The sequence below is a fragment of the Colletes gigas genome, unplaced genomic scaffold, assembly GCF_013123115.1.
Source record: "Colletes gigas isolate AHSC1104 unplaced genomic scaffold, ASM1312311v1 Colletes_gigas_Sc00078, whole genome shotgun sequence".
In the NCBI taxonomy this organism is placed as follows: Eukaryota; Metazoa; Arthropoda; class Insecta; order Hymenoptera; family Colletidae; genus Colletes; species Colletes gigas.
This window is the reverse complement of record NW_025106707.1, coordinates 1-265083: the sequence shown is the minus strand read 5'-3', so window position 1 is coordinate 265083 and position 265083 is coordinate 1. Positions and strand designations below refer to the sequence as shown.

The following is a 265083-nucleotide window of genomic DNA, read 5'->3' as shown; positions in this document are numbered from 1 at the left end:
AAAAAGCCGTACCGGCCAATCCGCGCAGGTGACGAAGAAATTGGGACGGTTTTCTGTCCCCGATTTCCTCGTGTTCCAATAACCGTCGCGTTTTCTGTTCCTGCGAAGCACTAAGCCGGCGAATAAACTCATTTTTGAGCGTCGTGTACGGATCCGTGGCCGGAGGATTCATGATAATGTCTCTTACTTCCGCGGCGTGTCGCGCACTTAACGCGCCGAGAATGTACCCGAATTTCGTGGTCTCCGACGTTACATTGGATACCTCAAAACTTCTCTCTACCATCGAAAACCACATCTCCGGGTCTCCCGGACAAAACTCGGGTATTCGTACAGCGACGCGATCAACTGCCAACGGCACACTCCCGGATGTCCCGCGTTAACGGTAGGGTCAGTCATTTTACCAGTCTTGGTCACAAAAGATTAATTTCACCGCACACACACACCGCGCCTACTATTTGTCAGACCGTGTCCTTTCCTTATGTTCTTAACACTATACACTTATTTCTCTACACTAACTAATATTGTCCGTATACAAAAAATGTCCAAATTTTCTTAAAAAAACTTTACTTGCGCGGCGAGATCACGTCGGGGTCACCAATGTGGGATCGGGAAGGTAATGACTCCGCCCTGTTCCGTTCCGCACAATTGTATAGTTGCTGTCGTACAACGACGTGACTCGTGGTGCGGGTTACGCTCGACTCTCTGGTACGATCATCGCCACCGTACCAAGAGGCCTTCAAAAACAAAAGACGGTCAGAGACGACGACAACGGCTTTTCGGCTCACGCGGCTCTGGTCGTCTCGTGTGCAACCATCGTCTCGTGTGCAACCATCGTCTCGTGTGCAACCATACATTGTAGCGGCTTCGAACGGCTAAGGCGTATGTGGTGCCTTGGCCGCCACAATCCTCTACCTGAAGAAAATTAAAAAATTTCGATGTAGTTTGTTAATTTTCTGTATAAAGTTAAAATATTAACATTTGGAGTAAAATTGTTGAATATTTTTGTAGAAGTTTTAAAAATTCAGACTTTCAAAGAAAATGAAAGATGTCTTGAGAATAAACTTTAAAAAACAATTTTCTTTACGTGTAATGCAAAAATTAGAAGTACGTTGCCTTTTTAACACATTCATTGTCAGATCAAAACCATATAATATTCTGCAAAAGTACAATTTTGATTTTAAACCATTGTAAACTACATAACCTAAAATTAACAAAACATAATTTCACAAATTCTATTCAAATTTATTTCCCTCGACGTCTCAACTTGAGAATTTTGATTTTTGACCATTGTGAGCTACATAACCTAAAATTAACATAACATATATTCATAAATGAATCATAAATGAAATGAAAATAAAAGATGCCTTAAGAATAAACTTTAAAAAACAATTTTCTTTACGTGTAATGCAAAAATTAGAAGTACGTTGCTTTTTTAACACGTTCATTGTCAGATCAAAACCATATAATATTCTGCAAAAGTACAATTTTGATTTTAAACCATTGTAAGCTACATAACCTAAAATTAACAAAACATAAATTCACAAATTCTATTCAAATTTATTTCCCTCGACGTCTCAACTTGAGAATTTTGATTTTAGACCATTGTGAGCTACATAACCTAAAATTAACATTACATAAATTCATAAATGAATCATAAATGAAATGAAAATGAAAGATGTCTTAAGAATAAACTTTAAAAAACAATTTTCTTTACGTCTAATGCAAAAATTAGAAGTACGTTGCCTTTTTAACACGTTCTTTGTCAGATCAAAACCGTATAATATTCTGCAAAAGTACAATTTTGATTTTAAACCATTGTAAACTACATAACCTAAAATTAACATAACGTAAATTCACAAATTCTATTCAAATTTATTTCCCTCGACGTATCAACTTGAGAATTTTGATTTTTGACCATTGTGAGCTACATAACCTAAAATTAACATTACATAAATTCATAAATGAATCATAAATGAAATGAAAATGAAAGATGTCTTAAGAATAAACTTTAAAAAACAATTTTCTTTACGTGTAATGCAAAAATTAGAAGTACGTTGCTTTTTTAACACGTTCTTTGTCAGATCAAAACCGTATAATATTCTGCAAAAGTACAATTTTGATTTGAAACCATTGTAAGCTACATAACCTAAAATTAACATAACATAAATTCACAAATTCTATTCAAACTCATTTCCCTCGACGCCTCAACTTGAGAATTCTGATTTTAGACCATTGTGAGCTACATAACCTAAAATTAACATAACATAAATTCATAAATGAATCATAAATGAAATGAAAATGAAAGATGTCTTAAGAATAAACTTTAAAAAACAATTTTCTTTACGTCTAATGCAAAAATTAGAAGTACGTTGCCTTTTTAACACGTTCTTTGTCAGATCAAAACCGTATAATATTCTGCAAAAGTACAATTTTGATTTTAAACCATTGTAAACTACATAACCTAAAATTAACATAACGTAAATTCACAAATGCTATTCAAATTTATTTCCCTCGACGTCTCAACTTGAGAATTTTGATTTTAGACCATTGTGAGCTACATAACCTAAAATTAACATTATATAAATTCATAAATGAATCATAAATGAAATGAAAATGAAAGATGTCTTAAGAATAAACTTTAAAAAACAATTTTCTTTACGTCTAATGCAAAAATTAGAAGTACGTTGCCTTTTTTACACGTTCATTGTCAGATCAAAACCATATAATATTCTGCAAAAGTACAATTTTGATTTTAAACCATTGTAAACTACATAACCTAAAATTAACATAACGTAAATTCACAAATGCTATTCAAATTTATTTCCCTCGACGTCTCAACTTGAGAATTTTGATTTTAGACCATTGTGAGCTACATAACCTAAAATTAACATTACATAAATTCATAAATGAATCATAAATGAAATGAAAATGAAAGATGTCTTAAGAATAAACTTTAAAAAACAATTTTCTTTACGTGTAATGCAAAAATTAGAAGTACGTTGCTTTTTTAACACGTTCATTGTCAGATCAAAACCGTATAATATTCTGCAAAAGTACAATTTTGATTTTAAACCATTGTAAACTACATAACCTAAAATTAACATAACGTAAATTCACAAATTCTATTCAAATTTATTTCCCTCGACGTCTCAACTTGAGAATTTTGATTTTAGACCATTGTGAGCTACATAACCTAAAATTAACATTACATAAATTCATAAATGAATCATAAATGAAATGAAAATGAAAGATGTCTTAAGAATAAACTTTAAAAAACAATTTTCTTTACGTGTAATGCAAAAATTAGAAGTACGTTGCTTTTTTAACACGTTCATTGTCAGATCAAAACCATATAATATTCTGCAAAAGTACAATTTTGATTTTAAACCATTGTAAACTACATAACCTAAAATTAACGTAACATAAATTCACAAATTCTATTCAAATTTATTTCCCTCGACGTCTCAACTTGAGAATTTTGATTTTAGACCATTGTGAGCTACATAACCTAAAATTAACATAACATAAATTCATAAATGAATCATAAATGAAATGAAAATGAAAGATGTCTTAAGAATAAACTTTAAAAAACAATTTTCTTTACGTGTAATGCAAAAATTAGAAGTACGTTGCCTTTTTAACACGTTCATTGTCAGATCAAAACCATATAATATTCTGCAAAAGTACAATTTTGATTTTAAACCATTGTAAGCTACATAACCTAAAATTAACAAAACATAAATTCACAAATTCTATTCAAATTTATTTCCCTCGACGTCTCAACTTGAGAATTTTGATTTTAGACCATTGTGAGCTACATAACCTAAAATTAACATAACATATATTCATAAATGAATCATAAATGAAATGAAAATAAAAGATGCCTTAAGAATAAACTTTAAAAAACAATTTTCTTTACGTGTAATGCAAAAATTAGAAGTACGTTGCCTTTTTAACACGTTCATTGTCAGATCAAAACCATATAATATTCTGCAAAAGTACAATTTTGATTTTAAACCATTGTAAACTACATAACCTAAAATTAACATAACGTAAATTCACAAATTCTATTCAAATTTATTTCCCTCGACGTATCAACTTGAGAATTTTGATTTTTGACCATTGTGAGCTACATAACCTAAAATTAACATTACATATATTCATAAATGAATCATAAATGAAATGAAAATAAAAGATGCCTTAAGAATAAACTTTAAAAAACAATTTTCTTTACGTGTAATGCAAAAATTAGAAGTACGTTGCTTTTTTAACACGTTCATTGTCAGATCAAAACCATATAATATTCTGCAAAAGTACAATTTTGATTTTAAACCATTGTAAACTACATAACCTAAAATTAACATAACGTAAATTCACAAATGCTATTCAAATTTATTTCCCTCGACGTCTCAACTTGAGAATTTTGATTTTAGACCATTGTGAGCTACATAACCTAAAATTAACATTACATAAATTCATAAATGAATCATAAATGAAATGAAAATGAAAGATGTCTTAAGAATAAACTTTAAAAAACAATTTTCTTTACGTGTAATGCAAAAATTAGAAGTACGTTGCTTTTTTAACACGTTCTTTGTCAGATCAAAACCATATAATATTCTGCAAAAGTACAATTTTGATTTTAAACCATTGTAAGCTACATAACCTAAAATTAACAAAACATAAATTCACAAATGCTATTCAAATTTATTTCCCTCGACGTCTCAACTTGAGAATTTTGATTTTAGACCATTGTGAGCTACATAACCTAAAATTAACATTACATAAATTCATAAATGAATCATAAATGAAATGAAAATGAAAGATGTCTTAAGAATAAACTTTAAAAAACAATTTTCTTTACGTGTAATGCAAAAATTAGAAGAACGTTGCCTTTTTAATACGTTCATTGTCAGATCAAAACCACATAATATTCTGCAAAAGTACAATTTTGATTTTAAACCATTGTAAGCTACATAACCTAAAATTAACGTAACATAAATTCACAAATTCTATTCAAATTTATTTCCCTCGACGTCTCAACTTGAGAATTTTGATTTTTGACCATTGTGAGCTACATAACCTAAAATTAACATAACATATATTCATAAATGAATCATAAATGAAATGAAAATAAAAGATGCCTTAAGAATAAACTTTAAAAAACAATTTTCTTTACGTGTAATGCAAAAATTAGAAGTACGTTGCCTTTTTAACACGTTCATTGTCAGATCAAAACCATATAATATTCTGCAAAAGTACAATTTTGATTTTAAACCATTGTAAACTACATAACCTAAAATTAACGTAACATAAATTCACAAATTCTATTCAAATTTATTTCCCTCGACGTCTCAACTTGAGAATTTTGATTTTAGACCATTGTGAGCTACATAACCTAAAATTAACATAACCTAAATTCACAAATTCTATTCAAATTTATTTCCTTCAAGTCTGAACTTGAGAATTAATTTTTTTATCATTGTTATTTAGTGGATTTAGTGTTAAATTGATGAACTATATTTGCCAAATGCATAAATCAATTTAAAATGAATAACTTTCTAAACTGATCAAAATGAAGCACCCAGAGATCATAGAAATATTATTCTAAGAAACTGAAAATTGCAAAATACTATAATGAACATAAGATACAATGTTTAACTCTGAAGAAACTCAATAAATCGAATTTTAATAATTTTTAATAACTTAAATATTGCATTACTAATGTAGAAGATTGTTTATTACTAGTTTGATGGGTTCAGCCTCTGTGAAACAAAGCATCGAGACTGGAAATAGGTACACAAGTATAGTGGAGGTATGGATGGCAGAGAAATGAGGCGCGAACAACGCAACGATGCAAGTAAATGAAGAGAAATAAACTAGAGCGAGAAAGTACAGGGGCAGGGGTAGTTTTTTCCAGATAGCCAGCATCCAACTACTATGGTCATTAGCTGTAACAAGGATATTAAACTTTATTCCGCTCGAGTATGCCCCAGACGAGTTCGCCATATTGCTTCCACTTGCGTGAATTTATGTTATGTTAATTTTAGGTTATGTAGCTCACAATGGTCTAAAATCAAAATTCTCAAGTTGAGACGTCGAGGGAAATAAATTTGAATAGAATTTGTGAATTTACGTTATGTTAATTTTAGGTTATGTAGCTCACAATGGTCTAAAATCAAAATTCTCCGCGATTTTTGAGGATTCGAATTTTTAGACATTTCCAAACTCCACTTGGAACTAGGAATCCTTGAAACACTTCTTAGTATTGTATTAATTGGTTATTTCAATCATTTTGGGTGATAAAACTCACAGCTCTCTCGACCCAATTTTCGCTATAAAGGGATCAGGAATCGTCGTTGAACGGAAACTTTTCGTCATTTCGGATCAAAGCAATTCGTTGCTGGAATTTTTCCGCACTTCCGAGCGTTTCCTTTTAACGGGACGCGAAGAGAAACGCGATATGACTTTAAAACGGAGTCCATTTTTAGCGTTAATAGCGGCACTGGAGGTCAGCTGGAATACATGAAAGAGAACACTTTTATATACACGAGTCCTGAATGCAAGTTCGAACGTTTCGCGAGCACCCCTTCTCTACTTTGTGCGTCGTTTTTTTTTTCTTTTTTCTTTTTTGTTTTGCTTTATTCGAAGCTGTTGCGATGAAATCTGGATCGCGCGATGCTAATTCCGAGATTCGATACGTCGCCGTGCAAAACCCCGTACACGGCTTTCCTCTTGAACAAACGAAGCATCGTTATTGTAGATTACTATGGCATTGGTATTGCGTGCCACGCTCGTAGGCTAAAATCTCATAAAGGAACGGGGATTTGTATGCAAAGGCGATTCTTTTGTTTTGGATCAACTGAAAACTGTCTATTTTCCTCGAATTTTACGTTTCCAGGGCAGAGTTTAAACCTGCACGGATACAAATTATAAACAATAAATGACTTTGTATTCGTTATTGGTATAATAAAAAATAGAGTTTCAATTGTGGAATTCACAATAAGGGGGTCAAATGTGCCCTTGAACCAAATGTGACATACGATGGATCCATCGATAGAGCATCAAGAAAAACCATTCTGGGCCAAATTTTAACCCTCTATCTTGTTTGGAAGGGTAGTTATTGAGAAAATTCGGATTAACGAATTCGTGCCTATTTCCCCTACTTAATCGAGTACAAAAATTATGAAAAAAATCTGGCGCATTGTGGTTATTGAGATACGTGTTTGAGAATTTTTTCCGATTTTTCGATGCCAAATCCTAGGTGTGAAAAATTGAAAACGCAAAAAAAACACAGAAAAATACGGATTTCGTATTGAAGCTTTCGAAATACTAGATTTATATAATTACTGTAAATGCGTATTGTCATTGGTTATCTCCCTGAATTTTTTCCGATTTTTCGATTCCAAATCCTAGGTGTGAAAAATTGAAAACGCAAAAAAACACAGAAAAATACGGATTGCGTATTGAAGCTTTCGAGACACTAGATTTATATAATTACTGTAAGTGCGTATTGTCGTTGGTTATCTCCCTGAATTTTTTCCGATTTTTCGATTCCAAATCCTAGGTGTGAAAAATTGAAAACGCAAAAAAACACAGAAAAATACGGATTTCGTATTGAAGCTTTCGAGACACTAGATTTATATAATTACTGTAAATGCGTATTGTCGTTGGTTATCTCCCTGAATTTTTTCCGATTTTTCGATTCCAAATCCTAGGTGTGAAAAATCGAAAACGCAAAAAAACACAGAAAAATACGGATTTCGTATTGAAGCTTTCGAGACACTAGATTTATATAATTACTGTAAGTGCGTATTGTCATTGGTTATCTCCCTGAATTTTTTCAGATTTTTCGATTCCAAATCCTAGGTGTGAAAAATCGAAAACGCAAAAAAACTCAGAAAAATACGGATTTCGTATTGAAGCTTTCGAGACACTAGATTTATATAATTACTGTAAATGCGTATTGTCGTTGGTTATCTCCCTGAATTTTTTCAGATTTTTCGATTTCAAATCCTAGGTGTGAAAAATTGAAAACGCAAAAAAACACAGAAAAATACGGATTTCGTATTGAAGCTTTCGAGACACTAGATTTATATAATTACTGTAAATGCGTATTGTCATTGGTTATCTCCCTGAATTTTTTCCGATTTTTCGATTCCAAATCCTAGGTGTGAAAAATTGAAAACGCAAAAAAACACAGAAAAATACGGATTTCGTATTGAAGCTTTCGAGACACTAGATTTATATAATTACTGTAAATGCGTATTGTCATTGGTTATCTCCCTGAATTTTTTCCGATTTTTCGATTCCAAATCCTAGGTGTGAAAAATCGAAAACGCAAAAAAACACAGAAAAATACGGATTTCGTATTAAAGCTTTCGAGACACTAGATTTATATAATTACTGTAAGTGCGTATTGTCGTTGGTTATCTCCCTGAATTTTTTCCGATTTTTCGATTCCAAATCCTAGGTGTGAAAAATCGAAAACGCAAAAAAACACAGAAAAATACGGATTTCGTATTGAAGCTTTCGAAACACTAGATTTATATAATTACTGTAAATGCGTATTGTCGTTGGTTATCTCCCTGAATTTTTTCCGATTTTTCGATTCCAAATCCTAGGTGTGAAAAATTGAAAACGCAAAAAAACACAGAAAAATACGGATTTCGTATTGAAGCTTTCGAGACACTAGATTTATATAATTACTGTAAATGCGTATTGTCGTTGGTTATCTCCCTGAATTTTTTCCGATTTTTCGATTCCAAATCCTAGGTGTGAAAAATCGAAAACGCAAAAAAACACAGAAAAATACGGATTTCGTGTTGAAGCTTTCAAGACACTAGATTTATATAATTACTGTAAGTGCGTATTGTCATTGGTTATCTCCCTGAATTTTTTCCGATTTTTCGATTCCAAATCCTAGGTGTGAAAAATCGAAAACACAAAAAAACACAGAAAAATACGGATTTCGTATTGAAGCTTTCGAGACACTAGATTTATATAATTACTGTAAGTGCGTATTGTCGTTGGTTATCTCCCTGAATTTTTTCCGATTTTTCGATTCCAAATCCTAGGTGTGAAAAATCGAAAACGCAAAAAAACACAGAAAAATACGGATTTCGTATTAAAGCTTTCGAGACACTAGATTTATATAATTACTGTAAGTGCGTATTGTCGTTGGTTATCTCCCTGAATTTTTTCCGATTTTTCGATTCCAAATCCTAGGTGTGAAAAATTGAAAACGCAAAAAAACACAGAAAAATACGGATTTCGTGTTGAAGCTTTCAAGACACTAGATTTATATAATTACTGTAAGTGCGTATTGTCGTTGGTTATCTCCCTGAATTTTTTCCGATTTTTCGATTCCAAATCCTAGGTGTGAAAAATTGAAAACGCAAAAAAACACAGAAAAATACGGATTTCGTATTGAAGCTTTCGAGACACTAGATTTATATAATTACTGTAAGTGCGTATTGTCATTGGTTATCTCCCTGAATTTTTTCCGATTTTTCGATTCCAAATCCTAGGTGTGAAAAATCGAAAACGCAAAAAAACACAGAAAAATACGGATTTCGTATTGAAGCTTTCAAGACACTAGATTTATATAATTACTGTAAATGCGTATTGTCATTGGTTATCTCCCTGAATTTTTTCCGATTTTTCGATTCCAAATCCTAGGTGTGAAAAATCGAAAACGCAAAAAAACACAGAAAAATACGGATTTCGTATTGAAGCTTTCGAGACACTAGATTTATATAATTACTGTAAATGCGTATTGTCATTGGTTATCTCCCTGAATTTTTTCAGATTTTTCGATTCCAAATCCTAGGTGTGAAAAATCGAAAACGCAAAAAAACACAGAAAAATACGGATTTCGTATTGAAGCTTTCGAGACACTAGATTTATATAATTACTGTAAATGCGTATTGTCATTGGTTATCTCCCTGAATTTTTTCCGATTTTTCGATTCCAAATCCTAGGTGTGAAAAATCGAAAACGCAAAAAAACACAGAAAAATACGGATTTCGTATTGAAGCTTTCGAGACACTAGATTTATATAATTACTGTAAATGCGTATTGTCGTTGGTTATCTCCCTGAATTTTTTCAGATTTTTCGATTTCAAATCCTAGGTGTGAAAAATCGAAAACGCAAAAAAACACAGAAAAATACGGATTTCGTATTGAAGCTTTCGAGACACTAGATTTATATAATTACTGTAAATGCGTATTGTCATTGGTTATCTCCCTGAATTTTTTCCGATTTTTCGATTCCAAATCCTAGGTGTGAAAAATTGAAAACACAAAAAAACACAGAAAAATACGGATTTCGTATTGAAGCTTTCGAGACACTAGATTTATATAATTACTGTAAGTGCGTATTGTCATTGGTTATCTCCCTGAATTTTTTCCGATTTTTCGATTCCAAATCCTAGGTGTGAAAAATCGAAAACGCAAAAAAACACAGAAAAATACGGATTTCGTATTGAAGCTTTCGAGACACTAGATTTATATAATTACTGTAAATGCGTATTGTCATTGGTTATCTCCCTGAATTTTTTCCGATTTTTCGATTCCAAATCCTAGGTGTGAAAAATCGAAAACGCAAAAAAACACAGAAAAATACGGATTTCGTATTAAAGCTTTCGAGACACTAGATTTATATAATTACTGTAAGTGCGTATTGTCGTTGGTTATCTCCCTGAATTTTTTCCGATTTTTTGGTAGGGTGTGCCGTAGTAGCAAAAATCAAAAACCGATTTTTTCGACGTTTTTCGCGTGAAAAAGCATCTTACACTTTGAATTTTTGTATTCTCTTTAATAGATAACTATATTGTATGGTTTTAAACATTTCTATGTCGAGCAGAACAGTGTAAACAAGCAGAAATAACTGATAAAAGTTTCATAGGGAGGGAAAGCCTGATTCGTTGCAGTGAACGGACGAAGTGGCGATAATTGAAGTGGCCAACCGGAGGTGTTCCTGGAATAACAGATTCAATTGGTTCCTATACTCTCCGCAGTTCCTTCGCCAACACTTTCATCCTCGATCTTCCCGCTGAAGAGATTCAGGTAGACATACAGGGTGGTCCACGCGATTGTTTCAAGTCCTAACTCCGTTATTATTGCATTTACGCAAAAATGCCAAAGGACGAAAGATAAATGGTTCGAAGAGCCCTACATCCGTAGGCCTTTAAATTTTTTTTAGATGCACCAATGCAGGTGCAATTAACAATTGCATCATTTCTTTAAACAGAAATACATATTTTTTTTCACGCAGATCGATTCTTCCGTTCATTCTGCGTAAAAAATGATTGGGGTGTCATGGCAAAAAAATTATTAGATCTCGAGATATTTTCAAAAAATGTCTACTAGAGAAGAAGATGCTCAAACATAAAGACATTTTTTGAAAATATCTCGAGATCTAATAATTTTTTGGGCATGGTACCCTAATCATTTTATACGCAGAATGAATAGAGGGATCGATCTGTGTGAAAGAAAATATGCATTTCTATTTTAAAAAATGATGCAATTGTTAATTGTATATGCATTGGTGCATCTAAGAAAAATTCAAAGGCTTACGGATGTAGGGCTCTTCGAACCATTTATCTTTCATCCTTTGGCATTTTTTCGTAAATGCAATAATAACGGAGTTGTGAATGGAAACAATTGCGTGGACCACCCTGTATACACGTGAGTCTGTGTTCTGACGATCGATCAGCGAACAGGTGTGACGCGACGAGAAAGCGTCGTCGACTCGTATTCGCTTCTTTATTGTTATTCCTTTCCGCTCCGGGTACGCTGAAAATGGACTCGAGACGGAGACAAAAAGTGCTCGAACGGAAGTCGGCGCTAAATTAAAAGCAGCCTCTCGCGGAAGTGACGAGCGCCGATGGAAGCTCGACGCTTTTCGATCAAAGTCCCCTCCCCCCTCCCCATTGAGAAATGGAACACCGAATATATTCGCCAGGATTGCGATTCTTTCATACACGATTTCGAGGTAAATCATTTCCTGGCTCCACAAAAGACACTTCGGAGGCGTGACGGTTCGAGATAACAAAATGAATGCCTTTCGATGCCTTCGTTTCGAAGCTTTTCCTTGGTCGAACGTTGCCTTTATTTTTCTTCGATAACCATGCAAATACCCATCAAAATTTACTTATTAAATATTGATATTTGTGTTCTATTTTTAAGTAAAAAAATGAAATACAAAATGTCGACAAATGTCTGCAGGTAAGTTTTCCATTTATTTTATTTATTTTCGAGTTATCAATTTCGACATTTACTTATTCGATTCGTAAATAAATATAAAGAGTAAAAACAAGTTATACGGTCCCACGAGATTGAAATTAATCGATACGAGCCACGTGGGAAATTCTGATACTGGAGTCGATCAGGGAAAACAAATCATCGATAAATTATCCCTTAGTAGCCATTATCCTTTATGTTTTATGTACACGTAATAAAAAAAATTAAAATCCAATTATAAATTTCTGGTCAACTGTAAAAACGAAACTAAGAAAATACAAAACTCAACGATCGAGTGTTTACGAATTATGGTTTAATAATAAAAACGCAGTTGCATATACATATACATTATTTATATTTTTTTTTTTATAGCAATTAGACAAATTCCATACAATGTATACTAACAAAAAGTCAATAATTGGAATAAAGTAATGAAGAAATTTTTCATAAGAATAACAAAATATATTATAATTCAAGACAACTAGAGTGTTCTTTTTGCACGATGCAAAAGAAAACGAGATACGAATTTTTGACTTAGGATGGCAATATTGACACGTGATTAAAAGTTATCTGGTATAATCTTGGCAATCATGGTACCTACACACCTGCTTCGTTGACGAACAAAACTTCTTAATAAAATTTTGAACTCCGAAAGTATCGATTTTTGTCATAATTTTAGATCAGGGATAATACCATTTTATTACTATAAATTCCTATTTTCCTATTTTCCTCAGTTTGTATCATTACTTTCGCAAAATTAACAAGATTTTGATTTTTTAAACAGAACTATCAAAGTATATAGAATTAACCTCTTGCCTGGTGATTTATTTTCGAACTAGCATAATCTGATCAGATCATTTAATATGAATTTTGGTTGTTATTAAATTCCATAAATTTATTCGTGAAATCATCTGGACAAGACTCGTTATTTTCATTCGAGGGGTTAATAATTCAAATGTCCCGCCAATTTAATTATATTAAATACTTACATTATTGATATTAGATTTATTAGTAAATATGCAATATTTTTTTTTTAAATTCACACTTATCTGGGACGCTGTCCGATGAAATAATGGGAAAATATTGTGGCGTCGCTTCCCATGCTCGCCACCAGAGGGCTCGCGCTCTCACAAGCGCTCGGCGAGCGCCGTCGATTGGTAAGTGTTTTTCGTTAATAATTCAAAAACGAAGCCCCATCCGACATTTTTGCAAAGGAAATTGTTGTTCAGAATCGTCTCAGCTACCCCCAATTTCCGGTTCTTACACTATTTACGGGGCACCCTGTATATATAAATAACTGTACATATATTGGGGGAGAAAAGAAACTCACTTTTTTTCACGTTGTTTGCTTGTGAAAGCTTTGTACAATTGCACACTAAATCTCTTCGACTTTTTTAACAGAATCACTCGAAACTTGTTACTGTATCTACTTTTTAATATACAAAGTAATTAGCCATGAGTAATTCGCTTATTCAGTGTAACTATAAAGGGTTGAAAAATTTGAACGAACATTTTAGAGTACTCGATACGTTTTGGACTAGCAGCCAGTCGAGGTTTTGTTCTTAGTATTGCGATAGGTTTGGAACATTGACGAGGGTAGAACGGCAATACAAGACAACATCGATTTTTGTCATAATTTTAGATAAGGGACAATATATTGGGGATGAAGAATGGCCTCGATATATCGTCAAAGTGGAATTATTGAACGATGAATTTAGGTATTGCATTGACACGTTACGCGAAAGATGGATTGGCCAGGATGTGCCGATACGAGATACGGCTGGGACAATTTTGAAGTTTGCGACCCGAAACTCCCGAGTTTAGTCTCGTAATTCGATTAAGTAGAGAACCGTGACATCCAACTTTTCCTTTAAAATAATTTAAACTTCTCTCGGTGCTCATGAACGAACATAATCATCCTTCGATCTTAAATACGTACATACATACGTCTCAACTCGTTTTGCATCTCGTAAATTTCAGTGTTTTGCTAAAAAATTTCAAATTTACATGTCTTCCAGTTCTAAGACAACTTCAAAAATTTCAAATCTGCCTGTCTTCGAGTTCAAAGACGATTTACAAAAAGTGTACACTTTTCAGTTTGATTTCATTATTCTTTACCAAATTTACAAAATTTCTAATCAACCGTCTTCTAGTTTTACATTTTATTCATGTTAAAAACTTTCTAATGCAAATGTAACAACTATAGTTTCTGTTTTTCAGTTCGATTTTGGTATTCACGATTCGTAGCTCAGAGATTATTCTAAAAATATTATTTCTAGTGTGTTTTCTAGAAAATTTCAAATATTTCGTCTTCGAGTTCTAAGCAACTTACATTTTATTGGTGTAAACATTTCAAATCTGCCTGTTTTCGAGTTCAAAGACTTACAGTTTCTGCCTGTGTACACTTTCCAGTTTGATTTCGTTATTCTTTACCAAATTTACAAAATTTCTAATCAACCGTCTTCTAGTTTTACATTTTATTCATGTTAAAAACTTTCTAATGCAAATGTAACAACTATAGTTTCTGTTTTTCAGTTCGATTTTGCTATTCACGATTCGTAGCTCAGAGATTATTCTAAAAATATTATTTCTAGTGTGTTTTCTAGAAAATTTCAAATATTTCGTCTTCGAGTTCTAAGCAACTTACATTTTATTGGTGTAAACATTTCAAATCTGCCTGTTTTCGAGTTCAAAGACTTACAGTTTCTGCCTGTGTACACTTTCCAGTTTGATTTCGTTATTCTTTACCAAATTTACAAAATTTCTAATCAACCGTCTTCTAGTTTTACATTTTATTCATGTTAAAAACTTACTAATGCAAACGTAACAACTATAGTTTATGTTTTTCAGTTCGATTTTGGTATTCACGATTCGTAGCTCAGAGATTATTCTAAAAATATTATTTCTAGTGTGTTTTCTAGAAAATTTCAAATATTTCGTCTTCGAGTTCTAAGCAACTTACATTTTATTGGTGTAAACATTTCAAATCTGCCTGTTTTCGAGTTCAAAGACTTACAGTTTCTGCCTGTGTACACTTTCCAGTTTGATTTCGTTATTCTTTACCAAATTTACAAAATTTCTAATCAACCGTCTTCTAGTTTTACATTTTATTCATGTTAAAAACTTACTAATGCAAACGTAACAACTATAGTTTATGTTTTTCAGTTCGATTTTGGTATTCACGATTCGTAGCTCAGAGATTATTCTAAAAATATTATTTCTAGTGTGTTTTCTAGAAAATTTCAAATATTTCGTCTTCGAGTTCTAAGCAACTTACATTTTATTGGTGTAAACATTTCAAATCTGCCTGTTTTCGAGTTCAAAGACTTACAGTTTCTGCCTGTGTACACTTTCCAGTTTGATTTCGTTATTCTTTACCAAATTTACAAAATTTCTAATCAACCGTCTTCTAGTTTTACATTTTATTCATGTTAAAAACTTACTAATGCAAACGTAACAACTATAGTTTCTGTTTTTCAGTTCGATTTTGGTATTCACGATTCGTAGCTCAGAGATTATTCTAAAAATATTATTTCAAGTGTGTTTTCTAGAAAATTTCAAATATTTCGTCTTCGAGTTCTAAGCAACTTACATTTTATTGGTGTAAACATTTCAAATCTGCCTGTTTTCGAGTTCAAAGACTTACAGTTTCTGCCTGTGTACACTTTCCAGTTTGATTTCGTTATTCTTTACCAAATTTACAAAATTTCTAATCAACCGTCTTCTAGTTTTACATTTTATTCATTTTAAAAACTTACTAATGCAAACGTAACAACTATAGTTTCTGTTTTTCAGTTCGATTTTGGTATTCACGATTCGTAGCTCAGAGATTATTCTAAAAATATTATTTCAAGTGTGTTTTCTAGAAAATTTCAAATATTTCGTCTTCGAGTTCTAAGCAACTTACATTTTATTGGTGTAAACATTTCAAATCTGCCTGTTTTCGAGTTCAAAGACTTACAGTTTCTGCCTGTGTACACTTTCCAGTTTGATTTCGTTATTCTTTACCAAATTTACAAAATTTCTAATCAACCGTCTTCTAGTTTTACATTTTATTCATGTTAAAAACTTACTAATGCAAACGTAACAACTATAGTTTCTGTTTTTCAGTTCGATTTTGGTATTCACGATTCGTAGCTCAGAAATTATTCTAAAAATATTATTTCTAGTGTGTTTTCTAGAAAATTTCAAATATTTCGTCTTCGAGTTCTAAGCAACTTACATTTTATTGGTGTAAACATTTCAAATCTGCCTGTTTTCGAGTTCAAAGACTTACAGTTTCTGCCTGTGTACACTTTCCAGTTTGATTTCGTTATTCTTTACCAAATTTACAAAATTTCTAATCAACCGTCTTCTAGTTTTACATTTTATTCATGTTAAAAACTTTCTAATGCAAACGTAACAACTATAGTTTCTGTTTTTCAGTTCGATTTTGGTATTCACGATTCGTAGCTCAGAAATTATTCTAAAAATATTATTTCTAGTGTGTTTTCTAGAAAATTTCAAATATTTCGTCTTCGAGTTCTAAGCAACTTACATTTTATTGGTGTAAACATTTCAAATCTGCCTGTTTTCGAGTTCAAAGACTTACAGTTTCTGCCTGTGTACACTTTCCAGTTTGATTTCGTTATTCTTTACCAAATTTACAAAATTTCTAATCAACCGTCTTCTAGTTTTACATTTTATTCATGTTAAAAACTTTCTAATGCAAACGTAACAACTATAGTTTCTGTTTTTCAGTTCGATTTTGGTATTCACGATTCGTAGCTCAGAAATTATTCTAAAAATATTATTTTAGTACTTCTTGCAACTAAGCTTCAAATCTTTCGTTCTAAAAATGCCTTAAATTTTGCGAGCATTAGATACATCGTTCATGTTTCACAGTTTCGTAAAAAAACTCGAAAGAAAACAATCGATTATCCGAGAATATCGCAAAACATTCTGTGTGTCTATAGATTTAGACGCGTAAGAAAACTAGATGAGCAATCCGATTCACAAAAAGCTTCATCTGTCGGTTCTAGTCAGGCCCTACGAGGGGAAGGGCCACATGGAGAACGAATTAAAGACCAGCTTTTTTATTTTGCCTCCAGCTTCGGTCCTTTCTCATCGATTTTGTTTCGCGAGCTGCTCAGAACTTAGAATGACAGATTTCTGTTCGAAAAACAGACAAGCTTTAGGTCATTTTTCGTTTTTTATGTAAATCGAAGCTACAGAATTAAAAAAATAACCTATCAAAACCTATTCTTGTTTTTCCAAGTCGTGTCAAATTGTAAAACATTTTATAAATACTTTTTTCTCAAATCTACATTCGTATAATTGGCGTTTAGAATAATTTAGGAAATAATCAATCATTCAATTTGAAATATAATTCATTTCATTTGTTAAATGTATAGTTTTTCAGAGACTGAATCTAAGAATTTAATTTAATTATTTTATTTACTATTATACATATAGTCTCCTCCAATTATGTCGAAATAAAAAATATTTAATTAAAACGTTATCTAGAGACCAATATGATGCAAAGTAATTTAAAAATGGTGCAAAGTATTATTTTGCTTCTAAACGCTATAAATTTTTTTATTTTCCATTATTTTTCAATTTCGAGGGAATTGTTTACTTTTTTACAATTGCAGGAGTTTGGATGTTCCAAAAAATTCGATATTAATTTTCAACATCAATAAATAATGCAAAGCTCATTCCAAGTGATTTAAATTTATACAAAAGTTTAATCCAAATTAAAAACAGTCTTTTTAATAAAAAAATTCATAAATATGAGTAGCTTTTAGAGGTTTTAGATTCTCCCCTCCCCACTTAACGTTTGACTTACCACGAGTAAAAGTGGATACTTATCGTGTTCAGGGGTTTAATCCTCCTTGATATACGGTGGTAAATGTATCGTGTTCACACCGTCGAAGGGAAACATGTTTGTGTACGTGTAAAAATCGCCAATATACGTCAAGATGTCCGCGATGGAGGATGCAGTAAAAAAGTGGATCCTTTCTCACTGTCCATTACGACGGTTTTATCGTAACGCTCTCGCTTCATATTTTTTCGTTAAACGTAGCACAGTGAACGCGAACGCTATGAATATCAATACTATCCTACTTTTTTCGCGTGTGTTCACGAGATTTCGTGTTCACACGTTTTGGAAAACCGTCGAACTTAGCTTGATACGAAAATTTATGTTGAGCTTTTGATTTTATCCGTTTCTGTTTGAACTTTCGAAGGTGAATTTGGTTTCTGCGTCGCTGAATAAATCGTGATCGGTCACTGTACAGGAAATAAGATCTCCGCGTGAAATGAAATCGTGTCCATATTTTTAATAAAGTGGCCAGCAAACGTGTGAGCAAAGCAAATATAAATATATTATAAAAAAAGGCAATATTTTATTTTTATTTCTACAATGTTCACTGTTTAGAATCTTTGTATTATGGAGGCTTTGTTAAAAAGTTATTAACGTTTAAAGTTCCGCACCGTACTGAATTTTTTTCTCGAGAATGCGCAGGAATTCGGGGGTATGCCTGCTCACCAAAAATTATTGTAATTGACCCCCGCAACCGAAAATAATTTTTCCAGATCGATTTGAAATTTTTTTTTTTCACGTCGAAAAATTTCACGCCTTCTCGAATTTTTTTCTCGAAAATGCGTAGGATTTCGGGGGTATGTGTATTCACCAAAAATGATTGTAATTGACCCCCTCACCCGCAAATAATTTTTCCAGGACGATTCGAATTTTTTTTTTGCGAAAAAAAGCTACCCCCTGTCAATTTTTCTTAAAAATTAGTTTTTGATTTTTAATAATTTTGTTTGGCTCCCTACAGAATAGTTGTCCAATACTTTTTTGTAGGTGCCCATGGGCTTTACTTCAGAAAAAAGTTTCATTGAAATATATTCACTATTGTAGGAATTATGGCTGTTTGAAAATTGGACTATTTTTATGGGGTTTTTTTCAGTTTACGGGGTCAAGGAACAAGTTTTCGAATATTTTTGGAATTTCTACATATTCTCCACTAAAATACGCGTAGTTTGCTTTTTGAAACATTAAAATCGTCCAAGCCGTTCAGGAGTTATGACGTTTTAAAGATTCGCATGAAATTTCAGGGAACCATTTCTGGCTTGAAATTATGTTTTACAGTAAAGAATTTTTTTCTCGAAAGTATGCAGGATTTCGGGGGTATGTGTATTGACCAAAAATGATTGTAATTGACCACTGCAACTAAAAATAATTTTTCGAGAAGGATTTGAAATTTTTTAATTTTACCAAAAAATTTGTCCACTTTCCTGAATTTTTTTCTCGAAAGTGCGTAGGAATTCGGGGGTATATGTATTGACCTAAAATGATTGTAATTAACTGTTCTAGCAAAACATATTTTTTGTAGAACGATTTGAGATTTTTTTTCTCGTCGAAAAATTTCATTCCTACTCGAATTTTTTTCTCAAAAACGCGTCGGATTTCGGGGGTATGTGTATTGCCCAAAAATGATTGTAATTGACCCCTGCAACTAAAAATAATTTTTCGAGAAGGATTTGAAATTTTTTAATTTTACCAAAAAATTTGTCCACTTTCCTGAATTTTTTTCTCGAAAGTGCGTAGGATTTCAAGGGTACGTCTAATGACCAAAAATAATTGTAATTGACCCCTTTACCCGCAAATAATTTTTCCAAGACGATTCGAAATTTTTTTTTTTCGCCGAAAAATTTGCCCACTTTCTGAATTTTTTTTCTCGACAAATGGTTAGGAATTCGAGGGTATGTCTAATGACCAGAAATGTTTGTAATTGTCCCCTGTAACTACTAAATATTAGAAAACTCGTTATCATAATAATAACTTGAAATACTTTTGGTCCATTCGAATGTTTTCTGTGATTATGCATCTGTTGCTCGTTGCTTTAGATATGGCGTGGCTTATTAGGGGACCGTATGGCTTCCGTTGAGAATCACTGGCCGCTATACGATCAAACGATCCCCATCAGGGTCCAACGGAAGACCAATCTCAGCTTTGATAGAACATCCTGGTATTTTGGTTCAGTTAACCGGCCAGTTAGTTACCATAAGCCTCGACTACTCTAACACAGGATCGAAAATGAAGGACCGATGAGATTCACCGAGAACGACTGGTATTTTAATGGAGGGAGCCTATGCCTTTAAATGACATTATCTCGGTGTCCTTCCTCGCCCTTAGGAATACCAACGTTCGATCGGCCTAGCTAAACTCCAATATCAGGGCACAGAGCCACGGTGGGGGCAAAGGAGCAAAGGACGTTGAAAAGGAGGCGGTCGGGTTGGCGTGTACCGAACGAGAGACGAACAGGACGATAAACGAGAAAGACGTCATCAGACGTCTCATGCAAAGGCATTTAGTAATCGGACTTCAGGAATCTTCAATATAGAGAAGTGTAATTACGTATTAATTGATCTCAGTGATTGTCGTTCGGTTGTTTATTGCTGTCTGTTAGAAGAAGAGGAGGAGGGGTTGAGCAAAATAATTTAAACGTGGTGAAAGAAACTTTCTGATACGCTCGACTTCACTAAGGCTTCACTCTACAAAAAGCAACTAAAATGATTCAGTTTACAATCAACAAACCATTTGGCAATATGGACACGACCATAGAATCCTCATTTGTGTTTCTGTCGTGTTGATTAGTTGGTAAAAATTTGGAAATTCATTGTTAGCTTCGCACAATCAATAATTCGATCTATGTAATGCCGTAGAGGACTACAAGAGATCAAAGGTACACACAGTCGATCTTTTGACGATGTAGGTTCGAACAATGCGGGATCTAGTTATACACGGACTTTTTCTCTTTTTTTACTTAAGTAAAATCTGACTAAATTTTATAACGTTTTTAATGGGAATTTATAATAGGAAGCGTGTTATTTAAAACCACGATAAACGAATAGCTAGTTCCTTGTTTATGCAACTAGGAAAACTTTTTACTTACAAGGAACCATCGCGAACGGTCCGGCTTCGATTTTGATGAAACTTTGTACACTTATAAAGCAGCCAAAAATAATCGACACGTATTTTTTTTTAGCTGCGGTAACTCGAGTTTAAGGGGTGAAACCACCCCTTGAAGTTTTGGCTCGAAACGGCTATCTCGAAAACGGAAAGACGTACAAAAAAATTGTTAATGGGCGAGGTTGATGGTTTCTTATGTACAATAACATGGTGTTAAAAAATTTAAAAAAATACAATTTGTTTATAACAAAAAAAAATTTATTAACTCAATTTTTCATTTTATTGAAATTTTCATAATGACAAAAAATGACGAGCATTTCATTCCAAATCCATTGGTATGCGATTTTTTAAAATTGCCTCCTACAGTTTTGCAGATTTTGATGATTTACATCTTGCGCGCACATCCATTATGGTAGTAGCCGTTCTAACTTTGATTTTAATGAAGCACTGTAGGCTTGCACTACTTCTAGAGGACAAAATCGGGAAAAATACAAGAATACCAATTTGTTGATTGAGCCTTCGTTAAGAAGTTATTAAAAAATTAAATTAAAAAATTTCAAATCCTCCAGGAAAAAATTATTTTCGGTTGCGGGGGCCAATTACAATCATTTTAGGTCAATACATATACCCACGAAATTATACGCACTTTCGAGAAAAAAAATTCCTCTTCGAAAATGTAATTTATGGCCAGAAATGTTGTCCGAAAATTTCATGCGGATCTTTAAAATGTCATAACTTCTGAACGGATTGAAGGATTTTAATTTTCAAAAATGCAAACGACGCGTATTTTAATCAAGAATATGTAGAAATTCTAACAATATTGAAAAAGTTATTCCTTGACGCCGTAAAGTGACAAAAACTATATAAAAATGGTCCAATTTTCAAACGACCATAACTCCTACAATGGTGAATATATTTCAATGAAATTTTTAGGATAAGTAGAGCTCGTGGGTACCTACAAAAAAGTATTAAACGACATTTCCGTAGAGCATCAAACAAATTTATTAAAAATCAAAAACTGATTTTTAAGAAAAATCGAGAGGGATTATAGAAAAATTTTTCAACGAAATTAAAAAATTTCAAATCATTTGGAAAAAATTATTTTTAGTATAGTGTCAAATTACAATTATTTTTCGTGAATAAACATATACCCGAAATTCTACGCACTTTCGAGAAAAAAATTCTAGAATGTGGACAAATTTTTGGACGAAATTAAAAAATTTCAAATCCTTCTAAAAAAATTACTTTTAGTTGCCGGACTCAATTACAATCATTTTTGGTGAATAGATATACCCCCGAAATCCTACCCACTTTTGAGAAAAAAAATTCTTTACCGAAAATATTATGCCTGACCATACCATTGATATGTTTCACTGAAATTTCAAGCAAATCTTTAAAACGTCATAATTCCTGAACGGCTTGGACGATTTTAATGTTTCAAAAAGCAAACTACGCGTATTTTAGTGGAGAATATGTAGAAATTCCAAAAATATGCAAAAAGTTGATCCTTGACCCCGCAAAATGAGAAAACCCCCATAAAAATGGTCCAATCTTCAAACAGCCATAATTCCTACAATAATGAATATATTTCAATGAAACTTTTTTCTTAAGTAGAGCTCATAGGTACCTACAAAAAAGTATTGGCCAACTTTTTTGTAGGGCGTCAAACAAAATTATTAAAAATGAAAAACGAATTTTTAAGAAAAATCGACAGGGCGTAGGTGCCTAAATTTTTCAGCGAAAAAAAAAAATTTCAAATCGTTCTAAAAAAATTATTTTCAGTTGCGGGAGTCAATTTCAATCATTTTTGGTCAATATATATACCCCCGAAATCCTACGCACTTTTGAGAAAAAAATTCGAGAATGTGTGAAATTTTTCAACAAAATTAAAAAATTTCAAACCATTCTGAAAAAATTATTTTCGGTTGCAAGGGTCGATTACCATCATTTTTGGTCATTACACATTCCCCCGAAATCTTGGGCATTTCGGAGAAAAAAATTCAGTACGGGCGGAACTTTAAACGTTAATAATTTCTTAACGAAGCCTCCATCAACAAATTGGTATTCTTGTATTTTTCCCGATTTTGTCCTCTAGAAGTAGTGCAAGCCTACAGTGCTTCATTAAAATCAAAGTTAGAACGGCTACTACCATAATGGATGTGCGCGCAAGATGTAAATCATCAAAATCTGCAAAACTGTAGGAGGCAATTTTAAAAAATCGCATACCAATGGATTTGGAATGAAATGCTCGTCATTTTTTGTCATTATGAAAATTTCAATAAAATGAAAAATTAAGTTAATAAATTTTTTTTTGTTATAAACAAGTTGTATATTTTTAAATTTTTTAACACCATGTTATTGTACATAAGAAACCATCAACCTCGCCCATTAACAATTTTTTTGTACGTCTTTCCGTTTTCGAGATAGCCGTTTCGAGCCAAAACTTCAAGGGGTGGTTTCACCCCTTAAACTCGAGTTACCGCAGCTAAAAAAAAATACGTGTCGATTATTTTTGGCTGCTTTATAAGTGTACAAAGTTTCATCAAAATCGAAGCCGGACCGTTCGCGATGGTTCCTTGTTAGTTTTTGCGTGGTAAATATTTTTGCGAATGTTGGCTATGGTTTTCGAAATCGAACAACAAATAACAAGTGAGCTGAAGCAAATCAGGTTTACACAGCGTTAATTTTATACGTACCAAGGGGGGTACGAATTCGATGAATAGTCAGCGACGCAGCTCGTTTGCAATGCATATATGCAAAGCAAAGAAATATTCCTCAGCGTCATCTTCGAAACCGAGTGTTTCAAGACAATCTCGCGACGGGATTCTTATTAATCGTATTGTAGGGCTTTAATTACATTTGCTCTGCTAATATTCATTTTCCACCAGTCAATTTAGGGATGCAAATTATTCTACGTTATACGTTTATGAGAACAGGTATTAAAATAACGACGGCTGGAGCGGAATTAATTAAACCGTGAAACACTCCGCAGTGACTCGAAATCGTGTTTCATAGAAATTTGCTGTTTCCAGAAATTTCGTGTTTCTTGCGCGAATATTTGTAAGTTGAACTTATTACTACTAAATATAGTTTATATAACGTAGATGTGTTGAAAGAATGGAAATCTGATCATCGAGCAGAGTTATGCAGAATCATAAATTACTCCAGGAATTATAATTAGAAAATGATTAAATTATATAGTAACTCAATTACATTGTAATCTGTAATTCAGTTCATTCGTTCGATTAAAATTATAATTACGAGTTAATGGATAAAAATTTCAGGAGAAAGAAATCTATACTATTATATGTATATCTCTCTATGATAATTTGTAAAACACCCTCATAGTACTTAAAAATGTAATACAAATCTTAGCTTGAATTATTTAAATCAAATCAAATATTTAATTGTTCAAGCAATCTTGATTAGCTAAACAAACTTCATTACGTATTTTTATCCAATTATAGTGGGATAAAATTTTAATAGGAGATTCTAGAGGCCAAAATAAGACGAAAATCAAGAATATCAATTTCTTGACCAAGGTTTCGTTAAAAAATTATTAAAAAATTAAATTAAAAATTTCAAATCATTCTGAAAAAATTATTGTCGGTTGCAGGGGTAAATTACAATCATTTTTGGTGAACAGACATACCCTCGAAATCCTACGTACTTTCGAGTAAAAAATTCAGGAAAGTGGACAATTTTTTGGACGAAATTAAACAATTTCAAATCCTTCTAGAAAAATTATTTGTAGTTGCAGGGGCCAGCTACAATTATTTTTGGTCATTAGACATACCCCCGAAATTCTACCCCCTTTCGAGAAAAAAATTCATTACTGAAAGTATAATGCCTGATCATTAATGAATAATTCCCCTGAACTTTCATGTGTTTCAAATCCTTCTAGAAAAATTATGTGTAGTTGCAGGGGCCAGCTACAATTATTTTTGGTCATTAGACATACCCCTGAAATTCTACCCCCTTTCGAGAAAAAAATTCTTTACCGAAAGTATAATGTCTAATCACTAATGAATAATTCCCCTGAAATTTCATGTGTTTCAAATCGTTCTGAAAAAATTATTGTCGGTTGCAGGGGTAAATTACAATCATTTTTGGTGAACAGAGATACCCTCGAAATCCTGCGCGTTTTCGAGAAAAAAATTCAGGAAAGTAGACAAATTTTTGGACGAAATTAAAAAATTTCAAATCCTTCTAGAAAAATTATTTGTAGTTGCAGGGGCCAATTACAATTATTTTTGGTCATTAGACATACCCCCGAAATTCTACCCCCTTTCGAGAAAAAAATTCATTACTGAAAGTATAATGCCTGATCATTAATGAATAATTCCCCTGAACTTTCATGTGTTTCAAATCCTTCTAGAAAAATTATTTGTAGTTGCAGGGGCCAGCTACAATTATTTTTGGTCATTAGACATACCCCTGAAATTCTACCCCCTTTCGAGAAAAAAATTCTTTACCGAAAGTATAATGTCTGATCATTAATGAATAATTCCCCTGAACTTTCATGTGTTTCAAATCGTTCTGAAAAAATTATTGTCGGTTGCAGGGGTAAATTACAATCATTTTTGGTGAACAGAGATGCCCCCGAAATTCTACCCCCTTTCAAGAAAAAAATTCTTTACCGAAAGTATAATGTCTGATCATTAATGAATAATTCCCCTGAAATTTCATGTGTTTCAAATCGTTCTGAAAAAATTATTGTCGGTTGCAGGGGTAAATTACAATCATTTTTGGTGAACAGAGATACCCTCGAAATCCTGCGCGTTTTCGAGAAAAAAATTCAGGAAAGTGGACAATTTTTTGGACGAAATTAAAAAATTTCAAATCCTTCCAGAAAAATTATTTTTAGTTGCAGGGGTCAATTACAATCATTTTTGGTTAATACACATACCCCCGAAATCCCACGTACTTTCGAAAAAAAAATTCTTTACCGAAAATATACTGTTTGGCCGGAAATGTTTCTATAAAAATTATGAAATTTGAAATTTTGAAATTATGTGTCAACTACAAAAGATAGTCCAGTGTTTGTTTTGTTTTTATGTTACATTCGATGACATTATACGCGAAATACAATGTCATTTAAATGACCACCACGCGATTTCATTTAGTGAATATGATAAACCTAATTTTCGATGCTTCTGGCACACAAATGAACCTGTATTTCGCTAATAACACGAACGATATTTACTTTGAGATTGTCAACAGTTCGTGGTTTAACAAACAAGAGACTAATCGATGATTTCGATTTTAAAACAAAAAGCTTCAATTCACTATCGAGGCTACCTAATCTCTAGTTTTTAGAATTGGAGCGTTTAGACGTCGAACTTTTCGGAATCAGGGCTATTCGACTTTAAGCTTCCTGTTTTATCCTAAACTTTTAATCTCGACACTATTCTGCCCCAAAGTATTCAAGGTCAAAGCTCTTTAATCTTCAGCTTTAAGGAAATCGAAGCCTCTGGAACAGAAACTTTTCTAATTAACTCTGTTTAACACTGCCACATCATCCATACATGGGTTTAGAGAACTTTTCACTATGAAACTAAAATAATTAATTCTCTAGTTGGAATAAATTTGAACTGGATTCATCAATTTTGGGGAGATTACGAAAATAAGTGTGAAAATGAAGTTTTCAATTGTCTGAAATCAAACTTTTGGTCTCGTAAAAAACTGTAAGATTTTACTCTGTCAATTCGAACCTAAATCCAAGCGTCATTTCAAAGGAGAGATGGATAGATCATTGATCTTCACTTCGAGTACCAGGAAGGATAGAAACTCACTATTACATACCATAAAGTGTCTTCAATTCGGAAAAGTAATATAACAAATGCAATGATAGGATGAAAAGGTCCAAAAGCAACCTAAAGGATGGCTAGAAAGCAAAAAACAGGTATATATTAAAGAATTATCATTAATATTTAATAATAAATTCGAGCGTCGCGAGCTCGAAGGAATCAATTTGCGTTATTGCTGAAAAGACACTTTAAAGCATTGCATAGAATGATTATTATGATCAAAGAAGTGTGACAAATATTTTCTAGAAATCGATGTGGTGCTGCTTTCAATCACAGTTTCGAAACTAGCAGAAAAATACGCGTTCGTGACGTGAAATTTTATTTTCCACTCATGCACAGCTTCTAATATAACGCGTCGAGGTGAAAGCGTGTTGGTCAATGGTCGAATTCGAATTCGCGAATATATTTCCCGCAATTCTGGAACTTGCACACAAACGTGTACAGACCACGACATCCCCTGATCACGACGTTCTACTTCGACTGATAGAATTCCGCAATACACGACTGTGCAGATCGAAGGGAACATTATTTTCGTCCGAGCTGACCAATTTCCTGTTCCCCGAACGTGTCACGTCCCTGGACTAAATAGCTCGAGAAACTGGGTCCTATTATACAACCCCCGGGGTCGATAATATGGCCGAGGGGTGGAAATACTTAAGAATAAAACAAATTGTGAGAAAAAGAAATTGAACGAACGTTGAAAACAATCCAAACGCAGAAGAGAAGATCTTGGTGTTTTAATGTGAATAATTCTATCGTGAAAATAATTCAGAGTTGTCTTTTCAACACTTTTCAAAATTAAAATATTTCAGTAAATCTGAAACTGAAACACATTGTAATTTATATCAATAAAAATAGAATTGTTATAACTACAATTATGTCCGAATATCTCACAAAATGAAACGATTTTTTTACTAATTTTAAAACTGCAAAATACTTGTCTCATTTGTCATATTTATAAACTAAATATGGGACATAAATAATTCTGTTTTTTTGTATAATTTTCGTCTCAGAGTTCAGTCCAAACGCTGAAGAGAAGATCTTGTGTTTTAACACATTACCGACCGATATTAATCGACTTTTTTACCGGCCAACACTTACCGACCGATAGCGTATTAATCAACTTCTTTACCGACCAACGCTTACCGACCGGTAGCCGATTAATCAACCGCTACCGGTCGGTAAAGTGTTAATTTGAATAATTCTATTGTGAAAATAATTCGTACTCGACATTTACTAATAAATAGTCAGAGTTCAGTCCAAACGTTGAAGAGAAGATCTTGTGTTTTAGTGTGAATAATTCTATTGTGAAAATAATTCAGAGTTGTCTTTTCAACCCTTTTCAAAATTGAAGTGTTTCAGCAAATCTGAAACTGAAACACATTGTAATTTATATCAATAAAAATAGAATTTTTATAACTACAATTATGTCCGAATATCTCACAAAATGAAACGATTTTTTTACTAATTTTAAAACTGCAAAATACTTGTTTCATTTGTCATTTTATAAACTAAATATTGGACATAAATAATTCTGTTTTTTTGTATAATTTTCGTCTCACAGTTCAGTCCAAACGCTGAAGAGAAGATCTTGTGTTTTAACACATTACCGACCGATATTAATCGACTTTTTTACCGGCCAACACTTACCGACCGATAGCGTATTAATCAACTTCTTTACCGACCAACGCTTACCGACCGGTAGCCGATTAATCAACCGCTACCGGTCGGTAAAGTGTTAATTTGAATAATTCTATTGTGAAAATAATTCGTACTCGATATTTACTAATAAATAGTCAGAGTTCAGTCCAAACGCTGAAGAGAAGATCTTGTGTTTTAGTGTGAATAATTCTATCGTGAAAATAATTCAGAGTTGTCTTTTCAACCCTTTTCAAAATTGAAGTGTTTCAGCAAATCTGAAACTGAAACACATTGTAATTTATATCAATAAAAATAGAATTTTTATAACTACAATTATGTCCGAATATCTCACAAAATAGAACGATTTTTTTGCTAATTTTAAAACTGCAAAATACTTGTTTCATTTGTCATTTTATAAACTAAATATTGGACATAAATAATTCTGTTTTTTTGTATAATTTTCGTCTCACAGTTCAGTCCAAACGCTGAAGAGAAGATCTTGTGTTTTAACACATTACCGACCGATATTAATCGACTTTTTTACCGGCCAACACTTACCGACCGATAGCGTATTAATCAACTTCTTTACCGACCAACGCTTACCGACCGGTAGCCGATTAATCAACCGCTACCGGTCGGTAAAGTGTTAATTTGAATAATTCTATTGTGAAAATAATTCGTACTCGACATTTACTAATAAATAGTCAGAGTTCAGTCCAAACGCTGAAGAGAAGATCTTGTGTTTTAGTGTGAATAATTCTATTGTGAAAATAATTCAGAGTTGTCTTTTCAACCCTTTTCAAAATTGAAGTGTTTCAGCAAATCTGAAACTGAAACACATTGTAATTTATATCAATAAAAATAGAATTTTTATAACTACAATTATGTCCGAATATCTCACAAAATGAAACGATTTTTTTACTAATTTTAAAACTGCAAAATACTTGTCTCATTTGTCATATTTATAAACTAAATATGGGATATAAATAATTCTGTTTTTTTGTATAATTTTCGTCTCACAGTTCAGTCCAAACGCTGAAGAGAAGATCTTGTGTTTTAACACATTACCGACCGATATTAATCGACTTTTTTACCGGCCAACACTTACCGACCGATAGCGTATTAATCAACTTCTTTACCGACCAACGCTTACCGACCGGTAGCCGATTAATCAACCGCTACCGGTCGGTAAAGTGTTAATTTGAATAATTCTATTGTGAAAATAATTCGTACTCGACATTTACTAATAAATAGTCAGAGTTCAGTCCAAACGCTGAAGAGAAGATCTTGTGTTTTAGTGTGAATAATTCTATTGTGAAAATAATTCAGAGTTGTCTTTTCAACCCTTTTCAAAATTGAAGTGTTTCAGCAAATCTGAAACTGAAACACATTGTAATTTATATCAATAAAAATAGAATTTTTATAACTACAATTATGTCCGAATATCTCACAAAATGAAACGATTTTTTTACTAATTTTAAAACTGCAAAATACTTGTCTCATTTGTCATATTTATAAACTAAATATGGGATATAAATAATTCTGTTTTTTGGTATAATTTTCGTCTCAGAATTGTTATGCTGTTTATCGTATTCTATTACTCTCACCTTCGACGTTATGTAGATAACATCCCTTATTTATAATTCCTTCTTTTCTCAATATTAACACTTTACCGACCGGTAGCGGTTGATTAATCGGCTATCGGTCGGTAAGCGTTGGTCGGTAAAGAAGTTGATTAATACGCTATCGGTCGGTAAGCGTTGGCCGGTAAAACAGTCGATTAATAGGCTATCGGTCGGTAATGTGTTAACAAGTGTCATACAACGAATACGTATTATTACTATTTGCACTATTTCTGACGGATTTAATATAAAATTGATTATAATCGCGAGTATTAGAAATGGCGTCCGCGGCGTGTACGGATAAATCTAACGAAGTAGAAAGGGCGCAAAAAAGGATCAAAGTACGGAATGAAGCTCAGCTGGATATCTGGGATGAAAACCAATGGGGGTAAAGTGAGATGAATAGAGATGGCGGGCAAGGAGGGGGGCCGGGGGACGTGAATATATTTCTCTCGAAACGTGAGAAAATTCGAGGGACGTTTATCACTTTCGTTCGCCGATGAACGGCACCGTAAATATTTCCCCGATATTGCGAATAATGGAAGGGCCGTTTCGCGACGGTTACGCGACCCGAATCTGACTAATGAAAGAATTTTTTGCTCGTTGCTTCTCGAAAAAAGCAACGAAGGAAATGGATTTCCTGTTTCGCGACGCGGTGACTCATTGGGGGGAAAGCCAATCGAGGAAAATCGAAACGAGGGGTGCAAAAGGTGCATAAAACTCGATCAACAGGGCCGGCAACTGAATAAAAAGTATGGATTAAACAATTTTTACCTATCACCCTCCGCACCGTCTATGCGGATATTTTTTAATGGAATAGCCAACTAAAAAACGACTTTTTTTTTAAGAAATATTTGAAACATTAAATATCACGTCAGCTTTTGTTGAATTTTTTGCGGCTGGAGTTTTAACGTTTGCATTTCGTGCCAACCAAATCCACGCGAATTTTGTTATTTTTACTTTTTACCAGTGTTTTTAACTTTGAATTTTTTATATGACACATTTCGATCGCAATCAGAGTATTTAAATATATTTCTGCTTAAATTATCTGTAAATTCATCGAAATATTTCACTGTGTCTATTTTTTTTATGTTTTTTTACCATTTGACTAACAACTAATTCGTATTCAATAATTTTCCACACTCATTGCATCGATTATCTATTATTCTTTTTCAAATAAAATTTCAAAACTGACTTTTGTATAGATCATTCAATTTCCATAATAATTGTTCTTTTTTTTGCATTAGTTTCCGTTTAAATCAACTCTAGCTATAGATATTAATTAATACTTTCGTTAGTGTCTTTTCACTTACAAAAAAAATTTCAATTTTTCACATTTTAATTTATTTCAAAGTTACCGATTTCCAAATTTTCCAATTCTTCGAAACTAATTTAATAAAATGCCTTATTAAGATTTTTGGTCCCGAAAAAAACAATTTTGTAATAACCCCCATGTCTTTATATCCTTTCATGTTCTCTATACAAATAAATTATAATTCTTTTTTGCCAGCAAATAAATGATTACTTGTTCGAACCTGTATTAGTAAAGTTTCGAATTCGAATTAGTCATCTTAAACTTTGAATACTTTCTGACACATTTCGGTCGCAATCAGAGTATTTAAATATATTTCTGTTTAAATTATCTGTAAATTCATCGAAATATTTCACTGTGTCTATTTTTTTTATGTTTTTTTACCATTTGACTAACAACTAATTCGTATTCAATAATTTTCCACGCCCATTTCATCGATTATCTATTATTCTTTTTCAAATAAAATTTCAAAACTGACTTTTGTTTAGATCATTCAATTTCCATAATAATTGTTCTTTTTTTTGCATTAGTTTCCGTTTAAATCAACTCTAGCTATAGATATTAATTAATACTTTCGTTAGTGTCTTTTCACTTACAAAAAAAATTTCAATTTTTCACATTTTAATTTATTTCAAAGTTACCGATTTCCAAATTTTCCAATTCTTCGAAACTAATTTAATAAAATGCCTTATTAAGATTTTTGGTCCCGAAAAAAACAATTTTATAGTAACTTATATATCTTTATATTTTTTGATGTTGTTTATACAAATAAAAAATAATCCTGTATTAGTAAAGTTTCAATTTAAATTAGTCATCTTAATTTATGATCAAACGATCGTCCTGACATATATATCCGCGATAATGCAATTCTCTCGCGAGAAAGCGCTCGAGAAGCTTCGCCACCTGGCGGTAACATCGCAGTACTGCTACGGGCTATCGCGCGGGCCGAATACGCGCAAGTAGACTGTCCTATATACAGGGGTCGCGTGGTCCGCCAAACAGTCCTACACATGAAATCTTTGCACATAAATAACACGTTAATAACGCGCTTCTGAGACATGCTACATAGCCTATGCCCGTCCTAGATTATGCAGGAATAACGTGTCAAAATTTGAGGAAGATCGGTTCAATAGGTCTCGAGTTTTGCGCGAACATAAAAGTCTCAATATCGAACATAAAGAAAAATGCGAAAGAGCAGATACATTTCGTTGCGCGTTAAGAAACAAAGACCACGGAGACAGAATTTGTTTACTAACCACGATTGATTTTACCTGACAAAATGAAAAGTCGAAAAACTAAAAAATAAAAAAACAGAACCATTAATAAATATCAAAGAACTCGGTGATAAAGCACGGCAACCACGACAGCGCGAATAAAAATAAATCACTTTTCCAATTTCAGCTGGCGGTGCATCGTATAATTTACAGTTCGTATTCGATGCATCGTTGGTATCGATTCTGATTCCTGGCAACTGATTCGATTCGTTTCCGCAGTTCACGCGGGGATACGAGTTGCACCTTGAACCTGGACGATGCTCGCGAAATCTTGTTTCGCTTAGCCACGTTACAGCGTTGATCGAATTAAATGCTAATCCGGCCAAGGTGCCCACCAACAACTTGACGTTAATGAAGGCGATGGCAAATGGTTACCGTAACGTGGATTTCGTGCACAGTGCCCGGCCAGACGACGGCCACTGCGAGTTAATCGACGGTAGAACTTGCGGTAAGTTAACCCCTATGCTGCCCAGGTAAATATTAACCCGTTTACATAGTGTTTCAGAACTGTGGATACAACTCGACCGGATTAATAAGACTGATAACGCGGGACAAACAATTTCTAATAAACGTAAATCCCTTATAAGTCTTCCGTACACTTCTGTACACCCGCTATAATAGTGATAAGTAGACAAGATAATTTTTATTTATTATTATTAGACTGGCGGATGTTTATGCATTTATGGGAAATTTTAATTTTCAGAAAGCTACTATAAGTTAATATAAGCTAATGTAAGAAATACGTAAGATACGGATTATTATATCTAGGGGTTGAGACAACCCGCTACAAAGCTCCAATTTCTCGTTAATTTTATTAATAAAAATATGAATCTGCATGAAGATCCCCAGTATAGTGATGACCATAAAAATGAAAATTCCCAGTAATTCCTAGCAAATTATGATACTCGAAGGTGACAAATTACACGTGGAAGATATTCGTGGTAGAACAACGTGGTTGGTTGTCGTCAAGATTTATTCCTCAACTGAAAGGAGAAAACCAAAAATATGCAACTCTACAGTGTGTTTGCAAAGGAACTCACGATATTAAATGCTCGTAAAGATAAAAGTAGATTTTACTTGTGGCGTTGCTTCTCACGCTCGCCACCGGAGGGCTCGCGCTCTCACAAGCGCTCTCACGACCCCTCGATTATTATATACTGAGTTATGTGTGCAAGTGGAATTATTCAAAAACCCCCAACAATAAATGTTGAAATAGTATGGACGAATAGAATACCGAGGAAACGTTTATCGATGATTTGAATGTATCGATAAATATTGAAAGTCGAGTGTCGATGAAAGAAGGCAGACGAAAATATTGGTGATTTTAAAGTAACCCACATACAGTGCCACCTGTAATCTGATGAAACCGGGTAGAAAAGAAGAATATGTTTCCGGAAGAAACATCTCCAGTTATTCTGAAATATTTGCTTTGAAAGCAGCCTTAGATTGCATGAAACGCGGAACGAAACTCCACTAAAATGACACGAAAAATATACGAACAGTACGGAAGAAGGTCTGGGGAAAACATTTTCTTTTCCTCTACCTAAAATTGCTTCGAGTTAAACTAAACATTCCGTTGTTGAGGATCTTGTGCAAAGATAATAATATTTTTTGCGTAAGAAAAACTTTGTCAGAATCAGTTTTTCTTAATATCACTAGTTTAAATATTCTTCTTAAAGGACAAAGTAGAATACAAATAGTAAAATAAATAACAAATTTTTTTCTTAATTTATAATAATAAATATGTTTTCCTCGTCCAATTTTTAACTGATTATTCAGTTAATGAACACATGTAAAATTTGAATGGGGGATTCTAGAGGCCAAAATAAGACGAAAATCAAGAATACCAATTTGTTGATTGTGGTTTCATTAAAAAGTTATTAACGTTTAAATTCGGCTAAACTAAAAAATTTCAAATCATTCTGAAAAAATTATTTTTGATTGTGGGAGGCCATTACAATCATTTTTGGTCAAGAGACATACCCTCGAAATCCTAACCATTTTCGAGATAAAAATTCAGAATGTGGGCAAATTTTTTGACAAAATTGAAAACTTTCAAATCGTTTTAGAAAAATTATTCACGGGTGAAGGGGTCAATTACAATCATTTTTGGTCATTAGACATACCCTCGAAATCCTACGCATTTTCGAGAAAAAAATTCCGTACTAAAAATATAATTTCAGACCAGAAATGTCAATCCCATGCGTATCTTTAAAACGACATAACTTTTGAACGGATTGGCCGATTTTAATGTTTCAAACGGCAAACTACGCGTATTTTAGTGAAGAATATGTAGAAATTCTAACAATATTGAAAAAGTTATTCCTTGACCCCGTAAAATGAAAAAAAGACACATCAAAATGGTCCAATTTTCAAACAGCCATAATTCTTACAATAGTGAATATATTTTAATGAAACTTTTTTCTGAAGTAGAGTTCATGAATACCTACATAAAAATATTAGACAACTTTTCTATGACGCGTCAAATAAAATTACTAAAAATCAAAAACGAAATTTCAAGAAAAATTGACAGGGGGTAGCTTTTTTCGGCAAAAAAAAAAATTCGAATCGTCCTAAAAAAATTATTTACGGGTGAAGGGGTCAATTACAATCATTTATGGTCATTAGACATACCCTCGAAATCCTAACCACTTTCGAGAAAAAAATTCGTGTGCCTGGAAATGTTAATTAACTTTTTAACAAAGCCTCAATCAACAAATTAGTATCCTTGATTTTCGTCTTATTTTGGCCTCTAGAATCTCCCATTAAAATTTTTCCCAGGGAAAACACCCTATATATACCGATTAGCCTACCACCGGTGTATTAATCATAAAAATATAGTTTCACAAAGAGATGTGTGAAGAATAGCCGAAAACCGAACACAAAGCTTATGCTCCGTTACCATTTAACGATCCCCCGCATTGTTTACGAAAAATTAGACCAATGAATGGAATTCATTATTGTAATTTCCTTAAGTAATGTTTCGCGGGAAGTAAAATCTCATTAAACTCGCCTCTATTGTTCTCCGGCCGGCGTGCAATCATTTAGAGTACCATTGTGCTCAGTGATTCAAGCAGTTGATACAAATCAGTATCAACTGTTGCATTTTATCGTTGAAATAACAAAAACCGGACTCGTTAAGAATAAATAAGTTTCTTGTTCAAAGGTTAGAGAACCTTCGCTACCTCTACTTACAATTAGAAAGAACCACAACGATTCGAATGAGTGAAAAAACACTTGGGAAAATGGAACACTCAATTTTCACACTCTGTGTGGCCTCTCCTTCTTTGCTGGTAGGATTAGAATTAATAATTTCCCTGATTGTTATGTGGCAGAGTGTTCGAAAGCAGTGCTCGAAACGTATTCATTGACTCGCGATAATTAGGTCAGGGTTAGGTCTGGGTTAGGTCTGGGTTAGGTCTGGATTAGGCCTGAATTAGGTCTGGGTTAGGTCTGGATTAGGCCTGAATTAGGTCTGGGTTAGGTCTGGATTAGGCCTGAATTAGGTCTGGGTTAGGTCTGGATTAGGCCCGAATTAGGTCTGGGTTAGGTCTGGATTAGGCCTGAATTAGGTCTGGGTTAGGTCTGGATTAGGCCTGAATTAGGTCTGGGTTAGGTCTGGGTTAGGTCTGGATTAGGCCTGAATTAGGTCTGGGTTTTGCCAATGGACTTGAGAACAGAAGGATTGTTCGGTTGGCAATGATTGTCTAATGATTTCAAGGTTATTGGCTTAATAAGATTCCTAAATATTCGCAACAAGGAACCGAGTAACTGATTGGTAACTGGTTTTATTTGTTACTATGGCGGTCGTTGACACAAAATTAGCTACAAAGACTCATAAGAAACTGTTGTGAAAGAAAATAAGGCCCTGCCTTAGACGACAGGGATATTGGGAAGTCGTTCGAGCGCTTGTGAGAGCGCGAGCCCTCTGGTGGTGAGCATGGGAGGCTACGCCACAACCAGAAAACGCACTCTTTATAGAAGAGTCTACTAATCTCAGTTTCGACTGTCAAAAAAGATGTTAGTAATTTTATGATTGGTCTCAATTTAGTAAGAATATACCGAAAAGGGAATAAAGTATCAAAATAAAAAATAAATATTGGTAAAACTGACTCTCTAAAACTTCTAAAAATTACAGTAATAAACGAGACTACTCTGTCTTCACTAAATCAAAGTAATAGTCAGTTAGTAGAAAAAGGATTATGTTTGATTCAGACTTCTTTCTTGGATAATACAAGTGTATATATAGCAACCGAGGGGTCGGTCAGCGCTTGTGAGAGCGCGAGCCCCTCTGGTGGCGAGCATGGGAGGCGACGCCACAGTTAAATCATTAGCTAATTGTAAGTCATGACATGCACGGAATAACTAGACAAAAGTTCTTATTTTCAATGTTAAATCATTAACTAAGACATGACATGCACTGAATAATTAGACAAAAGTTCTTATTTTCAATGTTAAATCATCAACTAAGTCATGACATGCACAGAATAACTAGACAAAAGTTCTTATTTTCAAAGCATTTACATATCTATTTTTAAATTTATTAGTTGTTTTATTTATTCATTGCTGGTTGGATTAGAGTTAATGATTCCCCTCATTGTTAAATTATTAACTAAGACACGATAAGCACAGAATAATTAGACCAAGCTTCTTATTTTCAAAGCACTTACGAAAAGCAGCCCCAACATCTACACAAACCCTCTGGCAACAACTACAAGATGCATGGTCCAGAATAGAACCACTCACGCTTACAAAACTATTGAACAGGATGCCGAAATTATGCGAGGCAATAATAAAAGCTCACGGTGGAAATATCGACGAAAGTAAAATATAGATATAATTGTGATAATTTGTTGTAACAAAATTGGAAAAAAACTGTTTTTAGAGATATAAGTTGCACTATTAAAAAATAAATTTTAAAAAATTGATGTTCGATTAATATTCCCTTAATTTTCTGTTATTTTGAGGGTGGGCAAACACTTATGGCCGATAGTAGAGGCCAAAATAAGACGAAAATCAAGAATACCAATTTGTTGATGGAAGCTTCGTTAAAAAGTTATTAACGTTTAAAGTGCCGCCCTTACTGAATTTTTTTCTCGAAAATGCGCAAGATTTCGGGGGTATGTCTATTCACCAAAAATGACTGTAATTGAACCCTACAACCGAAAATAATTTTTCCACCACGATTTGCAATTTCTTAATTTTCTCGAATAATTTCACACCTTCTCTATTTTTTTTCTCGAAAGTGGGCAGGATTTCGTGGGTATGTCTAATGACAAAAACTGATTGTAATTGACCCCCGCAACCGAAAATAATTTTTCCAAAACGATTTGCAATTTTTTTTCTCCGTTGAAAAATTTAGGCACCCGATTGGATTTTCAGTAAGGAATTTTTTTCTCGAAAGTGCGTACAATTTCGGAGGTATGTGAAATGATAAAAAATGATTGTAATTGATCCCCGCAACCGAAAATAATTTTTTTGGAACGATTTGAAAAATTTTTTTTCGCCGAAAAAATTTCAGCACCTACTCGATTTTTTTTCTCGAAAGTAGATAGGATTTCGGAGGTATGTCTACTCACCAAAAATGATTGTAGTTGACCCCCGCAACCGAAAATAATTTTTCCAGAACGATTTGAAATTGTTGAATTTAATTGTTAATAACTTTTTAACGAAGCTTCCATCAACAAATTAGTATTCTTGATTTTCGTCTTATATTGGCCTCTACTATCGCTCATTAAAATTTTTGCTAGAGGTGGCCGAACACCCTGTATATGGAGAATTTTCCGGAAATTACACACGAAATCCCTATGTAGGTCAGGCGCGCGAGCGTGAACGTCCTATCGACTTTAAATTCCCTTAATAAGGGATCGAAATACATCTACTCGCAAATACAACGGCGACAGTGAACTTGATCTGATCTGATATTATCGAGTATCACGGAGTCCGTGCTTATCTGTCACGCCAGAGCAACCTACAACTTTCGGGATAAGAGCATTCGCGGATAAAAATCGATAATCGTCGTCGTCTGGAGGGAAACTTGGACGCGAAAATCACTCGACTCGAACAGATCGACGGATTAGCAATTAGACGGAAATGAAATTTCGATCCTATTATTGGTCGTGAATTACTGTAACTCGGTTTTGAACTTCCTGTTCCGTCCCCATCAATCGATTCGCGAGTTTCAAGTGTCGTCGTTTGCGTCTTGGTACCCCTACGATTCATCCTTTCGCTGTTTTTATGAATTTTGTGTCTACAGGGGTTGGTTTTTCTCTTCTAGAAGAGTTTTTTAGAAGAATTTTCTCTTCTAAAAGAGTTTCTCTTCTAAAAAAGTCTTCTTTATGTGACAAAAACCATGTGTTGCGTTTCACGTTTCGAGATACAAATCAAGAGGCTGTAGCTGTGTCCCTTCCTTGTTTAGACAAAGTATAGGACCCATTGGGTCTGAGAATTTCTTTCAAATCGTGCAGACGTACCTTCCAAGTGTTTCTAACAAAGCTCAGTTAAAAGTTATATCGTCCTAATTGTTTTTTTTTAATTTCACCACCTATTTCCAATAACAGGAATATTGTATGTTTGTGGAGAACGGTTGTGAAACGATGGAAAATGTGGATTTTTCTGGATTGGACAACCTAAACGCAACCTAAGAGTGCTGGAAGTACACAATCTTTGATATTGTCAGACAATAAACACAGTTGTCCCCACCGTTCACAATTTGATCTAACAAAATACGCATATTTTACAGTTTGTAGAAAATGTCAACAATGTTCCCTTTCTTCCTTTCCTTTCGAAAAGAAAAGAAAATCTTTTACTTTTCGTGTACCATGTACAACGTACTATGAACATTTTTATAATCATATTGTAATTTTTTTTTTGTATTTTTTATCGGGCTATAGGTGACTCGAAATTTATATTTTAAATTATATTTCATGTTAAATTTAATTTCATGAACACTGGATTTCTTTATTAATATAAAATCTACATAGTAAACAGAAAATGAAATAGATTCTTATTCTGCATAATTGTGACTGTTCTATGTACTAAAATTAAACAAAGTTTTATCGAATGTCTTATAGATAGAATTTATATTTTCGCTATTGTTTAGTGCATTGCTTCTCGAATTTTTTTCTAGAAAGTGGGTAGGATTTCGGGGGTATGTCTATTCACCAAAAATGATTGTAATTGACCCCTGCAATAGAAAATAATTTTTCCAAAACAATTCGAAAGTTTCAATTTTGTGAAAAAATTTGCTCACTTTCTGAATTTTTTTCTAGAAAATGGTTAGGAATTCGAGGGTATGTCTATTCACAAAAAATGATTGTCATTGACCCCTGCAATTGAAAATAATTTTTCCAAAACGATTTGAAATTTTTTTTTCCGTTGAAAAATTTCACACATTCTCGAATTTTTTTCTAGAAAGTGGGTAGGAATTCGGGGGTATGACTGTTCACCAAAATTGATTGTAATTGACCCCTGCAATAGAAAATAATTTTTCCAAAACAATTCGGAAGTTTTAAATTTTGTCAAAAAACTTGCCCACTTTCTGAATTTTTTTCTCGAAAATGGTTAGGAATTCGAGGGTATGTCTATTCACCAAAAGTAATTGTAATTGACCCTTGCAATCGAAAATAATTTTTCTAAAACGATTTGAAAATTTTCAATTTTGTCAAAAAGTACTCCCACTTTCTGAATTTTTTTCTCGAAAATGGTTAGGAATTCGAGGGTATGACTATTCACCAAAAATGATTGTAATTGACCCCTGTAACCGAAAATAATTTTTCCAAAACAATTCGAAAGTTTTCAATTTTGTAAAAAAATTTGCCAACTTTTTGAATTTTTTTCTCGAAAATGGTTAGGAATTCGAGGTTATGTCTATTCACCAAAAGTAATTGTAATTGACCCTTGCAATCGAAAATAATTTTTCTAAAACGATTTGAAAATTTTCAATTTTGTCAAAAAGTACTCCCACTTTCTGAATTTTTTTCTCGAAAATGGTTAGGAATTCGAGGGTATGACTATTCACCAAAAATGATTGTAATTGACCCCTGTAACCGAAAATAATTTTTCCAAAACAATTCGAAAGTTTTCAATTTTGTAAAAAAATTTGCCAACTTTTTGAATTTTTTTCTCGAAAATGGTTAGGAATTCGAGGTTATGTCTATTCACCAAAAGTAATTGTAATTGACCCTTGCAATCGAAAATAATTTTTCTAAAACGATTTGAAAATTTTCAATTTTGTCAAAAAGTACTCCCACTTTCTGAATTTTTTTCTCGAAAATGGTTAGGAATTCGAGGGTATGACTATTCACCAAAAATGATTGTAATTGACCCCTGTAACCGAAAATAATTTTTCCAAAACAATTCGAAAGTTTTCAATTTTGTAAAAAAATTTGCCAACTTTTTGAATTTTTTTCTCGAAAATGGTTAGGAATTCGAGGTTATGTCTATTCACCAGAAATTATTGTAATTAACCCTCCTAGCTAGAAAGAATTTTTTTAGAACGATTTGAAATTTTTTTTTGTCGCCGAAAAATTTAGGCACCTACCCCATCGATTTTTCTTAGAAATTCGTTTTTGATTTTTAATAAATTTGGTAGACGTTGTACAGAAAAGTTGTTGTACACTTTTTTGTAAGTATCCATGAACTCTAGTTGCGCCCAAAATTTCAACGAAATATATTCACTATTGTAGGAATTATGACTGTTTGAAAATTGGACCATTTTTATGTGGTTTTTCTCATTTTGCAGAGTCAAGGAATAACTTTTCGATTATTTTTGGAATTTTCACATATTCTTTACCAAAATACGCGCTATTTGCCTTTTTAAACATTAAAATCCTTCGATCCGTTCAGAAGTTATGACGTTTTACAGATTCGCATGAAATTTCTAGCCATTATATGTTCGTTTAGGAATTTTTTTCTCGAAAATGGTTAGGAATTCGGGGGTATGTCTATTCACCAAAGATGATTGTAATTGACCCTTGCAATCGAAAATAATTTTTCTAAAACGATTTGAAAATTTTCAATTTTGTCAAAAAATATGCCCACTTTCTGAATTTTTTTCTCGAAAATGGTTAGGAATTCGAGGATATGTCTATTCACCAAAAATGATTGTAATTGACCCCCGAAACCGAAAATAATTTTTCCAACAGATTTGAGGGAGTTTGACGTGAATGATAGAAAATTGAACCATTTTTCTTAATTTTTTTTAAGAAAATGCTACATCTGACGTTATGATTCTTTTTTGCAGTTTATCTAGCTATCCTTTAAGAGTACAAGATAATTTCTTTATTAATTTTTATTCATTATTATATACTTGACATTTATCTCTCAAAATTTAACAGTACATTCTTAAATATATATACTTTCAAAAAACAAAGCAAAAAAAAAAAATTGATATTTCTGAGGTCTCACATAAGACTCTCCCCTCAATTTAGAACACGTCAGAAATTAAATATCTAATATCTAATCCCTAATGCTTGATTTCGGATAAACGAATTCTCTGTAACGAACTAATGAGATTACTTGCTCGAAAGGCAACGCAGGTTAATAGTTACAAAGCAACGATGCTTTCCCGAGGAAAACGAAGCCTGTGCAATTTAAATTCCCGCGCGTTACGAACGCCATTTTCAAGCAGAAAATACTTGGGAGACAAAGGGGCTCGAATGTACTCCGGAGAGGCGGGATTCGAGTTGCTCTCTAATGGATTGAATTCTCGCTGTAATTAAACAATCGTCGCGCGAGTAAAAAAGGAAAACGTTCGAATGGGAATCGGGAGAAAAGAACATTCGAGCGGACTTTATAATCGCGCTGCAATTACCGTCGGATCGCGGGATAAGGAGCTTTCGGTAAATAGAGACTCGTGAAGAAACAACGAGCTTCCATTTGGTAAATTGCACGAAGGAACTCGACGCTTTAAACGCTGGCGAAAAATTAAGCCACGTTTGGGAGAAACTGTTGCGAGGAAAAGGAAAACAGCACTGGTGTCGACTTTTGTGCACGTCGCTCGCGAGCTTTCTACTCTTCGTTGCGGACAAAAAAGATAGAAAAAGACTCGAAATTTTCGTGACAAAATCATAAAGAAGTTTTTCTAATTCTAACGATAAAATCTCAACAAAGATTCTGAATATTCTAAATGGTGCTGAATGTCGTTTCTATTTTGTTGGTCTCTGCTTCTCTTTTGATAGAATTACTAAACAACTTATTGTTAGTCTAAAATGTACTGTCTGTCATTAGATATAATTTGTTTCCATTTATTTGGTAACTTGTCAACTCCTGGTGCGAAAGAATGAACTTCTTTTAACCCTTTGACTGCTAAAGGCGTATACAGAGTGGTCCACGCAATTGTTTCAAGTGATAACTCCGTTATTATTGCATTTGCGAAAAAATGCCAAAGGAGAAAGATAAATGGCTCGAAGAGCACTATATCTGTAGGCCTTTAAATTGTTTTTAGATGCAGCACTGCGTGTGCAATTAACAATTGAATCATTTCTTTAAATAGAAATGCATATTTTTTTTTTATGCAGATCGATTCTTCTATTCAGTCTACGTAAAAAATGATTAGGGTACCATGGCAAAAAAATTATTAGATCTCGAGATATTTTCAAAAAATGTCTTTATCGAAGAAGATACTCAAACTTGCATATTAACTGAATTCTGTGGTTTTTTTGAAAATTAAAATTTTCTATAAATGCATAAACATCCGCAGTCTAGTCATTAGCAACCACAATACCAAAATTTTCTGAGACTTCTTTCCAACTCGGTTGTAGTTTTGAATTGCATTTGGAATTTATTACTGCGTGGCCATGATCTATCCTTTCGTAGACAATAGAACATGGCGGATTCGCTTATTTGGTTGGTTTCTCTTCAACCTTATTCGTGGAGCGTAAAATGGGTTGCCTTCACAGGTGGATAAGTTTCGCTGGTTTCCAGCATCATTTTCGAATCCTTTCTACCGGGGGAAAAGGGATTGCTTGGAATATATTCAAGCCAAGCACGAAGAGAATGCCATTGGGCGAGACTACGAATCCCCAAACTCGGTTATTTATTAACATTATCTCTCTCACATAAATACAACAACGTGATATGTCGTTCGTGGTACGAAAAAGTAGTATAAAATATTCCTGAGCGAGATTTCGGTTTGGAAAAATATCGGTTTTGGAAATTTAATTATTTAAATAAATCAAATTAATCAATTAAAATAAAATTTAAATCTCACTTTTCCAAAATATTCAATTATAATATATTTGAAACATTGGAACGTGAAATAGTTTTTTGTTGCTCGTAGAATTACAGTCGTCAACAAGTAACACGTATTCTGTAACTAAATGAATTCTAGTTTCTTACTTCGATTCTAATTATGAAAATGAAAGTTATATTAAAGTATCAGCACTAAGAAAGGAAATTCTGTAATAACGAAGAAAGGGCAATTTTTTCAAATAATTTTTTGTCTAATATATTACAAAAAGTGTACCAAGAGTTCACAAAACATCACAAGCTAATGTAAATTACATCAAGCAAACCTAAACGTATGTAGATGTAGTCCAATACCTTAGTAAAGTTAGAATTTCCGAATTTGTAACTGGTCAATATCAAAATTCAAACAATTTCATTAAGTGTCACGAAAATTGCGCGTAAAAAATTAGAAAAAATGAATTAAGTAAATCGTGCCTTATATTTTAGGAACTAGATCAAAATAATTTTTTCTCTGTTATATCCTTGTCAGTACACGAAAAAAAGAAGCATAATCATAAAAAATACAATTTAATAAAATTATTTAAAATTTATTGATCAGTATTATTTTTAAAGTCACCTACTTTGTGCTTTTCAAGGGGGTATACAACATCCTTTTTGTAGCTTTAATTACGTTTCCTTAATCAAGTCTTTGTGTACGAAGTGTGGATATTCCAGATTTTATATTAGAATTCAATAAAATGAATTTTCAGGTATTGCTTTTCTGCATTTCCATAACGTTTGTGTTCGAAAATGTCTGTAAAGAGCCAATATCACTGTCGAACGTTAAAAGTGGTAAAGTATGAGGTTTTTCTAAGACTTCGCGAAATCGAAGATTAATTTTCCGAGGCCAATGATTCGAGTAAAGTTCGATGAAAAATGAATCGCTGTGCCCGAAGATCTATCATCGCTTTGACGGCTGTTTTCATGAGCGATGGGGATCGAAGAGTGGAGCAAAATTTTTCAATTTTCGTCCCTTATACAGGGTGTTCGGCCACCTCTAGCAAAAATTTTAATGAGCGATAGTAGAGGCCAAAATAAGACGAAAATCAAGAATACCAATTTGTTGATGGAAGCTTCGTTAAAAAGTTATTAACGTTTAAAGTGTCGCCCTTACTGAATTTTTTTATCGAAAATGCGCAAGATTTCGGGGGTATGTCTATTCACCAAAAATGACTGCAATTGAACCCTACAACCGAAAATAATTTTTCCACAACGATTTGCAATTTTTTAATTTTCTCGAATAATTTCACACCTTCTCTATTTTTTTCCCCGAAAGTGGGCAGGATTTCGAGGGTATGTCTAACGACAAAAACTGATTGTAATTGACCCCCGCAACCGAAAATAATTTTTCCACAACGATTTGCAATTTTTTTTCTCCGTTGAAAAATTTAGGCACCTAATTGGATTTTCAGTAAGGAATTTTTTTCTCGAAAGTGCGTACGATTTCGGAGGTATGTGTAATGATAAAAAATGATTGTAATCGATCCCCGCAACCGAAAATAATTTTTTTGGAACGATTTGAAAAATTTTTTTTCGCCGAAAAAATTTCAGCACCTACTCGATTTTTTTTCTCGAAAGTAGATAGGATTTCGGAGGTATGTGTACTCACCAAAAATGATTGTAGTTGACCCCCGCAACCGAAAATAATTTTTCCAGAACGATTTGAAATTTTTGAATTTAATTGTTAATAACTTTTTAACGAAACTTCCATCAACAAATTAGTATTCTTGATTTTCGTCTTATTTTGGCCTCTAATATCGCTCATTAAAATTTTTGCTAGAGGTGGCCGAACACCCTGTATATGTCTCTTCAAAGCAACGTTTTTCAAATTCTATCGAGTCCTAATCACAGAGTGAGCAAACGAGTTTCTTTAATCAAAGAAACTCGATCGTGAAAATTTGATTAAAATTCTCTTAAATTCTGAGAATATAACGTACAAAATAAAACAAAATTATGTTACGACATATGAGTATACAGATTTCGTAAATACAATTTTAACTACAATTGATTTAATAATCATTTTCTTTGGTATCGAGATTTCAGTTTACTTTCAAACGGTATAATTGAGCGAGCGCCGTGATTGGTCAGTGTTTTTCGTTAATAATTCAAAAACGAAGCCCCATCCGACATTTTTTGCAAAGGAAATTGTTGTTCAGAATCGTCTCAGCTACCCCCCCCCCCCCATTTCCGGTTCTTACACTATTTACGGGACACCCTGTATAGAGTTGCGTGTTACAAGTTCTCGAACTTTCTGAGTAGTTGCACTAAATTTTCGCAGAATAATATTTTATTTACGGTTATTGTGTTGTGAGAATACGTTTTATTAGTTGCGTTCGTAATACAATCATGATATTTATAGTCTGCCGGGGCAACTTCAATCGAACTTTTCATTACGCGCTGTGTTCCTTGTATTGATAAACGATATTTCACAAGTTTAGATATCGACATCATTTTCCTCGCGCCACATAATAGGGATAGCGAATTCCTCCCGCCGCAACAATAAGCTGAACCTCATTTTTAAGGAGTGGGGGAACGAGTGTTGCTATTGTTCTATTGTAAACACTAGTTACTATTGATGGACGAGACATTAGTACACTATTCACAAGCTAAACGACGCAAGGGGCAAAAGAGAATCCATATGCTCTACCTAATCTCCTCTACTGTTTAGATTCTAAGCTCCACTTCTTCGATTCTTTAGAGGTGTTAAGGATTCTTAACACTTTACCGACCGATAGCCTATTAATCGACTGTTTTACCGGCTAACGTTTACCGACTGATAGCCTATTAATCAACTGTTTTACCGGTCGGCGTTTACCGACCGATAGCCGATTAATCAACCGCTACCGGTCGGTAAAGTGTTAAGTGAGGTACGAATTATTATATCTAGGGGTTGAGACAACCCTCTGCAAAGCTCCAATTTTCATTAATTTTATTAATAAAAATATGAATTTGCATGGAGATCCGCAGTCTACTAATGACCCTAATGAATTGATGCAACAGTAAAAATTAAATAAAAAAAAGAAGAAAAGTCTCAGAAAATTTTGATATTGTGGTATTTTAAGGTATTGTGGTTGCTAATGACCCTAATGGGTTGATACAACAGTAAAAATTAACTAAAAAAAAGAAGAAAAGTCTCAGAAAATTGAAACTTCGTTTTTGATTTTTAGTAATTTTATTTGACGCGCCATAGAAAAGTTGTCTACTACTTTTTTGTAGGTACCCATGAGCTCTACTTAAGAAAAAAGTTTCATTAAAATATATTCACTATTGTCAGAGTTATGACTGTTTGAAAATTTGACCATTTTTATGGAGTTTTCCCAACTTTACGGGGTTAAGGAATAACTTTTTCAATATTGTTAGAATTTCTACATATTCTACACTAAAATACGCGTAGTTTGCCGTTTGAAACATTAAAATCTACCAATCCGTTCAGAAGTTATGTCGTTTTAAAGATACGCATGAAATTTTGGAGTGACATTTCTGGCCTGAAATTATATTTTCGGTAAGGAATTTTTTTCCCGAAAATGCGTAGGATTTCAGGGGTATGTCTATTCACCAAAAATGATTGTAATTGATCCCCTCAACTGCAAATAATTTTTCCAGAACGATTCTAATTTTTTTTTTGCCGAAAAAGCTACCCCCTGTCAATGTTTCTTGAAACTTCGTTTTTGATTTTTAGTAATTTTATTTGACGCGCCATAGAAAAGTTGTCTAATACTTTTTTGTAGGTGTCCATGAGCACTACTTCAGAAAAAAGTTCCATTAAAATATATTCACTATTGTCAGAGTTATGACTGTTTGAAAATTTGACCATTTTTATGGAGTTTTCCCAACTTTACGGGGTTAAGGAATAACTTTTTCAATATTGTTAGAATTTCTACATATTCTACACTAAAATACGCGTAGTTTGCCGTTTGAAACATTAAAATCTACCAATCCGTTCAGAAGTTATGTCGTTTTAAAGATTCGCATGAAAATTTTAGAGTGACATTTCTGGTCTGAAATTATATTTTCGGTAAGGAATTTTTTCCCCGAAAATGCGTAGGATTTCAGGGGTATGTGTATTCACCAAAAATGATTGTAATTGATCCCCTCAACTGCAAATAATTTTTCCAGAACGATTCTAATTTTTTTTTTGCCGAAAAAGCTACCCCCTGTCAATTTTTCTTGAAACTTCGTTTTTGATTTTTAGTAATTTTATTTGACGCGCCATAGAAAAGTTGTCTACTACTTTTTTGTAGGTACCCATGAGCTCTACTTAAGAAAAAAGTTTCATTAAAATATATTCACTATTGTCAGAGTTATGACTGTTTGAAAATTTGACCATTTTTATGGAGTTTTCCCAACTTTACGGGGTTAAGGAATAACTTTTTCAATATTGTTAGAATTTCTACATATTCTACACTAAAATACGCGTAGTTTGCCGTTTGAAACATTAAAATCTACCAATCCGTTCAGAAGTTATGTCGTTTTGAAGATACGCATGAAATTTTGGAGTGACATTTCTGACTTGAAATTATATTTTCGGTAAGGAATTTTTTCCCCGAAAATGCGTAAGATTTCAGGGGTATGTCTATTCACCAAAAATGATTGTAATTGATCCCCTCAACTGCAAATAATTTTTCCAGAACGATTCTAAATTTTTTTTTGCCGAAAAAGCTACCCCCTGTCAATTTTTCTTGAAACTTCGTTTTTGATTTTTAGTAATTTTATTTGACGCGCCATAGAAAAGTTGTCTAATACTTTTTTGTAGGTGTCCATGAGCACTACTTCAGAAAAAAGTTTCATTAAAACATATTCACTATTGTCAGAGTTATGACTGTTTGAAAATTTGACCATTTTTATGGAGTTTTCCCAACTTTACGGGGTTAAGGAATAACTTTTTCAATATTGTTAGAATTTCTACATATTCTACACTAAAATACGCGTAGTTTGCCGTTTGAAACATTAAAATCTACCAATCCGTTCAGAAGTTACATCGTTTTAAAGATTCGCATGAAAATTTTAGAGTGACATTTCTGGTCTGAAATTATATTTTCGGTAAGGAATTTTTTCCCCGAAAATGCGTAGGATTTCAGGGGTATGTGTATTCACCAAAAATGATTGTAATGGACCCCCGCAATCAAAAATAATTTTTTCAGAATGATTTGAAATTTTTTAGTTTCGCCGAGTTTAAACGTTAATAACTTTTTAATGAAACCTCAATCAACAAATTGGTATTCTTGATTTTCGTTTTATTTTGGCCTCTAGAATCCCCCATTCAAATTTTTCCCAGAGTTGACCGAACATCTTGTATACTAGAAGAAAGTGAAAGTTAAGAACTTATATAACATGGTTTTGTATTTATCTGGTAAAATAGTCTAAAACATTTCCATTCAAACGTTTATTAACTGAATAATCAGTTAAAAATTGGACGAGTAAAATATGTTTATTAATATAAATTAAGAAAACAATTTGTTATTTATTTTACTATTTTTATTCTACTTTGTCCTTAAGTAAGAATATTTAAACTATTCGTGATATTAAGAAAAACTGATTCTGGAAACTTATCCACCTGTGAAGGCAACCCATTTTACGCTCCACGAATAAGGTTGAAGAGAAACCAACCAAATAAGCGAGTCCGCCATGTTCTATTGTCTACGAAAGGATAGATCATGGTCACGCAGTAATAAATTCCAAATGCAATTCAAAACTAGCACCGAGTTGGAATGAAGTCTCTGAAAATTTTGATATTGTGGTATTTTAAGGTATTGTGGTTGCAAGTTACCCTAATGAGTTGATGCAACAGTAAAAATTAAATAAAAAAGAATAAAAAATCTCAGAAAGTATAATTCGACCATAAATTATTACATATATTTATTATATTAATATTGAAAGCTTAAATTATATTTATGCTTGGATATTAATGCTTATTATATATTATTATTATATTAATATTGAATGCTTAAATTATATTTATGCTTGGATATTAATGCTTATTATATATTATTATATATATTATATTATTATTATTATTATATTATTATTATATACTAAGCATTAATATCCAATCTCTATTTGTTACGAATAGTTCTCTTGAAATAAACAAAAATTGTTAATCGAAGGAATTTTTCGGATAACTGAATATCTCGATCATATTTCGAGCAATGGAGAAAAGAGGTAAGGATTGCATCGAGCTAACGTAATCGGACGTTGAGGCGAACAGTCCTGACAAGATGGATTTCAAAAGCACACAGAGACTCGGAAAACTTCATCTCGTTATAACTTATATCAGTAAAAGGGACAGAACACTTTCTGTATGGAACTTCTCGCAGAGCAAAGTAGCAAAACTGATTTTATCCTGGAAAAATCGCTGTGAAAATGTTAACAAAACTTCTAACGCGAACAAATTCATTAAGTTCGGCGTTAATGACATTGTTGTAATTTCTTCTCGCCGTAGTTTGCAGTTTCTTATATTTACTGCAATGTTATTTGTTTTTTATGTAAATACAATAAAACAATCTTGATTTAATATACTTGGAAATACTGCAGAATAATAAATTCATATTTCGTTTTAATATCGAGTATTTTCAATTTTCACGCTGTAATTTTGAAAAAAAATATTTACAGCACTCCTAAACATGAAAAACTGTGTGTTATCAAAGAACAAAAATGAGTGATTCATTTTTATATATTTCTTAAAATTTTTATTTATTTATAGTATAGACGATATTTCATGGACAATTCCTAATCTCAGTTAGTGTATTAAATCAAAGTTTCACTGTACAACAAAGCTACTGACTTTACTAATTCAACGCCTACAAGCGAAACGTGATATTTTTAATAAATAGATCGTCTAATATTACTTGAATTTTAATTAACATTCATGCAAATCTAAACAATCTGGATAAATAAAATGCTAACTTCTGGTTTCTTCCATGAAACTGATCGCGAATATTTAACCCTTTGCACTCCTATATCGAGTATAACTCATCAGTTATTATCTCAGGAGCTTCGTTTTCAAGTCCAAACCGAAAAAAAAGAGATGTCGTACACTTAAAAATTCGAAAATACTACAATAGTGTAAATAAAGCAAATATTTAATTGAATTTGTTCCTCTACTTGTTCGAATTGCTTTATTTTATGTTGAGAGCTGCTGGGTAACAAAATTGAAACATAATTCGAAGTGCAAAGGACACGACATTCGTACAATTCCAATTTTCTGCTTTTTAGAAACTCAAAACGAACAGAAAAAAATGATGTGCGCGAATTAAAAGGTTATATCGATTTCGTCGTAGTATTTTATTTCCATTCGATGTTTCAAACACGTATTTCTCTCCACTGTCTCTCTTTTTATCCAATACGATACTCTAATAACCGTTACATATTCGGTGTCTCATATTTAACACTTTACCGACCGATAAAACAGTTGATTAATCGGCTATCGGTCGGTAAACGTCGACCGATAAAACAGTCGATCAATAGGCTATCGGTCGGTAAGCGTCGGCCGGTAAAACAGTCGATTAATAGGCTATCGGTCGGTAAAGTGTTAACAAAGACAACTTCTCGAGCAGATTTATCGCGAATGCTAAACTGTATTCTTCATTTTCTTCGGTTCTCCGTGCCCCATCGCTGATATTTATTGGGATTTCTATTTATTCTACCGAAAGGATACACTTTTTTTTGGGGACTCAAGTGTTCACGAGCCAACGTAGTTGTTTAACAGAAAAATAATGACAAAGCCGAGAATCGCGGAGAAGTACTGAAAAAGTCCCGAAGCTCGTCGCTCGCTCCTGTGCCATCTTGCCCTTTCCCTGGGAAATATTTCGCTGACAGTCACGTAGAGCAGGGTACCACCAGCCAAACCTTGCAAAATCGGCAGAACGATGTGCGTCCACTTCTTGTCCATCTACAGAAATCGTGTTATCAGTGTTGTACAGAGGACCCTGCACAAATCTCATGGAAAATGGGGGAAAACGGGGGTTAAATTAGCTGAACTTTTGATGTGATGTAGTTCGTTATGTCTTGATGAGAAGTTCCAATGGGCGCAAGCTCGTAAATTGAACAGTTTCCAAGATAAAGGGGATCAAAAGTCAATAATAGTGTGGCTTATTCTAGACTACCAAGTTTTGAGCATAATTTGAGTGTAAGAAGCACTGTTCACTGTTGTACACTGTCCATTAATTTGACCTCTTAAAACACATTACCGACCGATAGCCTATTAATCGACTGTTTTACCGGCCAACACTTACCGACCGATAGCGTATTAATCAACTTCTTTACCGACCAACGCTTACCGACCGATAGCCGATTAATCAACCGCTACCGGTCGGTAAAGTGTTAAAACTCAATAGTACTGTGGGCCCTTAACCCTTTGCACTCCGAATTATGTTTGAATTTTGTTGCGAGCAGCTTCCAACGCTTTCAAGTGTTTTATTTGACATTTACGTTAGCTAAAAAGTGGGGCAAATTTAAACAAATTCAATTAGATATCTGTTTTATTTACATTATCGTTGTGTTTTTTAATTTTCAAGTCGTGCAGGACTCGACAAAGGAGCTCCTGAGATAAAAATTGATGCCGAATAGGTGTGCAAAGGGTTAAATATTACCCAATCGTGTCAAAAGTTCAAATAATTTAACCAGGGGGGTCATTTTCCATCAGATCTGTGAGGGGTCCTTTTTATCCACATAACGAATATTGTTCTATTCCGTGAAATGTTTTTTACCCACGATGATGAGTGCATAAATATTCATTTTTTATGTAAATTATAAAAATATCTTTAATCCTAGTATTTACACTAGGATCGATAAATTTAGTTGAGCCAAATAAGAAAGAGAATCGTTAAATTCATATTTATCAGAAATATGAGTTAGTAAAATATGTAATATGATAAGTATCCTAGAATATATGGTGATCCTGGTAGAGAATGGTGTGATCTTATATGAAAAAGCAAATCGAAAATCAACGATAGAATTTGTTCGTTTGAGACTTCATTTTTAAAATATGAATTACTTCACTATGGCTGTCTACGACATATTGTTTCTATTTAATACTTAAGCTAAAATCCAAGTTTTGCTCTATTAACGATGGTCAAAATAATACTCGATAATAATCTAACTGATTAATTATCGATTAAAATAGTTAATTTATGTTAGTTCTCAATAATATTCTAATCATTGAAGTAAGTCAAGTTCAATCGTTAAGTTCAACATTTATATTGTTATAGAACATCGAAATACGCTTGAAATTAATAAATTTTAACTATATTTAGAGCTGTCCAAATACTTGAAAATTAAACGAATACAAAATTAATTTTTTCAAACCAAGTCAAATATTTGATTATCCAAGAAGCTTGAATATTTAATAAAACTTGAGAAAATTCAATGTGAATTGATTATTTGTACATGTGAAAATGATTATAATGTAATAATTATAATGTAATATTATGTAATAAGTTAGAAGCTTATATGTTAATTATAAAAATTATACTTATATTACATGTTACAATTTTTACGCTTGTTTCAAAATCATTTTATTCTAAACTCAATGAAATTTTCAATTTCATATAATTCTTTAACTTTTACGAACTTGCTAGCAAAAAAACTACTCAAATATCCAAAAAACCATGTCAAGTTATTTAAATGAATAGATTTTTGTTTAAATTTCTAGAATTATCAGGATTATTCTTCATTTTATCTAAGCTTATTCAAATTCTATCCAAGCACACATTATCATTAAAATATAATACTATAATCAAGTTCATTTGAATAATCAAGATTGCTTGAAAAATCAAATATTTAATTTGATTTAAACAATCCAAGCTAAACTTAATATTTTTGTTTAAATTTCTAAAATTATTAGGATAATTCTTGATTTTATCTAAGCTTATTCAAAATATAATACTATAATCAAAAATACATAATCAAGAGTTCATTTGAATAGTCAAGATTGCTTAAAAAATTAAATAATTGATTCGATTTAAACAATCCAAGCTAAACTTAAATCAGCTTTTATTTTCTAGTACTTGGACACTTCAACATAGATTATTAAAAAAAAAAACTCCTGACATTATTTTGAGCACTCGATTTGGTATGTGTGATACGCGAGAAAAATGACTTTTCGAGATGAAAATTTTCGAGTGTAGAGAAATATTTATTCTCGGGATGACTATTTGCTATTTACTTACTCGAAGCGTTAACATTCCGATTCCTATTCCAACCGCAGACCCGCCCGAGAAAAAGAAAATTGCTGTAACGAGCCTCAAAAGTGAACTGTTTGCCCCGGCTAATTCCAACCCTAAACAAAAACCGACGACGAACTTATGGGAAGCCACTGCTCCGACCAAAAGTAAAACCTAAAAATAAGGAATACAATTAAAGCAAACAATATTTAAATCGCGATAAGCCAAAGTAAAACAAAGAAACGATCTTCTAACTCGTTTAAAAACAATTAAATAGATTTTAATCAAATCGTATCATAAAATAAAATACATCATCATCATCATCATCATCATCATCATCAACAACAACAACAACAACACCAAAAAACAACAACAACAACAGCAACAAAAACAACAATAACAGCAACAGCAACAACAACAATATTAACAACAATAGCAACGACAATAATAACAGCAACAACAATAACAATAACAATAATAACAATAACAACAACACCAATAACATCATTGTCGTCATAATCATCAACAACAACACCAAAAACAACAACAACCGCAGCAACAAAAACAACAATAATAACAACAACCTCATCATTGTCGTCATAATCATCAACAACAACACCAAAAACAACAACAACCGCAGCAACAAAAACAACAATAATAGTAACAACAATAACAACAACCTCATCATCATCGTCATCATCGTCATAATCATCAACAACAGCACAAAAAACAACATCATCATCAACGTCGTCGTCATAATCATCATCAACAACAACAACAACAATAACAACAACAACAGCAACAACCACAATAACAACAACAATGGCAACGACAATAATAACAGCAACAACAATAACAATAACAATAATAACAATAACAACAACACCAATAACATCATTGTCGTCATAATCATCAACAACAACACCAAAAACAACAACAACCGCAGCAACAAAAACAACAATAATAGCAACAACAATAACAACAACCTCATCATCGTCGTCATCATCGTCATAATCATCAACAACACAAAAAACAACATCATCATCAACGTCGTCGTCATAATCATCATCAACAACAACAACAACAATAACAACAACAACAGCAACAACCACAATAATAATAATAATAATAATAATAAAGAATAAAGTTTAATATTTTGTCTCAAACTCAACTCAAGGCTAATTCAGACACAAAATTGTTTTTGAAAATATCTCGAAAACAAAGGGCAAGCGATTGTAACATTTATAAAGAAAAAAATCTTCATAACAATGACATTAACAACACATTTCAAGGACATCAAAATTGATGAGGAATCGCTAAAGTAAATAATTACCAACAAAAAATATACTTATAATACCACATGAGGTGGAAGAGTAACTAAGACTATAAAAATAAAAGAATACAAATAACTGATGTGTAGCAGGATATACATTTCATAAAAAGCGTACGAATTTTCCGGTCGACCCAATATTAACTCAATATTAGCTACAATAGCGATGTTCGACTTGCATACACACGAGATTGAAGTCCGAAAATCGACCGATAAAGCGTATCTGCCACGGTGTGATAAAGCAATGTGCCCCGGAGATCGAGCTTGTTTAACACTTTACCGACCGATAGCCTATTAATCGACTGTTTTACCGGCCAACGCTTACCGACCGATAGCCTATTAATCAACTGTTTTATCGGTCGACGTTTACCGACCGATAGCCGATTAATCAACCGCTACCGGTCGGTAAAGTAAATATTTATCGTCACCCACCTCGGACATCGCTTTCTGCAAACCGATCGCTAATCCCTCGAGAATGGAGTGCATTGTCAACGCCAACAAAAGGCCCATCAGACCGGTTTTGGTGTCTGGACATGGCTCGGCGTGATTCCCGTGGCACAAAAAAGTGGCTTCTTCGTTGAAAGATGGGGCACTAGGCGCGTATTGGACCGCGCCATAAGTACTGTTTTTCAAATTGCTCGGTACGTATCCAGAAACGCTCGGCTGATAGAACCCCTTCGGATTAACCTCGGGCGCGTAAACGCCTCCGACAGTCCGTGTGGATCCGGAATAGCTGCAAACATCCATTTCGTGATTGACTATGGCATCAGGTACATGGCTGACCGAGATCAATTGTTTCGAGCTCGTGTCATCGAGCGTTAGGCAAATTTCAATCACACTACCATCGACGATTAACACATTACCGACCGATAGCCTGTTAATCGACTTTTTTACCGGCCAACACTTACCGACCGATAGCGTATTAATAAACTTTTTTACCGACCAACGCTTACCGACCGATAGCCGATTAATCAACCGCTACCGGTCGGTAAAGTGTTAAAAACCGTCGTTACGAACGATTACCAAACAAGAGTCACAATTCAAATCGGTGATAATATTTTAACAATTTGCGTCTACTTTTATCGCTGATCGTTAGCCCCCATCGATCATCGTTAATTACTTATCTGAGCTCACAAATGTCAGAACGAATTTAAATATTTGACTATTTCGGAACGTATTCCCTGTGCAACTCGAGCTTTTTTATTTAACCATCAAGTCAAATATTTATCCAAATGCAACGTTGGTCGCTATCTGGGTCGTTTCAACAATATTGTTTCGACCCATGTTGCCGCTTTGATTTCATATTATTGACATTGGTATTACCGTGTATAAACATTCAGATATACCGTGTTTAATCGTGAAATGATTAAACAATTTTTTAAATGATTACGAAAAAGGAAATCGTTTTAACGTTCTGTTTCCTTTACATGTTTTAAGAATCAAAATTTTAGTAAACGTTTCTGTTTGAATTTAAAGGGAAAAATCTGTGTGTAATAATAACATTTAAGTTTCTAATCCTTTCGTTTAATCTTTTGACTGTGGCGCGCCCTAGGAAGAATCCATCAACATAGATGGCGCTGAGAATCAAATGAGAATCAAAGTTTTATTAAACGTTTCTGTTTGAATATAAACCGGACACTTTTGCACATTATTGTATGTAATAATAGCATTTAAGTTTCTAATCCCTGGTGGGTAATCCTTTCGTTTAACCTTTTGACTGTGGCGCGCCCTAGGAAGAATCCATCGACATAGATGGCGCTGAGAATCAAATGAGAATCAAAGTTTTATTAAACGTTTCTGTTTGAATATAAACGGGACACTTTTGCACATTATTGTATGTAATAATAGCATTTAAGTTTCTAATCCCTGGTGGCTAATCCTTTCGTTTAACCTTTTCACTGTGGCGCGCCCTAGGAAGAATCCATCAACATAGATGGCGCTGAGAATCAAATGAGAATCAAAGTTTTATTAAACGTTTCTGTTTGAATATAAACGGGACACTTTTGCAAATTATTGTATGTAATAATAGCATTTAAGTTTCTAATCCCTGGTGGGTAACCCTTTCGTTTAACCTTTTGACTGTGGCGCGCCCTAGGAAGAATCCATCAACATAGATGGCGCTGAGAATCAAATGAGAATCAAAGTTTTATTAAACGTTTCTGTTTGAATATAAACAGGGCACTTTTGCACATTATTGTATGTAATAATAGCATTTAAGTTTCTAATCCCTGGTGGCTAATCCTTTCGTTTAACCTATTGACTGTGGCGCGCCCTAGGAAGAATCCATCAACATAGATGGCGCTGAGAATCAAATGAGAATCAAAGTTTTATTAAACGTTTCTGTTTGAATATAAACGGGACACTTTTGCACATTATTGTATGTAATAATAGCATTTAAGATTCTAATCCCTGGTGGGTAATCCTTTCGTTTAACCTTTTGACTGTGGCACGCCCTAGGAAGAATCCATCGACATAGATGGCGTGACTGTCGCTTAGACTGGTGACCAAAAAAGTACTTGGAGATTTGAGAGACCATTCTCACGGTTTAAAAAACTAATAAATGCAAATAAATTAAAATATCCAATTCCATGTCGAATCAATTGGTAAAACAGTAAAAAAAATGCAGAGTAAATTTACGTTTTGATGGATTGATGGATGAATTTTATGATTGATGGATAGATGGCGCGACTGGCGCTTAGACTGGTGACCAGAAAAGTACTTGGAGATTTGAGAGACCATTCTCACGGTTTAAAAAACTAAAAAATGCAAATAAATGAAAATATCCAATTCCATGTCGAATCAATTGGTAAAACAGTAAAAACAATGCAGAGTAAATTTACGTTTTGATGGATTGATGGATGAATTTTATGATTGATGGATAGATGGCGCGACTGTCGCTTAGACTGGTGACCAGAAAAGTACTTGGAGATTTGAGAGACCATTCTCACGGTTTAAAAAACTAATAAATGCAAATAAATGAAAATATCCAATTCCATGTCGAATCAATTGGTAAAACAGTAAAAAAAATGCAGAGTAAATTTACGTTTTGATGGATTGATGGATGAATTTTATGATTGATGAATAGATGGCGCGACTGTCGCTTAGACTGGTGACCAGAAAAGTACTTGGAGATTTAAGAGACCATTCTCACGGTTTAAAAAACTAATAAATGCAAATAAATGAAAATATCCAATTCCATGTCGAATCAATTGGTAAAACAGTAAAAAAAAATGCAGATGGCGTAAATTTACGCTTTGATGGATGAATTTTATGATTGATGGATACGTGAAAGCGTATATTTACGTCTTTAGGAGTAAAAGAGGGTTAATAGTTCGCTTTGCAATCACTTTGCTCGCTAATTCGTCTCGATTAGAAGTAGAAACGTGTTGCAACCACAATCAGAACGATAAACTGTAAGGAAAAATTCCCCGCGGCTACGTCAAACTAAACAAACCCGTCGCCTGCAAGCTTTCGTTCCGATAAAGACGTGAAAGATATCTAAGTTCGATTGGTATCTAACCACTGTGTTTATCGAGAGATAAACCGATCTTCCTCGACGTGGCGTGCAACTTTCGCTCGCTTTTCCGTGTACAAAGATCCTTCGAAGGCTCGACAATGCTTCGAACGGTATAGAATGAGCAAAGGAATAACACGATTAGCGAGAAACAATGTCGAGAGCGGAACGCTTCTATCGAGTTTCTTCTTGGTCTTCCATTATCAGACATTTGCTAAAGACTTTGACCTTATTATCGAGTAGTTAAGAGCTAAACGTCGAATTATTCGCGTTCGAGTATCGTTTATATCCACGAGACAATCGACTGATACGCGTATATCGACTCGATAGCATTAAATAAATTAAATACCGTGTTCCTTATCGATCCAAGAACTGTTTCGTGTGACACTGTACGTATGTACTTCATTACGTAAGTTTTCGTTGTATTGTTAACACTTTAAACTCGATTCTCCCATTTATAGAGACATTGTGAATGCAGGAAATAATTCGACGGTCCTTTTTAACACATTACCGACCGATAGCCTATTAATCGACTGTTTTACCGGCCAACGCTTACCGACCGATAGCGTATTAATCAACTTCATTACCGACCAACGTTTACCGACCGATAGCCGATTAATCAACCGCTACCGGTCGGTAAAGTGTTAAGAATCGTAAAATTGTTTACGAGGCCAAAACTTTTTCACAATTGGAATTCCAAAATAATATTTATTTCTGATTTATGATAATATAACTGTTTCATTGTAGCTAAATGTTTTAGTCAGTCTTCAAAAAGCTTGAAATTAACAATAAATAAAAATCATATACAAACATAAATTGTCTCTAATTTTTCTTTTCGTGAATAAGTATGGAATCTTTTTATTCTACATCAAATATATTGTAAAAAATGGAGAATCAATTCTTATAAGAATTATCAATTGTCAGTCAAGTCAAAATCAGTCTTCAAAAAGCTTAAAATTAACAATAAATAAAAATCATATAGAAACATAAATTGTCTCTAATTTTTCTTTTCGTGAATAAGTATGGAATCTTTTTATTCTACATCAAATATATTGTAAAAAAAGAAGAATCAATCCTGATAAGAATTATCAATTGTCAGTCAAACGTTTTAGTCAGTCTTCAAAAAGCTTGAAATTAACAACAAATAAAAATCATATACAATCATAAATTGTCTCTAATTTTTTATTCTACATGAATTATATTGTAAAAAAAGGAGAATCAATCCTGATAAGAATTATCAATTGTCAGTCAAACGTTTTAGTCAGTCTTCAAAAAGCTTGAAATTAACAATAAATAAAAATCATATACAATCATTAATTGTCTCTAATTTTTTATTCTACATGAAATATATTGTAAAAAAAGGAGAATCAATCCTGATAAGAATTATCAATTATCAGTCAAACGTTTTAGTCAGTCTTCAAAAAGCTTGAAATTAACAATAAATAAAAATGATCTATTACTGTTCATTTTACTGTTGCTACGACAATATCAGGAATTGATCATTCTTTTTCCGTGCAATACATCCTATAACGCAGTAACTATAACCTCAAAAATTAATTTTCACGGTGAAATGTTAATGTTCTTAACTAAATCCAAGTAGGATTCTTGAATTTTTATAAATGAACAAAAATAAATACTTCGATCAATTTTCGATTATACAATTTTTAATTGATCGAAAAGAAAATTTGAACTTTATAAAAAATTGTATGTTTATTGATGAAAATTGTAACTTTATAGAAAGTGTTATGTTTATTACTGAAAATTGTAACTTTATAGAAAGTGTTATGTTTATTAATGAAAATTGTAACTTTATAGAAAGTTGTTAAGTTTATTGTTAAAAATTTTAACTTTATAGAAAGTGTTATGTTTATTGATGAAAATTTTAACTTCATTGAAAATGTTATATTTAACAGTCGAATCAACGAAGCACTATTCCAAGAGATTAAACAAACTAGCAACATTTTTATAAAATTGTTTTGAACATTCTCTGCGGCTCAAGTTATTTTATCTAGCTTTCCACAGGTCTGTTTCTGCATAGCAAACAAACGTTGTAGGCAAATTCGCTAAAAATAAACAGGGATAATCTTGTTCCAGAATTAAAATTTAAAGCGGATCTGTTTCAAGCTGATCTTAATCCCCGAATCATCCATGTAGATACACACGAGGCGCTAATAAAGTGTCCCAATTTCTTCAGTTTTTTTCAACAATAGTTTCAACTCTTGCACAACGTTATCAAATATCAAGCTTTTCGCTGGAATAAAAACCTGCTTTAACTTGTCTTCCACCAAAAAATCGTCCATTTAAATCAGCAACAGCTTTAATAGCACTTTCTATTCTTTTGAATTATCAAGTTTTACGTTATCAAATATATTAAATTAAATAATTCGTTATACGACAGCTGGTTTCTTCTTTACCGACATTCTAAGAATTTTCAATATATTTTTTAATCTTATTCTTGACTGTAATATTAAATTAAACAATTTGTTATACGACAACTGGTTTCTTCTTTACCGACATTCTAAGAATTTTCAATATGTTTTTTCAATTTCATTCCCGGCTGTAATATTCAATTAAACAATTTGTTATACGACACAGCTGGTTTCTTCTTTACCGACATTCTAAGAATTTTCAATATATTTCTTTAATTTCATTCCCGGCTGTAATATTAAATTAAACAATTTGTTATACGACACAGCTAGTTTCACTTCTTTACCGACATTCTAAGAATTTTCAATATATTTCTTTAATCTTATTCTCGACTGTAATATTAAATTAAACAATTTGTTATACGACAACTGGTTTCTTCTTTACCGACATTCTAAGAATTTTCGATATATTTCTTTAATTTCATTCCCGGCTGTAATATAAAAATTAAACAATTTATTATACGACACAGCTAGTTTCACTTCTTTACCGACATTCTAAGAATTTTCGATATATTTCTTTAATTTCATTCCCGGCTGTAATATTCAATTAAACAATTTGTTATACGACACAGCTGGTTTCTTCTTTACCGACATTCTAAGAATTTTCGATATATTTCTTTAATTTCATTCCCGGCTGTAATATAAAAATTAAACAATTTATTATACGACACAGCTAGTTTCACTTCTTTACCGACATTCTAAGAATTTTCAATATATTTTTTCAATTTCATTCCCGGCTGTAATATTAAATTAAACAATTTGTTATACGACACAGCTGGTTTCTTCTTTACCGACATTCTAAGAATTTTCGATATATTTCTTTAATTTCATTCCCGGCTGTAATATTCAATTAAACAATTTGTTATACGACACAGCTGGTTTCTTCTTTACCGACATTCTAAGAATTTTCGATATATTTCTTTAATTTCATTCCCGGCTGTAATATAAAAATTAAACAATTTATTATACGACACAGCTAGTTTCACTTCTTTACCGACATTCTAAGAATTTACAATATGTTTTTTTAATTTTATTCACATTCATTTTGAAGAGGAAACTAGAGGTGTGAGGTATTCCAAAAATATCGAGATAAAATTTTCGTGAACACATAAATGGCCAGGATTCCGGAAGAGATTCGAGTGTCGCGAAAACGCTCAGCATATTCTCGAATGGCAAGGTAATCATAGGATCCCAACTGTCTCGAATAAATTCTTCTCGACACATCCGGGATTTCGAGGGCTTCAATCTTCCACATACCATTAATTCCAAGTTTCAACTTTTGCCACGTTTTCGACCTCGCAAAATTTACTTATTCGTTCATCTATAATAGTTCGTTTATCGAGAAAATTTGTTACAAAAGTCTAAGTGAAAACAATACATAAAAGAAGTAACGAGTAGAAAATATTTTATTTCAAATTTTCCTGCGAAAGAAACTTTCATTCTATTGATTTTTCATTCTAAATTCATTTTATTGAGTGTAACGAAATTCCTAGCCTTTCGATAGTGATTTGTGTTGCTGAAGAATGTATTTCCTTGCTATTTGTAATACTATCGGAAATCGTTCGTTATATCGAAAAACTATGACAATTTTATATCGTCGATATTGAAACGAATATCGAAACGATATTCGAGTTGTCGATATTTTTAAGAATCCTAGAAATCCTCGAAATCCCTACATTTTCGTGGAAACAGTATCACTCTTATATTTTGGATTAACAAAATGTAAAAATTAGAGACACCAGGAATTCATTGTTCTTTTTACTGAGATCTCTAATTTTCACATCTTATTAATCCAAAATATAAGAATGATATTGAAACGAATATCGAAACTACATTCGAATTGTCCATATTTTTAAGAATCCTAGAAATCCTCGAAATCCCTACATTTTTACATTCCCTTACATGCGCAATTTAAACGTTATCTAGAGTCCGATATGATGCAAAGTATTATTTTTCATTTGAACGCAATAAATCTTTTCATTTTCCATTATTTTCCAACTTTGAAAGAAATTCGACACTAATTAATAAATAACGAAAGATTGTTCCAAGTGATTTAAAGATGTCTATTTAAATTTGATAGCAATGATATTGGCGCTACTTGTATCGAGATCAATTCACAATTGATTTTCTCGCCAAAGAAATGTTAAACGTAAAAATTTCATTCTTTATTTTCGTCCAGAAGCACCCTCTTCCCGCTAATATAGTCTCCACCAATTATGTCGAAATAAAAACTATTTAATGCGCAATTTAAACGTTATCTAGAGTCCGATATGATGCAAAGTATTATCTTTCTTTTGAACGCAATAAATTTTTTCATTTTCCATTATTTTCCAACTTTGAAAGAAATTCGACACTAATTAATAAATAACGTAAGATTGTTCCAAGTGATTTAAAGATGTCTATTTAAATTTGATAGTAATGATATTGGCGCTACTTGTATCGAGATCAATTCACAATTGATTTTCTCGCCAAAGAAATGTTAAACGTAAAAATTTCATTCTTTATTTTCGTCCAGAATCACCCTCTTCCCGCTAATATAGTCTCCACCAATTATGTCGAAATAAAAACTATTTAATGCGCAATTTAAACGTTATCTAGAGTCCGATATGATGCAAAGTATTATTTTTCTTTTGAACGCAATAAATCTTTTCATTTTCCATTATTTTCCAACTTTGAAAGAAATTCGACACTAATTAATAAATAACGAAAGATTGTTCCAAGTGATTTAAAGATGTCTATTTAAATTTGATAGCAATGATTAGACTGCGGATCTTTATGCAAATTCATATTTTTATTAATACAATTAATGAAATCGGAGCTTTCTAGAGGGTTGTCTCAACCCCGAAATATAATAATTCGTATCTTACTTTTGCATAACAAGTGCATTCTGTAGTTTTTTTGAGAATTAAAATTTCTCATAAATACATAGACATCCGCAGTCCAGTAATGATATTGGTGCTATTTGTATCGAGATCAATTCACAATTGATTTTCTCGCCAAAGAAACCATAAACGATTTGATTTTTCATCTAGAATCACCCTCTTTCGTACCACCGTTTCTGGGACACCCTGTATACGCGAAACCACACCCATGTAACTCGGAACCGCGTAACTCGATGACTACAAGTACTACCACTACGTACACCGGACTAGGCGTGACCCCGTTCCTGACGTCGTAACGCTGAGGCTCGACAGTGTGCTCGATGTCGTTGCCCCACACGTAGTGAACGATTTCGTCCACGAGGTAGAGCAGAAGGAAGCCACAGGCGAACACCAGTTCCGCGTGCTGGGGCATAGACTCGCGAGTTTCCGGCAGCATGTGGAGGATCGCGGTGGCTAGCAACACGCCTCCGCCGAAGCACAGTGTGCACGATAGCAACAGTCTCTGCTGAAGATCGCGTACGCGTGAAACGAAACACGCCGGTGCAACGCCGACGACGAAGCTGCCGACCCCGATGGCGATCATCGAGGCGAACTTCGCCTGGATCACGGTGATCGTCATTTCACGGGAGAACGCGGGCACACCGATCGGCTGACACTGCCAGCAGGGGACACTCGTCCGCGCGATTGACGCTAATCTGGCAGCCGGTGATAAGGTCAATCGACTCGTGCGATACGAGAGCGATCGGTGCTCGCTGGAAAATCGGTTATCGGTGAAATTCGACGGGCAGAGCGTCCGTAAATGGGCACCGCGCCCGTGGCCCGTGATTGCATTATTATCTGTCACCGACTACAACGCGTACCGGCCGCGATCGAGACACTGACGGGCCCCCGTTCGATGATAAATGGACAACGGCGAAGAACGCGACAAGGAACGCCACCTCGAAACCGCGACGCATGCAGAGACCAGCGATAGATAGCGTCGATGAGTGCTATTGTTCGATATCCGATAAGACGCGACGATAACGCGTTTTTCTTCTTTAACACTAGATTGCCCAAGGAAGTCATTTTGACTGCTTTTTAATTTCAATTAGAAAAACAATTATGTATATAATGACACAATTTCTTAGAATTTTGTGACTTTTTGCACAACATATAAATGCGTTTATTAATAATTGTAGTTACCTCCCCCCTCCTTCATTTCCGGTATATATATATATGTGTTATACCCGTATCGCCTAAAAGCAGTCATTTTGACTGCTTGGAAAATTTTAAATAATCAAATGACTCTTATTATTGAATTGAGTAAATTTCTTATATGACCAGTTCGACTCTGTATTGAAATAACAGTTTTCATTTTTTTTCGATTACCAACACATGATAACATACAAGTACATGATAAATTGTCGATTTGGGCTTACCTAACCCAGACCTAACCCAGACCTAACCCAGATCTAATCCAGACCTAACCCAGACCTAACCGAGACATAACCCAGACCTAACCCAGACCTAACCCAGACCTAACCCAGACCTAACTCAGATCTAATCCAGACCTAACCCAGATCTAACTCAGATCTAATCCAGACCTAACCCAGACCTAACCCAGACCTAACCCAGACCTAACCCAGACCCTAGATCTGGTTAGGTCTGGGTTAGGTCTGGGTTATGTCTGGGTTAGGTCTGGATTAGATCTGAGTTAGATCTGAGTTAGGTCTGAGTTAGGTCTGGGTTAGGTCTGGATTAGATCTGAGTTAGGTCTGGATTAGATCTGAGTTAGCTCTGGGTTAGGTCTGGATTAGATCTGAATTAGATCTGGGTTAGGTCTGGGTTAGGTCTGGGTTATGTCTCGGTTAGGTCTGGGTTAGATCTGGGTTAGGTCTGGGTTAGGTCTGGGTTAGGTCTGGGTTAGGTCTGGATTAGATCTGAGTTAGCTCTGGGTTAGGTCTGGATTAGATCTGAATTAGATCTGGGTTAGGTCTGGTTTAGGTCTGGATTAGTTAATAATCCAAATTATCTTAACCCTTTGCACTCCTATGTCGAGTGTGATTCGACATCAATTTTGATATCAGGAGCACCTTCGTCAAGTCTCACTCGACATTCTTTCAAGTCCAAACCAAACAGATATCATACACTTGGAAATTACAAAATACAACAACAGTGTAAATAAAACACTTATTTTAGCAGGTAAATTTCAAATAAAACACTTAAAAGCATTGTTCGTCAAGTCCCATTCGACATTTTTTCGAGTCCAAACCAAATCATACACTTGGAAATTACAAAATACAACAACAGTGTAAATGAGACCTAACCCAGACCTAACCCAGACCTAACCCAGATCTAATCCAGACCTAACCCAGATCTAATCCAGATCTAATCCAGACCTAACCCAGATCTAATCCAGACCTAACCCAGACCTAACTCAGATCTAATCCAGACCTAACCCAGACCTAACTCAGATCTAATTCAGATCTAATCCAGACATAACCCAGACCTAACCCAGACCTATTGATAAATTGCAGTTTCTCAATAAGCTAAAGTAGTACTTGTTATTCGAATCTTTATGCAGTGATACTTGTTCTAACAAGTTGTTTATTTTATTTCTACGCCCTAAATTCATAATATTATAACATAATATTAAAAATTAATTTTAAACAAATTTCTTTACACATTAGTTAGTCTTTCACAATGCAGTCATTTTGACTGCTTTTGGGCAATATAGGTATATACTAAGTTTCAGTCTTTCTAGTGTTAAATGAATTTTATACGAAGCAAAGAGCATTCGACGGTATCGCGCGCGTGAAACAATGGGATACCTCTTCAGTTTCGATATCGGTGCTAAATATAAGCGTTACTAGGATTTATCTAGCGACGAAGCGATTGGAAGCGTTGGAAGACTTCGTTTCTTGTATCATATGTATCGAACATAGAAAAATTTAGGTTTTTATGGATGTGGATCCATCATAGAATGTTTTACATTTGTATTATGTACCTATCAATGACTTACGTCACACATATTGTATGCTCACTCTTGGTATTTCTGATAAGAATGTTTGATAATACTTTAACACTTTACCGACCGGTAGCGGTTGATTAATCGGCTATCGGTCGGTAAGCGTTGGTCGGTAAAAAAGTTGATTAATACGCTATCGGTCGGTAAGTGTTGATCGGTAAAAAAGTCGATTAATAGGCTACCGGTCGGTAAAGTGTTAAGATTATTTAAAATTTTCAAGATTATTAAAATACCTAAGGATGTATTTCATTGATACGTACACCGCAAATTCTCTATTTTATATTTTAAATTGTAATATACCATTTATTAAAAAACTAACTCGGCAGAAACGTATTCGCGACTCGAAATCAGTGTTATCAGACCTAACACCAGGGCGAAGAAGTTATGTGGAACTATGAGAAGAACGCAGCCATTAGCTCATATTATTTGCTATGTAATTAATAATTATATTAATTACATAGTAAATAATAATCCCCAGGTCTCACCTCGAGGAGGTTGCTGCGTATGGAGACCCGCCCTAGCCTCGCCCCAACCACCCTTCCTTTGGCGAGGAATTCGAATACCTATCCAAGAGAGAAGCTATCGAAAAGTTAGAAATGAGCTAGAAAAGGAGAGTTCTTAAAAGAACTGCCCAATGAAGAGACGAAGAACCTAACAGAATGTCAATACATGTGAGATGATACACATGTTTTCTAAAAACGAAATTTAAATGTGCAAACTGCACGCACGAACTCTGACTGATGAAGAGATCGAAAACCTAACAAAATGTTGATACATGTGAGATAATCCATCACATGTTTTTTAGAAACGAAATTGGAATGTGCAACTGCACGTACGAACTCTGACGAAGAGATCGAAAACCTAACAGAATGTTGATACATGTGAGATAATCCATCACATGTTTTTTAGAAACAAAATTGGAATGTGCAACTGCACGTACGAATCCTGATTATTGAAGTACCAATATGTACTTTATTATTAATTGTTCCTTCTTATATGGATGTTTTTATTATGACAGTGCCTAATAAGACACTGAAGATCCAACCAGAAATGTGCAACTGCACGTATGGACCTTGCATATTAGAATACTAATATGTACCTTAATATTAATCATCCCCACTTAAATTTACGCACACGTTTCAGTAGTATTTAATCAAACGCTGGAGAACGCTTTTTTATCTTATAATCTACATACATTTTTACTTATATTCTAACGCAATCTGAAGTACAAAAGAAATACGTGGAAATATTTTCTTCTTGGTGTCTTCATCCATCCCACGATGTTTTTCTAAAACATACACTCATATACGAAAAATATAACCGATACAAAACGAAGATATGACAAGATATTTTCTGCTTGGTGTCTTCGACAATCCCACGATGTTTCCCTGAAACAAAAACTCATATCCAATAAATGTAACTCATATAAAACAAAGAAATATGAAAAGATACTTTCTTCTTGGCATCTTGGTTAATCCCACGATGTTTCCCTGAAACATAAACTCAGAGAATAAATAGAATTGTATGAAATATTTCTGTAAGAGCGATCAAGATGGAATCTGTGTACCATTTCCAATTCTATTCTTCAATGATTATATATTCTGTAACAAGAACTTGTTCAAAGGATTAATAGCTGAAATGAAAGTGTATTAATGAACACAGAAAAAAATAATTATATACCGTCAAGATAGTAAAAGTGATATTATGAAATTAATATTTGAACTAAAGCTTCCACGAGTAAAAATTGATATAAAAAAGTTTAAAAACATAAATTGAAATTGAATTAAATGTTAAATTCGTCTCAATGTTAAGATAAATATGAAATAGATTGGAAATTTTATTCATTACCGTAGATTTTATTTTACGTTTCGTTTATCAAATAAAAAATTTTTCAAGACGTATACATTGAAATAATTATATTTTACTGTACTAAAAACTAAATTAGATAAAAAGCAATAACGAACGAAAATGTCGATTCTGCGCGGAAATGAACTCTCAATATGAAATATCGAATTGCAATTTGCATACCCATTTGATGCAAGCATTCTATTTTCCATCGATTAAAACAACGATCGCGAACAAACTTTGATTTATGCAAAGAATACAGAATATTTATAAAAAATTCACTATTTATAAATAACAACTGGGTTGCAAAGGTTATTATATCCCGTAAAAATTACCAACTCTAAAAATGAACAATTAGTGATATAGATATAGTATATTGGAATCATAATTTCAATCTATAATAAAATTAATCATAATATAGCACTTTTAAAGGAATCACAAATCTGTGATAAAAATACATTCACATAAAACAATTGGTCTATTTACAATAGTAGTTTCAAGCAGTATTTCTTTTGAGAAATATATAAAAAAAAGATATATTACAAATAGTTGTAATAAACGTCCACTCGACTTAAATTCAAACAACCCGTGAGTGGACCATTCTTTCTTTCGCAACGCTAAATTATAAAATAAAAAACTATACGCGAATGGTGCTTGTTATTCGTAAAATGAACCACACAGGGTTCCTTTATTAATTAAATCGCGTGCACCCATATTAAATCATGCGCAACACTAATTTTAATAACGACGTTGAGCCATTCGAGGCTTTGCAGAATCCCATCTTGCTTCTCGATGATCCTGGTGCAGTGGCCAGCGTTTTGGCCAGCTTTTGGGCATTAGATCGCAACTCTAATTGATAAAAAACGCGACAAGTCAAGATCGCAATGCTAATTTATAATAGAAAAATTCCAAACGCGATTTATAAAAATAAAAGCAACCGCGAATGGTGATTATTCGCAACACTACCCTGAAAAGTAAACGCGAAAAATAGTAATTCGCAACGCTAAGAGCAAACCGATCGGTTAATTCGCAATGCTATTCTTAAATAAGAATAAAAGCAATCGCGTATGGAATTCGCAACGCTACCCTGAAAAGGAAACGCGAAAAATAGGAATTCGCAACTCTACGAGCAAACGCGATTATTGTATATTCGCAAATCTATCTTTGATGGAAATATATTTATGTTTCGCAACGCTAATGCAAATCGCGTTGCCCAAAAGTGATGGATCAGGTGCTGGCGTCTTCGGTTGTAGCTACAAACATACATGCACGAAATAAACTAACTACATCAAGCTACTTCAAACTACAACAGAGTGGCACATATGGGGACGAAGTTTGACGTTTTAAATATCGCGACACTACGGGGCAACAACGCGATAAATCAACAATCGCAACGCTAATTTATAATAGAAAAATTCCAAACGCGACTTGCAAGAATAAAAGCAACCGCGAATGGTAATTATTCGCGACACTACCCTGAAAAGCAAACGCGAAAAATAGTAATTCGCAACTCTAATTCGCAATCGCGTTTACTAATAATTCGTAACGCTATTTTTAAAGCAAACGCCCGGGTTCCTAGGTTTGCATAAAAACAATCGCGAATCGTGTTTAGTCGCAACACTAATATATCAACGCGATAAATATTTGTTCGCAACTCTACGAGCAAACGCGAACATTGTATATTATTCGCAACTCTAACTTTAATCAGGGGCTGTTGGTACATGTACATACACATGTACTGGCCACAAAATAAACTAACTACTTCTATTACTACAATTGGGGTAGAATTTGGGCATTGAAAATATCGCAACTCTAAAGAAAAAATCGCACGATTGATCAAGATCGCAACGCTAATTTATAACATGAAAATTGCAAACGCGGTTGATGTCCATTATATGTATAAAAGAGTAAAAAAGCAACGCGAATCGTGATTGTTCGCAACACTACCCTGAAAAGCAAACGCGAAAAATGGTAATTCGCAACTCTACGAGCAATCGCGTTTATCGATAATTCGCAACGCTACTTTTAAAGCAAACTCCCGGTACCTAAGTTTGCATGAAAACAATCGCGAATGGTAATTATTCGCAACACTACCCTGAAAAGGAAACGCGAAAAATAACAATTCGCAACTCTAAAAGCAAACGCGATTGTTGGATATTCGCAACTCTATGTATATCATAACCGCGAGTTATGGGGAGGGATGGCTGGCATGTATGGTGCAATCATGTACCATCAGGTACATGCATACGCGAGCCAGCCAGAAAAATAAACTAACTACAACTACAGACGAGTTAAGTGACAAAGTAGTAATAGGAATGACTTTCCATGCTCATCCAAAAATGAAGATGAAAAGCCATTTGTTGTAGCCCACTCTTGAAACAGTTTGTCAGGGCCTCTTCGGCTCATTGAGAGCCTTTTCTTTCTTCGGCGGTCCTGCCGATGCCTGAAACTTACTTAAGACCGGGCTCGAGATTTTGTGCAATACGTAGTCTTCCAACAATATACGAATTGTTGCAAGAGCATACGTGGTGAATCTCGAGGGGGACGAACGTTTCGAAAGGGACCTGATCACGACCGCGAACGCGAGAGAGCGACTTTAAGAGTCGCGCGATTCGAGGAGTCGAAAATAAAGCCGAAACAAACAGCACAAGTACACCGTTTGAATCAGCAAAATTTCTACTCTCGAAATCGTAACTACAGGAACAGAACTGCCACGCGAAAACGCGCCTACCCGAGTAACTAATGTGGACAGTCCTGCCCTGACCCTACCTACTTAGGTTTAAAACACACACACCAGAGAATAAGTTACCTACCTACCTAACCCTATATTTAAAAAAATGCAAAACTCAGTTTCTCAAACAAACACTCCACGGTTCTCATTCACAATGTCCGGGCGCGACCTAAACTAGAGAGGACTCCCCGGGGTTCCTCCGACACCCGGACACAATCTCATTCATACTCTAAATGTACGTACCATTTCTGGAATCGACTGACAAAGCTAGTGCCCATTGCGTACTTTTATTATTTATGTAAAACATTTTAATATATCTGATATAGTCTTTGTTAAAATATACTCTATATATGATTATATAAGATTGAAAATTCATTATGCATTTTACAATATTATTGACGCATATGCAATACGAACAATTGCCAAGTAAATAATAACTATAAGTTTAATATTACTACTATGATTGTTATGAATCTAATGTTAAAAAATTCTGTATCTAAATTGTAATAAACTTTTGATACGATGCACTTCCACATCCTAACCACAAACACACATATGTGGAGAGTACATCGTGCACGATACACTAGCATTGTCAGTCGCACACATAAATTATTATTATAAATGTTACAAACTAAGTCATCGTGCCCCGTTGCCTTCGCTCGTGCAAATAACACCTGGGCATGTGCATGAACTTAGGCAACGAACACGGAAAAGTATCCTGAAAATCCTGACTAGAAAAACTGGTTATTAATAATTAACTAAACGGTATCTATTCTCAGTTAAAATGACTCGACTTGTTATATGTAATATATCAACAACAGAGTACATTAATATTGAAAGATATTATTATTCAAGAAAAATTTGTGACTGAAATTTAATTGTGTGAAATGTAAGACTTCAATAAAGATTTCATGACAAAATAATTTACTTTGCAAATTGAAATGAATTTGTTAAATTATTATTCAAAATATTAAATTAACCTTGGTCGATTTTGTCGTCAAAGTAAATTTGTTAAAAGATGAAATTAATATACATGTTCCTTTGAGTTGAAAATCGACCAGTCGCGAAACGCCTTCTTGCACGTGAAATACATCATATGATGTATTAATTGATAAAACGAATATTTAATAATTATACTAATAATGTAAGATATTTTACTGAATAATGTTTTCACATTATATTAATTCATATTCTACTCAATTATATAATTCATATAACGTTGATAAAAACATTTCATATATTTTATAAAAATTGTGTAATATTTATTGGTAACATTAAAAAACGCGAGTGCAAGAAGACCCTAGCCTGCACTAAAGAAATATAACTCATGGGTATTTTTCATACCCGCGGTCACTTAACTCGTCACAAATACTAAGTATACAACTGGTCACCCGTGTTGATTCGGATCTTTCATCCTACAACATGATTGGGGACCAGAGGAACACAAATAGCATGCGACTCACAAATGATGAACTTGTGCCTCTGGGATGACTGCATAATGATGCTGCTGCTGCCCAGTGGAAGTCATCAAAGCCCCCTGCATGGTCCTGCTATAAAGAATAAGAAAGCAATTATAATCTATTGTTAAAATTATAGAGATTTTTAATTAACAAATTTCAAAGTATAAATTTATACTTACGTTGTTCGCTCGTGGTCCACCGCCCGATACCCCCCCGGATACTGCTACTGGTTCCCAGGATCATGTTCAGAAACTGTAAGAAAACTATAAGAAAACAATTAGAATCAATTGTTAAAACTGTAGAGATTTTAAATTAAAAATTTCAAAGTATAAATTTATACTTACATTGTTTGCTCGTGAAGCATCGTCAAATAATCCTCTTCGGTGATGCACTGACTCTAATTCCGGTAACGATGAGTTTAAATTTCAAATTGAAAAAATAATTAATTCGATTGGAAAGTATTAAGTTAGATTACCGCGACCGAAGATTGAAATCGGCGAACAAATGACTCTATTATCGCGATTGAGAAAACAAGGAGAGCCACGATGCTCTTGAAATAATTTTAATTTGCGTAGGAAAACACTGCTTCTATCCTCGCGTTTGCCTAACACCGTGAACGATAACGTGCTCGGGGTCACATTGCCCCGAGAAACAAACTTGTTTGCTACGCACAATCACTGAATCTACCGGGCCGCATTGCGCGCGGCCAACAAATTTCCTGGAAAGAAAAGGACAGGAAACAAGAAACACAACAAGCACACCTGTGCTTAGCCTACTGGTTTTCTCTTTTCATCTTCTTACTAAAGTTCGTCAACAGAAATACTGCTTTACTTAATACTACTGTATAGATTGTTTGCCACGTAAACTTTCAATGCCACGAAGGCGAAATATTCTCAATGAGAATTTCAACGATAAAATATTATCTACGAAAATAATTACGTACAAGTAATTACTCAATTTATAAATATCACCATGTTTCATAGTTAGAGTTGTAAGCATGATTATGTTTACTTTATCGAACGTTAGAATATCCGGTAATTTTTATGAATATTCCGAAATTTGCAACAATTAAAGTTCGTTGGTTATTTATGCTTGAATAGCATATTCCAACTTCGCAGTTGCTACGTTTTTTGAAACTTGTATCGAAATATATATGGAAATTGCAATTACAACAATTCATAAAGAAATATGAACGATCAATTAAATAAATAACAGTCGGAAATATTCAATCGCGATCAGAATACAGTTAAATGTAAATTATTCCAATTTATTGTTCATATCTACCGACGCCATTTTTGTATACTTCGATATGTATCGAAGTAGATAAAAAGTTTGTTAATGATTTTAATATTTTATCTTAACAACGACCGATTAAAAAATTAAGATCATGCTTGCAACGAATAACGTGATTAAGCGATAAAAATGTATAAATATTAATATGGATGTTAATTTTTGTTATAATTGTTTAAACGTTACCAATATTCCCTCCAAAATTTGTCGAGTTGCCTGCCCTCTATCATGGTATCGTTTACGCGCCAATAAAACTTCCCATGGCGTCGAATTTCAATCAGGGACTGCAACAGAAATAGAATACGAATTAAATCATAATTAAACAATAATTGATAACAATGAGGAAATATCAAAAGGTTGGAAATACGTACTTCGTTGGTCGCGAAACGCCAACACGTCTTGTATTTCGAATTCCAATAAGAGACTGTAACAGAAACGAAATAAAGATGCATTAAAGTATATAAACGGTTATTATAATTAAGTAATGATTGAGTCGAAGTCGTATTGCAAGAGATCGTAATTAAAACGCGAGTAGTAATAATGAAACGATCAACAGGTTAGAATTACGCACCTCGGTCGCGAGACGCCGATACGTCTTGACACGTCTTGCTAGGTTAATTTTCGAAGCGCGAATGACGGCCCTTCGGCTGTGCTCGGTAACGCTCGCGAATTGGGCGGCGGAGTGGGGGAAGGGCCGAAGTTTCACGAAGCTTGGATTTCGAACCCGAGGGATGCCTCGGATACAAAACGAATGAACAAAGACTTATTAGAACAACGTAAATGCCTTGACTTTAGAATCATATTGATGGATGGCGATATCATTCTAAAATCAAGATACTTTTACATTATTCAAATTAATTACCAACCATACGATACATCGAGGCCTGATTTCCAAAATTAGGATCTGGAAAACCAAACACAAAAAGTTCTCATTCTAATAAATGGAACTATACAGTTAATGCAAATTATTTACAACTTTAACTCGACAGAAAAACGCGAATAATTCATACTTCTCAACTCACATAATTTGCACACAATTAGAACCTATTTGCCTATCATACTAATTCAGAGAATAGTTGCCCGACCGACCGCCATCATTTCTCAATTTTTAGCCATCTATATCTTGTATTGTTTATGATGCAATTTTAAACAAAATAACATTTCAAACACTATTTACCCGTATTTATTCTTGTCTAACTTCTTTCGTCTTTAGTTTGTTTTTATCTAGAAATCTGGAAATAAAAATGGCGACCGAAAAGGATTTAATAAATGGTATCTATGAATTAAACATTGGTAATTTATAAGCGTCTGTATTGCGAGATGTTTTGTTATTTTGTTCATATAAATTTCTATTACTCATTTGTGTTTGTACACCATTTCGTTCAAATATAAAAACTTCTATTCTATGTCTGAATTATTAATATTTTTGTTGTAAATAATTTAGGAACCAACGAATTCTAGATTACACAGTAATTAGTACCGCTATACAAGTTCTATTATTACACAATTAGCTATATAAAAGAATCTAAATTATATAGTATTTAATAAGGAATATTCAGTACATATTTAAGTTAATAAAATCAACGTAAAATATGAAATAAATATTACAGGAGGAAAAGGATTAAAAACTGAATATTAATACCAACACATATTCATTATTATACTATATATGACACATTTCCCTCAAATTATTAATAAGTAACTTATCGTTTGCCTTAAAACGTTTGAAACATTACAATCAGTCGATTTATCACTGTAGCTGTAAGAGAATCGCTTAAAGTCGACGGAGAATTAGGCAGAATAAAAGCTGCGATGTGTACGCAAGTCATAAAACTATTGGATAATTCGAACAAAGGAAATACAGTAAAGCTTCCAAAGCCGTCTCAAGACATTATGCTTTTAAACGAACTTGTGCGAGAATATTTAGATTGGATGGAGTACAAATATAGCTCCACCGTATTTACATCAGGTATTATAAACTTCCGCTCAACATGCTGCGCAACAGATTACAAAAATGAAAATTAATGGTTGTATTTTAGAATGCAACTTGTCAAAACAACCTCTCAACAAAGCTTTACTCGCACAGAGTCTAGGAGTACAGGAAAGCGACAATAGCAAAGATTTACCTTTGCTCTGTAGCATACTGGAAACCATAAAGAGTTTGAAAAATACATAAATATGTATAATTATATCTACAAATTAAAATTTAAAAAGTATTAATTGAAATTGTAATTTTTTAAACACATATTTTCATTCACACGTGTACAATGTTTTATACAACAAGAATAAAAATAAGTTAAAAGAATTTCATCTTTTTATTTCATGACATCTTACATATTGACATTACATTACGAAAGTACAATATAATGCTGAGATATTGGAGATCTTAAATATAACTGCTGTTGCTGTCTAAAAGTATTGTACCAGATTGCTTAATGATATCATTATCTACTGAATGCTATAATATACATCACTTACTGTAATAAATTTACTTACAGCGTTTAATTGTTGCAATTGAAATACGGGCAATTATACGTAAAGGCCTTAATAACATTTGAAAATTAAATAAAACAAATTAAATGTTCGCGCGTCACTTTGCAAATAATTTTCTTTTTTTTGTTGAATATTTGTATTCGAAAAGTACCGGCTATTAATAATAAGTAATGAGTCAATAATGTCAGTTTCAAATTAACTTTGACAACTGTTAAACTATTATAAATACGGTATAAGATCTACTTTGTTTCATATTGTTTTGGTGCATATAATTTTTAAATAATTCTGGTAGGGAATCTTACATTAAAATGCATTAACAAAAAAAAAAAAAAAACGTTCCTCTCAGAATTAAATCTTTTAAATAACACAGACATTTAGCGATATCATTTGTGCTTCGACTTTTTCTTCTTCTTTGCCTGTTTATTTCTACTCTTTGATTTTTTTGATTTCTTTTTGTGTTTCTCCTCGTCGCTACTCGTGTCCGACGAGTCTGAATAAGAATCGGAATCCGAGCTGCTGTCCCTTTTTACAGATTTCTTTTTCTTATGCTTCTTGTGTTTCTTCTTCTTTTTCTTGTGCGACTCGTCCGAACTGTCCGAATCGGTGCTCGAAGTGTCCGAACTGGTGGACGAATCTTCGCTGCTCGTAGACTTCGATCGTTTCTTGAAAGTTTTTATTTCAACTTCCTTGTCCATATCTGGCTCGTCAATTTTTAGTTTCTTGACAGGTAGCGGCATTATTTTCCCATCCTCGCCGTCAGACTCTGAATCTGAAGCACTATAATCAGGCTCGAAACTAGCTTCGTCGAGCATACTGCGCTTACGATCGGAAACAAGTCTTGGATTCTTCCTTTGCTTCTTCACAGACTCTATAACCGGAGGCTCAGGATTCTCATAATTTATTTTAGTTTCATTAGTCTCTGGCTTTTCTTTCAAAGCAAGACTATCTTTATGCTTTTGCTTCTTCTCCAAGTTCTTCTCCTTATCCTTTTTATGCTTCTTGTCCTTTCGTTTTTTATGTTCTTTAGACTTACTTCTACTTCGATGCTCTTTCTTCCTCTTCTTATCATCTTTCGTCTTTTTATCTCTTCTTCTATCATCCTCGTCGTCTTTACCTTTCATAAGACCTACCTTTGGAATTTCGCTTCTTTTAAACGTGCAGGTTGGCGTTCTCCCTCTTCTTTCTCTATCTCTTTCCTTCTCTCTATCTTTGTCCATTTTATCACCTTTAGAATCATTTCGACCCGATCTAAAGTCACCTCTAGAATCAATTCTTGGATCTCGTTCGGACCTCATATCATGACGTTCGCTTCGAAAATCGTTTCTGTCCTTCGAACGATCGCCTCGATCTTTATTATCCCGTTTTCGATCATCGAGGAACACCTTGCGTTCGTTTCCTGACAATGACAATGACGAATCAACGCGTCTATCTAAAAGTGGAGAAATTCTCTTGTCTCTGCCACTTCTAGGAGATCGACTTCTAGACTGAGTTTCACTTTTCGTCTCCCGTCTATCCAGGAAACTTTTAATAGGGCTGATTTTCCTTTCTTTGTTTTCTTCCACTTTTTCACCCAGCCTTTCCTTAGCAGAAAGCCTTGTAGGCGAGTAAGTCTCAGGGACTGGTTTAAACTTCGTCCTGTCCAATTTAGCTTTCTTCACCGGTTCTGTAATTTCTACATTTCTTTCATTCCGTCCAACGTTTATGGTGACGTTCACGCTCTTCCTTGGCTCTCTGTTAGGTTCGATTTCAAGTACTTTCGGCTCTGGATTCTGATACAATACTTTTCTACTCTCACTAATCTTTTTAATCTCGATGGGTCTAATGGCGTTAATAGCTTTCTGGAAAATTGCGTTTTCGGCTCGTTTTAACACCTCCGACGTAACTACTTTTGTCGACTTGGGTTCATCCAGTTGTATTTTTTCTATGGGCGATTCGCACACTTCGTCTGACTTTTCTATGGTATCGTCTCTTTCCCATTTAGACAGTTCCGGCATGGGAGCTAAAAACTCATCCTTTTTGGGCGACTTTTCCACCAATAGAGTATTTTTATCTTCCGTTTCGTTCTCTGACAGCAAAGAATACTTCTCTGTGATCACAGTATTTATTTCTGCATCGTCCAGTCCGCTGTAAAGGCTATCAATGGGTTTTATTTCTGATTTTAACTCTGGGATTGGTTTGAAATTAGGGTTAGGAGGATTCGTTCCAAATTCTGTGTGATCGATTCTTTCTGGACTGGTCTCGTTAAATTCTGGAGGCTCCGGATTTATAGCTAGAGATTTATCTTCAAATTCTTCTTTGATCGACTCTTCCATAATAACATCCGTAGGAAGGCAATCTATTCTATTATCAATATTTTCATCCTCGCTGCCAGGTTTCACGACATCGGTTTTCGTGGGTGACATAACCTCTTGTTTATTCTCTACCATCAAGTCTTCGTGCTCAGCAGATTTAATAGGCTCGTCTTTCGTGATCTCTTTCTGGCCCGATTTCTTGTCCTTCTTCTTCTTCTTCTTCTTCTCCTTCTCATCGTCCTTCTTCTTTTTCTTGTCTTTGAGTTTCTTCTCCTTTTTCTTTTCCTCGCTCTTCTCTTCGTGATCCTTTTCCTTTTTCTTTATGCGTTCCGGTGATATATCTTTTGCATCTGTCCTACCTTTCTGCGTGTAAGGAGTTGGACTTTTCCTGGTCTTTTTCCTTTCCACGGAGCGTCTTTCGTAACGCTCGTGTCGGTCCCTGTCTTTCTCAGCGTCATAATCCCTTTCACGTCTGTCCTTCTCGCGTGTACGACTCTTATCATCCTGCCTGTGACGGTCCCTTTCATCCCTGTAACTGAAATAACATAGCAGTTTTTGACATTTTTAAACAACAAAATTATATCAATCTAACTCGATAATGTAAAATTATATTTCTATGACATTGAGATATGAAAAAATGTTCGAAAATCGTGTAGCGTTCTGAAATCAATAAATATAAGAGTTTGCAAACGCTTAAAGCGTGTATTACTACGTGAGTCATTGATGAACTTACTAAGTGTAAATGAAATGGTAAAACACGCTTCTTTTCATTTTGTCGAGACTAGTTGAATATTTTGACTTTTTACAGGATTTTAAGACATTCTGTATTAAGTATTACACATAACATCGACGTATAAAATGTTATTTAAGAAAGATACCCACCGATCTTTGTCATAATCTTTTTTCTCGAGATGTCTGTCGTCGTCTCTACGATCACGAGTATTATGCCTGTCATCTCGCTCTTTTTCTTTTTCCCTTCTGTCGCGTTCATCCTTTTCTCGCGGTCTGTCATCATGATCTCTGGATAACGCTGGTCTCTCACGATCTTCGCGATCTCTGTTTAAAACTCTTCGATCTCGTTCGTCTCTTTCGCGCAAACGATCGTCGCGTTCACGCCCTCTGCAAAAAAATAATTCTTTTTATTACTTTTTGCCCAACCAGTGTCCACGTAATGCTTATATCAGGGAAAAATTTTAATGGGGGATTCTAGAGGCCAAAATAAAACGAAAATGAAGAATATCAATTTATTAATAGAGGCTTTGTTAAAAAGTTATTAACATTTAAAGTTCCGCTCGTACTGAATTTTTTTCTCGAAAATGCGCAACATTTCGGGGATATGTCTATTCACCAAAAATCATTGTAATTGACCCCCGCAACTAAAAATAATTTTTTTAGAAGGATTGTAAAATTTTTAATTTCGCTAAAAAATTTGTCCATGTTCCTGAATTTTTTTCTCGAAAATGCGCAGGATTTCGGGGGTACGTCTATTCACCAAAAATCATTGTAATTAACCCCCTCAATCGAATATAATTTTTTCAGAACGATTTGAAATTTTTTTTCGTTGAATTTAGTCCCCCTAATTAGATTTTCGGTAATGAATTTTTTTCTCGAAAGTGCGTAGGATTTCGGGGTTGTGTGTAATGACCAAAAATCATTGTAATTGACCCCCGCAACCGAAGATAATTTTTCCAAAACGATTTGAAATTTTTTTCGTTAAATTTAGTCTCCCTAATTAGATTTTTGGTAAGGAATTTTTTTCTCGAAAATGCGCAAGATTTCGGGGATATTTCTATTCACCAAAAATTATTGTAATTGACCCCCGCAACCGAAAATAATTTTTCCAAAACAATTTGAAATTTTTTTTTTCCGTCGAAAAATTTGCCCACTTTCTGAATTTTTTTCTCGAAAATGGTTAGGAATTCGAGGGTATGTCTATTCACCAAAAATGATTGTAATTGACCCCCGCAACCGATAATAATTTTTCCAAAACAATTTGAAATTTTTTTTTCCCGTCGAAAAATTTTACATGTTCTCGAATTTTTTCCCCAATACCTAAGCATAAAACATACTCTTGACAAATACCAGTTATACAAATCTAGCGTCTTCGAGATTTTCAAGAATGGTTTGAAACTTTTTAATGCGCCGAAAAATTTAGGCACCTACCCCCCTGTCAATTTCTCTTAGAAATTCGTTTCTGATTTTTAATAATTTTGTTTGACGCTCTACGGAAAACTTGTTTAATACATTTTTGTAGGTATCCATAAACTCTACTTCCTCCCAAAATTTCAATTTAATATATTCACTATTGTAAGAGATACGACCATTTGAAAACTGGACCATTTTTATGGGTGTTTTCCACACTTTACGTGGTTAAGGAGTAACTTTTCGAATATTCTTGAAATGTATACGTATTCTGCACCAAAATACGCGTTGTTTGCATTTTTTAACTTTAAAATCCTCCAATCCGTTCAGAAGTTATGATGTTTTAAAGATTCGCATGAAATTTCAGTGGAATCAGGCATATATGGTCAGACATTTGGTAATGAATTTTTTTTCTCAAAAGTGGATAGGATTTCGTGGGTATGTCTATTGACCAAAAATGATTGTAATTAACCCCCCTAGCTACAAATAATTTTTTCAGAATGATTTGAAATTTCTTAATTTTGTCGAGAAATTTCACACCTTCTCGAATTTTTTTCTCATAAGTGCGTAGAATTTCGGGGGTATGCGTAATGACCAAAAATGATTATAATTGACCCCCGCAACCGAAAATAATTTTTCCAAAACAATTCGAAAGTTTTCAATTTTGTCAAAAAATTTGCCCACTTTCTGAATTTTTTTCTCGAAAATGCGCAACATTTCGGGGATATGTCTATTCACCAAAAATGACTATAATTGTCCCCCGCATCCGAAAATAATTTTTCCAAAACAATTCGAAAGTTTTCAATTTAATTGTTAATAACTTTTTAACGAAGCCTCCATCAACAAATTGGTATTCTTGATTTTCGTCTTATTTTGGCCTCTGGAATCCCCTATTAAGGGTCGAGATTTTACATGGATCTATTGAATATTATTTAAAATTAATAACCATATAACTTTATTAATTCATTAATTTCTTAATATTGTTTGAAAATTAGATTTAAAAATGATTATAGTATGTGATTCAATTACCTGTCATCTCTTATAGATAGTCTGTCTCGTTCTTCGACATCATGATCCTTCAGGGAATGTTCACGATCTTCCTGTTCCCTTAATACGCGTCGATCACGATCATCGCGCAGAGATCTATCAGAATGTTCAACGCCCGGTGGTGAAAGATCGTAGTAACCCTCTGTACCAGGGGGGGCAACGTCGTCAAATCTTTTTTTGTGGGGCACGTCTCGTAAAGGACTGCCAAAACGTTGCGTGGATGGTCCAGGATACCTGTTGACAAAAAATTCATAAAATAACGTTAATATATTTGTTTAGTCACTATATAAAGCATTATGTAAGTTTTACACTATAAAAATGAATGCCATGTAAACTTGTTAATTTATAGATCATTAAAATTTAAAATAAAACTAAAAAGTTGTTATACATTTAATTTGTTCCCTATAAATCTACATTAAATGTATTTATTACTTTGTAGATTTGTGTACTTTTAAATAAAAATACTCGTAAAAATATATTATTCATGTTTGATTACATGTAAATTGTGTTTGATTCTGAATACAAAGTGTTACAATTATTTTTAAATTAAACGTCGTTGTGAAATAAAATTTAAGCTAACTATTCTGTCTATTTCTTTTCTTATCAAGTAACTGCCATGGAAAAATTGAGACCTCTGTGTGAAAATTATACTAAAGCTGAAAAGATGAATAAATAAAATTACTCAGTAGCAACAGATTAAAGTTACTGTCTATTATATATCATTAAAAACGAAAAATAAATAAATCAACATTTATAACTTCAATTACATTTTGAATACAATGAAAAATATAGAATTATACCGATTGTATTCGTCCAAACATTAATATTACATAAATTTACTCACCAAAAATGCTACCAAACCATATAAATACTAGCAAATCAGTAAATATAGTATACAATATATATCTAAATTTTGATTTTGGGCAGGAAACGTACTCTGTAACACTTTTTACTTCAAGCACTGAAAATAGACAAAAGGAAATGTATTTTTTTATGTTACAAATGTTGATTTGGCCCTGAATTCACCTGATTCAGAAACCATGCAGATCTGTCAATCAGCTGGGTAGCTTCCACAATCTCCAAAAGCAGGTCCTTTCCCATATACACTTTTTCCTTGCTTCTCTCTTCTTCTTTCACTTTTTTTTTTTTTGGTTATTTGTATATTTCATAACGTAAATATCATCATGTACATACAAATAATATCTTATATGCATGCAAATGGTAAAATTATTCATTCAACAACATAGAAATGAAACGAATTAAAAAAAAAGAATGTGAACAAAGGTATTCGTGTTATTTTCATAAAAGTATTTCCTTATGTCGCGTATACAAAATTACATTCTTTGCAAATTTATACAATAATGATATTAAAGGGAAACGTAACATTTAGAAATACAGTATTAAAAATACTTATCCCGCTATAAACAAGTATAAAACTCAGCGTTTACATAGGTATCAAAACGTATAAACGTAATTTAATTTCTGGATATTGTCAACCTATTTTGGTGAAAGCAACAATTTACCTCGAAGCACAGCGATTCGAGATGATTATGTTTAACACATATGACGGACTAGTTTCATATGAACTTTATATAATTCTTTTAATGAAAATCTAAATGTTAATATCACAGTAAAAATTAATAAATATGCTAATAAATTCTTTTTTTAATTTGATAGAATTTTGTAAATATATCACAGCTTCCTAAACAATGCGAGACATAATTGTCTATTCGCATTTGTCCCATTACTATTAACGCAACATAACTTAATCGTTTCTTTGGCTAGTTTTAAAAAATTGTTTCAAATTTTTCTAATTTAATGGCGTACTTACATAAGCTGATTATATTTAGTGTAACATCATTTGCACATCATTTTTAATTATCGATACTTTCAACGATACTACCACATGAATTTATATCAATGAGTTATAAACATCTAATGAGATTTATAATTATTTCAATTATCTGCTCAGTTATGTAAGTAAGGATTGATAAATTATTACGGATAATACAATGTTTAATTTAATTCTAAGTTGTATCAGTTTTCTAAATCATGATGATGCAAATTAATACATTTATCATAAGATAATTTGACAACAGTTGCAGAATTTATATCGAAGAACATAAAACTAGAAAGGATCGTTAAAGACAAGATCATTTCATCAAATCAGATTACAAGATCATGTTGTAATTTACTGAATCGATTACAAATATGTGTAAATTATGTATTTAGGTTATAAACAAACGTAAACATCTTATTTAGTTTTCATAGACGTTGGATCCTTTCGATTAAATGTTTTCCAATTTACATGTAAAACCTGAGTTATTATGTTATTTAAAAAAGCACATATCATTTTAAAATGTATATCACCAGCCTTTTCATTGTTAATTGTAATTCCTCCGATACGCTAACTCATTAATTCTGTTTTGTAGTATATATCTGTAATTAATAGGTATCGTAATGTATGAAATAAAATTTCTCCTAGAGGTGCTTATAGTATTGACACAATAATATCTGATAAAAATATTTTAAACATTTCCATCAAAGCGGAATAAACTGCCAATATAGACATCTAAAATATTAAGTACATTAAAGTGGAAATGGACTTCAACAATTCAGAAACAAAACTGGACCTATTCGTAAAAAATAAATGCAACTCTATTTATAATTTACACGTAATAGAATCTGAGTCACTTGAATTTCGATTATCAAAAATTTCTTTACAATTCTTTATAAAAAAATATTATTGATTTTCAAGAGAACTTAAAGAAACACATTTAACAGATAAAATGATTTTATATAAAATTTCAACTAAAATCGAAGTCTATTATCAACGATGAGAATCGTTGTACTAAAGTTTGTGTAAATTATGAATAGAGTGGTAAATTTATGAGAATCATCCAGAGAAATGAAATATTATTTTCAAAAATTATCTAAGTACTTTTATGAAATTTGTTCATAATATACACAGTATTTTTTAATAAAAATACAGAAAAAAATACAACAGAAAATACACATACTGTATGTATAAAAAGAGGCACACGCACCCGGTCACACACTCCTTGTATTAACTTGCATTGAGTATGTACGTCAAGTCGATAAATAATTAAAAAAGTATTAACGTGCGTTTTCTTTTATTGTCATATTTCCAGTGAGATCTTCGTTCAAGTTTAATGAGTGATTTATGCACATTTAATACAATTACAAAGAAACAAGTCAGCAATGATTTTATAAATCCATGAGCCGGATTGTAAACAAAATAACGACTGCTTTGAAAATTAATAACGTATCTATAAAACAGTCGTTATATTATTTACAATCAAATAAATTGATTTCGAAATTAATGATTATATCCTAATTACTTCATCGCAATCGTAATCAGTTTGTCATAACAAACTCCTTGATACCAAAAATACTTAGCAATAAAACATAATAATATATTATTACTAGATAATCAAACAATTTATCGAAATGCAGATGCATGAAATTAAAATGGTTCCCAGTCATGTACGGAAAATTAAAGAAAAACTTTACATCCTAATATTATCTTCGTATCAATCTATAATAGAAAATCTCACAGCACACTATTATTAACATATCACTTTACGACGGCAAAAGATTTAACTTTCTTTAAATAGTTGCATAAATGTTATATTCTTCCTTTGTAATAAAACAAATTTAACACATTTCTTTCAATGGCCATTTTCTTTTAAATAATAACATATTCCATATTACACGATATATTTTATTGCAATTTTATGATATATTAAAATTAAAAAAAAAAAAAAGAAGAAATTACTTACATTTTCGTTTGAAGCTGCAATGTGCTAACTTGGTAATTTATACAACTATTTCTGTGCGTGCATGTGTAAGTAGTGTAAATATATATGTATACATATGTTCATATATATACATATATGTATATGTTATCTAAGAAACGTATTTGCATACACATTTTCTTTAAACACCATAAATCTTCTCATTTCGCTTTCATTTACATTCATCATTACTCCGGAGCGGTCTTAACCGGGACAGCGGCATAAGATACGGTAGACTGTCTGCTTAGCGTGTACATGAATTAAAGTACTATTGAGGCGGAAATACCTGTTGTAGGAATCATAATAGTCTTTCCTGTCCGTAGGCGGAGGTCCCAATGACATAAGCGGCGGTGGGTGACCTCCAGTGACTAGATGTGGCAGCAAAGGTGGTATGTTATGTTGAGTTGGTTGGTTCCTTATCGGATACCTCGGTATTGGCCTCTCTCTAGGAGGTAAATCACGCTCTCGATCTCTGAATTGATAATCATGCGCTGGCGAATCATTGTAATAACTATTATATCCTTCCCTAGGCTCGCGCGATCTTGGTCGTTCTCTATCACGATCCCTCTCTCTTTGGAATCTGAAAATATCATTTATTATTATATAGAGACTTGGTTAACTTCAATTTAAGTAAACTAATAAAAACAATCATTTCATGTATACGTACCTTAGAGGTGATCTAGCTGGTGATCGATATCTAGAAAGTATTTCTCTATCACGATCACGATCACGGTCACGATCACGATCACGATCACGGTCACGGTCACGATCACGTTCACGTTCACGATCCCGTTCTCGCTCTCGTTCTCGCTCTCGTTCTCGTTCACGATCACGATCACGATCACGATCACGATCACGATCACGGTCACGATCACGATCGCGATCACGGTCACGATCTCGTTCCCGATCTCTGTCTCTGTCTCTATCTCGTGACAAAGATAATCTGGGAGATTGACTACGTGAATACGATCTAGATCTGTAAATGATTACACATTTGAAACATTAATTCCAAATATTAGAAATAATTTAATTTACCTGCTAATTGAGAAACTTCCGCTTCTCGATCTCCGTTTCGGAGTGCGGCTTCGCACTCTAAGAGGTAGTGGTGATCTCGAGGACCTTCTCTTCGAAGGAGGGCTTCTAGATCGACTTAAACGAGCCGGAAATGGTGATCTACGGCCAAACGAACGTGATCTAGACCTGCTATAACTACGAGATCTCGATCGTGTTCTACTTCTTCTTCTGTGTTTTCCAAGTCGCCTATCGCGTTCGTCTTTTTCTCTGAGCATTCGTTCAAAAGCTTCTAATGGATCATCAATTATACTAAAAAATAATAACAATATCAGTAAATTTATTTAACTACTTATGATGACGTTATCAATACCATTTTACTAAAACACAGAAACGTACCCAGGTGGATTGCCATTATGAATATTTCTACTCAATCCAGGTGGCGGTGGTTGTAATCCTCTATAACTAACTGAAAATATACATTGGATAATGTAATTTACATGTTTCGAATAGGTTTGTTTGTGTGTTACTTACGATGATGCAATCCCCTGATTGGACGTGGCGGACCATTGTAATTCCGAGGCGGTTGCGATGGTCTGTATCCTTGTTGCTGATAAGGAGGTCTTTCATATCTTGGAGGTCCATAGTGAGATCCTTGTTGATGAGGATATATTGGTATTCTATGACTCATGTATGGATCTGGTAATAAAGGCGGATTATGTGGTTGTACGTTAGGTGGGGGCTGATTATAGCTTGGCTGTGGGATACGATCTTCTCCTGGTGGGAAAGGTAAAAGAGGTGGCTGGTTGCCAGAAGAAGGCACATGTAAGTGTGGTTCATCAACCTAAAAATTATGAAAATTGGTATTTACCAATTAAATCTCACTCGTTCTAGGAACATTCTTTAAAAACTCTATAAAGCATTTTTATTTTATGGGTGAAAGTTCAACGGAGAGAAATTATGATTAGTTAAACTTTTCTATAGATAAACTTGTGTTTTAAAGAGAATATAGTTTTCATTTATAATTACAGTGTGTGTGGGTGTAAAATTCATCCGTAATACCATTCGAATAACAATAAAATATCGTACCAGTTGAGAGTTGAAAACAAATGCAGTGAAATATGTTTTACTTATATTTTCTGTCATATTATTATAAGATATTTCACACTTACTGTCGGAGTGCCTGGACGATCTTCAGTTGATCTACGTATGGCGCTATCATAATGCATACTGGATGGATAATGTCCATCATCGGGTGGCAGTCCTTGATAATTCTTTGTCGGAGGTGGGTTCATTAAATGTGGCAATGGCGTTCCCTGAGAACTGTAGTCGCTGTGCTGAGAGTGTCTAGGGGACAAGGACCGTCTTCTACTTACTGGTCGTAAATTTTCCATTCTACGACCACGCTCACCACTTCTAAAGAATGATATAATTAAAATTAAATAATACGATACAGATCGATGCCAAAATCATAATCATAATCATAAATTCCTATTTCTTGTTTTACCAAGCATGTTTTACGTAATGTAAATATTGTTATAAATTTAATAACTCGATAAAACTACCATACTTTGATGTTCTGGGTAGAAAATTATTACCTGTCACGATGACCATCTCTGCTAAAGCTTCGTCTGCGTTCTCTCGGTTGTCTTTCTCCCAAATATTCATTATCACGATCTTTCTTTTCACGACACGGAGGATCACTTCTTTCTCTGTCCCTTTCCGGTGAGCTGCCAATAGCAGGTATTGGAAGTAACGGCTCTGTTCCTGGAGGCGGTGGTACCTCTGTTTCTTCGTCAGTAGTCAACTTTGTCACGGAATCACTTTGCAAATCAGATTCTGATGTTGATTCAGGAAGAGCTATTAAAAATAAATAATACGTCGTATAATGATCCGAACGTTCCGTTTCATATTGTCGAACATCGGAACATTTTTAAATTTTACACCCATCGTTGCCGTAAACTATCTCTGATTTGAGGTTAAGTGTAGACAATATCAGCTGATTTAATAAACTTGAACGTAGCTTACGAACTATATTATATCGTAAGTTTCTACAATAATTAAACTTGTCAAAATTCTGCAAAATAATCGTGATGTATATTGTTATGACAAGGAAAACATTGAAACCGAATTTGTCGTATATGTTCCTTAATGGCGTCGCTATTCGGCGACTTGAAACAAAAAATAATTTTTTGACAAAAATTCACGTTATAAAAATAATTCCTCCTTTTTTCATACGTCTCTTTATACGCAAATCAAAATCGATTTTTTAATTTACTATTTATTTATATGGAACCACCAATTAATTATTTAACAAGTATAACAGCTGCTTGTTTTTAACATTTTTACATCTGTTAAATACTGTCAAGTACTATTTTATTATTTTTTCAATTTTTAAATATAAATTTGCATAATTAACATTCCGCATAAATAAAATTTAAGTACTATCCCAAAAGTTAGTTTTCTTGAATTATTCCTACTAGTACAATTCAATTCATGTTTTATATTTGATTTGAAATAGTCAAATTAAGTATTCTTATATTATTATTTACACTTTTCAATCTTTAGCTTTCTAATATACAGTTTTAGTAATAACTAATAACAAATAAGAAGAGACATTTGAAATTATTAGTTAAGAAGTGTCAATAAAATAAAAAAAACTCATTTTATTATACATAATACGTAATAGTTTAATAATACAAGTATTATAAAGAAATTTGGCGTACTTTGGATTTTACAGCAGAAATCATTCCGATTGTATACTTGAAAAAAGCTTTCCCTCGTGTAGAAAGATATGAAAATATAAGAAAAATATTATATAAACAAAGATATGTACTTACTTGTTGCTTGTGGTTGTATATTACTGGCTGAAAATTGTTGCGAAGCAGATTCAATATTTGCTGATTGCGATTCTGCACATTCTTGAGAGGGTGTATCTGTGGCACTCGCTGTTTGGACAGTTTTAATTTGATTCGAAGCTTGTTCAGCTTTTTGTTGTTCCGTTTGCATCACAGGCTGTCTGTTCGTTTGCATAGGCTGTCTATACGTCTGCCTTTTGGCATACCCAGTCTCGTTCTTAAAGTTCATTACAGCATTTCGCAGAAAACGGTTCGGTATTAGCGTTTCTGGCGAAACATCTTTCTCGTTACAGTCTGGACATTCGTGCTCTTCAGATTCTAATAAGAATGTACGGATACCTATCGCACAGTATGTAAAAGTAATAAAAATGTATTGAAGGACTACATTAAATGATAATAATAAAAAATATACAAAATAACAAAAATTACATTCATCGCAAAATGAATTTCCACAACATGGTATCATTACTGCATCGGTTAAAAGATCTTTGCAAATGTTGCATAATAGGTCCTCCGGAATTTCTGGCTTTTCCACAGCGGGTTCTGGATCTTGCGAGAATGGAGGTCGTTCTTTTTTCCCCTCTTTGTAAGCTTGACTAAAGATACAACAAATACTGATATTAATATCAAACTTAAATACAGTTTATCGCAGCTAGAAATACTATGATGAATATTGACAATTTAAACCTGATTTTACTTGTTACTTTTTGTATTAAAACTTACTGATCAATGGCTGGAACTGCGTATTGACCTGTAGGCGTCATCATAGCACCAGGAACTCGTGGTCCTTCTACCGGTACCATAAAACTCCTAGGAATACCTGTGCTTTTCTTAATTTCTATAGGTTCTTGGTTTATTCCAAGCGGACAATTTTTTATCCAATGACCAGGCTGATGACATTTGTAGCAACGATAATTTGCAGGTACGTCACCAGTTTGATTCGCTCCACGTATCTTCATGTAACTATCGAAGATATTTATTATTTATTAAACTTTAGTACAAAATAAAACGTTGACAATATAAACTACGAAACAAATTCAGCTTGTAAATTTATGTACTTTGATGGGTCATAGTCTTGTGTCGACTGAGTCATCATCGCTCGAATTTTATCTTCTTCAGAGCCATCGAGCCTAGTAAGATCTACAGCTCGACCAAGACTGGCTTCGTCTTTTAAGTTACTGAACGAAGGAGTTTCATTTCTATCCCACGATCGTTTCTGTTGCACCGTTAATGGAACTCTAGCAACAATAAGGCTAGTATTCTTTGCAATCAACGCATTATCATCTGTGTAATCTGAAAAAAGTAATTTTAATATTACGCATTTGCTTACTAGCATATAAGATGTATTTCAGTTGTTATAATTTTGAAGAATGTTTGATATTTGCCTTCTTTAGTTTGCGCATTTGTTATTTGCAAGTCAAAATCCGTATTCTTTCCTATACGCTTTTGATGGAAAATAGCCTTTTTCAAATCTGCTACGGAAATATGTAATCCATCGAAGGACACAGTGTCATAATCCAAAGTGGATTTAAATTTATAATGTACCGACATCTTCGTTATTTATATATCCTGTAAATAGACAACAAAAAACAATACTTTACAAAATGTGTAATTATCGACGAAAGAAATTTAAAGGGTGAGGTTTATTTAGAGAGTCAAAAAAGTCAATTTTTCGTTTTATATTTTGTGAGTATAAGTGTTAAAGATTTCATATTCTTCCAATACTTAATTTTTGAGATGTTAACTATTGTTCTAATAAGAAAATTGTCTGCCTGCTACAATGTTCTGATAAAGACATAGAGATAATGTTACAAAAATGGAAAGTGTGATTAAGATTACAGATATCTATATGTCCTCTACGAATATTTCACAAAATTGCTCGCTATATCTTACCAGTACCAAAACTTTGTACGAATGAAGCAAAATCTGATAGAACACTGAAAGAGTTTACTCAAAAGCTGCAAAAATTGTATAAAAACTTTGACCAATGAGTGAAGGATCTATTAAGACAAGGTTTTATAGAGCAATACCAAGATTTCTTCATTGTATTGATAATAAAATTTTAACTCATATTCTGTGGACTTCATTCACTGTTCAGTGACCCACATGTGGATCAAGATGAATTTAATTCAGGAGTTTCATGACACGCATATGGGTCAGGCTAAACTTGATATAACAGACTTACTATTTCTTGATGCCCATTCCTATTGATAGGGACAGTGAACGTGTTAATTAAAATAAAATAATACCTAAGAGCTTAAACAACTTATGTTATCATATAAACTTTGGTAATTTGTGAAAATAGAACAAAATAATATGAATAAATAACGTAAGTAACGTAGCGTAAACAAAATAATTAAGAATGTATTTCTTAATAATAAAAATCAAAGCAGATTTCTTAGTATTTAAAATTCTTTAACAATTTTAATATTTATTTTGAAACAACCATTATGACCGTAACAAGGAAGCTTTATGGAATATATAAGCTTCTTTCTTACTGGAAAACATCAGAAAATTAGACTGGTTATTTAAATTACATGTATCGTTTGAAACAATATGAAATATAATACATACAAGTAGACAATTTTCTACAAAAATCTATTGATAGAATTTTGGTCGTACATCAATCATTATGAACATTTTTATGCTGAAAAAAATTGAAAAATCCATATACAGGTCACACGATAATTGAAAAGTTGACATATTGATATCCATTCGTTTATTAATTCGTAACGATGAACACTTCTGCTCTTTTCATCGTAACAAAAAGTTTAAATAAAAGACTAATATTATATTTTGATAACATTCGTGTACATTTACATGTTCGTACACATGCAAGTTTCTGGATGATCGGAAACTTATTTGTATTGTTACATAAAATTAGTAAAATTTGTATTATTACTAAATATTGTGCTGCTGATTCTAATCTTATTGGTTATACTGTATATGATAGTATGAAAATACAATACACATAATGAATAATGTGAAAATAATATAGAAATAGGTTATTTTTCAATAAAATTTTGAATATCCATACCACTAATATAATTGTATTGCTGCATTGATGTTCATAATTATGAAATAAAAATATTTATAAGTATAAAACTAGAAATTTTACAGAAATAAAAACTGCAAGAAATGTAAACATAAAAAAGTACAAAAATATTTTTAAAAAAAATAAATTAACAACTTTGATCATATATATACATTATATAATGTTCCAATAAATCTTTTGTATTTTTAATAAAGAAAGAAGAGAATTATGTTGTTTTAAAATAGGAGATTCAGAATTAACGTACACACACACTACGTATATACGAATATATATATGTACATATACACATGTATATATAGAATTTCTAAATTTTTCATACGAAATATTTTTTAAAACGATATTAATATTTATGCGAAAAATACTCTGATATTTTACAAAGGATACGGGATATAAATTAGAGTTAGTATCGATACAAAAGTACAGAATATTACGCATTTAGAAATGTTGAAAAGTAGACCTCTTTTGTCATCATAGGTTAGTAAAAGTAGACACACAATAAGACGCTCAACATCAGCTAATTAAAATTACGTTAATAATATTGAGAAGGTTATAAATGAACGTTGATTAACAAATACATATCGGAATAAAAATGAAGCTATTACCTATTAACTACAAGTACTCACTCCAAAATGAGTAAATTCAAATAATGCAAGCGTTAAACGTATTTTCATGGAGAACGCACAAGCATGATTCCCGACTTCTGACATGTTGCTAGGTACGATAAATTTAATGCCTTTGTAATATCGTTTGTAAATCTCGAAATCATCAGATATCTAACCTGTACACATACGAATGTATCGATTCTGATAAAAGTGAGACATTACGAACAAAACACTACAATCGTAAAACTGAAAAACACCAAGTGACTATATAATTCAGTCGGATATAGTGGAGATGAAACAAACTGATTTTATAGATGGCACAATCAATAGCACATGTTATTTCCATGGACCTAAAGCAAAGAGTAGATATACTAAGTGTGGCGCCCTTCAACCGTCGAAACGGTGTGGCAGCAATTTGCGCGTATTTACCGACCGGGCGTCCCGCTAGTCGTTACGCGACGTTACGAGCCACAGCCGACTCTAGTACTGTCCTCCGCTCACTTGAAGTCCCGCGGAAGGAATGCGGGAGAAGTAGAAGGGGCACACGTATTCCCACGCACACATTGGTCTCTAGCTCGCTATTCGTCGCGGCAGTTACACACACATGTGGACTGCCTGAGAGCAAGTGAGCAAGACAGATAAATGGGCGGTCCGACTCCCCTTGCCCCTGTGCCGTCTCGCGGGACTTCAAGTGAGCGGAGGACAGTACTAGCCGTGCTGAAGGTAAAATGGCAACACCGCGGGAGTCCGGCTTCGATATACCTAGCCCAACCTCCCAGCCTCCCACTACCCACCGGCCTCTGAGCTACACAGGCTCCATCTACCGGCCTTCCGGTCTCCCGCCTATCTTTCAAATGTTTCAAATATTAACGTACCGAAGTCCATTAAATGCGAGCAACGGAGCAATAATCCAGGTGTTTCATTTATTTATATTAACTCTACAGATCCTGATTTTGGTGTGTAGCACACTTATTTAATATAATCTATAGCATTTTTGGACATTTTGTTTTATATAAATTTTTTTTATAAATTTCACATATTCATTAATAATGCCACGGCGTTGCTGTGTTCCCAATTGCAAGGGAAATTATGATAGTACCTTAAAAGATAATAATTACAATTCTATATATTTATTCCCCAAAGATGAGGAATTGCGGGAGAAATGGAGGGTTGCTATTCCTCGTAAGAATTGGACACCATCAAAATATTCTGCCGTCTGTAGTTTGCATTTTGCAGAAACTGATATCGAAAGGTACCACGGTATTCTATCGGCCAATGGTGTACTGGAGAATGTTTTGTTGAGATGTCCAAGGCTTATAAGGAATGTAGTACCCTCCATTTTACAACCGAAAAATTAGAAAAACGATTTGGAAATTATAGACTTTTATCTGGTTGTAATTATCATGTGTCATATAACGAAATAATTCATGCAGAAAAAAAAAATTAGATTAAAACATATTTTTTCAAAATCGGCAAATTCGTTCTCTCTTACTGAAATCAAAAATAAATTTCGAATTTGTGATGACTATAATAACGATCTTCGTGATCTTCCCACTGATGTGACTTGTTTCTCAGGAATCTTCGATACCGAATACTTGTCCGATTGTGTTGTAGATGATTCCAATAAAATTTATATTTCTGGTTATGGGTCCCATTCTGTTGATAAAAAATTCAATTGCAATGTATGTCGTTTATTAGTTGTGGAGGATAAAGGTAAAACTGTAGGCGATGTATATTTTGATCACTCACAAAGAGGGGGCCTTTCTGTCCCCACTGAAGAAGCGATAGCCTCATTTATTCATATGTATGCAATAATGGAAGCCATAATAAATGATGGCAATTTGGAATCTCAATTTTTGCAATCTGGAAATCATAAACATATTTTATGTAAATTAACATATATTAGCGTTCAATCAGACATACATTATTTAGCATTTTCGGATACATGCGTTTGTGGTCGAGCTTACCAAAGTATTTGGTTTAAATTATTATCAATTTTTTCAAATATTTTATTAAACGATTATGTGAAAACTGTAAATAATAGTCAGTTGGAAACACGTACAGACATCGCTTCTAAAAATCGTAAATTAAAAACTTTTAATAGGAACTAGATTTTCGATGATTTTTTTAATTTCATCTTTCTTAAAACATTAATTTTTATATATATTTAACTTATTCCTTTCAATATGTTTTAATACATTAATAGAGTTTTATTTACTTGCATAGTATATTCTTATTATGAATACTATTTCACAAGATTCAAAGTTTTATTAATTGCATTTCAATAGAATTTCAAAGTATGTTTTGATATGTTTTGTTATTAATATTATTCAAAATTATTTATTATTATTTCAAAATGTAATACTTTATTTCTTTAAGAATACAAAAGTTATGTTTTTGTTATGTTCTATTTAAAAATATTAATTTTATTTTAGAAAATGGGATGATATGGCTATTGGCGAACCACCCATTATAATAAAAAAAAAAAGGTAACGCGCCATGGTAAATACCCCATAGGGTGGTGAGGAAATTTTTCACAATTATCATACTGTCCTCTAACACGATTTTATAATTAACTCCATAATTGTTCCTTTCAATAGCTAATTATGCTAACCTCTTTTCCACGGGCACTTAACTTGTTCGGCTTCGTACCAATAATTTTGCCTATTTCAGGTCTCTATTAACTTATACATACCTTTATCAATTTTTAAATCCTTCAGTTTGGTTCAAAGATGGTTTTAACTTGTTTCACACTTCTATTTCCTTGAAATCTCTGTAAATATTTCAAATATAATGCATCACAACACCAAACTATTCCGACAGTCCACAAAATATATACAACATTTATAAATATTAATATACATCTGTATTACTTCTACTTACTATAGTTATGATATTCATATATTCCTTATACATAATTAATAAAAAATACTGTATATTAGTATAATTTTATATCGCAAAATAACGTTAATTATAATCCTGAACCATTCCATAGCACGGCTAGTACTAGAGTCGGCTGTGCTATAGTGAATTTCTATAAGAAGACACTGACATAGTGATACTGTAATAAGATTTTGTTAAATTATGTATATATAGGGAAATTCTCTTATAATCTCTCCACTAATTCTTAAGTGCTTTATTTCTTTTACATAAAACTTATCGTGCATCCAAATATGTTGGAACATTTTAAATTAATATTTACAAAATATAATTTATACCTAATTTAAAAATAAATTTAATATGAGACTATTAAGAATCAAATTGACTATAAAATAGGGCTATGGCAGGGTCTTCGCATTCGCACGTGATCAATACATCTCGAAATTTATCTAAAATTTGTAGTAATTGAGACCTGCGAATATTTTCTAAATACATTATTTCTTCTAAGTGATGCCCTCCATTAAAATAATCTAAACGACATAATCTGTCAAGCAATTTTCTATCATCGGATGGAATATCATAATCTTCTGACTGATAATTATATATTCCATTTTCTTTGTGGAGATTCATCGATAACTCTTCCTTTATATCAGTTGGAATTCCTTTTGAAGCATCGTTCAAATTCCACGTGTTTCCACTTTCTGTGATCTCATTTAAGTTATGATTCATTTCATTCTTCATATCCTTCGAAAGATAGATTTTTAATTAATAAATTCTAAAAAAAACAAATCTCTTTCAACTTACCAATGGTGTTCGACCATGCACAGTTGGCATATATTGTACATATGTATGTAATTGTAAGAGTAAATGATTTTTTAATAACCATATGACTATTTTCACTAATTGCGTTTGCTGTTGCGATTGATTTAAAGGATTTAATTTTTGACTTATCGAAGTCGGTAATGAAAAGTCGCTGATCACCTAGATGAATTTATAATTTAAATTTGGTTGTATATTTAATTTAAATGATATTCAATAATACAAATAATAATTCATAGATACCTGTAAAAGACAAAGTCCTGGAAATTCTTCGGAAAATGCTTCTAATAATTGATTTGTTATTACAGCATCTGGCGATACAACATAAACATTGCTTTCACAAAGAGGATAAATTATAGTAGCTTTAGCCCAATATACTAAATGGCCAGTTAATTGAGAAATTTGAGTAAGCGTGAGATCAGAATCAGCAGCTAAAGTTTGTAGACTTTTCAGTGGACTATACATTTGAATTAGACGTTTAAGCGCTGGAGAAGAATCTATTGGAAGCGTATCCAATAAATCTAAAGGTTCGATAAGTAACAACAAGCCATGATAAGGTCTCAAGCTATTCAAACACCTGAAATAAAATTTAATATTTAATATATTATTTTAAGGTTCGAATATTATTTTAACACTGGCCTGTCTATTATTTCTGGATTAATAACAAATCCTTTTTTATGGGATTGATGAACTTTTTGTGGGAGGCAGAAACGTACTTGAATCCATTTATTAATCATGATATTAATTATTCCAGAAGTGCTAAGGCTACTAAATACAGACTTTAAATCACGTGCAAGTAAACTTCTTTGTAATATTAATTCATACGGTGATTCGTCGCAATCACTTTCACCTTCAGACCTAGAAATATATATCAAGGAATTCTAATTATTATTTCTTTGACAAAGTAATATAAAGTATAATCCCATGTACCTAGTAGCGACTTCATCATGGGTAGAAACCATAATTTTTATTTCTTCCATTACAAAACCACATCTCTTTTCTTCGTGCCTCAACGCTATGCCTAATCTAAAAGGAATAATACGTGTGATCTACTGTGCGTCATATATATCTATAAACGTAATGTATAACAAACCTTTTGCTCAGATCGTAATAACACTTTACTATAGAATGGCTTGCTTGTGCTTGAAGAGCAAAGACAATATTAAAAAGCATAGAAGAATTAACTTCCTTCAATCCACGAGATGGAACCAAAGTTGGATGCCCAACGAACCGAACATCGTTTACTTTTAATTCGAACTTTTGTTCGCACAATTCTGGTTTAACAGCAAATAACGTCGATAAGACTTCGTCGGTTACACCAGTCAAGTTTCCATTACTTATATTAGAGGTCAGAAAAGGTAAAGACTGTCGATGAAGTTTATTAACTATTAAATTATCGTACTCGATAATATAAACATTGAAAAATAAATACGGTCTGTTTCAGAAATACATGTAAGTACTTAAGGAACTGAATCTGCACACGAAACTAACTAAAAAATGTCATATGGACAAATGTTTTACATATTTCTCTCGTAACATCTTCTATTACTACTAGAATTGGCTTCCGGGTTGGAGCCGCGTTCAGAAGGCGAGAGAGTCCGACGTTCCGCCAGCATTGCAGCTAGCTTCATCAGGGAATGAAATAATCTCTGATACTGAAGGATGCCAATTCTAGTAGTAACCACTATGGCAGCGAAAGCCTAAAAAGTATTAAACATCTTCTATTGTTTAGTATGTCTGTTCCTTAACTATTTACATGTAATTCTGCAACACTTTATATAAGAAATATTGACAACGTAGATTTATACTTTACGATTGTTATTTTATTCTACTGAATAAGTACCATAATTTATCATAAAACTGACCTGCAATAAATCTTCTGTAGTGGTTAAAGAGTAAGGATTCTTTCTGTTAGTGCATTGATTAGAATCTCGTGTATGTTTTGCTACATACGGATAACGAAATAATAGTCTATCACCTTTGCTATCACTTTTTACAAGAATTATACTTAACGGATTTATTTCCATAACTGCGACTAACTTATTAATTGCAGAGGTTATATTATAAGTTCACCAGCATTAATACACACAAATAATCAAAAGACAAATTCGATTTTCATGCGATTAAAAACAAAATAGGAATGAATACATTCGATTCAATCCGCTATTATTTTAAATGTAAAATACAAATGTTATTTTTCGATTGAAAAGTTTTTGACACATTGATCAAAATATAGTACTACCGGAACCATGTGGTTTGTCTTCATTATATTACATTTGATATTTAAAAAAATATAAGTGTATTTTAGTGTACTTGTTACGCTCAATTTACGTAAAAAAAGTATGTAAATTTTTTATAACAGTAATTACAGATTTTGGAAAAGTGAAGTTATTGAATTTCTTTGTTATTATGACTACGGTTGTACTGTGGCAAACATGTACTCAGATAGTTTATAATACTAAGTACTTTTCATCTCAACTCTATGTTGTTAAATGTTTTAATAGCTTATGTTTTAACTCAATTCAAATCGATTCGATTACTCAGTTGCATTTATTGGAATATAAGCAACAATTACTTTCCCTGATCAATATGTTTGGTCGTATACAAGTTGGCAATATTACGAGGAAATAATTAAATTGAACAAATATAATAAATTTATTAATTCAATAAGAGTTATTATTAATCTTAATAGGCGTAGCTTTATTTCAACCTCTATGTGTGTCAGTTGAAACGCTTATTCTATGGTCTTTTTAGATCCTATACGTCAGTCTCGAAAGGTAAATACTACTTGTAAAATTAACATGAACATGCTTTTGAAATTACAATATGCAAACAGACTACATAGGATTCTTGTGCAATATTAATTTTAATTTCAGTATCATGTGACCATGGTTTGTTATTTATCATATGTTATTACTTTGTTTATAGAAAAATGTACGCGTAATATTAAAATTATGATAAAATTAAGAATTAATCCGAAATTATATTTGTTATTCTAATTTTTTTATGGTTTTCTACTGTATGGAATAAATATTAAGTGAAGCGTTAAGGTATCATATTTTAATTATCTCGTACGATGTACATATGTATAGTAGTTAAAATGGTGTTTTTTAAATGAAAATATTAATGGTATTGTTATTGGTATAGACGGACGATGGAACGCGGGTCGCGAAATTTTCTCCTGTCGCTCAATACGACAACGCGTGCGCTTTTCTTACAGAGGAGCCAGTAGCCACCCTGATAGCACTTTCGCATAGGGGTATCGCTTAAGCGGTGAGAGTTTACATTTTACTGTAATCGTTACATGCTTTGTGCTTGAAAGCATGCAATAAAATACGAATCGTGTCTTTTTATTATTTGCTAGCTTCTGTGGCGGACTGTACGAAATTTTTTAAGTGCTAACCAGTTGCAAAACAAAGGAATGGGATATACACGAAGCATAACAGATACATAAGTATTAAATCTTGTCATTCGCTTAGATCGAGAAAATAATTTCACAGTGTGAATCGTATCAATTAAGCAAACGATAACTTTATTCCGGAAATGGTATAAGCGTATAAGCACGTAAAGTGTCCCGTTAACCGTTTTGAATGAAAATAATAATAATAAACCGTTTAATGGGGAAAATTTTAATGGGATACTCTAGATACAAAAATAAGACGAAAATCAAGAATATCAATTTCTTGATTGACGCTTCGTTAAAAAGTTATTAAAAAAATCAATTCAAAAATTTCAAATCATTCTGAAAAAATTACCTTCGGTTGCGGAGGTCAGTTACGATCATTTTTGGTGAATACACGTACCCCCGAAATCCTACCCATTTTCGAGAAAAAAATTCGTGTCGGTGTTGAAATTTTTTGGCGAAAAAAAAATTTTTCAAATCGTTTAAAAAAAATTATTTTCGGTTGCAAGGGTCCATTACAATCATTTTTGGTCATTACACGTACCCCCGAATTCCTGCGCATTATCGAGAAAAAAATTCCTTACCGAAAATCTAATGTGAGGCCAGAAATGCTACCATGAAATTTTATGCAAATTTTTAAAATGTCATAACTCCTGAACGGATCGGACGATTTTAATGTTTCAAAAAGCAAACGACGCGTATTTTGGTGCAGAATACGCAGACATTTCAAGAATATTCGAAAAGTTATTCCTTGACCCCGTGAAATGAGAAAAACCCCATAAAAATGGTCCAATTTTCAAACAGCCATAACTCCTACAATAGTGAATATATTTCATTGAAATTTTGGGGGGAAGTAGAGTTCATGGATATCTACAAAAAAGTATTAAACAACCTTTCTGTACAACGCCAACGAAATTGATTAAAAATCAAAAACGAATTTTTAAGAAAAAAAAAGAAGGGGGTAGTTTTCGGTGAAAAAAAAAATTTCAAATCATTCTAAAAAAATTATTTTCGGTTGCAGGAGTCGATTGCAAACATTTTTGGTGAATAGACATACCCCTGAAATCCTGCGCATTTTCGAGAAAAAAATTCAATACAGGTGGAACTTTAAATGTTAATAACTTCTTAACGAAGTCTCCATCAACAAATTGGTATTCTTGATTTTCGTCTTATTTTGGCTTCTAGAATCTCCCATTAAAATTTTTCCCAGGTGTGTCTGAACACCCTATATGTATAAAAAAACAATTTTTACGCAACAATTTCATTGTCTATCTTTTTCATTGTTAATTTGATTTTTTGTTTTCTATTTCTTGGAAAATTATGACAAATTTTATATATGCTGCTGTCATCAAGTCACATATTAGGATTTTTTTTCAAATTTTTTGAGTTATCAAATAATTATTTTTATATTTTGATAGTTATGACACGTTCATATGGTCGTCATTTTTTCAAATAGTTTGGAATGCTGTATTGTTGTTAGAAAAATTAAATAGGAAGAGTCACTCTTGAGTTATACCTTAGCTATGTGTAAAACACAAAAAAGCTGGCCAAAATTCAATTTTTCGAAGTATCGAGTATATAAATATAATATTAAATATTATATAACATATAACACATATTAACTGTAAAGTATTATTTGTCAATACTGTCGGTTGTTAAGAAATGACGTCACCTAAACGAACAATTCAGTATCGGTCCTGTGAAACTGTCATGGCGCTTAACGTGTTAACTCCAAAGGGCACATTTTTATATGTTTGTTCGCCTATATGCCTTTTTGAAATGCTAAATAAAACAAATTACGACTGATAAGGGAAGATGACTTAATTTTTACGTATTAGTTACTAATTGTTTATTCTATTAATCTAAATTATAGATGAGAGGCTTCGATCTAATAATGAATAACTCGGGTTGTGCGTTATGTACACTCGAACCACCGCCCGACATTCTTCACATACCACCACCGCCGTTCCCGGCTATTCTACAGCAAAGTTCCGACTTTTATCCACGCGCGGACCTATTGTCGTTTCCACAGCATCTAAATGACAGCCCGTGCAAGCATCTTTGTGATCGCCGCTCCGAAGGGGTGCAATACATAGAGATGCCGCAGCAAGGTCCAGTCCTAAATCGATTATGTTACGTTTTGTTCTTTGTCAAAGTAAAATACGAGGGTCGTTCAATAAGCAAAGAGACAAATGACTGCTGCTATATTGTGCTCTCTTTGAAACCATTGAAATATTGTTTTATATAATCAAAAACAAGCAAGTCCAGGTGATAAAGTTAACACACTGAGCGCCGGCACCAACAGCATTTTATAACGTTACCATTGAACTCAATATATAATTTAAATGCATTAAACATTTTGCAGTTTAAAAGAAGCAATACTGTTCCACATTATCGCGGAGCCAGCGCTCCAGCGGTAGATTCAGAAACCCTCGTATTCGCGGGGCCTGACGCTCAATGTGTTAATAGTATCAGATTACTCTCAGCTCGAGAAATTAACAAGAGGAACATCAGACACATGGCTTACAACGATTCCAAATTTGGATAGGATGATTAATCTATTGTATCTATAACTTTAGCCGTAGCTATTGAGCCAATAATGAGAAAATTAAACATTGTAACAATCGTGTAGTTAGGTATATTTGCATAGTAAAAGAAGTCATTCAACAGCATTTGTAATGCAGCGATAAATGTCGTAAATAAGAATTCAAATATACAGGGTGATTGACCACCCTTGGGAAAAATTTTAATGAGAGATTCTAGAGGGCAAAATAAGACGAAAATCAAGAATATCAATTTTTGTTGATTGAGGCTCCGTTAAAAAGTTATTAACATTTAAAGTTCCACACCAACCGGAATTTTGGCGAAATTAAAAAATTTCAGATCGTTCTAAAAAAATTATTTTTGGTTGCAGGGGTCAGTTACAATCATTTTTGGTGAATAGACATACCCCAAAAATCCTAACCATTTTCGAGAAAAAAATTCCAGTAGATAGACAAATTTGCAGCGAAATTAAAAATTTTCAAATCGTTCTAAAAAAAATATTTTTAGTAAGTACGGTCAATTGCAACCATTTTTGGCCAATACACATACCCCCGAAATCCTATTCAGTTTTGAGAAAAAAATTCGAGAAGGTGGACAAATTTGCAGCGAAATTAAAAATTTTCAAATCGTTCTAAAAAAATTATTTTTAGCTAGGAGGTTTAATTGCAATCATTTTTGGTCAATAGACATACCCTCGAAATCCTAACCATTTCCGAGAAAAAAAATTCCTTACCGAAAATATAATTTCAAGCCAGAAGTATCTTTAAAACATCATAACTTTTCAAGACGAAAATCAAGAATATCAATTTGTTGATCGAGGCTCCGTTAAAAAGTTATTAACGTTTAAAATTTCGCCTATAGACCGGCCAATCTACGAACAGTTGCGATAATGGTTCTCACTCGGCAGGAGAACCTCTACTGACCTGACCTATCGAGGCCTTACAGTTTTGTGCGCGAGTACCACTATCACGCGTGCGCAGTTGTCCGCAAATTGCCGTTCTACAGGCGAAACTTTAAACGTTAATAACTTTTTAACGAAGCCTCAATCAACAAATTGGTATTCTTGATTTTCGTCTTATTTTGGCCTCTAGAATCTGCCATTAAAATTTTTCCCAGGGTTGCCCTGATGATGACTCCGTTGAGTCACTTCCGGTGCTCCTCTTGTGTAGTAGGGGAGTACTGAAGCTAGATTTTTGAAATTTAAGCGAACATTGTAATAGTTAATTGATGTCGTGTTAGTTTTTATTAGAATTATTAATTTTTTTTTCGATAAATCTACTAATATCGATTATAATAATTTTAGGTACAGTTTTCGATGACACGTGGTTGCTAGTATTAATATCATCCTGCGTCGGTGTGATTTTCATAGGCATAATACTAGCAACGTTACTCTTGAAATGCAAATTGTGAGTATAGTTATGATTCTTCATCCTTTAATACGTAAATAAATGCGACCGAAGTTTAAATATAAATCACGGTATTAAAAGGATTGTTTCGTAATTTGATATTAGGTCATGCCATAAGTAATGTCGAAGGTGGATTCTACAGTAAAAGTAACAATAATTGCAGTTATTTTTAACAACTTAACCGTTAGAATTTGAAAAATTTTTTAGAGTCATCCCTACCAATTTTTGGAACTGCGTCGATAAGGCGAACGAATCTTGTTGAGGAAATATCGATTTATAATTATTTCGTATATGTGATACAGCTTGACAAAAAAATCTCAAAAAATCATATGTTTATAACGGTAACAAGCCATTAAAATTGTAACAATATGGTAATATCAAAAATTAAGGTAAAGATACAAGTAAATATCAGTTTTTAATTTTTCCAGCATAATTCCCCCACTTCTAAAAATCTGAAAAAATTACAGATTAACAATCATAACAAGACACTAACACTGTAAAAATACAAACGTGGTAATTTAATAATTTCTATCGAAAAAAAATATTTTTAAACTTTTCGAATTTTTTAAAAATCCATTTTGCGGTGAAAAATTCGGAAAAAATTCACAAATGCGTACGCCGTGGAGCAAAATGCTCCCAATTTTTTTCAAAATCTTTGACACGATACAACAAAAGATATACAGCTTAAACTGAAAATTGTCGTTACGACAGAAATGGTTTTCTTTGAACCACTTTTGACCATCTTATCCGGCTGTACCCTTTTGGAGAAGTATATGTGGCCAATGTGAACGTTTCGTGATATCGAAAGGATTGAAAATTTTTAATTTAAATACATTAAACATACTTAGCAAGAGAAAAAGAGAAAAAGTGTGGAGAAAATTAAATCTTGGACGAAAATTCATATCGCAGATAAGCGTAACATGGAGGAGATTCGATTATGGTGTCTTAGTCCAACGTTGGAAATTTAGTGTTACTCGACGAAATCATTTCAACTAATTAATGAAAATTTGGAAGAATCGGTAAAAGAATTAGATATTACAAACAACTTTGTTTTCCAACAAGGAAAAACTCGAGAGAACTATATAATTTCTCATTATAAAGAAGTACCCATAAACATCAAAACAAATAAAGCAACACTTTTCGTTAGCCTACAACGATCACGGGGAAGTATAGCGAAGATCTTATGATCGGATGTTTAGTCGATAGCATTCCTAGGCGAATAGAAGCAGTTATTAAAGCTAAAGGAGGGAATACAAAATATTGGAAGAACAAGGAGCATAAGATCTAAAGATGTCCACTCAATTTTTGTTGAACTTTAATTTTTAATAATTCTTATGTAAGACGAACCACATTATTCTGTAAAACTACAACCAAAATTTGCCGATAACAATGTAAACTACGATGAACAATGAAAAACAAGACGTTTATTTGGAAAATTTATTGAATTATAGAATAGATAGGTGTTTATTTAATACTATATCGACCGCAAAATTGTTCGTTTGAATAATCAGTAGTTTCGTAGATAAACGTGTAGAAGAACTAAAATGGCAGAACTTTTATGCCAAAACACGCTACTTATGGGATGATCTAATATTTTACGTCGCACGAGCATATTAATTAATAAGAAAGGCAAAATCCTCAAAGTCACGAAATAACTGATTATCATTCTGTAGTAATAGAAATGGTAAGAACGGCGTGATTTCCATGCCGAACGCAGCATCAAGTATGCAAACGAAAAATGGAAGGATTCAAAACGAGGCTGTCCTTTATCCTTGCGCAACTGACAATATGCAAGATAGTCGTGTTATGTGGGCTACTCTTACACCACGTGGCACTACCAGACACTATCTAGAGGAACACACCTATGAAACTATCGGCGGTGGACAATTCCATAAGCGTGCCTGTTCAACTACGCCAACTGAACATGTAAAACTTAAGGCAATTTACTGATATTACGTTTGTATATCCAGCACTGCTCTTATGCGTTACGAATTTACTAAATTTCGATAGTGTTCTCCTTAAGAAACTATATTGACTATATTGACGCAGGGGCGGTAATTCATTGAATAATTTGCAAATTGTTTAAATAAAAATTAAGGTAATCGTATAAATTAGGATCCACCTTCCAGGTTTCAATGACCTTGACATATTTTTTTTCCTGTACATGTTATCGCCGTCCCAACATCAAACTTCCACCGCCGAAATTTCGACTAAGTAAATCATGCCAACAGTATTTAAATTAATTGGAACAGATGAAATTTTTTCCCATCGGAAAATATTAGTTTTCCATTCTTCATCCTAGGTTGCAGTTTTATGCATTTGGGTAAGGGGCGACTTCGTTATATTTTTAACCGTGTATTTTTATGTAATATTTATTGTACTAACATATATTTATTCTACTAACGTATATTTATAGAATAAATGAATTTTTCGCAGTAAACCATGGTGTTCTTATAGAAATTTCATCCACGTATACCCAGAATTAAATGTAATAATAGCAGTTGTTATTTGCGACTAATTTTTGTATTCCTGAAACATATTTCAAGGTCATTGAAATCAGAGAAACAGATCCTCTATACATATAATTACAAAAATTGAAAACAACAAATACACTCAATAAAGTAAATAAAGAAAGAGGGAATATACCATAGATTTGTAAATAAAATATATTGTTCGATATCTATGAATTGTCAACTTCAAAAAAATTTTTGCAATAATGCGATGGCTTAACTAATTGCATATTTCTTATGTGAAATACGGAAACGTTTAAAATATCTGAAGATAGGTCATCGATTTTTCAGACTTATGCGGACCCACCAGTTACGAGCCCGATTCAAAATCGGCCGAAGGACGATAAAGCGTTTGATAACACGGCGTTCGTAGATTACGAAGAGCCATTGTCAATAAAGACTGATTACTATCAACTCAATGATGCTTTGGAACCAAATGATTCAGGCAATGCTTAATTGCCCGTTATAATTTTAATCTGTTCGTTTAAATGGTGAATGTAATACAATTTTATTTAATTCCATTTGCAGGAATACTTTCGATACAACAAAGGGGAACATTACGACCACGTGTCAGTTCACCAACAAGAATCGAACATCCAAATTTACCTCCGCTTAATCTCCATCCGCATAAACGTTCTTTTCATAAAGGTTCCGCTACACCACAGGCATCAGACACATTGCTTAGACGTAGTAGCATTACATCATCCACGTACATTCCTACTATATAAACTTAACATCCGATCTCTGTTATTTCTAAACACTTACACAATAACATAAACGACACTAATTGAATGTGTTATCTTTACATCGATTCTCTCTAAGCGCGTAATAATCGTGTAAGTTAAATGAGGCAACATAGTTGTTGAAAGGTATATGTAAATTACACAAAAGGTGTTAACATAAATGTGGGATTTCTTCCCAGAAGTAATTCCTTGTGCGAAGGGAAATTAAAAAGTCTTGTATCATTTTGCAATATAAAACATCGTTACAATCTATCATCGTCAACATTTATTGATGTGTCATGTCATTGACGTACAAAAAACACTGCAAACTCCATATACCTTGATAACGAAGCCTTAGAGTGAAAATTAGAAAATAGACTTTATGATTTACATTGGCATAAGAAATTGATCCTGAAAAAAGATTCCACATTTTGATTAATACCCTATATATGTGGAATTAATTTTGAATAAGGTGCCACATTTTTGTAAACACGCTCTATACTTTTTTCTATTAATTTAAACAATAAAAACGTAGCGATGTGATCAAATTAGACATATTTAAATACTGTACTGCCTTTCTTCATGATAAACAATCGTGACAGCCAGTTATGATGAACGGCGACTCAGTTATGAACAATGGCTTGTATTCATGTATTATATTTAAAATATACGTTATACTTATATACCTATTAATAAAAAGTGTTTTTCATTGCGTAAAAATGAAATTGAAGAAGCTTCTGGTGCACTGGCATAAAAAAGTTCTAAATAGTAAAATTATATCGAAGGCAGTGCAATATAGCAAAATAAAATAAAAGTTTTAACGGACAAAAGCTATTTTTGAAAGTTTTCAAAAAAGTAATAGAAGAGTCCTCAACTTCGAATGACCCAAAGAAACAAAAAGATAAAGTTTAAATTTATATTCATAAATACAAATATATAGAATTAATTTGTTAAATTAGCTTAAAAGTTAAAAAGTTCATGTTTTAATCGTAAAAGATAACAATAGTTCTAGCTTTCCTGTTTTGTTCATTTCTTGTACAAGGAATTTATTTTCATCTAAATAACTTGTACATAAAAGTTTGTATAAATTAACAATTGGTATGCTTATATATTACATAATAGTACATTCATCAATATCAGATTAAAAAAACAAAATCTTTATATTTGAAAGATATCAACGGTACGGTAAAATAAAAAAAAAAAAAAAAAAACAATTACGCTAAACTGGCTAAATAACAAGGAAAAGGATACAGATACAAGGAATAATTTATATATATTTTATCTAAAACTAACTCTCTTTATTCCTTTCGTCATTAAATTTGTTCATTATTGTATTCAATGTGATTTAAATCTTTCTCCATTTCATTCATATCTCATCGTATTACGTAACTATACTAAAAAGATACCACATACAATCATAACAACGAGAAACAATAAACAATAAAGATGAGTAACGAATAATTTACATTCATTAAACAAATCACTTACACTTCTCATACATGCGTGAATAGTATTACACTAAAATAAAATCACATTGTTCTCATCTTTTTCGATTTAGCACTGTACAAGAAAAACAATTTTGATTAAAAGATATAAATCAAGATGCTTTTTAATTAAACAGAATTCTTTGTTAGAATGTACTTTATACACATGGTAGAATAATTATTATCCGACTTTTAAATGATATATAATATTTCAAATCGAATATGCTCGGAAATATAATTTTACATATAAAAAGTCTTCTTAATAGTAAGTATTACAACCTTAACTGGGCATGAATTTGATAATTAGCAACATTTAAAATTTTTTTAATACATTTCACTAAAGACTAGACAAAATTGTATTCAAAGAGATTCTTTGTTCATTTATTTTCTTTCCCTAAAACTGTATCCAATCATCGAAACCTGAGATTTTTATTTTAAATTTCAGCACGTAATACTTTCACTATTTTCATTCAAAGTAATTTTAAAAATTCTGTTCACTTCCTCTAAAGCAAACGAAAACCTGTTTTGTAAATATTGCACATAAGTAATTAAATATTTATCTCTCTGTGCGCATTGATTTTTTTTTTTGCTTGTATCGCTTAATATTACAATAATCGATTCTAATCATAATTACCACTGGTAAATTATAGATAATACTAATATTGTTTTCCAAATAAAGGAATGATAATCGTGATTATATTATTGTAACGATTCCCGATAATTTTACCATTAAAAGTTATATGCATTTTTTTATTTTTTCCATCGGCAATGTATATCAATATAAATATTCCATCAATATAGCTTACATTGCAATTTTATTATCATCCAGCGCTTTTTGGCGTAACTTCCTGTTTCGTTCTCTATTCTGAACGCCATTTGTCTAATAGTTTTATAAAATGTCATGATCCGCGCAATAATGATTCAAAACTATTTAAACTATTTAAAAATAGTTTTGATGGCGGGAACAACTAGTTGCCGACGGAAACTATACATATATCTGTGAGAGAGACGGAAGTAGAATTATTACAATAAGAAAATTCAAGGACCATGATAAGACCTAAAATTTGAAATGCAGAGTAACAAAAATAATTAAAGTATTACATAAAGTAAGAACAACAATATTGATCTAGATCCTGTAAAAAAAAGTTAGTTATTGATTCGCAAAAAATTGCAATAGTAAAAATTAGTAAACATTGAAAATGTATTAAGGGCTTAATGTCGACAATTGATTTGTTTAAATGCATAGATGATGTTATAATAAATAATATAATGGCTCTTAATTGAAAGAGGAGTTTTGATGATGAAGAGAAGACAATGAAAATTATAGGGGAAGTATACATATTTTGATTGAAATACCATCAATGACTATCTATATTCTTTTCAAGTAAAGACCAGCTCAAGATGGTCCCATTCTGAGAAAAACAAAAAGTATCATTGCTTGGCTTACTAGGATATATGAGTTCCCGGCGACAACTTTCTTAAAAGATTTTGAATGAACATGTAAATTAGTATACGATATAATATTGTATATATTTTTCCTTGAAAAATGAACAAATGAAATGCAAGTAAAAAGGCACTATATCTGGGTGTGGGAAACAATCAGGTATTTAGGCCTCCCTAAATTTTTTTCTCTGCCGTACACCTCCGGTAAATCACAGATCTTTCAGTAAAGAAGTTACGCCGCTGCGATTGAACAACTTCCATTCTATTACACGTGTAAAGTCTTGTTTCTTCGTTATTGATCATATGCACATTAAGAAGAAAATCAGTGTAAATTAGAAACAGCCACGCTTAAATTAGTTCCGGTGGTATTCGATAGTACATTGGAAGCATAAAATAATGTTTTAGTCGTATGTCATTTTTATAAACTAGAATGGAACCATTATGCTATAAACGATGAAATGTGTTTTCCATTATTAATAATACTTGACTAGTTGCGGGGAGAAATTATTAATTGGCAAGAGAATGTTTAATTGTTCCGTGCATAGCATACCATTGCCATGCCATGTTTTCAGTGATCTTGAATACATTTCATCGTTATTTCACATTATGTAAAAAGACCGATGTTACTTTATATTGACTGCCGAGGATGACATTCATCTAACAATCATTTTCATTAAACAGGTGTTTCGTGATCAGTCTCTTCAATTCTTCCCAATCTCCATGCATTTGGATCCCCTGCTGCTGCAACGTAGCAATGTCAAAGATTTTTAATTTATTTCGCTTAATGCTAATCAAAATACAGCAGTGCCCGAATATATGCAAACAATCAAAACCGAACATTTATATATATATATATATGAATATTTATATATTCAAGGTTGGTCATGAAGTAATTCTAAGAATTGAACTTTTTTTTATTTGAAGTTGATACCTAATCTTGCATAAATGAGAAAAGATACACCAGGAGCAAATGCAACAGCGAACTACAATTAATTATACGTAATTGAATTTCTTAGAAATAATTCCTCACATATAGTCGAGCACCACCGTACTTCAAATAATGATACATCTGTAATATGTAAACTGTGTTTATATACAACTGATATATTGTACTTCTCCGCAATATAAATTTATAGACTGCGATATACCTAAATACAATTAAATATGTAGATAAAAAAGAAACCAAAATTTCAATTAAAAATAACAATAAGAAATAAAAGATAATAAATATAAATATACATAAGAATAATATGTTATTGTCAGATATTGTATCTTGTTTTATTGAATTTACTTTTTCTTTATTAACTATGTAATTAACAGTCCGCTGGTGAGGATGGGTCAATTCTGATTCGTATTCCGTCTTTATTATCAAGCGATTCATAAGATTATTTATATTATCGGCTAAAAAATTGGTCCCTTCTAGATTACGAGGACTATAATAAACTGCAATGGAATCATTTTTGGTTGAAACATTAAGCATCGAACTTCAAGAAAGAATCAAGAAGCTTCTTCCAGAAAGCGTTTCCATTCGATGTTGTATGTACACACGTAATGACAATAAACATAATAAAAAATATGACTAATGTTCACAATATATTTGTAAATCCCATGCAATAAACCTGATAAACACTTTATTTGCAAATCGTACAAATATACGATAAATCTGTTAAAATTTATTTCCTAAAGTCTTCGTTGTCTAACCATCCGCCATCCGACCGTTAATAAGTATTATTTTTACATCGCATTTATGATGGTACCATAAATATTAATTTAACGTTGAAGTATAGTCGAAATAAAATTCAATAAAATTGCTGAATTATGCTTCGCAAAGTCTGATAGCAATAGTTTAATAGAATTACTGATATCGTCAACAGAAATAAAATATAAAACAAAAGTACATAGGCACAACTCACCTGGATAAAATAACCAGAAGAAAATAACAAATGAAGTTACCCAATGATATTTGTATAACATATGGATATCCATTGTAGAAACATAATACATACATATCACGTACAAATTTTTGTGCTAAGGTAATCGCACAGCCTGTGACACAGGGATATTATAAGGAAGTCTGAACATTGTTGTGTTGCACAGGATCTAAGGGAAGTGTACGTAGGTGATTGATATGATGCAAAGTGTTGTTCAGCACTTCCTGACTCGTGTACAGCAGCGGCATTCTTTCTTCTATCCAAAGCAAAATCAAAATTGATGCACAATTATAAAGAGTGTACGTTGTAATAAATTCATAAATTTATATGATCATCGTTGCTAATTTGTAAGCACATGCAGTAATTCTCATGCGGACAGCAATTCTGGAGTATAATTTTTGTTGATCTTATATTATTATTTGGTGCTTTAATTATAAGGACGCATATTATTATAGTTTGAAACATAATATATGTATGTCTTTGCAATGATCATATTGTTACATATTAGATAAATTCATATCTTAACGCTGACTCCAAAACTGTACACTGATTGTAAGTTTTAGATGAAACCAATAGTTTTAATTTTATATTTCTTTTATTCTTAATTGGCAGAAAATATTTTAGATAAATGCTGAGAAGTAGCAAGTGAAACAATTGTCATGCAAAATTGTCATTTGTCAGTTTTTAAATAGATCCATGTATTTCTCGTATAACTTATAACTTTTGGAAAAACAAAAATAGTGACTTGCGTAACTTAAGATAATTTGACTAATTAAATGATTTTTGCTCGAAAAACAAAAGACGTATCAGTGAATCAATTCCAGCGCAAGTCATTGTTTTTGTACTTTCTTTAAAATGTCTGGAATGTCTCCACTAATAAAGAAGTCATGTAGATTGTACGTATAATATTCCCAACACAATTCTTCGATCATTATCTAAAACATTTTTTAATGATACTAATATTTTTAGTATTTTCATGTATTAAAAAACAGTTCAAATATCAGTTTCGATTTTTTAAACAGTTTTAAAGTTATACAGCAAAGCTGTTACAAAAAATTGAGGTAATCATTCGGAATCATGGCCGTCTCACTGATTTGGATGATATTGAAATATGTTGTTATACGCCTATAATCAAAGCTTTCGTCTTTACTAAACTTATTAGTCTAATCAACTCTGGGATGTTTTGTCCAATAAACCCCTCTTTAAATTAATATTGACGGTATTTTAATTATCCTAAACTCCTTGAAATACCACATAAATATATTTGTACATATTACTCAATAATTAAACTGCGAAAAGTAGTCGCTGACAAAACAACAGCTTAAAACGCAAGAGGTCAGGTTAAACATAATAAATAATATATGCTTGTATTTTATATACGAATTTATTTCCATGTATATAATTAATATTATAATTATAATTACTATTATGCAATTGGAAATATTTTTGCAATAATGTATAGGGAGAAGTTATTTAAAATATTGATATCTACAACGTATTTCAATATCATCCAAATTGGTGGGGTGGCTAATGATTCCCAATAATTACCAAAATCGATATTAGTCAACATATCAATTCCAATCATAATTCCAAAATGAATTTTTTTTATTGGTTTTGAATCAGTTCTATATTAGTCCTATCAGTTCCAGCATTGATTTCTTATAGAATGAAATTGTTAAATGTGTTTATGTGTATGCTTGTATATGCTATTTCTATGGGGAATGTGTGTTACATATTGTAAAAGTTTATTCCGAAACAGATAAAAGAAACCAAAGACGTGTTTCTGCTACCGTAATATTGATTTCTTATGGATTTTAATGAATGTGTGTATCGCAGCCAACACAAGTGATAATAAACTGTGTATAGTAATATCTCGCTTTTAGCAAATACCAAATGCATGATTTTGCCACTTATCTAACGTTATTAAAGGATATCGTGGACAAAAAGAAGAAAAAATTTGTGCAAATGAAGTTGTTCGAACAATTTTTCAAAATAAAAACTATCATATTTCATCTATTATACATTGTTTGTTTATTAATGTAATAAAATTTTGTAGTAGATGTCTACGTGTATCTTGTTCGAATACTAAACACAAAAATATCTTTGACACGATTATAATAAAAGTCTTAAGTACTATTATTTCTTTCTCTTTTATTCTTTTCAGTTTTTCATTTGCAAGTGTGTGTAAGAGTTCCATGTGCATTAATTTATAATAAGCAAACAACTAACTATTTTTGCGGATCGATTCATGTAATCATACTGTTAGAATACATTATATTAAAACATATTGTAATAATACCTTGATCAGTACGGTATTCCATAGTATATATTTTGGCATGTATTTATTATACTATGCAAGGTAGCGATGCACTTCTAAGACACAAAGTAGCCGTAAGCATTGAAGTAGATGGATTAGATTCTTCTGGTACATTTTCTATCCATATATTACTTATAATTCTAACCACATTTTGTGCCTTTTCTCACTAAATTTTTATTTGTATAAATTAGTACCACACGTCGTAACACACATATATCTGACATGTCAACAAATAGTATATATGTACCAGACACATTTAAAACTTTCATTCTGTAAAGAATTGATGATGGAACCGATGTGAAAATTAATATAAAATCAATATAGAACAATAATTTTAATGTAAATTATTGTATAGAGGGTCAAACAAATATAACAAACTTGCAATTATTCTAGGATGTAAACATAGTAGTGTTTTTAAGTGTACGATGTCAATATATAAGAGTTAGATCTGAAATGATCCTTTTTAAGAATCTGGACGCCTTGAGGCGAAGTAAAAAGTATGAAAAAAGACTAAAAATAGAAGCGAACCTAAGCCTGATCCATTAGTCACAGTAAATAGAAAAAAATTATACATTTTAATAAATATATCGCTAATAGATACACTTAAATATATTTCAAGTATTGCTATATTTGTTCCACGCACTACACATACATATATTGAAATGTTACTTTGTTATTCTGCAAAATGACAGTGATCAGCTACAGGAACTATCCATATATGTACATACATAAATATACAAAAGAAATTGATACAGTATTAACATATGATTTTCTATGTACAGAGATCTTCCTCTAAATAAGTCATCTAATTATCTCCTTTAATTGCGAGGATAGAAAAAAATGTTACGCACATAATCTGTAGTATACATGTATCTGTTTTAAATGTGTTACAAAAAATTTTCTTTCCAATATCACTTTTTCAAAGGTTTTCAAAAGGTCCTACATTTCCACGATTTATAATCAAGGATAAAATATTGTAAATAAACATGTTTATTATTACGCTACGGATATCTAGATTTGCCCATTATAAAATTTTTATCATTGATCGTCTGAGATGATAGATCACTATAGCATTTATTATAAAATATTGGTGACCTTTGATTTTACATACTAAAGTGCTCCATATGTACACGAATAACTAATGTACAGTACAATATACAAGAGAATTACGTATGTACTTACACGTAAGAGAAACAGATTAACCTTGACATTCTGAAAAAAAATGACATTGGAAGAAAGTCATTCTTGCAACGTAATCATTCTTTAAAGCTATTTAGATTATACATATACGAAACATATTTTTGGATCACAGTTTTAAGAGTTAAGTAGATGACCTATTTCAACTAGTATACCCCATATAACAATATATTGAAAAGATATATTATCATAAAGGCGAACATTTAACTATATAGATATTTACACATATTTAACAAAAGAATTCTTTAAGATAAAAATATCAATAACAAATGTATAACATTTTTTCTAAACCTTTTATCCTTCGTTAGAAAAGAATTATTAAGTAAAATGTACTTACCTTGAAGTTGACGACTGATGAGAGCAGTAATACCTTGACTGTCGCCAGTCTTTTTCACAACGAAAAGTTTGGTGTCAGGATCATTCTCTATAGTTCCAATACCACCCAAACCAATTACTTGTCCATTTTGTTGTTGATGACTACTAGCAGCCATTGTTTCACTGACCTAAGATTGTATCATTTATATAAAAATGTATATAATAATGCATGGTTGAATTTCACTAAAATGTGCGAGATTGTATATTCACATTGTACCTCCATTTTTCCCCTACTACTCATCGTCTCGAGCTCAGCGAAACCTGACCCAGTAGAGAAAGAACGAGAATCGATTAAATGAAAAGAATAAATAAATATGCTATCCTGCATGCGAGAATTTCACTGCTGGGCCCCGAATTTGACGAAATTCAACCGTACATTACTGTATCAATTAATATTTCTATTTATCTACAACTTTTAATCGAATTGAAAACATAATGAAGCCTTAATAATGTCGTTTAATAAAAAAGAAAAGAAATTCATTCTAATGACAGAAAATTATGTAATCTATATGTATGCGTACATACCTGCATCAATTTTTTGACTACATCTCTTCCCAAAATATGATCAAACACTGCCTGCAGAAATTGATCACTAATTATGCTTAACTTTAACTTGTCTCTATGCCATAATAATATTCTTGATTCCTCCATAGCTGTTATTGATACCTATATAAATAAATTGATCTTTTAATTTACAAAAATTACATTTGTAAAACATATTATTATTATTGACTAATATTGTTTAAATAATAATGGTTTGTGCTTTACAATAAATGATACAAGTTATTAAACTTTATAATTTATATAAACCTGAAAGTACTCGTCCGTGGAGACACCAAACCATTCTGGAGAATCCAGGAACTGATGTGGGAAGACAATGTGCAATGCTCTTCCATTTTGTGATACTACTAATCTGAAAAATTTGTATAAAACGTTTAAATAATTTGAAACAATTAATATATATATTATACAGAGTGTTTTTAAAACGTACTGTGTTTCTTAATATGAAATAAAATACTTTTTGTTTCCTATCAACTTGTCGTTAACTACTTTGCTTAGTTAAAATTTAAGAAATTTTGTAAATGATTGGAGCTCAACCATGTTATTACATATACGAGTATAAAATATTAATATTTATAATGCAAACTTACTTTCCAGAAAGTACCAAAGACAACGAATCAACTTTGGTCACTTTCTCTTGGGCATAAACTTCTTGATACTTCAACTGTCGTATAACCTTCATACAATTTAATACTTTTTTGAACTGATGACGCGATACCCTTAGTGGCTGGAACACTGCAATATATACCTGTAGAAAAAAAAAAGACGAAAATGAGACATAATATTTATGTAATTTTATCAATTACAAAAGTATAATGTACAAGGAAAGAAACATTACAAATGTTTTACATATTGCTTTGTAATTTAAACAAAATTAGTTACTTTCAATTTGTATTAGAATAAGTTTAATTGAATATAAAAATAAATTTTAATCTATTACTAATTACAAAAATGATAATAACTTTAAACTTCTATTGATAAAAGAAAGCATCGTATAAATTTTATAATGTAAAGAAATTGCTCAAATTACATACATAAAGATGCAAAAGAAAGGATAATATATAAAGAGTTCCAGCATAATGCAGATGCAGTAGCCAAACGTACAAGCAATTTACAGTAGTTACTAAATGTCTAATATAACTAGCTATACGATCTAAGACATTAACAGTATACTACTTAGAATACACTATACCATACTACAAATAATATTTAAGAGAGTGAAAACATAGTACAATTTTAAAAAAAAAATAAACATCTCAGTACCAAGAATTACGTATTTCTATTTTTGAATGTCATCCATTCTATGAATTTGCACATTGCCTGTTTAATATATTTCTAGACCTTGTAATATTATTACGATATTCATTTGTAAACATAATATAAGAATTTGTTTTGATTATATGTTAAAAATATATGGAAATATATAACTGAAAATATCCTATAATTGTGTTATGCGGAATATTAAATTGTATATCAAAGAATATGGACTGAATTATTTTTAAAATAGCTCGATACATAAAGTGTATATTAAGATTAAAACGTAGTAGTTTTTGTTTATAAATTATTATAAGAGTACCTTTATTTTCAGATCAATAGTGTTTAACCACATATATATATACATATATGAACAATACTTTGTTACATGTTCATACATACATATACGAACAATATTCTGCGACATCAAGTCAGAGAATCATTCTCTTTCATTCTTCTCTTAACTTACCTCTTCAACTTCCCTTGAAAACTTGATAGGCCTGAGCTTGTAAAGAAGCGTGCATACATGGACGAAGTTGATGGCAACAAATAGAGCATTCCAGAGAGCAGCGTCCAGCCAGCAAGCTATTGTCCAGCCCCACAAAGCAAGAAAGGCACAGCCCACGAGTAGAGTGCACCTTAAATAGAGTACACCGTGTATGCCACTTGGTGCAAGGTGTGACAATAGAAAGAAGGCATTTGCTAGTTGAAAGTAGATGTGATTCACAGAAATTCCTTGATAGGGTTGGCAGGTAAGAACTCCGTACAGAAAAGTTGGAGGCACTATCGGCGAATGAGGAGAACCAGATCCATGACCGACCACTGACAAACCAGTAGCTGTAAAATACATTTATTTACATCGGGTAGCATTAATTTTGATAAAAATATATACTAATATTGATTATTAAACTCAATAGAATATAAAAAATAAGCTGTTCACCGATAATGTATTTAAAACGTATTAAATAGGAAATGTTTTATAATTATTATACTACCTAACATACCTGCTCCATTATCAGTGGTCACATTCCTACATTCGTCGTCGTCGTGATGCGTTGAAATTGGTAGTGTCACTTCTGATGTAACAGTATTGTGAGGAACATTAGACGCAGCTGCGTTTGTTAAGCTGGCATCGATACCAAAAGATGCCCAATAAGAGAATACAAAGAATAAAATAGAAGCACGCCAGCCTTCTCGGCTTCCTATAGGATCAAAACAGATCCACATCCCCGCATCACCACCGAGCTAAATCAATTTCGTCTTACTCTGTAACGTTACAATAAATGTTTTCTAATAACTAAATATACAAAATTAAATTAGTAGATATTAAATTGAATGCTATACGTCGCTTACAAATATCCTATCGTTGTTCACATTTCTACTCTCAGCTAAAATTAGAGCTTGAAGACAAATACCATCTTGTGGACTTCAAATTAAGGAAGGGTATTTGCATTACCAACAGCTGCAGGAAGACTATAGAAACATCTGTAATACAAATACGTCATATATGATCCATGGTTCTTAAATATATTTTCTTTTATAGATTTGTCATACTTCTTTATTTATCGAAAATATTTAAGTGTAGTTTTAATAATATACGTTTTAATAAAAATTAATAATAATATTTTATATTGAAATAACGTGAATTACCCCGACTAAAAATGTCAAAATCCAATAAAACAAAAGAATAGAAATATCATTGTTGTTTGTAATGATCGAAATTTAAAGAAATTGTCAAATTCCACCGACTAACATCGTTCAAGAGATTTATGAACGTCGGATAGACTCGTTTTATGTTGACTTTCGCATATTAATGATCGTGACTATTAACGCACGTTATAAAGTATCGTATCGAGATCAATAAATAACTTACTCATGGAAAATTTAAAAAGATGAGAACGTACGCAAGGCATACAGATGGAAAAATAAACGATGACGTCGAGTAAATTGATAGGCGAAATAAACCGAACTCGTACACGAAACAAACTTGCTTATCTAATGAACGTCAAACTAGCAGAAAGACGTTACTTTAGCAAGGACAAGTACAGGGCAACGGTACAGAGCTGAGAAGCAGAAAGGGGATAAAATAGGCCACGCGGCCCCTAATTTTAGGTTCGTTCGAAAATTTACTAGCAAAAACTAAGATCGTGTACAAAAAATTACTGCTGCCAGGTACATACGAAGTGAAAATGACGTATAAAATAAAATAGAAAGGGTGAAAATTTAACATAACGGAAACCCTCGCATCAGATTGGAGATTTACAGTTTTTTTCCAAATACCCGACAAATTCTACAAATTTCATACAACACGTGCAACTCGATTTGAATCGATTGTTCATTACCTATTTATCAGTCTGTAACGCATTATATTATTATTAACAATTTGATTTCGATTTAACCATATCGAGACGAAAGCGGGAAGGTTCTCTCCCACCAGGTAGTCGAACTCCGAAATAGCATAAACCCACATACGCAATGCACTTTAATATGTATCGTGACATCAAAAGTTTATATGAAAGTGTAGTTCTATGTAGAGTATACTTAAATTAAGTACAGTTATGAATTATTGATATTCACTGACTTTTCAGCAAATGTTAATCGAGCTCTAGATGAAAAGACATTTTTTATCCGAACGTGTAAGGATTTTATATTTTATGTACGGACGCTTAATTTATGTATTTCCAATGAGTGTACGTGCTCCGTTTTGTGCATATCCATGTTTTTAGACTTATATCAAAAAGGAATACTGAAAACTTTATTATTTTATAAATAAAGATTTCCGACTTAATTGTTTGGTCTGATCAGTAGTGCTAAAGAAACGTTTAGTTTCCAATGACATTAAAGCTCCACGCCACAGCCGACTCTAGTACTAGCCGTGCTGAAGGTATAATGGCAACACCGCGGGAGTCCAGCTTCGATATACCTAGCCCAACCTCCCAGCCTCCCACTACCCACCGGCCTCTGAGCTACATAGGCTCCATCTACCGGCCTTCCGGTCTCCCGCCTATCTTTCAAATGTTTCAAATATTAACGTACCGAAGTCCATTAAATGCGAGCAACGGAGCAATAATCCAGGTGTTTCATTTATTTATATTAACTCTACAGATCCTGATTTTGGTGTGTAGCACACTTATTTAATGTAATCTATAGCATTTTTGGACATTTTGTTTTATATAAATTTTTTTTATAAATTTCACATATTCATTAATAATGCCACGGCGTTGCTGTGTTCCCAATTGCAAGGGAAATTATGATAGTACCTTAAAAGATAATAATTACAATTCTATATTTTTAATCCCCAAAGATGAGGAATTGCGGGAGAAATGGAGGGTTGCTATTCCTCGTAAGAATTGGACACCATCAAAATATTCTGCCGTCTGTAGTTTGCATTTTGCAGAAACTGATATCGAAAGGTACCACGGTATTCTATCGCCCAATTCAAATGTATAGTCCACTGAAAAGTCTACAAACTTTAGCTGCTGATTCTGATCTCACGCTTACTCAAATTTCTCAATTAACTGGCCATTTAGTATATTGGGCTAAAGCTACTATAATTTATCCTGTTTGTGAAAGCAATGTTTATGTTGTATCACCAGATGCTGTAATAACAAATCAATTATTAGAAGCATTTTCCGAAGAATTTCCAGGACTTTGTCTTTTACAGGTATCTATGAATTATTATTTGTATTATTGAATATCATTTAAATTAAATATACAACCAAATTTAAATTATAAATTCATCTAGGTGATCAGCGACTTTTCATTACCGACTTCGATAAGTCAAAAATTAAATCCTTTAAATCAATCGCAACAGCAAACGCAATTAGTGAAAATAGTCATATGGTTATTAAAAAATCATTTACTCTTACAATTACATACATATGTACAATATATGCCAACTGTGCATGGTCGAACACCATTGGTAAGTTGAAAGAGATTTGTTTTTTTTAGAATTTATTAATTAATAATCTATCTTTCGAAGGATATGAAGAATGAAATGAATCATAACTTAAATGAGATCACAGAAAGTGGAAACACGTGGAATTTGAACGATGCTTCAAAAGGAATTCCAACTGATATAAAGGAAGAGTTATCGATGAATCTCCACAAAGAAAATGGAATATATAATTATCAGTCAGAAGATTATGATATTCCATCCGATGATAGAAAATTGCTTGACAGATTATGTCGTTTAGATTATTTTAATGGAGGGCATCACTTAGAAGAAATAATGTATTTAGAAAATATTCGCAGGTCTCAATTACTACAAATTTTAGATAAATTTCGAGATGTATTGATCACGTGCGAATGCGAAGACCCTGCCATAGCCCTATTTTATAGTCAATTTGATTCTTAATAGTCTCATATTAAATTTATTTTTAAATTAGGTATAAATTATATTTTGTAAATATTAATTTAAAATGTTCCAACATATTTGGATGCACAATAAGTTTTATGTAAAGGAAATAAAGCACTTAAGAATTAGTGGAGAGATTATAAGAGAATTTCCCTATGTATACATAATTTAACAAAATCTTATTACAGTATCACTATGTCAGTGTCTTCTTCTTCTTATAGAAGTTCACTATAGTCGTTCACTATAGTTATTTTTCGAGAGTAGGGATTTCATTTCGTTTCTAGATGAAACAACCACTGACTCCTCTTTTGTTTGTGTGGGGTTATCACAATAGAAATATCTAGTTCACATTCGACAGTGGCCACCAGCGATCTTTCTACTAATCCTCCAATCAGTGTTTGAGACCTTTTAGCCCCCTTATTTTTCGGCCCTGACGATCCGCGAGGATTTATTTGCACATAGTCCTTCTTTGACTTGCACGCTCTATACCTACAAAAATTGTCTTGCTGTAGTTGCCCTAGCCTAATTTTAGGTTAGAATTTGTGTACGATCTAGAATAATACGAAATATAAGTGTGCATTTTATGTATTGTTTATAAAGTAATATTCTTACCTTAAGGCACTGAAAGGTATTAAAAGCTGTATGGAATATTATTTTTATCTTCTTTAAATAGTAAAAGTTAGAGATTCCATGGCATTTCCACTAAATGATCAGGTTTATACAAAATCTTTCACACCTAGAGAATATCAAGTAAGGATTTTCTGAATTACCTAAAGAATCGTGTAATAACAAATTATTCTACGTACTATTCAAATTTTTTATGGTTGCAGGTTGGATTATTTTATACAGCTAAAGAGAAAAATATAATTGTTTGTTTAGGAGAAAGTTACGAACAAACTTTTATTGTTATACAATTAATTCAAGAATTTGCTACCAATAATAGGAGGTAACACATAACAGAAATTATTTAATTCCCTTACCATATTGTCGATGTTTTATTAAATGTTTTAAATTATCATGTATTAAATTTAGATTATTAAGCAAAGGAGGAAAACGATCGTTATACATATTGACAGATGTTGAGAAGTATAAAATAAAAGCAAGTTACATAGAACAATTAACAGATTTAAAAGTGCTATTATGTGATACCTGTCCATCGACGGAGTTTCTAGATAAATTTGAAGTTTCACACGTAAGAAATATCTTATTAACAAATTTGTTGTTTTCCCCGTTAGTTTTATTCGTTCATAAATGTTTTGTTTTAGGTGTTAGTTACTACTTCCGAAACATGCGCGCAGTTGTTAGCAGAAAAAAAGATTCTACCGCATCAAATAAATCTAGTCATAGTCGACGAGTGCCCCAAGTGTATAGACGATAAGCTAACATTTAGTTTGCAAAACTTTTTATCTTGTGACAGTGTTCCTAGAATTATTGGATTAGGCGTACCGTTATTTAATTTAATGCAAGAGCCTGGAAGGCTAGGCCTAGAAATAGAAAAAGTAGAAACCATATTTCAGTGCGAAGTTGAAACAGCTAGCGACATATTATCTATATTACGGTAAGTACGATGTCTCGATAAATGATATTTCTGTTTAATGGTAATGGTTTTTTAAACAGCTATAGCCCTAAACCTAAAGAATATGTAGTGGAATATTCTGAATGCGAAAAAGGGGAATTACACAATACTATCGAGAATTATACATTACATGCTATTGAATTTTTGCGCGATCATCGGCATGACCCAACAGAAATTTATAGCGAAGAGTTTTACGAAGACATCCAAAAAATACCAGACCCCACGGAGAAACCGTTTCAAATGATGCAAGATTTTTTACTTATACTAGACACTCTTGGACCATGGTGTGCAGATCGTGCTGCACTTGCACTTTTAATTTTAACAGAAAAATTGAAAATAAAAACACCTTACGAAAGACATTATTTATTATTGAACATGGTCGCGTCTGTTTTTATGAAGATACGAGCTTTATGTGATAGCACGTTCGAAGCTTTGTCCGGAAAAGAGAGAATATATAAATATACTACGCCAAGGGTTCATCGGCTATTACAAGTTTTAAAGACGTACACTCCATATTATAACAAGAATGGTGATATTCCTCATAATAAAAAGAACCGTCAAAATAATTATAAAAATTCAAATAATAAGGAAAATTCTCATAAACGTAATTTTGGGCAAATTAAAAAATCAGAGTGCAATTGGAGAAGTAACGAAGAAAACTATACGAAAGTAACCAAATCTCCCAAATCTCTACATCACATGCGTGAAGCTACGGATCCTGATCTACTTTGCGGGGTGATTTTTGTGGACAAGGCATTTGTAGCAAAAGTTTTGTTCTATTTATTAAATGAAATATCCGCATATGATGAAGACTTACATTTCTTATCGCCTCTTTATGCAATTGAAAAAAATGCAGATGATATTGGTTACTCGAGGGCTTTAGAAATGGAGCATAGAAAACAAGAAGAAGTTTTGAAAAGATTTAGAATACACGAATGTAATTTATTAATCTCAACTTCAATTTTAGAAAAAGGTTTGTAATTAATTAATGTTACTAGTAGTGGATAATTTGTTTTCTAATTAAGTGTTTTATTTCTATTAGGCATTGATATCCCAAAATGCAATTTTGTAATGAGATATGATTTTCCAAAAACTTATCAGTCTTACGTACAGTGTAAGAGTCGAGCAAGAGCTGTGGATGCGTTACACGTACTATTAGTTTCGCAGAAAGTATCGAAAGAATGCGTGTGGCAATTAGCACAGTATCATTACGTAGAAAAGGTATCGAACTATGACATACGATTCTTTCATAATTATTTTATTTAATTATTACGGCGTAATTGAATCAAACATATGGAGCAAATGTAATGTTTGATTAATGAATGTAACGTCTATTGGATTTCATTTATTCGTAACCTTCAGTGTGTACCGGTTTTAATAGCAACCATTTAACGTAGTTCATTACCTGTGTCCGTCCCAGTTGAAAATTTTAATGGAAGAGCATCCATCTATTTTGTAGACTTTGTTAGTAAAGTGTTCTAATAACGAACCAACTGCAAAAGAAGAGAACGAGGCAGATTTGTACGCTGCTATGATACCGCAATATAAGCCACTCGATGGAGATGATGCACCTTCGGTTACTTTCAATTCTGCCATATCATTGGTAAACAGGTAATGTAATGCGATGAAAAAAATATGGTTTTAATGTTGCGTTACAGAAAACGTTTTAATTGTTTGACATTGAACAGATATTGTGCAAAATTACCTAGTGACACTTTTACAAGATTAACGCCAGAATGGTCTACTGTAAAAACCAGTCTAGACAACATGCCTATGTATATATGTTCTTTACGGCTCCCTATAAATTCTCCAGTAAAATACATTGTATCGGTAAATTTCTTTTTTCTTTCACAATAATTTATAAATGTAGAGGAATACCAAACATTGTACGTTTTTACTATAATTCAAGTTTCAAATTTAAATATATAATTGTACCGTGCAAGGTATTCCAATACATTAAATTTCCTTAACGAAGCATATACTTATTTAAAATTTTATTTCAGTCATATCCTATGCCAAACAGAGCAATGGCAAGGCGGATGGCTGCTCTGCAGTTGTGCGTTGATTTGCATAGAAAGAATGAAATTGATGATAATTTATTGCCTATCGGGAAGGAAAATTTTAAAGCTAGACCGGAAGATGCAGAAGTACCGGCTTTACCGGATGAAAGTAAAGTGGATTTTTCTGAAGCTCTGCTTGGAACAACTAAACGTAGACAATATTATTATAAGAAGGTTTTGTCTATTAAAAATTAAAATATCGTTCATGCACTTCGAGATGTCTTGACTTTCTTCGTTCTATTTCATATTTTGATGATTATGATTTTCAGACGGCTGAGGCATTGACGGACTGTAGGCCAAAAGTTGGAGTTCCTTGTTACTTGTACCACATTAAGATGGTCCTGAGTTGTCCTTTACCCGAAGAACAGAATACCAGAGGTCGACGTATTTATCCTCCTGAAGAATCGGCTATTGGTTTCGGTATAATAACATTGAAAGAAATTCCAAAGGTAATATACAAAAAAACATTAATTGCACAGGGTGTTGTGGGAATCGAAGTACAACCAAAAAGGGTTTTTCATGTAAAAATGAATTGAAGATTTGAAATAAAATTTTTCGACAGAAGACTATGTGTTTTGGAAAAAATCAATTTTGAAAAATATTCCAAACAGTTATGTTTGTTTATATGTAGACAATTTTCAAACTTGATTTCTTTGGAAACAAAGCTTAACATAAAAAAATTTTAATCAAAATTTGCAATTTATTTTTACGCAATGGATTCTTCTGTTTAGTTGTACCGCGATTCCTGTCGCGCTCTGTACATATACTATAATTATACATATAATGCCAGTTAATACTGAACTTTCTGTTTTAGTTATGTCCTTTTCCTATTTATACCAGATCTGGAGAAGTTCATGTAAAATTAAAACTCAGTAAGCAGACTGTGGTTTTAAATGAAGTACAGATAGAGAAAATTGCCACTTTCCTCAATTATACTTTTACAAATGTATTAAGATTACAACAGTACCTAATGCTTTTTGATCCTAACGCTTCAGAAAATTCATACATGATTGTGCCTATAAAATTAGGTAATTGTGAATATAGTTAGAATTGTTATCGTTACGACCCAAATTACATTGATATTGTATAGAGTATCATGTAATGATGCAAACAGGAAGGTCATTATCCTATTTGTGAAATTTAATCGAAAATATACAACAAAATTTCTTTATGCAAAGTTTTGTTTACGAGAAACTCAGTTTTGAAAATGTATTAAGTACGCATACTATTTAATAAGATTAAATGACTAACGTATCTAATTATTACATGTTCATTCTGCTCGTGTTGGTGTTTTTAAACATGATTGATCATAGTATGGTACATTTAAATGTAAATCAACAAATCTTTTCCCATTTTGCAATCTGGGGCTTCGTTTCAGAGGCACGATCAGCCAAATGATATAAATAGTGAGTAGCGCAGGAGTCACAGTGATAAAATTTAACTGTTTATATCTCTCTTCAATTTTTCATCATATAATAAATAAATTTTGAAACACGATGCAACAATTTCATCAACACTATACAACTAATATTTAAAAATATCAACACAAGTAGAAATGGCGAATAATAGGCAGACATGTTAGTCACGTACTCAATTGTACACGTATTCTTTCTCAAGTAGAAAACCTTGTACAAAAGAAGTGCGTCCTATATTTTCAATTCATTTTCTCGCATAGAAAAACTATCACTTTTCTGCTTGTACCATCAGTTTACACGACATCCTGCACGTATGGGGGATGTCCACATAAAATGTTACAAGTTGTTCTCTTGGAAACCGTTAGGGGTAATGATAAAATTTTTTTAAATTTTGTAAGGTTCTGGGAGCCTTCTATTGTGACGTATGAACTTTGTGGGCCATCGTATCCACTTATGCCACATATTTTAATGAAACAACACATTATGTTATTTTTAACAAAGATTCTCACAAAAAAATTTAAAGGTATACAATCGGGTAGTTGTGAAATTCACTAAACACAAATAAAAGACGTTTATAGTCGATCAATTGCATTTCAGTCAGGAATCTCTGACCTTTTTGTGAGATAAGAGAAAATCTAAGACGTTTTGACCTTAATTCTGACTTCTTCTAATGTCAGGTAATATCTCTGTTAATCCCATTTTAGTATATTAAAACTATGTCCGCATAAAACATAATTATTATTATTTCTCTTAAATTATGGTAAAGAAACACATTTTATATGAATATTTAATGAAGTATCTAAGAACATAAAAATTTATGTTTTATTCTATCAAAACAAGATGGAGGCTGGTATCCTTTTATCACCCAATTGTGATATCTCGTATGTTATATGGAAGGCCCCCAGAAACTACAAAATTAAAGAAGAATGTTGTCATTGTCCTTAATGGAGACACCCCGTATTAAAATAAATTTATATTTTTGTAGATGAAACATCCGATGTTACTGTACATTGGGATTTTTTAGAATATATATACGTAAATCGAAATTCAGTGCCAACCAAGGTTCCTGAAGAAGTCAGGCGGAATTTTAATTTTGATGCATCGAAATACCACGACGCAGTGATTATGCCTTGGTATAGAAGTCAAGACCAACCGCAGGTATTTTGGTAAATGTTGATTTATAAAATAATTAAATGAGTGCACGTTTGTTTAATATATAGTTTTATTCGTTTCAGTATTTCTACGTTGCTGAAATTTGTACAAACTTAAATCCCAAGTCTTCTTTCCCTGACAATGATTATGATACTTTCGAGGAATATTATCTTAAGAAGTATGACATACAAATACAAAATGTAGATCAGCCTTTGCTTGACGTAGATCATACCTCGGCTAGGTTAAATTTCTTAACACCTAGGTAAATATTGTGACAAATATAACATTTATAAACATATTGCTACACTTATACATTTATTGTAAATTCTGTTTTAGATATGTTAATCGAAAAGGCGTTGCTTTACCTACAAGCAGCGAAGAAACAAAACGTGCAAAACGAGAGAATTTGGAACACAAACAGATCCTTGTTGCTGAACTATGTGCAATTCATCCATTCCCAGCATCCTTATGGAGACTAGCAGTTTGTTTGCCCTGTATTTTGTATAGAATCAATGCCTTATTACTTGCTAATCAAATACGGTGTCAAGTTGCGCAAATGATCAATTTAGGACAGGAAAATTTAGATTGTAGTATGTATAAAATAACAATCATTGTTCCTTGTAATATTTCTTTTAAATCAATAATCGAAGACTATTTTTAGATTTCGAGTGGCCGACGTTGGACTTTGGATGGAGTTTAGCAGAGGTTTTAAAAAAGTCTAAAGAAAGCGAAAAATCTAAATCTGCTAAAACTGAAACAACTCAAACAAGTTCTTTGAACGCGATTGACAATAAATGTCAAGATATACCTGAAAATACAGATAATTTAGAAAAGCCTAGCGAAGAAAATTCAAGTGAGCAAAATCATGAATTACAATTGGAAAAAGTTAATGCAACGGGAATTGAATCGCAAATGTCAAACAATGAAAATGAATTAGAAATTGGTACTTGGTCAAATGATATGGCAATGAATTCCATGGAATTTGGTACAGATGATTTAAACGTGACTGTTTTATCGAATGATTTTAACTGGAATGGTGTACGATATGGTTCTCCTGCATGCGAGTCAGATTTTGATGGGTATGAATCGGATGATATTTACAGTGATGGGTTTGCTGACACATCGGATGAAAGTGAAGATGAAAATAGAGGGTTACGAATTTCTTATATAGGAGAAAATGTTGCGGAGGCTGTTGAAGATGAAAAGCAAATATCTAAACAAGAAATTAATAAAAAAATCTTGGATCTTTTAGAAACTGAAAAAAGTACGGATGACATTTTATGGTCCTACGCAAAAAATAACGAGGAATCTTTAATTGCAAAGCATAGACAATCTCATTATGAATTTACTAAAATAAGGGAATCTGAAATAATGGAAAATGGCTCTTTTATATCCTGTAATACCGAGATTGTAATTAAAAGAAAGAATTCATGTAATTCGCAATCTGAAGATAACAAGCTGAATTACGAACATAAAGCTTACGTAGAAACAGTTGTTGATAAATTTAATAAAGAAATATTAAATACTAAGAGCCGTTTACAACCGATAAAAAAAGAATCTAACAAGTCGAAATTGACATATCTGGACAAGAATCTTTTCAGTTTCGATTATCAACCAGAATTAAAAAATCATTTAGGACCGAGTCCCAGCTTAATTTTACAAGCTTTAACTATGTCCAATGCAAATGATGGTATTAATTTAGAACGTTTAGAAACTATCGGGGATTCTTTTCTAAAATATGCTATAACTACTTATTTATATTGTACATACGACAATATTCACGAAGGCAAACTTAGTCACTTAAGATCTAAACAGGTATTAGAAACTCAAGATATTAGTTACCTTACAAAAATAAACATATCAATTTTTATTTAAATATATCAGCCTTTTTTTTATATAAATTTTGACTAATTACAATGAAATTTTTTAGGTCAGCAATTTAAATTTATACAGATTAGGAAGACAAAAAATGTTAGGTGAGAGCATGATAGCGACAAAATTTGAACCACACGATAATTGGTTACCACCTTGTTACTATGTTCCAAAAGAACTCGAACAAGTATTAATTGAATCTGGCATACCCTCTACGCTTTGGAACCAAGCCGACATTCCGACATTGCAAGCCGTAAATCCTACTGAAATAACCCAGCTTGTTAAAGAAACAGAACAAAAATTAGGCATCATGAAGAGCGAACTTAACCGTAATGAAACTACACTTTCAAATAATTTAGACAACTTATGTTGTTTCATACCTTACAATTTAATTACTCAACATAGCATTCCTGATAAAAGTATCGCAGATTGTGTGGAGGCATTAATCGGAGCATACTTAATTGCTTGTGGCCCTAGAGGTGCATTACTTTTTATGGCCTGGTTAGGGATACACGTTTTGCCCACAGAAGAAGTTTGTATTATACAGGAAACAGAACCTAAAGAAAGAATTCCTGGTAGTACGCCGTACATAAAAGGAACAAACGAGCAGGGTCAGACAACATGGACGCAGGTCACTATAACTAACCTTAATTACAAAAGTTTTGAAAACTCAAGTACAATTTTAAGAGAAGTGTATTATTACAGATTCGTTATGGTACGTTGGAAGAACCACAGAATCCTCTGCTTCGACACATTCCTGACCCGGAACACGAATTGAAATTGATGCTTGATGGATACGAGGAATTAGAAAAAAATATAGGGTATAAATTTCATGACATTAGTTACTTATTACAAGCATTTACTCATGCTTCGTATCAACCTAATAGATTGACAGATTGTTATCAACGTTTAGAATTTCTTGGAGATGCAGTTTTAGGTAATAAATTAATTGCGTTTTATTATATCTTATTGCGATGGTAGGTGTTATTTAACAATTAAAAATTCTAGATTATTTAATAACAAGACATTTATATGAAGATGCCCGACAACATTCACCAGGTGCTTTGACAGATTTGCGATCAGCTTTAGTCAATAATACTATATTCGCTTCCTTGGCTGTTAGATGTGGATTTCATAAATATTTTCGACATCTTTCTCCTGGCTTAAGTGCTGTTATAAATCGTTTCGTTAGGATTCAAGAAGAAAATGGACATTCCATTAGCGAAGAGGTAAAACATTTGTACAAAGAAATGTTTTAACATTTTTATATCATAGCTCTTACACGTATATTATTATTCGCCTTCCACTAGTACTATTTAATTGGAGAGGAAGAATGTGAAGACGTTGAAGACGTAGAAGTACCAAAAGCATTAGGTGATGTTTTTGAATCGTTAGCTGGTGCAATTTATTTGGACAGTTGCATGTCCCTAGATGCAGTATGGAGCGTTTATTACGCCATCATGAAAACGGAAATTGGTATTAAACCACTTGTTTTTATTCGTACCATATTTTCCACGAAAGGGAAATAAAATACACATTTTATCATTGCAGAACAATTCAGCACTAACGTTCCTAAATCTCCAATTCGTGAATTATTGGAATTGGAACCGGAAACAGCGAAATTTGGAAAACCAGAGAAATTGGCGGATGGGCGTAGAGTTAGAGTTACGGTTGATGTTTTTGGTAAGGGGTCGTTTAAAGGAATTGGAAGAAATTGTAGAATTGCAAAATGTACCGCGGCAAAGTGTGCTCTTAAAAAGCTGAAAAGAATGCAAAGTTATCCACGGGAGAAACTATGACAACACACATAACATTAAAATGAAATATATAAAAGTACAAGAAATCTGATAAATTTCTTCAACAGTGTTGAAACGTATATTTCTATACAATTGTGTTCATGAATGTATTTATAAATTTGTAGTATAAGAAAGTTTCGTGTATTATAATTTAATATAATAAGTTAATTGATGTTAAAGCATAGACCCACGAAGAATATAATGAATTAAGGAGAGAAATAAGGTTTGCTTTAAATTTGAATTTTGAGAAAGATTATGCGTCTTTAGACTGTAAATACTTAAAGTAACGACGACATAACACATTCTTGAAAATTCTACGAGTTATATTAAATCTCTTTTTCTATATGACGTACATGTTTTTAATATCAAATCTCTTACATTTCTGTGTAATACATACTTAGGGGAATCCCAGACAGTAGAGGTATGCGAGATCCTAAAAATGGGTTTCCCAAATTTTCGGATTCTCGCACACCTTTACAGAACAGCACAAAAACTATAGTTCGAATTGCTGTAAAGTTGTAAATAATAGTCAGAAACGTTTGAAACTGAACAAGTAGTTTTATTATACGAGAAGATAACATTTCTTCCAAAAGTAAAGAAGTACGTACGCTGATTGTTACAGAAAAAGAATTAACATATTGTAATTTGTTTCATTGTGCCCTGAAAATGGCGCAGAAAGGACTGTAATTTTCGTCGATTGTAATATTAAAAGTAATAAAGTAATAGTTTTCTTTAGTTTATTATAATTAGCACCTTTTTATGAAATTAACTTTGTTGATTAAAATGTAAGTTCAAAGCCTTTCTTATTCATTGTTATATTTATTGAATTTAGTTTTTATGACTTATTTTCAAGTGAAAATATATTGTAAATTTTATTGTTTCTAATGGATAATTAATACTCGAAGAATGCGTTCTTTCATTATTTAATTTGGTGCGAAAGAATTACAATAATAACTTAATGTTAGTTGCACCAAGACCTAACCCAGACTTAATTCAGACTTATTCCAGACCTAACCCAGACTTAATTCAGACTTATTCCAGACCTAACCCAGACCTAACCCAAACCTAACCCCCGTTATCAACGATGAATTGGTCTGGGTTAGGACTGGATTAGGTCTGGGTTAGGTCTGGGATTGGTCTGTGTTAGGTCTGGGTTAGGACTGGGTTATGTCTGGGTTAGGACTGGGTTAGGTCTGGGTTAGGACTGGGTTAGGTCTGGGTTAGGACTGGGTTATGTCTGGGTTAGGACTGGGTTACGACTGGGTTAGGTCTGGGTTAGGACTGGGTTATGTCTGGGTTAGGACTGGGTTAGGACTGGGTTAGGACTGGGTTAGGTCTGGGTTAGGACTGGGTTAGGACTGGGTTAAGGCTGGGTTAGGACTGGGTTAGGTCTGAGAAACCGACAAGTTTACCGTCACTCCAGGGAGCTCCAGGAGGCTGGGAGACCGCCAGAGGATAGGAGGCAAGCGGTCGAGGAGACGAGGCGCCATGCCCAACGGACCGTTGTATTTATGTGGTTCCAGCAAATGATTCCGGCTGGAGCCACGCAACGGTCCGTTGGTGCAGTCCTGCCACATTGGCAAGAGTGGCAGGACAAACCGGCTAGGCTGTCCTACAGGATGACACAGGTACTCACCGGGCATGGTTGCTTTGGTGAGTACCTGTGTCGAATCGGGAAGGAGGCGACGGCGGTGTGCCACCATTGTGGAGGACCCCAGGACACGGCGCAGCACACGCTGGAAGTCTGCCCAGCGTGGGCAGATGAGCGCCGTGTTCTGGAGCAGGAAGTGGGAAGAAATCTCTCGCTGGCTACCATAGTGGGAAGGATGGTGGCCAGCGAGAGAACCTGGCAAGTGGTAGCCTCCTTCTGTGAAGTTGTTATGTCACAGAAGGAGGCCGCCGAGCGGGAGCGCGAGCGGACCGCGCATCCCGCTCGGAGAGGGAGGGCTCGGAGAGGGGCCAGAGCGAGGCATCCTTCGCCTCCTGGCCCCCTCCTACGCCTTTGAGGTCTAGAGGGACCTCCAGAATTGGGGCGGCCCGCCAGCACTCCCTCCGACCACCACGTCGGTGATCAGGAGATTGGCAGGCCGCCCCTGGGGGTTGCAGGTGCTCGGTGCAAGGGGCCCGAGCACCGAAGGCAACCCCGGGGCTGCGGGCGTCGGGTGACCTGGCGTCCGTGGCGGAAAAATCAGGGGGGGAGGGACATGTCGTCCTTCCCCCCGGGATGAGCCTCGACGGGCAAGGCGCGGCGGGGGACTCTGTGATGTCTCACTAGAGTTCCCGGTCCCTCGCCGCAGCGCCGGAGGACGGTCACCGTGGGGTTTTAGCCGGTAAGAGTCCGGCACTACCCCGAGGCCCCCCCTACTTAGGGCCTCGGGGTGTCCATGAGGATTTCCCCACGTACAAAAGGTCTGGGTTAGGTCTGGGTTAGATCCTTTCAGAAAGAGAGGCGAAAAAGTTACGTCACCCTTGTGACGTTTTATAGCGACTGAATTACGGGGAAGAAAATATAAATCTCCAACATGTTCAACACTCACCATTAGTGCATGGTGAATGTCAACATTTACCGGTGTAAGTCAGAAATAAGGGTGTTTAGCAAATATTTCGGACATACACTAAGCGACTATGTGAATGTTGACATTCACCGGTGAAAGTCGACATTCTCCAGATTTCGGTGTTTCACTGTAACATATACAGTAAAATTTTCATCGCGCATGCGCAAAAATGCAAGTCCGTGTAGCAACACAGAACATACAACAATGGCGGAGACCAGTGTACTGAGAGTGTGGCTAGATTTGGCATAAATGGCCCGCAACGCATTTATATCCGTGTTTGGTCTCCCAGATTTGGCATAAGGCATAATTTCCAACGGTAATATGGCTCGTGCGGTAGGATATGTCGATTTTCCCAAATCTGGGTACGAAGACACTGCATGACGCAGCAATCAGCATTATACTGTAGGGAGCATTAGTAACTCCCTAGTTACTCCCGCAGATGGCGCGAGTGGCGCCGATGCCAACCATTGAGAGATGCCGGGATGCTATAGGGAATTTGTCACTAGGTACTCCCTGGGCCTCGAGAGACAAGAAAGAATCGGGAGTTCTTCCCCGAGCAAGCGGTGTAGGGAGCATTAGTAACTCCCTAGCATCCCGGCCTCTCTCAATGGTTGGCATTGTGGTGGATAGGTATCTGCTGGGAGAGTCTTCAATATATACACTTAATACGATTGCGTTCACAAAGACTTTTATTTCGAATACACGCTTCGGTTTTTATATGCTTCTGTCTTCTCGAGGGCGTCGAACAGAACTGGGCCCTTTTCATCCCTTGGGCCATGTACCAAGGGGGGTGCGCCAACTTAAATCTAAATACTACAAACTAGTGACTTTTACTTAAACTAACTAAAACTAACTAGACTAGGAACTTAACTAGATGGCGCTTGTTACTCCTGTGACGTTAGCCGCCACAGCATCGGCGCCACTCGCGCCATCTGCGGGAGTAACTAGGGAGTTACTAATGCTCCCTACAATACATATATATATCTCGCAACCGCCATATAGAATAATGTGCAATAACAATTTTATATTATTACGATTCTCGTTCTTGCTTATTGTACATGTTACATTGCGATATTGTTTATTATAAAATCAATAATATTAAAACCCATGTTATTGTGCTCGATGTAAAACCAGAATTGTATTATTTATGTTAGCAACGCAAAACTTAAAATTAGCGCGTCGTTGTAGTTTTTAATCAGAATCTGTTCAATAATTTTCGTCAAGCTTTTATTTTCGAGTTCTAATTTTCTTGAACTTATTGATTTCTCTCCTAAATTTTAATCCACTGAAAATCCACGCGACAATATGAAACCTTATTATTATAAATAAATAATAACTACCGATCTATCTGTACTTACATGTCTATGGTTTTGTTTAATCTGAGAATCTGAGTTGAAGCGACTCAGGAATTCAGGGTAAGTGTTCTTTTTCGCTAAATGAAGTATAAAATGAAAATGTTAAAGTAATTTGTAAAATCAATAGAACTCTTATTATTCACTAAACAATAACATATAAAAATTATATTATATTAAATAGATTTAATTTTAAAACTTGTTCCTTAACATCTTCAATATTAGTTTGCAATTTCATCCACCAGATTCCGCTTCCAGCATTAAAGATGACTTTCTTCTCTCTAAAACTATCCAGTCATTTGCCCCGGTGCATGACAGTTGTATTCTGAAAATTCATCGTTAGACGTAAAGTTGTTTCGCCACATTCAGTTATTTGATAACTGAATATTATTAAATAATGGTATTTACTTTACATACTTAATCAAATTAAGAAATAACTTAAAATATGTTTTATAAGTAACTCTAATACCTGTAAAACTAAATTCATTAATGTGCGGTTATGTCTTTCAATTTTGTATACGAAATTTTCTTAAAAAGTTTTTACAAAATTATGCATGTATTTTTCATATTATCGTGCTTTGATATTTTTGTCCGTTTTAAACGATTTTTTATTGAAACGATTACAATTGATAATAAAATAATTTATGGTTTATATGGAACATTGGGAAATCTAATTTTACAAAATTTCTAGTTCCGAAATCAGTACGATAGCGACGTAACAGTATGGAGTCCGCAAGGCCGTTTACATCAAGTAGAATACGCAATGGAAGCTGTGAAGTTAGGATCAGCTACCGTCGGACTTAAAAACAAGACCCACACTGTCCTTATTGCGCTTAAACGAGCATCCTCTGAACTTTCTGCTCATCAGAAGAAAATTATTCCCATAGACAAGCATATGGGAATTTCTATTTCTGGTTTAACTGCCGATGCTAGAATATTAAGGTACATCATAAGCAATTACACGCGTGCTTCAATTCATGCGATATTATCAATGTTATTAAAATTATTGAATATTGAAAAATTTTTAATTCAATCTGTATGTTTTCACAGTCGATACATGCGAACCGAATGTTTAAATTACAAGTACATTCACGACGATGCATTGCCTATGAGTCGTTTAATGACTACGTTGGGTAATAAATTGCAAACCTCTACTCAAAGATACGACAGGAGACCGTATGGCGTGGGTTTACTTATAGCTGGATACGATGTAAGTAATTATTTATGTTTAATGAAAAAATTTAATACTATATTGGCTATTGATGCTTTCGAAGGATCAAGGACCTCATATATATCAAACGTGTCCTTCCGCAAATTATTTTGATTGCAAGGCGATGGCTATCGGAGCACGTTCTCAAAGCGCTCGAACATACTTAGACAAACATCTCAGTTTATTTGCCTCGAGTGACCTTGATGAGCTTGTAAAACATGGTCTTCGTGCATTGAGAGACACATTGCCAAACGAAGTTGATTTATCAGTTAAGGTAAAAGAACTGACGTTGATATAATTTTATTTTGAAAACCTATAATTGCTAAAAGAAAACAAATTGTTGCAGAATGTCTCTATCGCTGTAGTAGGAAAAGGTACCGATTTCACAATATATAATGAAGATGTAACTGCCGTTTATTTATCTCAAATTGAAGACGATACACGCGGAAAACCAACCGAACCGGATGTGGAACAAGATCCTAAACCACCACAACCTACACCATCCGACGAGGGTCCCCCAGACCCACGAGTTTCAGTTGCAATGGAAACAGATTAAAAATAATGTAATATATTTTATGTATACGTACAAAATGAATACGCATTTTACGTTCAAAATTTGTATCTTTATTATTATCACTATCACGTTTGATACATTAGCGTTGTATCATTGAACCATGATAATTTTGTTACACAATTTTCATACACTTGGATACAATTTTTTACATTCTAATAAAATTTACAATTTATACTACAATATACATAAATACATATCATCTATCTTTATGGCCATAATAAAATAGTATTTTCATTGCTAATTCAGTCTTTATCTCTATTTTTCTTTAATATGTTTGTTAAGAAAAACTCTCCAGCTTTATACGATGACCGTACCAATGGACCACTAGCAGTATATAAAAATCCCATTTCATTTCCAACGTTTTCCCATTTTTTGAATTTTCCAGGCGTGACATATTCAATAACTTTTAAATGTCTTTTTGTAGGTTGCATGTACTGTCCAAGAGTTAAAGCACCTACACCTACGTCTCTCAAGTCCTTCATGGTTTGTTCAACTTCTTCGTCAGTTTCGCCTAATCCCAACATTATCGATGATTTTGTAACAAGTTTTGGATTAAGTATTTTTGCTGTTTTTAAGACATTCATCGACTGTCTAAATAACACATAAATATGTAAGTTTCTTTTTTAAGATTACTAAGAAAATAATAAAACACCAACTATAATTTTACCTATACTCAGCTCTCCTATCTCTAACAAATGGCGTTAAACGCTCAATGGTTTCAATGTTATGGGCAAAAACATCCAGATTAGAATTGACAATTGTTGCGATACAATTTTCATTTCCCCTGAAATCTGGTACCAAACACTCCACGAAAATATTGCTTCTACAAAAGTGTACAAAATACATTACAAAAATGAAAAGAATTATTTCAACGATCTATGTACCTTTTCTTAATTTCTTTTACTGTTTCTGCAATGTGACTTGCTCCACCGTCGCTTAAATCTGTTAAAAAATGTTATTTTGTTACAAATGTTTCTCCCTACAGATACAAAATTATAAAAATATTGACTAACCATCTCTGTCGACAGATGTAAGCACAATATAATCCAAACCCCAGTCTGTGATAGCCGTTGCTGTATTTACTGGTTCTTCTGGATCTAATGGTAAGGGTGCACGTGATGTTTTTACAGAACAAAAACGACAACCACGGGTACATGTATCGCCCATTAACTGTATTTAAATTGTTTTCTACTATTACGTTCTCATAATACTAATAGCAATCATTTTTTTATGAAAGTGAATTGTTCTTTAACGGCATTGTAATAAATTAATGAATTTCTAGTTGCAAAATTATTTAATCTTTTACGAATGGATGTCAGTATATATTTCACATTTACGCTATTACGCTACAAATTACCAAAACTTTTAGAATTAATAATAAATATTGCTTTGGAAAGTCAATCCATTTTTTACAGAGGTTAACAAGAACCAAAATCTATCATGATCAAAACATTTAAGTAAATTAGTTTAAACAATGCTTATTTAGTTATTTTATGATGATAATTTTTAGATACGTGACAATTTTCTATTTCAAAGTTATCTGATTTTTTCTAACGTTAGTACTCTAAAATGTCCATTGATAAAAGGTTAATAGAAAATGATGAAATATTTGTTGTAATGTGATCTTAAAAATTGCAATTTATTTCAAATAATAAGTGACTATACAAAAAGCATTTGAAAAGTTAGCAGTTTTTTTATAGAAATAGTTGTTGGCTCGATAATTGTAAACTTTTTTATGATCGCAATAAAAAATTAAAACGATGGCCACTTTGTGATTGATTTATATAACTTATTTAAACACGAATATGTAAAGACTTATAAAATGATAATTAGACTCTGCTAAAACAGCGTAAAAGGTTAATTGACTGTGTTGCGAGATTCACCTATTATAGATCAATAAAAATGTGCTTAATATATCAATATACGAACATTATTCCTACTTGATCAAATATATTTCTTTAAGAATATCTATGCATTTATTTTTAAAATATTAAAATTGTGAATTATATACATAAAATGAATTTTATTTAGAATTCAATTATATGCTGTAGATTTGTCGTCCCTAGCTCGAAACGTTACAAGTCGATTGCCATTCTAAATATTTAGTTGTTTTTCAAAAGTAAGTTAATTTGTAAGATAACCTGCCAGCTGATCTTTGCCTGGCAACACATACCAGTAGTTGCAACAGCCAACAATTATGAAATTAGTTTACTAATCGATATCACATGCCCCATATTCACCTGATATGGCTCTGAATATTCTACAAATTGAAAAAAGTTCTTGCATAAACTTTCATCAAACGATGCGCGCAATAGAAGGTTATTTTACAAACTTTAACACATATCAGATTATAAAGAGGACATATCGATGTTGCGAAATAAGAACAGAAAGTAAAAACTTTTCAAACACTGCTCATATTTTGAAATATGTTATTAATGTTTATATGAAATACAAAAGAAAGATTAATATTTGTATCAATAATCAAATTGACGAAATGTAAGAAAGTATTTTGCAAATGTTATACAAACCATAATAGTAGCGGTTGCTGTCCCGTGTTTGTCACCTCCCCAACATTCTCCAATGTTAGGACATCGTGCTTCCTCGCACACAGTACTTAGCCGTAACTGTCTTAACTGCGACTTTATTCTGCTATAATTTTTACCCATCGGTATCTCGGTTTTAAGCCAAGGCGGTAACCTTAAACGAGATTTATCTCCTTTTTCTAATTTTAATTTTCCATCGTATTCTTCGACAAAATCTTTAAAATCGGGACCGTCTTCTAGTTTTTGAGAAAAAGCCTTTTCTTTGACGCATTGTATGTGCTTTGATGCAAACAAAAAACAGATAATGGAATATTTTGAGTAAATTAAATAATGAAATGCTAATAATTCTAGAATCGTTTAATTGTCTTGCGAGCTATAAATACTATATATAATTTAAATTTAACCCTTTGCGGTCGTACGTCTGCTCTCAGCCGCCACAGCAAGGAACTATACGAATCGTATACTGTATGCATTCATGTATCAGTTTACACTATTCCTATACGAACCTCAATGCCTAAAGGACCTATTCACGAACCAATACGATGCTCCATCAATTGGATATAACGTAATCTAATGTACACAAAAGTTGTAACACAGCGCTGGCCATGCAAGACGCAGTGGCGAGTCAGTCGTCTTTCGAACGTAGTGAAATCGACAACGTTCGACGATACCTTGTAGAATTCCAAAGAATATTTTATTTAACAGTAATCAGACATTCTCTCTTCTTAAAATATTCCAAAATAATTCCCCAAAATGCGATACATGCGCTCGAAGACCTGGCCTGCATGTTGGAGAGTGTTTTGAAAAATATCACACGAAGGAGAATTATAAAACATAATTTTTATACAAAAACATATCACAAGATGAGTGTATCGAATAAAGATATATCTAAAGTTCACAAAAGAATTACTAAATCTTGTTTATACGTCGTAAACTTGCGTGTTATGTATCCCTGCTCTATCGACGGAAATTAATTCCTACCAGTACGATACCCATCTCCAAATTTAATCCGACCGCAAAGGGTTAAATTATAGTAGTCTGAAACATACAACTAAATTTCATAGCGAGCGTTCAGTGGAAAAAGAACAATTTCTATAAAATACATTTCTGTTACAAAACAAGTTAAAACATAAAAGTATGCAACTGTATCTCAAAATCAAATGATTATCTGCGACAACTACTTAAAAAGATTTCTTAAAAACTACATGAATTTGTAATTGAAGTGTCAATATTTTGTAAAATAATTAATACTTAAAGAAAATATATTTTTATAAAAATTGAATTATCCAGATTGATTAAATGTACATGAATATTCTATTTTTATCTTATCCTGCATATACATATATGTAAAAAATATAGTACTTATATATTTGGTCTTATTAATATGTTTGAAAAATATATGATTTCATAATAACAAATGACGTATGACTTACTGCAGAATGGAATTTGCAAACAGATGATATTTTCGTTCTGCTCGAATTACGGAGTACTGGAAACATATTTACTTGTAAATATACGTGCATTCGAATAGCCCGTCAAACGTCAACTCGGTCAACTAAACTATGGCATGAAATAGTAATTACTAAAGAAGCAAGTTTTCAATGTATTCAAAAATTTGACAAATATCGGGGTCCAAAAACAATTATAAATTATACTATGTTCGATTCGAAGAGGACTTCATGCAAATAAACCCACATGATTGTAACGGGGACGTTAGATATGTTCTAATCAATGCAGATACAATAGAATTTACTCTAATTGTTATTCATGGCCAGAGTATCCTTTTGAATATTTTAACATTTATAACAATTTTCTAATTAAAGCTCTAGAATCAGTTTTCCAACTATTTTTGAAATCATTTTATATTCAAATCCATTATGCGCGGGATCTAAGTACAATTAATTCTTAACACTAGAAAGACTGAAACTTAGTATATACCTATATTGCCCAAAAGCAGTCAAAATGACTGCATCGTGAAAGAATAACTAATGTCTAAAGAAATTTGTTTAAAATTAATTTTTAATATTATGTTATAATATTATGAATTTAGGGCGCAGAAGTAAAATAAACAACTTGTTAGAACAAGTATCGCTGCATAATGATTCGAATAACAAGTACTACTTTAGCTTATTGAGAAACTGCAATTTATCAATAGGTCTGGGTTAGGTCTGGATTAGATCTGAGTTAGGTCTGGGTTAGGTCTGGATTAGATCTGAGTTAGGTCTGGGTTAGGTCTGGATTAGATCTGGATTAGATCTGGGTTAGGTCTGGATTAGATCTGGGTTAGGTCTGGGTTAGGTCTGGGTTAGGTCTGGATTAGATCTGAGTTAGGTCTGGGTTAGGTCTGGATTAGATCTGGATTAGATCTGGGTTAGGTCTGGATTAGATCTGGATTAGATCTGGGTTAGGTCTGGATTAGATCTGGATTAGATCTGGGTTAGGTCTGGGTTAGGTCTGGGTTAGGTCTGGGTTAGGTCTGGGTTAGGTCTGGGTTAGGTCTGGGTTAGGTCTGGGTTAGGTCTGGATTAGATCTGGGTTAGGTCTGGATTAGATCTGGATTAGATCTGGGTTAGGTCTGGATTAGATCTGGGTTAGGTCTCATTTACACTGTTGTTGTATTTTGTAATTTCCAAGTGTATGATATCTGTTTGGTTTGGACTTGAAAGAATGTCGAGTGAGACTTGACGAAGGTGCTCCTGAGATCAAAATTGATGTCGAATCACACTCGACATAGGAGTGCAAAGGGTTAAGATAATTTGGATTATTAACTAACCCAGACCTAACCCAGACCTAAACCAGACCTAACCCAGATCTAATTCAGATCTAATCCAGACCTAACCCAGAGCTAACTCAGATCTAATCCAGACCTAACCCAGACCTAACCCAGACCTAACCCAGACCTAACCCAGACCTAACCCAGACCTAACCCAGACCTAAACCAGACCTAACCCAGATCTAATTCAGATCTAATCCAGACCTAACCCAGAGCTAACTCAGATCTAACCCAGACCTAACCCAGACCTAACCCAGACCTAACCCAGACCTAAACCAGACCTAACCCAGATCTAATTCAGATCTAATCCAGACCTAACCCAGAGCTAACTCAGATCTAACCCAGACCTAACCCAGACCTAACCCAGACCTAACCCAGACGTAATTCAGACTTATTCCAGACCTAACCCAAACCTAGGTCTGGGTTAGGTCTGGGTTAGGTCTGGGTTAGGTCTGAATTAAGTCTGGGTTAGGTCTGGGTTAGGTCTAGGTTAGGTCTGGGTTAGGTCTGGGTTAGGTAAGTCCAAATCGACAATTTATCATGTACTTGTATGTTATCATGTGTTGGTAATCGAAAAAAAATGAAAACTGTTATTTCAATACAGAGTCGAACTGGTCATAGAAGAAATTTACTCAATTCAATAATAAGAGTCATTTGATTATTTAAAATTTCCCAAGCAGTCAAAATGACTGCTTTTTTGGGCGATATAGGTATAACACATATATATATACCGGAAATGAAGGAGGGGGTAGGTAACTACAATTATTAATAAACGCATTTATATGTTGTGCAAAAAGTCACAAAATTCTAAGAAATTGTGTCATTATATACATAATTGTTTTTCTAATTGAAATTAAAGAGCAGTCAAAATGACTTCCTTGGGCAATCTAGTGTTAACCAAGAATACAATGGATCATTGCAATTCTCTTTCAATCGCGTAGACTTATTTCTACGAAATCATCGAGTTGAATACATGTATAGCAAAAGCTATAATTCTTAATTTAATATATCAGAGAGATTGTAATATAAATATAATTCCTATTTCCTTCGTTTCAATAATTTAATGATAATCAATATTTTATGATAATACTCTAATACGAGCTATGCTCAGCGAGAGTCCAATTTTGTATTAGATAAGACAGAGGTGCACAAATGCTGCGTACTCTTTCTATCAAGTTCAAAATCAGACTCTCTTTTACTGTTTTTCGTTCGTTATGGCTAACACTGGAGTCTGTTGCGATGACAACTATTTTCATAAAAATGCGTCTTTATTTTGCAATAAATTTTGTTAGCTTAATAACACACACTGACGTAATATCGTCCGATCTTTAGAAGCGCTGTGATTGGCCGTGGTAAAGGTCGGGTGACCGTTCGTAATTTGTTAGTTATTACGTTTGACATATCAGCGTGTTCTGTTATTTTATATACCTTGTTTATTTAATGAAAATAAACAGTTTATATATAATATGGCATAATGGCAGACCCTGAGGGATGGTCTTCAACGCAGGACAACGATTTTTCTAGTTTCCAGTCAAATGACAGCTTCAATTTAAACGAAGTGACTGGTATTGATGGTATGTTGCATCAATTGTTTATCGAATTAAATTTTATCATTTCGTTTTATGCATAACGTATCAAAGTGTTCATTTTTTTCTATTATCTTCGAGTTACATTTTCTACTAATCTTATTGCCTTTCAGCAATCTTATCAATGTAACTCATAATATTCATCAAATTATTGTTATTATGTATATTTAAAATTTCAAATATTACATAAGAAATTAATATATTGTATTATAATGATAATGCTATTAATATTGTCAGGAAATATTTTGTCGTTGAAAATAAAGCAAACAAATATAAATATGTACATTCGGAACTGTTTCAATTATAATTTTATGATTAATAATTTTACTCCAATTACTTAAAATTCATTCTTAACATTTATTTTAATTTCAGATCTTATTACAAATTGCGAGAGTGAGCTATTAAAAAATGAAAATTTATTTAGCGATGACGCTTTATTGTCGCAATTGGAGGAGCCTCTGGGCATGGACACGGACGGATTGGATTTTTTAAATTTTAATAACAGCGAAGAATTCAAGGAATTTCAAGATTTCAAAGATCCAAATCTGATTAAATCTCTTTCTAATGGAAATATAATGTTAAATCCGACGATAACAGAAAATACGCAACAGATTACGTGTGTATCGCAACAACAGCCCCAACAGCAACAAAAGCAACCACAACTTCAAGATATAACGTCCGTACAAAATAGGCAACAAACGATATCCGTTACACCAGCTCCTACAGTTTTTAGTTCGCAGTACGCTATTCCACAAAATGTAAACTTTAGCGTTCAATCACCTGTCGTGACAATAGCACCGGTAACACAACCAAGGCAATTACTTTTACCGGCTAAGCTCATAAAGTCAGAATCAGTTGTTTATTCAAGAGGATCGCAAGCTGTTAATTCAACGTCTGTTCCGCATCAAATACATACTTTAGTAAATACTGCTAATGGGACAGTTTTAACTACCGGTAAGAGCTAGTTTAACTATCGAATTCGCATGATGATGTTTCGTTTAAAATCTTCTACGATGCGATATATATTTTATTTAGGTATTCCTGTTGTGTTGGACACGGATAAAGTACAAATCAATCGTTTGAATACAAATGCACACGTAGGTGTTCCAAGAGTGAAGGAAGTAAAACGAAGTGCTCACAATGCTATAGAGCGACGTTACAGAACATCGATCAACGATAAAATAATTGAATTGAAGAATATCATTGTCGGAGTAGATGCCAAATTAAATAAGTCGGCAATTTTGAGAAAGACAATTGATTACATAAGGTTAATTACAATTAATATATGTTTAATTCATTACGGAAACGTCATAAAAACATTTACCAAGCAAATATGAACAATTTTAGATTTCTTCAGAATTCTAATGCAAAACTGAAGGCAGAAAATATGTCTTTAAAGATGTCCACGCAGAGACAAAATTTGCACGATTTATTGGTGTGCGGTGAATTGACGCCACCTAGGTCAGATTCAAGCGAGCCATCTTTGTCTCCTGCACCAGCACCATTATCTCCACCATCTCCGTCATCCATTAAAGATGATCCAGATGTATTACAAAACATTCATGCAACGCCAGTGCTCACAAATGGTGGAATGCGAGATCATACCAGACTTACACTTTGCGGGTTGATGCTAATCTTTTTAGCGTTCAATCCTCTAGGCTTTGTTATAAATAATGTTAGAAGCTTCAAATCTGATTACGTAAACACCAAATTGGATGGCCGTGTAATCCTTAATTACCAAGGTATAATATAACATATTAGTGTCACTATCACATTATAATATATAAGTAATGTTATTGTTAATCTTTTCCAGATCAGTCAGAATTTGAAAATCCAATTTGGAGTAGTGTATTTTTATGGCTAACGAATATTGTACTTTTGATTGGCGGAGTTTGCAGATTGTTACTTTATGGTGATCCAATACTACCATCCGATAGTAAAGTATTTCTTGAACTCCATCGATGGAGACGTCAAGCGGAATTCAATATATCTAAACGTGAATACAATCAAGCATATCGCGATTTACATCAGTGTTTGCAGTACTTCGGTCGACCATATCCATCGTCGCGTACGGAAGCTTGGCTTGCAACTGTCTGGCAAATTATAAGGCAACTTCTTCACAAGTTGTGGATTGGAAAATGGATTTTATACACGCATAAATGGTTCTCCGAGAAAACAACACGGCAACAAGCAGAAATATCAGCCATGGAGATAGCTATTATCTATCAGCATATGCTTTGTTTGCGTATGTCAGAAGGATCAAAGAACGGAACATTGTATCTTGCACTTTCTGCTGTCAATTATGCAGAAGTTGCTGGCGAAACAATGCCGAAACCATTGTTGGCAGAAATATACATCAATGCTGCTTTGTGCTTCAAACAGTCGCTTTATCCATTTGTTCATAAATATTATTTTGGAAAAGCACGCATATTACTCTCATCGTGTGCAGTTCCATCGAAGTTAAAATGGAGCATGAGTGACGAAGGCGCCAAGTTTTTAGCATTCCAGAAATGGCAGTACGGAGATCAACCGGACAATGAATTTACATCACAAAGTAGCAAAGCTGATCCCTTATCGTATGCATCGCGCGCATACAGAGATTATTTAATTGGGCACTGTTTACGTATACTAACTGGTACCGCAGGAGATGCTCACTTGTCTTCGATATTGGAATATGGACAAACCATTATGACTTCTGCCGGAGTAGATGCTGGTTTTGTATGCACAGACAAAATCAGTGTTACACGTAAGTTGAAATAAAAGTAACTTAATTATACGTTGAAGGTTTTTTTATAAAAATGGCTAACCAGCGCAGATAATGTTTTTCATTTTATTTGAACTTATCGACCCGTACAATTTGAGACCAGTTCTATTCGAAGAGTTAATGTTACTGTTAATGAAACTGATACTTTATGTTCATGATGTTTTAGATTGTGAGGATGAAATTGGATTATGGTGGGGAGCAGTTATGTATGTAGCAGCATGTTGGAGATTGAGAGAGGACGATTCACAAGCATGGAGTATCGTTGAAAGTAAATTCCCTTACGAAAAGAATTATCAGCTCTGTAATCACAATAATAGTATTAGTCCATTGCCATACATTGTACTGAATGTTCTACAAGCAGCGAAAGCTACGACTAAATCAGCTTCCATGCGTTTCATTGATCAAGCAGGAATATTACTCGAACAATGTTTAGTTTATTACAATTGCAAACAACAATCGTCACAGAACGTTTTGGTAAGATATAACAATAACTTTCAATGTTCATGTTAATAGATTTATTTTTTTACATAAATGATACAATTTTGCTCTACATGCAGAATTATGAATTATATGTAACAACTCACTTTGAGCGTATCGTTTAATTAATATAAAGTTTGAAATAGATTCGAGTAGTAATAACAGATATTATCCATAAGTCTGTGTAACTGCTTACTTGTTACAAGTGTGCATTGTAGTTGCATTGCATGAAATATAACTATGCAATACTTCTACAGTGCAACTCCTGTGGCAAGTCTCAGCGCCATAAATATGTATATGTATGTAGTTTCGATAAAACTTATATTTATTTTACAATATGTCAACTTTTGTTATCGTATATTTTTAGCTAACCCAATTGTGGATTTGTGACTGGTTACTTGACATGAGAACAACACTTTGGCAAGAATTAGATATCGATTCGGAAAGACCAAATACGAGTATACCTCTGGGAGGTTTCCAACGCGATTTGGCTTGTTTGAGGCAATTGTGTCAACATATACCAGTAAGTTTTAATTATTATAATATTATAAAGAAGTAAACGGATATTTTTTAATTCGTAATATTTATTTCTGTAGTCTACATTGGCACGAGTATTCCTTTACGAAGCCACAGCGCGTATAATGGCTGGAGCAACACCAGTGAAAACTCAGGTGTTGTTAGATCGCAGCTTGCATCACAGAAATTCACGTCCTTCCATAATTTGTGGAAAAGACCGTTCGCAGGATCAATATAGCGGAGAAAGAGAACACGCGGTAGCTTTGTGCTTGGCATGTCGACATTTGCCTGCATTGTTATTGGCTTCGCCTGGAGAACGTGCCGGAATGCTCGCAGAAGCAGCGAAAACTCTCGAAAGAGTGGGCGATAGAAAAAGACTTCAAGAATGTTATAAATTAATGCGACAATTGGGTCCTGCTATTTCTGTCAACTGATATATCGAATAAAAATGTATCCTTACGTTAACTTGAAAACTGTCGCGCATTATGTTACTTTATTCTATACTCAGTTTTCTTTTTACTTGCTATATATCAAAGAACACTCAGTCAGTTATTAATATTGGTATGTATATGTTACAGTGAAACACCGAAATCTGGAGAATGTCGACTTTCACCGGTGAATGTCAACATTCACATAGTCGCTTAGTGTATGTCCGAAATATTTGCTAAACACCCTTATTTCTGACTTACTCACTAATGGTGAGTGTTGAACATGTTGGAGATTTATATTTTCTTCCCCGTAATTCAGTCGCTATAAAACGTCACAAGGGTGACGTAACTTTTTCGCCTCTCTTTCTGAAAGGATCTAACCCAGACCTAACCCAGACCTAACCCAGACTTAATTCAGACTTATTCCAGACCTAACCCAGACCTAACCCAGACCTAACCCAAACCTAACCCAGACCTAACCCCCGTTAGCAGGGATGAATTGGTCTGGGTTAGGTCTGGATTAGATCTAGATTAGATCTGGGTTAGGTCTGGGTTAGATCTGGGTTAGGTCTGGGTTAGGTCTGGGTTAGGTCTGGATTAGTTAATAATCCAAATTATCTTAACCCTTTGCACTCCTATGTCGAGTGTGATTCGACATCAATTTTGATCTCAGGAGCACCTTCGTCAAGTCTCACTCGACATTCTTTCAAGTCCAAACCAAACAGATATCATACACTTGGAAATTACAAAATACAACAACAGTGTAAATAAAACACTTATTTTAACAGGTAAATTTCAAATAAAATACTTAAAAGCATTGTTTGTCAAGTCCCATTCGACATTTTTTCGAGTCCAAACCAAATCATACACTTGGAAATTACAAAATACAACAACAGTGTAAATGAGAGGAGGAGGTGCGAGTGCACCCCCCAACACCTTTACTCCCATCGCGACAGAGGCCAAGGACTGCTGGGAAACAGCCGCGCCCCGAACCTCCGCCGCGACGGGCACCACAGAAGGGGGGATACCCGCCCCCTTCGCTGTCTTCCCTTTCCGTTTGGGGGGACGGCAAGCCGCCCCACCCATACGGTGATCAGCCGGCCGCCCAAAGCCCGCACAAAGGGGGCATTTGGGGGCGGCCGTGCACTCTCTGGCAGAGTGGCCGGCTCCTCCGCAGCGGTAGCAGAGACCGCTGCGATCAATGGTGCTAGTACACCGCTGCCGGACATGTCCAAGTTCTAGGCAGCGGTGACACTGCTTAACGAGTATCATGGAGGGCCCATCTACCATGGATGTGGACACACCAACGTCTGCTAGAGGGCCCAAACGAATAATAGTCGACGCGAACAACCAAGACCAAGAGGTGGTGGGAGCTAAACGACCAGCAGTACCACAAGAAGCCCGAAAGAAAGCAGCTGTTATAAAGTTCATAGCGGAATCTCACAAAAGATTGTTGTATGCTTTTGGATTAAAGGACCACCAGATGAACCTTTCCATCGGAGATCAGGTTCACAACACATTATTCACCAGTTACAATGTAATACGCCAGCGGTTTAACCAGACAGGAGGAACGTTATCCCAGAGACTTGAGGGATCGAGCTTTAAAGTCACACATCTCGGGAGTGAGCATACTATAGAAAGACAGGTGGCATATGACATCTTAATCGATAGAGCAGAACACAACAACATACCATTTGATAAATATGAGCCCAAGGATCCACTCAACTGGTACGGGATAGCTGGGACATTGCTGAACTTTTTGTCCGGGTTCGCTTTGAGGAGGAAAGAATTAAGGTTAGGACACCATGTGATGCCTATCCAGCGCAAGGATGGGGTAGAAAAAGCGGTCAATTTAATCCAATATGGTATCTACGGGTGCCACCACATACTATGTGAGGGTATTTCTTTTCCTCCGGAAAAGCGTGCCTCAATGGTGCAATCCCTTGGTCCTATAACTGCTTTATTAGGATACATTAAGTCAGAACGCAAATACTCCGGGAAATGGTTGGTTGCGGTGAAGAGAGCTCTGGCCCATTTCCCGGAGATAGACACAATTCTCACGCTCATAAGAGACAAAGAGCCCACAGAGATCCGTACCCTTATTACGATGATTTGTGATGTTGCGTTAATAGTAACTACACGTCAGGCACAGCGTATGTTCCCCCCTCCTGCAGCTTTTTCATACATGTTTACCACTGATGAGTTTAGGGTGGGAACATCGACATATAAATCAAATACACTAGTAAACCATTTCAACTTTAGCGGTCATGGCTGCTTTGCGTTCTATAAGATTTTCCAAAGCATAGAATGGACCATAAACCTGAATGCAGCTTCGGACAGTATTGCAAAGCAAGTGGTATATCATTCCATGTTTGGAACCTACAAGGAAGATCTATCATTACTCAAACAAATAACAAACCTCTCCTCTTGGTCAAGTAGAGAAGAAATGGGGAAGGTTTTCACTAAGGCTAACACCATTGGAAAACCCATTAAATTCGCACCAGTGCAACAGATATACTATGCTAAGCTAGCCCAGGCAAATCAAACCGGGTTGCTTACTTCATCATATAGCCAAATCTCCTCTCAACCCGTTTTCAGTGGGCCAACAAAACGAAAGTTCTCTGACACATTCTTCGATCATTTAGTAGAAGGGGGTCCAAAAGCCAGTGGTGGAAAGTCTCTCCAAGCAATAATGGCCTCCTACGCGCAACTGAAGGAAGAACTGAAAGCTCACTTAGAAAAACACGACAGAGAATTGAATGTTGGCTGCATGAAGTGGAGACGAATTTCCGAGGTCACACCGACAAAGGAAGGGGAAGATGATGATAGCCTGATTTTCAACCTAACCCCCGTTAGCAGCGATGAATTGGTCTGGGTTAGGTCTGGAATAAGTCTGAATTAAGTCTGGGTTAGGTCTGGGTTAGGTCTGGGTTAGAAAAAGATCACGATTTACTGCAGTATCCATTTAGTATAAATTAGAGTATCGGAAAAAAAATTAAGAAAACGTTGCTCGCGTTATCAAAGCTTGCATAAGACTGACAAAGCTGATTGACTCCGAGCAGAACAAAGGATTTGGCGGGAGAGAGCCAGTCGCTTGTTTTTTGACTCTTCTGTTTTGGAACCCCACCAGAGCATATCTGTGATTGTCGACACACACCGGAGAGGGTCCGAATGTACAACAATGTAATGAAATATTCGATCTTTCACCGACGTATTTGGTATCTGTTGGCATTCTCCAATTTCGGTCGTTCACGGTAACATATATAATAGATATTTTCACAAAGAAATTTATGCAGAGAAATAGAGTCAGTTCTTTTTTTCTAAATTGTGTTAAACCGAAATCATGTAAAGAAATATAGTGTAAAAAGAGAATTAAGTATACATATATGATGTTAACAAAAAATGATCGACTGTATCCATAGACTGTACTAACAAAATAGTGTAAATAATTTTGCTCGATACTATCCTAGATTTATTTTCATCGATACTAGATCAGAGTATAAATTATGAAGTATGAGATATCGACATACTCAACAATATTTTTAAAGCATCGACCAAACCTTTTTCTACGAACATTTCTCATTAAAGAACTTGCACATTCATGGACTATAAATATAATACATCAAGAAATTTTTATCTCTCTATTTGTATAGCATATTTTTTTAAGATGGGTATTATGTATTATCTGAAAGGTAAACATGTAATATTTAATTGTATTTATTTTATTCAAAACATAGTGAATAAATTACCTAAAATTTATGAATATAGAGATAATTTGTATATGATTATTCTGCCAAAGAAATCTGTACTTTCATTGAAAACGAATTTAAAAGTTTTTGCTTTCTTTGGTCGTTCTAAACTAAATCTTTGTACTGTATTTTTATCTTCTGGATAAAATGGTTCGAGTAATTCAGTTTCTTTATCGCAAACTTCTATGTGACAATCTTTGCCTACAAATCCTCCCTGAAATTCAATTTCAAACGAACTTAGGCTACATTCTTGTTCGAAATCAATAGCTATCCATTGCGGACTTCCCTGGAATACAATTTTTAAATACTTTGTACTGCGATTCAACTTTTAAAAGTATTAAAAAGATATTTTCTTACTGCTTCAGAGTTCCAACATGTTTCCGGGCAATTGTCAAACATGTGCTTCTTCCCATACAATCGATTATTCCTATTTAATACTGAACTCACCCTAAATAAAAATTACACTTTAAATATGTATTTTATAATCAAATTAGATATATTTTATAGGGTGAGTTATATTCATTCGATTCGTCTAATTCAGTACATTATTGATAAATTTGTGGTAAAGTTACAGTAAAACTGAAGACTAAGACTGTCGTTACTGTGTACAAAATGCCAAGTAGACAAATGTTAATTTGTTAAACATTTATTGAATGAAATTTCTGCTATTTCTGCTAATATTTCATTGAATAAATCACCATTACCCATAAACACTGTCAGAGGAGGAGGAGGAGGAAGGGTAACATTTTTTACTGTTGCTACATGTACTCTCTGAGTAGGTCAAGGTTATATATGGGGGGGGAGGGGGGGATTGTTGCCTCACATACTGTCTACCTGACCGACTCATGCGAAGTCTATGCATAAAAATCATTTCTTTACGTTCTACAAAATCCCATTTGACAATGTAGCATTATCAAATTGGATAAATCATTTATAATTTGTAACATGAACATAGCAACTATAGCCACTTGTTTCTGCCTGTGCACATGTCAAGAAATGTACATAACCTTACTTTTTTTACTGTAACTTTAGCAGTTTATAAAGAAATAAGAAATTTCCGCAGATAATGAAATGCATATCAATAATTTACTGAATTAGACGAATCGAATGACGTATAATTCATCCTGATCGTTGAATCTGTTTTCTAGGAATGTTTCGTTGCTTCTTAAAATATAAACTTACCGACATTCGAATTTGTTTTGTTCTAATAAACAAGTCATAATACAATAAGAATAATTTAACAGTTTACTCGTAATGCAGCTTCAGATATCTATTAATTACACCCTATCACTTTATTTAAAATTTATTTCGCACAATTACGGTATTATAAAAGTATCAAATTATAAACTGCATTTTATAAATTTTGTATACCTTTGATGGAGGTTATATTACAAAGTTAGGTTAGTTTATGTTGAATTATAGTGAAGATAATTATTATAGACACAAACTGTATCATTTTTTTTGTAAAATATGAATTAAAACATAATAAAAGTGTCCTGATAAAAAAGATAGAAATTTTTTAAAAATTAATCAAAATTTACGAAGTCCAATTGATATATATATATATATATCTCCTAAAAAAATATGTTTTAATATATTATTACAAAAGAAAATATGAACGTATGAAATAAATAAATGTATATACGTATAAACAGAAAATCTATTATAAACATATCACAAAATTATACTTATAAAAAGCGTAAAAGGAAACATTACTTCGAGAGATAATTAAATATACACAGAATTTTCTCTTTATTATGATCTTTGTAATAATTAACAGGTAATGAATAGATAAAAAAATAAGCATCTATTTATAGCACATATAATTTCTTACAAAAAGAATATTTCTTTTATTTTAGATTTTCTAATAAATATGGCATATATGCCAATTAGATCTCAATTTAATAATGGAATAAATCAAAAGATTTCTGAATATGTATATACGCATGATTTACAAATGTACTCTGTACCACCGTACGGAGAAATTGAATTTGAAGAATTACAGCAGTGGTGCGTCGATAGATTAAGAGGTAATCAGTTTTATTGTTTTCTAGTTTGCGGCAAGATACTAACGAATATATGAATTTATCGACATAATCCAAATTTAATATACTTACTTTAAGAAAATAAAAAAAGCAGTCGATAATTTGTAAAAGTAAAATGATTATTTTCATTTTATTTAAACTGTAATTTTGATCGCAAACATAATCGTATATCTATTTTTATATTTCTCATGAAAACTTTGTACATTTCGTCTTAAAAAGTAATATAATTTTATTTTTTAGTTTTGAAGCTAGTAGAGCAGGTCTCTAGGGAACATTATAAAATGACATCCAAATATTATGTAACTATTTTAATCGAAAAGTTGGTAAACAATGGGCTTCATGATTTTGCAAAGCTCATACGTGCACATAACTATAAATCTCAGAATGAAACGGAACAGCGTTTGAGAAGGAATGATTGTATATCACATTTAATATTAACGTCTGTTTTTTGCTTTAAATATAAAGAGAAGAAATGGTTGTTCAAGCAAGAGGTGAAATTATTCAGGTGGAGATTGTCTTTATTGAATAAAGATAGCATCGAAGCATTTAATTGTGCCAATGGATTACGATATAATGCTGTTAGTATATTTGTGTATAACATTTAACATAAAATTATGTACCTGAATAACAAAAAGTACTACTTTTATCGATTAAAGAGCTTCTTTCTTCTCAGATCTCCGAAGAAGAAAAACAGAAGATCATAGAAGATGTAAAAAGAACCTATTGGTACATTAAAAATATAGATAACATGAAAGTTTACACAGTACATTTCACTAGTGTAATAAATGAAGTTATGAAACGTCAAATATTTTTAAGAGACGGTATTGCTTATGTGCCGGAAACAAAAATATCTTGGTTGATTCTTTCAGAGTTTAAAAAGAAATTGAACGAAGGATTTACAGTACGTATGGAATAATATAACAAACGACTGCATGTTTTAAAAATGTTACACTTTCTGGAAATTATATGTTATTTTAGTATTCACGACAAACTGCGTCAAATATTTATAATGATGGCAGATTAACAAAACTTTTTAGCGTACTTTCAACTTGCAGTAAACCTAGTTATTTCAAATATAATAGACGTCGGCGAGTGTCTATTAAGGAACTAGATCAGGTATACTTCATATTTAAATATTATTCATTAAGCATTTAAGATCGTTATACGTATGCTTTTTTTTTTCTTTAGTTATCAACGACATCTTATCCATTATGCATGAGAGTACTTCACGAAGCATTAAAAACAAAGCATCATCTCACAAATGGTGGAAGAGTTCAGTATTGTCTGTTTCTTAAAGGAATAGGACTCAGATTGAAAAATGCATTACGATTTTGGGAAGATGAATTTACCAAAAAAATTACCAAAAATACTTTCCAAAGGAAGTACAGATATACCATACGACATTTGTATGGGCAAGAAGGAAAACGAGCGAAATACGAACCTTTCCATTGTATTAAAATATTAAACTCTAGCGTTGGTTTGCGAGATAATCATGGTTGCCCGTTTAAATGTATGACACTTGATGCACTTAAAGACACATTGATCAAATGTGGATTGGTTCGATCAGGTAAACAAATTGATGTTTTCATTGTGTTCTCCCTTATGGAAGAATGTAAAAAGATTAAACCTTAAAAAATAATAAATATTCCAGATGTAGAATCGGTGACGCAACTTTCAAGAAATGGGTTTTATCTCGAAGCATGCAAGGAATATTATGAGATTACTCATAATTGTATAACAAGGAATACTTTTGACCATCCAAATGTATATTTTAATTATAGCTGGAAAATGTTTGAAAGTATGAATTCAGGTAAATTTTATCAGTGCGCTATAATAAATATTGCGATAAAATGTTCATTCATAAGATTACAAATTAGTTGATTATTTTTAGATACTGGGAACTGAATTATCAACAATTTACCAAGAGAGTGAGGAGAAAGGAGATGAAGTAAACTACTGATAGAATTGTACAAAGTATATCGTGTAGGAAATTTTATTTTTGTCAATAAATGCGATTTAATCGAAGAATATTTTTAGCATTCGCTGTGAGTTCCTTAAAAAAATTAATAGCTATAACATCGAGAACTACTTATTTCTTTTAGTTTTATATATTAAATTAGTCTTTACACGCTTAATTATATATTAAATAGAAATTCTAATTAAACGCTTTTATTTGTGTTTTTCTACAGCTTCGTCTACAATCTTGTTCAATTTACGATTCTGCCAATCAAGAGAAATGTCGTCGAGATGATTGTCAAAATCAACAAGATTTCTATATTGCTCTGTTTTTAGTAAAGAATACACTGCGTCTGTATGCGTTACTCCTTTATCACAGATTACGCTGAAAGAACAAAAGGAAAAACATTTTATATGTAAACAGTAAGTATATTGAAAAATATATGAAACATTTTATTACTCTGTTATGTCCTTGAGCTTCCATTTGCCATCGATATATTGAGATACCCTCAAACGATTCGAGTTTACGCCAAATGATATTTCCTTATTATCGATCTAACGGAAAAAATACAATGGAAATTTAAAGAAAAAAGAAGAGAAGTAAAAAACCGACTTTAATAATACCTACCACAACAAGCAGAGCATTGCCATAGTTTTCTGCTATTTTGTCTGCAATTCTGTGAGCCGGTTTATCTGTACTATATTAAAAGATTAAACTTGTGCGAATACTGAACAAAATTATTGAAAATTTTGAGACATAATTTCTTGAGCAAATATAAGACGATAAATTACCTTAGATCATTTATGTTTTCATTTGCAAGATAATAACCTACAATTATTAAACCTTTGCTTGTAGCATACTGATCAACCTGAAAATAATTTTGTTAAAATTGAAAATGTCGGTTGGTATTTAATTTAAATATTTCAATTAATACCATACTTATTTTTGCATGGAAATTAAACGAACAATATTTAAGAAATTACAAATAAAATATTATGTTGCTTCAATCATAATGAAATCAAATTTGAGAATAACCTATTAATTATTTATTGTTTAAAAGACGCGTTTTATTTAAGTTTGTATATATTCGCTTATACCATGATCAAAATTTGTTAAATTTTATTTAACAAAATGTAGTAAATATAATAATAAATTTGTGTTTGCATTAATTAATAAAATTTAAATAATATTTAAATATTTACCATAGTCAATGCGATTTCTGCCATAGGCGATACATGAAGGCAGATATGAAATAGCGGAATCGCATCCTCTATACGTAATTCCGTGGATTTGCTGTCGCTTTTATTCTTCTGTTTGGCTAACAACAATCCATTTATCGCACAGTGGGGATACTTAGCTGCGTGTAATATAATCTTACAGTAAGCACGGCTAGAGAACGAGACATCTGCCATTTTGACGTGTATGCATCTAATAACAAATATTACCATTCATTAACAATCGATAGTTTATTCGACATAGGCGTCGTGTGTTACGGTTTAGATGTTGGTAATTATGCGTCAGCAGAACGACGATTTGAATTTAAGTTTCAATACGTGGAAGAAGGTTTGTGACTTATTTTTTCGTCAAATGTTACGAACATTGTAAAAAACAAATCTTTGAACATGGTAGCCTACATCTTTGTTACATCTTGGTATGTCTATTATCCATTCACGAATTCTATGATTAATATTCTTTCATAATATATTATCCGAAATTTTTACAAAATTATAAACAAAGCAAGTGCCGTTAGAATTAATTGAAAATGTAAATTTCTAATTTAATTTACTTATTAGACGAATAAAAGTTTTCGCGCAAAATTCTATTCGAAATTTTCGTTATGCGGATGTACAAGTACAGAATGTTCAGAAACTAAATAATATTTAACGAATACAATTCATAATTACATTTAACGTCCACAATTATTTATTTGTCTACATTTTGAAATTTTCTCAATATTTAAATTAATATTTATTGCACGATAGAAATGTTAAAGACAAAAAAAAAAGAATTACGAACACGGTGTAAATATAAATTTGAAATGTACAAATACAGGTGAAATGTAGGAATTAATAAATATTTGTTATGTTCTTAAATAGCTCATTTTTGTTGTACACTCTGTATTCGATAAATTCTAATCGGGGTTCGGAGTATAGTTTCTACCATTTTGTTCGTGTTCGCGGTCACGTGGGCTTATTTACCATGGTCCGTCTTTAAATTGAATGCGGTGTGGTGGTTGACAGTACTGCCTATCTCCGATTACGACGCGAAATATTTATAGGTCTCGTCGTTGGCGAGCCTGAAATTACATTGAATGAAAAATTGATGAGCTGTGGAGCATCTGCAGTGCGCGTCGTGTGTTATGTTGTGAGCGGTTTTGTTACGAATGATTTTTAACTAAAAGTTTGTGATCAGTAGTCATGAAAATATTTAAGCATGACACTTAAAAGTCAACGTACACGCGTTGCGATTTCCTGTCAAGTATAAATGAAAAAAAAGTCCGCTCTTTTGCAAGAAAAACGTTGTTTCTTTGCGATATCATTGTATTGCTCGTAGAGCGGGAACCATCGAAAAACGTACAATGGCAGATTTCGATGCGATCTACGAGGAAGAGGAAGAAAATGAACAAAATTTGGAAGAACATTATGTGACGATGGTGCCAGATCCCATAGTTATTCGCGGAGCTGGTAATATGACTGTGTGAGTAAAACGATATTGTTCTTCGAATTTATCGTATATATTAATTTAGAATTTTGTTCAAACAACAAAGAGATTAACCCTTTGCGGTCGTATGTCTGCTCTCCAGCCACCACAGCAAGGAACTATACGAATCGTATACTGTATGCATTCATGTATCAGTTTACACTTTTCCTATACGAACCTCAATGCCTAAAAGACCTATTCACGAAACCAATACGGTGCTCCATCAATTGGAGATAACGTAATCTAATGTACACAAAAGTTGTAACACAGCGCTCGCCATGCAAGACGCAGTGGCGAGTCAGTCGTCTTTTGAACGTAGTGAAATCGACAACGTTCGACGATACCTTGTAGAATTCCAAAGAATATTTTATTTAACAGTAATCAGACATTCTCTCTTCTTAAAATATTCCAAAATAATTCCCCAAAATGCGATACATGCGCTCGAAGACCTGGCCTGCATGTTGGAGAGTGTTTTGAAAAATATCACACGAAGGAGAATTATAAAACATAATTTTTATACAAAAACATATCACAAGATGAGTGTATCGAATAAAGATATATCTAAAGTTCACAAAAGAATTACTAAATCTTGTTTATACGTCGTAAACTTGCGTGTTATGTATCCCTGCTCTATCGACGGAAATTAATTCCTACCAGTACGATACCCATCTCCATATTTAATCCGACCGCAAAGGGTTAATTTAGAATTTTGTTCAAACAACAAAGAGATTAAACTTCTAAACCAAAAGCGATGTTTGTGAATACATTGAAAGCGAATTCTTTTTCTTCGCAATAATTTGTTCTTTAAACTAAAAATATATGTTTCGAAATATGACAAATTACGTAAAAGAAGTTTGATGTTTGTAATATAGCTTACGTGTTTAAAAAACGAAAAAAAATACATGTAAATTATATGTAATTTATGCCTCTATTTGTACAAAAAAAGATCTTCGTTGACTATATTATAATTGTATTTATTTATTTTAGATTTGGACTTAGCAATCGTTTCGAATCAGAATTTCCAAACGGCCTGGTGTCACGCGTTGCTCCGGAAGAATTCAAGGCAACCGTCATGAGAATGAATAGTGTACTCAAAAAAACTTTGCCAGTTAATGTTAAGTGGTTATTTTGTGGTTGCGTTTGCTGCTGTTGTACATTAGGTTGTTCTCTTTGGCCTGTCATCTGTTTGAGTAAAAGAGTAAGTATCCGTCTTAACAAAAATATAAATTTGACTTACAGACATATTTATTTCTTAATTTGATATAAAAAATATTTCTTAATCTTCTTTCTATTAAAATAGTCTTACTATAGGGAATCTTGTTATTAGGAAATATAATAATATAAATAATTTGTTTTTCTCTTATATATTTTTATATAGACGCAACACTCGCTAAATAAATTGCTAGAATGGGAAAACAGTAGGCTTTACCATAAACTTGGATTGCATTGGAAACTAGCGAAACAGAGATGTGATACTTCGTCCATGATGGAATATGTAAGTAAATATAAAGATAACAAATTTTGTATTCGTTTGTTTTGTATTAGTATATTTCATAAAAAGTTCAAGATATTAACAAAAATTGTTCTTTGGAGAAACACATTACATTGTAAATAGTTTCTTTGTGGAGAGAAGTATAGAGAAAATTTCAAGGTCAATTTTCTATTTTTCTATTCATAATATGTTAGAGTTTGTTGAGATTAGTTCAAGAAGATGTAACGTAAGGTCATTTAATATAAAAATTGTTCACACTTACCTGTACGCTTAATTTCTAATAACAAGAATAATTTAATAGTTTCTGCATTTCGTTTTCCCTTTATCGTGTCCTGTATTATTCTAAATCTTTGTAAAAATTCTATTTTAACATTTTTCAATGTTTGAATGGTTTTTCATGACACAGAGTGACTGTATGTTATATATTGATGAGTTTACCTCAACAAACGCTATTCAAATTATGAATAAAAAAATATAATATTTCGTATACATATAATCAGTTGCAAAAATCTACATACACCCTATAAATTAAGTAAGACTTACTGATAATCTTATAGATATTAAATTATTTACCAAATGGGATTTCTAGAATACTCGAAAAAAATTATTATAAATTTTTAAAATTGTAAAAGATGGAGTAAAAATCATACATCAAGGGAATAACAATTATAAAATATTTTATTTTAAATTTTCGTGGATCCTCTCAAATATCTTCAGGAATCTCTAGCATTTTTTAGATCTCACATATTCCTGATTAAAATCTATAGAAATTGTTCCTATCATACATATTAATGTTTTGCATATTTTCATTGTAAACAGTTCTGTATCTCATATTAAATGGGTATATGTAGACTTGCATTACTGATTGTATCAAAGATTTCTTATAATTAATTTATTTACATACATTTAGTGAGATTAAAAATACGTTTGATTATATATTTTATTGTCCTTGTAGCAAGAACAAAATTTACTTGCTTAATTATGTAAATAGTTGAAACCCTACGTAAACGAGTTAATACTACTAGTTACATCATTGTCTAAGCTGTTCATGTGTATTGATCTGTATTTCTATGTAAGCATACACTTATTTGATTTCATCTTTCACATTACAGGTTCTTTTAATTGAATTTATTCCAAAAATACCCATATACAAACCCGATTAAAGTTAAAATCTGGATTCGTATATAACTTGTGCGTATAACAAATTGGTGAAAATCAGAGACATGCGAAAAAGCCAAATAGTTTTTGGCTAAATTTGAAACAAGCATGTAAAGTGCTACTATAGAGATGGCGTTTGCGGGATGCATATTTTTGTAAATATTATATGTAGGATTGCACAGTACAATAATGAGATGTGAACGTAAAATATCACATATTAGTTTCATCCCATAAAATCTATTTGGCAAGATCTACAAACGTGGACAACTTATTTATTTATTTTTTATTAAGAAGAATTTACTTTCCTTTTTATTCAATGTTTTACCATTGGAAAATGAAAATCAATTAGGTATTTACACTCGCTAATTTTTCAAAATGTACACTTTTCAAGTAGACGTTAAGGTTTCAGGTAAGAAATTAATCTGATACAGTACAACGAATGCATTGATGTATTTGTAACGTGAAGGAGAAAAATAACCATTGAGAAATCTTTATACGAATCATGGTATAGATGATAATTGACTATAAGATGATGTTAAAAGCCCAATTTGATTTGCGTCAGATATATTTGAATAGAATTTTTTCTAGTATTTGCTTGCCTAAGGCCTGGGCCCATTTCTTCTCTTGTGTTCCAATTTGCTCAGTTCGTTACTTGAAAAAACACTCCTAAGTCCTCTTTGTATGTGCCGAACGTACCATGGTAACAGTTTTGGTTAGCCATACTATCCGTTGCACCAGTTAGCCTCATCCTTCCATCGTTTAGTCTTGAGAATACAATAGAATGTAAAAGTTGAATGCATCATACAATAACTCAATGCGATATTGACTAGTGCCCACTCCATGACTCTCTGTTGCGAAGATTAAGCTAAAGGCAGCTGGTGGAGGAGAATGAAGACATTCTACTAGCTTGCCTAGTTGCGATGATCAAAGAGATGTCAGCCATAATTGATACCAAAGTTCGAATTTCTGCAGGTTCTCGTCTATGGCTGGAAAGTGTACAAAAGTCCGTCTCACTGTCCACTTCTGAGAGTATAGTTTATCGGTTTTTATATAATACAATAGGGTTGTCATTGGTCCTACAGTTTGAGGCACTGAGACTCTCTTTTCAAATGGGAATGATGTACTCCGTAAAGACTGTATTGGAACAGTTTTGGCGTCTTTTAAATGTTGTTTCACTTTTCTATACGCAAACAATGGTGACCAAGTCTTAGTTCTTTTCATCTTAATGCAAAGCCCCGACAAAAAGTTCAATGGATTTGCAATCTCATACCAATTCGCTGGGTCTCTTTGATCATATCTTCCAAAAGTCATTATTCGCTGTTCTGGATTCTAATGTGCCTCCTGTTTGATTATATTTTTGCTGAAGTACTGTGTAACGAGTAAATAAAATGTTATGTATTTGGTCTCCAATACTGAGGTCTGTAAAGCCCGGCTCGGCAAAAATTGTTAATAATATTTTCTTATGACTAAAAGCAATAAAACGTATTACTTTTACCTTCTTGCCAGTTTCTTGAACAATCTGAATCTTTTTTGACGTTGGGATTTATTCCATCCACTACTGTGCGTCTTAGAACTCCATCTGGGTTTTGTTCCTCTTTAACTTGCATCGGAACTTGTTGCGCTTGCTCCATATTTAATACAATTAATATTATTTACTGTTTTTACACAAAAGAAATAGGATGATACGCATATTTAGAAGTACCGCTAGATGTCCAGTTTGCTAGTCATTAAAACATACTTATTGTCAACAATTTTTGATTCTTTGCTAATAATTTTTCAAAATGTACACTTTTCAAGTAGACGTTAAGATTTCAGGTAAGAAATTAATCTGATACAGTACAACGAATGCATTGATGTATTTGTAACGTGAAGGGGAGAAATAATCATTGGGAACTCTTTGTATAATTGCAACATGCAAAATGTTCAGATTTGTACATACTTATGTATAGAATATAGAAACTTATTTTGTCTATAGGTTGATTTATTACCATGGTGATATTAGAAAGTACGACGCATACAGATATGTTTCACTTTCTGGCATAAATTTGACACTATAATTTAAGATATTCAATGTAAAGTTTCGTATTATATAGTCGACATTTGACCAATGATATGAGATGAATTACTTTGCATGCAACAAAGAATTAATTTTTCGGTTAATGATGACATTCTATAAAATAAAAAAAAAAGAATGCAATTACTATGTTATTTGTACGTTCAGTAAAAGTTTAGGTATTCTCCATTATATGTTTGGTATAGTGTTCGCTTGAAATTTTAATAAATTTTTACTGTTTTATCGTATGATTCTGCACAGGCACTTCTCTGAAAGAAATAATGCTCTTTGGAATAAAAATTTTTATTGCCGTAAGAAAACATGTATGAAAACTTGAAAAGTATTACAGATCTTTATGTTGCTATTCAGTGGCTGTGATTGAGAATGCAAGACTAGTTTTCAATTCAACGTGTACATTATATATCTCTTAAAGATAACATATGTATATTTTTGTGCATAAGCATGGCAGCTCTTGGTTTCTACAACGTACGTACTTAATTTGCAAAATTCTTAACAATAATGGTAATATTTTATACTAGAACAATAATACAATATCTGCTACAATCATTCACGCAAATGTTCATGTTTCGATAATTAATTTTAGGATATATTGTGTTGCACTTACTAAATAAATATGTTAAAGCGATTAGTTTCTAAACAATTGCAAATTAAATGTGTTTAATCATTGATAGAAAGTGTAACTAGTAATATAACATACGCAACATGAGTTTAAAAATATTATATAGATATTATGAAAATGTACTGTGCAATGGAACCATCGTGAATGTAAAGATGTTTGATCATTCGCACGTTTGAGAGTTAGAAAAGTAGAAAACTGTGCAGAATTTATAAATGTAAAAATCAACGTGCTTCTGTGCTGTGTATTAGTAACTTGTACACGCATAATCAGTGCTTTTTAATATTTTTTTTCTCGCAAGAATTATATTATTTACCAAATTTATTGATTCGTATAGAGCGCAAGTATTTTCTGAGGTTTTGTAAGCGTGTAAATATAAATATAGGATATTGACAAACGATAGATGAAAACAATTAATCCTTTGTTATTTAAAAAGATGCGAATTCATATCGTAATTAAATATTGTGATTATATTTAGTAAATTGATAACGGTTAGAGATTGTTCATTTTCATATCTTATATTGTTTTCTTTCGTAAATGAATTGAAAAATATATTGGACATTTTCATGTTGGGAAAAATTATATTTACATTTAAATATTGAAAATCTATCAATACGCAGATAAGTAACAACTATAACAGATTTAGGGTTGCCTAAACAAATTTGTAAAATTGTTTCAAAGAGTACATTGAATCTGACGAATTTACTAGTATTTGGACAAATAAACATTGTTATTAAAAAAGAAATTATTCATTTGAAAATAGATAGATTTATTTATATATTGGAATTGTGTAGTAAGAGAGCATCGACTTGAAAATGGAAGGTATGAAATATTGAGTCGATATGTATAGTACGACAAGAGGGATATATTTTTGATAGAACAAGTAATGGAAAATAATGTCCCTAGAAATGTAACACCGCTTTTGTTATATTTATAATCTTTATTATGTTCCATCAAAATGTAATGACAAAGTTAATGGAGAATGTTTAAAAAAAATTGTAATTTCGTTTAATTATCGTAAAATAAATTTGATGTAACGAAAACTTTATTGTTAACGCAAAAGGAAACAGTATTTCACTTTATGAAAATGATTAGGCTATCATGATTTCAATGTGTGCCTTTCACTTGCGGATTTGTGTGAATTGTATATGTACATACTGTATGTTGAAAATATATTACAAATTATATTTGTATTAAATGACGATGATTCCTGTATAATACATATAATTAAAGTAAGAATTCTTATAGTTATAAATATAATGTTATGTAAATTAAACTCCCCTATATTAATACATAACTATTTATCTTTTACAGCATTAATTTTTCCGTTTATTTATAATAGAAATAAATTGTTTCACATCTTTAGGAAATCATGTAATTCTTTGCAATTGCATTAACTACATTTTTATTTAAATCAAACGGATAATTAAAATAAATGTAACTGAAAAAAGTAGATATATAAAATATCTGTAAAATGTATAGAAACATAATTTTTTAAAAAGATATATTACTGTGATTAATTAAAAATTTTTAAATATTTTCTTTTATTTCCAGAAATTTTGTTTTCTATAAAATAATTTCTTTTTGTGCTATAAAAATATGTTTCTTCATAATAATACTAAAGATAGAATGAACAACTTATTTCTTTTTAATTTTACTATAGGAAACATAATTTCTTTTAAAAACAAGTATCCTTTAAATCAATATAAGTTTAAGAAGAATTTATGTGTACTCCGGAGGCTTATAAATGATAAATTTGTTGTGCAGATCTGCATTTAAGTGTACGTAAAATGCAGGTCTGCTACTAGTCTTATACAAGTCGTGTAAGCTGGTATCTGCATTGAAATGATATTTGCCAAGAATAATTCTATGTTATGATAATTGACAACAGGTGCCTTTGCAGCTCTTAATAAGAAGTGATACATCATTATTAGTCATGGTAGTGAAAAGGTGCTTGACAGAAGGAGGCACATAGAATACAAGGAAAACCGTTTTTACAATATAATAAGTGTTATTATCATTTAACACATTTTTTCAAACATTATTATACCAAATTTCCAAATATCTTTTTTACAAAGTAAACTCATGTATATATGTTTACAAATGATTTCATTAAACGACAGAAATGTGCAAATATTTATGTTGGTATTAAATGTGCTACTTCAATCTGTAGAATCTACTCAATCTTTAATAAAAAATGATATTAGGTAAGAATGCTTATAAAAATTTATTCATAGCGAAGTTAAATGTATGAATAAATATGATTAACAAATTATTCTTTTTACGTGCGCTTTTATTTATATAGATATGTTTCTTTTTGTTAGAGTAAATTTAACATGTCCATTACCACTAACAACTTTGGATTTCATTTACAATCTTACGCAACCTAATTTAGAAATTATATGGCCATGTGAAGTGCGTTTTTACTGGCAATCGTTACAACCATTTGTCGAATTTGTACGATTTTTGCTTGGCTATATAACACCATTTATTATAATACTTGGTAAGGAAGGAAACGATTAAATGTCTATTAAATGTATAATTAATGTTATTCATTGTATTTCACCGAATTAAAACTCGTCCATGTAGGTGTGTTGTTAAATACCATTTCGTTTGGAATGCTAAGCACTCCCATACTCTGTGAATCAAATTTATCGCTTTATTTAAAAGCACTCGCACTATCCGACAATGGAGCATTAATTTTTAATTATGCTGTGGGTATCGCAAAGTCTCACTTCGCATTTGTTAATAATCTTTTTATGGTAAGGAATCAATTAATCGTCATTTTCAGTTTTTGCTGTGTAAAATGTAAGATTTATATATTCAATGTTTTCTTAGAATAGTAGGTTTCTGTGCAGCTTAAATTCCGTTACAATGGAGTTCTTTCAATTTACATCTACTTGGCTGGTTGTGGCTCTCACGTGGACTCGAGTTTTTGCTATTATGTTTCCTTTTGGAATACGTGGTCATTGCGACAACTGTTCCGAAATAATAACTCTTACTACTTTAATATGTACCAGCTTTGTAATATCGCTAACAAAATTATATTCAGGAGGTAAATATTTATGTATTTTAATGTTTAACGTATTTGCTAATATTGGCAAAAAAAAACAATTTAGAAGAATACTATTTTTACATATTAAAAACAGTCTGATTATATTTTAGGATACGAAACAGACAGCGTATTTGAGTTCATACCGTGTCAAAAGAAAATAAAACCATGGGGTAGCGCTATGTATTTTTACATTGCTTTATCAACATGGCTGCCATTGCTCTTCATATTTCTTGGGAACATTTTGCTTATTTTACATATGAAAAAGACTGAGAAAATTCGTTGTCAGTTGACTCGTAAGTAAACTGCTTGATTGGAATTTGTTAATCGAGGAAATATAAGTACATTCAATGATATTATTCCATAGAAAATTTCAGACATAAAGCGAACAGAACGCATCATACTTCCAGAATACTATTTGTAGTGTCGACAGTTTATTTAATATTATTATTACCCCTTGGCATTGTCGAAACTTTGGAACTCTATTGGGATGTTATTTTGATCAAATTCCCTGCTACGGAGGCAAAGAAAAACATGGAATACGTACATTGGTATGAATTCATAACAAGGAAACAAATTTCATGAAACAATTTTCTGTACCAAAGTCTGTAATTGTTTTCAGGTTGAAAGAGAAAATGCTATTGAAATGGTGCCGTGGATTATGCTTCCACGTGTACCATTGGAATTTTGCAATTAATTTCTTTCTGTACTGTCTTACCGGTGAGAAATTTCGAAACGTAGTGATACAAACAATAAGACGTTACAAAAGAGTAATATTTTCAATATTTTCCAAACATATCGACAAGTATATATTTTGTTCGAAGTATCCAACACATTTAAAGTCCGTTCAGTCAACAAATGTATTACTCATAAGAGCTATTACGCTCAGTGAACAATCTATAAATGCAGGCGTTTCCGCACAAAGCAACAGCAGCATTGCTGCGAACAATTAATAGAAGAGTAATATTGGAAAACTTTCTAAAGACTGTTAGTATTAAACATCACGAACTATGTTTTTTCACATACGCATCTTTTATTGCATACATTATTACATACTTCATGGCAAGTTTTAGTAATTATTTCAATTTTATTGCGGATACATTCTTGCCCAATTACCGTTCTCGTTGTTACTTGTACTTTAATTAACAATAATTGAGATTTCTGTTATATAATACATTAAATATCTCGTTTTACGTACATGACAAAAATAATTACTAACGTAGTCGGATATCACAATCTATATTTTAAAATAATTTTAGAAGTTACACTCTTTCGCATCATATGCATAGGAACAAAGAAGATAACAAAAGTATAATTATTATCTTATTTCTAATTTTAATTCTCTTTATTAAAATTAATTAAAAATTTAATCGATTTTATAAGTTAAATAACTGGTCCCAATACAGATCGCGGTATTAATAGAATTATTGCTTATCAATACTGCAGTTCAAATTTCCTCCGACCATCTTGCCAATTTGCTACATCGTATTACAATTCCGAAGCACATATTTATGTACACACACGCTTTCATATACATATTGTATATATACATATCATATATGTATATATATCTTAAAAACTGATAACAAGTAGTTCTTAAAATATACGTAAATTAAATTTGTAAATATGTTTCGTTGTATATTTACATTAAAATATATTGATTTTTAAATATAAAGCAAAATTTCATTTTTATATCCTTGGGACTGCGTAATTATGTACCATATATTAATTACAGCAATTATGCACTGTATATATTAAGAAATACCATTTGTTCTATAACGCTTAAAATAAAATATACATATAATTCATTAGTATATCTTCCGATTAATTTTATTTTATTATAATTAATTTTGATCCTCGAAATGTGTAGTATAAGATACGTAAAACAGTTTAAAAAACTGCTGGTATTTTGTATATATTTAAAAATATGATATTTATTACATATATATAAAAATGTTTTTAATAATGATTTTGCGTTAATCTTAGCAAGTTTGTAATATTTTATGTACACGTGAAAAAATACCAACTGTTTCATACGTTACTTATGTATAGCATGTTATACAAAATTATTTTATGTGAAACATTCTAATTTATTACGGATCTCCTAATAATTCTGGAATTTATCTACTTCATTAAACACAACTAATTAAACAAATTAAAATATAAAATGATGCTATTTTAAAATTTTAAAAAATCATCTATACAGTATTACTCTTTATGCAAGGGACATATTATTTAATACTTAATTTGTAAAGATAAATATCTGCCAGGCACTGACATTTAAATAGGACAATTTCCATTCTGTGCGCATTTATATTAAATTTATATTTGCATTTCTCAAATATATTTAACAATAACTTGTCCTCTATCAAATGAAACGAAATATTCTGTACGAGATAAATTTTAACAATTAACAATTAACTATCTTCGTGATAGTAAAAAACATTATTTTACTTATTTTGTTCATTGAAAATCAAGAATTAATATGCATGCAAGGGTGGGCTGAAAAGTAATGCATAGATGCTTGAAAAGCGTGCAAAAATGGCCTTCAAAAGCGCGCTAAATGGAAGTAACGTTTCTCCTCTGTACGCATGCGCAGTTTGAACTTTGAAGGCCTCGCGTTCATCGTTCAGCCAGTGTATTTCGAGCAGCGGAAGTGTGAAGACGTGTTTCAGCGCTGTGTCCACGCGAGTTAAACAGAGTGCGATTTTTATTTCTTTTCTCTACTCAAGAGAGACCTTAAGAGTAATCATTATACCTTGAACGATGAGGTGAAAGCTATCGAGTCCTGGATTCGAAAAAAGTCGGAAGAATTGTTCAGTGACGGAATGAAAGACCGGTGACTATGTTGAAAAATAAATATATGATTTTGAAGCTTAAGAATTGTACTTTAATGTTCTACGAGCATGTGTGCATTACTTTTCAGCCTACCTTCGTATTAGTCCCTCAATTTTGTCATCGTTACAAATATTTATGATGTAAAGAAAAAATATTGTTTCGTTAGAAAATTGAAACTATTATTTTTGTTGTACTTTTTCATACTCGAAAAACAAACTTTATTTTTTTCAATTTGGCTTAAAAACCGATAAAAAATATCTTCTCGAAATTTCGCAAGGCAATGTGTACTTGCACAAAATTCAGTCTTTTCGTGATTACAATTTTATAATATGTATTTAAGGAAATATGATTCGAAAGCTGAACCTTAAATTTTCAATATTTTCCTTATAATGCAATACCATCGCAAAAATATTTATCGTATATAAAGAGTAAGACTTACTGTTACAACTTGCAGTAGAGAATATATCAGAATACTATAATTTGTAATATAGTACAGTGTGTAAAATTAATACGATTGTGACATAGTACATGGTACTCTGTTTACGTAATTTACTGGAAATTGTCCTTTTCGACCATCGTACTCACCGTATAGCCAATCCTGCGATATCCTTGATAGAACCGTAATTTTTGAGCCTTCCTGTAATTCAAATAAATGCAAAAGAGTAAGTACAGTTGTGTCTTGAATATCGATATTGGATATTCAGGATCAAAACTGATCGATAGAGATGCATAACATGGCACATCGATATCTTACGGTAGATTTAAAAATTAATATACTTTTTGGAACTAACATAAAGCCAGTTCCAAGAACTGGTGAGGTTAACAAGCAACTTTTCAAATTTTACGAAAACAAAGTAACTTACACTGAATGGTAAATCTTCCGGTGTTTCACCATTAAACGAGTAAATAGCAGTAACGACATTGTCTGGTATACCAGGCAGCGGTACTTTGATATCAATGAAATTGATAGGAAATATTCCTTGTTGATTTCCTATTCTACCCTCCATCCAGTCATCGTTGACCTTTTTTATTAAATATATAATATCGCCTTCTTTGAAAGGCAGATCATCCGAATGTGTTACTGAGAAGTCGTAAAGCGCAATTCCATAAGGTTTTTTGTTATTGATCTGTAAATAGAGAATATAACGAATATTCTGACGTAGGTTGAAGTGTAATTACTTACCGGAAGCTCATCGTTGTTTGCTTCTCTTAAATACTCTGACGGTGGTGCAGGTGGCGGTATTGTAGGCATTGGTGGAAAAGGGCTATTTTTAAAATCGTTTGGCCACGAATGTGTTAAATCTAATGTCGTTGACTTGGTAAAAGGCACTGTTGTTTTACTGAAACCATCGAACTCAGTTTCCGTACAATTTATTTTCTGTTCCATTTTCTTTAGTAGAAACTTTGGTGCCGCCGGTTTAGGTGGTTTTGCACGAATAATAGTTGGCATTGAACGATTGGTTTTAGAACACGCTTGATTGGGAGGCGCTTGATCAAAATGATTGTTCGCGTTAAAAGCAAAAAAACTTGCATCTCCCACATGTTTCACAGATTGCGATGCATTATGATTATTGGTAGCTTCTAACGGTCCAAACGGATCTGGCACTGGATTAACTTGCCACGGATCATTTTGTTGTACTTTTTTAGTGGATATTCCAAAAAAGTCAAAATCGTCTTCGAAGCCACTCTCCGTTTGAGATGTGTTCCCACTGCTTGTAAACACGGATGGATTTGAGTTACCATCGCTGCCAAAACTATCGACGCTAACACCATCGCTGCTCGATCTAGTTGTGAATGTCGGAGAGCCCGGCGGGCTGAGATCGATCAAACAAACCGATCCATTTGTGTTCTCTGATTGCAGTATCGTATTTTGTATATGACTATTTAATTGCGTTGTACTCGAATATTCGCTTCTTTTTCTTCCAAAAAGATTGGACAAAAGTTCTGTTGGTCTCGCCTATATGAAAGTTTCAATTTAAAGATGCACAAATTAGCACAAAATAATGATATTTACGTACCGATTTCTTTAATTTGTCTTTCTGTGCCTGCGCATAGTTCTGATTAAACTTCGGTGGCGGTGGTCGAGGGGGTGGTTTCTTCTTTTGAATGGGCTGTTGCGCTAACGTAGATCCAAAGACATCGTTTCTAGAAACATTTTTAAACGAGATACTAGAAGTACTGTTTGCGGTTAAAGGGTTAAAGATATTATATTTATAAAAACGTATGAAACCTACATGTTGTTCCAAAGAGAGTTTCTTTGTGCTGTTGAATTAACAGGTGGACGAGGAGCCGAGCGTGTAGGAATTCGCATTTCTGAAAGAAGATAGAATAGAGAATGATACTTGAAAAGTAATTTTTTTCAAGATAAGTTATCAGAACGTGCAATGCACAATCGCAGAAATTCTTTTCTATCCATTCATATACGCAGTGCGAATGCAAATGCGTAGAAACAGATGCAAGCCGAGAACTGGTAAAATAATAATAAAGCATTACGCCCACATCGAATGTCAGATACGTTTTGACGAGATATGAATTTACCAGGCGCGGCGATAACGATGAAAACGTTAACGAATCGCGATAGAGTTGGTTTTGACGTACAAACGAAAAGTGTGACGTAGTAATAATATTCGGTTGCAATGTCGAACACATCAGAATCGAATTACGACATTATGAATAAAAATTACGTCAAATCGATTAATTTTGTTTGAATGATGGTTATGAACACTGACAGGTTTGTACATACCACTCACCTGTTCTCACGTTTGCAGCCATTTTTCGTTCGATTCGGTCGCAAGCATATCCTATATCACGGCGGGCTGGTTTTAAAATAAGTCGATCGGATGGCGATTAATTAGTAAAGAGACTAATGTTCACGTTGGTGAGAATTTTCAGTAAACGTATAATTATTGAAACTGAGAAATATCAATTGTTTCTTGATATTTTCAATGTTTTCCAAATGACTTCATTTGTTAAGGAGAGGTAGTATATAATTGCATCAGCAATGTTTAACTTTTACAATTGCGAAAGAACGTGGTCTCTTATTGGTTTTGTAATTGGCAGACATATATCAATTAAATACTAGCAGATTCCAAAGATTACGCTAATTTTCTGGAATCATTCAATTATAATAAATTGACTCGCTTGCACAATATTTTACAAGTTAATAATATTAATTTATATGTAAAATCACTGATATAACTAGTTTATTGAACAAACATTGTGCAAGAGATCCTAGATCATAAATTAGAAATTTAGAAAATTACGAAAATAGTTTGTCACTGGAACTCGAGAGATTCTAGGTATATTAATGTTATCATAGTGGCTACACTGCAACCTTTGAGCTGGTTATAAAAACTCCATGGACATAGGAATATGTAGGCGCTGGCCTACATATATGGGCACAGGGTTGCTCAGAATGATTACACGTGGTTTTGCGGACGAGTGCTTTATTGGACTGTCCCTTAGCTTGCTCGGGGAAGAACTCCCGATTCTTTCTTGTCTCTCGAGGCCCAGGGAGTACCTAGGGACAAATTCCCTATAGCATCCCGGCCTCTCTTAATGGTTGGCATCGGCGCCACTCGCGCCATCTGCGGGAGTAACTAGGGAGTTACTAATGCTCCCTACAAATACATATAGGGACGGAACAATAGTTGCGACTATCGGCGAGGGGAGTGAAGCAGCTTTGCGGGGGGAAATCACGGTCACGTGGTACTCTCTGGTGCCGCATTAGTGATTGGTGCTATCCTAAATGCGCGAAATTTAAAAACGAAAGCTTTAGTTTCTTTACAATTATAAATGTACGATAGAATATTTTTAGTAAACCAGAGACACAAAATGTTTTATTTATAAATCAACATACTGAAATGTTAATGGTGATTGGAGATGTCAGAATTAAATGGTTAAAAGTTTGAATCTATAAGATATGAAAAATCTTTAATACTATTCGTTTGATATTTAAATTTGCAACTACGCAATGAATTCAGTACGGTTTGCATTATTATTTGACGAGATCTGTCAATAAATAAAACATGACTATTTAGGAATAGATAGATATAACTACAAGGTTATCTTTCACTTTTTTCGACTTAAGAATATGATTTAACGAATTTTGCAACATATAACTTGCCATCGTAGAGTTAAATATTGGTCATAGTCTTATAATGCAATATTAAAATTTTTATTATAAAATGTTAATCTAATTCCCTAAATATTGGTAATTTATCCTTTAATAAATTATACAACTGTTAATATCTATTTTCCTATTGCATAAAGAGATTAGGGTGTATTATCAATCATTTTCATAACAATTACCGGTGATATGAGAGAATAATTATATTATTTATTTTCTTTTCTCCCAAAACGGGACGACTTGCCGTACGATTTTTACACCCTTTTACAACGCACAGTGGCATTGTAAAAACAAATATACAGGGTGTTCGGCCACCTCTAGCAAAAATTTTAATGAGCGATAGTAGAGGCCAAAATAAGACGAAAATCAAGAATACTAATTTGTTGATGGAAGCTTCGTTAAAAAGTTATTAACAATTAAATTCAAAAATTTCAAATCGTTCTAAAAAAATTATTTTCGGTTGCGGGGGTCAACTACAATCATTTTTGGTGTGTACACGTACCTCCGAAATCCTATCTACTTTCGAGAAAAAAAATCGAGTAGGTGCTGAAATTTTTCGGCGAAAAAAAATTTTTCAAATCGTTCTAAAAAAATTATTTTCGGTCGCGGGGATCAATTACAATCATTTTTTATCATTACACATACCTCCAAAATCGTACGCACTTTCGAGAAAAAAATTCCTTACTGAAAATCCAATTAGGTGCCTAAATTTTTCAACGGAGAAAAAAAATTGCAAATCGTTGTGGAAAAATTATTTTCGGTTGCGGGGGTCAATTACAATCAGTTTTTGTCATTAGACATACCCACGAAATTCTGCCCACTTTCGAGAAAAAAAATAGAGAAGGTGTGAAATTATTCGAGAAAATTAAAAAATTGCAAATCGTTGTGGAAAAATTATTTTCGGTTGTGGGGTTCAATTGCAGTCATTTTTTGTGAACAGACATACCCCCGAAATCTTGCGCATTTTCGAGAAAAAAAATTCAGTAAGGGCGGCCCTTTAAACGTTAATAACTTTTTAACGAAGCTTCCATCAACAAATTGGTATTCTTGATTTTTCTCTTATTTTGGCCTCTACTATCGCTCATTAAAATTTTTGCTAGAGGTGGCCGAACACCCTGTATATCTGTCTTTTTTTAGAAAAAAAAACTGTATAATTCACTGACGCTACTGCTCACAGTAATACCAGTCTACTCTTTCACTGCCTTTTACACTGCTTCTCACTCGCTCTTACTCGATGAGAATAAGATTGCGCTTGTGCTATCACAACCAATCGCCAATGCGGCATCAGAGTACCACGTGACCGTAGTTTGCAGCTCCCCGGAGCAGCTTCACCCCCCTCGACCATTGCTCCGTCCCTATATTCCTATGTCCATGAGAAACTCCTAGATTACAGCGCCATCTGATGGTCACTATCAATTTGTAAATTATGAATTTTATAACGTTACTTCCAACTTTCGTTAACTTGAATATCATGCCTTTTAATTGAAAACGTTATTTCGTAATTATCTAATAATAAAAACTTTTGTTTTTTCTTCGCGTAGGAATAGGTATTAAGTGTAGCCAGTTAGGCAACGATATATATCGTGAACGCCACTTTATTTGTCTATGTACAGAACGTTTTCTTAATGTTTCTAATTAACGATTTAGTAGGACTTAGTGGACTGAATTTATATACATTGTAGCGTCAGCGAACGCTCTTACCATTGTACCCTGACTCAAAACGATACGAGGAATCGTGTACTGAAACGCATTTTCAGTGCACACAGAATCGCGTTAGAAAATATAAAAGAAAAAAAAAAGTCTCTTACACTCATATTCGACACATGCATTCGATCATCTTGCGTTTAACAACCTCACTTTTGCAGAGTTACAAAATAATTTGTATAGATATCAAATACAAACAAACACTTGGTACTTTCTTCAAATCAAATCATCGGCGAAGATCGGGGATTCGATCGTTCAAGGGGGGGGGTGAATTGATTTACCATATTGACTTTCGATAAAATCGAATCGATCGTAATGCTAGTTGAAAACTGTTATAATTCACGTGTAAAAAGTTCGGAAAAGTCCACTTAAAATTGATATGCGGCATAACAGACAATAACAAATGTGTCTGATGCCTTATATCGTACGAATAGAATTTTTTGCAACAGTTCGAGAAGCGTAATGTAACTATTTTACGAAATAATCGGTAAAAATTCTTTTTTTCGCTTAATTTTATATTATTGACATTCATTTTTCTTAATAAGGCCATATCCAGCATTTCAACGAGTCAAAACACAAAAACATACAAGCTATAAATAAACAATTTTTTATAAAAATAAAATCTGAGAAACACATTGAGCCAATAATGTAAGAAATAAAATAAAGTGATTTTTGTCTCGTATTTCATTGAACAGTTATTTTTAAAAGTAAATTATCAGCTCGTAGGTTTTTGCTGGCATTTCAAGCAACGATCATTTCCCATCTTCTTCAATGTTTTTCCAACGAAATCTACTCTTATTACTAGGCCGCTTTCCATTGTCGCGACTTAAAAAACGAAAATAAGATTCGGGACCAAACGGTCCCTCGATGCAACAGCTAACATTTAACCCTTTATTTGGTATCCTTTCGATACATAAACATGACTTTTACGCACAACCTGTGCACGAAAGCATAAACGAGAGTCTCTAATCCGATACATGTTATACTATATAACATCACATGCGAAGGAACAAACGTAGCGTTGTTTTAAACGCAAATATACGCAGTATATCTTGTAATTTGTAGTACAAACAGAAAGATGATTGTTCGCAAAATGTTTCTGCACATATGTACATATCTTTTGACTCTGTAATCGTCGAAAGCGAATGTTTTTCAAAATGGCGTTTCGTACCCAGAGGTGGATCCCCTCAAATGTTACATAACCTTTAAAAAATATGTTTCTTATTCATTTTACATTACACTCTATAAACTTTCTTGAGTATCCATGTTTATAAATAAATAACTTTTGATTCTTTAGCCTATTATCAGGAAAAAGTATTAATAAATAAGATACAAATTTTAAGAATATACTTTTACATAATTCGTAGCTTGCCAGAATCAAAACCGTATAATATTCTGCAAAAGTACAATTTTGATTTTAAACCACTGTAAACTACATAACCTAAAATTTGTTTCAGTACTTAGTTTTGTAACTTTGTTAAAATTCATTCAAATTTATTTCCCTCTACGTCTTAACTTGAGAATTCATTTTTTTAGTATCGTAGTGGTAAATTCTGTCACCCATATGTGGCTGACGCAGCAGTGAAAGTGTTAAGGAGGAGCTTCTGGATCCACACATCTCGTACAGAAACATTTTCTTTCGCATTTAAGACTTTGCTTTTCCCCAACGAACAATAATCCATCATTCGTTCCCTTTCTAGTTGTATCACGAACCACGGATAGTGATGGGACTGATACGATACATATTAACCCCCTAACGCTCATATTTTTCGGGTTAACCAACAGTGATCAGTTGTTTTTATTGAATTTGTTTCTAAAAATACGGTTTTTGATAATTACAATGTTGTATCTGACATATAATTTGAAGGGAAACAAATATTATCATCCCTTAAACCCGTTGGATTAAACAAATATTGTTTTTCAATGCAGTTAGACTCGGGCATGAACGTTAAGGGGTTAATGATACTCAAACAATTCGATATCGAAGTGCTTAATAGGACGTATTGAAATTTTGGGCAATTGGTATCAACTTTTGTTAACAATACTTGATAATAAACAAAATTATGCTGAAATAGTTGTTCGTAGTCATTTGTAAAAGAAAGATTATTTGATTATATATGAGCAATAAACCTGAAATTGTGTCTGCTCGCAACTGCTTCTTTTGCATCGATTAGACTTTCTATTTTCGCTACATTTATGACGGACTATTAATTATTTGTTCCATAACCAGCGGTATTGAAAATTGATACCAAATACGTACTATGTGAAATCGATACGTATCGATACTTTAGTAGAAATATCAACACTGTTTGATACTTAACTATCTAGTATGGATGGTACTGATACGGTATAAGTTCCACCACCAACCACGGAGAGATCCTGTACTACAAAGAGGACTAAAGAATGCATTTTCTATTGGAGACAAATTTGCTTTTTTTATTTCTTGCAAAATAAATTGCACTTTTACCAAAGTGATACGATTAATCATTATAGTTTACGTGATACGAAATTCTGACTAATAGCGTTATAACCTTATCAAAAAAATTCCATTCAGGGGCATTCTTCAGCTCTCCAATATGCATGCGAATAAAATTTTGGGACTTTCTCCCGATACCTAGTGATGGGACTGAAACATGTTTTCGATACGACATTAGAAATTTTGTGACTTATCGAGACATGCAACTCCTGTAACCATACGTATCAATTACATCAAGTTCGATTCGAAGTTATTCTAATAATAAACAACTGCGACACTATATCAGTTACATCCTTGTCTCGTCTAACAAGGAACCTTGGCGAACCTACCACTTCGATTTTGATGAAACTATGTACACTTATAAAGCAGCCAAAAATAATCGACACTACTTTTTTAGCTACGATAACTAACATAAGAAACCACCCCTTGAAGTTTGAGGTTAATGGTTCCTTATGTACAATAACACGGTGTTAAAAAATTGAACAAAATACAATCACGTTATCAAAAGGTACAAACTCCATTTCAGTGGTATTTTATCATGTTTATTACAAAAACCGTCTCGATTTTAAAGAATGCTAATAACAACAGAGATAGAGATGCACATATTATTCTCATTTGACAAGTATTTTTATTATACAGATTACACGGAATGCTTTCGCAACAGCGATGATTTAGATAACGTGCGAAAAACTGCACGATAGACGAGAAGAAGAAATTTATTTATTTATTCAATTTGTATTTTAAAGCAAGTCATGAGAATAATAAGCGTACATCTCCTGGTATACACACTGTATGTATTTATAATTTATAAATCGTTCCACAATGTCAGGCGAGCAACGAAAACAATTAATCTTTTCTGTTTAGAAACTTGTTACTGTATAATTTAGTGCAAGCCTAAAGTTAGGACAATTTTAAAATATTACATACCAATGGATTTGGAATAAAATGCTCGTCATTTCTTGTCATTATGAAAATTTCAATAGAATGAAAAATTAAGTTGATAAATTTTGTTTTGTTAAATTTTGTAACACCATGTTATTGTACATAAGAAACCATTAACCGCGCCCATTAAACACATTGACTACCAAAACTGTACAATTGTTTACGGAACCAAATATTTGATTTCAGACAATTGTAAACTGCATAAGTTAAAATTTGTTTCAGCACTTATTTTCATAATCTCACTAAAACTCATGAATTTAAATATCAACTTTAACGTTTCATCCTGAGAATTAATTGTTCTAGTCCCATAATAAAAAATCCTGTCATTCATATGTGGATGACGTGGCAGTCAAAGTGTTAAACTCGAGTTAATACCTGTCGATTATTTTTGGCTGCTTTCCAAGTGTACAAAGTTCCATGAGAATCGAAGCTGGACCATTCGCGAAGGTCCTTGCAAGTCTCAATGTTTTAATTGCGTCAATACTACAAAAAAATATCAACAAATACGTGTTACCAATAACAACGACTACTTAGTTTGATACCAGTTTGATATACGTCGATATTACGGTTTGGTAATCGATATGTATCGATATTAAGCCCCGATCGACCAATGCCAGGTCAGGTTAGGTTTTATCAATTCTTAGGTTGGCAATGAAAGATGATTCTTACGATTGCTTGCAAGGAAAGGTTCCAAAGTAAAATTAACACTAGATTTACACGGTCAGATTCCATATTTAAACATTATTTTTTAACAACTTATACTGAATTTCATTGACATATTCTAATTGAAAGAAAAATTGTAAGGTAATCGTCAACATGAAAGATAAATCTAGTGTTAAACAAACGACCTGTTTAAGGTACTTCAGCTGTGTAATGCTAGATGATTGGTTGAGTTAATGAATACGTAATTGTATTGGTCCCATCACTACCAGTACTCCCGGTTATCGTAAATATATAAGCCATGTTAAAAATCGAGCATCGGTTCCTGACATCTGTCGGCCAAATAGAGGATTAAGACGGAAAGCTGGCTTCAGCGCGCGCGGAATATACGTTCTTCTCCTGGAAGAATCAGTCTTGAGGATTGTTAGGTAGCTCTGGTACGATTTGATCCTGGGACGAGGATCTGCTAGACGCCATACAGACTCGGAGGGGCTTCGACAGCCACGGGTGTCTCGGCACGTCCTCGGCGTATGGTCTTTCGGACGGTTCTTTTCTCAGCAACGAGCGTATCAGGCATCGAGCGCGCGGGCTGAGACCCTCCGGTACCGCGAATTGGCCGCGCGAGATTTTGGCAAACAGGGACGCGTGCTCGGCGTCATTGAACGGATAACGTCCGACCAGCATCGTGTAGAGAAGAACGCCGAGGGACCAGATGTCCGCCGCCTTCCCGGAATAGGCGCGTCCTGAGCGCAGCACTTCCGGCGCCACGTACGCCGGACAGCCCCTACGGTCGGTCAATTTGTCGTCATCGTCCTCCACGATCACGGCGTCCTCCAGGCTCTCCAAACGAAGCCGTGTCCTGGAAGCACACAGCAACCCAACATTAGCTTGTTAGCGACGACTTATTTTTAAGGGACGTCGAGGGCATTAGCTCGACGATATTTCGTTTTCGAACGATTTATGATAGGGACTTAGCCTGCGTGTGGCCCAAGAGGGAGGGTTGCAGGGATGCAATCCAGATGCCTGTCGATGGCTGGTGGCTCGAAGTCACGCAGCTATCGGGCGTCATAAGATTGCTTATTGAAAGGAAACGTAGGTATGTTAGAAAAAGGCAAGCGACCCGACGTTGTCTTGCTTTAAAGAATAGGAACTCTGTTCCTTGAGGATCTGGCCACGGAGTGGGGAAGGCAAGGGTGCCTTCTGGTAAGAGGACTAAGCTTGACCTCTTTGCACTTACCCCAGAACCGGCACTGAGTGAAGTTCCCATTTTTACAAATTTCTAACAAGCTCAATTTTAGATTTAAGAAAAGAGTCTCATGTGAGACCTCAAAAATATCAATTTTTTTTTTTTTTTTGCTTCATTTTTTGAAGGTATACATATTTAACCCCTTAACGTACACGCTCGAGATAATTCGAGCGGCGTTGTATTATATGCTGCTATAATTGTTCACACTCAAATATAGTCGGGAATTGAAAATAACAATGTAAAAGTGTAAATAAATATTTTTACTCATAAAAATATGTTTTTTTCCGAAATAGCAATTCGAAAAGAAAGATAAAAAAAGTCGATGTACGTGTAACATTGCAATATTCGACTCCTTTCTGCAATGTGGATCAAAATCCCAAATTGTAATAAAAATTTTGATTATTTTTGTATTTTTTAAATTTTTTTTACCAAGACAATGTCCTAAATTGTGTTTTTTTACAAAAAAAAAAATTTATTTTTTTTTGGCCGGTTTTTTTTCAAAAAAACTGTGCGTTAAGGGGTTAAGAATGTATTGTTAAATTTTGAGAGATGAATGTCAAGTATTGTGGATCGTAAAACATATTTTGCATAGCCCCCAGCAGCAATTACTGAAGTTATTGCTTTGGGTGATTTCCATGTACAAACATTACTGTTTCGAAAAGTTTACTACAGTCTCTAGAGACATGTGCTGTTTTTACAAGTCGAAATTTTAGCGTTTGGACCATCTAGGTGCCAACATTCTGGAAGCAATTCTATGTGGAGCTGGGACTACCTTAACTGGTGTAGACAAAATCTCAAAAACTATACGTTCGATTGCTCTGAAATTTTTACACCTTGCCCCGCATAGTAATAGCTCTCATCCATTCCAAAATCAAATATTTATAACGAGTTTATCATATTTTTTTTATTAAAAAGTTGCGAAAGAAACGACAAAATTTTGCAATTTTTGCTTCAAGCTTTCACCATTCTGTTAATTTGCAACACAAATTAATTATTTTTGGACGGGCGATAACCGTGAATATTACCGAATAAAAATCTTTTTGTTTTTCTTCATTTATTTAAACAAATATTTACTGTGGACGTGATAATAACATTAAAAGTTAATAAAAAAGTTATTTTGTATTCCCAAAGTATAGCTAAGTAAACAGATGTAACCTTTCCTTAAAAAAAATTAAGAAAAATGGTTCAATTTTCTATAATTCACATGATAGTAACATAGATGTAACATTTCCTTAAAAAAAATTAAGAAAAATGGTTGAATTTTCTATAATTCACATGATAGTAACATAGATGTAACATTTCCTTAAAAAAAATTAAAAAAAAAGGTTCAATTTTCTATAATTCACATGATAGTAACATAGATGTAACATTTCCTTAAAAAAAATTAAGAAAAATGGTTGAATTTTCTATAATTCACATGATAGTAACATAGATGTAACATTTCCTTAAAAAAAATTAAGAAAAAAGGTTCAATTTTCTATAATTCACATTAGACTCCCCCCCTAAGTGATTATATATCGACTAGGTTAGATATTCTCAAAAATAACGGACAATTAGTTCTAATCAGGGAGCGTAAAAGGTTTTGAAAATAGCAATTTCGAACTGTTATATAAAAGTGCTGATTAAAACACGATTTGAGAATTGCAACAGTTCTGAATAGAGAGGAGGGTTCTAGTTTATGTTTGGTTATGGTTACGGCTCTACAGAATCGTTATTCTATCAGTTCCTATATCGATTATCAAGCAGTTCTACGGAACGTGACACGTAACGGTCGCCATCTTGATTTTTTTAAAACGCGACGCGTGACGGTCGCCATCTTGATTTTGTTGAAACGATACCACGTATTTTTCATCTTGTACAGTCATTGCTGATGAAAAAACAAATTGAAGAACCTAGAATACACTGTGACCTTCGAATAACCTTGATTTCAGAAATTTATTCAGAAAAATTATTTTATTACGAGCAATTCACACATTAAAAATGGCGATCTTCAGTAACACTCATTGTGAAGTCTCGTAGTATATTAAAATGAACCCATTTTCACATTTGCGAAGTATTCGTAAAACAAATCTGTTTAAAAACAATGTTTAATAACAAATTTAAACAAAATTAAATAGTTTAAAAGTTTAGGTTAGGTTAGTTCAAGTTATCAGGTTAAAACATTTGAAAAATGGCTTCCAATTAAATCGTACGCCAAGAGGTTAAGAAGGCAAGGAGAAATTGATTTCATGAAACTTTCTTTGATCATCGTTAATTCACACATTGAAAATGGTGATTTTCGATAGAAAAAATCGATATAAGTAACACTCATCGTAAAAGTCTCGTAGGATATTAAAATCAACCCACTTTTACATTTGCGAAGTATTCGTAAAATAAATCTGTTTAAAAACAATGTTTAATAGCAATCTGTTTAACACTAGATTCACGGAAGCCGTCAATTTGACGGATGTCTGATTCCATATTTAAAATTGCAGAACGCGTAAATATTATTTTTTAACAATTTATGTTGAATTTTATTGATGCACTGGCATGAATACATATTCTAATTAAAAGAAAAATCGTATTGTAAGGTAATCGTCAACATGAAAGGTATCAATCAATATACGTGCGATCAATGCCCGTAAATCTAGTGTTAATAACAAATTTAAACAAAATTAAATAGTTCAAAAGTTCAGGTTATTAAGGTTAGGTTATTTAGGTTAGTTCAAGTTATCAGATTAAAACATTTGAAAAATGGCTTCCGATTAAATCGTACGCGAAGAGGTTAAGAAGGCAAGGAGAAATCGATTTCATGAGACTTTCTTCGATGATCGTCTTCGTCAGTAAAATAATTTATAATCGAGTACGAAACACCGAAAGAAAAAGGAAGACGCTGGTACTGTGCAACCTTTTGCGTGCACGCCCGAAGGCGAGGTATTTCAACTTGGTAAGAGGACATCGCGATTGAGTCATCGCTGTGTCTAAACCGTCGACGAGGCATCGTCGGATACCGTGGAACAGGGCATAACGAAAGGATTGGTGAAAGAAAGGAGAGTGCCGGCCGGCAGTTGATCAACCTGCAACGCGGAAGTCGCAGAGCACGTGTACGTAATATTCTCCGCTCTTGGGTAACTTCGAGTTATCCACGATTTTCTTTCTCACACCGGTTACGATATCCGATCGATACACAATGCTCCTCGAGATCTTATTTGCTTTTAATAATTCGTATTCTCCAAACAGACGCGATCCATATCTCAAAATTACGTCAACTGTCTCCTTCCAGCAGGAAATAAGAACGACAGAATTTATAACAGTCGTAGCCGCCATATTGGTTATTTACTTACGTGTCACGTGACAGTTATATTCAGTAGCGCTTCACGAGTCATTGTGGAGAGATATGCACGATGTTCTTTCTCACACCGGTTACGATATCCGATCGATACACAATGCTCCTCGAGATCTTATTTGCTTTTAATAATTTCTATTCTCCAAACAGACGCGATCCATATCTCAAAATTACGTCAACTGTTTCCTTCCAGCAGGAAATAAGAACGACAGAATTTATAACAGTCGTAGCCGCCATATTGGTTATTTACTTACGTGTCACGTGACAGTTATATTCAGTAGCGCTTCACGAGTCATTGTGGAGAGATATGCACGATGTTCTTTCTCACATCGGTTACGATATCCGATCGATACACAATGCTCCTCGAGATCTTATTTGCTTTTAATAATTCGTATTCTCCAAACAGACGCGATCCATATCTCAAAATTACGTCAACTGTCTCCTTCCAGCAGGAAATAAGAACGACAGAATTTATAACAGTCGTAGCCGCCATATTGGTTATTTACTTACGTGTCACGTGACAGTTATATTCAGTAGCGCTTCACGAGTCATTGTGGAGAGATATGCACGATGTTCTTTCTCACACCGGTTACGATATCCGATCGATACACAATGCTCCTCGAGATCTTATTTGCTTTTAATAATTTCTATTCTCCAAACAGACGCGATCCATATCTCAAAATTACGTCAACTGTCTCCTTCCAGCAGGAAATAAGAACGACAGAATTTATAACAGTCGTAGCCGCCATATTGGTTATTTACTTACGTGTCACGTGACAGTTATATTCAGTAGCGCTTCACGAGTCATTGTGGAGAGATATGCACGATGTTCTTTCTCACACCGGTTACGATATCCGATCGATACACAATGCTCCTCGAGATCTTATTTGCTTTTAATAATTTCTATTCTCCAAACAGACGCGATCCATATCTCAAAATTACGTCAACTGTTTCCTTCCAGCAGGAAATAAGAACGACAGAATTTATAACAGTCGTAGCCGCCATATTGGTTATTTACTTACGTGTCACGTGACAGTTATATTCAGTAGCGCTTCACGAGTCATTGTGGAGAGATATGCACGATGTTCTTTCTCACACCGGTTACGATATCCGATCGATACACAATGCTCCTCGAGATCTTATTTGCTTTTAATAATTCGTATTCTCCAAACAGACGCGATCCATATCTCAAAATTACGTCAACTGTCTCCTTCCAGCAGGAAATAAGAACGACAGAATTTATAACAGTCGTAGCCGCCATATTGGTTATTTACTTACGTGTCACGTGACAGTTATATTCAGTAGCGCTTCACGAGTCATTGTGGAGAGATATGCACGATGTTCTTTCTCACATCGGTTACGATATCCGATCGATACACAATGCTCCTCGAGATCTTATTTGCTTTTAATAATTTCTATTCTCCAAACAGACGCGATCCATATCTCAAAATTACGTCAACTGTTTCCTTCCAGCAGGAAATAAGAACGACAGAATTTATAACAGTCGTAGCCGCCATATTGGTTATTTACTTACGTGTCACGTGACAGTTATATTCAGTAGCGCTTCACGAGTCATCGTGGAGAGATATGCAATTACTCAACGCATTTAAATTATTAAATTATCGAAATACTTGTTCAAGGTTTATTGTCAACAGAGCTCACTATTTGTAGTTTAATTTTTAGTTTGTTATAAAAATATGTAATGAACGAGGCGTGCATAAAAATTCTTTGCAAGATGTAAATGATATCGATGGCAGTGATAAACAATATTAATTGTTATCAAAATTACAGCGAGAAAAAATATGTACGATTCAAGTCGACTAAACAATATTAATTTTATAATAAACAATATTAATTTGTAATTAACATGTGTAATTAATTTTTATTTCGTTTCGTCCATTAAATAGTATATTAAGTCGTATTAAGTCGCGAAGATGAAGAAACTTCGAAATCGAATTATTGCCAGCGTTAACGTTCTTAGAATATATTTAATACAGACTGTCGAGAATGCGCGTACGTAATATACTCGGGTCTTGGGTAATTGTAAGCTCTCCGCGATGTTCGTTCTCATATCGCTCGAGACACTTGGTCGATATGTAATGGCGTAATCGTTCGGGAAGTGCACACGTGTCGAGAGAAGGAAATTTAATATCACGAAACGAAAACGCAGAAACAAATTACACGCAGATTACTTCTCAGACGATGAAATTTACCAACGAATATTTCTATCAAATAAAACGAATAATCAAAATACTATTTGAAAGTGCAATTTTTATACAGCACTGGGGGGGGCTTATGAAAATTTTGCGGTGTAAATATTCTTTGAATTTATAATAGCTAATTGCATAGTTACAAAAATCTTCAAAACTTGCATTTTGATAATTGTCTTGGTTGATGTAAACAAATGAAAGTAGAAAATCAGTTCGTGTAATTTTTTTTTTCAAAACACGTGAAAATGAGACTGTTATTTAACACTAGAAAGACTGAAACTTAGTATATACCTATATTGCCCAAAAGCAGTCAAAATGACTGCATCGTGAAAGAATAACTAATCTGTAAAGAAATTTGTTTAAAATTAATTTTTAATATTATGTTATAATATTATGAATTTAGGGCGCAGAAATAAAATAAACAACTTGTTAGAACAAGTATCACTGCATAAAGATTCGAATAACAAGTACTACTTTAGCTTATTGAGAAACTGTAATTTATCAATAGGTCTGGGTTAGGTCTGGATTAAATCTGAGTTAGGTCTGAGTTAGGTCTGGATTAGATCTGGATTAGATCTGGGTTAGGTCTGGATTAGATCTGAATTAGATCTGAGTTAGGTCTGGGTTAGGTCTGGATTAGATCTGAGTTAGGTCTGGATTAGATCTGAGTTAGGTCTGGATTAGATCTGAGTTAGGTCTGAGTTAGGTCTGGATTAGATCTGGGTTAGATCTGGATTAGATCTGGGTTAGGTCTGGGTTAGGTCTGGGTTAGGTCTGGATTAGATCTGAGTTAGGTCTGGGTTAGGTCTGGATTAGATCTGGGTTAGGTCTGGATTAGGTCTGGATTAGATCTGGGTTAGGTCTGGATTAGATCTGAGTTAGGTCTGGGTTAGGTCTGGATTAGATCTGAGTTAGGTCTGGGTTAGGTCTGGATTAGATCTGGATTAGATCTGGGTTAGGTCTGGATTAGATCTGGATTAGATCTGGGTTAGGTCTGGGTTAGGTCTGGGTTAGGTCTGGGTTAGGTCTCATTTACACTGTTGTTGTATTTTGTAATTTCCAAGTGTATGATTTGGTTTGGACTCGAAAAAATGTCGAATGGGACTTGACGAACAATGCTTTTAAGTGTTTTATTTGAAATTTACCTGTTAAAATAAGTGTTTTATTTACACTGTTGTTGTATTTTGTAATTTCCAAGTGTATGATATCTGTTTGGTTTGGACTTGAAAGAATGTCGAGTGAGACTTGACGAAGGTGCTCCTGAGATCAAAATTGATGTCGAATCACACTCGACATAGGAGTGCAAAGGGTTAAGATAATTTGGATTATTAACTAATCCAGACCTAACCCAGATCTAATTCAGATCTAATCCAGACCTAACTCAGATCTAATCCAGACCTAACCCAGAGCTAACTCAGATCTAATCCAGACCTAACCCAGAGCTAACTCAGATCTAATCCAGACCTAACCCAGACCTAAACCAGACCTAACCCAGACCTAACCCAGATCTAATTTAGATCTAATCCAGACCTAACCCAGAGCTAACTCAGATCTAATCCAGACCTAACCCAGACCTAACCCAGACCTAACTCAGATCTAATCTAGACCTAACCCAGATCTAATTCAAATCTAATCCAGACCTAACCCAGAGCTAACTCAGATCTAATCCAGACCTAACCCAGAGCTAACTCAGATCTAATCCAGACCTAACCCAGACCTAACCCAGATCTAATTCAGATCTAATCCAGACCTAACCCAGACCTAACCCAGATCTAATTCAGATCTAATTCAGACCTAACCCAGAGCTAACTCAGATCTAATCCAGACCTAACCCAGACCTAACTCAGATCTAACTCAGATCTAATCCAGACCTAACCCAGACCTAACCCAGATCTAGGGTCTGGGTTAGGTCTGGGTTAGGTCTGGATTAGATCTGGATTAGATCTGGGTTAGGTCTGGGTTAGGTAAGCCCAAATCGACAATTTATCATGTACTTGTATGTTATCATGTGTTGGTAATCGAAAAAAAATGAAAACTGTTATTTCAATACAGAGTCGAACTGGTCATATAAGAAATTTACTCGATTCAATAATAAGAGTCATTTGATTATTTAAAATTTCCCAAGCAGTCAAAATGACTGCTTTTTTGGGCGATATAGGTGTAACACATATATATATATACCGGAAATGAAGGAGGGGAGAGGTAACTACAATTATTAATAAACGCATTTATATGTTGTACAAAAAGTCACAAAATTCTAAGAAATTGTGTCATTATATACATAATTGTTTTTCTAATTGAAATTAAAAAGCAGTCAAAATTACTTCCTTGGGCAATCTAGTGTTAAAGCAACCTAAAATGAAATATAAAAATGGTTTTGGATTGCAACGGGTTGGTGACAAACAAATCTACGATTGCATTTTCCATGGAGACTTGCTCCGTCGGTATCGTTGATTCACCGATCCGTGGAGAAGAGAAAAGGAAGAGAGAGCCCCGGCTGCCACACGATCTTGAAAATCCGAGCGAGTGTCAACGGCCTCGAGTTATCGTTTCCGAGAAGGAACCCGGTTTTGCCTCGACGCCCCGCGCTCTCCGCCTCGGATGCACGAGACGAGCCGAGGATAGCCGCCTGCGCAGCTTTCTTCGCAAACTTTCACTCGCAAGCAAACGACTCCTACGACATCTAGTGGGTTCAAGAACCTCGACGGTAAAATTCTAGCGCGGTGATTTCCTCGAGGGACTCGTATATTCCAGAACGTGATTGAGAAACGACCCTTTTCCTTCCTTTCAACAATAAATCACGAACAATACAAATTTTATTCTACTCTTCACTTTCTCAGCACATTTTCTACAGTATAAAAATTTACCAAAAACTACACATCAAATTAAATAACAATTAATAAAATAAAATATTAATAAAATAAAATATTAATAATAGTGGAAATATTGTTTTTGCACACACGGGTGCCCAACATCACGTATACGGCCCTGAGCAACGACATCTTGAAAAAGTTTGAATCATTCTCGACAATCGTAGAATAGTCTCTGTGGAGTTAGCTCATTTCCTGATAGCTTGTTGCTCGCCTCATTCTTGCGAAACACAATTTCATTGCATCAACGTCTAATAGATTTAAATAGATTTAAATTCGGAACTTAAAGGACTTCCGGCCGAATGAAATTATTCCTCCTGTGGACGATGTATACCCTTTGTGTTATCAGGTAGTTTACCGGAGATACTTGAACTCCGTAAAAAGGCACATCCGGGAAATCGTTGATTCGATCAATCGATCGATACGCCGGTAAGAACGGAAAGAGGTATAACAAAAGCGGCAGAGGACTTTAATGGAAATGAATTCTGGCCTAGTGTTATCGACTCATCGATTGGTCCAGGGTCGAGGGACAGAGGACCTCGAGTGTCAATAACCTTGGTGTCAATGAATTCTATCGTATCCTGTGCCAGAATTAGACTCGTTGTCGGTGCAGAAGCACGCCGAAAGCTTTGTCAAGAGACAAAGATCTCAGCTTATAAAGATATTGCCACGTATCTGCTCGCGTCATCGTCCAAGTAGATGGCTACAGCCACTGACGAAACGTTATATACCGGGTTTACAAGGAGACATGCACATCTATGACGTTCACTTTTCAATGGGCTTTTGTACGCTAACAATACATCAAATAAAAACTTCATTCTCATCAGCTTTGCAGCGATGTAGTTTTCTAACCTCAAAAAACAGTATCAAGGAACTTGTGCCTTAAACTCAATAGTTCAAGAGTTATAACGCTTTAGTGTTCGCTAAACTATTCTAGTGTCACACTCGATGGATTACATATTTGGTCCCGTGTGTGGATTGCGACTGCAACGGCAATAATAAACGCGGGCCAAATGGAACAAGGAAACTGCAATTTGCTATTCGACAAAATTAAGCAAGACGGCAATTTCGATCAAAATCGATATATATAGAATTTTTCGTTATACAATAAAAAAAGCTGATGCAAATCCGTGCAAGTGCCCGCAAGGATATTTGCATAAGCGCGATTGCCGCAAGACAGAAGGATAGTTACGTATCGCGTTGCGCGCGGCGACCGTTGTAATCATATTTGTAACGAACGATTGACACGAATCGTTTCCGGGGACGACTGGTTCACTCTGCCGTGAGCGTTTTTCCCAAATAAACCATATTCGACAGTCGGTTCTTTTCTTTAATAATGGCATATTATTGAAAATATTCTGCACTTCAGCAGCCAGCCACGGGGTCAATAAAAATACGCTGCACGGTCTAACGCAATAGCAGGGAGAGACGTCTGGACTTCTGGGAGGTGGAACGAACCACGCGTTTCCTAATTATACCAGCATTTCAAAATCTCCCCAGCCGATGAACCAATATGCTTTTCTGGCTTGCAACATTCCCTGTCTCCCCTCTGCCTCCTCCCCTATATCACGGTGATCTTTCCTTCTCGCTTCTCGTTATTCTACGCGCGGGAGCAGTTCACCGAGCGGCAGGAATGCGAGCGGCAAGGCGCGATTGGCCAACACCGTCCCGACACATGCGCGCGCACACACGCTCGCGAATTTCTCGGGTCTACCGTGTGTACGTTCCCCGGCTTTTATCGCGTCACCGTCGCCGCTACACACGACACAGCACGCAAGCACGCCGCCGATCTTTTGCACGTTTTACTTTCTTGGTTGCTCGCGGTTGCCCTCGAGCCCCGAACAACACACCTCTCGAGAGGAGCTCTCGTTCCCGCCACGGGCCACAACGTAGGTGCGTCGTGTATCGCGCGAATAAGTCACGTTCGGACGCGGAACACGCCTAAGCGAATACTTTTACGTGGCGCGATCCGTTCGTTCCACGAATTCATTTTCAATAACGCTATCCCCCTGGTCAAGACGCGACATCTTCCGGCGAGGGTCACGAGTTCCAAGACGCGCGATCGAACGCTAGGAAATTTTAGGTTAGATTCGCGTAGGTAGAAGTTTGAGGTAGCAATAATGTACTCGTTTCGAACATTGCCTGATAAAGGAAGCGAAAAAGTTCCGGAAAATAACTGTTATGTTAGTTTTGATCGAATCAATTCAACAGAACCTTTATTTTCTGTAACTGTTATGGAGAATTAAATTTTTAGCTTGAGTTACCCTATAAGCGTGTTGTAAATTTCATTTGAGATGTTCTAGATATTTTCTCGTTTTATTGGTATAGATAGGTATTGCTTGATGGTATGCACATTGTCACCGTTTCTTCTTGCAATCCGTTTCTAGAAAATCTTGAGAGTCGGTTGCTCGACGGATACTGTGAGTCAGCCTTTATTCTACTTTATACGACCGTTCCCGTTCTCATTTCGAGATAGCAATGATGACTTTGTTACAACACTTTGCACGATTAGTAATGCGAAACAGGATGGTCTGTGACTAACTGTATTAGCAGCTTCAATCGTCGTGTAATGTACGCTGGGGATTTTCTCGATAATATTTATTCTTCATGTTCGACTAATTTTGTTAATTTGAAAAAAGTAAAAGAACTGTTACAATGATCGTAACAATTTTGTTTTTCAAATTATAGTCTCCGATGAAAGGAATAAGAAGATATGAATATTTTCTGTAGGATTACTTGACAGTACACTCTGTATATGGAAGAGTACGTGGAGGCGCTGATGTACAAATAACCAAACCGGAAGTTAACGTAAATTATAAGAAATACGCGCCAAGAGTTACACGAAGCTATTGCGAATGAATATCTAAATGAAATATGGAAAATATTTCGAGAAATTGTATAAAAAAAGTTTGATTAGTTTCTTGAGTTTTCATGGTAAAGCATGGTAGACCATGCAAGCAATGACACTAGTGATGGATTTAACACTAGAACTACCGACAATTCTAGTGAATTTATTTACACCAAAGAAATTAAATCCCTAGATACATCAAGAAATGTATAATGCAATAGAAATGAGTGTTTATTCATTTTCTTATAGAAAATTGCAGTGAATTTTGTACAAATTTTATTAGAAATTATGACTGGGTCATTTTGACTGCTTTGTTGAAAAGTTCGATTAACAGTGTCTTGAGTTTTCACTGTAAAGCATGGTAGACCATGCAAGCAATGACACTAGTGATGGATTTAACACTAGAACTACCGACAATTCTAGTGTATTTATTTACACCAAAGAAATTAAATCCCTAGTTACATAAAGAAATGTATAATGCAATAGAAATGAGTGTTTACTCATTTTCTTATAGAAAATTGCAGTGAATTTTTTACAAATTTTATTAGAAATTATGACTGGGTCATTTTGACTGCTTTGTTGAAAAGTTCGATTAATAGTGTCTTGAGTTTTCACTGTAAAGCATGGTAGACCATGCAAGCAATGACACTAGTGATGGATTTAACACTAGAACTACCGACAATTCTAGTGAATTTATTTACACCAAAGAAATTAAATCCCTAGATACATCAAGAAATGTATAATGCAATAGAAATGAGTGTTTATTCATTTTCTTATAGAAAATTGCAGTGAATTTTGTACAAATTTTATTAGAAATTATGACTGGGTCATTTTGACTGCTTTGTTGAAAAGTTCGATTAACAGTGTCTTGAGTTTTCACTGTAAAGCATGGTAGACCATGCAAGCAATGACACTAGTGATGGATTTAACACTAGAACTACCGACAATTCTAGTGAATTTATTTACACCAAAGAAATTAAATCCCTAGATACGTAAAGAAATGTATAATGCAATAGAAATGAGTGTTTATTCATTTTCTTATAGAAAATTGCAGTGAATTTTTTACAAATTTTATTAGAAATTATGACTGGGTCATTTTGACTGCTTTGTTGAAAAGTTCGATTAACAGTGTCTTGAGTTTTCACTGTAAAGCATGGTAGACCATGCAAGCAATGACACTAGTGATGGATTTAACACTAGAACTACCGACAATTCTAGTGAATTTATTTACACCAAAGAAATTAAATCCCTAGATACGTAAAGAAATGTATAATGCAATAGAAATGAGTGTTTATTCATTTTCTTATAGAAAATTGCAGTGAATTTTTTACAAATTTTATTAGAAATTATGACTGGGTCATTTTGACTGCTTTGTTGAAAAGTTCGATTAATAGTGTCTTGAGTTTTCACTGTAAAGCATGGTAGACCATGCAAGCAATGACACTAGTGATGGATTTAACACTAGAACTACCGACAATTCTAGTGAATTTATTTACACCAAAGAAATTAAAACCCTAGATACATAAAGAAATGTATAATGCAATAGAAATGAGTGTTTATTCATTTTCTTATAGAAAATTGCAGTGAATTTTGTACAAATTTTATTAGAAATTATGACTAGGTCATTTTGACTGCTTCGTTGAATCGTTATTCTATTTTCTAACCTCAAAACAACAATGTATCATTTCGACTTAAATGAAAATGCTCACAATGAGATTAGAACCAGAATACAATGTATGTATTATTGCAGTGGCATTTCTTTAGGTTACGACTCTGTATGCCATAGTTGGTGAGCAGAGTCTAGAGTACAAAGTTCAATATTCCGATTAAAACGAATCGAGACAAAAATTTTTTGGGAAGAATTCATCGACATTTATAGATTACACGCATCCTTGTGGAATAACAAAATGCGTATTCGAACAAAAATACACGGAATAGTTTCCCTACACTTTGTGACCTTGAAACGCATATTCTAATATAAAGAGATACGAAATGTGTTTTGAGAATCAACGGAACTTTGGATTGCGATCAGAAAAATTACTGCTGTTTTAGATTAGATCAATTAACTTGATGAACACAATAGGAACGTAAGCAAAGCTTCTATGTCAGTGGTTCTCAAATAAATATTAAAAATTTTTCAGATTTTTAGAAATCAATCTGCAGCCCTCTTGGAACCCATAAATTAAGAATTACTATTCCATTTGATATGTAATGGTAACAACAAACATTCGAACTGATAATTGCGATACATGATCGGATTAAAATAAAAACAGAAAATAGAACGGAATTCATCGAACGTAGGAGGGTTACATTGTGCTCTGTTGAGTGAAGGGGAAGTTAATTTATGTAGGTGTGGAAGCACTTCTTTTCCAAGATCGCTCTCGTACTCGATGGTGTAAAAGAATTAGAAGCGAATATGGAAATGAAACGAATACGAACTGGTTCTCCATGGCTCTGTAACACGAGTTACAGAGTTCTCTCGCTCGCTCGAAGAATGCCACAAACGATACGTGGGCGTATCGCATCATTAACAGCCACGTCAAATTAGCAGCTACTTTGTCACGTATACTACTTTGTACACGATAGACTATGGTCGCGTCCCTTAAATTGATACCCTGTTGCGTAACTTATCAGAAAATGCAAATACACGTAATCGATTTTCTTAAAAATCACCATATTTCCGCGATAAAGCATTCTGCTTTGTGACAACTTTACGAACGAATCATGCAAATATATTCATTTTTTATCGCCGATGTTTAATTGAAATTGTAAATAGATTTTTTTTAAATAAAATATGCTTTAATGGATATGGCGATTATTAGAGGTAACAGCAACATTATGTACACTAAAGTCCAAGTATTTTATCATAAATTCATTAAATTTATTTTTAATGAAAGTATTCATTAAATAAATTTAATTTAAATTTCTATGAAGACTTCCAACATCATACAATTGTTAAGATAAGTCCATTGCTTGTCTAATAAAATGATTTTCCTATTTCTGAATATTTTTACCTAGCCCTGCCGTAAGTTCTGTTCTAAGCCTGAACCGATACAACCATAACTGTTTTCAACCGCTGAGAAATTACAAGATTTCTCAGCCAAACTGTTGATACAGGAGAGAAGTGCTATAAGCTGGAAATTCAAAATTCTCCAACAATATCCTTTTCAAGAAATTTTTAAGAATTGTCCAAACACCTGGAAATGCCCAAAAACTTTTATCCGTATGATGTTAAAATTGTGGATCCACAACCCTTTCCTGTTTAATATAAATCCCAATAGAAGATGCATAAACTCGTTGACCTTGAAACCAAAAATTCATTAGAATTGAAACCAGAATACTTTTGAAGGATTCTGGTGTTTCTTGCAACGTTATAAGAAAATTAGGAATACCGGCGTACATAAAGTACGAACCATCGTTTTTTAAATACCGTGTGAAATAAATATATAATAAAAAAAATTCAAATATACTCTTTGTCAGTATATTTATGTTTCTCATATAGTTTGAAAGAATGTTTCGATATGAGTGTTAATTTCGTAATGGAATTTTTTCACATGGTATAGTATTTGAATGGTGGATACGATAGTTGATACTAATGTTATTTGTTTACAGTAGCCCAATATTTGTAACAGAACTTACGGCAGATTTAGGCAGTTTCTTCGAGCGTGATGATTTACTCTCTTCTTACCTTGCTTCGTCGGCGAAGACGAATTTCCTGAGCTTGAGGTCTCTGAGGACGACCCCGTACTCGTGGCACGTAGCCACGGCCCTGGCCGCCTGCCGGAAGAGCCGCCTCGCCTCTGGTTCCCGCAATCTCCTGCGCGCCCTTACGTAGGCGTGCAGGTCGCCGTGGTGGCCCTCTAGGAGGAGATATCGGCGACCTCCAGGTGCTTCCACCACGCCTGCCACGCCGCTTGCCGCTCCGGTGCCTTCTAATCGAAGGTGCGCTTGTAGTAGTGCTTCGCAACCTTTGTCGCCCACGGTCAACGCCTGAAATTTAAAAAGAAAACCGTTGCGTCAATACGCCGCACGTGCAATGCGATTGGCCAGTCTTTTTTCGTTGATAATTCAAAAACGATGCCCCACACGACATTTTTGCAAAGGAAATTGTTGCTCAGAATCGTCTCAGCTATTTATTACTCCATTCTTACACTATTCACGGGACACCCTGTATAACTGGCTTAAGGGGGGAACCTCATGTAAAATGAAATTTTTTTTTTGCTTGAATTGGTAGGAAATTTCCTCAGGAATACGATAAAAAAGTTGGAAAGTGATCAGAGATTTCCTTGTACCATATTTTCAAAATAAAGTGAACGGTTGTATTGGGCGGAGACTTTAAACGCGTTTTTCTCGAAACGCAAAATTTCGCACTCTGTGCAATGGTAGCTCAAAAACTAATAACTCGATCTTCATGAAACTTGGCATATATATTCTATAAATAATTGGCCTCAGCACGACGAGCTCCGATTTTTTTATTTTTTACTTAAAACCTTGTTATTAACAATTGTTCATAATAAAAAATCCGGTTATTTTTTTCAAACCTCCGCCATTTTTGCAATTTTGAAAATTTTAACAAAACAAAAATGTCATTCCGAGTGTTTTTGCATAAACTAACTATTCTATTTTGATTTTTTTTTGTTTCAGATCATTTTTTTGCATTGTACGCTGCACGGCGAATTTACAGGATGCCATTTTTTCAAGCCACCATTGCACCATTGTTATTAACAATTGAAATTTATGAAAAATATTTTTCTTTACAGTATAACGTGAATAAATGATACTTCAAATTTTAAATGAATCTGTACATTGGATTTTTCAAAAAAAATTCTTGAAAAACAGGCCATTCTGCCTTTTAGGCACGAAAAATACCTGTTTATTTGTGATTTTTTTTTACGGGCTATTAAAGAGCGATTAATTCCAGGTTTTGTAGATATATTTGTTATATGTTTAGCTATATTTACGAATTTTTGCAACGCATAATATCTGTCGATTACGCTGTTTTTGTTGATCAACAAACAATCATAGTCATGCTTATACATAAAACATCATAACTCCTGAACGGATTGAAGAATTTTAATGTTTCAAAATGCAAATAACGCGTATTCTAGTAGAGAATATGTAGAAATTCGAACAATATTTAAAAAGTTGTTCCTTGACTCTGCAAAATGAGAAAAACCCCATAAAAATGGTCCAATTTTCAAACTGCCATAACTCCTACAATAGTGAATATATTTCAATGAAATTTTTTTTTGAAATAGTGCTCATGGATATCTACAAAAAAGTATTAAACAACTTTTCTGTAGGGTATCAAATAAAATTACTAAAAATCAAAAACGAATTATTAAGAAAAATCGTGCTTAAATTTTTCGGCGAAATTGGAAAGCTACAAATCATTCTGGAAAAATTATTTTCAATTGCGGGGGTCAATTGCAATCATTTTTGGTGAATAGACACACCTTCGAAATCCTACGCATTTTCGAGAAAAAAATTCGAATAGGTAGCGTAATTTTTTGGCGAAATTCAAAAGTTACGAATCATTCTGGAAAAATTATTTTCAATTGCGGGGGTGAATTACCATCATTTTTGGTGAACAGACACACCTTCGAAATCCTACTCACTTTCGAGAAAAAAAATTCAATTCGATGCTGAAATTTTTCGGAGAAATTAAAAAATTTCAAATTGTTCTGGAAAAATTATTTTCAATTGCAGGTGTCATTTACAATCATTTTTGGCGAATAGACTCACCTTCGAAATCCTACGCATTATCGAGAAAAAAATTCGAACATGTAGAGTAATTTTTTGGCGAAATTCAAAAATTACGAATCATTCTGGAAAAATTATTTTCAGTTGCGGGAGTTAATTACAATCATTTTTGGTGAACAGACACACCTTCGAAATCCTACGCACTTTCGAGAAAAAAATTCGAATATGTAGTGTAATTTTTCGGAGAAAATCAAAGTTCCTTTAAAACACCAGCTATTCTGTTAATTTGAAAAAACTGTGGGAAGAATAATTTCTAACGGAAATACTTATGCCACGAATTAAAGAGAAGTCAAAAAATAGTAAAAATCTAAAATTTGTTTAAATCTCTACTTCAAGCAATAAAACCACGCTTGTTGAAGATTTCCTCCAAATTTGAAGCCAATCGATCCACTAAATCTTGAGATACATGTATAAACTTCTTTGGACGAATCCGTCAGGTTTCAGTGACGAGTCCATTACTAGTATGGCCAGAAGGAAACATAATTCTCTCTCTCCTCAATTCTATTTTCAAGCGTCGTAAACCTTCCGAGATTACTCAACTAAGTCCAACATAACTCAAGACCCCTTCGATGGGGGACTCTGCTCCACAAATTGTACTAGCTGCACCCTATGCAAATTTCTTCTGCCTGGTCTTAGAATCGCAATGGTTACCATTGCGGTGCAGCGTACTCGTGAAACTAGTTCTTATGCTGATCCCTTTAAGGAACACGATTCATGTAGTAGCGTCGCTCGCAACGTTCTCAATAACGCGCATAATATCTGCCATTGTGCTAGATAAATGTACGTTAGCATTGACCGGTTATAACACGGATATCCGAGGCGAGCAGACACTAACAAACACGGTGGAAATTTCAACGAGAACGCCATGATTTACTGCAGAAAGTTCACCTATTCTATAAATATGTATTTTTAAGAATGGTAAGCGAGAGAAGAAGAACAGAAGTTGTGAAAATAAACAACTCATCGCTAAAACGATGCTAGCAGGTCGAGATATTGGATGGTCTGTGCCAAGCGCTTGCGAGAGAGCGAGCCCTCTGGCGGCGAGTATGGGAACTGTCGCCACATATTAGTAACGCGAGAAAACCTTATGAAACAGTGCACGTAAACTTGCGTGTTTTCATTTTAGAAACGGAAACATTAAAATGGTGACCAAGATAAGAACAGTGTATCGCCTCCATTTTGATTCGTCGCGAACACAACACATATTAAACACTGAAATACAAAATTCTATAATAGTCACATGGTAATATTGCAAATAACTCTTCTTGCATCGTTCGATACATTTTTTGACGATGAATTTGAAAAAAAAAGTTTGTTTCTTTAATCCTTTCGATAAATTCTGTCGGTAACAGAGCTTAAGTGTTGCAAAATATATCACCAATAATCGAGTATGCATTTATCTCGAGATGTACGATTAAAAAACAACGATCATCGATCAAAGGAACTTTTGTATCGAGAGGAAAGACCGTGTTATCGTTTCTGCGAATCATCGTTAGATCGACAGTAAATCTATGCTATCGTATAAAGAGAGAGCCGATTTTTATGTTCGCGCAAAACTCAAAACCTATTGAACCGATCTTCCTCAAATTTTGACACGTTATTCCTGCATACTCTAGGACGGGCATAGGCTATGTAGCATGTCTCAGAAGCGCGTTATTAACATGGAATTTATATGCAAAGATTTCATGTGTACGACTGTTTGGCAGACCACGTGACCCCTGTACACGACAGTCTACTTGCGCGCGCATGCGCGTATTCGGCCCGCGCGATACCTCGCCCGTAGCAGTACTGCGATGTTACCGCCAGGTGGCGAAGCTTCTCGAGCGCTTTCTCGCGAGAGAATTGCATTATCGCGGATATGTATGTCAGGACGATCGTCTGGTCATAAATTGCTTTTGCACAAGGTCGCGAAAAGAATCGTCGGACCTTGGAACACAATTCTGGAAGAAAAGGAGTAATTGCAAGGTCATGAATCTTCCAGCTCGATCACGATCGACGGTTCAAGGCTTTGCTCGATTACATCCGGCTGTGGAGTACTCGGGGAATGGTTTTTTTCCCCCAACGACAGGCTTAATTACTCTAATTAGGTACCAAACTCGAAGTTGATCGATTAAATACCACCGAACAAAGTCGAAACTCGTTTATCTCTGCTGCTCGAGACTCGCGGATAATTAATCGATTATCCCAAACGACGCGAGATTCTATCTCGTGAAAATTGTAGATATAATTAGGTGTTTCAAAAATTCCACTCGATTGATGTCAGGTTTCCAGAAACCGAGTTGATAATGGAATTGCAAATGGTCAGATAGTGGAAACGATTCCAATTTCAACTAATATAGTCGTCTAAAAAAACCTAAATCTGAACTTACTTTCTTCCTAAAATTTGTCTATCATTTTCTTACAGTTACCTTCAATTTTCTATTTAAGTTCTATGCTTTAAGTTGTATGTCTGAGAACAATTATAATCGTCGAAAGAAATCTCTCAGAAAGATAAGCGAGTCTGTACTTTTTCGATAATCGAAAGATTCGAGTACATTTTACAGATTAATTTAAAGTCAATAGCGTCGATTTCGTAATCTCAACATAGTTTATCAAATTTCTGTTCATCGAACAGTTGTTACTATCTCATAATGGTTAGAAATTTTGTTTTTTTTTATAATAATTATACACGTATAGAATGCTTCCATCTCTACTTAAAATATAATTTATATCTTGGCGGAAAGTTTCTCGCGGAAACTAGTCTCCGTGGTACCGGAAATGCGCCTGGAGCCTTCGCCAATCCGTTCAGCGTAGAATTGCATTGTGCCAACCGGAAGTCGAAAGCAGATCCAGTACATATTTGTGGTTGCGTGGGCAGGTCTTTTTTGAGCCAGTGTACGCAACTCGGCTTTACAAAACGGGTCGATAACGGGGCACACGAAATCTTGGCTACTTTTGAAACTTCGTTCGTCCGGCCGTTCATCTCGCGTGTCGAAACCTGACACGGTTTCGAAACTCGAGTCCCATTAGTTTAATAAGGGCACGGTGCGTTCTTTACGAAATCGAGCCACGGCGCTGATCGATCATTACTTTTGAAATGCTCCAACATCGGTGGCGGACAAACGTTTTCTGCACAATTACCGGCTACGTCCAAGTTAGCGACATTTATGGAACGCAACAGACAGGAATTCAAATAAACGATCGTTGGCTACCCGGAAGTGTTACTTATCTACGCAAACTTTCTTTTTTCAGACAGAAATTATGCTGAATTTAATTTTAAATAAAAAAAAAATTGCATTAATTTAAGCCTCAAGGAAGAAAGAAGTCTTTACTTCCAAATGATTGTTTAAAATTTATTTAATTATACACACACACACACATTGATCAATTTTAATCTCTAAATCATCTATTCTTTAAACCTACATGGCTCTAAAAAAAATTTCTAAAAAAATCTCTGGAATAATTTTCATTTATTATTATTTATTAGATAAGAATAATTTTCATTTACTATTATTTATTATATCCGATTAATTTTCATTTATTATTACTTATTATATCAGAATAAGTTTCATTTATTATTATTTATTATATCGGAATAATTTTCATTTATTATTATTTATTATATCAGAATAATTTTCATTTATTATTTTGATCACTCAAATTTTCAAGTACCGGTCGGAATAATCAAGTATCCGGAATAGTATTTGAATTCGTATTGCAGAAATCGAGAAAAAACGACAGGTGGGAGGTACGGGGATTCGAACCCACGACCTCCGGATTACTAGTCAGTCGTCCTACCAACGTAGCCATCGTCGTACCTACTTTTCATTTATTATTATTTATTATATCCGCTCGGAATACTTCGTCTTATTGCGATAAACGATCATTCGTTACCCGGAAGTGTTACTTAACAACGCAAATTTTATATCTTTTTCAGACAGAAATTATGCTGAATTTAATTTTAAATCAAAAAAATTGCATTAATTTAAGCTTCCAAGAAGAAAGAACTCTCTGCTCCTAAATGATTCTTTAAAATTTATTTAAAAATATACACACACACATTGATCAATTTTAATCTCTAACTCATCTATTTTTTAAACCTCTCTAAAAAAAATTTCTAAAAAAAATCTCTGGAATAATTTTCATTTATTATAGCCCCCTAAAATTTCAGTTAATTTGTATTATGTTACTATTTTACAAAATCGAGAAAAACTGCAACTACCCGGATATATGACACATCTGCATCCCCCATAACAGGATATTAGGGTGTGAGTGCTGACCGGAAGCAAACGAGGGGCAAATTTTAATCATCAGCGTGGAAAATATTTTCCGACCTTGGTGATATATAGGGTGTCAAAATCGAACGGATGAATTTAAAATTTGTCCAATTCCGGACTGTTTTATTCAATTAAATTGCAATTATTAATAGAGAACTAAGATTTTTGTCCACCAGTAATGTAATTGTTGAGTATTAAGGTACATTTACATTCAACACGTTTCATGAGAACAAGATCATGAGCGAGACAACGCCATCTAGTGTATGTATGTGTGCAGTAGTACAAATGTTAAAACAATTTATAATAAACCAGTTCGTAGATCAGTAAAAACTTTTCACCACGCATCTTTATTTAACAGTAATAAAAAAATTTGTTAGTTTTGAATTTTAATTTTAAAGCATTGGGGGATTCAGGACAAAAATTAATCTCCAGTTTTTGTAAACATTTTTCATCAGTTTGAAGGGACTTTTTCATTAGTTTCCGCGGAAAAGTCAAAGTTTTAATTGCCCCGCGCTCTTTCGCCAGAAGACACTAACGCAACAGACTTTTTCACAAGGTCTTTCAAATTTGCCTTTCGATTGCGCCAACCGACGTTGCCCTCTTCTGTCGGGACGGACAGCGAGCGATTTATGGTTTTCGTTACGTACCGGCTGAAGATTCTAAGACCTCGGGCAAAAACCGTAAACGCGAGGACCAAAAATTACGGACCAAAAATTCTCTTTATACGGTCGAGGCCGACGCGCGAAACCTTTGAATAAAAAATGAACCGAAAAAAAGAAGCAAACATTCTTTGCTTTGCTCCCCAAACATATCTCAACGAAAACGATTACGACACGGTTTTCAACGAACTCATCCCGTCGGAATGGAACGTTTCTTTACGGACCCCTTTGCACAGTTTTCGATTACATCATGGTTTCAGATTAGACGCGTAAAGTTCAGACACTCGACACAACTCGATCTGGAACTGGAACGATATTCGAGCAATTGCTATAAAAGAAACACCAAATTGTTCTAAATTTTCAATATTTTTCTTCGTATAAGTAGAGTACAAATATTGTGATTCTGTTCTCCATCATTTTAATGCAAACTCCATCAAAATATTTTTGGTAAAAAAGATTATAGAACACGGCGGTCACCGGTGACCGGCACTTTAATATTCATAACGCGTTGTAAAACTGTTTACTATGGAAGAATATACTTGTAAATAACCTCACTTTCGTTGGAGATGTAAAATAACAGGTATAACAGCTACCGTGTTGATATCAATTTGTATAATAAATTAATCCTCATTGAGTATTATAGTCTCTCTTCTAAAATGAATTGAGATTTTCTATACATACAACGTTTATTTGCAACGGAGAATACAGAATACAGAAAAAACACGGCCACGCCATCTGGCGGGAGAAAAAGAAAGCAAACTCTGTGTTAGAAACAAAAAATATAGCACGATATAGAGATAAAATCTCTCTTAAAACTCTGTAAGAATCTTTATCGATGAACGGTGATGTTTCAGAAATTTCTAGCTCTACGGTTTCTAAGTTCTAATTTGTCGAAACGTTTCGAGCGTCAACGTTTGAGAGTCTGGTCGGAAGCTGGACGCGGTTGCGAAAGCGTGTCACGCAAGGCCCAAGTCGATGTAATCGTCAATTAAATTAAACGGCCCTGGCTTTAGAAGCGATTATGAATAACGGGTAGCGACGATATGACGAAGTAAAGGCGAGGTGAGGCAAGGTGCAGCCTTGTATTTGTTCGCGAGCCGGTGATGTAAGCATCGCATTGTATAACGTCACGATTGTAAAATGTTAATGGAAACGCGGCGCACAGCAGCTGCCGCGGTGTGAACGAGCGTAGGGTGGAGGGGGGACACACACGCCCGCGCATGCGCGCAAGGTTTTGTGTGTCGTGTGGGGTTACGTGGCGCCTTTTGGTCTGTCGAATCGCGACGTTAAATCATTAACGGCGCAGCTCCACGCCAGATTTCCGCGCAATCGAGGCGCGGATACGTCCGCGTTTATTTCCGGAAAAGGAGATAACGTTATCGCGACCAAGCATTAGGAAAAGTTACGACGTCTATGGCTTGCTCGGGCTCATACATTATTTATGAAATGCACATGCTACGCGTACATCCGCGTTGCATGCACACGAAATGGAAAACATATATTTACTGTATAAAATAATCTTGATGAACGTAAACCATTGAGCAATTATTATCAAATAACATCTATATAAACTTTTCATGTAACCCTAAGGGGAATTCATTAAAGCTATATATACATACATACATCTACATAAACTTAAATGTTTTAATGTTATTAATCTAGAAATTAAAATTCTTATATGAACTACTGAAGAATATGCAATTAAAATTTTTATATCAATTTGTCGTAAACATAAAATTCTTAAGATAATACCTCCAATTAAACTAATAATTATTACATAAATTTTAATTAATATTATATTATTATAAAAAATTAAAATAAAACGTAATAATCCATAAGTTCCTAATTTTAATATAATTGAAGCTAAGATTATTGAACAAAATACAGGAGCTTCAACATGAGCTTTTAATAATCAAATATGTAATCTAAAAATTGGAATTTTAACTAAAAATTATAAAATTTAATACAAAATTTAGCTTCGTTATATTCTAAATATTGTATTATTGAAAAATAATTGTAATTAATAAACTAAATTTTCTATAATTCAATTTATTATTTAATAATAAAATTTATATTATTTAATAATAAATTGTGACTTCATGTAATTACAAGTCCTGAGGAAATTAAAATAATTGAATTTAGAAAATTGCGAGTCGGTTCATCGGTCTTTGCATATTTTTATTTAACCCCCTTTTTGTCCAACCCCTAGATTCTCCCCCCAAATATTAAAATTTCCGGCGAGACAGCTGGGGGATTCCCCTTGAACGATTCTCTTTGCAAGCCAAAAGTAGGGGTTTGACATTGTCCCAAATTGCACAGAAGCAATAACAAACTCAAAATTGACTAACTCTCTCTGGTAGCTCGAATTGAAATTTGAATTTAAATTACAAACTGTGACACTTTGTAACTTATTTTTTTAGCCAAGAAAGTTTTTACTACTTCGATACAAAACATAATAGCGACTTTAAGGCCATGGAAAGATTTATTGTTTAATAACCAAAATAAATATTTAATAATTTTAAAAAATTCAAAAATTCTATTCCAGTATCTTTCTTTCACCATCGAAAGATTTATTGTTTAATAACCAAAATAAATACAACAAAAATAAATATTTAAAAATTTTAAAAAATTCAAAAATTCTATTCGAGTATCTTTCTTTCACCATTGAAAGATTTATTGTTTAATAACCAAAATAAATATTTAATAATTTTAAAAAATTCAACAATTCTATTCTAGTATCGTTTTTCACCATTGAAAGATTTATTGTTTAATAACCAAAATAAATATTTAATAATTTTAAAAAATTCAAAAATTCTATTCTAGTATCGTTTTTCACCATTGAAAGATTTATTGTTTAATAACCAAAATAAATATTTAATAATTATTAAAAATTCAAAAATTCTATTCCACTATCTTTCTTTCACCATTTCAAGCCTACCAATTATCTCGAATGTAGAAATTTCCTAATTTTGTAAAAATACTAATTAGTCGATATTTTATTTGCGAAATTCAAATACGTAGATCGTTGATTTTAATGCTCGACTGATAAAGTGGTGTTAGTTTAATCGTAATCTAGCAATAAAGTACCTGCTCTAAGTAAACTCGCGATTATACTTAACTTAATGATAGATCAATTTGTTACGAAAGTAATCAACACTAATAGCACAAAAGTGGGCATTAAATTCAACTTTTTGTTTCTGCCAATTCGTTCGAAGTGTACAAAGCTCCGCGTAGGGATTAGTATAATTTATTACGGCGCCTTAGAGCGTCAGGGTCATTTTGATCACACCCTTGGTGTCGAGAGTTGAATCGATCCGTGGATCGATGCAATTGCGATTGAATTTTCCTTCGGTGAAAAACATGATCGCAAACTCAATTAGTTACGTCGACGGTATCTCGCAACGAGTAGCAGGCTTCGATCGATCGAAACACCAGTTAATCGTTACGACCTGGCGTTTTCATTGTATAACTGTCTGTTCTGTTGGAAATTGTATGCAGCTGCGCAACGCGTGCACCGTTCCAGTTGCTGCGATTAAAACGACGTGTGGCTCTCGTCATAGAATTTTTCGTTCTCACTGTTTACTTTATTTGCACTCTCGCGTGATCACGATCGTTTCTAACGGCTGTTATCTAACCCTTGGACGATTACAGTTACTATTATAATTTGCCACGAGCTAGAGTGTCGGCGAGGAGTATCCATATGCATTGCTTTTTCCATTGCAGCGTTCTGTGACGTGTTCGATTATTATAAAATTTTTTTTTCTTCCATCTATTTGTTTAAAGTCGCATCAACCGCTAAGGGTTAGCGGAACAATTTCAATGAGAGATTCTGGAGGTCAAAATAAGACAAAAATCAAGAATATAAATATCTTGATTAAGGCTTTGTTAAAAGATGATTAACAAATTACATTACAAAATTTCAAATCGTTCTGGAAAAATTATTTTTAGTTGCAGGGGTCAATTACTATCATTTTCGGTGAACAGACATTACCTCGAAATCCTACTCACTTTCGAGAAAAAAATTCAATTCGATGCTGAAATTTTTCGGCGAAATTAAAAAAATTCTAATTATTCTGGAAAAATTATTTTTGGTTACAGAGATCACTTGCAATCATTTTTGGTGAATAGACATATTCTCGAAATCCTAACCATTTCCGAGAAAAAAATTCCTTACCCAAAAGATAATTTCAAGCCAGAAATGTTACACTAAATATATCATAACTTTTGAACGGATTGGACGATTTTAATGTTTAAAACGGCAAACAACGTGTATTTTGGTGAAGAATATGTAGAAATTCGAACAATATTGAAAAAGTTGTTACTTGACCCCGAAAAATGAGAAAAACCCCCATAAAAATGGTCAAATTTTCAAAGAATCATAACTTCTATAATAGTGAATATATTTGAATGAAACTTTTTTCTGAAGTAGTGCTCATGGGTACCTACAAAAAAGTATTAGACAACTTTTCTGTAGGGCATCAAACAAAATTACTAAAAATCAAAGACGAATTTTTAAGAAAAATCGACAGGAGGTAGATGCTAAATTTTCCGGCGAAATTGAAAAGTTACAAATCATTTTGGAAAAATTATTTTCAGTTACGAGGGCCAATTACAATCACTTTTGGTGAATAGACATACCCTCGAAATCCTACGCACTTTTGAGAAAAAAATTCGAGTAAATGCCTAAACTTTTTGGCGAAATTGAAAAGTTACAAATCATTTTGGAAAAATTATTTTTAGTTGTAGGTGTCAATTACAATCATTTTTGGTCAATAAACACACCTTCGAAATCCTACGCATTTTCGAGAAAAAAATTCGAGTAGATGCCTAAACTTATCGACGAAAAAAGAAAATTTCAAATGGTTCTAAAAAAATTATGTTTAGTTGCAGGGGTCAATTACAATCATTTTTGGTCAACAGACATACCCACGAATTCCTAAGGACTTTCGAGAAAAAAATGAATTACGTCTTTATCACTTTATATGTAGCTATAGTCCAATTTTTCGGCAAATAAAATTTTAGTGGGTGATTCTAGAGGCAAAAATAAGACAAAACTCAAGAATACCAATTTGTTGATTGAGGCTTTGTTTAAAAGTTATTAACATTTAAAGTTCCGTCTGTAGAACGTCAATCTGCGAACAGCGCAGTTTAACAGAATTAAACGTTAATAACTTTTTAACGAAGCCTAAATCAACAAATTAGTATTCTTGATTTTCGTCTTATTTTGCCCTCAAGAATCCCCCATTAAAATTTTTCCCAGGATTAATCGAACACCCTGTATACTTTTGTTAATATTAAGAATCCATTATTCCCGTGGAATGTGAACAATTGCAAGACTTTCTAACGCGATAAGTAATTTGATTGAAATTTCTGGAGCGCGTTTTTGTTGCTTTTGCTGGAAGTAGAAAATGTTACCCGGAAGATTGGTCGCATAATAAAATGCACGAAAACCTGAAATAAATTACATTGAATTATAGCAACGAGTTATGTCACAACCTCGGAGAAGGTTTTATATAGCGGAAGCGACGACTTCACGATTGGTTACGCCGCTGCAATGTGCAGTAGAGAGCAGTGGTTCTCAAAAAAAAGGTTCTTATTTCTGCATTGCACAAGCAATATTCGATTCGGTGACAAGATTGTTCCGATCGACCTTAAACTTTTAAGTTTGAAAGCGTTTTGGTCAAATGTAATAATTAGACTGCGGATGTTTATGCATTTATGGGAAATTTTAATTTTCAAAAAACTACAGAATTTAGTTAATATGCAAGAATATAAGAAATACTTAAAGTAAGGTACGAATTATTATGAGACAACCCTCTACAAAGCTACAATTTCATCAATTTTATTAATAAAAATATGAATTTGCATGAAGAATTTTATTGTATATCATTTCAAGATATTGCTATAGTCAATTTATAATATCCACTTAAAATTCAATTTTTTTCTATTATTAAATAACTTTTTTTCATATCATGAAATCATTTCATAAGAATTTTATTGTATACTAGCATGCCCCGTCTCGGCTTCGCCCGAACTTGTGTAAAAGCAATTTATGACCAGACGATCGTCCTGACATACATATCCGCGATAATGCAATTCTCTCGCGAGAAAGCGCTCGAGAAGCTTCGCCACCTGGCGGTAACATCGCAGTACTGCTACGGGCGGGGCAACGCGCGGCCCGAATATGCGTATGCGCGCGCAAGTAGACTGTCGTATACAGGGGTCGCGCGGTCTGCCAAACATTCGTACACATGAAATCTTTGCATATAAATTACATGTTAATAACGCGCTTCTGAGACATGCTACATAGCCTATGTTCGTCCTAGAGTATGCAGGAATAACGTGTCAAAATTTGAGGAAGATCGGTTCAATAGGTCTCGAGTTTTGCGCGAACATAAAAATCGGCTCTCTATATAATAGTATAGATAGTAGCTAGTCTTTACATTTTCTTGTAGCAAATGCTTCAACACAATTGTGTAAAAATCAATTTTTTATATACATAGTCCTACAGCTAATAATATAATAGTGTGAATGATAGTCAAGTTGTATTTATTGTCTTCATTTTGAAGGATAAGGCACTTTCTTTATCATTTTGCCCCACACTGTACACACTATTAATACCACTGTGTGATTACACGAGACGAACAGCTGCTCGAGACACTCTGTCTTAAAGGATTAATCGAATTCGAGAAATTATCATTCTCTTCTTTGTAATCCCGTCTTCTAAAGACATCTAAAAAGAGATGTACGAAAACTTTGGGATCATTTTTGTGGCACCGTACATCCGCGTAGGACTTGAAAAACGATTTCTTGCGTCTGAAGGTAAACGTTGCGCCATCCAAGGTTTGCGTTCTTAAGCACAGCAACGTTCATTAGAAATGCAATAACCGCGGGATTTAATTGCGAGAAATGCGGTGAAGGTTGACGTAAGAACATTCTGAGGAACTTTTCTCAGTGTGATATGCACACGTTTGTACCGATGGGTCCTACGACATCGACAATGGGAATAACGGTCGTTCGTTACGCGAGAGGACATCGGATGATCGAACGAACACGGAGAAGATTCCGCTACTTTTTTCTAACCGGTGTAACCGTACCTGCACGGTCGAGGATACGCTCTAAAAAACACGCTGCCGTAAATATTAACTCTCAGTCGTCGCGAATTACTGTTCCTGGATCGCAACTTCCGACTTTGGATATCTCAGCAAACGTTTCTTCATTCATCTTGCAAAAATAACTTCGTTGGGCGTAGATCGCCACGAAACATTCTCGAAACGTTTACTAAAATATTAATACGTCGAGTCGTTTGTTTTAAAAATTATATTATTGAATTTTAAATAACTTGAGTCACAACGAAGTATGCTCTTTTTAAAGCCAAAACAATACAAATACAAAATAAAAAAGAAATTTAGAATTTTGGAGGTTAAAAGCATCAAGCAATATGTTCGTTAATATAAACAAGAACGTTTATATGCTTCCATGCATATAACCACGTATCCATGGGAAAAATTTTAATGGGAGATTCTAGAGACCAAATTAAGACGAAAATCAAGAATACTAATTTGTCGATTGAGGCTTCGTTAAAAAGTTATTAACGTTTAAGACTGTTAAAGTGCGCTGTTAGCAGATTGGCATTCCACAGGCGGAACTTTAAACGTTAATAACTTTTAAACAAAGCCTCAATCAAAAAATTGGTATTCTTGATTTTCGTCTTATTTTGGTCTCTAGAATCTCCCATTAAAATTTTTTCTAGAGGTAGCCTAACACCCTGTATAGTAATTTTTAAATTCAATTACATTTATCGAATTTCAAATAACTTAAACTACACAAAGTATGTTCCTTTTAAATCCAAGACAATACAAATATAGAATTAACCTTAAAACATAATAATTAGTGTACTGACTACTGTAGTTTGTAGTTCCATGTATATTTTTTATTATAAAAAAGAAATTTAGAACTTTGGAGGTAAGAAGCATTAAACAATATGTTCGTTAATATAAAGAGGAACGTTTATATGCGTCCACGAATAACCAAACGCTCTAGTGCAATTACTAAAATTGATGTATACATACAGGGTGTTCAGCCAACCGTGGGAAAAATTTTAATGGAAGATTCTAGAGACCAAAATAAGACGAAAATCAAGAATACTAATTTGTCGATTAAGGCTTCGTTAAAAAGTTATTAACGTTTAAAGCTGTTAAACTGCGCTGCTAGCAGATTGGCGTTCCACAGGCGGAACTTTAAACGTTAATAACTTTTAAACAAAGCCTCAATCAAGAAATTGGTATTCTTGATTTTCGTCTTATTTTGGTCTCTAGAATCTCCCATTAAAATTTTTCCCAGAGGTAGCCTAACACTGTGTATAGTAATTTTTAAATTCAATTACATTTATCGAATTCCAAATAACTTAACCCTTTACCTTACAATGACGTCTCAGAGACGTGATAAGTCTACATAATAAAAACATAATAATTAGTGTAATATGACTACTGTAGTTTGAAGTTCCATGAATATTTTTCATATAAAAAATAAAATTTAGGACTTTGAGGTTAGAAGCATCAAGCAATATGTTCGTTAATATAAACAAGAACGTTTATATGCGTCCATGTATACATATAACCACTTATCCCTGGGAAAAATTTTAATGGGAGATTCTAGAGACCAAAATAAGACAAAAATCAAGAATACTAATTTGTCGATTAAGGCTTCGTTAAAAAGTTATTAACGTTTAAAGCTGTTAAACTGCGCCGCTAGCAGATTGCCGTTCTACACACGGAACTTTAAACGTTAATAACTTTTAAACAAAACCTCAATCAAAAAATTGGTATTCTTGATTTTCGTCTTATTTTGGTCTCTAGAATCTCCCATTAAAATTTTTCCTAGGGGTAGCCTAACACCCTGTATAGTAATTTTTAAATTCAATTACATTTATCGAATTCCAAATAACTTAACCCTTTATCTTACAATGACGTCTCAGAGACGTGATAAGTCAACATAATAAAAACATAATAATTAGTTTTTATACGACTACCGTAGTTTGAAGTTCCATGAATATTTTTTATATAAAAAAATAAAATTTAGAACTTTGGAGGTTAGAAGCATCAAGCAATATGTTCGTTAATATAAAGAAGAACGTTTATATGTGTCCACGAGTAAGAGAGTGCTCGATCGCGTCAGACAACGCATTATCGTAAACAAGACGCGCAAGCCGACTCCGCGTCCAGCGCGAACCAAAATAAAGCAGACTAATTTTTCCCATCCGGGGTTACGTGTCGGTGGCATCGACCGATAACGCGTGAACCGTTCGCGTTCGACCTGAATACGAACGAAAAAGCCTGCAGGCGACAGTTTAGAAAGGTGATTTTCATCGATACAAACGTGTAACTTTTATTGGACATGTTCCGCGCGTTGTTGCACACCTGCCTCCGAGTCTTACGTGACACATATCCTGGAGGCAGGATGCGTTTGCTCTATCAAGGATAAACGCGACGAAACGTTTCGAAACAAACGATTACTGTTTCTTTCCGTCGGCTGCGACGCTACGAGACATTAAACACTGTCCGGGACATGTCCGCGGTGGTTCTGTGTTGTTTGGGACGCGGTTGGACAAAATGTAATCTGATTAAATTTGTCACGATACGATTGTCACGTTGTCGGGCTGCAATTACGCGATGACCATAATTGCAAATCTTTGAAGCGTCTAATAATTGTTTAATTGACCAATAATCACCACACGATTACGCTTCAATTACTGGTTTGTGAAGTTTGATTTTGTAAGGACATCTTAGTTGTTTCAAAAAGATTTAATGTATCTTTGGTATGAAGAAATCAACATAAATTTCACATAAATAAAACAAGAGGAAAAATTTCGAGATAGCTGAACTGATTTGTACACCTAATTTATTGGTGAACAACTTTACGATTTACAGTAATGTTTGACCAAAAATTTTTTAATATAAAATATAAAACCAATTTCTGAACCGACTGTACAAACAAGATAAAGATATTATAAAATAATAATTGTTTATTTTTCACGAATAAACCAATTACCTCACTAAATGCATTAAACTGAAGTAAATACGAATAGTTTGAATAGTGCAACATGATATTTCTTCGATGTAACGACTGCGTAGAGTAAAACCATTATTGTCGTTCGAAGTGGAACTCTATCAGTGTTGCACAATTATCTCTACAGTGTATATCGCAGCATTTATATACTGCTAACGTGGCTAGTTTTTCATTAGTTTCTTAAACAACTGGTACGTTACACAACATAGTAAACGACTCCATTTTCACGTGCGAATCACTCAAACGCAGTGGTTTTTAAACCTTTTGGGAACCGCGTCTCTAAACAATTTATCAAACCTACATTCGAGGTCAGCAAAATAGGAGAAACCTAGTTTACAAAATTAGTATTCAATTTAAAAAATAAAAATTGCCTCATTCTGCGTGAGGGATGCTTATGGTTGAGATGTGTTCGCATCAGTTCGAAATAAAGCATACGCGAGCACAGCGCCCTCTCTGATGCGAGTGCTCGAGTTTAACAATGAGAGACCCCCCCAATGAGATATTTGAAAGGACGAAGTTAGAAGATTGAATGATGAGATTTTGCTCGATAACCTTATCTCTGCACTTCAAAATCAAGAAACTGAAAATATTACCCCCTCCCTCAGACATAATTTTATATTTCGTTTCAACGATTGAACTTCGCGAGGGATTATTTATTTTTAAAAATTCGTAATGCAATATCGTTTCAGTGTAGTATAAACGAAATACAAGACTCAACGCGAAGAATTTTAATGGTCTATCATTATACACGATAGAGGAACTTGTGTGCTTTGCTTGTGTTTGTATTGTGGGTATATAACCTAGCAAATGTTCACCGATCGGGGTGAGTTATATGTCATTCGATTAACATGCATTTCATTATTTGCCGAAATTCGTTATTTTTGTTTAAACTTGTCGGAAAGTTGGAATAAAAAAGTGAGGTTAAGTGTATTTTGGTAGGTTCGTACAGCCAATCGACCATTATTTGTCCTATAAAATAAGTCCAATGTAAAACAGTATTTTTATTTAATTTTAGTTATATAATAATATGACATTATATATGTCAATTTTAAGACATCTGTAGCCGAGTTAGATCTAGGTTAGGTTAGAAGCATTTGTTTCTACCCGTGAACCTGTTAAAATATACTTAACCTTACTTTTTTACAAGTTTAAACAAAAATAACGAATTGAGGTTATTATACAGCCAATCGACCATTATTTGCCCCATAAAATAAGACCATTGTAAAACAGTATTTTTATTTAATTTTAGTTATATAATAATATGACATTATACAGGGTGTCTCAGCCGATTTTGACATCTTGATTTCCTCGGTATTCTGGCACGTAGCGAAAAATGTTTCATAGGGAACTTAAATGGTATCGAGTGGAGCATATTCTTATGTTATTAATTTTTTCGTATGCGGTCGCGTCAAGGATATATGAAGGTCAACTTTGTTTTTTTAAAATGATATGAGGTACTTTTTTATGCATCAAACGATGCAAACTAGGCATTCTTTATAAAAACAGTAGTGACCTATGTATGTCTAAAAGCAAGTAGTTTAAGAAATATTTAAATTTAAATAATTCCAAAGGTCTTACTGATATTAGTGTTCATTTACAGATATGATTCAATATAACGACCATTTGCATCACAGCATTTTTTAAATCGATGAAGTAAGGATTGGCCAACGTTATACAGGTTGTTCTGCCAGCCGTGGGAAAAATTTTAATGGGGGATTCTGGAAGCCAAAATAAGACGAAAATCAAGAATACCAATTTGTTGATTAAGGCTTCATTAAAAAGTTATTAACGTTTAAAGTTAAAGTGTGCAGCGCGCACGGTTCCCGTCTCACAGACGCAACTATAAACGTTAATAACTTTTTAACGAAGCCTCCATCAACAAATTGGTATTCTTGACTTTCGTCTTATTTTGGCCTCTAGAATCTTCCATTAAAATTTTTCCCAGGGGTGGCCGGACACCCTGTATAACACACCACTATCAGTCGGTGTAGTTGAAACTTTCGCGTAAATGTGGCAAAATATCAGCCGTTACATTAAATAACGCAGGCCAGTCCTTACTTCATGGATTTAAAAAATGCTGTGATGCAAATAAACGCTAATGTCAGTACGAATTTTATAATTATTTTAAGGTTAGGTCTGGGTTAGGTTAGAAGCATTTATTTCTACCCGTGAACCTGTTAAAATATACTTAACCTTGCTTTTTTACGACAAGTTTAAACAAAAATAACGAATTAAGGTTATTATACAGCCAATCGACCATTATTTACCCCATAAAATAAGACCAATGCAAAACAGTATTTTTATTTAATTTCAGTTATATAATAATATGACATTATGTATGTCAATTTTAATATATCAATTTTAAGACATCTGTAGCTGAGTTAGGTCTAGGTTAGGTTAGAAGTATACAAAATATACTTAACCTTACGTTTTTATTGCAACTTTACAAGTTTAAACAAAAATGACGAATTTTCGCAAACAATGAAATTCATATTAACACTAGGTTTACGGAATACGTCAATTTGACGCATTAAGATTCTAAACCTAACGTTACAGAACTCATAAATATTATTTGTTAGCAATTTATGTTGGATTTAATTGATGTAATGATATAAATATATACTCTAAAACAAAAATTGCGTTTTTTTTGTAACTGTTTGCGAATTACAATAAAAATATGTGTAACGAGTGTCCGTAAACCTAGTGTTAATAATGTACTGAATTAGACTAATCGAATGACGTATAACTCCTAAATGTTCCGTATTTTGTATCATGGGGATTGGTGAAATAAGTTTAACGTGTTTTGTATAACGCGAGCATCTCGTTCATCCAGTGTTGGCGAGGATAAGCCATTCAGTATTCGTGATTTATTCCAAGTCATGGTAGAATACCATGCATACGAGAATCTGGTTTTAATCAATAGCGTGGATGGGGAAGAGACGGTTGAACGTTCGACACTCACCTTTGCAACGAGCTGCTGACCGCTGTGTACGTCGATGCATCGGTACAGAGCGCTCCCCTCGGCCGGACCAAGAAGCAGATACCGATCGCCAAGTATGGCGGGTCCATGATGATCGGTTGGCAGCGGCTCGTAACTAGGGAAGACTACCGCCGGCACCGGGTTCGTCTCGTCGCTCGTAGGCTGCTGACTGATGTCCTGATTATTGTTCGGACTGACCAGGAACTTTCCATTGTTGGTGCGAGTCACTTGCAGATGTAGTGGATGCTGCCTGGCGGCGGCTGTCACTCTCATATTGTGTCGTTTTCACTGCACCGCACAGTATCACACTCGCGACCACTGCTTGTTTTTATTTATTTAAATCGTTTTAGACGAGAAGTTTCTATTTTAGGCACCGAGCACGTGCTCCATATCAAATTCGAGCAAGTTTTAAAATTCGTAATATCGTCAGTCGGTCGTCGAGGCGAAATAGCCTTGAATACACTTCATGTCACAAGATTACAAACACGGTGAACCACACGATTATCGATTTTAACGACCCGATTAACGCCTGAAAGCTCTATGGATACGCATAGTAGGTACGAATTAATTATATTTAAGGATATCACTTGTGCTTGGGCCCATGCAGCTTGCGTTGGTTTCGTGTTAACCGCTAGGGTCCTTGGACGGAGATCTTTGTCGGTGACAATCAGTCACTTTTACAAGAAAGCTCTGCAACAAATGGAAAAAAAAATAGTGTAATTGAATATGCTTCGAGTATTCAAGGTCAAGCTATACCGGAAATCAGTATTTGTTATCTCTAGCTGGAACTGAGGAGAATCAATGGAATACACACAGGATGTACTGATAAGAGTTATGCGAATGAAAATTAAAATTTTTCTTGTATTGGAAGTTAAACTACTTGTTGCATAAACTAAAAAATTGAAAAATAATGTATTTATCCGAGATAAAAAGTATTTAAGATTTACAAAAAAATATTCTACTAAAATTATTAAGTTAATTACACGTGTTCGTAATGGCGTTGGAACGACAAGAGTTCCGTTCATTAACTCTATGTGATTCACGGACAATTTCGAAAGATCACGTTTCGATATTCGTCCTGCCTTGTGCGCAATTTCTATGGAGAGGAGGACACCGTAAGGTCAGGGATATCGGAATAAGGCGGTCGTTGCGCCGTAACATTCTATCCAGAGGAAGCCGGAGTCGCAGAAAAATTATAAAACATGATGCAAGAAAATTTCTTGGGCGTCATTAATGCACCAATTTCTATCGAACGTTCCTCTGGTTTATTTATACCTCACTGCGGATGACCGATAGTGACTCGGGGTACCGTTTATCGTCTTGTTTCAGATACCACTTGTATATCAGTAAACAATATATTGACAGATAATAACAATCATGATACTAAACTACTCCGGTCCTACGTCGAACTGGATTCGAAATGGTTATTTCGTTCCAATCTATGTCACGACGATTTCAACATCGAATGTTTTGATTATTGTTATATTTATGATTGAGAGAAGATTAGGTCGGTTTGTGTTTATACTTCATTGCTAGGTTAAACGAAGATTGTTCTAAATAATTATTTCATAATTATACCGCATTAAGTTAGTGTTTAACTTATATTAAATACATTACTATAAACCGACTTGAAATGCGATAATCTTCAATATCAAAGTTATAAAATTATAGTAAAAAAATAATCTTGCATAATTTTGATTAAAATTGCAAGAAATTGTTTGCTGTAATTAATTGTAATCGTGGCTACAATTGTCGAAACTCGGGGATATGAGAATTCGAAATTGAAAAAAGAATTATAGGTTAGTTCACTTAAATCCTACTTATTACCATCTTTGAATAATATGAAATTGAGAGGTAAAAAACGAGCCTGTAATTAGAAATTCGGATTATTGACTCGATTGTTCGTCCTTATCGTTGGCACAAATGCCGACTATCGGGATATTCGCGAACCGCGCCATTACGATATCTACATACTTGCGCAAAACTCCTGCCGTTCCAAAGATCAGGGATGTATGCGACGAGCATTTGCCCCGCTGGTTTCCTTCATAAAAAGATAGTCGATAGTCTAATTCGTAATTTTTATCCGAGAAAAGATTTACCGAAACACACTCATTATCTACGGATCGTACGACGATATTTGAACGTAAGGTCAACGATGTATCGACAGGTGGCAAAGAGCTCTGGAACTTTTCTGTCCCCTATCGTCTTTTATTGAATAAACGAAAAATCTGACGAAATAGCAAGATGGGAATTAGTAAGGCATTGCGTCCGCACGGTAGCGCGTGTCGAAACGCGTGTATACTTAACACGCACACTACCAACCAGATAGCAGATATCCTTCGGTAAGGTCAAAATGGCGGAGTTTCACAGTTGTCACGGCGATATTGCGGGCACCGGTTGCATTAATAGCGCGCAAACATGACGCAATACCGCGAAATAAATTGCTTAATACGTCCGCTCACGCAGTCCATGACTTTTTCTCGATGGATCGCGTCGTCGTTCGTGAAAACTTCTAATACGAATTGATGACAACGAATTATGATTTTCATTATTCGGGGCCACAAATGCTCGAGCTATCCACACGTCTATTCCGAACACTTTGCAGATACGAACGCGAACTTTTTGCGATTTAAATTCCAATCGATGAATTGGTCGATCGCGGAAGTAAATAATCTGATAGGAAACGGGAGCAGGGATAATCTCACCAAAGTAAATATACGATATGGCGAAGAGGCTGACATAGATCCGGTACGCGTCAATAATAATCACTGCACTTTGCACTGTACTCACGCGAGGTCAATACGCAAAATATATGTACATACGCACACACACGATTTTGCTTTCTTTCTTTCTCTTTGAATATGGTGTGCAGCGGGGACAGCACGCATTACCTGACAAATGTTCTTTCTGTTGTTGCCGTGCGTTCCTGAACGGATGTCTGGGATGGAAAAACGGTCAGACGTAGTCGATTTTCCCCAAAGACGTTGTTGACAAACCGCCGTTCTTCTCGAAAAAAACGAACCCCCGGATTCTACCGGGCGAATTGGATTTTTTCGAATAGCGCGCGCGCCGGATCAAACCTGGCCTCTTCCTGTTGGCTCCTACCTGGGATGGTTATTGGTTAGTGTGTCTTTCTTCTCGTGTCCGGCGAGCCGTCGAGTCGATGTTTCTCTTTCGTCGCGCGGACTACGGAGTGGTGAAGTATTCGTGAGAAACTTGGAGAGCTAAGCGGTTACGAGCAAGGGAGACGATACAGAGAAACTTGTGTATCCCGCGCAACGGACGGTCCAACGTTTTGGGCCGACCTTCCGCTCAGAAACGACGGCGGCAGTAGAACGAGCAAGCACAAACCGATCGCGCCATTGTGCAGCAAACGACTGAAGCCACGGTCGCCGCCTCGAATTAACCGACGGAATCGAGTGAGAGTAGGGGGAAGGAAGACGGCTGCGCATGCGCGTTTCACGGTCCTCGCAGTGTCAGCGCAAGAGTGCTGCGTGGAACGGTGCCCTCGTGTAATTTTCGCGTTCCTGGAAATGTGATTGAACTTCTCGAGGGAAACTTTCCTTGAATGCTTCGCGGTAAGCCTTCTGTCTTCTTTTTTCATACAACAAAAGCATCGAAAACAATAAATACGCGATAAAAAGCTTTGTCGATGGGTAGTAAATATTGTTGAGAAAGTGTATTCGTTTGAAATTGTTACGTAGATGTCGGTATACGACAAACACAGACCTTCGCGTTTCCCGGTAGTTACATTACCGATTTATCATTTCTGTTTGTTGCTTTTATGCGTCTAGTGATGCAATACACGACGAACTTACAAAACGTTATTAAACAGCGACAGAAAATGGTGGAACTCGTCTGGCGTTGTTACGATAAAGAGAGGGGCCTCGTAAGCGAACGATACGACACTGGCCACATCAGTGCGTACGTGGGCATCCTAAATCGCGACACGCGGTTCTCCACACAAATGTTCGTACCGTTTATAACACCTTATCTGTAACACTAATTGCTTCGTTTACATCATCCGAATGTTGGTAACTTGTTAATAGAATCAATCAGAGATTCTCGTAATTTTTTCACGCGCACGGCAGTCGCGTTTCGTAACGGAAGCGTGCATTTGAATATCTAATCCGGCGCGTTGTTTATTGTACAAAAAGTTCGTGCGATCGACGAACGGGTTAGGTCGGTCGAACCGTTTTTTAATCGACGAAAACCAGTCGCAAGAAAGCAGATTCTTTACGAGATATTCGTTTCGCATAAACGGCGTGCCCTTGACCTACCTTAACGTTCCTTAGCAACCGCAGAAGGCATACTTTGAACAATCGTCGGTAACTAAGGGCGTGATACCTCACCCACGTACTTTGGCGTGACCGTGAGAAAATGTATCATCGTTGTACGGAATAAATAAAAGCACTTGGCTATTTTTTAAACTCTATTTGTCTTCTGGTGGCTACATTATTTTTCAAACTAGTGAAATGTTTTAATTAATAAAAGTTAATGACATTTTTTTGTTACCAACCGTGTGATGATATTACGATATACGTATGAAATAAAATAAAAGTATCGAGATGCAACCTTTTAAATATTTTTGTACGGTCGAACGCCTTCGTATTGAATTTAATTTTCGACGAAACAATAACAATGGTTTTGCAAACGATTCCCACAAGAATAGATCGTAAGTTTAGAAGGATGAATGACGAGTCAAAAATGATCATTTTTTTAAATAGACTGAAACGATCAGACTTTCATGACGCGAATCTCGGTTATCAAATGATCAAAATAAATCTTGAGACTTTATCATCAAAACATCGTGATCGTGTCCTTTTGGAGGCACATACTCTGTTGCAATATGCAACATGCAAAGTCGTCGGAGATTATTGTAACGTACGTGTACGTGTGAGTACCTATAGAGTGTATATCTGCTTGAAGAGATATTGCGTGGCGTTTGGATCACGCTCGAGTCAGGCCAGGCCTTCGAATTTCCAAAGCAGCTCAACCTCAGACCGGATATTGGTTAACCTGGTGCTTTTTTTTTTTAACGTACTCCGTTCCACCGCTTACGTAGGTGCTGTATAATTTAACGGGCTAAACGATTCAAACGATTCCGACAAACTTAAGCGAAAATAAATTTTGGCAAAATAGATGCTTGCTCGATCCTCCTGCGCCATTTTGTTTTTCGCGAAAGAGAATCTTGACTGTGAGTTTGCACCGTCGAACACAATTGCCACATTCTTTTCCTTATCGAGGCTTTATTACGTATCTCTGATCAAATGCAACTGACGACGATAAAACGATTGTACAAGATTAATAATCTTCTATTTAACGTTTCGTGCCTCTCGATTCGCACAAAGTTTCCACGATCCGTTGGAAACTGCTGGGAGAATCTCGATGAAATATTAAAGCGACGATATGAGCCGTTTATTTTGAAAGTGGCCTAAGTCAATTTATCTTCAAATCGAGATATTTAAGGCGTTTCAATGAATTTAAAAATATACGGATACTAATGAGTCATACTGCTTAAGTGTATCCAAGGGTGTTAAATTTATAGTTCCTATTAAAATACTGGCAATTATTACTTAATATGCGTTTTCTTATCAAGAATGGAGTTAGGCCACTTTCAAAATTAACAACCAGATTCATTATAAAATTTGAAGGTGCCCAAGTCCATTCGACATAATTTAAGATGCTTCAAATTGAAAAAAACAATACTGAATTTATTTTACGTATCTTTAAAACACTTTGGAAACATAATTTATGCCATTCAAAACATTTTTTAACTACATAACGTACAAAATTACAAACATAAATTTATTACAAAACAATTTACTACTCATCTACATTTTGTGCGTGTGAAAGGGATTTGAAGAAATCATGATGTTCCGGTGGTATATATCGTAATAGGTCAGTTATGGCCTTGAATTTTGCTGTTGTAATTTGTTTGATATTTTTATACAGTGGTGTCGATACAATATTTTCGAACTTTCTTGGTCTACCCCGACTTGGTAATAAATACAGGACTTTAAAATTTTCATTCTCATTCATCGATGTCTTATACGTATAATAAATTTTATACGGTTCATTTCTGACAAAACGCATCCAACATATTTTTAACCATTTTATTGATTCTCCATCAGAATTCTTTACCCTTTTAAAAATTGCGTCTTCGAATAATTTTGTTGATACAAAATCTTCTTGTCCCGTTTCATTTACAATAAAATTATTACCTTTCCGACACTTTTTAATAATCTTGTAATAATCTCGGGGAACGAAGAGTAAATTATTTTTTTTTAATGACATTTCTACCACGCGAAAGTCTCTATCATTTGGTAAAAATGAATGTCCTGATATTAAAAATTTGCGATCTATGATTTCCACATTATTTTCCAAAGTTTGAACAATTATTAACCACATTAAAGCTACTTTAATGTTTCTATTTTGCCCGGCGCACGTGTCACTGTAAGCTATAATGTGTCTTTCGCTTCTTAAATTTTTAACATGTTTTAGGATGCATGAAACAATTTCTTGAGCACCTCTGGATGCAATAGTTTCATCCCAAACGTGCATGTAAACATTAAATATCTCGATTTAAGTATAAATGGAGTTAAGCCACTTTCAAACTACAAGGTTCAATTATTGAACTAACTCTGAAAATTGCTACGTGAAATTGTTAACATTGTGGACAGAAAATATTCTACTATTCAGTAAATAATAAAAAAATTTTAAATAGCTGGTAAATATGAAAATAAAACACGCAGTGGTCGTCCTGAAATTCTAAATAACAGTGATGTTCGATCTGTACTGTAAATTATTCGTCAAATCCAAAAGTAAGTGCTCGAAAAATAGCCTCAGATGTGGAAAATGATTTTGGGGAAATGATACACCCTGAAGATATTCGAAGAATTTTTAAAAAATCTGAGTATCGTGAATCTAATAATCGATAATAATAATGCACTGCAAATTATTCGCCAAATCCAAAATTAAGTGCTCGAAAAATAGCCACAGATGTGGAAAATGATTTTGGGGAAATGATACACCCTGAAGATATTCGAAGAATTTTGAAAAAATCTGGGTATCGTGAACCTAATAATCGAAACCTTTAGTCAGTGACATCAACAGTTCCAAGAGAATTGAATTCGCAAAAAAAAACATGAAAACGAGAATGTGCAATTTTTGGAAAGAGTATTATTCACTGACGAAACTAAGTATAATATTTATAATGTTATAATTTTGTAACTTTATAATTTTATAATTTTATAATATTATAACTTTAGAATTTTACAATTTTATAATTTTATAACTTTATAATTTTATAATTGTATAATTTTATAACTTTATAATTTTATAATTTTATAATATTATAACTTTATAATTTTATAATTTTATAACTTTGTAACTTTATAATTTTATAATATTGTGGCGGCCAAGGCACCACATACGCCTTAGTCGTTCGAAGCCGCTACAATGTATGGTTGCACACGAGACGACCAGAGCCGCTACAATGTATGGTTGCACACGAGACGACCAGAGCCGCGCGAGCCGAAAAGCCGTTGTCGTCGCCTCTGACCGTCTTTTGTTTTCGAAGGCCTCTTGGTAAGGTGGCGATGATCGTACCAGAGAGTCGAGCGTAACCCGCACCACGAGTCACGTCGTTGTACGACAGTAACAATAAAATTGTGCGGAACGGAACAGAGCGGAGTTATTACCTTCCCGATCCCACAACATTATAACTTTATAATTTTATAATATTATAATTTTCCAATTGTGGGGAATACCAAAAGGGGCCATTCAAGAACAACGCGAAGAGCTTCTCTGCGAAACACTCTTTTCTTTCTCTACATTCGATGTTTATTCTCGATCGTCTCACTTTTACACTTTTCACAGCAATCGCACGTGTTTACAAAAACCTGACTTCCTCTTCTGCCATGCGCGCGCAGGAGCCTTGAAAAACTAGTCTCGAGGAAGTCAATTTCCTTACATATATTTGGAGGCGTTTGTGATCAAACGATTATTTTGGGGGATTTACGAAGACTTTCACCACTGATTCTAGATCGAATCGCTCAAAGTTAACATTTAGTAACAAAGTTACATTTCTGAAACTAGCAGTCCTCTCTGCTTTCTAACAGTGTTTTAAAAAAGAAAAAATCTATTGCACGTGATAAGATTAGCCTCCCCCACTCTTACCCCCTTCCTTGAATCATTGAGAAAAAAGCTTGAGACGCTATATTTGAGCCGTTTATTTTGAAAGTGGCCTAACTCCATTTTTCAATTTTTTTTCCGGTTTTCTCCAAACATATCGCTGTCCATTCGACCCAAATATGTTAAATTTACTTTCGTCGGAGAAAATAACTCCGTTCAAAAAGTTACAATCTTTACTTTCGTATTCTTTTGCAAACTTTAATCGTTTAGCTTTATTCGCTTTACCGATGAATGGCTTCTTCCTTGGTGCTCTACCATTAAAATTATTTTTCCGTAGTATTCGGCGGCATAATTCGGGGTGAACAATTTTTCCAAAATCCTCACTAACCATTCGAGCAAGTCTTGTTGCCGAAATAGTCCGATCTTTTTTAATTTCGCGAACAACAATCTTCTGTTCCCTTGCACTTAACTTGCTCGGCCGGCCTGCACGCTGTTTGTTTATCACTGCACCTTCAATTTTTAACTTTTTTATAATAAGTGGACACACTTCTACCTACACACTTAGCTATTTCTCGATACGATTTTCCATCTTTGTGCATCCTCGCTATAATTTCCCTTTCGCATATTTGCGTTTCTGTTCTCTTTGAATTCATTGTCACCGAACACACGATAATCGACAACTAACGACATAGAATTTACCATACGATGCCTAGAGACGGAATCAACTTACAAATGTTTATATATTTTGAAGCAAAACAATGTTTACTTCAATAAACTCCACGCGTTCGAACACTTTCGTGACCCTCGTGCAATACGTTTCTATAATAAATGCTTCTTAATTTCAATATACACTGTTGGATCGAGTTGAAATTTTGCACATATTATCCTGATACTTGTGTCTAATAGCTATTAAGATGCTATCTTCGAAACTGAACTCTAACATAAATGTCTCTTTCGTTTCATTTATTTCTTGCATGCGTTCGAACACTTTCGCGAGCCACTGTACGTCTGTCATTTTCTTTCCACGGAAATTATTCTTCTCTTGTCGTGTAATTAATACAGCTCACGGCAGTGTTTCTCAAACTTCGTATTTTCAATATTCAAATAGTTCTCATATTTTAATTAAAACTTTTTAAACGTAAATACCTAACGAATTCTTGCGGAATTTTGTTGCATTTATCTTACGTCAGAGTAGAATTAAATTATTACATTTTTTAACTATACAAGGTATTTTACCTAACTTGATCACTTTAAATTATTATTTTGTATGATAGAAAAAATGTCAGGATTAGAAAATATTCTGTTCGAAAGCACCAATACGGTGATGGGTCAAATATAAAAAACTATAATTTCCCTTTTGCATATTTGCGTTTCTGTTCTCTTTGAATTCATTGTCACCGAACACACGATAATCGACAACTAACGACATAGAATTTACCATACGATGCCTAGAGACGGAATCAACTTACAAATGTTTACATATTTTTAAGCAAAACAATGTTTATTTCAATAAATTCAAAATTTAAAACACTTTCGTGACCCTCATGCAGTACGTTTGTATAATAAATGCTTCTTAATTTCTATATGAGCCGTTTATTTTGAAAGTGGCCTAACTCCATTTTTCAATTTTTTCCGGTTACCATGATTACATGTACAACTTCATGATATTTATCAGTAAAGCATTTCAGGTTGCTTATATTCCGAGCAAATACGATCATTCTTGACACATAAGTTTTCAGAGTTAGTTCAATAATTGAACCTTGTAGTTTGAAAGTGGCCTAACTCCATTTATACTTAAATCAAGATATTTAATGTTTACATGCACGTTTGGGATGAAACTATTGCATCCAGAGGTGCTCAAGAAATTGTTTCATGCATCCTAAAACATGTTAAAAATTTAAGAAGTGAAAGACACATCATAGCTTACAGTGACATGTGCGCCGGGCAAAATAGAAACATTAAAGTAGCTTTGATTGATTTGGAGCTTTTCGGCTCGCGCGGCTCTGGTCGTCTCGTGTGCAACCATACATTGTAGCGGCTTCGAACGACTAAGGCGTATGTGGTGCCTTGGCCGCCACAATATTATAAAATTATAAAGTTACAAAGTTATAAAATTATAAAATTATAAAGTTATAATATTATAAAATTATAAAATTATAAAGTTATAAAATTATAAAATTGTAAAATTCTAAAGTTATAATATTATAAAATTGTAAAATTCTAAAGTTATAATATTATAAAATTTTAAAATTACAAAGTTATAAAATTATAACATTATAAATATTATACTTAGTTTCGTCAGTGAATAATACTCTTTCCAAAAATTGTATATTCTCGTTTTCATGTTTTTTTTTGCGAATTCAATTCTCTTGGAACTGTTGATGTCACTGACTAAAGGTTTCGATTATTAGGTTCACGATACCCAGATTTTTTCAAAATTCTTCGAATATCTTCAGGGTGTATCATTTCCCCAAAATCATTTTCCACATCTGAGGCTATTTTTCGAGCACTTAATTTTGGATTTGGCGAATAATTTGCAGTGCATTATTATTATTGATTATTAGGTTCACGATACCCGGATTTTTTAAAAATTCTTCGAATATCTTCAGGGTGTATCATTTCCCCAAAATCATTTTCCACATCTGAGGCTATTTTTCGAGCACTTACTTTTGGATTTGACGAATAATTTACAGTACAGATCGAACATCACTATTATTTAGAATTTCAGGACGACCACTGCGTGTTTTATTTTCATATTTACCAACTATTTAAAATTTTTTTATTATTTACTGAATAGTAGAATATTTTCTGTCCACAATGTTAACAATTTCACGTAGCAATTTTCAGAGTTAGTTCAATAATTGAACCTTGTAGTTTGAAAGTGGCCTAACTCCATTTATACTTAAATCAAGATATTTAATGTTTACATGCACGTTTGGGATGAAACTATTGCATCCAGAGGTGCTCAAGAAATTGTTTCATGCATCCTAAAACATGTTAAAAATTTAAGAAGTGAAAGACACATTATAGCTTACAGTGACACGTGCGCCCGGCAAAATAGAAACATTAAAGAAGCTTTAATGTGGTTAATAATTGTCCAAACTTTGGAAAATAATGTGGAAATCATAGATCACAAATTTTTAATATCAGGACATTCGTTTTTACCAAATGATAAAGATTTTCGCGTGGTAGAAATGTCATTAAAAAAAAATAATTTACCGTTCGTTCCCCGAGATTATTACAAGATTATTAAAAAGTGTCGGAAAGGTAATAATTTTATTGTAAATGAAACGAGACAAGAAGATTTTGTATCAACAAAATTATTCGAAGACGCAATTTTTAAAAGGTTAAAGAATTCTGATGGAGAATCAATAAACTGGTTAAAAATATGTTGGATGCGTTTTGTCAGAAATGAACCGTATAAAATTTATTATACGTATAAGACATCGATGAATGAGAATGAAAATTTTAAAGTCCTGAATTTATTACCACATCGGGGTAGACCAAGAAAGTTCGAAAATATTGTATCGACACCACTGTATAAAAATATCAAACAAATTACAACAGCAAAATTCAAGACCATAACTGACCTATTACGATATATACCACCGGAACATCATGATTTCTTCAAATCCCCTTCACACGCCCAAAATGTAGATGAGTAGTAAATTGTTTTGTAATAAATTTATGTTTGTAATTTTGTACGTTATGTAGTTAAAAAATGTTTTGAATGGCATAAATTATGTTTCCAAAGTATTTTAAAGATATGTAAAATAAATTCAGTATTGTTTTTTTCAATTTGAAGCATCTTAAATTATGTTGAATGGACTTGGGGCACCTTCAAATTTTATAATGAATCTGGTTGTTAATTTTGAAAGTGGCCTAACTCCATTCTTGATAAGAAAACGCATATTAAGTAATAATTGCCAGTATTTTAATGGGAACTATAAATTTAACACCCTTGGATACACTTAAGCAGTATGACTCATTAGTATCCGTATATTTTTAAATTCATTGAAACGCCTTAAATATCTCGATTTGAAGATAAATGGACTTTAGGCTCATGTAGGTATAAACAATTTTGTAAGGTAGAAAAAAGGCGGATGTTTAATTTTGGACGCAGTGGGCAACAGATTGTTAAGTTTTCGTGATAGACGCGAGGTCACTGGGTGCCCAATTGATAATTCTTTCGTAAATGAACGCGTGCGTAGAAAACATTGGTCGAGAATACGTGACATGCGTCATGTTGCTGCCATGAATTTCCTGAACGGCTCTGTCACCTTTGCTCTCTCACTTCGACGCGTTTACGCGAGCCAAAAAGATTCGTTGGCCGCCACAAGTCTCGCGATTACCGCGTTATTACTCATGGTAGGCATCATTGACTCACTCGAAAGACAATAGGAGCCGAAAATTTCAAGCTATCTCACTACCTTGTGCAAGAATTTGACGAGTTTCAGATCATTTCCGGTTAGCTCTACACTTCTGAGAGCCACGATTAGTCACAATTACTCCGCGAGACTTCCTACTTCCGGTCTTCGGTTAGTTTTCAATATATCTTTGACGTGTTTTTCTAAAACGACGAATTCGTTATTAAATCTCATCGATTGATAGTAGTTTGAATTCTTGTTTAATTCGAATAATTATGAACCTAAATTTCTAATGAGATGTGAAAACATTTAATTTTGGGACGAGTTAATAAACAAAATTAAAATGAAATTTACTATGATACGAAAGGAATTTGAATTTCAGTTCATTTTAAATGCAATAATTTATTTCCAAAGATGTTAAATTTATAACCCTGAATCTGTAATAAAATGAGAAAATATTTTACTTTTTAAAAAACTAGTTATTTTGATCTAATGTAGTTCTCGAACTAGTAATTTTCAGATAATTTCTGTTCCTTCAAAAGTCGCGATTAGTTGCAGTTTTTATGCGCCATTTTGTACTTTCTACTTTGAATCTTCGACGAAATTAAGCTCGACGGAAAAAAAAGAGACGGTTAAAATTTTACGCGAGTCTATTTTGGAATAAAATATTTTTTAAATATTTATTTTCGTTTCGAAGTTGCTCGTTGTTTTACGATTATCTGGGAATCCTTTTGCAACGTTTCGTACAAACAGAGAGCAGGTTTAAAGGCTCGTGGCGAACGAACCGGACGTACGATTATGTTCACGGTCGAAACTATTTTCGCGGATGCCTCACGAGACGGTCCGAACGCAGAGGAAAAAGTAATGACGTAGGCAATCGTTCGTAAAAATTGTTCCTTCCGGTGAGTTTAAGCATCTCAGTCGCTGAACGAGAACATTCGAAATGGAACGACTGACACGAATACGATATAAAGGCAACTCTTGGTTTACGAACGTTCGATTCGCTGTAACGAACGTCATAATTCATTAAATAATTCAAGCAGCCAATAGATAAACGATATTGATGTACCTGTAACATACAGTGAGCAAGTATTCGAACAATGATTCTACAAAACTTCTATAATAAATTGCAATTTATTCAAACAAATTGTTTTCATATTATGGGGCATACATTTCCTAAATATATGCGAGCTTAGAAAAAAATGGAACAATAAGTAAACTACATAGCATTTATAACAGATAGGTACATACAGGGTGTTCGGCCACCTCTAGCAAAAATTTTAATGAGCGATAGTAGAGGCCAAAATAAGACGAAAATCAAGAATACTAATTTGTTGATGGAAGTGTGGCGGCCAAGGCACCACATACGCCTTAGCCGTTCGAAGCCGCTACAATGTATGGTTGCACACGAGACGATGGTTGCACACGAGACGATGGTTGCACACGAGACGACCAGAGCCGCGTGAGCCGAAAAGCCGTTGTCGTCGTCTCTGACCGTCTTTTGTTTTTGAAGGCCTCTTGGTACGGTGGCGATGATCGTACCAGAGAGTCGAGCGTAACCCGCACCACGAGTCACGTCGTTGTACGACAGCAACAATAAAATTGTGCGGAACGGAACAGAGCGGAGTCATTATCTTCCCGATCCCACATTGGTGACCCCGACGTGATCTCGCCGCGCAAGTAAAGTTTTTTTTAAGAAAATTTGGACATTTTTTGTATACGGACAATATTAGTTAGTGTAGAGAAATAAGTGTATAGTGTTAAGGACATAAGAAAAGGACACGGTCTGACAAATAGTAAGCGCGGTGTGTGTGTGCGGTGAAACTATTTTTTTTTGTGACTAAGACTGGTAAAATGACTGACCCTAACGTTAACGCAGGGACATCCGCGGGTGTGCCGTTGGCAGTTGATCGCGTCGCTGTACGGATACCCGAGTTTTGTCCGGGAGACCCGGAGATGTGGTTTTCAATGGTAGAGAGAAGTTTTGAGGTATCCAATGTAACGTCGGAGACCACGAAATTCGGGTACATTCTCGGCGCGTTAAGTGCGCGACACGCCGCGGAAGTAAGAGACATTATCATGAATCCCCCGGCCACGGATCCGTACACGACGCTAAAAAATGAGTTCATTCGCCGGCTTAGTGCGTCGCAGGAACAGAAAACGCGGCGGTTATTGGAACACAAGGAAATCGGGGACAGAAAACCGTCCCAATTTCTTCGTCACCTGCGCGGATTGGCCGGTACGGCTTTTTCGGACGGTGTATTGCGGACGCTTTGGATGGGCCGACTACCTGCTAATATGCAGGTGATTTTAGCCACGCAGCGGGACACCCCGCTGGATAAGGTGGCAGAGTTGGCAGACGCTGTTGCGGATACGATGACACCGCGGGTACACGTCACGGAGGCCGCGATTACGGGCGTATCTGCATCCTGCCAAATACCCCCGCCGGGTCCGAGCATCGAGGCCATGTTAAACATTAAGATGTCACAATTGGCTCTTTCCTTGAGGCAGGAAATTTCTGCCATCCGTGAATCCTTGGTGGACCAGGGGCAATCTTCCCGTCGCAGGTGGACCCACCGAAATCATCCAAACTCGCGCTACCGCAGACGATCTCTATCGCGATCGCGAGAGCGGCCCGCGGGAGGACAAATGGACCATCAAGGGAAATGCTGGTACCATTGGCGGTTCGGTCCGGCCGCGCAGAGGTGCGTTGCACCGTGCAATTGGAACGCCACGGATCAGGGAAACGACCTGGGGAGTCGTTGATGGCGGCCAGCGACACAAATCCAGCATCACGCCGCCTCTTCATCTTAGACAACAGCTCGAAGACGGAATTTTTAGTGGATACCGGGGCCGATTTGTGCGTTTTTCCGCGCCGCCTGCTAGGCGGATTGCGAGAAAGATCGGAGTACCAGCTGGCGGCGGCGAATGGGAGTGTAATTAACACCTACGGGACAGTGTCGTTAAACCTGCACCTCGGCCTACGACGGGATTTCGTGTGGCGATTCGTGGTTGCGGATGTTACAAAACCCATAATCGGGGTAGACTTTCTCGATCACTTCGATCTTATGGTGGACATCCGCAATCGTCGCCTCGTCGATCGGACCACGTCGTTAACGGTCCGCGGAACACGAGCCGAGGATGAAACGCCGTCGGTGAAGACAGTAGCAGGGACTACCGTTTACCACCAGCTCCTGATGCAGATGCCGGAACTTACACGGCCTAGCGGCACCCCGATGAGGACTACGCACCAAACGGTGCATTACATCGAGACAACCCCTGGACCACCCGTTTCCAGCAAGCCGCGGCGGCTTGCACCGGACCGGCTCAGGGCTGCCCAGAAGGAGTTCGACGCGATGGTGAAGATGGGCATCGCTTGTCCTTCGAAGAGCGCGTGGTCAGCACCCCTTCATATGGTTCCGAAGAAGGGCGAAGAAGCTTGGAGGCCTTGCGGTGACTATAGAGCGTTAAACGCACGGACAATTCCCGACCGATACCCCGTGCGTCACATTGAGGATTTTGCGCAACAACTGAGTGGCAAAAAGGTATTTTCCACAATAGATCTCGTCCGAGCTTATAATCAGATTCCGGTTGCGTCGGAAGACGTCGGAAAAACGGCCATTACAACGCCGTTTGGGCTTTTTGAATTCCCGTACATGTCGTTCGGGTTACGAAATGCCGCGCAAACATTTCAGCGCTTTATCGACGAAATTTTACGCGGTTTCGATTTTTGTTACGCGTATATAGACGACATTTTGGTCGCCTCAGAATCCCAAGCCGATCACCTGCGCCATTTAGAATTATTATTTAAACGATTAAAAGATTATGGCATTGTTGTTAATCCGAATAAATGCACGTTCGGACAGGAAGAAGTTAAATTTCTAGGCTATCGGGTAAATGAAAGCGGCACTCAACCTTTGCCCGGCAAGGTACAAGCCATAAAGTCATTTCCCCTTCCGAAAAACGCGAAAGATTTGAGGCAGTACTTGGGAATGCTTAATTTTTACCGCCGTTTTATCCCAGATGCCGCTCGCTTTCAAGCACCCTTGAACGACCTTCTAGCCGGCAATTTAAAGGGCAAGACCTCGATAGCCTGGACTTCGGAAGCGCGTCAGGCTTTCGAAAATACCAAAAATGGTTTAGCAAACGCAACCCTGCTTTCTCATCCTGCGGTCAACGCTCCATTGTCGGTTACCTGCGATGCTTCTGATTACACCGTAGGAGCTGTTTTACATCAGTGCGTCGGCAACGAACGACAACCATTAGCATTCTTTTCTAAGAAATTAGGATCTGCCGAAAAGAAGTATTCAGCTTACGACCGGGAACTACTTTCTATCTATTTAGCAATAAAACATTTCAAACATATGCTCGAAGGCAGACATTTCACGATTTTTACAGACCATAAACCCATAACTTTCGCTTTCAAACAGAAATTAGATAAATGCTCTCCTCGACAATTCCGATACCTAGATTACATTGCGCAATTCTCTACAGATATTCAACATATTTCCGGTAAAGACAACGTCGTTGCCGATGCACTGTCCAGAGTGGAAACGGTTAACCACTCGATTAATTTCGAAGAATTGGCAAAATCGCAAGCCCAGGATGAGGAGTTGCAGCGGTTGTTGAATAGCGAATCTAGCCTGCAATTACGCAAAGTCTCGTTGCCTGGCACGTCTTCCGAAATTTTTTGCGATATTTCGACTAAGAATGTAAGACCTTATGTCACCCCTCCTTTCCGACGTGCAGTTTTTAATATGTTACATGTATTATCACATCCAGGTATTAACGCGACGATCAAGCTCATAACGCAACGTTATGTTTGGCCGTCGATTAAAAGAGATGTTCGCACGTGGACACGTTGCTGTATACCGTGCCAAAGATCAAAAATTTCCCGTCATGTGACTGCACCATTGGCTACATTTGTTAAACCTTCTGCGCGATTCGAACACATTCATTTAGACATAGTAATTTTACCGGTGTCCGAAGGTTTCAGGTATTGTCTGACCTGTGTAGACAGATATACGCGGTGGCCGGAAGCCTTCCCCATGGTCGATCAGGAGGCCCAAACCGTAGCTCGAACCTTTTATGACGGTTGGGTAGCGCGGTTTGGTGCTCCCGTACGGATTACCACCGATCAGGGTAGGCAGTTCGAATCCAAATTATTTTTTGCGCTGAACAATTTAATTGGATCCACACGCCTTCGCACAACGGCGTATCACCCAGCGGCCAATGGGATGGTAGAGCGTTTTCACCGACAGCTCAAGTCGGCTATAAGGTGCCACGGATCCGACAGGTGGACAGAAATACTTCCGACGGTTCTACTCGGTATTCGTTCCGCCTGGAAAGAAGACCTCGGCGCTACCTCAGCGGAATTAGTTTATGGCGAGCCATTAAGATTACCGGGAGAGTTCTTGTCTTCGCATTCAGCGGAAGGCACAGAAAATGCTTCCGATTTTACTAATAGACTACGCAACCATTTTTCTAAATTGAGTCCCTCTAATGCATCACGCCATTCCGTTAATCGTACATTCGTTTTCAAAGATCTTAGCAGTTCAACACATGTTTTCATCCGAACAGATTCAGCCAAAACTATTTTACAACCCGCTTATGAAGGTCCATACGCCGTAGTGCGCCGAGGCGAAAAAACATTTACAATAAACATTAGAGGTAAGGAAATAAATATATCAATTGAAAGGCTAAAGCCTGCTTATATGCTAGCAGAAAACAGACCGGATCCCGTGAGCATAGAAAATCAGCCGGTCACACAAACAAACGTACCTGACAATGCGCCGGTTATACAGCAACGTGTCACGCGTTCAGGTAGACGCGTACGTTTTCCCGAGCGATTTCAAATTACGCGGTAGTACTTAAGGCTTGCGCATTATTATAATAAGTATCATATACCATTTATTTTTTTCCATCACTTTTATGTACTTTCATGTATTTTTAGGTATTACGTATTATATATTAAACTCCATGTAAATTCCTTTTTTTTCAACTCTGTTCAAATACTGTAATGTAAATCTTAGTTAGGATAACGTATTTTATATAATAGAGTAAATGGTAGTGGTAATGTAGTCGGTCAATTTTTCGTAATTGTGCCAATTACTGGCAGGGGGGTAGTGTGGCGGCCAAGGCACCACATACGCCTTAGCCGTTCGAAGCCGCTACAATGTATGGTTGCACACGAGACGATGGTTGCACACGAGACGATGGTTGCACACGAGACGACCAGAGCCGCGTGAGCCGAAAAGCCGTTGTCGTCGTCTCTGACCGTCTTTTGTTTTTGAAGGCCTCTTGGTACGGTGGCGATGATCGTACCAGAGAGTCGAGCGTAACCCGCACCACGAGTCACGTCGTTGTACGACAGCAACAATAAAATTGTGCGGAACGGAACAGAGCGGAGTCATTATCTTCCCGATCCCACAGAAGCTTCGTTAAAAAGTTATTAACAATTAAATTCAAAAATTTCAAATCGTTCTGGAAAAATTATTTTCGGTTGCGGGGGTCAACTGCAATCATTTTTGGTGAGCACACATACCTCCGAAATCCTATCTACTTTCGAGAAAAAAAATCGAGTAGGTGCTGAAATTTTTCGGCGAAAAAAAATTTTTCAAATCGTTCTAAAAAAATTATTTTCGGTTGCGGGGATCAATTACAATCATTTTTTATCATTGCACATACCTCCGAAATCGTACGCACTTTCGAGAAAAAAATTCCTTACTGAAAATCCAATAAGGTGCCTAAATTTTTCAACGGAGAAAAAAAATTGCAAATCGTTGTCGAAAAATTATTTTCGGTTGCGGGGGTCAATTACAATCAGTTTTTGTCATTAGACATACCCACGAAATCCTGCCCACTTTCGAGAAAAAAAATAGAGAAGGTGTGAAATTATTCGAGAAAATTAAAAAATTGCAAATCGTTGTGGAAAAATTATTTTCGGTTGTTGGGTTCAATTACAGTCATTTTTGGTGAATAGACATACCCCCGAAATGTTGCGCATTTTCGAGAAAAAAATTCAGTAAGGGCGGCACTTTAAACGTTAATAACTTTTTAACGAAGCTTCCATCAACAAATTGGTATTCTTGATTTTCGTCTTATTTTGGCCTCTACTATCGCTCATTAAAATTTTTGCTAGAGGTGGCCGAACACCCTGTAAAAAATTATTCTATTACAAAGAGAAGATTTAATTAAAATTAAAAATTACAACTTTTGTAGAATCAATTATTGTCTATCATAACTGGAGAAATTTTGGAACTGTTCAATAAAACAAAACATCGATCTTAATATCTTTGATACGAGAAAGCTTTCGAATTCGCGATTCGAGGGATAAACGATTAGAATTCAATTTTTTTGGTGCTTTATCTAGCTAAAAGTCGAAACTCGAAACTCGAAACTCGAAGCTGTCGTGTATTTTGATAGAAGTTTTGACAAAGTAATTTTTCATGCAGATTTTCAACAAAAAAGTACGAAATTTTCCAAATTCGAAAGTTCTCCAAATCCATAGAATTCAAGCTCTAAATCATTAAAATCGATTAAAATCGATTAAATTACCGAGATATCGAGTCGTGAAGAATTATGGGGGCCATTTTGTATATAAAGTCTTGGATCAATTTTCTTATATTTTCAAAGGCAAATTCCATTATGTCTTCGATGTAACAGAAGATATTTGCTGTTTTATTTTTAATCGATAAAATCGACAGTGGCGATAATCTTTCTGAGCTGATTGTCGATCTTTAATAATTTTGTATTGTTTTCAATTTGCAGAAATAGAGACTCGAATTTCATTGTAACAGTTTTTCGAGATGTAACAAAAGTTTACATTCTCGAAACAGATACGAAAAAAAGTGTCGAAGAACATTGTGTTATTAAAAATAATATTTCTGTGGAATTTTATATATTTATCAAATTTAAAAGAATATACGATTTAAAAAGATTATACCAACCGGATGTGTTCAAAAAATGACGTTTGTTACATCGTACTATTCGCACATTTGTCACAAAATGACGAAATTGCATCATAAAATATTTTAACAAAAAAAGATGCAATAATATGTTTGTTGTAAAATTAAAAGGAATATTTCGATTTCGTGTTGCAATCAAGAACACAGAAAATCTGCTTTAAACTACTTTTTAATTGCATTATTGGCAAAAGAAAAATTAAGATTAAAAATTCTTTTATAGTGACTAAAAATATATTTCGTAAATAATGGATTAAAGTTGGAAATTATCAATCTGTTAAACGAGACAACGGAATACGTGTTTAAATAAAATATTTTAACAAAAAAAAAAAAGAAGCAATAATATGTTTATTGTAAAATTAAAAGGAATATTTCGATTTCGTGTTGCAATCAAGAACACAGAAAATCTGCTTTAAACTACTTTTTAATTGCATTATTGGCAAAAGAAAAATTAAGATTAAAAATTCTTTTATAGTGACTAAAAATATATTTCGTAAATAATGGATTAAAGTTGGGAATTATCAATCTGTTAAACGAGACAACGTGTTCGAATAAAAACGTAATCGTCGTTTACGATTATCGGTTCGACAGAAATAATTTCGTCATTTATTATTAACGTGGAACGTTACTCATCGCTGTAAAATTTCACATTGTGGTTATAGTTTGCACGATATTGCAAGCTGTTTTAACATAGTCGAGTGTGCTGAAAATGGTGAAAATAGAATGGTCACGAACGGAAAACTAACTTCGATCGATGATGGAATTGCATACCAGAGCGAAGAACAACGAGAAATATCGAAATTTATGATTGTAATTTCGAGTAAAATTGTTTCGGTGTACGTACCCATGCTACGTGCGATATGACATGTTTCTAGTCTCTTTAATCTATCTTGTGACGATACACAAACACTTAACACTGATACCCGGACGCTAATTACATCAAACTAAGGCGACGAAGGCTCGTCAATCTCTTTTCGAACATAACCAGTCGGCCTATCTATTGCAACTGCCCTATTCTGAAATGTGTGAGCAATATACACTCACCAACACACACAAACACACTGTGTAGTCGTATTTCTCTGTTGATGGCTGTGTTTACACGTACGATAGTGTCCCATTCAACGATTTCAAAATAAAAACTACGATATCTGTACAATTAATAGCCATTTTCTTTTGTATCGTTCGACTACAAGCTATCTGCTATACAATACATAAATTATAAATAAATTATTTCATATTTCTCTGTTGATGGCTGCGTTTACACGTACGATAGTGTCCCATTCAACGATTTCAAAATAAAAACTACGATATCTGTACAATTAATAGCCATTTTCTTTTGTATCGTTTGACTACAAGCTATCTGCTATACAATACATAAATTATAAATAAATTATTTCATATTTCTCTGTTGATGGCTGCGTTTACACGCACGATAGGGTCCCATTCAACGATTTCAAAATAAAAACTACGATATCTGTACAATTAATAGCCATTTTCTTTTGTATCGTTTGACTACAAGCTATCTGCTATACAATACATAAATTATAAATAAATTATTTCATATTTCTCTGTTGATGGCTGCGTTTACACGCACGATAGGGTCTCATTCAACGATTTCAAAATAAAAACTACGATATCTGTACAATTAATAGCCATTTTCTTTTGTATCGTTTGACTACAAGCTATCTGCTATACAATACATAAATTATAAATAAATTATTTCATATTTCTCTGTTGATGGCTGCGTTTACACGTACGATAGGGTCCCATTCAACGATTTCAAAATAAAAACTACGATATCTCTACAATTAATAGCCATTTTCTTTTGTATCGTTTGACTACAAGCTATCTGCTATACAATACATACATTATAAATAAATTATTTCATATTTCTTTGTTGATGGCTGTGTTTACACGCACGATAGGGTCCCATTCAACGATTTCAAAATAAAAACTACGATATCTGTACAATTAATAGCCATTTTCTTATGTATCGTTTGACTACAAGCTATCTGCTATACGATACATAAATTATAAATAAATTATTTCATATTTCTCTGTTGATGGCTGCGTTTACACGTACGATAGTGTCCCATTCAACGATTTCAAAATAAAAACTACGATATCTGTACAATTAATAGCCATTTTCTTTTGTATCGTTTGACTACAAGCTATCTGCTATACGATACATAAATTATAAATAAATTATTTCATATTTCTTTGTTGATGGCTGCGTTTACACGTACGATAGGGTCTCATTCAACGATTTCAAAATAAAAACTACGATATCTGTACAATTAATAGCCATTTTCTTTTGTATCGTTCGACTACAAGCTATACAATACATAAATTAATGTTTATAGTTGTGAAATTATAGTTAATATATGAAATCACTAAAAAAAACAAAGATCTCAAGTTGCTGTACAAGTATAGTATTCATCAATTGTACTTTGTATGACCATTATAGTCATTTTTTTTTGTATTAATTCAGGTTTGACGAACTGGAGACTCCAAATGCAGAGCTTCCTCCTCAATGCATAGAAAAATTGAGAAGAAGTCATCAAACTAGCGTAGAACGAAAGACTTTTGTGGTTCTCACCGGGGAAAAAGTAGTAAGTCATTAACACTTTACCGACCGATAGCCTATTAATCGACTGTTTTACCGGCCAACGCTTACCGACCGATAGCCTATTAATCAACTGTTTTACCGACCAACGTTTACCGACCGATAGCCGATTAATCAACCGCTACCGGTCGGTAAAGTGTTAATAAATTTTTTTCTCGAAACAGAAACGATGTTTTGGATCGCTATCTTATTAAAACATTTTATCTCCAAGATCTTTGCATATTTACACTTGTCCAGGAAAACAACTCCACACCATTACACTATTTCACAGCTTGAAATTGATAACAAACATCAAATTTCATTTTTCACCTGGTCGAAACAATCGAAACCTACTTTCGACGCTCTAAAAATTATTTTTGTTTAATCAAATGCGATCAAATTTTCATTTTCTTGAATTCCAATGTTTGTGATACTTCTGAAATTAATTGATAACAAATATTGCACTGCAATAAGCGTTACATTTTATCCAAGTGTTCATACTATGCTATTTTTATGATTCTAAATTATCTTTTTATATACAAAAAAAAAAATTGTTTCCATTGCACGTATCATTGCAATAATATTTCATAACGTTAATTTAGTATATACATTATATATATAGTTACTATATACACTTATAGTATGTACACTATACTATTTTTATGATTCTAAATTATCTTTTTATATACAAAAAAAAAAATTGTTTCCATTGCATGTATCATTGTAATAATATTTCATAACGTTAATTTAGTATATACACTATATATATAGTTACTATATACACTTATAGTATGTACACTATGCTATTTTTATGATTCTAAATTATCTTTTTATATACAAAAAAAAAATTGTTTCCATTGCATGTATCATTGCAATAATATTTCATAACGTTAATTTAGTATATACACTATATATATACTTAGTATATACACTTATAGTATGTACACTATGCTATTTTTATGATTCTAAATTATCGTTTTATATACAAAAAAAAATTGTTTCCATTGCACGTATCATTGCAATAATATTTCATAACGTTAATTTAGTATATACACTATATATATAGTTACTATATACACTTATAGTATGTACACTATACTATTTTTATGATTCTAAATTATCTTTTTATATACAAAAAAAAAAATTGTTTCCATTGCACGTATCATTGCAATAATATTTCATAACGTTAATTTAGTATATACACTATATATATACTTAGTATATACACTTATAGTATGTACACTATGCTATTTTTATGATTCTAAATTATCTTTTTATATACAAAAAAAAAAATTGTTTCCATTGCATGTATCATTGCAATAATATTTCATAACGTTAACTTTATCTTAATTTTACGAGCAATAAATAATCTTCGTTGATTTTCGCGAATTTCGAGCTCCACTTTTCGTAAGAGAGCCCATAATGGTGAAACGATCTCGTTTAATCAATTCGGATTGCATTACAAAAACTTGACTCTTAGATATCCAATCCCACTGAATCGTATCATTCGCTATTTTCGCAACGAAGGAAACTGCAACGTTCCTCGGATTCGAAATGACCATCGAACTCGCGTAAACAACCGAACGTGTTCTCTGCATCGAGTCTGCAACACCGCGGTATCGTTGCAGAAACGTTTGCAATCGCTCGCTCGTGATATTTCGCGAAAAATTCCGTCGAGTTAATAATTGAAATCGAAAACAGTTTTCTTCTTTCCCCGCTTCTCTAGCGCGTTGAATTATTTTCGCGTCAACGTTTCGCGCGGCGGGCAATTATAATTATCTGTTGCCTCATTCCTCGTGGCACGGTCTCCGTGTAAACTTTGCACAAGCGTACGACATTCTATGTAAAGCGTTCATTTTCGTAAGGGAGATAATACGTGTCGCAACTGGACGTTTAGTCACGTCAGATTGCACCCGATCGCCGACTATACCTCGACAACCACACGAAACGACGTTTCTCGTGTGTACGTACAGTGTCGAGCATACAAATTGTAGGAAAAAACTTTTGTCGAAATATAATATTAATAATTCTTATGAAATGATTTTATGATGTGAAAAAAAGTTATTTAATAATAGAAAAAAGTTAATTTTTAAGTGGATATTATGAATTGATTATAGCAATACATTGTTCCGAAATTGCCATCGAAATTTCTTTTTTTCTCTTTCCACGCGCTAAATGTATCCACTGATGCGTGTGGATCGAACCATCCACGGTAATTCCAAAATCAAAAATTTTTTATAAAATTATAAGCTTCAAAGTAATATAGAATCAAAGTTTAATCTGTACAAACAGAATAAAAATATATAAATAATATCATGTGTATTTATATGTAATGATTGATATTCTATGTACATATATTGACTCACTGACTCATCAACGCCCAGGCTAACAAGGAACCATCGCGAACGGTCCGGCTTCGATTTTGATGAAACTTTGTACACTTATAAAGCAGCCAAAAATAGTCGACACGTATTTTTTTTTAGCTGCGGTAACTCGAGTTTAAGGGGTGAAACCACCCCTTGAAGTTTTGGCTCGAAACGGCTATCTCGAAAACGGAAAGACATACAAAAAAATTGTTAATGGGCGAGGTTGATGGTTTCTTATGTACAATAACATGGTGTTAACAAATTTAAAAAAATACAATTTGTTTATAACAAAAAAAAATTTATTAACTTAATTTTTCATTTTATTGAAATTTTCATAATGACAAAAAATGACGAGCATTTTATTCCAAATCCATTGGTATGCGATTTTTGAAAATTGCCTCCTACAGTTTTGCAGATATTGATGATTTACATCTTGCGCGCACATCCATTATGGTAGTAGCCGTTCTAACTTTGATTTTAATGAAGCACTGTAGGCTTGCACTACTTCTAGAGGACAAAATCGGGAAAAATACAAGAATACCAATTTGTTGATGGAGGCTTCGTTAAGAAATTATTAACGTTTAAAGTTCCGCCCGTACTGAATTTTTTTTCTCCGAAATGCCCAAGATTTCGGGGGAATGTGTAATGACCAAAAATGATTGTAATCGACCCCTGCAACCGAAAATAATTTTTTCAGAATGGTTTGAAATTTTTTAATTTTATTGAAAAATTTCACACATTCTCGAATTTTTTTCTCAAAAGTACGTAGGATTTCGGGGGTATATATATTGACCAAAAATGATTGAAATTGACTCCCGCAACTGAAAATAATTTTTTTAGAACGATTTGAAATTTTTTTTTTCGCTGAAAAATTTAGGATACGCCCTGTCGATTTTTCTTAAAAATTCGTTTTTCATTTTTAATAATTTTGTTTGACGCCCTACAAAAAAGTTGGCCAATACTTTTTTGTAGGTACCTATGAGCGCTACTTCAGAAAAAAGTTTCATTGAAATATATTCACTATTGTAGGAATTATGGCTGTTTGAAGATTGGACCATTTTTATGGGGTTTTTCTCATTTTGCGGGGTCAAGGATCAACTTTTTCAATATTGTTAGAATTTTTACATATTCTTCACCAAAATACACGTTGTTTGCCGTTTGGAACGTTAGAATCGTCCAATGCATTCAGAAGTTATGATGTTTTAAAGATTCGCATGAAAATTCGGGCAGACATTTCCAAAGAAAAATTTTTTTCTCGAAGCTGAGTAGAATTTCGGGATTATGTCTTTTGACCAAAAATGCTTGTAATTGACTCCTACAACTGAAAATAATTTTTTCCTGGAGGATTTGAAATTTTTTAATTTAATTATTTAATAACTTTTTAACGCAGGCTCAATCAACAAATTATTGTTATTGTTACTTGTTACTTGTTACTGTATAATTTAGTGCAAGCCTACAGTGCTTCATTAAAATCAAAGATAGAACGGCTACTACCATAATGGATGTGCGCGCAAGATGTAAATCATCAAAATCTGCAAAACTGTAGGAGGCAATTTTCAAAAATCGCATACCAATGGATTTGGAATAAAATGCTCGTCATTTTTTGTCATTATGAAAATTTCAATAAAATGAAAAATTAAGTTAATAAATTTTTTTTTGTTATAAACAAATTGTATTTTTTTAAATTTTTTAACACCATGTTATTGTACATAAGAAACCATCAACCTCGCCCATTAACAATTTTTTTGTATGTCTTTCCGTTTTCGAGATAGCCGTTTCGAGCCAAAACTTCAAGGGGTGGTTTCACCCCTTAAACTCGAGTTACCGCAGCTAAAAAAAAATACGTGTCGATTATTTTTGGCTGCTTTATAAGTGTACAAAGTTTCATCAAATTCGAAGCCGGACCGTTCGCGATGGTTCCTTGTAAGTCCTTAGAAATTCAAATTCCAAGGGGGTGGAAAGGGGTTGCAACGTTTGTATGAGGAATATTTTATTTGTGGTCGAATTTACTTGAAAGTTGGTCTTAATGCTCTTTGACATAATTAATCAAACACCTGTTTCGACATTTTAAAAAAATTCAACCTCTGAAGGGGTGAAAAGGGGTTGCAACGTTTGTACAAGGAATTTTAACTTTATTTATGGTCAGATTTGCTTCAAACTTGTTCTTAATGCTCTTTGATATAATTAATCAGACACTTATTCCGGGTTTTTAAAAAAATTGAATCTCTGGAGGGGTGAAAAGGGGTTGCAACGTTTGTACGAGGAATTTTAACTTTATTTATGGTCAGATTTGCTTCAAACTTGCTCTCAATGCTCTTTGATATAATTAATCAGACACTTATTCCGGGTTTTTAAAAAAATTGAATCTCTGGAGGGGTGAAAAGGGGTTGCAACGTTTGTACGAGGAATTTTATCTTTATTTATGGTCAGATTTGCTTCAAACTCGCTCTTAATGCTCATTGATACACTCATTTCGCATTAAAGTTGTCTTATTTCCATAAATGGATCTAGAAATTTCAAAATTAACATGTAAATACTTAATTATTATCACTAAACTGTTGCAATGGTGTAAATACGCCTAAATATCAATATGGGTGTCGTTATAAAGGTTTTTTGGGACGTTAATTACGAAAATGGTGTCAATTTTGAAATGCAAGATGGCGAAATGACATAAAATTAAAACTCTATAAAAGATTTAATGGAGAATTTGCTTCAAACTTTGTCTTAATGCTCATTGATACACTCATTTCGCATTAAAGTTGTCTTATTTTCATAAAAGAATCTAGAAATTTCAAAATTAACATGTAAATACTTAATTATTATCACTAAACCGTTGAAATGGTGTAAATACGCTTAAATATCAATATGGGTGTCGTTATAAAGGTTTTTTGGGACGTTAATTACGAAAATGGTGTCAATTTTGAAATGCAAGATGGCGACATGACATAAAATTAAAACTCTATAAAAGATTTATTGGAGAATTTGCTTCAAACTTTGTCTTAATGCTCATTGATACACTCATTTCGCATTAAAGTTGTCTTATTTCCATAAATGGATCTAGAAATTTCAAAATTACCATGTAAATACTTAATTATTATCACTAAACTGTTGCAATGGTGTAAATACGCCTAAATATCAATATGGGTGTCGTTATAAAGGTTTTTTGGGACGTTAATTACGAAAATGGTGTCAATTTTGAAATGCAAGATGGCGAAATGACATAAAATTAAAACTCTATAAAAGATTTAATGGAGAATTTGCTTCAAACTTTGTCTTAATGCGCATTGATACACTCATTTCGCATTAAAGTTGTCTTATTTTCATAAAAGAATCTAGAAATTTCAAAATTAACATGTAAATACTTAATTATTATCACTAAACCGTTGAAATGGTGTAAATACGCTTAAATATCAATATGGGTGTCGTTATAAAGGTTTTTTGGGACGTTAATTACGAAAATGGTATCAATTTTGAAATGCAAGATGGTGACATGACATAAAATTAAAACTCTATAAAAGATTTAATGGAGAATTTGCTTCAAACTTTGTCTTAATGCTCATTGATACACTCATTTCGCATTAAACTTGTCTTATTTCCATAAATGGATTTAGAAATTTCAAAATTAACATGTAAATACTTAATTATTATCACTAAACCGTTGAAATGGTGTAAATACGCTTAAATATCAATATGGGTGTCGTTATAAAGGTTTTTTGGGACGTTAATTACGAAAATGGTGTCAATTTTGAAATGCAAGATGGCGACATGGCATAAAATTAAAACTCTAGAATATAAGATTCAATGGAGAAACAATATCTATTTCCAAGAGAACTAAACAATTTATTATTGTATAAATAGCGTTGAAGTAAATTGAATTATAGAATTTGTTAGCTGAAACAAATATAAAAACTATTACTATCACATAAACGTTAATCACATAATTAAGTGAACACTATATGCATACGTAACCACAATGGCCGCCATTGTTTAACAATGCTAACAAAATTGTTTAATTCCAGAAACGGAGACAAAATAAGTCGTTAATTATATTCATACGTGGAAACAGAAACAGTTTGCTCTTTTCTTGTTTTGTTTTTTCCTGGATATCACGTTGACCTTGAATTTTTTAAACGCCTATTTTTATTTAGCAACGCAGCTGATAAAAAAGCTGAATGCAGAAGCCTTGAAACGACGTTCCTCAAAACATTCAATTACTCCTTTTAATTGCGGTACTCGTCGAACGATTAGAATCTTGAAACGCTAGGAATAGTTTTTCTCAGATTTGTCGTTCCGTTTTCTCTTATCGAAATCACTTGCCATCAAAGGCCATTCTTTTTATCAGCCACGAAAAACGATACTAAAACAACACACGGCGCCGTATAAAAAAATACAAGGTTACGTTTATGCGTCGTAAAATAAAAGATACGAAGCAAAGACAATATATTACGTGGAAAATATTGTATTAATTTGATTCATAAATATTACGCTTTGGATTTGGAAGACAAATTGAAAAAACAATTACTCACGAAAGAATTTCTCCTAAAATCGGCGAAACATTTAATCATTTCTTGATTGTAATTGTTGTTGACTCGCACACTTTTGACAAACGTTTACCAACGTTTACGGAACGCCTAAATCAGATAAATAGAGTAAATTTTTTTGGACGATAAATAAAAATTCTAATGATAAACATTTAAGTAAATGCACAAAAATAATGATTTATTTAGATAAAAAAAAAAATACTTTTATATTAAATTCGGTTTTTAAGAATAAAATATTTTCTTTCTCTGTCTAATATTCAGGGAAAATTTATTTCTTGAATTTTTATTTATTTAGACTTTCTAGGGTGCATGATAAAGTAATGCAAATTAAAAACAAAATTAAAGTAAAATTATAAAGTAAAACTTTAAATAATTATTTGTTGAGAATTGGCATAAATCGTGTATATCACAGAAATATTATTTCAATGTTTGTAAAATAATTTTTAATAGAATTTCAGTGAAGAATTTTTTCTAAATAAATATAAATATATATATTTCTTGAATTTTTAGTTATTTAGACTTTCCAGAGTGCATGATAAAGTAATGCAAATTAAAAACAAAATTAAAGTAAAATTATAAAGTAAAACTTTAAATAATTATTTGTTGAGAATTGGCATAAATCGTGTATATCACAGAAATATTATTTCAATGTTTGTAAAATAATTTTTAATAGAATTTCAGTAAAGAATTTTTTCTAAATAAATATAAATATATATATTTCTTGAATTTTTAGTTATTTAGACTTTCCAGAGTGCATGATAAAGTAATGCAAATTAAAAACAAAATTAAAGTAAAATTATAAAGTAAAACTTTAAATAATTATTTGTTGAGAATTGGCATAAATCGTGTATATCACAGAAATATTATTTCAATGTTTGTAAAATAATTTTTAAAGAATTTCAGTGAAGAATTTTTTCTAAATAAATATAAATATATATATTTCTTGAATTTTTAGTTATTTAGACTTTCTAGAGCGCATGATAAAGTAATGCAAATTAAAAACAAAATTAAAGTAAAATTATAAAGTAAAACTTTAAATAATTATTTGTTGAGAATTGGCATAAATCGTGTACATCACAGAAATATTATTTCAATGTTTGTAAAATAATTTTAATAGAATTTCAGTGAAGAATTTTTTCTAAATAAATATATATCATTTGGTAAATCATTTTGCTATCAAAACCACGTTTCTTGGGATTTCAATTTCTCTGAATTCCGAGATTTTTCAAATAGTATGTCATTCATAATTGCGATAGATTGTTGACACGAACGAGATATCATTACGTACCCGTAAGTAAGAGTTACGAAATCATAATTTAATAGATAGAGTAAACGGAGTTTCCGTATTTTTCTCGAATTTCTCAATCATTCTCAATATAAACACACTTTTGTAAACAATTTTTTTTCAGTATTTCCTAGGAATAAAAACAAGCTTTTTGCATATTTATTGTGCATAAACATTCGTAGTGTATTCATTAACAAGCATAATCTATCAAGATTTTCCTTATTTGTGTTGCTAAGAGAAAATGCTGATTATTAATGTTAATTTAGTTTTTTACGCGATGCAGAATTTGTTGAATACAATGTGCGTGGAAGTGAAAATTCGCTCTGGTTTATTTCACAAATTTAAGCTCGGTTGAACACTAATGGAGGTGATTCGAAACACAGATACATAATATAAATAAAACATAAATAGTTAGAACGCAATGTTACAACGAGTTCAAGGAAAACTTTGTTATCACTCGTGTCAATCGAAAAAATACACTATTGCAACAAGGCAACGCAACACCGATACCGTGCACATCATACGGTAGAGAATTCGAAATTTATGGCAAAAAAATCTATTACGAACTTTTTCAAAATTTTCTTATACAGTGTGTTCGGACAACCCTGGGAAAAATTTTAATGGGGGACTCTAGAGACCAAAATAAGACGAAAATCAAGAATACCAATTTGTTGATGGAGACTTTGTTAAAAAGTTATTAATGTTTAAAGTTTCGCCTGTTCTGAATTTTTTTCTCGAAAATGCGCAGGATTTCGGGGGTATGTGTAATGACCAAAAATAATTGTAATTGACCCCTGCAAACGAAAATAATTTTTCCAGAACGATTTGAAATTTTTTTTTTTCAGTCAAAAATTTTCACATTCTCGAATTTTTTTCTCGAAACTGAGTAGAATTTCGGAGATATGTCTATTCACCAAAAATTATTGTAATTGACCCCTGCAACCGAAAATAATTTTTCCAAAACGATTTAAAATTTTTTTTTCGTCGAAATTTAGGCACCTAATTAGATTTTCGGTAAGGAATTTTTTACTCGAAAATGCGTAGGATTTTGGGGTTATGTTTTTTGACCAAAAATGTTTGTAATTGACTTTTACAGCTGAAAATATTTTTTCCAGAACGATTTCAGAAATTTTTCTTTCGCCGAAAAATTTCAGCACCTATCCGATTTTTTTTCTCGAAAGTGGATAGGATTTCGAGGGTATATGTATTCACCAAAAATGATTGTAATTGACCCCCGCAAACGAAAATAATTTTTTTAGACCCATTTGAAATTTTTGAATTTTGTCGAAAAATTTCACACCTTCTCGAATTTTTTTCTCGAAACTGAGTAGGATTTCGGGGTTATGTCTTTTGACCAAAAATGCTTGTAATTGACTCTTACAACTGAAAATATTTTTTCAAGAACGATTTGAGAAATTTTTTTTTCACCAAATTTAGGCCCCTTGTCGATCTTTTTAGAAATTCGTTTTCCATTTTTAATAAATTTGGTTGGCGCTGCACAGGGAAATAGTTTAATACTTTTTCGTAGGTATCCACGAACTCGAGTTCCCCTCAAAATTTCAATGAAATATATTCACTATTGTAGGAGTTATGGCCGTTTGAAAATTCAACCATTTTTATGGGGTTTTTCTTACTTTACGGGGTCAAGGAACAACTTTTTCAATATTGTTAGAATTGCTACATATTCTTCGCCAAAATACACGTTGTTTGCCGTTTGGAACGTTAGAATCGTCCAATCCGTTCAGAAGTTATGATGTTTTAAAGATTCGCCTGAAAATTCGTGCACACATTTCTGGCCAGAAATTATATTTCCACTAAAAAATTTTTTTCTCGAAACCGAGTAGGATTTCGGGGTTATGTCTTTTGACCAAAAATGCTTGTAATTGGCTCCTACAACTGAAAATATTTTTTCCATAACGATTTGAAATTTTTTAATCTCACCGAAAAATTTCAACACCTACTCGAATTTTTTTCTCGAAACTGGGCAGGATTTCGAGGGTATGTCTATTCACCAAAAATGATTGTAATTGACCTCCTCAACCGAAAATAATTTTTTCAGACCCATTTGAAATTTTTGAATTTTGTCGAAAAATTTCACACCTTCTCGAATTTTTTTCTCGAAACTGAGTAGGATTTCGGGGTTATGTGTTTTGACGAAAAATGCTTGTAATTGACTCCTACAACTGAAAATATTTTTTCCATAACGATTTGAAATTTTTGAATTCCACCGAAAAATTTCACACCTTCCCAAATTTTTTTCTCGAAACTGAGTAGGATTTCGGGGTTATATCTTTTAACCAAAAATGCTTGTAATTGACTCCTACAACTGAAAATATTTTATCCATAACGATTTGAAAATTTTTAATCTCACCGAAAAATTTCACACCTTCCCGAATTTTTTTCTCGAAACTGAGTAGGATTTCGGGGTTATATCTTTTAACCAAAAATGCTTGTAATTGACTCCTACAACTGAAAATATTTTTTCCAGAACGATTTGAAATTTTTTAATTTCACCGAAAAATTTGAACACATACTCGAATTTTTTTCTCGAAAATGCGTAGAATTTTGAGGGTATGTGTAATGACCAAAAATGATTGTAATCGACGGTTGCAATCAAAAATAATTTTTCCAAAGCGATTTGAAATTGTTGAATTTAATTGTTAATAACTTTTTAACGAAGCCTCCATCAACAAATCGGTATTCTTGATTTTCGTCTTATTTTGGCTCCTAGAATCTTCCATTAAAATTTTGCCCAGGGTTGGTCGAACATCCTGTATAATACATACAATTATATTAACTGATTTTCGTTTTTCCGAAAATTGACGTTTAAATAGAGATTATAATTGACGATCATTGATACAAACTTAGCTCATTTGCCTGTTCAAAAGAATTAAACCTAAAGATTGTAAGAGACGCTTAGAATGGACATGGAAAATTACACGGTTTAAATTTAATTATATTGCTTTATTACTGCCTCTGTGATAAACACGCAAGAACTTTCCACGTAACCTGATATTTATTATAGTATTATTGCGTTGTAGCCTATCGAATGACACAATATATTACAATCCATGCGCGAATTCATGCATTGTCACTTGCTCGATGCAACAAGGTGCAATAATGATATCACCTGCTTGACAAAACCAAGGCAAAAGAATGACACGTCACTGGCTCGAAATATGTATTACAATTTTAATCGGAATATTTATACGCTTGTTTTTCAGCGTTTTGGCTGGACCACGAGTAACGAAACGGAACCATAGTCCGACTCATCGTCGAACAAGATGAATATGACTTTTTATGCAACATACAATATAGATAGAAGATAGATTATTTTGTGTAAATCTAAACGATTCTTTCATTCTGTCACCGACTGTTTTGACATACTTTTGATACACACTGTATCACCATAAACCAGCTTCTCACGCAATAATCGATGTTCCACTGTATAATTTCACGCTCGTAACAGTTCCTTTTCATCTGTATTTTGCATTATTCACTTGCAAGTCTGTTCAGCGATTCTCATCGAAACGACACAGATTTCACGAACCAGAATTCATCAACACGTAATTGGAGAGAAAATGATATTCCTATAGATTGCGCGGTTGGTCGAAATAGAAATATTATGATGTCCAAATATCAAAGATCCTGTATCAATTATGTTGCAATGTAACGGTTTATGAAACGCGATTTCACCTTTTGGAACTTATTCTGCTTGAAAACGTCCGCCACGTGTTGATTTGAATATTGTCTTTCGATCTACAGGTCCGTTATTGCATCATTCCGTATAATGTGTTTGTGTAACTCGGGACACATATCTTCTACGATTTACGTCGGAATAGAAATTAAGATTGTAACGACGACCGGTAGATAGTAATATTACTTTGTTGAATCGGATATCGGGAATCGTTAGCTGGAAGAACCAGCTGATCGCGTGGAAACGACCGTGACATTAAGGGGTCTGGTTCTTGGATTAAAAGAATTCAATTTTTTCTTGCATTGTCTTTTAGTATGTAGTCTCCATGATATATCTACCAAATATTAAATTGAAATTTGAAAAATTAACGAATTTATAGTCTGCTGAAATGTATAGCGCGTAGATATAACAACTGGACGTGAAACTTGAAAGCTGTTTTTCTCAAAACTTGAAAAACTATTCGAGATAACAACATGAAATTTATACAGTATCTTTAGAACTCATCTCTCTATAGCACAAATTAGGATAATTGCGATATATGCAATACTTTTTCTGTTATTAACAAAAATCAACGGAATATATGAAAATATTCAATATTTTATCGTAAAATAGCTACCATTTTACCAATTTTCATTTTTTTTTTTGAAAAAATCCTAGTTCATGCTATTATCACACCCATCTCTATTAACAATATCATTCATTTTTGGATTTTTGATAACATGTTCACAAGATATCACCTAAACAGTCGAGCACCGTTCGTAAAAAACTGTTGTTCGTTGATCAACAAAAACAGCGTAATAAACAGATATTATGCGTTGCAAAAATTCCTGAACATAGTTAAATACATAATAAATATATCCACAAAACCTGGAATTAATCGCTCTTTAATAGCCCACAAAAAAAAAATCATAAACATGCATTTTTTTTTTTGCTTACAAAGTAGAATAATGGCCCCATAAAAGGAAGTGAAAATACCATAGAAAGTTAAACACACAAAAATGCAAATTCGCGCTTAAATTCCTTACTACGATACACTTTACCAAGACACAAATTTCTATGGATGTCACGTTGTTGCATATGAAATAACCGGTATCACAAATCCACACAGCTTTTTTACAATTTTATAACTAAAAATACCACCAAATGGTATTTATATATAGCTTGGGCTTAGAAACTACACGGTAGATATTTTGTCAAATGGTTTAGAATAAAAATGAATAATTGATAAAAGTCAAATTTGATTACGTGTAGTTTTTGAACGAAATTAAATTAAAAATATTTAAAAGACATAAGTTTCTTTAATCAATGCTTAAAACTTTGCCACGTCACCCATATGCGACAGGATTTACCATTAAAATACTAGAAAAATGAATTCTGAAGTTAAGACATCATGCTACAGAAAAAAGTTATTTAATAGTTCTCATATATCCAAGTGAAAACTATTAATAATTCTATTTCATTTTAAGCTATCATTATAGTCAATTTTTACTATAAAACTAAGAATTAAATACAATTTAAAAAATAAAAATTTTATAATCTAATTTATTAATTATATAAAACCTTATAAAATAAAGTATAATAATAAAAGAGAAATAAATGTGAATTTTAACGAGGTTACGAAAATAAGTAGTGAAATTAATTTTAGGTTATGTAGTTTTACTTTTGTAGAATATATTATACGGTTCTGATGTGGCAGTGAAAGTCAAAGTATATTGAATTTAATAATATCAAAACTATGGTAGTTAAAAATTGTATTAAGGGGTCTGGTACCTCTAGCGGTATGGAAAACGAGACATTTTTTTAAGCAACACTGAAGATAAAGTAAGCATTCAATTATCCTGAAACTTTGCACTGTATTTAGGTATAACAAATGTTGAAAAAAACCCTTGGCAATGTTTAAAAAATATTTATAATTAAGCCTACACAGCGCCATGTTCCCCGAGCCATTTCTTGTTTTGATGGCCAGCTGGTGTGCAGGATTGTGGTAAAGTGGTTGTTACGTACAACAAAAACCGAAATATTCCATTAACTATGATAAATGTCCTAGGCATTGACGATGAGACATTTAAATTTATATAAAAATTAACAATGTGGCAGATATTTGAAACTTAAAATCGAACTTTAACACAGAAACGAGTTCTTATTACGAATATTTTGCAGAATTATTTGACAATTTTGAAAAAAAACGGATCGTCAATGCCTGATAAATATAATAGTAAAGATAACTGTAAATTTTCAAAGCAATCGATTAATTAGAACTGGAGCAATGCTGCACACCGTTTTGTAAAACATAGTTCCGAGGAAAATGCATCTAACGCGCTACAGGACGCAGATACACGTCATCGTTTGGGGCTCGAAATTTTCAGCAAAAACATTGTTCCGACACCGAGACCTTTCGCATAATGTTTTTAAGGCTTCAAACTATTATTTAAGCCAAAAAAAAAAAAATCGAATTTTTCAATATTCTAGAGTTACCAGACCCCTTAATCTTAACGATCACTATACCTTCGGGTGTATAATGATCCCTTCGACGACCGAGTTTTTCGGTACCATGTAATTTGTGAAGAGATTAGGATTCTTCGAAATGTTCTAATGAACCGATCGACGGGAATATCTTCTTCAGGCCAACGCTAATTTTTCAAAGTAGAACACTCCAGTTTCTATAATTAGAACATTCGTTCCATCCAATGCCTTGCTATTAAATACATATCACCTATCGTAAATGATACATTAGAAGAATATTTCTCTTGTAATAATAATAGAACATTTTAATTTAAATGAAAATATAGTTTTTTATATTTGTTCCATTCAATGACTTGCTATTAAATATACAAGGTGTTCAGCCATCCCTGGGGAAAATTTTAATAGAGGATTCGTTGATGGACGCTTCGTTAAAAAGTTATTAACAATTAAATTCAAAAATTTCAAATCGTTATGGAAAAAATATTTTCAGTTGTATGAGTCAATTACAAGCATTTTTGGTCAAAAGACATAACCCCGAAATCCTACTCAGTTTCGAGAAAAAAATTTTTTATTGGAAATATAATTTCTGACCAAAAATGTTTGCCCGAATTTTCATGCGAATCTTTAAAACATCATAACTTCTGAACGGATTGGACGATTCTAACGTTCCAAACGGCAAACAACGTGTATTTTGGTGAAGAATATGTAGAAATTCTAACAATATTGAAAAAGTTGTTCCTTGACCCCGTAAAGTGAGAAAAACCCCATAAAAATGGGCCAATTTTCAAACGGTCATAACTCCTACAATAGTGAATATGTTTCAATGAAACTTTTTTCTGAAATAGAGCTCATGGATATCTACAAAAAAGTATTAAACTACATTTCCGTACTGCGTCAAACAAATTTATTAAAAATGACAAACTATTTTTTAAGAAAAATCGACAAGGGGCCTAAATTCGGTGACAAAAAAATTTCAAATCATTCACGGAAAAATTATTTTCGGTTGCGGGGCTTAATAACAATAATTTTTGCTGAATAAACATATCCCCGAAATCTTGCGCATTTTCGAGAAAAAAATTCGAGAAAGTGTGAAATTTTTCGATGCAAAAAAAAATTTCAAATCATTCTGGAAAAATTATTTTCGGTTGCGGGGGTTAATTATAATCATTTTAGGTGAATAGACATAGACCCGAAATCCTACTCAGTTTTGAGAAAAAAATTCGAGAAAATGTGAAATTTTTCGGTGAAATTAAAAAATTTCAAATCGTTATGGAAAAAATATTTTCAGTTGTATGAGTCAATTACAAGCATTTTTGGTCAAAAGACATAACCCCGAAATCCTACTCAGTTTCGAGAAAAAAATTTTTTATTGGAAATATAATTTCTGACCAAAAATGTTTGCCCGAATTTTCATGCGAATCTTTAAAATATCATAACTTCTGAACGGATTGGACGATTCTAACGTTCCAAACGGCAAACAACGTGTATTTTGGTGAAGAATATGTAGAAATTATAACAATATTGAAAAAGTTGTTCCTTGACCCCGTAAAGTGAGAAAAACCCCATAAAAATGGGCCAATTTTCAAACGGTCATAACTCCTACAATAGTGAATATATTTCAATGAAACTTTTTTCTGAAATAGAGCTCTTGGATATCTACAAAAAAGTATTAAACCACATTTCCGTACTGCGTCAAACAAATTTATTAAAAATGACAAACTATTTTTTAAGAAAAATCGACAAGGGGCCTAAATTCGGTGACAAAAAAATTTCAAATCATTCACGGAAAAATTATTTTCGGTTGCGGTGCTTAATAACAATAATTTTTGCTGAATAAACATATCCCCGAAATCTTGCGCATTTTCGAGAAAAAAATTCGAGAAAGTGTGAAATTTTTCGATGCAAAAAAAAATTTCAAATCATTCTGGAAAAATTATTTTCGGTTGCGGGGGTTAATTATAATCATTTTAGGTGAATAGACATAGACCCGAAATCCTACTCAGTTTTGAGAAAAAAATTCGAGAAAATGTGAAATTTTTCGGTGAAATTAAAAAATTTCAAATCGTTATGGAAAAAATATTTTCAGTTGTATGAGTCAATTACAAGCATTTTTGGTCAAAAGACATAACCCCGAAATCCTACTCAGTTTCGAGAAAAAAATTTTTTATTGGAAATATAATTTCTGACCAAAAATGTTTGCCCGAATTTTCATGCGAATCTTTAAAACATCATAACTTCTGAACGGATTGGACGATTCTAACGTTCCAAACGGCAAACAACGTGTATTTTGGTGAAGAATATGTAGAAATTATAACAATATTGAAAAAGTTGTTCCTTGACCCCGTAAAGTGAGAAAAACCCCATAAAAATGGGCCAATTTTCAAACGGTCATAACTCCTACAATAGTGAATATATTTCAATGAAACTTTTTTCTGAAATAGAGCTCATGGATATCTACAAAAAAGTATTAAACCACATTTCCGTACAGCGTCAAACAAATTTATTAAAAATGACAAAAGACAAGGGGTTGGTGCCTAAATTCGGCAAAAAAAAAAATTTCAAATTGTTCTGGAAAAATTATTTTCGGTTGTAAGAGTCAATTACAATCTTTTTGGGTGATTAGACATACCCCAAAAATCCTGCGCATTTTCGAGAAAAAAATTCAGTACTGGTGGAACTTTAAAAATTAATAACTTTTTAACGAAGCCTCCATCAGCAAATTGGTATTCTTGATTTTCGTCTTATTTTGGCTTCTAGAATCTGGCATTAAAATTTTTCCCAGGTGTGACCAAATACGGGATAACGTCAAAAGTATACTGATATTTTCTATCATCTTAGAAAAGCACGAACATTGTTAGCGTAAGGCCCCGAGTGTTGGGAAGGAAACCGTTATTAACTAAAGTTTTAGGAGTTGATTAGGGTCCCCGAAGCACGTCCGCCATCGGGTTGGTCTTCCTGGTCGCCAAATCGACCATCCAGGGTACCGCAATGGTCGTTCCTTTATGACTTAATTATACACTTTATTATTTGGGAAGGTACACGCAGCTGTGACTAAATCCCATCCAAAGTTACCGAGTCGTTACAAGTCTGTACAAGTCATAAACCTGGTCGATTTACCTGAATTGTTGTTTGGCATTTCCGTAAAAATATTCTCGATTTATTTGTATAAAATTTATTCCAAAGGGTATTAATAAATTAAGGTGTGAATGAGTTTTGTTTCATACTAAATGAATAAAAAAACATTTGAAAGAAAATATATGGGTGGCAGGATTTACCACTATGATACTAGAAAAATTCATTCTCAAGTTACGACGTCGAGGGAAATAAATTTGGATAGAATTTATGAATTTTAACAAGATTACAAAAATAAGTACTGAAACCAATTTTAGGTGTATTTTAGTGTACCTTATAATGGCGTAAAATAAAACTTTTAATCTTGCAAAATATTACACTGTTTTGATCTGGCAGTGAACGTGTTAATAATCATTCGAAACGAAATTGCACTAGTAAAAAAGGGAACATATTTATTATTAAAATCGTATCGATTTTTTAAATAAAAATATACAGGGTGTTCGGCCACCTCTAGCAAAAATTTTAATGAGCGATAGTAGAGGCCAAAATAAGACGAAAATCAAGAATACTAATTCGTTGATGGAAGCTTCGTTAAAAAGTTATTAACAATTAAATTCAAAAATTTCAAATCGTTCTGGAAAAATTATTTTCGGTTGCGGGGTTCAATTACAATCATTTTTGGTGAGTACACATACCTCCGAAATTCTATCTACTTTCGAGAAAAAAAATCAAGTAGGTGCTGAAATTTTTCGGCGAAAAAAAATTTTTCAAATCGTTTTAAAAAAATTATTTTCGGTCGCGGGGATCAATTACAATCATTTTTTATCATTACACATACCTCCGAAATCGTACGCACTTTCGAGAAAAAAATTCCTTACTGAAAATCCAATTAGGTGCCTAAATTTTTCAACGGAGAAAAAAAATTGCAAATCGTTGTGGAAAAATTATTTTCGGTTGCGGGGGTCAATTACAATCAGTTTTTGTCATTAGACATACCCACGAAATCCCGCCCACTTTCGAGAAAAAAAATAGAGAAGGTGTGAAATTATTCGAGAAAATTAAAAAATTGCAAATCGTTGTGGAAAAATTATTTTCGGTTGTTGGGTTCAATTACAGTCATTTTTGGTGAATAGACATACCCCCGAAATCTTGCGCATTTTCGAGAAAAAAATTCAGTAAGAGCGGCACTTTAAACGTTAATAACTTTTTAACGAAGCTTCCACCAACAAATTAGTATTCTTGATTTTTGTCTTATTTTGGCCTCTATTATCGCTCATTAAAATTTTTGCTAGAGGTGGCCGAACACCCTGTATACCTTTTAATGCATTTTTCTATTCCGTTTAAAAAGTTTAGTTTGGAAGTTACGATTTTTGTTCTGAATTCCGTACGGCCGTTCGAAGATACATCGACTTCCGGTGCGAGTTTGCCTTCCTTGAAAGGGATTACGAGCATAATGGGGCTTAAGACTTAAAGAGGTCCGAATGCCGCTCGTTGGCCCCACCACGAACGCAAACGCGTGTAGGACTGTTATCTGTCCCCGATAGAGTTCCTCGTATGCCAGAAACAGGAACCTAAACGCGGAAGTCCCTAACCAGTCGACGGCTCGTTTCCGGCGATAGGAGCCCTTTATCGGTCGTTCCGGAAGTTTTTCCGATTAAAAATGTATTTCGTCGCGACACGCCTGTCCATAGGTTTCTTTAACACGTATCCAGTTCCGGTCGATCGAAATCGAGAGTTAAAGTAACGCGTTAGTTGTGACAATGTAGCTTCGAAGTAACGAATTTTCCAATAAGAGCGATAGTATCTTGCTTGAAATAAAATAATTTAAGTTAAGCAATTTAATTTTGATTTATCACGTATTTTGTATTTCTAATCGTTTTAGAGATACGTACAGGGCGTTTGGAAGGTTAGAAAGTTATTAATATTTAAAGATCCGTCCGTAGAACAGCGATTTTGGGAAAACATTTCTAGTCATACGGAATATTTTCGGTAAAGAATTTTTTTCTCAAAAATACGTAGGAATTCGGGGTGTGTCTATTCACCAAAAATGATTGTAATTGACCCCCGGAACCAAAAATAATTTTTTTGGGACGTTTTGAAATTTTTTTTTCGCTGAAAAATTTAGGCACCCTGAAAAATTTACTCCCTGTCGATTTTTGATTTTTAGTAATTTTGTTTGATGTCCTACAGAAAAGATGTCTAATACTTTTTTGTAGCTATCCATGAGCTCTACTTCAGAAAAAAATTTCATTGAAATATATTCACGATTGTAGGAGTTATGGCCGTTTGAAAATTGGACCATTTTTATGGGGTTTTTCTCACTTTACGGGGTCAAGGAACAACTTTTTCAATATTGTTAGAATTTCTACATATTCTTCACCAAAATACACGTTGTTTGCCGTTTGGAACGTTAGAATCGTCCAATCCGTTCAGAAGTTATGATGTTTTAAAGATTCGCATGAAAATTCGGGCAGACATTTCTGGCCAGAAATTATATTTCCAATAAAAAATTTTTTTTCTCGAAACTGAGTAGGATTTCGGGGTTATGTCTTTTGACCAAAAATGCTTGTAATTGGCTCCTACAACTGAAAATATTTTTTCCATAACGATTTGAAATTTTTTAATTTCACCTAAAAATTTCAATACCTACTCGAATTTTTTTCTCGAAACTGAGTAGAAATTCGAGGCTATGTCTATTCACCAAAAATGATTGTAATTGACCCTTGCAACCGAAAATAATTTTTTCAGACCCATTTGAAATTTTTGAATTTTGTCGAAAAATTTCACACCTTCTCGAATTTTTTACTCGAAACTGAGTAGGATTTCGGGGTTATGTCTTTTGACCAAAAATGCTTGTAATTGGCTCCTACAACTGAAAATATTTTTTCCAGAACGATTTGAAATTTCTTTTTCAACGCATTTAGGCCCCTTGTCGATTTCTCTTAAAGAGTCGTGTGTCATTTTTAATAAATTTATTTGACACAGTACGGAAATATGGTTTAATACTTTTTTGTAGATATCCATGAGGTCTATTTCAGAAAAAAATTTCATTGAAATATATTCACGATTGTAGGAGTTATGGCCGTTTGAAAATTGGACCATTTTTATGGGGTTTTTCTCACTTTACGGGGTCAAGGAACAACTTTTTCAATATTGTTAGAATTTCTACATATTCTTCACCAAAATACACGTTGTTTGCCGTTTGGAACGTTAGAATCGTCCAATCCGTTCAGAAGTTATGATGTTTTAAAGATTCGCATGAAAATTCGGGCAGACATTTCTGGCCAGAAATTATATTTCCAATAAAAAATTTTTTTTCTCGAGACTTAGTAGGATTTCGGGGTTATGTCTTTTGACCAAAAATGCTTATAAATGGCTCCTACAACTGACAATATTTTTTCTATAACGATTTGAAATTTTTTAATTTCACCTAAAAATTTCAATACCTACTCGAATTTTTTTCTCGAAACTGAGTAGGATTTCGAGGCTATGTCTATTCACCAAAAATGATTGTAATTGACCCCTGCAACCGAAAATAATTTTTTCAGACCCATTTGAAATTTTTGAATTTTGTCGAAAAATTTCACACCTTCTCGAATTTTTTACTCGAAACTGAGTAGGATTTCGGGGTTATGTCTTTTGACCAAAAATGCTTATAAATGGCTCCTACAACTGACAATATTTTTTCTATAACGATTTGAAATTTTTTAATTTCACCTAAAAATTTCAATACCTACTCGAATTTTTTTCTCGAAACTGAGTAGAAATTCGAGGCTATGTCTATTCACCAAAAATGATTGTAAATGACCCCTGCAACCGAAAATAATTTTTTCAGACCCATTTGAAATTTTTGAATTTTGTCGAAAAATTTCACACCTTCTCGAATTTTTTACTCGAAACTGAGTAGGATTTCGGGGTTATGTCTTTTGACCAAAAATGCTTGTAATTGGCTCCTACAACTGAAAATATTTTTTCCAGAACGATTTGAAATTTCTTTTTCAACGCATTTAGGCCCCTTGTCGATTTCTCTTAAAGAGTCGTGTGTCATTTTTAATAAATTTATTTGACACAGTACGGAAATATGGTTTAATACTTTTTTGTAGATATCCATGAGGTCTATTTCAGAAAAAAATTTCATTGAAATATATTCACGATTGTAGGAGTTATGGCCGTTTGAAAATTGGACCATTTTTATGGGGTTTTTCTCACTTTACGGGGTCAAGGAACAACTTTTTCAATATTGTTAGAATTTCTACATATTCTTCACCAAAATACACGTTGTTTGCCGTTTGGAACGTTAGAATCGTCCAATCCGTTCAGAAGTTATGATGTTTTAAAGATTCGCATGAAAATTCGGGCAGACATTTCTGGCCAGAAATTATATTTCCAATAAAAAATTTTTTTTCTCGAAACTGAGTAGGATTTCGGGGTTATGTCTTTTGACCAAAAATGCTTGTAATTGGCTCCTACAACTGAAAATATTTTTTCCATAACGATTTGAAATTTTTTAATTTCACCTAAAAATTTCAATACCTACTCGAATTTTTTTCTCGAAACTGAGTAGGATTTCGAGGCTATGTCTATTCACCAAAAATGATTGTAATTGACCCCTGCAACCGAAAATAATTTTTTCAGACCCATTTGAAATTTTTGAATTTTGTCGAAAAATTTCACACCTTCTCGAATTTTTTACTCGAAACTGAGTAGGATTTCGGGGTTATGTCTTTTGACCAAAAATGCTTATAAATGGCTCCTACAACTGACAATATTTTTTCTATAACGATTTGAAATTTTTTAATTTCACCTAAAAATTTCAATACCTACTCGAATTTTTTTCTCGAAACTGAGTAGAAATTCGAGGCTATGTCTATTCACCAAAAATGATTGTAAATGACCCTCGCAAACAAAGATAATTTTTTCAGAATGATTTGAAATTTTTTATAATTTTTTAATGAAACCTCAGTCAAGAAATTGATATTTTTGATTTTCGTCTTATTTTTCCCAGGGATGGCCGAACACCCTGCATATTAAATATACATATAATAGAAAACTGTCTCATACTGATTTACGGTATCTTAAAAAATGCAAAAACTTTATATTTATTACATACGATAATTCAAATAATTTTGAATAAACACTTCGCAAAATTAACACATTATAAGTACATCTATTGTTCGAGAGTAGGAGAGAATCTAAACCATGTATGTAATTTCTTCCTGCATCGTATATTTGATCCAAATAATATGCAATTAAATAAAACGAACAAAATAAAAAGACAACTCCACTTCACGGATGAAACGTTCATTTATTTCGTTGCAAATTTGAATTAATAGCAATTCCGTATGCACAGCTGGAGCATACTCCATAGTTATATTTACGAGCCTACAGAATGAGCGAGACATCTGTTGGTTCGAATTTAGCCTGTTTACGAAGTCAAACTATGTTTTATGCATCTATCGTATAAATTTTCTGCGCGAGGAAATAATATTTCTTCCACGACTAAAGTTCGCGCACGATTGCCTCAAACACCTCGCCTGGAACCATTTTAAATGTTACGTTTGGCTTAAAATTTAGAAAAACGAATTTTTTTCTCGCGACGCCAATGCAATCGAAAATGTTTCGTTGCACCTGAATATTTTGTCCTGTGTTTTTTTGAAGGGATCCACGAAAGCAGAAGCATTTTGCGCAATGCAGACTCTACGACGATACTTTTTGATCGATCCCGATGGAACAGATGTGTGTCACTGTGTCACTGTGCGCGCGCGCGCGCGCGCGCGTGAATGTCGGCACGAGTCACAGAGATTGTTAATCGAAGTTAACGTGCCCATAAAATCGATCGTTTTATCAGAATTCCAACTCGATTCGAACAATGTTTACAACATTCAGACATCGTTTTTACCGATATCTGTTCGATTTAACTGGAATCGAATTCCCAACTTTTCTGGGTGTTAGTCATTTTATTCTTGCATTTAGACTACTTTCTAAGATGGCGATCTTTTCTTCTAACAAAGTTGTATTTTAATTTCTAGCCCTTGTATTATCAGGTTGTTTTTCAGATCTACTTTTTTTCATTCCAATTTTGCTTTTTCTATCTTCCATTTTGTCTCTTTTGCTTCTAGTGACATTTTTATTTTCGTTACCTTTCTTTCTTCTATTTCAATACTCATTTCGTTCGCTACCTTTTCCCGATGTTAGTGATTTTATTCTTGCATTTACCTCTAGACTATTTTCTAAGATGGCGATCTTTTCTTCTAAGTTGTTTTTTAATTTCTAGCCCTTGTATCATCAGGTTGTTTTCCAGGTCTATTTTTTTCATCAATTTTGCTATTTCTATCTTCCATTTTGTCTATTTTGCTTCGAGTGACATTTTTATTTTCGTTACCTTTCTTTCTTCTATTTCAAACTCCCAAAAATTTTATTGGGAGATTCTAGGGGCCAAAATAACACGAAAATCAAGAATACTAATTTCTTGATGGAGGCTTCGTTAAAAAGTTATTAACATTTAAAGTTCCATCCATACTGAATTTTTTTCTAGGAAATAGATAGGATTTCGAGGGTAGGTCTATTCACCAAAAATTATTGTAATTGACTCTTACAACTGAAAATATTTTTTCCAAAACGATTTGAAATTTTTTAATTTTGTTGAAAAATTTCATACCTTCTCGAATTTTTTTCTCGAAACTGAGTAGGATTTTGGGGTTATGTTTAATGACCAAAAATGCTTGTAATTGACTCTTACCACTGAAAATATTTTTTCCAGAACGATTTAAAATTTTTTAATTTTGTCGAAAAATTTCATACCTTCTTGAATTTTTTTCTCGAAAATGCGTAAGATTTCGGGGGTATGTGTAATGACCAAAAAA

General features: G+C 33.6%; 18 protein-coding genes and 1 long non-coding RNA gene across 36 annotated transcripts; 9 read left to right on the top strand and 10 right to left on the bottom strand.

Moving 5' to 3' along the window:
• Positions 1-51663: 51663 nt before the first annotated feature.
• LOC122403841 (zinc transporter ZIP1) lies at positions 51664-65230 on the bottom strand. Its single transcript, XM_043407599.1, has 4 exons — positions 64666-65230; positions 56016-56316; positions 54260-54427; positions 51664-51981 (listed from the first exon to the last, which is right to left on the bottom strand). The coding sequence occupies exons 1-4, from the start codon at positions 65022-65024 to the stop codon at positions 51772-51774; spliced, it is 1038 nt and encodes a 345-aa protein (XP_043263534.1). The 5' UTR covers positions 65025-65230; the 3' UTR covers positions 51664-51771.
• Positions 65231-75869: 10639 nt separating this feature from the next.
• On the top strand, positions 75870-76952 carry LOC122403843 (centrosomal protein 20). Its single transcript, XM_043407604.1, has 3 exons — positions 75870-76010; positions 76498-76707; positions 76778-76952. The coding sequence occupies exons 1-3, from the start codon at positions 75983-75985 to the stop codon at positions 76912-76914; spliced, it is 375 nt and encodes a 124-aa protein (XP_043263539.1). The 5' UTR covers positions 75870-75982; the 3' UTR covers positions 76915-76952.
• Positions 76953-77113: 161 nt separating this feature from the next.
• LOC122403842 (E3 ubiquitin-protein ligase RBBP6) lies at positions 77114-94339 on the bottom strand. 4 transcript variants are annotated; one of them, XM_043407600.1, is made up of 16 exons: positions 94056-94339; positions 91784-91967; positions 91457-91691; positions 91122-91361; positions 90828-90994; positions 90381-90737; positions 89139-89400; positions 88713-88956; positions 88075-88384; positions 87940-88009; positions 87565-87852; positions 87197-87505; positions 86816-87109; positions 82694-82945; positions 80405-80641; positions 77114-80057 (listed from the first exon to the last, which is right to left on the bottom strand). In XM_043407600.1, the coding sequence occupies exons 2-16, from the start codon at positions 91947-91949 to the stop codon at positions 77615-77617; spliced, it is 5874 nt and encodes a 1957-aa protein (XP_043263535.1). In that variant the 5' UTR covers positions 91950-91967; positions 94056-94339; the 3' UTR covers positions 77114-77614. The 4 variants fall into 4 exon arrangements, with proteins under 4 accessions (XP_043263535.1, XP_043263538.1, XP_043263536.1 ...); XM_043407603.1 differs by having other exon boundaries at positions 77114-80051; XM_043407601.1 differs by having other exon boundaries at positions 94077-94339.
• Positions 94340-95272: 933 nt separating this feature from the next.
• On the bottom strand, positions 95273-96147 carry LOC122403837. Its single transcript, XR_006259655.1, has 3 exons — positions 96023-96147; positions 95805-95918; positions 95273-95711 (listed from the first exon to the last, which is right to left on the bottom strand). It is a non-coding gene; the product is annotated as an uncharacterized LOC122403837 (long non-coding RNA).
• Positions 96148-97304: 1157 nt separating this feature from the next.
• On the bottom strand, positions 97305-99949 carry LOC122403834 (GATOR complex protein NPRL3-like). Its single transcript, XM_043407587.1, has 7 exons — positions 99620-99949; positions 98848-99119; positions 98685-98780; positions 98394-98612; positions 97998-98331; positions 97740-97916; positions 97305-97679 (listed from the first exon to the last, which is right to left on the bottom strand). Exons 1-7 carry the CDS (start codon positions 99779-99781, stop codon positions 97305-97307), a joined length of 1635 nt encoding a protein of 544 aa, XP_043263522.1. The 5' UTR covers positions 99782-99949.
• A 961-nt stretch (positions 99950-100910) lies between these two features.
• LOC122403836 lies at positions 100911-109221 on the top strand. Of its 3 annotated transcripts, none has more exons than XM_043407593.1 (6): positions 100911-101027; positions 103031-103268; positions 105005-105107; positions 106781-107033; positions 107909-108062; positions 108146-109221. In XM_043407593.1, the coding sequence occupies exons 2-6, from the start codon at positions 103031-103033 to the stop codon at positions 108343-108345; spliced, it is 948 nt and encodes a 315-aa protein (XP_043263528.1). In that variant the 5' UTR covers positions 100911-101027; the 3' UTR covers positions 108346-109221. The 3 variants fall into 3 exon arrangements, with proteins under 3 accessions (XP_043263528.1, XP_043263527.1, XP_043263529.1); XM_043407592.1 differs by having other exon boundaries at positions 101007-101208; XM_043407594.1 differs by having other exon boundaries at positions 101007-101208; positions 106781-107045.
• A 309-nt stretch (positions 109222-109530) lies between these two features.
• Positions 109531-120930, bottom strand: LOC122403835 (blood vessel epicardial substance-like). Of its 8 annotated transcripts, none has more exons than XR_006259650.1 (10): positions 120775-120930; positions 120255-120386; positions 119906-120167; positions 119371-119738; positions 118238-118395; positions 117897-117999; positions 117612-117752; positions 117049-117214; positions 113180-113453; positions 109531-112007 (listed from the first exon to the last, which is right to left on the bottom strand). XR_006259650.1 is itself a non-coding variant. In XM_043407589.1 (10 exons), exons 3-10 carry the CDS (start codon positions 120126-120128, stop codon positions 111940-111942), a joined length of 1299 nt encoding a protein of 432 aa, XP_043263524.1. In that variant the 5' UTR covers positions 120129-120167; positions 120255-120386; positions 120775-120930; the 3' UTR covers positions 109531-111939. The 8 variants fall into 8 exon arrangements, 3 of the variants coding, with proteins under 3 accessions (XP_043263524.1, XP_043263525.1, XP_043263526.1); XR_006259651.1 differs by having other exon boundaries at positions 109531-112004; XR_006259653.1 differs by having other exon boundaries at positions 113273-113453.
• A 1190-nt stretch (positions 120931-122120) lies between these two features.
• On the top strand, positions 122121-123258 carry LOC122403845 (GATOR complex protein NPRL3-like). The gene is made up of 3 exons (XM_043407607.1): positions 122121-122565; positions 122647-122823; positions 122884-123258. Exons 1-3 carry the CDS (start codon positions 122206-122208, stop codon positions 123256-123258), a joined length of 912 nt encoding a protein of 303 aa, XP_043263542.1. The 5' UTR covers positions 122121-122205.
• Positions 123259-123881: 623 nt separating this feature from the next.
• Positions 123882-133611, top strand: LOC122403847 (endoribonuclease Dcr-1). Its single transcript, XM_043407610.1, has 20 exons — positions 123882-124008; positions 124089-124204; positions 124291-124450; positions 124524-124816; positions 124876-125807; positions 125877-126055; positions 126294-126445; positions 126523-126664; positions 126838-127068; positions 127164-127343; positions 127709-127922; positions 129295-129467; positions 129545-129723; positions 129798-130051; positions 130123-131276; positions 131392-131964; positions 132039-132270; positions 132342-132562; positions 132644-132809; positions 132885-133611. The coding sequence occupies exons 1-20, from the start codon at positions 123949-123951 to the stop codon at positions 133130-133132; spliced, it is 5859 nt and encodes a 1952-aa protein (XP_043263545.1). The 5' UTR covers positions 123882-123948; the 3' UTR covers positions 133133-133611.
• A 3713-nt stretch (positions 133612-137324) lies between these two features.
• Positions 137325-139382, top strand: LOC122403849 (proteasome subunit alpha type-1). Its single transcript, XM_043407613.1, has 6 exons — positions 137325-137436; positions 137728-137978; positions 138087-138246; positions 138311-138520; positions 138593-138809; positions 139245-139382. Exons 1-5 carry the CDS (start codon positions 137434-137436, stop codon positions 138800-138802), a joined length of 834 nt encoding a protein of 277 aa, XP_043263548.1. The 5' UTR covers positions 137325-137433; the 3' UTR covers positions 138803-138809; positions 139245-139382.
• Positions 138865-142931, bottom strand: LOC122403848 (lipoyl synthase, mitochondrial). The gene is made up of 6 exons (XM_043407612.1): positions 142797-142931; positions 141349-141642; positions 139834-139990; positions 139705-139762; positions 139488-139643; positions 138865-139411 (listed from the first exon to the last, which is right to left on the bottom strand). The coding sequence occupies exons 1-6, from the start codon at positions 142884-142886 to the stop codon at positions 139063-139065; spliced, it is 1104 nt and encodes a 367-aa protein (XP_043263547.1). The 5' UTR covers positions 142887-142931; the 3' UTR covers positions 138865-139062.
• Positions 142932-145483: 2552 nt separating this feature from the next.
• LOC122403833 (sterol regulatory element-binding protein 1) lies at positions 145484-150163 on the top strand. Its single transcript, XM_043407586.1, has 8 exons — positions 145484-145710; positions 146095-146676; positions 146758-146989; positions 147070-147464; positions 147536-148468; positions 148653-148960; positions 149331-149486; positions 149560-150163. The coding sequence occupies exons 1-8, from the start codon at positions 145611-145613 to the stop codon at positions 149911-149913; spliced, it is 3060 nt and encodes a 1019-aa protein (XP_043263521.1). The 5' UTR covers positions 145484-145610; the 3' UTR covers positions 149914-150163.
• A 3445-nt stretch (positions 150164-153608) lies between these two features.
• On the bottom strand, positions 153609-155042 carry LOC122403840 (nuclear receptor 2C2-associated protein). Of its 2 annotated transcripts, XM_043407597.1 has the most exons (4): positions 155028-155042; positions 154839-154926; positions 154014-154104; positions 153609-153942 (listed from the first exon to the last, which is right to left on the bottom strand). In XM_043407597.1, exons 2-4 carry the CDS (start codon positions 154874-154876, stop codon positions 153664-153666), a joined length of 408 nt encoding a protein of 135 aa, XP_043263532.1. In that variant the 5' UTR covers positions 154877-154926; positions 155028-155042; the 3' UTR covers positions 153609-153663. The 2 variants fall into 2 exon arrangements, with proteins under 2 accessions (XP_043263532.1, XP_043263531.1); XM_043407596.1 differs by having other exon boundaries at positions 154839-155028.
• Positions 155043-155529: 487 nt separating this feature from the next.
• LOC122403844 (DNA primase large subunit-like) lies at positions 155530-157647 on the top strand. The gene is made up of 7 exons (XM_043407605.1): positions 155530-155686; positions 156167-156279; positions 156375-156602; positions 156680-156817; positions 156890-157268; positions 157353-157511; positions 157593-157647. The coding sequence occupies exons 1-7, from the start codon at positions 155530-155532 to the stop codon at positions 157604-157606; spliced, it is 1188 nt and encodes a 395-aa protein (XP_043263540.1). The 3' UTR covers positions 157607-157647.
• A 171-nt stretch (positions 157648-157818) lies between these two features.
• Positions 157819-159092, bottom strand: LOC122403839 (ER membrane protein complex subunit 8). The gene is made up of 5 exons (XM_043407595.1): positions 158861-159092; positions 158450-158526; positions 158286-158355; positions 158118-158212; positions 157819-158042 (listed from the first exon to the last, which is right to left on the bottom strand). Exons 1-5 carry the CDS (start codon positions 159068-159070, stop codon positions 157871-157873), a joined length of 624 nt encoding a protein of 207 aa, XP_043263530.1. The 5' UTR covers positions 159071-159092; the 3' UTR covers positions 157819-157870.
• Positions 159093-159981: 889 nt separating this feature from the next.
• LOC122403832 (cysteine-rich hydrophobic domain-containing protein 2) lies at positions 159982-166825 on the top strand. Its single transcript, XM_043407585.1, has 4 exons — positions 159982-160355; positions 161346-161556; positions 161737-161853; positions 162963-166825. The coding sequence occupies exons 1-4, from the start codon at positions 160237-160239 to the stop codon at positions 163011-163013; spliced, it is 498 nt and encodes a 165-aa protein (XP_043263520.1). The 5' UTR covers positions 159982-160236; the 3' UTR covers positions 163014-166825.
• Positions 166826-167801: 976 nt separating this feature from the next.
• On the top strand, positions 167802-170479 carry LOC122403852 (probable G-protein coupled receptor 139). The gene is made up of 7 exons (XM_043407618.1): positions 167802-167905; positions 168011-168201; positions 168288-168460; positions 168537-168753; positions 168864-169046; positions 169118-169301; positions 169373-170479. Exons 1-7 carry the CDS (start codon positions 167802-167804, stop codon positions 169701-169703), a joined length of 1383 nt encoding a protein of 460 aa, XP_043263553.1. The 3' UTR covers positions 169704-170479.
• Positions 170480-170609: 130 nt separating this feature from the next.
• LOC122403850 (uncharacterized protein B0303.7-like) lies at positions 170610-174653 on the bottom strand. Of its 4 annotated transcripts, none has more exons than XM_043407615.1 (6): positions 174332-174653; positions 173823-173901; positions 173607-173733; positions 172772-173545; positions 172452-172715; positions 170610-172225 (listed from the first exon to the last, which is right to left on the bottom strand). In XM_043407615.1, the coding sequence occupies exons 2-6, from the start codon at positions 173897-173899 to the stop codon at positions 172094-172096; spliced, it is 1374 nt and encodes a 457-aa protein (XP_043263550.1). In that variant the 5' UTR covers positions 173900-173901; positions 174332-174653; the 3' UTR covers positions 170610-172093. The 4 variants fall into 4 exon arrangements, with proteins under 4 accessions (XP_043263550.1, XP_043263549.1, XP_043263552.1 ...); XM_043407614.1 differs by having other exon boundaries at positions 174339-174653; XM_043407617.1 differs by lacking the exon at positions 174332-174653 and adding an exon at positions 174191-174273.
• Positions 174654-180844: 6191 nt separating this feature from the next.
• Positions 180845-221120, bottom strand: LOC122403846 (tribbles homolog 2). Of its 2 annotated transcripts, none has more exons than XM_043407608.1 (4): positions 220616-221120; positions 217707-218414; positions 197687-197988; positions 180845-182358 (listed from the first exon to the last, which is right to left on the bottom strand). In XM_043407608.1, exons 2-4 carry the CDS (start codon positions 217995-217997, stop codon positions 181908-181910), a joined length of 1044 nt encoding a protein of 347 aa, XP_043263543.1. In that variant the 5' UTR covers positions 217998-218414; positions 220616-221120; the 3' UTR covers positions 180845-181907. The 2 variants fall into 2 exon arrangements, with proteins under 2 accessions (XP_043263543.1, XP_043263544.1); XM_043407609.1 differs by lacking the exon at positions 220616-221120 and adding an exon at positions 220430-220604.
• Between the last annotated feature and the right edge of the window lie 43963 nt (positions 221121-265083).

Bases quoted from the DNA above. Each gene is read 5' to 3' on its own strand.
- LOC122403844 (XM_043407605.1), top strand. From the start codon at position 155,530: ATGGCATATATGCCAATTAGATCTCAATTTAATAATGGAATAAATCAA. The intron at 156,603-156,679 runs GTACGTATGGAA...ATGTTATTTTAG, and splicing joins AATTGAACGAAGGATTTACA to TATTCACGACAAACTGCGTC. The intron at 157,269-157,352 runs GTAAACAAATTG...TAAATATTCCAG, and splicing joins ATGTGGATTGGTTCGATCAG to ATGTAGAATCGGTGACGCAA.
- LOC122403835 (XM_043407589.1), bottom strand. From the start codon at position 120,128: ATGTGGATCTGTTTTGATCCTATAGGAAGCCGAGAAGGCTGGCGTGCT. The intron at 119,739-119,905 runs GTATGTTAGGTA...TGTATTTTACAG, and splicing joins GACCACTGATAATGGAGCAG to CTACTGGTTTGTCAGTGGTC. The intron at 112,008-113,381 runs GTACACTTCCCT...GCTACGTTGCAG, and splicing joins GCATCATATCAATCACCTAC to CAGCAGGGGATCCAAATGCA.
- LOC122403842 (XM_043407600.1), bottom strand. From the start codon at position 91,949: ATGTCGGTACATTATAAATTTAAATCCACTTTGGATTATGACACTGTG. The intron at 82,946-86,815 runs GTATTTCCGCCT...TTTTGTCAACAG, and splicing joins TATTATGATTCCTACAACAG to GTATCCTGGACCATCCACGC. The intron at 80,058-80,404 runs GTGGGTATCTTT...ATGTTATTTCAG, and splicing joins AAAGATTATGACAAAGATCG to TTACAGGGATGAAAGGGACC.
- LOC122403836 (XM_043407594.1), top strand. From the start codon at position 103,031: ATGAGAGGCTTCGATCTAATAATGAATAACTCGGGTTGTGCGTTATGT. The intron at 107,046-107,908 runs GCAATTTACTGA...TCGATTTTTCAG, and splicing joins CTGAACATGTAAAACTTAAG to ACTTATGCGGACCCACCAGT. The intron at 108,063-108,145 runs GCAATGCTTAAT...TTCCATTTGCAG, and splicing joins TTTGGAACCAAATGATTCAG to GAATACTTTCGATACAACAA.
- LOC122403848 (XM_043407612.1), bottom strand. From the start codon at position 142,886: ATGCACGTATATTTACAAGTAAATATGTTTCCAGTACTCCGTAATTCG. The intron at 139,644-139,704 runs GTACATAGATCG...ACACTTTTGTAG, and splicing joins GTAAAAGAAATTAAGAAAAG to AAGCAATATTTTCGTGGAGT. The intron at 139,412-139,487 runs GTAAAATTATAG...TGTGTTATTTAG, and splicing joins GATAGGAGAGCTGAGTATAG to ACAGTCGATGAATGTCTTAA.
- LOC122403849 (XM_043407613.1), top strand. The intron at 138,247-138,310 runs GTAAGTAATTAT...ATGCTTTCGAAG, and splicing joins TACTTATAGCTGGATACGAT to GATCAAGGACCTCATATATA. The intron at 138,521-138,592 runs GTAAAAGAACTG...AAATTGTTGCAG, and splicing joins AAGTTGATTTATCAGTTAAG to AATGTCTCTATCGCTGTAGT.
- LOC122403845 (XM_043407607.1), top strand. From the start codon at position 122,206: ATGAGGAATTGCGGGAGAAATGGAGGGTTGCTATTCCTCGTAAGAATT. The intron at 122,566-122,646 runs GTATCTATGAAT...AAATTCATCTAG, and splicing joins CAGGACTTTGTCTTTTACAG to GTGATCAGCGACTTTTCATT. The intron at 122,824-122,883 runs GTAAGTTGAAAG...TATCTTTCGAAG, and splicing joins TGCATGGTCGAACACCATTG to GATATGAAGAATGAAATGAA.
- LOC122403843 (XM_043407604.1), top strand. From the start codon at position 75,983: ATGGCGACCGAAAAGGATTTAATAAATG. The intron at 76,011-76,497 runs GTATCTATGAAT...TTATCACTGTAG, and splicing joins CGAAAAGGATTTAATAAATG to CTGTAAGAGAATCGCTTAAA. The intron at 76,708-76,777 runs GTATTATAAACT...GTTGTATTTTAG, and splicing joins CTCCACCGTATTTACATCAG to AATGCAACTTGTCAAAACAA.
- LOC122403850 (XM_043407614.1), bottom strand. From the start codon at position 174,360: ATGGCTGCAAACGTGAGAACAG. The intron at 173,734-173,822 runs GTAGGTTTCATA...AAATGTTTCTAG, and splicing joins AACTCTCTTTGGAACAACAT to AAACGATGTCTTTGGATCTA. The intron at 172,716-172,771 runs GTAAGTAATTAC...CTCTATTTACAG, and splicing joins CAAACAACGATGAGCTTCCG to ATCAATAACAAAAAACCTTA.
- LOC122403847 (XM_043407610.1), top strand. From the start codon at position 123,949: ATGGCATTTCCACTAAATGATCAGGTTTATACAAAATCTTTCACACCT. The intron at 126,665-126,837 runs GTAAATTTCTTT...ATTTTATTTCAG, and splicing joins CAGTAAAATACATTGTATCG to TCATATCCTATGCCAAACAG. The intron at 132,563-132,643 runs GTAAAACATTTG...GCCTTCCACTAG, and splicing joins GACATTCCATTAGCGAAGAG to TACTATTTAATTGGAGAGGA.
- LOC122403833 (XM_043407586.1), top strand. From the start codon at position 145,611: ATGGCAGACCCTGAGGGATGGTCTTCAACGCAGGACAACGATTTTTCT. The intron at 145,711-146,094 runs GTATGTTGCATC...TTTTAATTTCAG, and splicing joins CGAAGTGACTGGTATTGATG to ATCTTATTACAAATTGCGAG. The intron at 148,961-149,330 runs GTAAGATATAAC...GTATATTTTTAG, and splicing joins AATCGTCACAGAACGTTTTG to CTAACCCAATTGTGGATTTG.
- LOC122403840 (XM_043407597.1), bottom strand. From the start codon at position 154,876: ATGACTTGTTTATTAGAACAAAACAAATTCGAATGTCG. The intron at 154,105-154,838 runs GTAAGTTTATAT...ATTTTTATTTAG, and splicing joins CAAAACAAATTCGAATGTCG to GGTGAGTTCAGTATTAAATA. The intron at 153,943-154,013 runs GTAAGAAAATAT...ATTGTATTCCAG, and splicing joins CATGTTGGAACTCTGAAGCA to GGAAGTCCGCAATGGATAGC.
- LOC122403832 (XM_043407585.1), top strand. From the start codon at position 160,237: ATGGCAGATTTCGATGCGATCTACGAGGAAGAGGAAGAAAATGAACAA. The intron at 161,557-161,736 runs GTAAGTATCCGT...ATTTTTATATAG, and splicing joins TCATCTGTTTGAGTAAAAGA to ACGCAACACTCGCTAAATAA. The intron at 161,854-162,962 runs GTAAGTAAATAT...TTCACATTACAG, and splicing joins CTTCGTCCATGATGGAATAT to GTTCTTTTAATTGAATTTAT.
- LOC122403852 (XM_043407618.1), top strand. From the start codon at position 167,802: ATGATTTCATTAAACGACAGAAATGTGCAAATATTTATGTTGGTATTA. The intron at 167,906-168,010 runs GTAAGAATGCTT...TATAGATATGTT, and splicing joins TTAATAAAAAATGATATTAG to TCTTTTTGTTAGAGTAAATT. The intron at 169,047-169,117 runs GTAAGTAAACTG...ATTATTCCATAG, and splicing joins AATTCGTTGTCAGTTGACTC to AAAATTTCAGACATAAAGCG.
- LOC122403846 (XM_043407608.1), bottom strand. From the start codon at position 217,997: ATGAGAGTGACAGCCGCCGCCAGGCAGCATCCACTACATCTGCAAGTG. The intron at 197,989-217,706 runs GTGAGTGTCGAA...TTTAAATTTCAG, and splicing joins GTCAGCAGCTCGTTGCAAAG to GCGTTGACCGTGGGCGACAA. The intron at 182,359-197,686 runs GTAAGAAGAGAG...GTGTGCTTCCAG, and splicing joins GTCTTCGCCGACGAAGCAAG to GACACGGCTTCGTTTGGAGA.
- LOC122403834 (XM_043407587.1), bottom strand. From the start codon at position 99,781: ATGGAAATAAATCCGTTAAGTATAATTCTTGTAAAAAGTGATAGCAAA. The intron at 98,781-98,847 runs GTTTGTTATACA...TATTCCTTTTAG, and splicing joins TATTACGATCTGAGCAAAAG to ATTAGGCATAGCGTTGAGGC. The intron at 97,680-97,739 runs GTAAGTTGAAAG...TATCTTTCGAAG, and splicing joins TGCATGGTCGAACACCATTG to GATATGAAGAATGAAATGAA.
- LOC122403839 (XM_043407595.1), bottom strand. From the start codon at position 159,070: ATGGCAGATGTCTCGTTCTCTAGCCGTGCTTACTGTAAGATTATATTA. The intron at 158,527-158,860 runs GTAAATATTTAA...AATTATTTTCAG, and splicing joins CAGAAATCGCATTGACTATG to GTTGATCAGTATGCTACAAG. The intron at 158,043-158,117 runs GTAATAAAATGT...TTGTTCTTTCAG, and splicing joins AAGCTCAAGGACATAACAGA to CGTAATCTGTGATAAAGGAG.
- LOC122403841 (XM_043407599.1), bottom strand. From the start codon at position 65,024: ATGACGATCACCGTGATCCAGGCGAAGTTCGCCTCGATGATCGCCATC. The intron at 54,428-56,015 runs GTGGGTGACGAT...CCTTATTTTTAG, and splicing joins TGCAGAAAGCGATGTCCGAG to GTTTTACTTTTGGTCGGAGC. The intron at 51,982-54,259 runs GTAAGTAAATAG...CGATTTCTGTAG, and splicing joins TCGGAATGTTAACGCTTCGA to ATGGACAAGAAGTGGACGCA.